Source organism: Myodes glareolus, chromosome 9 (assembly GCF_982192425.1).
Source record: "Myodes glareolus chromosome 9, mMyoGla1.1, whole genome shotgun sequence".
Taxonomy (NCBI): Eukaryota; Metazoa; Chordata; class Mammalia; order Rodentia; family Cricetidae; genus Myodes; species Myodes glareolus.
Window position 1 is genome coordinate 28,471,037 of NC_142034.1, and position 223,936 is coordinate 28,694,972.

A 223,936-nucleotide genomic window follows, 5' to 3' on the forward strand; every position below is an offset into this window, starting at 1 on the left:
AGGAGCAGGAAACCCCTGCTGGTTCTTTGATCTTGCCCAGGACTCTGTTAACTTTACTAGCAGGGGCATAGCTGACAAATTCAGTCCCCTCAACTCAAGAATCAAACAGTCTGGATGCTGTTTAGCTGCTTACCCTGCTTGGAAATAGGGTCTCTCTATGCATCTCAGGCTGGCCTCCAGCTCACCATCCTCCTGTCCCCACTTCTCGAGCGCTGGGATCACAGGCCTGCACCGCCACGTCTGATGTCAGCTACCCTCTCAAGCTCTATGGTTATGTGTCTCACAAGACACAGCAGTGTGCTGGGAGACATAAGGAGGCAGAATGGAAAGGTAGCACTGGTTTGTGGGATTTACCAATGTCTGTGTTGTAAAAACTTCTCTCTCCGCCAAGTTCAAACTGAATCAGGAGTTCAGAATTGTCATATGCAATTGTCTTTCAGGCCTCCACAAGCTACCTCCACATCTTTTCTTTATGTCTAGTGAGAGGAAAGTGAATATATTTAGAACTAAATGAAACTGTCCTGGACATGGTAATACAATCCTATTATCCCATCTGCTTGGGAGGCTGAGATAAGAGGATCACAAGTTCCAGGCCACATTAGGGAACTTAGCAAGTCTCTCTACAGCTGGGATGTTTAGCTCAGAGAGGCCCTGGGCTCAATAATAAATAATTAAGGAGACCTTTATTGGTAGCAAATGAATAAAATGTGGTGAGAATCCACAGCCTTGTCTTGGGAACCGGGAAATTTGCACAGCTCGTCCACAGGTGTGGGAGCTGGGCAGTTCTGCACACACATAATGACGGGCGTGTGTATGATCAGACAGTGGGTGGCAGGCTACTCCCCCAGCGTGCTGAGCTGGGGGAAGAGGAAGCTTTCTTGGCATGTTTCTCCACACTCTTCATCTCTGTACAGTGAATTACAGATCCTACATGTAGACTTATAATTAACTAAAACTAATAAAGGCGCATAGACTCATTGATCTTGACAGAGTGCCTGACTCAAGAAATCATAATCTCAGATACACGGTGGAGTTGGCCCTGGTCACGGGTGCAGTCCAGGTCTAGGATGCAGGACTGTGGACTTTGAATTCAGGATCCCCCTATTCCCCACCCCACCCCACCCCACCCCCTTAGCTACCAGACTGCCCTGTCTCCTCTCGGCTTCCCATGGGTGGGGGGACTGATGGCTCTCTCCATAAATGCCTGTGGGAGGCTGGAAAAACAATACCCTGTAGATCAGGCGGAACAGAGGGCAAACCCTCCCAGGAATGCAAGGTTGGCTGGTCACCGATGGCAACACACCAGACCTCCCGGGGACATACCCTGCCCCCATGAGCAGCTCTGCCACCGTCAGGGACACTTGGCAGTAAAATAGAGCGTGCTTTTAGAATCCCTGTTCTCAGCAGCTGACGTGAGAGAGGTCGCCTGACCATGCGTTTCTGGTCTCTCTGCTTGGGAACCTTCATCACTGGCACTAAACCAAAACATTAAAAATGGATCTGGCGTAGGGGTTGGTGAGATAGTTTCATGGGTAGAGGTACCTGCCACAAGTATAATGACCTGAGTTCAGACCCTGAGGACCCATGAGGTAGATGGAGAAAGCCATCTCTCCAAAAGTTGTCCTATGAAAATCGCATATGCTCCTCTCCAAAATAAATAAATAGTAAAGGCTAGAGAGATGACTCGGTAGTTAAGAGCCCTGACTGTTCTTCCAGAGGAACCAGGTTCAATTCCCAGCCCCCACACAGTAGCTCACAACCGTCTGTTACTTCAGACCTAATATCCTCCTTGGGCTTCCACTGACTCCAGGTAGTTTCTCAAAAACTCAATTTAAAGGATCAAACATGTGGCGCACACCTTTTACCCCATCACTCAGGAGGCAGAGGCAGGTGGATCTCTATGAGTTCTAGGACAGCTTGGTTTTACATGGAGAGTTCCAGGCCAGCCAGAGTTAGTTGGTGGGACTCTGTCTCTAAAACCTCCCTGCGAGTAAAACTACATACACATAAAAATAATATTTTTAAGGGCTTTAGAGCTTTAAGTGTTTCTTTGATTGGCTCTTCCCTTCCTTGGGTATGCGCCCTTTTATTTACATAACCTTGGGCTCCAACAAGGCCCATCAATGCAGTGGGAAGCAAGCCTCAATAGCTGAGGGAGGGCATCACCCAGGGCAATTTTCCTTGTCATGGGGGCAGGAGGTTGGGAAGGCCTAGTCTTAGTTGAGAGGAGTGTGGGAGGAAGGCCAGAGAGCAGGGAACAGCAGTTCAGTGTGCTCTCTCTGTTTGTTTTTACTGTGTATATGTGTTTGTCTGCTCGCCTGTATGGGTGCCCCTTGAGTGCAGAGCCCATAGGAGCCAGAAGAGGAAGAATCCCCTGGAGCTGGAGTTGCAGACAATTGTCAGCTGCCATGTGGGTGATGGGACCTGAACCCAGGTTCTCTGTGAGAGCAGCCTATATTTTTAGCCTCTGTGCCCTCCGGCCTCGTGTGGGTTTTTAAAAATCAAAGCAGTTGAGATGCTGAGCCTCCCTCATCCGACAGAGTCCAAGACCGAATGATTCTCCCTGGATCCGCAGTGGGAACCGTTCATTTCTGACCCCCAGAGGGACCAAAGTGGCCGGAGAGCTGGAGGAGAAGCCAGCCCAGCCCTGCCACACAGTGCTGCTGCCAGAGCCCGACTTCTCTCTAGGTCTGTGGGTGTGCGTGCCCAGGAATGTGCCACCCCAACTCTTTTGTCTTCGTGTCTCTCTGGGTGCCTACGTCAGCAGTTTACCATGGCAAGTAGTGGCCTGGTTGAAGGCCGCCTGTGCAAAGCTGTCTGCAAGCTGTGAAGGACCTTGGGGTGAGCATGAGAGTTAGGGGTTCACAGGACGTAAACAAATCCTAAGATGGTCAGGAGACAGCCCTGCCTTAGAGAGCATACTCTCAGGTCTTGACAGATTTTCCTAGGTCCTTTACCCACTTAGCAAGCTGCCGGGGGCCCGTTATTACCTACAGGTGGTACTCCAACTTCAAACTAAACCCGCCCCTTCCTTTGTCTCCCACAGGGCCAAAGAAGTTCTAGGTTCCGATCACTGCGACTACAAACTCTAACATTACGGAACCAGAGTATGTTTTTGAAAGGCAGGGGAGAAGGCAAGATGTAGCCAAAAGTCACACTGGGGACAGAAAGTTCAGGTATTGCCAGGCTGTGGTGGAGCATAGCTTTAATTCCAGCACGCAGGAGGCAGAGGCAGGAGGATCTCTGAGTTCAAGGCCAGCCTGGTCTACAGAGCAAGTTCCAGGATAGGTTCTAAAGCTACACAGAGAAACCCTGTCTCAAGAAACAAAACAACAAAGTGCAGGAGTCGGGCTCAACGGGCAAGAGGAAGGCTGTCAGAGAGTGAAAGCCAATGGCCCTGAACCAGAGTGGATACAAGTTAGGGCAGAAGCAAGAAAGTCATTCCCCTGTGGGTGAGGAATTTCAAAGGTACCAGAAGGGAAGTTGAGGGTGGCTTTGGTCAGTCCAAATGCTGAGAGCAAGCAGACACCCTGGACCCAGTTCCAGGGCCCTGGCCATGTTCCACCCAACCAAGCAAAAAGCAGAGTCCCTGAGCCTGAAAGCACCCTGCTGTCTACCCTCCCATCATCCCCACAAGAGGACGGCATTTCTGTCTACCACCGGCAAGCTGATCTTAAGAGTAAAGAGCACATAAAGAGGGGTTTTCAAAGTTCATTTTGATGGCTTCCATCTTGAATGGTTCCTATTCTGAAGTCACTGTGTTTACTCTGGGTAATGTTTGATGGTCAGTGATGGTTGTTTGAATCACTCTATGTGAGCAAATTAGAACATTGCTTGGGGTCGGTGAGATGGCTCAGTGGGTGGAGGTGCTTGCTGCCCAACTGATATCGTGAGTTCAAGCCCTGAAATCCACATGGTAGATGGAGAGAGCCAGTTCCAACAGATTGTCTTCTGATCTCTGTGTGCTTGCTAGGCGTGAACAGGCACACAGACACACATGCACACAGAACAAATAAATAGATATAAGACATTAGAAAGATGCTGGGCCGCAGATTTATAGGTGGAAGTATTAATAAAATAACAGGCTCCACCCTGTTTACTTCTTTTGAGAAGTCAAAACCTGGCCCCCGAAGCCCAGATCCTAGCTGTCACTAACAGCAGTGCTGGGTGGCATGCCCTTTGAGTAGAACCCTGCCCTCCATCTCTGCCAATGGGCACCTCCTCCCTTTTCTAACTTCCTGCTGTGCACATCTCACCTATAGCCCAGATGCCCCTCCCTGTCTGACCCGCCCCAAGCCATTCGCATGTGATAATGTCATATCATGAGATTAGTCCCCGTCACACGCAGAAGCTCAGGACTTCTTGCCCACGGGTGAAGGGTCTCCAATTCAGACTCTCTGTCATTGCTGCTAAAGTCCCATTTTCCACCAGCGGCTGCCAGTCTGATCCATCACTTCTGTTAAGTGTTGTGAGGGGAAACACACACACACACACACACACACACACACACACACACACACACACACTCCACAGGCCACAGGCTCCAGCTAAGTAGCTAAAGCCTGCTCTCACCTGGAATCTGCCAGGCACCCCACTTCCAGGATCTTATTCCTACCAAGACCAATTGCTTATTGCATTCTTTCCTGGCCCCATGGGAGCAACCAGGCTGAGAGTAGGCTCCTCTGGGTCCTACATGTGAGACCTGAGGAACATTAAGGCATGCATAGGTCTCAACGTCTAAAAAGCCCACAGTCACCTATACATGTGTGTCCCCAGTATCATCTCCAGGGCCCGGTTGAGTCTGTTACAATAAACCCAAAACAAGCCAGGCTCCACGCTTTACACCTGTAAATCCAGCTACTCAGGAGGCTGTAGCACAAGTTCAAGACCAATCTGGACAACGGTGTAAACTCAAGGTCTGCCTGGAAGAATTAGCAAGATCTTGTCTCAAAATCAAATTTTTTAAGGGCTAGAGAGATGACTCGGTGGTCAAGAGTGCTTGCTGCCTTTGCAGAGGACCCAGGTTCAGATCCCGGCACCCACGTGGTAGTTTGTAGCCATCTATATAACTCCAGTTCCAGGGAATCTGATGCCTTCTCTGACTGCCACAGGCACCAGGCATGTACATGGTACAAACACATAAAATAAATAAACCTTAAAAAAATGTTATTTTTCTTGCTGGGTGGTTGTGGAGCATGCCTTTAATTCCACTCCTGGGAGGCAGGCAGATCTCTGTGAGTTCAAGGCCAGCCTGGTCTATAGAGCAAGATCCAGGACAGTCAGGACTACAGTCAGAAAAACTCTGTCTCAAAGACCAATAAATAAATAAATACTATTTTTCTCGATTATCAAGTTTTTGGGGGGGAGGGATTCCAGACAGGGTTTCTCTGTAGTTTTAGAGCCTGTCCTGGAACTAGCTCTTGTAGACCAGGCTGTCTTTGAATTCACAGAAATCTGCCTGCCTCTGTCTCCTGAGTGCTGGTATTAAAGGCATGCACCACCACCATCCGACTTGGCCCCCATTTTAATACTGAGGCTGGGCTGAGTGTCTCACTCTCCCACTTCGGTCCGATGATGTCTGCCAAGACAGAATGAGGTTTTTCAGTACCAAGCTCCTTCCCATGGGGTTAGCTCTTAGATCAGCTTGCCAATACCAACCTTCGTCAATTGCTGTCTTCCCTGATCTTGTCTGCCGGGAAGCAGAGTCCGGACTCAGATGCAGGCTAGCGGCTATGTCTCCACTTCCCACTGCCCATTCCTTATGGAGGACTTGCACTGATTGCCTGACTGGACTCTTCCAAACATTGTCAGGCTTTGAATCTTTAACGTGACTCCTGGAAGGAGAGCTTGCTGCCGGGCTCTGAGCCCAGCACCAACCCCCTGGTCTGTTCTTCCATTTTTGTGTGTTCCATACCTCCCGTAGGCCTCCTGCTCAGATCTTTCCTGGATAAATACCTCACGTGGAAATCTTTGTTTTTTCTGGGTATCATGTTTCCCTAAATATGCTAAAGACCACAGACCTTTCTTTCTTTTTTTCAAGACATGATTTCTCTGTGTAGTACTGGCTGTCCTGGAACTCACTTTGTAGACCAGGCTGGTCTCGAACTCATAGAGATCCATCTGCTTCTGCCTCCCGAGTGCTGGGATTAAAGGTGCGTGCCACCACCACCTAGCTAACCTTTCTTCTTTAATACAAGGTCTCGGGGACTGGGGATTGCTACAGAGGTTAGTAACACTCGTTGCTCTTGCAGAAGGCCCAGGTTCAATTCCCAGCACCCACAGGGCTGCTCACAGGCTCTGTTACTCCAGTTCTAGAAGATCTGAAGCCCTCCTCTGACCTGCCCTGGCACCAGGCACTAACATGGCACACAAATACGCAAGCAGACGAAACACTCATATACATAAAATAATAAATCTAAATGCAAGGTCTCACTGTAATATATTCCACACTATTCTGGAACTTGCTGCAGTAGCCCAAGCTAGCCTTGAGCTTGCTCTTCTCCTGTCTCAAGTAGCTGGATCTGACCTAGTGTGGCAGCAAGCAACACATCCAGTGGAGCACGGGCTCCTGGGTCAGCCTCCCAGGTCCAAGTCCAGGCTCTGTGAGTGCAGCTGTGTGCAACTTCAGGCAAGCCCTTTAGTCTCCGCACACCTCTGTCTCTGTGGTCTGGGCTTGAGGGGTATCCGTAACAGCAGGCTTAGTGCCGATGGCGGGGGTGACACTGGTGTTCAGTGGCCTTTGAACAGGACCCAGAGCACACCCTGAGCTCTTAAAATGTCAACTGAACTTCAGAGGGGCAGCCACCGCTATGTTGCCCTAATTAGTAGTGAAGGACAGTCTCCAAGGGGTTGAGGAACCCCTCGTTTTCATAGTGGGCCCAGAATGGAAATCAAGAGCCTCTGCTCAAGTGTCCAGCTCTCCTGGTCCTTTGTTTGGCTGGCTTTGTTGTTTTCTTGTTTGTTTGTTTGTTTTTGTTTCAGTTCAGGCTGACCTTGAATTTACAACCCTGCTACTTCAGCCTCCTGAGTAGCTGGAATCTCAGGCCCACACCTCCAGGCCTGCTTTCTTATTTCCACTTCTAAGAGGATAGAAGTTGGATTGAGCAGGAGGCTGCTCATTTCAATTCTCCCGCAAGCATTACTGCAAGTATTACTGTGGGTCGGAGTAGAGCCGGTAGCCTCAGCTGCTGTCCATTTCCACCCCGCCACAGAGCCCTGCAGACCGGCAGAGACATTCGCCGCTACACAGTGCCTACTTATGCAGACAGTGAGCCAAGAAACGAAGGGGGACTACGGCTTGCCTGGGAATGATTGATGAGGCTGGTTAGTGTTATCTTCCCCACGGTACAGGCCCACAGTTTTATCAGGAAGCAGCTCAGCCGCGTGGTGCGGCTTTGTCGTGGGCGCACCAGGGCAGTGAAGGCCGATTAGGGTAATACAATGCCGGTGACTCACTCCCAGGAAAAGGCTGTGATGGGTCATTAAACTGTCTTGGATCTCCTCTCAGTCTTACACCCCCAATACGGAGGCTCTCGGTGTTTATCGGGTCTCAGCCACCCACCGGAAGGGCTTCTGCACCGGGCGCTTGTCTGTGTCCCTCTACTGAATGCTTGACTGGCCTGTCGTCACCAGCTGTGATAGGTACGGATCCCCTGACGTGAGGCATTCTTCCCCTGCCTGGGTCCTCAGAGGGCAGAGTTGGTTCTCCTTGCCTCAGTTTCTCTCCTGCACACTGGATCAAGAAATCTGAATTACCCTCTTAGTTTCTGGCCTGGTTCTTCTAATTCCTTTTTTATTTATTTGTTTGTTTGTTTATTTAAAATTTCCACCTCCTCTCCCCCCTCCCTTTTCTCTCCCCCTCCCCACCTCCCCCGCCCTCTCTAGTCCTAAGAGCAGTCAGGGGTTCTTCTAATTCCTGTCCAATCTAAAATTCCTAGGTGGATTCTTGTAAATTTTGATTGTTTAATTCACTTTTTCCCCCCTCTCTTAAGACAGGGTCTCGTGCCCAGGCTGGCCTCAAACTCACTATGTAGCTGAGAATAACCTTGAAGTGCTGTCTCTGCTTCCTGAGTTCTGGTGTTGCAGGCCTGAGCCACTAAACTGATCCCATGTGGTACTGGATTTCTAATCCAGGGCCTCATGCATGCTGGGAAAACACTATACCAACGGAGCCACAACCTGCCTCCTTATTCATTTTGAAACTATGTAACTAACTCGTGTTTATTATACTTTTAAAAATACAAATTACTTACAGTCTTGCCACCCAGAAATACTTTCAGCTAGTGTTTTGTGAGTGCAGTATCTTAGACTCATATTCTGTGCTCTTGGTGGCTGGGACATCCCTGATAGATGCCCCCAACCTGGTACCCTGGAGGTTTGCAGATGCCGCTTACTTTTCCCCTCTAAGCTGTGTGTGTGTGTGTGTGTGTTGTGTGTGGCAGTGGGCATGGGCATGCCACAGCATTTATGAAGCAGGACCCAGTTCCTCTTCTACCATGTGAGTTGCTGGGATTGAGCTCGGGTCATCAGGCTTGGTGAGAGATGCCTTTACCTGCTGAGCATCTTGTCAACTCTGTCATGCTTTGAGACAGGGTGATATCTTGTTTGTTGCTTGCCATGCCAGGTTAGCTAGTCCAGAATTGTCTTGGGATGGTCCCGTGTCCCATCTTTCCATAGGAGTGTTGGATTACAGTTGTATATGGCTTTATGTGGTGTCTGAGGACCCAAACTGAGACCCCCCCCCGTAAGAATTTTTCGTGGTAAGAATTTTACCCTCTGAACCGTCTCCCCAGCCCTGAAGATACTGCTTCTTAATGAGAATATACTACAGTCGAGGCTATGTTCATCACGTGCATGTGGCTGGAGATCATGGGTCACCTGCATGGCTTCTGCAAATCTCCAGGTTAGAACGTCTCAGGTGCTTGCTAGCATGGCCTCTGCTTGCACTGATCTCCTGGTCACCTCCACATGGCCTCTAGACTGAGTCGCCAAGGACCCAAGCTCCAGGCAGCTCCTCTTTCCACTACCACCAATGGCCTTCCATTCTGATTGTGAAGAGAATCCAGATATTAGCTTATGTCTCTTCATGACGTGAGCCTCACATGCTGCCATGGTTTGGTATGTCCCCTGAAGTTCATGCTGAAAACAAAATCCTCAAGGGCAGTGGTGAGAGAGGGGCACTCCGGCACTGGGGTTCTGCTCCTGTGAAAGGAAAGGATAGTTGCCATTGTGGAAGCTTTGCTCATTATAATGGGTGAGGTCTCATGGAGCAGACCTGAAATCCAGGTACCCAGGAGGCTGAGGCAGGAGGATGGCAAGTTCAAGGCCCATCTGGGTTACAGAGTGTAGTGATATTTTGTTTGTGTTTTAACAAATAAAGCTTGCCTGAAATTCAGAGTGCAGAGCTAAGCCACTAGAGGCCAGGCAGTGGTGACACATACCTTTAATCCCAGAACTCTAGACACAGAGGCAGACAGATCTCTGTTGGTTCAAGGCCATCCTGGGCTACATGAAATTGGTCCAGTCTAAAAGAGAAACGGAACTCATTTGAAGGTGATCCCAGCACTTGGGATCCCATGCATTTAATCCCAGCACTAGGGAGGTGGAGACAGGAGGGATATGGCTGGGCAGAGGGGAATATAAGGTGGGAGGAGACAGGAGCTCAGTGTGGTCTGAGGCAGGCGGTCTGAGGACGCAGTCTGAGGACAGTATCTCCCTTTTGCTCTGAGCATTGGTGGAGGTGAGAACTCTCTAGTGTTGGCCACTCAGCTTCTCCGACCCTTCAGCTTTCACCCCATAGCTGACTCCGAGTTTTTATTACTAAGACCACCTCGAATTCATGCTACGTCAGAATGAATTCAAGCCAGCCTGACTGTATCTCAAAGTAAAAACACAAGAAAGGAATTCTATGTAGCTGGAGAGATGTCTCAGTAGATAAGAGCACTGGCTACTCTTCCAGATAATCCAGGTTCAATACCCAGTATCCACATGGTGGCTCACAACTGTCTGTCACTCCGGTTCCAGAGGTTCTGATGTCTTCTTGTGACCTCAGGCACCAGGCATGCGCACAGTTGACACACACACGTGTGAAGTCCAGCATTAATGTGCTTAAAACGGAAACCATAACCACCTGTGACTATAGCTCAGCCGTGGAGTGATTGCCTAGCATGTGGGTAAATATGAGTTCAATTCTCAGCTTTTTTTTTTCAAAGCTAAGTCCAGTCTCCCCCATTGCTCTTCACCTCCATCACATGACAACACAGCAATAAGGCCCCTTGATGTTGCCTTCCCAGCCCACAGAACTGTAGGGAAGACGTTTCTTTATATACCACCTAATCTGTGGTATCCTGTTACAGAAACACCAAGTCAGACATTCACTTTCCCAGTGTCCACTGACATCTCACAAAGGGTATTTACTTTACATTCTTGTCAGACATCGTCTCCTTCTAGAATGAGATTAAGGGGGGTGCCCCAGGATCTTTGCACATACTCCTCCCTCTGCTGGAACCAGGTCTCCTCTTCCTGCCTCGTCTGGCTGACATCCACTCTTCCTTCAAGCCTCGGTTTGGCTTTCCCAGAAGCTTCTCCAGGCACAGCTCCACCCTGTCTCATCTCTTTAAGCACCTCTCCTCTGTGCGAATGCGGCATGCAACCTGTAGAATCGGACCCACTCTTAAAGCCGAGAGGGATGGAGAAGCACGTACAGGGGCTTGCCTCTTAAACCTGCTGGCCTGTGTCCCACCCCAGAAAATCATGTGAAAGGAGACAACCCCATCCTGAGAGCGGTCCTCCTACGTCCTCACACACACCACAGCAAGTATATGTGGTACACATGCACACACACGTTATACACATAGACAATAATCAATAGAATAAATTTAAAAAAATCTGTCATTGTTTCCCTATACTATGTACTACTTGAAGATAGTAATTGTTTGGGGGGATTTTGGTTGGTTGGTTGGTTTTGGTTTTGCAATATAAGGTTTCTCTGTGTGGCCCTGGCTGTCCTGGAACTCACCCTCTAGACCAGGCTGGCCTCCAACTCACAGCGATCCACCTGCCTCTGCCTTCTGAGTGCTGGGATTAAAGTGGACACCACTAGGGGCCATTAGCAATGGTTATGTTTTTAATTAACTCTGGCTTACAGCTTTTTGTTTTTGAGACAAGATCTCACTATGTAACTCTTGCTGGCCAGGGACTCAATACTATAGATCAGGCTGGCCTCAAGCTCACAGTGATCCACCTGTCTCTGCCGCCTGCATGCTGGGATTAAAGGTGGGTGCCATAACTTTGGATTTTTCAGGTTTGTTTGTGCTGTTTCCCCAGCTTCTAACAAAATATTTGGTTTACAATGCTTATTTTTTTAAAAAAGATTTTTCTTATTTTAATCGATGTGTCTGTGGGAGACACATGCAGGCGAGCACAGGTGCCCATGAGGCCAGGAGGAGCGCTGAACTCCCCAGAGCTGGAGTTCCAGGTGGTCTGAGCCACCACACACAGGTGCTGGGAATGGAACTAAAGCCCTCTGCAGGAGAAGTGCACACTCTTAACCACTGAGCCAACTCCCCAGGACCCCCCCCCCCACCGCCCCACAGTCCTCATTTTAGCTCAATAAATGAGAATGTCAGAACAATTTGCTGCCCTTGCCTAGGAGGTGGGTATTTTCTTCTTGGTGTTGTTGTTTTTGCTTTTTGTTTTTCGAGACAGGATTTCTCTGTAGCCTTGGAGCCTGTGCTGGAACTAGCTCTTGTAGACCAGGCTGGCCTCGAACTCACAGAGATCCTCCCGCCTCTGCCTCCTGAGTGCTGGGATTAAAGGCGTGAGCCACCACTGCCCGGCTGAGGTGGGTATTTTTATTAGACCTGGACACACCATGGATTCCAGGCGACTCAGACACTGTTTTGCTTGCCTGCCCTGCCATCACAGTGTTTCACAGGATAGATGATGTCACCTCATTTGAACCTGACAACAGCCACGTGAGGCCAGAATTCCTTCCATCTTGTAGCTCAGCATGACTAGGGAGCGTATCAGGATCTCATGTATTGTAAATAACAGGGCCAGAACTGGAGTGAAGGTCAAAGTCATGGTCACTCTACAGAAGAGATTGGCATACTAGTCTCTTATTTTTTAATTTAATTTTTTTTTTGAGACAAGGGTTTCTCTATGTAGTCCTGGCTATATTAGAACTTGGTCTGTAGACCAGGCTGGCCTCGAACTCAGAGATCCACCTGCCTTTGCTCCTGAGTGCTTGCTGGGATTAAAGGCCTACATTGCCATGCCTGGTTCAAGAGTCTTTTTAATTTTAAATTCCTCTCTCTCTCTCTCTCTCTCTCTCTCTCTCTCTCTCTCTGTGTGTGTGTGTGTGTGTGTGTGTGTGTGAAAGAGAGAGAGAGAGAGAGAGAGAGAGAAAGAGAGAGAGAAGGGCCCTACTGCCATGATACACACGCACAGGCCACGGAATACTTCTCTCCGCTAGGCAGGGTCTCTCTTTCTCTGCCCCTGTGCTGTGTCCCAGTCCAGGGGTGTCAGGTTACAGACGTGGGTGCCATTGCACCTATCTTTCCCCATGGGTCCCGGGGGTGGAACCCAGGCTGTCAGTGCCCGGCAAGTACCTCCACCTGTTGAGCCATCATCTCCCTGGCCCCAGCATTCCAGGGCCTTGATATAGAAACTTGTTTGTACTTAAGGGGTGCCCTCACTGGCTCCCTTCATTGTTGGGTTCTCTGTAATTAAGCAGCTGAATAATCTCGGGTTCACCAACATCTCATGGGGTCAATTGCCCCCCCTCCTTTCCGTCTGATACCCTACCCCAGGTGTTTTTCTGTACCCGAACACTTTCTGCTCAACCCGAGAGGTCAGTTGCTTGTTACCCACGAACAAGACAGCATCCTGCCAGTCCGGGTGATGGGTGCAAGGACCTGTCCCGGGTGGAAACCTGCTGTGTCGCCTCTGCAGGCTCTCAGCCGCTCTCCACTCAGGACAGATTCACACAGGGCCTGCCGCTCACACTAATGAGGGCTGGTGACATCTGCCGAGGGCTTAAGCTGAGAGAGGTGCAGCTTTTTCTATTTTAGAAGGCGAATTAACTTAATCTCCCTCAGCCTCAGCGGAGTGACTGTTGCCTCAGTGGCGAGCCGAGTGGAGACAGAGAGGGTGGTTATTTTTCCAAGGCCACAGAGCCCGCAGTGTGGGACACTATCTCCGCCACCAGCACAAACAAAGCTCTTGGTCAGGTGAACGGGTGTCAGCAGTGTGTGACAGAGACACTGCTCTTAGGAAGCTCAGGTGCTCATGACGTTGAACAAGGACTGGCATGCCTCTGTGATGACACTTCCACGTGCCTGGGACACACACAAGGTGACAAGGAGCCACCATGGCCTCAGGGTCCCTTCTGGATTGAAACCTTGATTCCTCAATATGGCTGTGCTAGTGTGGCCCTGAGTGGGAAGACTTGGGGCTGTGGGTTGTTTATTAGTGTGGTAATGCTTGTCTCATGGGAGTGGATTTACTTTCCAGTGAGTTTGGCGTGAGTTTCTCTCAGTCACACCTACGTGTCCTTCAGCTGAATAAAGCCCTCACTAGACCCAGCTGGCCAATCTTGAACTTCCCAGAATTCATAATTATGATCATGAATAATAAGTCTTTTCTACATAAATGACCCAGTTTTGGGTATGGTGCTGTAATGAGAGTATTGTATGCATGCATGCTTCTACCTCTGTTTAAAACATTTTTTATATATTGATATATTTACCACATTACATTGTACATTTCTACCTCTGATCAAGATACTTATACATTGTTTACATTTGGAGGTCATTGTTCTCCTTTATTGCACAGTTGTTTATTGTCTTAGTCCTTAAGTTATATAGGTATTAAGAATTATAGATCAATAGTCATCCATGTTTGTCATACTTATAGTTAGACTAATCAGGTTCTTTGATACATAGAGATTATATTCTGCATAGATAATCTTCAGCTGTACAAAATGGCATTTAAATAACTTAGAATTCTGTTGAAGTGAGACACAATTGCTCCTGGCATCACCGATCTATTCAGCAACCGAGAGAATGTTGAGCACCGAAGACACTCCACCTGGAGCTTGTTTTTTTGGCAAAAATTGGCCTTTGGGCAAAGAAATGCCCATGCCTCAACCACTGACAAGATATACAGTTTCCAGAAATGGATAAGCAGGACTGTCAAATCTTGCCAAGACAGGGTAGGATGGTTTTTAAAACTTTCTTGCCTTTGAAAATGGTCTGACAGTTATTCTAGGCCTTAGCCAAAGTTGGTTGCTTCAACGTTGCAAATGAGACTTTGGGTGATTGCCCAGGTAGCCAGTTGTCTCTGTCATTTGTTGCACGTTTTGGAAGTTGCTTGATAGCACTTCCTACTTACTCAAGTCATATTATTTCCCTTCTCAGATCTTCCATGGGGTTGAAGACTAGATAATTGTAGTTACTTTCCTCTCATGACTTGGCCAAGTTATTTATTATACAAGACTTAAGCTAGTTAGGATAGGATATTTGTTCTTATTGTATATAATTTTGTATTAGGCTTAGAACTCTCTTATTTAAACAAAAGGAAGAGGTGCTATAGCTTATAAGTTCCCGCCTACTGGGGCGTGGCCTCTTATACTATATACGCGGATGAAAAATCTGGGTCTGTCCCTTTTCTCCTTCCCCTTGCTCCTTCCCGTCAGCTGCTCGTTTTAGATCATGTGATTCAACCGGTCAAGTGGAGGATTCTGATTTGTGAGTTTACCCCTAAATAAATAACTATCTATTTCTCAATTCTGAGCTAGTGTGGGATTTCTTTTAAGCATCCGGTCACATGACAGAACATCAATTAAGACAGAAGCCTAAGAAAGGGATGACTAGCTCACTGCTCTTCTGGAGTCTTCGAAGAGGTGACTGTCAGCTGGATCCTCAGCAGCAAGTAGGAGTTTGGTAGCTGGGTAGGAGTGGGGTTCGTAGGGGGAACAATCTTTGTAGAGGGTACAGAATAAACATGGTGGGAGAGGGGGAAATTCTGAGGGCTCCCAGGGTCCACAAGGTGAAAGAGCAAGTGCTCGGCTGGCCGGCCGGTGGGGCAGTTCACACAGGATCTGAAGGAACTGCGCTTCATTTGTAGGAAGTGGAGAATAACTGGAGGTGTTTACATAGAGCAGGTTCTCAACCTTTCTAACGCTGCAACCCTTTAACACAGTTCCTCATGTTGTGGGGAGCCCCAACCATAGCCTTCTTTACACTGCTACTTCATAACTGTAATTTTGCTACTGCTATGAATGGATGGTCTTCGGCGACACCTGTGAAAGTCCCCGAAGGAATCGAAACAACCAGGTTGTGAACCGCTGACATAGAAGATGACTCCATTAGAACTGCATTATTCCTGTGAGCAATAGGTTGAAGGGAGGACAAGTAAAACCTGAAGCCTTGGCCAGGCGCAGTAGCACGTGCTTGTAATTCCAGCCCTCCGGAGACTCAGAGGCGAGGGTTGTGAGTTCGAGGCCACCCTACCTACAGAAAGTGGACCAACAAGAGCTACACAGCAAGTTCCTGTCAAAAAAAAAAAAACAAAAAAAAAAAACAACCAAAAAAACCACACAAACATGATGCCATAAAGCCAACTGAAAGGTGGTTCCAATTAACCAGGAGAGAAACACACAGTCCCTTACAGGAGCACTGAAGAAGTTAAGTTTGAGAAGTGGGATCAGCACAGTCGGGGAGAGAGGGTGTTTGTCACAAAGCCGGATAACCTGTGTTCAAACCCCAGAATCCACAGTGCTAAGTCCTGCAGGTTGTCCTCCATTCTACACACACACACACACACACTCACACACACACACACTCACACACACATACACACACATACACACACACACTCACACACACATACACACACATACACACACACACTCACACACACATACACACACACACACTCACACACACACACACTCACACACACATACACACACATACACACACACACTCACACACACATACACACATACACACACATACACTCACACACACATACACACACACACACACGCCACGGCAAACCCTCCCCCCACAACACATACACACAAGATAATTTTTTTTTTTTTTGAGGAAGAAGAATCAGACTTAGCCAGGGCTAGTGAGGCAAGCCTATAATCCCAGCTGCTCCGGATGCCAAGGCAGGAGGATTGCATGGCAAAGGCTGGTCTCGGCTGCAGAGAGAGTCCAGTGGCAGACTGGGCGACCCAGTGTGGTTTTCAAAAGGACGCTGTGCTGTCGGGAGTATAGCCTGCTGTTAAAGCACTTGCCAGGCAAGCCCCAGGATCAAGGTTTTATCCCCGTAGCACCGCAAAAGCAGAACAAAACGATTCATCTAGCTCTGAGAACCCTAAAGCTTCCTTCTTGGGCCTGTGTGAGTGAGGATGACATAAACCAGGGCAAGGGATAAAGGAAAAGGGGGCTCATTTGTCCCTCTATTTCTTTATTCAATAGGCACTCTTTGGGGAACCAGTGAACCCTAGGTGCAGAGGATCTAGCAGTGACTCGGGAGGCCTGTCCACACAGGACAGGCAGACTAATGGGTGAGGCAGTCATGTAACACTGGGTGGGTGGACCACCTACGGAACCAGAGTCTGACGGTAACATCTTGACATCCACCCTCCTTGGCATGACCAGCCTTGGGGGTGGCTGGTTTCTTCCAGTCTCTCTCTGGGTTTGTACAGCCTGGCTTCCACTCGGTGTTGGCAGGACAGGAGCATCCCAGCGGATGAGCCATAGGGGTGCCCATTTGGAAAATCAGAGGGCCAGATGCCACCAGAATTAAATGGGAACCCTTGGTTGAAAGGGAGGACAAGCCTAGAGTTTACTGCTGGGAGGATCCGTGAAAGAGCAAGCCAGGACACAGGGATGATTACTTCAGCCCCCAGTGGAGTGCACTGTTTTCTGGGGCTGTCGTAGAGAGAGATGTGATGGTTCTGAGGGGTAGCTAAAGGTCAAAGATAGGACTATAGACCAAGTGAGCACCTTCCTTCCACACCACAGGATGTCTGCCCGCCCACCACGGACCCACATCAGTTCATCCCCGTAGGTGGATTGCGAGGAACCAAGCCTGACTTTAATCATTCTATCAGGAGGCGTGTTGTTGGAGATGGGGGTGGGGCGGGAAGCCAAGGGCAGATAATAGGGCTGGGATGGGCAGGCTTGTCTCGCTCTCCCTATCTACTTTACCATCTATAGAAAGAAAAAAAAAAGACACCAGCTGGCCTTTGCCCCCAGAAGACGAGAAGGGAAAGGTGACATTCGTAGCGGAGATCAGAACCCTGGGGACAAGGCTTCAGCCCTGAGCTTTGATGAGCTTATGTGGGAAGCCAGGACTTGTTTCTCCTCTTCTCTGATGTGGACCGTGTAGGACACAAACTGCAGGATTACCCCAACAGCTTCCCAGATGCTGACGATGCAAAGATCCAGAAGCTGCAGATCCTGTCTGACATCACTGGGGAAGTGGAGACCAGAGCTGGGGTTGAGATCAGAGCCCAGGCTAAGGAGATCCGAGCAATGGGGATTGTGAAATGGAGTCTCCAAGTCTCAGGCATAGCCTGAGCTCTGCTCTGCCCAGCTAGCCCAGGCTGGACAATGAGTCCCTCTTCCCTTTGCCGGTTTTCTCTACCCTCATTGCCCAGAAGTCTGTTTAGAATGACATGGTTTCCTTCTGGATTCTTAAGAGGTCCTCCCAGCTGCCCTCCCACCCCCAAGTTGTCTATCTTACTGTCTAAGTGGCTTTCCTAAGGTGAGAAGGCCACCCCTGCTTGGAAGACTTTCAGGCCTCTCCAGGATCAACCAGATGTCCCTTAGCTCAAGGCTCCTACCCCCTCCCCGCCCCCAGACCGATCCTAGTGGTATGTACCTGTATTTCCAGCACTCAGGAGGTTGAGGCCGGAATATCAGGAGTTCAAGGTCATCCTCCACCACATTTCGAATTTGAGGTGGCCTCGATTGCATAAGACTCTCTTTAAATAATTTAAGAACAAAACAAACAAACAAAAACAAATAAACAAAGTCTTCTAAAATCTAGCTTGTCCCATGCTCCGTGGTCCTGATCTTGGACCCCAAAATGCTCCCAGGCTCAGCCAGTCCCTTGTGTCACACAGCTGCTACTCAGACAATTCTTTTCTTGAATATTCTTCAGTTTTCATGTGAGAAACTTCTATTCTCCCTTCAGGGTCCAGTTAAATAAGCCCTTAGGGATCCTCTGTGACTTTTTTTAAACCCACTCTTTTTTCTTAGCCCTCCCATGGTAATCTGCACCCCCTCCTTCCAACTCTCCCTGGGTCCCCTCTACTCCTCTCTCTCCTGCCCTCGTGGGCCACACAGCTACTCTTTGTCGTCTACTCTCTTCAGTCCTGTGTGTCCACGTGGGGATCTGGGTTTGCAGATCTCTGCGAGCAGAGATCCGTATCTCTGAGGTATTTTGTTCTTTGCGCCCCGGCCAAGGCAAGGCCCATGTATAAGATGGTGTATCAAACGTTCTAAATGATAAAGCTGGAACTGCATACATAGCTAAGTGTTTAAACCTGCCCTTTTCAACAGAACATGCCTTTAATCCCAGCACTCGGGAGGCAGGTAGATTTCTGTGAGTTCTAGGCCAGCCTGGTCTACAAATTGAGTTACCAGACAGTTAGGGCTGTTACACAGAGAAACCCTGTCTGGGGATGGATAGGAGTTTAAAAAAAAAAATCCGTGGGGTTGGAGATTTGGCTCAGTGGTTAAAGTTAATTCCCAGTACCCTCATGGCTCACAACTGTAACCCCAGCTCTAGCTCCCTCACACAGATATACATGCAGATAAACCACCAATGTATATAAAAGTTTAAAAAAATCATTAAAAGAAAGAAAACCCCACTCACTTTCAGACTGAGGCTCTATCCTAGAAAAGGAAACAAGAAGAAAGAAAAGGCAAATAGAAGTTGGGCTTTTGGATCTTAAAATCCTCTCCAATAGAACCTCTTGTGATGACGGGACTGCCTTAGGGCTGCCGTGTCTCTTGTGGGCTATTTATCACATGCAGCACCTGAGCAATTGAAGTGTGGAGGACGCCAAGAAGGAGTTGTAAACAGTTTCATCTAATTTTAACTTACATATTTGCTTTTATTTGATTTGATTTTTTTATTTTTTGAAACAGGGCCTCAGCCAGGCCTTTAATCCCTGTACTTGGGAGGCAGAGGCAGGTGGATTTCTGAGCTTGAGACCAGCCTGGTCTATAGAGTGAGTTCTGGGGCAGCCAAGGTTACACAGAGAAACTATCTCTAAAAACAAAAAACAAACAAAAGAAAAAGAAAAGTAAGAGAAAAAGGAGCAAGGTTTCACATAGCCCAGGCTGCCACAAATTCTATGTAGTCAAGGACGACTTAGAATTCCTGATCCTCCTGCTCCTATCCTAATACTGGGATTACAAGCATCACTGCCATGCCCTGCTAACGTACATGCTTTAATGAAAACGCCCCTATGCACTAAGTGAACTACACAAATTTATGTTGCCAACTGAGGAAAGGATTAGCTAATGAAATGGCTAATAACACAGAGGTTTGTCTTGCTTGTTTCTTTGTTTTTATAGACATAGTCTCATTCTATAGCCCTTGCTGGCCTGGAACTCATAGAAGTCTACCTGTCCTGCTTCCTGAGTGCCGGGAATAAGGTATGTGTACCATGCCTGGAACCAATCTTTGAATATAACAAATAGCAGTAAATGTTTTGACAGTTCACAGGGCGATGCTGTCCTAGGCTTATGTCCCAGTCAAACCTAACATCAGCTGTTTTAAGACATGATTGTGCTCTGTAATCTCAGTCCTTAGGAGGCTGAGGCAGGAGGATCAAAGTAAGCTAGAGGTTAGCCTGGGCTACATAACTAGATCCTGTCTCACATACACCAGAAAGGGTATTAGTAGAGCATGCTGGGCCTGAAGGTCTGGCTGCAAGTGCTCTTGCTGTACTTTGAGGATGGTCCCTCATGGACACTTTTCCATGTTAGGGCACACACTTTTGATTTTCTACTATTCAGTGAGTACCCTTCTAAAAGATGGAACTCGAGCAGCGCAGTGTGCTACTCCAGCCACAGGGACGGTATTGTTGTCCCAGGCAGGTGAGAATGTTTGCTTAGCTCTCTTGAAGGGAAAGAGGGAGAGAGAGAGAGAGCACACCCTAAGTCTTACAATGAAGAAAATATTGATTATCCTCAAAGAAGAACATCTATTAGCCTGACCCTAAAAACTCCTAAGGTGGGAGTTGGGTGTTGGATGGATAGGGAAAGAATGCATACACGTGTGTATGTGTTGTCTATGTATGTGATATGTACATGGGGGGTGTGGTAAATGGATGCATATGTATGGTATGTGTATATGTGCTATGGCGAATATGGTAAATGAGTGTGTATGTGGGATGTGTGTATGGCAAATGGGTATATATGTTGGTAATGTGGGGTGTGTTGTATATGGTGTGTGTGTGTGTAAGACGTGTTTGTATGTGATGTATATTTGGGGTGTCTGTATATGTGGTGTATTGGGGTATGGTATGTGTGTGTATGTGGTATATATATATGAAGTGTGTGTTTATGTGGTGTGTGTGTGTGGTTTGATGTGTGAATGGTGTGGTATCAGTGTGTGTATGCATGCGTTATGTATGTGTGGTATGTATATCTGTGTGTGCAGTGTGGTATGTATATATGAGATGTGTGTATTTGTGGAGTGTATATGGGATATTTATGCATGTGGTCTGGTATATGTGATATACACACGTGTGTGTTGTGTGGTGTAGTATGAGTGTATGTATGTTCGTGTATATGGGATGTGTGTTTATGTGGTGTGGTGTGTGTATATGGGGAATGTATGTGGCATGTGTGTGATGTGGTGTATATGTGTGTGATGTGGTGTATATGTGTGTGTGATGTGTGCACATGTGCTTTCATACATGCATGCACATGTTGAAGGACTTACACAAGCTGAACAGGTGTGTAGTACAGCCACTGTGCTTCCTTGACTCTCCTTGGTGCTGGAATTAAGGGGCCTTAACTCTTATTCCAACAACAACCTCCTTTTCCTACCTGCACTTTCCTACCTTCAAGCCATTAGCAGAGTGTCTGAACACACTTTGGGGAAAAAAGTCTTTACTGATGGTGAGGTGGACTGATGGGTCACACGGGGAGCAAGAGCTGGGTAGGACACTGACGTCCCAAGTGCGAAGTTCTCCAGCTCCACGTGCTCAGCCTCAGTCACCAGCCTGACTGGATGGAAAGGAGGCACCGTGTGTCCTGGTTTTCTTTGGAGAAGGGACTGGGGGGACGGCAGCGGGCAGGAACAGGGTGACGCTGCACGGCAGTAGCTCTGTTTGAGAACACTCTCAGGGTGGTAAGAGTAAGCAAAGGAAAAGCAACGGCAGTTCCAGCCGACACTGTATCTGCTTCGACTCGGGTATAAATAGATGCTTACGCCATTTCTGCTGAGCCAGGCCATGCTAACCTCATTCAGGGACTTTGAGGAGACAGAGAAATGTTTTCTGGTGAAGGAACGCTCCCCCGCCCCCACTCTCACAACTGGAAGTACCACACCACCTTACCAAAACCCCCCAAAGATCAGGACTCAGGTCAGGACGCTTCAGTCATTGTCCCTTCCCACTCGTGCATTGTAAATGGTAGTCACTTTGGAAAACGGTTGCCTAGGTTTTTTAGGGAATGAAGCATCCATTCCAGTAGTGAGGAGGTGGAGGCAGGAGGGTGGACTTCCAGGCCAGCTGGAGCTACACAGCAAGACCTTGTCTCAAAACAAAAACAAAAACATGCAAGCAACCAAGGACTGAGTGGTGGTGGATAGCGCCAGGGAAACCACCTCCCAGACGTGACAGAGCTGGTGTCCATACGGACTCGCAGGGACAGCAGCAGGTTCAGGACGGATGGGTCACAGCTGAGACAGGGAGGGGGACACGGGCTCTCACTTGATACCCGCCAGCAGAGGGGACACCACTGGGTATATCAACCACTCTCTAGGGCAAGCCCCGTGCCCGTGAGTAGGTGGCCAATGCAAGACGAACTCAGTGGTATGTCTATGGACTTTTTTGTTCACTCTGCCTTTTTTTTCCCCCCACACGTTTTATCCGATTGGTCTTTTGCCTGTTAGTATTGTCTTTTATTTTTATGGAGTCTTTTTGTTTTTTGCTTTTTTTTTTTTGAAAGAGAGAAAGAACATAAAGTTGGTGGGGAGGAGTTGAGGGAAGGGAAAAGCACAAAAAAAAGTACTGTATGAGGGGCTGGAGAGATGGCTCAGTGGTTAAGAGCATTGCCTGCTCTTCCAGAGGTCCTGAGTTCAATTCCCAGCAACCACACGATGGCTCACAACCATCTGTAATGAGATTTGGTGCAGGAATACATGCAGACAAAACACTGTATACATAATTTAAAAAAATCTTTCAAAAAAAATTAAAAAAACTAAGCACCCAGGAGGCAGAGGCAGGCAGATCTTTGTGAGTTCAAGGTCAGTCTGGTCTACAAGAGCTAGTTAGCTAGTTCCAGGACAGGCTCTAAAGCTACAGAAAAACCCTGTCTCAAAAAACCAAAATAATAATAATAATAATAATAATTTAATGGCCAAGTGGTGGTGGTGTACACCTTTAATCCTGGTCCTGGGGAGGCAGAGGCAGGTGGATCTCTGTGAGTTTGGGGTCAACCTGGTCTACAAACTGAGTTCTAGAACAGTTAGGACTACACAGAGTCCTGAAAAAAGATCAATCAAACAAAAACAAACAAGCAAAAGCAGCCCGGGCCTTGGTGGCGCGTGCCTTTAATCCCAGCACTCAGGAGGGAAGGGGGTGGGGGCGGATCTCTAGGAGTTCAAGGTCAGCCTGGTCTACAAGAACTAGTTCCAGAACAGGCTCCAAAGTTACAGAAAAAACCTGTCTCAAAACATCAAAAACAAACAAAGTACTGTACCAAGGACTGTGTGTGGTATGAAGTTCGGAGAGAGAGAGACAGACAGAGACAGACAGACAGGGACAGAGACAGACAGAGAGACAGAAGACCCACAAACAAATCCTATGGTAATAGGATTTACCTGCCCTACTTTTGTTACTAACATAACAAGTTCATGCATGAAGGTTCATATGCAAAAATTCTTAGACATTTTGTTCACTACAAACCAGAAACACCCAGAACATCTAAACACAGGAGAACGGATAACAAATATGGCAGAACCCTAAAGCGGAATATTACTCTGCCATTGGAAAACTTCTGGTATTTGCGATGCTGGGGCTGACTCTCAGATGCACTATGGTGGACATGAAATGTAGGAGCTGATCTGTCGTGAGCTCCTAAGGAGGGGGCATGAGGGAAGCTTGCAGGGTGTTGCAAAGAAAGGCTTCTGCACCTTGATTCACATGGCATGACACAAACACGCGTCTCTGTCATTGGTCAGTATGCCTCAAACAGATATACAAATGTAAGTTAGACCTTAAGAAAGCAGATTCAATAAAAGTATCCCTAAGCAGGTGGTGGTAGCACATACCTATAGTTCCAGAACTTGGGAGACTGAGTCTGAGGGATTGCCATAAGTTCAATGCCATCCTGGACTACATAGTGAATTCCAACCAACCAGAGAGCTTTCCTTCCCAAAAACCTGAGTGAGGGCAACAGAGCTGCCCCACATCAGAGTGGCTCAGGCCAACACCTTTCCAGAAAACCCAATCAAAGACCGGGGACGTCTCCCTCAAGGCTGGGCGATAATGCCAGGCTGGAAAAACAGGCAGCCTGGAAAAGGCCCCTCTCCACCTGGATCCTTCAAAGGCTGGAATTTCTGGCTGAACAAGAAGGCCTGGGCCAGTCCCCAGGGGCAGGCTCTCCTCAGCTCTGGGCAGCGTGCCCAGCCACCCCTCACACAGGTGGCAGCTCACTGCCTAAGCAAGACTAGAGTGCCCGAGGAAAGGTGCCCACAGTCCCGCTGGGACAGCAAAGGGAGGCCACAGAGAGAGGAGCCCCGAGCCACCCCATCTTCAGTCAGCAGCCCCGGCTGATAAAGCAGCCTGCAGTGGACAGTAGTGAGACGCCAGCCTGTCCACTCACTGAGACCTTTACTCTGAGTGGGGCTGGCGTTGCAGCCCCCAGAGAGGGCCAGGAAGGCAGAGTCAGGCCAGGGCTGAGCCGTGTACTTTGAACTCTTGGCCCAGTGCTCTTTCCTCCACACAGTCAGGCTCCCAGAAGTTGGGCAGCGCTGTTAGCAGAGCTGGTTCTGAAGAAACAGAGGGAAAGCCCACAAGGAGGGGAAATGGGTGGAGAATAGGAAGAAAAACCAGAAGGCTTGGCAGAGGCAGTGCTGACCCCAGGTGTGGGTCCCCCTGTCTGGCCACAGGAGTCCTCAGGGTTCCCAGGAGCCCCTTCGGTCTGGCTCTGGCTTTCACTCTGTGTAAGCACTCCCCCGTCCCTGTTGTCACCTGCACCTGTTTTCCTGCCTTGCTCAATCTCTCCATTCACAGGCTGTGTGTTCCCAAGGGTCCCGCTCTCTTATCTCCCAGGCGGCTGTTGGCCACAGCCTGAAAAATACAAAATTAGTTAACTCTTCCTTTTCCTCAGTCTTCGACACAGCCCAGAGCCAGGGCTCAGGACCTCTGGGGTCTGGCCCATTTTTGCTGGGGGACCCCTGCCTAACTTTGTCACCTGCCTAACATCTCATTATAAAAAGAGAACAATTTTCTATTTCTTTTTCTGTACTGGGTATTGACCTGAGGGCCTTGAACTTGCTAGACAAGATCTCTAGTGAAGAACTAAGTCCTCAGCCTTCTCGTTTGTTATTGTTGTTCTGTTTGTTTGCCAGCCTTGGAGACAGAGTCTTACATAGCCTAGGCTAACCCCAAACTGGCTACATACTGGAGGATGGCTTTGAACTCCTGATTCTCCTGTCTCCAAATGCTGGTCTTGGAGAAATCACCCAACACACTTCTCTTCAGTTCTTCTTTTGAGACAGGATCTCATTAAGCTGCCCAGTTAGGCTTTGAACATGAAATCCTCCTGCCTCAACTTCCTGAGTAGCCGGGATTATAGGCCTTGTGACATTCGGATGATCCCAACACACACACACACACACACACACACACACACACACACACACACAGTCCACGTCTCAACATTTCAGGGCCATCAGGAAATACTCATCTAATAAATATGAATTTGTAAGCTGGTTTCGTAGGAAAGCAATCTGGCTGACGCTTCTGAACCAATTTTCATGGTCTGATTACACATGAAACAGAATCCTGAATTAACAATCGCTGAAATGTGTACTTGCCACGTTCCCTGTTAAAATTCCAGGAAAGAACTTGACATTTTAGTTAAGCCTGCGTAGAGAAATGTTCCATTTCTACTAGGCTCTTACAAAGATAAGGCAGCTCCTCCTCTTCACCGCAGGTCTGGGGCGGGAAGTGGGGATGTAAGGTTGGGTGGTCTTTAAGATCCCTCATGGGCAGAGCCTGAAAGCTGAACCAGAAAATAAAAGTGATCTCCCTGGGGTCTGGTGTAGAAGGCCGCAACCACACTCTCCACCATAGATGGCGCTGCACCGCCAGGTGAGCTAGAAAGCTCACACGTGTTGGTATTTTTCCACTACTCCCAAGGTATCACCTGGGACTGGGAGCAGTTGACCAATCCAAGAATGACACGTCCAAAGCAGGGTCTGTTTCCTATATAAGGGATGGGTCCCATCTTATCTGGGTCTCCGCCATATGGCTTATGCTCTAGCTCCCAAGAGGATTAAAGCCTTTCTGCAGAAGTATCCTATGTGTACCGCGTGGTTCTTGCTGGCGAGACGGTAGCGCGGGACATCTGGTGCCATACCCGGGAAAAAGAAGAACTTTACACCGCCGGAGACCCCTTGGACACAAGGAGGATTCAAAACTGCAGGCATGCATGCTTAGAGAGGTACGCTCTAAGCGGGACAGTCTGGAGAGATGGCTCAGAGGGTAAGGGCACTAGCTGCTCTTCCAGAGGTTCCGAGTTCAATTCCCAGCAACCACATGGTGACTCACAACCATCTGTAATGTAATGAGACCTGGTGCCTTCCTTGCCAGCAGTACATTGTATGCTTAATAAATAAATCTTTTAAAAAATAATTAAATACAATTGTATTAATTGTTTAAAAAAAAAAGTGATCTCCCGAATCGAGTGGAGTTAGCAGGCCCATTGGCCAGCACATGAGTCAACTGTCAGGCCTAAGCTCGGACCTCCCGTCTCTGCTGCTGTTGTAGAAAATGGCTTACCCAGATGATCTTGGCCCTCATCACCTTCAAGCCTCCATGCTCCTCACCTGCCAGCTCAGCCACAGTTAAGAAAAGAGCTAACGGTTGTAGGAGCAGGAAGGGACACAGTCTGGGTGCTGGGGATTAAGCAGGTCCCTTGGCGAGAAAGCCAGAGGGAAACAGACCGTACCACCACTGGTGTGACGAGTGCAAAGCAAAGGTCCTTTAGTCTACCCTTGAGATATGCTCTCATTCCACAGGTGGGTAAACTGAGGCTCTAGAGTGTCAATTCCCTGCCATTCTCTCTCTCTGTTCCTTGACAACCCTGGGTCTCATTAACCAAAGCAACCATCCTAGGTAGGACAGAGCAAAGCTGGGTTTCTAGTCTGCTTTGCCTAGAAACTCCCAGGTCTGGGGTTTGTGTCCACTGAGTGGTCTGAGCAGCCTTTCCAAACCAATGCAGCCTTTCCAAACCAATGCATCCTTCCCCTCTGGGTGGAGTCCCCAGCCTTGCATCTTGGCCATCAATCACTCAGGCTCTACCTCTGACCCAGGGATCAAACACACACACACACACACACACACACACACACACACACACGTCACACTTCTGCACCTTCCTCTGTGCACACAGCCAGCTTCACCTCACCCGCCCCTGCCCCCATCATCCCTGGTGCTGCCCAGACCTATCCCAGATGCCACTTCCTTCAGGTAAACCCTCTCTGCACGGCCCCCTTTGCACCGCCCTTCACATTCAGGCTGGGTTAATATTACCCTCCTTCAGGAAGGCGGAGCTCAGATCTCCGAGAGCGGCAGCCTGGTCTATGCCTAGCCTGTCTCAGATGTCCAGCAGGTATTTCTGGAAAGAATTATCATTGTGTGTATACTGTCATTATGAATGGCCGGGATTGACAGGCTGTCGCTTGAGTCAGCCACCACGCTCAGCAGACTGCTCTGACACCTGTGTCCGCACATCATAGCAAGCTGAGCACGGGCCCCATGTCACAGACAAGGGGGAAAAGCAGCTGGCCCCTTGTGTCTGGGAGAGGGCAGAGTTAGCACTGAGTGACCTCTGTGTCCCTGAAAGCCAGCTGAGGAGCACTTCGGGGTGATTCCTCTAGTCTAAAGGACCTAGTGTCCCAGAGCCTGAGGATTAGTCCCCTCCAGGCCCCTGCCTCATCCAGAGGCTGCCCTGCTGATTTGCAATCCCAGTATGGCCAGGTCTCTGTTGGCTGCCTGCCACAGGAACACAAAGTACCTTCGCACACAGTCTCTCTTTGTCCCCTGCTGGCGAGTGCAGAGAGGACAGGCCAAGGGCAAGGTGCTAAGGTGGCAGCAGCTTGTCCTGCCCGGGTAGCCTGCTCTCTTTCACTTGGGGCTTCCTGCTGGCACCCTATCCCGAGGCCGCAGGCCGGCCTGACAGGGGGCGCAGGCCAGACAGGGTGTGTAACCCTCTCCTAACCCAGAGAAACATGCAAAGGGGGCTTAAGGCTTTGTGAGGAAAGTCGGGATAACCGTGGGGTTCTTCTTGCTCATGAAGTCCGGGTTCCGTACAGCTAGTCTTCACGAGGATTTGAGGAACATTGATCTCAAGTGTCCCTTAATCAAGACTCATTGAAGCCAGTTGTGGGGACATACACCGTTGATCCCAGCACTTCTGAAGCAGAGGCAGGTGGATCTATGTGAGTTGAAGGACAGCCCAATCTACATAGTGTGTTCTGAGCCAGTGACACAGTGAGACCCTATCCCCACCCCCAAAAAAAAGCTAAGTGGTGGTGGCGCACGCCTTTAATCCCAGCACTTGGGAGGTAGAGGCAGGCAGATCTCTGTGAGTTCGAGGCCAGCCTGGTCTACAAGACCTAGTTCCAGGACAGCTAGGACTGTTACACAGAGAAAATGTCTGGAAAAGACAAAAAAGAAGGAGGAGGAGGAGGAGGAGGAAGAGGAGGAGGAGGAGAAGGAGGAGGAGATTCATTGGGAGATAGGAGCTGGCTCGCTGTAGTTCCAGCATTCAGGAGGCTAAGGCAGAAGAATCTCTATGAGTTTCAGATGTGTATCTAGAAGTCAACTGACCACCTCATCAGAGCCAGGACTGCATAGTGAGATTTCACCTCAAAACCAAATGAGATCAAAGGACTCATTGGAAAGCTAGGCTCGCCTGCCCCTTTTCTTCCCATGAGTCAAGTCCTTGACCCAGATGCTTGGGCTACCAATGTGTCAACTCTGCTTCCACTCTTGTTCCCTCCTGAGAAGGGGACAGGAGCTCTCCCCATGTATCCGACTGTCACTGACATCGCTTGCTTGATTCTTGGAAGGATTCAAACACTTCTCCCCACTTCATAGATGAAGACACAGGAGACCACACAGGTGCCCCAAGTGTGAACTTTGGTCCTGATTGCTGCAGAACCAATTTCCTTGGGATCCCTCTCTCCAACCTCTACAGCCCCTGTCTCTCCAGGGAAACCCACAGCCCAATACCCCGCTGTGCTCAACTGTCTGGCACTGGCGTGTCCCCAGAGTATGGAGAACATATGGTCAGGGGCCAGCCGGGGACATGGCAAGAGGCAGGCTACCCAGCTGCGGCTTCATCCTGATCTGTCACTGAGGGCCACACAGCCATCTGAAACCATCTGTTTTAGTTTGCCTGTCTTTGCTGCTTCTGAGCCAGGATCTCACTCACATAGTCTGGGCTGGCCCTGAACTCACTTTAACTGAGGCCGGCCTCAGACTCCTAAACATCCCTTTTCCACCTCCCAGGTACCACGATTCCAGGCATGCGCCACCACCTGTTGGAGTCATTCTTTGTTTGGCCGGTTTTGGGGTTTCCCCTTCACTCCCGGGGCTTCTGATGAAAATTAGCCGCTCATCAGATCACAGGATTTTGCATAGCTGTGCAGGGCAGGCAGGTAGTAAGAGCTTGTTGTTGGCCTGTGGTCTGGGTGGGGATGTTGGGAAGGGCGGAGTGGTAATGATGAAGAAATGACACAGAAACCCACAGGAAACTTCATCAGAGACCCACGGAAGTAACACCACGAGAAGAGAAAAACTTCTCGATTTCGGCTGAGTAAAGGCAACAATAATTACCAGCATTTATAGAAATGGCTTTGAGTCCCCACCTAACTCCCACAAAGCATGGCCATGAGTAATATCTCATTAGCTATGTGTCGGATGACCTCTGTTAGATGTTTTACGTGATGAAAACTGTGAACTCTCTGCACCGATGCTCATTCCCCCTTGTCTGTGCTTTCTGGAGCACAGATGTCTGTTGACAACTTTTCCACAATTAGAAAGCATATTTCCAGGCTAGTGCTGTGAAATTCAGTTACCTTGAGATTGGCCAGGTTGCAGGGAGGGCTCCAGGGCTTCCAGGCAGCTCACAGCTCTGGATATACAAAGGGCAAAAGACGGATCGGGTGTCAATCGTTAAAAGACAAAACAAAACAAAAAATTTGGTACTTTTTTATTACTTGAGTGCCAAACTATGTACATCTGTATTATTTTTGTGACACATGGGTGCACACACACACACACACACACACACACACACACACACACAAATGTCTGCTAGGGAGGGGTACCTATTGTCTTATTTTTATTTTTGCCCCAGTACCCCCCAAATTGTTACAACCTAGATTCTGTTCCCCCCGCCCCCCAGGAGAAACAGTTGCTACTGCTGCTCACTGAGTATGGCATTTTTCTCCTCATTCTTCATGCTCCCCGCCCGCACCTGCCCTATGTGGGAGAAGTGGCCGGCTGATAGCTTCCAGCTGCTAGGGAGATGGCAGATGAACATTTCCAATAGGGAAATGTGTGCCTTGCCAGCTCAGGGGAAGAAAACAATCGTCTGGAACAGCAAATCCTGGTCAATGGAGCAAGGCGGAGAGGAGGGAGAAATCCCCAGTGTTGGCATCTCCCGTGGTCTCTTGGCAGAGTCACTGTGCCCAGAGGCTCAAGCCCTCCGGCAGTTCCCTGTCTCTGCGGGAGCGGTCATATATGCCTTTCCTGGAAGGGAGCCCTGTACCCACAGAGGATCTACTCAAGACCAAATGGTGTGGGGGTCCAGGAGGATGTCCAGCTTCAACATTCAATTTTGAATGAAGAAAATGTGGGCCAACAGATTCCCCTCTCCTGTGCCCGGAAAGAAAGCCTGGGACAGTCTAGGCAAGGTCTCACATGACCCAGGTTTCCCAGGTCTGTGTAGGCCAAGGGCCTACAGAAGGTGAGGATTAAGGTGAGACCACCTCTTCCCCCAGCCTTCTGGCCACTGTAATAAGGCCTAGGACAAGTCTGTTTATATAAAGTAAACACCATATACAATGGAGAGTTTGTTAAAAGCTGTTATTTTTTTAAGTAAAAATAAAAACAGGTAAAATTAATTTTAGGAAATTTTGTTTCCCCAGAACAATCAATACAAAAAATAATGAGCTCCTTTTCGTATTGATTTTGTATGAATCTTCCAAACCTTGTATGTACAGTTTCTCGGCCAGGGCCGTAGGTCAGTGATAGGGTACTTACTTAGCAAATGGGAAGTCTTGAGTTCAATCCTAGGAACCACAACAAATAATGAAATATGAAAAACCATATTCTCACTGTATCCCTCAGCTCACTAAGTCCTTTCCCAACACTACTGGCCACATATGGCTCAGGGCTGCCACACTGGACAGAACCCATCTAGAACTTTCCTTGTAGTCTGCCACTCCTCACAGAGGAGATTATTTGTCCTCCTCTGACCTATTTGCCTTTGCCAGAAGCAGGAGCAAGGCATCCCTTGGGCCTGGGTAACCACCGTCTTTCCTCGTTGGCCCGTAAGAAAGGTCAGAGACTCAGGGCCTCAGAAGGCCCCACCATTCTGCTGGCTGTGTGATGTGACCTGGAGGAAGCTGCTTCCTCTCGCTGGGTGCTAGTCTCATTCTCCATCAGGTGAGGGTTTCTTAGGCTCCCTGTCTTCAAGCATTGAGTCTCAGAATCCAACGGGAACCTCTTGCTGAACCCCAGTGTATAAACCACGGGGAGAGGTGCTGCGGGGCTGAGGGACGAGGCTGGGACCTGTCCCAGCTCCTGTTCCAGAGACAACTCACCCGCAGGCCTGCAGTATGGACAGGAAGACTAAGAACAATCCACACAGCCTCAACGCCAACTAACCACCCAGCCTGCCTGTCTGCCTGTCTGCCTTCCCCTTAACATGGTCTCAACTAGCCCAGGCTGACCTCAAACTCTCCCGGTAGCCAGCGATAACCTTGAACTCCTGACCCTCGCGGTTTTGCCTTCTGGGACTACAGCTGCATGTCATGAAGCCCGGTTAATGCCGTGCTGGGGATCAAACCCAGGGCATCACAAGTGCTAAGCAAGCACTCTGCCCCCTGCAGCTCACATGTTCACCCATCATCTTAAACAAGTAGAAGAACAATGGTAAAGCACAGAACCGTTTGAACTGTGGATAAGAGAATGTAGGACCCAATCCCAAGGTCCAATTCTGTTGTCAGTATTTAAAATTTTGACTGAAAGAGCCCCAATGGGACACAGCAAAGTGCTGCCATTTGTTTAAGCTTAGTAGCAGGTTTGTGGCTGTCTGATAGATTCCTCTGTATTTTGCTCTAGATCAGAGATACTTTACCATTTAAGTGTATTAATATGACCTTGCCTCAGGCATGCAATTTTTCTTTAAATGTAGCCAAATGTAACCATCCTCCATGCACACACATTTAATAAACCTTGCATCTCCCTACCGTTTGGGGGGTCCTGGAGAGGACCAGAGCCCAATAGTAAACACTGTGCCTTAGGGGATCAGAGATGAAGGGGTCAAGGCGAGTCTGAGTGGGGAGACTGTCCACAGCTCACCTGACCAGGTACCGGCTGGTCAGTCCTGCCCCTGGTTCCCAGCCCCACAGCTGCCAACTCCAGGTGAAGGGAGTCCTTTCTCTCTCTGCCTTGCTGGCCTTTGCCTTCTCACCTGGTGAACTGATCTGGGCTCATCCGACCAAGTTTGTAGGGCTCACCGCCCACACCCTTTTTATTTTAGGCAGGACATTCTGTGATGCAGACTGGCCTAACACTTCCTATGTAGCTAAGGACGACCTTGGACCTCTAGAGGATTCTGCTGTCTTCCCCTCCAGAGTGCTGGGATTAAAGGCAACATGGCACTGGATTGAGTCCCTGTAGCTTTATGAGGTGCTGGGTATGGAACCCAGGGCTTCGTGTACACCAGGCAGTCACTCACCAACTGGACCACATCTAGTCCAACTCACCCCTTTTAAATGTGTGTTTCTCCTAAACCTTAATTCTTCTCCTTTGAGTCACTTCTCCCCATACTACCCTGGAGGCCAGGGTCACCGTGCAGGGGCAGGGCAGGGAGGGAAAGGGGTTGAGAGGCTGAGGGAGAACATTCATGCACCAGGTCCCGCTGGGCTATTTTACCCCAGCAAACAGGTCCTGTTGGTTTGACATTTGAAGAGTTTGGCACCAGTTCCCATAGGTTGGTTAAATGGTAACTTGCCTTGGTGACAAGGAATGTGGCACCAGCTCGGACACAGTTCAGTGGCCCCAGCTCACGCTATGAGCACAGGTGGGATTTCGTTCTCATCTCTATTTATTTTGTCTCTCTTTTCTTGTGGTGTGTGTATGCTCGAGTGAGCGTGTGTGTGTGTACATGCATGTCTGCACAGGCATGTGCTCAATTCAAACACACGTGGAGGTCAATGGAAGATGTTTTGTGCCTGCTCTATCACTCCCAGCTTTTGTCCCCTTGGGCAGAGTCCCTCGCTGAGCCCGGCACTAGAGGCTTTCCTAATTTTTTTCCTATATATTTATCTATCTATCTATCATCTATCTACTATCATCTATCTATCTATCTATCTATCTATCTATCTATCTATCTATCTATCTATCTATCATCTATCTATCTACTATCATCTATCTATCTATCATCTATCTATCTATCTATCAGCTATCTACTATCATCTATCTATCTATCTATCTATCTATCTATCTATCTATCTATCTAATATTTTTGGTTTTTCAAGACAGGGTTTCTCTTTGTAATAGCCCTGCCTGTCCTGGAATTCATTTTGTAGACCAGGCTGGCTTTGAACTCACAGAGATCCACCTGCTTCTGCCTCCCGAGTGCTGGAATTAAAGGCGTGCGCCACCACTGTCCTCCCAGACATTTTTCATTTTCATTTATTTATTTACTTTTAGTCCCCAGGCTTTCCCGGCAAAAAGGGGCACACACCTCCCCCCTCCCCCCCGAGCCATCTCACTAGTCCCTTCTTTTCTTTATTTGAAGCAGTCTCAATAAGTACCCAGGCTGCCCTGTGTAGCCCAGGTTGGCAATCCTCCTGCCTCTGGGGTTACAGGCGTAAGCCACCAGCATTCCAGAGTTTCCCCTTTCATTGCCTTCCTAGCCAGGCAAGGAAGAGCAAGGCAGATGACCACTTAATGACAAAGCATAAGCACCAAAGGCCTTGCCTTGTGTGGTTTCTTAACTGAGAGCTGCTGTGCCCATTTTACAGGAGGCACAACCGAGGCGGGAGTTGTGAGGTCACTCTCTGAGTCATTCAGGCCTGGCTAAACATGACTGAGCCGGAAATTGAACAGTCTAGGGCAGAACCGGGGGCTTCCCCTGATGTTGGAGACAAGTTCTGCCTTCCAAACAGCAAATGTTCTTGGTGGGGCCTGGGCTTACAGTCATGTGCCAAACAAGAGCCACGTCTCTCTTTGTTCTGCACCCCAGGGCCTCATCACCTCCCACCCAATGTCCTAAGAGACAGGACATCCTCTAGTAGACAAAGGAAGACAATATGGGGGTCTTTGTGCCAAGTGTTACAGCAGGTCACCCCAGAGACTTGTCTGGACGCAAAACCCAAATTTCCTTTTTTTTCTTTTTATATATTTGTGGCTGGGTAGTGGTGGCCTTTAATCCCAACACTAAAAACGCAGAGGCAGGCAGATCTTTGAGTCTGAGGCCAGTCTGGTCTACAGAGTGAGTTCCAGGAAAGCCAGGGCTACACAGGAAAACCCTGTCTTGAAAACCATGCATATATTGTGGGCATGGGCGCACACGTGCTCCTACATGAGTCTCAGTGTACAACTCTGTGGAGCCAACTCTCTCCTTCTGCCTTCATGTGGACTCAGGGCATTAAACTCTGCTTGCCAGGCTTCCATGGCAAACATTTTATCTGCCGAACCATCTCTCTGACCCCACTCCTGTTTTTTTGAGACAGGATGTTGTGCAGCCCTGGCTGTCCTGGAACTCACTGTAGCTGAGGATGACCCTGAGTTAGCTTTCTGATCCTCCTGCCTCCACCTCCTCAGGGCTTGGATAATATACTACATGGTGCTGAAAACTGAACCCAGGACTTCATGCGTGCAAGACCAGCGCTCAACCCAGGACTTCATGCGTGCTAGACAAGCATGCTAGGGGCGGTGTTACAGTTCCCTTCACCTCCTCTCCCTTCCTCTCTCCTCTTTTGTTTTCTTCTTTTCTTTTCTTTTTGGGGGTGGGGGTGGGGACACATGTGTGAGCCACAGAGCATTTGTGGAGGTCAGAGGGCAGCTTGCGGGAGTTGGTTCTCTGCTTCCACCATGCGGGGCCCAGGGTTCAAACCGTTCTAAGGATCCAGCTCCAACCATCCACCTCTGTAGCAGGCACCTTGGCTTGCTGAGCCAGCTCTCCAGTCCCTCCTTTCCTTCCCTTTCTCCTCCTTTCCCTTTCTCTTTTTTTCTTTTTTCTTCCTCATCCACATACATCTCAACCTGGACTCAAACCCGAAGCTTCCTGCCTTGGCCTCTACTCTCCAGTGCTGTGATTATAGGTGTGTGCTGCCATACTAGGCGTGGAATGCCTTTTCTGAACTAGAGAGCCACTTGGAGAGTAAGCAGCCCGTCTGGACCCACGGAGGGCTGGGTGCTCCGAGAATGAACAGCAGTTTAAGCCTTGCTGGCTGTGATCAAGCACCCATTTCCCTGGTAGATACGTCCTGTCACCTGTACCTACCTGCCCAGCCTCAGTAGGTGCCAGTCCTATAGTGAAGTGAAAGAGAAGAAGACTTGCCATGCCAGGTGAGCAGAGGACTTTATCCCTGGCACCTTGAGACTTGGAGATGAAGGTGCTGACCCCCTCCCCGCAATCCCCCAGACAATGAGTCCTGAGGCACCTGGGAAGGTAATGTTTGATACGCTCATCAGCTAGGCCTGGGTCACCTTGGTTCCCTCAGAAACCCAGCCGTGACTCACTTTCCTTCTTGATTCCCTGACAACAATACTACCTTCCTCAGTGGGTCTTGAGAAGGAGCAATAACTTAATGTGTGTGAAAGAGCCCTGGGTGGGGCCTGGCACACACTGGGTACTCGGCAGCTCCGCCCGTGGCTCTCTGTCCGCCTCAGAGGAGCAGGTGACCCAGGATTCCCCATGAGAGACAGGGCGTTCTCCTCTTTCCCCGTGGGGCCCCTGGATGCCATGCTGGCTGGCGGTGTCTTTACTGAAGGATTTTTCAGAGGCCAGTGGGAGGTGGATCCAGGGTCACAGGGAGGTTGAGCCAAGGACAGCTGCCCACAGCAGGCCACAGCCTGGCCCTCACGATCCTGCAAGCTGATTTGGTTGCCATGTGAGATCTTGTTATGTAAATCAGCACAGGGTAAGCTCACTCAAGCCTAAGAAATAGGAATTGAGCTCCACCCCACCCCCACCCCCATGGTTTTTAACCAGCTCCAGCTGCGTGGTAAGGCCAGAGCAGGTGGCCTGAGAGAGAAATGTTGGGCTCTCCCCCAGATGTGTTCACGGCGGCGAGGCTACCAGGCCCCACACACCTGGAGCCACCTGTCTGAGGGTGGAGACACAAGGTCCATTACACTGAGTGGAGAGCCTCCTGCCGCCTTTGACCCAATTCCTCCCTCTCTGAGACAAAGGCAAAGAGTGGGGCTGACTTCCAGAGCCCAAGGCTGACTACCATCTTTTTATGGGTTCAGTTAGTTCTGGGAGGCAGCCAACATTCCCTTCCGCTGAGAGGAAGAGAGTGTGTCTCAGGTGTGCAAAGTGTGCTTCTGGGGTCTCGGAAGGGACATTCCTGCACATGGGACTTCTAGCTTTACTTGTCCTCCTATGACTGCTTCCTCCAGGGCACCCAGTGGGTGACTGCCACCTCCAGGACCCTGGACTGGAGCCACCTTTATGGAACTGGTTTGAAACCAAACAGTACCAGCTGAACCAGAGGTCTCCATGGGCCAAGAAGGGCAAAGGTAGACCATGGTACCTATGTAGGGAGCTCATCCTTGCCCAACAGGGGGCTAGAAGATGACCAATGGGCTGTGAAGGACTGAGAAGCATGTGTCTTTCCTCCCCCTGGAGGTAAAGAAGGGGCTCCCGTGTGGGTCGGAGTGAAGGGAAAACACAGCAACGGTGTACAACATTCTGGATGTTTGTGTTCGGGCGGGGTGTTCTAGAGTGAATGGCTGCCTTCAACCCCACGGATCCTCTTCCCCAGAGGGACCTGAGGAAGCGGCAGCTCTGAGTAGAAACTGAGGAGAAAGGCAGAAAGGGGGTCAGGCTCAGGCTCAGTTAGTAGAGTGCTTGCCTAGCATGCATGAAGCCCTGGGTTTGATTCCCAGCACTGCATACACTGGGTCTAGTGACTCACAGCTGAAATCCCAGAGGTAGGAGAGAGGGATCGGGAGTTCAAGGTCACTACCCTTGGCTATGCAGTGAGTTCAAAGCCACCCTGAGCTCTAATAAAACAGGAAGACAGCAACCAACCTCCTTACAGACGAACAATTTGAGGAGGTCCCAAACCCTATGAGGACAAATCTAAGGGGCAAAATCTGGTGGCAGGAGAGAACTGATCAGCAGACAGATCGGTGGGCATTTGAATCTATCTAGACTTGACCCCAGCTATGTGACTGAGGACCTGGGGGCCTTCACCACCGTGTGTACTGAGGTAGGGAGGGATGGGGATCTTAGTCAGAATTTGGGACGGCATATGGGCTAGGGAACCTTCTGGATATACACGTGAAGAGGAAGCCACTTGGCCTTTCTGCTCCCTTTGCCTGGCACACACCTCGGGAAGACTCCAGACTTGCTGACCTCAGAAAGCCCCGCCCCTCCAGCCTTGTGCTTCTGACTACTGATTTCCTACAGAAGACTCAGGGTTTCGCCCACTATGTAGGGAGCAGAGGTGACTCCACCCAGAGGCCCACCCAAAGGCCACAGGGCACCCTTGTTCACATTCCTGTGCCCTCGTCGTGTAATGGGTGTACGAGGACCTGGCACACCTTCCTTCTGGGTCTGGAATCACCATCTTGGAACCAAAGGTGAAAAACCAGAAAAGCTCTGAGCCACCATCCAGCCCCTAAAGTCCTTCATCTTTGGCTCTCCACACCACATTCCACCCCTTCTTCCCTGGTAACGCAGAGGCAAGGAGAAGTCCATGGATAATTGTGACTTCTCCCCCACCAAGGGATGGACCACCAAGGAGCCCAGCAGTCAAGAGCCCAGTCTGCCACCCCATTTCCCTGGAAATCGTTTAAAGTTGCCAGCCCAGGAAAACGTCACAATGCTCCCTCCCCCACAAGCTTTCCCCACTCCCTGTCGTCCCCCCCCCCCCCCCCGCCGCGCGCCTGCATAGTATGCACGGTTTTAATCCACCCTCACTTAAGCGCCCTTTGTAGGTGGGGAGACTGACGAGCTCTCCTGGTAAGCCAAGGGCAGGCCTGAGTTTGGAATCCTGGGCCGGCCCTCCTACTCCAGCATTGCAGAGTCCCGGATTGCCTTTCTCCAGAGCTCTGCAGTGTGAACACCCAGGCGCCTCCATTCAGGGCCTGACTCTGTAGCCAGACGAGTCTAGTGATGTCATCGTTGCCATGGAAACCCTCCCCAGGCGTCAGGCAGGACCAACCTCCCCTGTGCAGTTTCCCTTTGTGTGGACTTTGCAATGCGTTGCCAAGGCAGTGAGGCCTGCTGGGTGAGTTGGCACAGGGCAGGGAAGGCAGACAAAACCCCACACTGCATCCCAGCAACCACACTCACAACATGAGAGAGGGGGGCTACAGCCGGCGCTTCCCGGTCTGGGTGGGGCGTGCAGTGGGGGGGGGCGGGGGTGGAGACCTGTTCAGAACCCCTCTGAGTATGGTTAGTGGGGTCCCGCCACCTGGATCTGCTGGGCCTGGATCTTGTGAAAGAGGCAGACCTGCTTGGCAGAGAGTGGGGAGGAATCGGTGGTTTGGCGGTTGGAGTGTGCCAGTCATTCTGAGTAGCACATTAGCTGTGATTGGCCGTCTGGGTTCTCAGACTCCTCACAGCGACTCTGGGGAAGGGGACAGAAGAAATGGGGTGCCTTTTGTGCTTTGGGTTTTGTTTGGGGTGGTGGTTTGGGATTTGGGTTTCTTTAAAACACTGTATAGCTGAAGTTGAACTTGAAATCTCCCTGTCTCACCTCCAGCACGCTAGGGTTGCGGGTGTGTGCTGCTATCCCTGGCTTGTTTATTTATTTGTATTTCTTATTGTTGATAAACCTCCTTTTGCAGTGGGAGACACCGAAACGCACCACAACGCTCCAGCTTGCCCATGGTCACCAACTTGAGCCTAACACAGTCTAGATTCAAAGTGGGGGTGGAGGGTGGGGGTTTTCAAGGTCCTACCCGGTGACTTCCTCCGTCTGGATTGGTCCCACCGCCTGGGACCTGTTGGTTTTAAAGAATGAATACTACAGTACCTTTGTAGAGTAATCCTGCTGTCTACCCAGCCCCAAACCACTGGAGATCTAAATGAGGCTTTAGCCAAGGAAGAAGCACAGTCTGTCCCTCCCTCTTGACTGCCTACGCAAGGTCCAAAAACTATTGGCCATTAAGGACAGCCAGTGTCCTGGCCAAAGTCTACCTCCACCTCCACCACAGCCTTCAAGCCACACCCTCTTTTGTCCTTCCGCGGGAGAGGGGCTCTTCCTCACTTAAAAAGTTCCTTATTCCTTCCCTCTGCCTGTGGCTAGGTGATCCTTGACATAGAGCATCACATTTCCCCTCCCCCTATGCCCCTGTTCTTAGAAGTCTCCAGGAAGAAACTTAATGACTTTTGCTGACAAATTGGCAAAGCCTTCTGCTTACAGTTGAAGACTGTGGCCTTCCTGGGTCCACCTCCAGCCTTTCTGCTTTCTCTGCCACCTACAGGCTTCAAAGCTACCTTCTTCTTAACTTCCCAGAGGGCCAAAGCTCTTCAGTCTTGCTGGCTAGGCTACCTGTTCAGGCTGGGAGGAGACTGAGACCCTGGAAGACCTGCCGTGCTGGGCCTGGGCTCCGCTTTCTCCACCTGTGCGACTCTGTTGAAGGTCAACAAAGTCAAGTGACAGAGGATGAGGGCTGAACTCACAGCAGGATGACAGAAATGGTGGTTGGGGGATTGGTTCTGTGGCTCTCAGGCTGTCCTTGGTTCGCCTAAAACCAGACAGCATCTGGCCTAGCCATGCCCCACCTCTGCCTGTCATTCTTTCATGAAGTAAGGATTTCCTTTCATCTGTACTATGAAGGCTTCTTTTTTTTCCTTCCAAAGGTTCCAAACGAGCCAAAAAGGGTGAAGGAAAAGATATGAAGACTAGACAACTCACCAAGATATCTGCCTATACAACAGCGAGGGAAACACCTTCCGAGCTATTGGCAACTGTGGTCAGCGCCAGTCCAGCCCCTGGCACTGGGACAAACACCTTGGTTCCATTTCCCAAACTTCCTGTACTTTAAGACTGTGTTTTGGTAACAGAGAATCCCAAGGAATGCTAGCTCTCCTCTTAAGGGCACGAGGCTTCCAGCCTACAGGAAGGCAGGCTGGTGCGGAGGTCAGATGACTATCAAGACCGGTGAAAAGTGCCCCCGTGAGGCAACCAGAGCTCAGAGTCCTGGCCCTGCACCCCCTGGAGACTCAGATTCCAGTGAGAAAGTCCAGGCTGATCAATAGGCCTCAGGGTGACAAAGGGAGAGCCTCATATAGGCCTTTGAACCTCCTCTTTGGCACAGCAAGGCTGGAAAACCCAGATTGTCCACAAGGGGTGGAGTAGTCCTGTGAGCTGGCTTAGCTGGCCCTCAGTTTAGTCATCTGGAAATGGGGACAGGGTACCCCTTACACAGGCGACTGGGGGGAAGACTGTCTAGTTATTAGTGTGTGTGTGTGTGTGTGTGTGTTTAAAAAAAAAAAAGGGTCTTGTTACATAACCCGGATTGGCCTGGAACTAACTCTGCAACCCGAGCTGGCATTGGGTTTTCAATCCTCCTGCCTCAGCCTGCTGAGATTATAGACATTCACTACCACATCTGGCTCTGTTAAGGGAATTAAGTGGCATAAGTACCCTTAAGCCCCTAGCGGATCATGCCCTGCACAGACGCAGGGTGGGGGTGGGCAGAAAATGCTATGTGAAGTCAGATGACTGCACAGCCCTGACATTTACTGACTGGGGAATCCACTTCACACCAATGGGACTTGTAAGATCTCCCTGTGTCGGAGCTCTCTCTGATCCAAGATTCAGCTGGCAGCTCTGGTACTGGAAGCCTGTGGCTTGTGAGGATCCCTCAGGGGCCCAGGCTGTAGAAACTGCCACAATCTGTCCTTCCACAAGCAAGCAGCAGCCTGCCGGAGCAAGATGGATTATGGCTTTGTGGCGAGTCAGATGGCCAAAAAGCCTGTGAAGGTCACAAGAGACCCATGTGGGTTGCAGTTTCCCTTCTAAATGTTAGCATTGACCTTAATAACATAACACCTGTGCATTTCTATTGGAACCTTTTTGTGGACTGATTTCATCAAAGGGTTTAATGGTAGGAACCAGGGACCCTTTGGGTGACCCTAGGTGGCACCAGGCCGGTGGTACCAGGTATATGTATTCTGACTAGCCAGATCTGCCCACAGAGGCATCCTCAGGTCCCAGTGGATCTATCTGAGCTTTGTCACCATCTGAGGCAAGGGGTCTTGCCAGCAATAAGGAGAGAGTCTGTAGAAAACAGAGGGTGTCCACTGGGTCCTGGACTAGAATGGTAAGTATCTGCCTAAAGCTTTGTGTTTGGGATTGAGGAGTATGCTGTGTGGGGCATTTGCAAAGCACCCCCCACCCCAGGGAAAGTCTGTGGAGGTCAGGGCATCTTGTCCTCACTTGCATTTGATTGCTTTTTTTTCCAGACAGGGTTTCTCTGTGTAGCCCTGGCTGTCCTGGCACTCACTCTGTAGACCAGGCTGGCCTCGTACTCAGAGATCCACCTGCCTCTGCCTCCATGGCCAGCTTTGTCTTTGACCCTTTAACCAACCAAGAGCCAGGTCGGGTAGATAGGGTCATGATTTGCCATTTAGCAAGATGTGGAGCTGTGGCTTTCTTAGTCCCGACCCCACGGAGACTAAGCCACAGCCCTGAGAGCTGGGCTCTCCGTAAAGCAGGTTCCTCCAGGCACTGCCTCCTCTGAGAGTCTCTCTGAGGAGCTGATGGAATTTCTTCCCTCTGTAATTTGTCTTACTTACTTGCTTGTTTGTTTTCAAATAGGGTCTTGCTGTATGACAAATGCAATTTTTGTGTTTGTGGATATGGCTAAACTGTTCTCTAACAACAATACATTTATATCCAGACCACCATGGTGAACTCTGAGCAGGGTCTCTCACCTGCCTGCAACTGTGTAGCCTGTCTCCCTGTCTCCAGCCCTCGATTACAAACTGAAGTTACTGTGCCTGACACCTTTTCTCTTACATGCGTTCTGGGGACTGGATTACGGTTTTCATGCTTGCGAGGCAAACACTTTACCAACTGAGCCATTTCCTCTGATCACTATTCCCCTTTTTTCTGTTTTGCTTATTTATTATTAGTTATTCATTTTGGTTCTTGAATCATGCTCTCGTGCAGCCCCCAGGCTAGCTTTGAACTCAGCTTTTTGGCTGAGAATGACCTTGAACACTTTCTCCTCCTTCTTTCCAAGTGGGATTAGAAACCTGTGAAATCAGGCTTAACTACATTTTATTTTATTTTACTTTTTTACTTTTTTGAGAAAGGGTTTCTCTGTATAACAGCCTTGACTGTCCTGGAACTCTCTCTGTAGACCAGGCTGGCCTTGGATTCACAGAGATCCACCTGCCTCTGCCTCCTGAGTGCTGGGATTAAGGGCATGTGCCACCACCACCTGGCAACAGAGACATCTTTTAATTGACATATGGGAATTGATACTGTTTTTCCACTCACATCAAAAAAAAATCTCTTGGTAAGTAAATGATGAAGCCTAGAACCAAGGCGACAGGACAAACCACAACACCAAGATGTATTAAATCATCAGCATAATGTCACGCACTGCCCTTTAGATCTCTGACGATGGGACAGGCTGCCCTAGGATGAACCACAATAATTCATAATCCCTGAAGCTGGCCACTCCTGTACAGGTGGCCGCTGAGGCTAGCTTTAGTACAAACCAACACAGCAGTAGCCATTGCTCTAGAGGTTCTAAGGGGAAAGGGAAGGAGAAAAGTAGATGTTCAGCGAACACCTGCTGAGTGCTAGCCTTGTGTGATAGGATTCGAGGCCCCAGATTGAAAGGGGAGCCTAGAATTGGGTGGGGAGGCATAGAGCCGTAACCTCAATAATGAGCCAGAAGGATTGCCATGAACCTCAGGCCAGCCTGAACTACACAGCGAGTTTGAGGCTAGTCAGGCCTACATAGCAAGGTCCTGTCTCAAAAGACCAAGGAGAGGCGAGGGAGAGGAAGAGGGAGAAGAAAGAAAACAAAGGGGAAGTGGGTGGGGAGAGCACAGTGACCATATTTGCATTCTCAGATCAGGGAGAGCTTGAGCCCAGGAGACAAGGCTAGCCTGGGCAACACAAGGCTAGCCTGGGCAACCTGGTCGAGTGAAAGGAGCTTTCTCAGGCTGTGCCTGGAAGAGGGGGAAGGACTCTGTGACCTTGTGGGGGTGAGGTTATGTTTCATAGCTCTAAATTCAAGGGATGAGGGTTTCCAACTGAAGACGTGGAAATGGCCTAACTTGTTTTTTCCTGTTTGTTTGCTTGGGACAGGGTTTCTCTGTGTAACAAACAGTCCTAGCTGTCCTGGAACTCAATTTGTAGACCAGGCTGGCCTTGAACTCACAGAGATCCACTTGCTCTACTAATCCCAAATGCTGGGATCAAAGGTGTGCGACACCACCGCCTGGCCCTAACTTGTATTTTTTTGCTTCTTGATTCTTTGTAAGGAATAGGCCAGAGTAAGATTTTTAAATTTTATTTCAAGAAATGCCTAGCTGAAGGTCTCTTATTTCACACCGGTGACTGGTCAGATGTCTGGAGTTCCTGGCGTCACAGAGATAGTTGCTCAAATGGTATCAGCCTTACAACCTCCCAGAGGGCTGTCAAAACCCCAGATTGGCCCCACCCTGAGGATTCTGATTCAGTCAGTCTCTGGTGGGTGGAGACCTTGCATTTCTAACCAGCTGCCTGAGATGTGACGTTGGGACTCCTCTGTGCCTTGGAATTACCTGTGTGACTCTCTTAAGAAGGCTGGTACTTAGCTCCTGCCCAGGCTTAATGAGTCTGGTGCAGCCAGAGCATTGGGATTTCTGAAGGTGCTGGCCAGTTTGAGAACGCTTGGGTTTACAGGAAGAGGCACAGACAAGATTAGGGTCCCTTGGGATTCATGAACAACCTCCTTGGTCTCTTCTACAGGAGCCTGCCAGACAGGGCATCTCAGAATGGAGGGATGCCTTGTCTAGCCATCTTTCCACACTGCGACTTGATCTTATTTATTTATATGTCTAGAAATGGTCTCTTGCAGTCCAGACTGGCCTAGAACTGTCTACGTAGCTAAAGATGACTCTGAACTCCTGGTCTCTCTGCCACTACCTCTTGAGTGCTAGGATTAGAGTGGCGAGCCACCTCGCCTGGTTTCTACAGCTGTGTCTCTGAAACCAAGCCAGACTGTTAGATTGAGAAGGAGATGTGTGAACCTGCCCCTGTTCCAGTCAGGCATCTTCCTGTGCAGGTGATGGCTCTGGATACATTTTCCTTGTAAAGTAGCAGTTCTCACTATGTGGGTCACGACCCCCACACAGGGTTGCACATCAGATGTTTACATTACAACTCGTAACAGTAGCAAAACAAGTTACAGTGCAGCAATGAAATCATTTTATGGTTGGGGGTCACCACAGCATGAGGAACTGACTGTATTAAAGGGTTCTCTGCCTGCGGAAGGTTGAGACACTGCTGTTGAGGTTTCTGTAAGCTGCAGCCAGGCATGGCCACCTCCTCCGGTTGCCGTTCACCCATCACCTTGTCATGGTCCCTACCACTGCCTAGTGTACCAACACCCCTTCCCTGCACTGGCCAGGATGGCTCTTGGTTTTAGCTGCTTTGTGTTGTGTGTATGTGTAATATGTGCATATATAATGCATGATGTGCACACACATATGGTACCCGTATGTGGTATATGGGTACCCACATGTATGCATATATATGTGTTTGTGTATGGTATGTGCATGTGAGGTGTGTGGGGGAGGTTAGGGAAGGTAACGAGGTCATGCCCTGTCTTTAGGGAAGTGGCCCTCCATCCTCTGTCATCTAACCTAGAGTCTGTCACTAACTTAAAGGGAGGAGTTGGGTAGCTAAGCTCTCTCGATGCCTCAGTTTCCCAAGGTAAAAGGGTTGAGCGTGCTGAGCTTAAGTATTTCCTGTTTCGTGGGGAAAGTTGAGGGTTAGAAGAAGGGTCCCAAGTCCTAGGCAGGAGACATCTGGGTCCTGGGGTATGCTGAAGAGGAACTATGGCCTATGCCAGTTCTGACCACAGGCCTGTGACACTCCCCAGTTTTTCAGAGCTGGGCTCTGAGTCCCCACCCACAGGTTCAGACTCAGGTTGTTCCTGTCCCCACTCTGGTGGCAGCATTGTGAGTCGTGGCAATGCCCTCAAATTCTGGAGCTCAAAGTCCTGCAGCTTTGCATCTTCCTTGGCAGTCTAGTTTAGGCAGATAACCAACCCACCTGGTCTCGGTGTTCCCATATGTACAATGGACTAGTAATTGGGCAGGTTGCCCCAGCATACAGTTGAGCTGCAGCCGGGAAGGCATTTCACACAGAGCCCCATGAGTTGAAGCCGCTTGGTGGGGGAGTAGCCAACAGCCACAATGACATTAAGGAGACAGTAAGTTGTTCATCTTGCTGACTCTCAGCCCAGCCCTGACATGCACATCTTGCTAACAAGGACCCCATTACCTCTAACATCTCAATAGAGCCCTGGTCCCTTAAAGTGGAAGTCTGGCCTAAACGGAGTTTACTGAACCAACGTGTGCCCCAGGATCAGGCAGCCCTCTGCCCCTTGCTGTGCCGTATACCCAAAACCAAACCGACAATCTTCCCCTGCTGGATAACCTTGGGTAAATTAATCTCTCTGAGTTGTGATAAAATGGGAATAGCTCCACAGGGATCTAACTTAAGCTCCACACAGACAGTGTTCACTTTACCCATCAGGATTTAGCTGGCATCAAGTACAGCGTCTGGCATGGAGTCAGCAATGAGGATCCCTGGATGACACTGTGTCCCACCCGGTGGCCACTGCGCTCTCTTGGCTCTGACTCTCTGTATGTCTCTGTTTTGTTCCTGTGCTTTCTTGTGGCTTACCTGTTGGGACACACCCCAGGAAACTGAGACCAGGAGTTACCAGGCCTTTCGTCATCGCTCTTGGCTCTCACCCTCACCTCCCTGGACAGTTGCAGCACCAGAATCTGCCTCAGGGCCTGTCCCACATCCTCAACTGCTTCATCTACCCAGACGATCTCAACAGTCACTACACTCAGTCACGCAGTCACCCTACCATCTATTGGCGCACTGTAAGGAGTGGCTGCTGTTGGCTGCTCTTCCCCACGAGCCTGCCCAAGATCTCAGCACCTCCCTCTCATCAGGGCACTGGGATGTTTCTTCCTGGATCACCTTAACGCTGCAGCGGCCAGCTCACCCCACCTGGACTCACACTGGCTTCTCCTTCAAGGCTTTCTAAGTGGCTGCTGCCCCAGCCATCCTACTCACCGGAGAAAGATACCCCCTAGGCTGAAAGTTGCCCATTACACCCCAGCCAGGCACCCACACTTGACAGTTCCCCAAATGATCTTCACACCTTGTCCCTCCCAACCCCTGTTCAGAGACACACAGCCCCTTTTGGTTTCTCCCTTGCACTGGTTCACTGCTCCCCCCATATTCCTCCTGCTGGTCCCAGGAGGTTCCATCCCATGTGTCTGTACTGATGCCTCCCAGTTGCTGTCAATCTAAGCCCTTGGCCGGCATTCAAGGTTCCCATGGTTTGGGGTCCTGCCATCGACCCAGCCTCTTCTCCAGCTCCCATTAGGCCTCCTCCACGCCCTCTCCGCTGTTCTCTCCTTTTAGCTTCTTCCTTCCACCCGGATAGGTGACCCTCATCCTCTTACCTGGTAAACAAACCCTCACCTTCCAAAGCCAGTCCAAGGTCACCTGCTCCGGGAAAGCCACCCACCCAGCCTAGATTACAGACTCTTCTGCCTGCTGCCTATTACCTGGGTGTGGCTCCTTTGTTGAGCTTGTTGTGTTATTTTATAGTTATTTGCTCTGTGTCGTATTTCTCCATTAAATTATTAGTTTACTGGGGTCCCCGAGTCCGCGCTTCCTCTTTGCTGTTCCCCCTGCACAAACACTTTTGTCTTGTAGCTCTGGAATTTGGGGAAGCCAGGCGCTTCTCTCCTGGGGTCTCCTATGGGCTGCTGTAACCCTGAGTGTAATGTGGCTGGTGCTGAAGTGCTATGAGAGGCCCCCGTTCAGGCAATCTCAGAGCACTTGGACTTCTTACAAAGCCAGTCCCCAACCACAGTGGATCTTCTACAATAGCTAGAAGGAAGCTTTGGGACATGGCTTTTTTTTTTCCTTTTGGTTTTCTGAGCTAGGGTTTCTCTATGTAGTCCTGACTTTCTTGGAATTCACTCTGTAGCCCAGGCTGGTTTCTGCCCTCTGAGTGCTGGGATTAAAGGCGTGCACCGCACTGACTGACACTGTTTTATCTAGCCTTGTGATTCAAAGGGAGAGGTGTTATGGGATATTTGCACACCGTGAGTAGATATATTGCTGTGATTGGTTTAATAAAGAGCTGAATGGCCAATAGCTAGGCAGGGGGTATAGGCGGGACTTCCAGGCAGAGAGAGGAAGTAGAAGGAGATAACTGAGGCACAGAGGAGATGCCGACGAGACGTGGAGGGAGTCGGACAAGCAGAACGAAAGAAAGGTAAAAAGCCACATGGTAAAACGTACATTAATAGAAACGGGCCAACTTAAATTATAAGAGATAACTAGTTAGGAACAAGCCTAAGCTATAGGCCGAGCTTTCATAATTAATAAGGAATCTTTGTGTTGCTATTTGTGAGTTGGTGGCCCAAAGAAAAATCCGACTACAGAGAGGGATGGAGATGCCAACTTGGATTAGTATTAAAAAATTTATAGACAATCTTTGAACTCATCCAGAGTCCCAACATAGGTTTGGTTAGATTGATAGATTCCCAAGTTGCCCTCCCTGTTCCGTCCATGAGGTCCTAATTGTCCCTCCCGCCTCCCCAGCATCCCCGAGGACTGGCGGGACAGAGCGACCAGGTAGCAGATGCACCCTGAACAAGAAATCACAGCCTCTGTATCCTTTAGCCTGAAGGTCACTGGTGTGAGCTGGGGCAAACCCCTCTCTCCTGGGGGATTTAGGTTCCTTATCTGGATAGCTGGGTCCCCTATTCTCCACCACCCTCCTACCTCTGAAGAGTACCCCCCTAATTCCTACTTGATTTCAGCAAAAGTAGAAGTGCTGTCTGGCCCCAGGCTGCCTCTCAAGCGTCCCTCTCTTTTGATCTTTGCTTCTTATGGACAGCAGTGCACAGACTACAATACGAGAAACTCACATGCTATCCAGAAGTAGGAAGGTCCGAGCCTGGAAGTTGGCCTCATAGAGGGGTAGTGTGCTCGCCTAGCGTTCATGATGATGCTGTGTTTGGCCTGGTAACACACACACACACACACAAAGAGGAGGAGAACCTGAAGTCCCTCCTGACTCCCTTTCAGGCCTTGCCTGAGGCTCCAAAAGTCGGGGGGGGGCGGCGTTGTTGGGGTATCTGTTGGAGGACCGCCCTGGGCCTGCTTTGCTATGTCTCTCCTAGCAGGCTTTGCTGGATAGACATCTCTGTGTTGTCTCTGAACACCAATGACAGTATGTGTCCGTGCTGTTCTCAAACTGGCTTTTGTCTAGTGCACCCTTCGGTCCTCGCTCCCTCCCCCATTCCTTTTTCTCTGCTCTATAATATGCCTTGCAATGACTGCCTCATGATGTACTAGAGAGTTCTCCACATAATGCCAAACATTTTGGTAGCTTCCAATGACGACTTATTTTGTGCAGTCTTGCGACGGAAACCAAACCGCCAGGGCAGTAAGAATGGAGCGCCTTGGGCTCCCCGGGGCCGCACTCCTACTGGGTGTGCGGCCAGGGCGGTGCTGTGTGCCTGCAGCCCACTCGCACCCTGTCCCGTACCCCCCCCCCCCGCCCCCAAGTGTTCTTTGAAACGGTCGGGGCCGAGGCCACTGGTTCCAGCCAGCTCGCAGCTACCGATTACGTAACTGAGCCCATGGAACCCAAATTAAAAGAGGAAACCATCCTCCGGCCGCTCAACTCGCCTAATCCCTGTCTCTGCCCTGGGCCCCCTGCTCGCCTCCAAAGGTCTTGAGCGCGGTACACATTTCTAATTTCGTTTGCTTATGCAACCAAAAATATGATGGCCGCGTTTCCCGGGGGTGATGGAGTCTGTACTCCCCGCTCCAGGAGCGCTAAAAACGGCAGCACCGACCTGCTCGAGGCGGGGGCGACGCGGGCGGAGCCGGGAGCCTGTAGACCGGCACCGGCGGTGCTCAGTGGTCTCCAACCTACTCTTGATTCTCACTGCCCGCTGACCCTTGCGGTGCGGGACGCGGTGGGATGCATCTTTCACCCGCATGCCCCACACCCAGCACCTGCTGGAAGACGTGTGTTTGTTGCAACATGGTACTTTTGGAAATAGGAGAAAAAGAAAAAAGGAAAGGAAATAGCACGCTTCTCAACAGGGGAGAGAGGTGTAGAATAGACACAGAATACCGAGTCGCGGATTTAAAAGAAAGTAGGGGAGATTGAGACGCGTTGACGTGGATCCGATTTTTTTTTTTAAGCAAGCAGAGGAAATACAGAGACTATGATTGTATCTGTGTCTTTTTATTTAAATCTGTATATGGAGCAGAGAATGTGGCCCAGCTGCTAGAGTGCTTGGAGGCCTGGGTTTCATTCCTAGCACCACATAAACCGAATGTACTCGTCCACACCTGGAATCCCAGCTAGAGGAAGACGAGGATGAGGAAGAGGAGGAGGAAGAAGAGGAGGAGGCAGCGAGAGCATCAAGCAGTCAGAGTCAGCTTCAGCTATGTAGTGAGTCCGAGGCCAGCCTGGGCTACATGAATGAGATTCTGTCTCAAAAGGAAAAGAGAATGGAGGGCTACTAAGACAGACCATCTAGTAACTAGTTTTACTGCCCAGACTTGGCCTCTGGCCTGCACACAGTTCCTTTGGCATGCACATGTCCAACACCGCCAATAAACGTGAAACAAATCGTTTTTTTACGTTTTATTCCAGTGGTGTGTGTATATGCCAAAGCATTCCTGGGGAAGTCAAAGGACAGCATTCGGATCCAGTTCGCTAATGACTGTGGACAAGCTCCTTTCCTGCTTGAGCCGTCTCCCACCGTAACCTGTACACCAAGTGAGGCATGCCTCTAGTCCCAGCAGCTGAGTAAGAGCCTCGCAAGCTCCAGGCCTGCCTGGGCTGCCTGAAGATCAAGGGCAAGACCTTGTCTTAAAATTAAAACAAACAATCCAAAACAAAACACAAAAAAACAAAGGCTGCTTTAGTGGCAGAGCATTGTCCGGCATTCCCAAGGCCTTGAGCGCCGTTTCCAGGGTCCCTTCAAAAGAGGCGAGAGTGAACTTTTTTTTTTTTTAGACAAGGTCTCTTTACATAGGCCTGGCTGTCCAGCAGCTCACTTTGTAGACCAAGCTGGCTTTAGATCCACAGAGAGATCCATCTGCCTCCACCTCCTGAGCATTAAAGGTGTGTGCCATCATGCCCAAGGTGATATAATGAATTATTAACACAGTAAATTGTGCTGTGGGAACTAAGGTGAGGGGTGGTGAGGATGAAATAAATCAGTTTTACTCTTCGTATTATTTCCATCAAAGCACCTGTGTTTGTATGGTGTTTGCATTATTTTAAAGATTTATTTTTACAGTTAAGGGAGAAGAGGGAACACGGAGCCATCCCAACCAATTTATTCTCTGGAAGCAGTGGTTAGATTAAGAGTGGACTGGCTGATGCTGGGCATAGTGGCGTGTGCCTTTAGTCCCAGCACTCGGGAGGCTGAGGCAGGTGGATCTCACTGAGTTCTAGGCCAGCCTGGTCTACAGAGAGAGTTCTGGGACAGTCAGGGCAACACAGAGAAACCCTGTCTCAATAATAATATAATAAAATAATAATAATAATAATAATGGATTGGTAGGAAAGCATGGGCTCTCCCTACCCCACCCCTACTCAAGGGGTGTTCTAGGTCTCCTGCCCATGAGGCTGCCTGGGTCCTAGGACTGGCTAGTATCTGACAGGGCAGGTACAAAGCTGGGGGGCAGAGGTTCTAGTCCTGGGGGGAGGTGTTTCCATCTCCCTCCTACATGCAGCTCTGGGTCTTGAAGCAAAAAGCCAGTGACATTTCCTCCTTGAGCCCAGGATATTATCTGCCCTGGCATCTTGGCCAGGGCCAGTGGAAGGAGGTGCCATGTCACTCCCTGCTTCTTGGAGGCTTGGAGTAGGCTCTCAATGGTGTCCTTGGTATGACTCCCCAGGATATGGCCAGGGTTCCCTGCTGTCCCAGATGTAGGGAGCCAGGGGGAGCTTCCCAAACTAGAGGTCCCAATGGCTGAGCTGAGCCTGTCTACACAACAGTGACCAACCAGACTTGGGGACACAACCTCATAGCGGGGGGGGGGGGTGAGGATGGGTTACTGGGCCATCTCTCATGACACTTCAGACTTCCCTATTCCACCAAAGTGTTATCAATTCAGGTCTGGTTCCGGTATCAAATAATCCCTGGCAGTTCCTCACTGAGCTAACTTCACCTGGTCTCTTCACTTCAGACCATCTCGGAAGGCTGGCTCTTCTGGGGAACTTCCAAACACTGAGCTAGGGGGATGGGGGCATAGGTACACAGGTGCGAATGCTGGAAAACTCTGGGCGAGCCTGAGTAACTCAAGCTATGAGAAAAGCAGAGGCCAGCTCACCTGTGCGATATGGAAGGACCCAGTCATCCTGCCAAAAGGATGTAGGGTGGGGCGGCAGGCTTGCCAGAGCAGGTGTGTGGGGCCACCGTGACTGTGGGCATAGGCATACATGTGCATATGTCTAGGCACATGCCCAAGGAGACACACACTCAAGGTCACACGAAGCAGAGGCAAGCGGATCTGCAGGAGCGTGCACGCATCTTGCAGAAGCCTCTCCCCCACAAAAACAGAAGAGCAGCCACGGTGCATGCAACACACACATGCAAACCCATACACCATACAAGCTCACACCTAAAACGGCAAAGAGGCAAATCACAAAGCCGTGCAAATGGACACACACATGGCCTTAGTTTGGTGCCCAGGCAAGCACAGACAAGTACACTGCATGTAACACTGACTTGTGCACACTGGGGCTTCTTCCAGATGCTGGAGCAAGGGGACACGTGTGGAAATGCAGATAACATGGTTGCATCCTCACAGCGTGTCTAAAGCTACAGAGACAGAACCCTGGAGTGGGAGTGCAATCTTGGTTCCTAGGGGAGCTGGGGGAACTCAGGAGCACGTGGCACACTTTCCAGGGGCATTTGCCCTTTGATATTTTTATCCTCGGCGCTGGAATGTCGCACAATCACTGGGAAGTTTTCGTATTGCTATCACAAAGGCAGACGGGTGGTTGGATTAAGGGTACCCCTTGTTTGCCCCCATTGTAGACACACCAAGTGTTTCCTCCTCCAACATATCAAGTCCCCCAGAGGCCTGTCCAGGCCACCAGCAAAACAGGTGGGGTGGAGCACCTGGCCTGTGTAAGGCCCTGGGTTCCAGCCTCCACACAAGAAACCAGACAGCAGCAGCTGAGAAACAGCTGACAGGCATCTGGACAGAGGGCTGACTGCTCCCAGCCGATGGTCTGGCTGCCCTTTCTCAGCTTCTGGCTGGTAGAAGACAAGTCAGTGGATTTCCAAATCTATTTAATCCCTGGGTTCTGACGCACCTGGTTCACCACCAAGCAGGATCTAGGGCCCACAGGTCTGATGTCAGAGGGAGGGAGTGGCCTCCGCCAGTCCTGGCATCACTCCAGCCCTCCTGCCCATGTGGCAGCCTGGCAGAGCCGACACAGAGGGAGAGACGCCCCAAAGCCTGTGCCTCTTGAATCTCAACCATTTGTTGGCCTGCCAACATCAGCACAGGCTAGAAAATGACAGTGGAAAACAGTAACGTGGAAAAGCGATCAGAAGCTAACAAAGAGAGCCGAGCACTGAGGCATAATCTTGTGTTTATCCTACAACAATGGCCATGTATGTAGGCACAGAGGGCACTTGGAAAAGCTAACAGACTATCTGTGGAAATTTATCATTCAACAAATATTTATTGTCAGATTGGCTGAAGTTCTGGGCACACAGGACAGACAGAAAGCCTTAGGAGGTTTAAATCCCAGAGGTCCAGGTCATAGAATACATGAGGTCAATACACAGCAGTTTAAATGGTGAAAAGATGTAAACAGGAGAAGCCACGGAGGGGCATGGCAGCTTGGGTGATGTGATCTTTTTTTTTTTTTAATTTGCTTTAAGAATATGTTTTTTTTTTTTTTTTTTTTTTTTTATGGTTGGTTGTGTGTATGAGGTATGGGGGCATGCCTGTTCCTCGGTGTGCCTTGGAAGGCCAGAGGGCAGCTCTGTCGAGTTTATTCTTTCCTTCACCTTCACAGGGGCTCCAGAGAAGGAACTCAGCCTGGCAGGCCGTTGTGAACGCTTCGCCTCGGAACCATCCAGCTTGCTCTTACTCAGCTTCTTCGAGACAGGCTTTTACGCTGTAGCCCGAGCTGACCGCAAGCTCACCTTCCGGCCTCTGCCTCGTGAGTGCTTGGTTACCGGTATGCTCCACCATGCGCATCTCAGAGAGTGTGATTTACAAACAAAAAAACCAGAATGTACCTCTAGGGTAGTTATAGATTCACAGAAAAAGAACACAGTAAAGACTTCCCCGTGCCCCTCCCCCATCATAGTTTCTCCATCGATGACATCTTCCATTTATCGCTATGTATGTATGTATGTATGTAGATATATTGGTTTTTCAAGACATGGTTTCTCTGTAGTTTTAGAGCCTGTCCTGGAACTAGCTCTGTAGACCAGACTGGCCTCAGACTCACAGAGATCCTCCTGCCTCTGCGTCCGTAGTGCTGGGAATAAAGGTGTGTGCCACCGCCACCTGACTGATTTTATATATATATATATATATATATATATATATATATATATGTATATATATATATATATATATATATATATATATATATATCAGAGTCTCTGTAGCTCAAGCTGGTCTCAAACTCACCATCCTCCTGCCTCAGCTTTTGAGTTAAGGTATAGTGTCACCACACCCAGTAGTAATTATTAGCCATGGAAACTTCTCGAGTCCTTTCACCAGACCTTTGTCCACTAAGCCCTTTCCGTCCCGGAACCCCTCCACATACCACATTCCATTTCATTGTTTCCCCTCTAGAGGCTTCTCTCGGCCAGAGCAGTTCTCACTTTGATGATTCTAGTAGTTTTGAGGGATCCCAGTCAGGTATTTTGTAGATGCCCTCAAACCAAAATTTGCCTGCTGGAAGCTGGGTATGGCAGAACACCCCCATAATTCCAGTATGTTAGAGGTGGGGGCAGGAGAGTCAGAAGTTCAAGGCAATCCTCAGTTACACAGTGAGTTCAAAGCCAGCCAGGGCTACACAAAACCCTGTCCCAAAATATAAAAAAATACAGCTAAAAATTTTTTTTGTCTGCTGTTTCTTCACACGACTAAACCGGGGTTGTGAGCCCTGGGGAGCCAGGTGACAAAGGGACAGTGCCATTTCTTTCACACCTTGGTCCACAGTCTAACTTGTTGCTGTTGACCTCGACCCTGGCTGGTAATGCCTGTGTGAGGAGCCACGTGACATTCCGTGCCACGTGACACCTGGGTTCTTCTCTCCCACTGACTGTCACAAGCTGGCAAATGTGTCTTACCTCTGGGTCACACAATCCAGCCCTACCTGCTGTGCCGTACGGTGGCTCCAGCACCGCTGGACACATCCACGTTCGGGTGACTCCTGTCTCCAATTCCTCCTTCCTTTCTGAGGCATTCAGATACTCTGGTCACATCTTGCCTATTTCCTGTCCTAGTCCAAGAAGCAGCCATTTCTCCAAGAAGCCATGGGTCCTCTCAGCACAGAATGGATTAGAAAGCAAGATCTGGGCACTGACAGCGATCAGCATGGAGGTCCAGAAGGAAGGAAGGCTGTCTGGAGGGGAACCCTCATGAAGAACTGAAGAAGGTGGCACTTGGGGGGAGAAGGTGCCAAGAGAGAACAGCCAGTACAAAGGCCCTGGGGCCGGTACATGGGTTGTGTAATCACAGAACAAAGCCAGTAGCTGACCCAAATGAGCGGTATCGGAGATGAGACGGGGCAGGTAGAGGTGGGTAAAGGCCACCACAGACGACTTCGGTTTTTCCTCTGAAGAACGGGGGACCAGGCAAATGGCATGATCTGACTCACTTCTTAATAAAATCAATCGGCTGTGATGCCTGGAACTGAAGGAAGCAGCCAGTGAGTGCCAACGCCGGCTGGGACCAGGCGTGCAGCGTGGCTCCTGGGGGGCTGGAGGGATGGCTCAGTGGTTAAGAGCATGTACTACTCTTTCGGACTTGAGTTCTGAAACCAACCAGCAACCACATCAGGTGTCTCACAACTGCCTGCAACTCCAGCTCTTGGCGGATCCAATTCCTCTGGCCACTTGGCACCTGCACATAATTAACATTAATCAAGATTTTTTTTTTAAAAAAAGAGGAGCTTCCATGTGAAGATATGCTTTTTGTTATTATTTTCTCTCTTGAGACAGGTTGTTGCTCTGTAACCTTGGCTAGCCTGGAATTCACTGTGTAGACCAGGCTGGCTTTGAATTTGATGACTGTTCTGCGTCTGCCTTCCAAGCGCTGGGATGACAGGCGTGAGCCGCCACTCTGAGCTCCTCTGAATACACACAAGCTAAGGGTAGAGCTGAGGGCATTTTCTGGCAGAGACACCGGGTGAGCAATGAATGGATGACTCGAAGGGGTTTGCCTGGCTGTGTGGGCGGAGGTGATTGTGGTTAGACAAGCAGGGAGGAGACTACAGGAGTGGCAGCTTGGGGGCTGCCCTCGTGAGCACACCAGGCAGTTTGGGGGCTGCCCTCGTGAGCACACCAGGCTTAAGAGGCCGATCACTAGCCCAAGTGGAGATAGTGAGTTGGCAGTGAGAGGTGAGGGGAGCTGGCCCAGGCTGAGCAGGAGAGGGTGGGGCTCAGGCTCTGTACCCCTGGTCTGGGCATCCTGTCCATGGGCTTTAGGCCTGTAGCAGCTGCTCAGCCTGAGTCCAACCCGAGGAGCCCACCTCAGCCACTAGGGCAGGGAAGTAGTCTGGAGGCCAGGCAGTCTTTGACTGTGCTTCATACTCTGACAGAGTTTTACGTGAACACTGGGTGCTTAGGCACGGGAATGCAGCACACTGGGTCTTCCTTCCTAGGAGAACATATGTCAGCACAGGTCCTTCTACTGCTGAATGAAAAGATGAAAGGGTGAATGAATGAACTCTCTCTCCACCGCTAGGGCTCCCAGGACTGGCTCTGTTCTCCTCAAGTCCAAAGTGGACTCATGTGTATGAAAGACGGGAAAGAAATTCCCCAGACCTCAGCCAATCGCATCTCCTCCTAGGTCTGCAATTCCACCCTGCTTCCCTACCCTCTGTAAGGCAGAAACCTCCACCACGGCACCACTTGTTTATAACCCAGGCCTTGTTCTTCTTGTCTCCTGTGCTCCCGAACATCCAGAGAGTGTTCTTGCTAGAGAAACACATCGGTGGCTGCGTGTGGGGGCACAGAAGCTGATGCAGCGGGAGCAAAAGTTCAAGGCCTGCCTAGCCTGCACAGCAAGTTCAAAGCCAGGCTGGGTAACTTAGCTGAGACTCTATACCTCATAGTCAGAGTGCCTACCTTGAATATGTGAGGCCCGAGGCCAATGTCTAGCACTGTAATAAGAGATTAAGTAAAAAGCCCAGTCTCCCTTAAACCCTTGGGACGGAGGGCAAGGGCCTGTGAGGCCTCCCATCTAGACAGTGTCCTCCAGAGTTGATGCTCACCCCACCTCACTACAGCAGCCCCTGACAACGCCTACTGCCTCCCATGCACACCCTCTACACTTGCCCCTCTCCCAAATGCAGCAAACTCTTCAGACCATTTGACTAACCAGTGTTGAATCTTGGGGTGCTGGCTGCCCCAGGCCCGGCTCTGCCTTGAGTTGCAGGTGCATGGTGAGCCCTGCAAGATGGAGGCTGCAGGGGCGAGGAGCCGTAATGGAGGTTATGGAGCATGCTGAGGGCGCCTAGAGGCTCCCTGGGAGATGCCATTGCTGGCCAGACGCTGGCCAGACTCCGGGCTGCCTGCCGGGGAGACAAGCTTTCTCTGTCCTGAGTTTGACCTACAAGAGAGATTTAGGAAACAGTCATTGACTGGCTGGACTAGTTAGATACCTCTAAATGTAGTAATGGTGATTTTCCTTTCTTTTTTTGCATTTTTGTGCCTTCTACTAAGAAGAAAAAAAAAAAGAGGCAAGCTCTCTTTTTAGAATGAAAACCAAAAACTAACATTGGGCTGTTCTGCGACCGTGTTGGTGAGAAGTCAGCACTCCCTGAATGATCTGAGCTAAAGAGACATGCCTGTCCTATGGATCTGAGGGCACAGGCTGGAGTGGGCCCAGCGATGCTCGGCACTGTTGCCAGGAACTGGAACCCACCCCAGTGTCCGTCAACAGTAAAAGAGAGTCACAGGGTGACAAGTTCCCAGCAAGACCAGTGACCTATGAGTGGTCTGGGACTGCCCAACAGCATGGCTGGACCTCACAGGACACTGAGCAAAACAAACACCACACTACACAGTAGGTACTGTGTAACACCATGCCACATGTATACATGTTAAAAATGACCACAGCCTAGGGGGCGGCATGGGGCTCACCCTCAGAGCTGTCAGTGGGCTGGCACCACGGGGCTCACCTGTAAGAGTTGTCAGTGAGAGGATTTTTTGATGAGCTTTTCTGGTGGTGGTTCGTGCTGACTTGAGGGGTCCTTTTTGTTTGTTTTTGAGTCAAGGTTTCGTGTAGTCCAGGTAGTCTCAGATTCTACAGGTAGTCAAGGATGACCCTGAACTTCAGTCTTCTACTTGTTATTCTTCCCGAGTGCTAGGATTAAAGGCAAGCTCCATCAGTGGTGCCAGAGACGGAACCCTGGGCTTCACAAGCTAGGCCAGGACTCTCCCAACTGCGCTACCATCCCGTCCCTGTGTCCTCTGCCCGGTGCTGCTGTGTTTTGGTCTGGGTACTGGCCACATGGCTATGTTCACCTTGTGCTAAGTCCCTCAGCTGTAACACTTTGTCTAACGGTTGGCCTGCGGCCTTTAACCCCACCCTCTGCCCCAAAGAAAGTTTTGTTTTTAAAAATAGAAGGTATACCTCCCCTACCCTGCGGATCAAATCCCCCCCCCCCCCTTATCCGTCCACGAGGAGGTAGGGAGCCATCCCTGCCTCCCTGGTGCATAGCCAGCTGACGGACTGCTGCCACCCCGGTCTTCCAGAGTAAGACCGGGGACTCTTGTTCCCATCTAGCAGAGAACACATGCCTCTGGGGTCAACTCCACATCAGATCAGGCCTCTGGAGGCTGGGCGGTCCCTCCCCGGCTGGGACATCCTGGGCCTCCCTATCTCAGCTAGAGCAGTCTGAGGACTGGCTTGCCAGAGCGGGGGTGCAGGATCAGGTACCTGCATTTGGGGGTCGCATGCGCAAAGACCTCCACCTTCTGGTCTCTTCTGACTGGGACAGGTACAACTGCCTTCATTTAGGATACAGGGAAGCCCAGGAACCCTGGCCTGACCTTGTGCACCCCCCCCAAAGGTCAGCTCTCTGGGGTTCAAGTTCCCGTGATGGCTGGGAGGCCAGAAATCAATCCGACTGGTCCGCCAGGGAGGGGTGAGGACCTAGCGAGCTGCCCTCAGCAGCCTGGCACGGTTATTTATAACTGTGGGTCGCCTTACCTCCTGACCTTCAGCCCAGAGCAGCGCCGATCTGTGGCGATTAGCATCTCTCCCGTCGCCCACTGCGAACGAACACCCCTCTGTGAGGTCTCCAGGAGGAGGGTCTGCCGGAAGCAGGATGTTGACCCGTGGGTGGCTCCTCAGGGTGGATCCAGTCGTGTGTGTGTGTGTGTGTGTGTGTGTGTGTGTGTGTGTGTGTGTGTATGTGTGTAGGGGGAGGTGAGTCTGCGGGAAGGTGCTTCAGACGCTTCAGATACTCCTGTTGCCTCACTTCCAGGGTTGCAAATTTCTGGACTATTCTGGGCGGCAGCTTTATTTACAATATAGGACTCCCCAGCCTGGGTCTGCTCCTGCTCTGAGCCAGAGAGAATGAAGCCGGCAGTCCTGGTATCTGGAGTAATCTTGCAGATGCAACCCCTGGTACCAATACTGCATTGAAGCCAGGTCACAGCCATCACACAGAACTCCCAGAATTCCCCTGGCTTTTCTTACTGGACCCCAGAACTCCCACCAGTGGTCTGGGAGAGGGTTGGGCAGGGGACATCACCCAGTGTGGTCTTCCATTCAGGAGCTTTGTTGGGCTTCTATTAAGCTCCTCCCAAGAGCAGTTACTGCTTGTGGGACTGTCTTTGGAAAGTCCACCGGGAAGCCTAAGGCTGGGCGGTGGCAGAAGGTTTCCAAGTGTGAGACTGGAGATGGACATCAAGACAGCGAGGAGGGGCAGGAGGGAGGGTGTCTGGGGAGACAACAAGGCCAAGCTTAACATCACATTCTAAGCCAGTGAAGGCTGTGGCTCAGTAGCAGGGCCTCCCCAGGATAGCTTCCAATGACCTTGCCCCCAGCACAGAGGGTGAAAGTCTCACCCAGTGCCCATCTGGGTGGTGGGCCTGAGAAGGCTGTGGAGAGGCCAGCTGAAGCTGGTTCTACATCTAGCCTCTGGCACCTCCTGAAACACTCCCAGCACTTCAGCTGTGTGACCCGACCTCTGCTTACCCTCGAGCAGAGAAGACATCAACGGACTGTGAAGAGCGGTCTCAGCTCTTGCTGCCTGCTTCTGTGACCTAGTCACCTTCTAGACCAGAGGACCGCCACCCACCTCTTCACATCCTCCCCGGCCCCCATCCCTATCCCACACCCACGACTCCACCCCCACCCCCTTCCCTACATCCCTACCCCCTGCCCATTATCCCGCCCTTACCCGCCTCCCCACATCCCTTCCCCACACCCATTACTCCACCCCCATCCCTCTCTGGCTCAGCCCACACGTGTCTTTTGATCTAGGGAAGTTCAAGGGGACAGATCAGGGATAGATGCATGTGTGGCTGTGGCCATGAAATCATTGCACAGTTTAAAGAAATGGTATGTGTGCTGGGTGTGTCCTTTGTGGGAGGTGCTGTGCATGGGGAGCTGTGTGTAGGATCTTTGCGGGGGGGGGGGCTCAAGAGAGTATGGCAAGAGTGCAGGGTGTGGGCTGGAGTTACAGGAATGTCTTGGCAGGTGAGGCTGGGGGCTCTGGGCCCTGCAAGGGCTTCTCCCTCATGACCAGGGTGTGGCAAGTGGGCCCTGACCAGTCAATGAACTCAGGGTCTGGAAGAGTCAGCGGCTTTTCCACCTTTTTTGCCAAATGGGATGTCAGCATTGGGGCGGGGCAGGGCGAGAGAGGGAAAGGGGATGCCGGCAGGCAGGCAGGCAGACCAGGCTGGGAAGGTGGCAATGACTTCATGACAGCTGGCTGCTGAGCAGCTGGCTGAGGGGGTGGAGAGCTGGAGCCTGACTGGGCCAGGAAGCCTGCCCCCTTGGCCACTGGTCAAGGCCAAAGTTACTGTTCCTTTCCAGACAGGGATAGGCAGCCTGGCCTCAGTTCCCTTTTTGGGGCCTCCTGACTGCACACCTGCCATCCTGGGTAAGACACCTGTCTCCACTTTACAGATAAGGAAACTGAGGCTCACTAAAGTTGTGAGACTGGGGGAGGGGCGGTAGCACGTCCCCTACTGCGCCACTGCCTGCCTATGAGCGTGAACACCAGGCCTTCTCTGAAAGACTAGGCATAGAGTTCTCAAGGCCACCCAAACGAGCTTCTTGGGGAGTGCCTCCACTTCTACCGTTTGGGGGCAGGCAATGTCCCCCATCCCTGTGTACTGAATCTTGGGCCCCTCCCTACCACAGGCCAGAACGCTGTTTTCCAGCCGAGACTTCATTGACTGCTGGCTCAGACTGGTTCCTCAGCAGGGCTGGTGGGACACCAGACCACAGAGCTGGTGGGTGTGAACCTGGCCTTTGTACCCACAAGCTGATATCAGCTTTGGGGGTGTTCTTTCTTCCCCCATTTACTAGTTTCCCATAAGAATAATAACTACCCTACATAACCTTTGTAGTTCATAAAGGGCTTTCACAGACATTGTCTGGTTCAGTGTTTGCCCTCGCCTTGTGACAAGCAACTCATGCACCCATTTTATAGAATAAGAAACTTAAGTCAAAGAGGGAGGTTCTGGATGAGTCTCAGATCCCAGGGTCAGGAAGTAGCTGGTGCTCAGGCCTCTCTGACCCAGAGCTTGGCAGTCATGTGATTGAGACTGGGTCCTGCAGCCAACAGTGAGGAGTACAGCGGTCCTCGACATCTCCAGTGGGAATGTGGTAGCCTACTCCCACTCTGCTTGTCCTGTGTGGGGTGGGGGGGTATGGCATAGGGAGGAGGCACAGTGAGACAAAGGTGACCCATGCTGAGAGCAGGCCATGTGCTCAGGAGGGTCTCCCAGAACAGCGCTGGCTGCTGGTGGTACTAAGCTCTGGCTGAGGAGTGGACCAAGAGTCTAGCAACAGCGCCTGGAGCCGGCTGCTGCCCTGTGCAACCCTGTCTGCAGCTGGAGGAGAAAGGACAGTACAGAGCACTCAGCAGAAAAAGGGTGGTGCTGGTGGTAGAACCCACTTAGTTTTTTGGAAATACTAGTGACCAGAGAAACTGCAAACGCTGAGAAGCGAAAGCCACCCTTCCTTCCAGGCTCCTCGGGAACCTGTAATGGAGGAAGCTGTTTTATGTATGTGGCGCGGTGGTCCCCATTTTAATTTATTTTTCAGACAGTCTCATTTTCTGAGACAGCACTGGCTGGCTGGGATCTTGGGATCCTCCTGCCTTAGCCTCCCAAGTTTGGGGACTATAGGTGCATCCTGCACAAAGAGATCTAGTTTTTAATTGAGGAATGGTACCTGATTAGCTAGAAAACTTCTAGGCCTTAAAGGAAGGGGTTGGGATCATATCTGACCTCACCTCTGCCACGGCAGAGAGTAGGCTTCCTTGGGGAACCTGAGCAAAAGGAACGTTCTAGTAAGCGTACTGGGAATTCTGAGAAAAGTTTCAGGGCCAATTCTCTATGCTATCTACCCTTGACTCCTTTCTGACTGGGAGCTGGGAGAGAATGTTCCCTTAAACCTCTCAGCCCTCCTGGGTTGTGGCTGCCTCCCCCAGAACCCTCAAATAATCCAGACCCTGCAAGGAGACATCATGGGTACGGCTGGCTGGCTGCCCCTCTGAGAGGGCATGTCCGTAAAGCCGAGGCCAAATATAGAGGGAACCAGACACCTCATGGACCCAGGGCCCAGGGAGCCCCAAGGACTCCACAGTGCATGCCCCACCCCCGGCTTTTCTGAGTCCTGCAACCACCACCACCCCCAGCCTGGGCAAGCAGCCAGGAGACTGGCATCCCCTTTTCTGGCCCCAGCTCACTTGGGTACATGTCCCAACAAGTCCAAGCACAGCAGGAGGCTGGTTCAAGGGGGTGGGGGCAAAGTTTGCGCTGGGTGTGAGCGTGGGGACACCTTTCTAAGCCCTTTTACAAGCGTACCTTCCCACAGGGCTCTCAGCACCAGGAGACCAAGAAACCACTCTGCCTTCTGTTCTTTAGCTTCCCTGGGAGACCAAGACCATAAAGTTGGGGTGCGGGAGACCAGAAAGCCAGGCCAAACCCCAATAAACTGCTGGCCAAATCGAACTGCAAATAATTAGTCCCAATTGCCTCCTCCCTCCTCTCTGGGGAGGGAAAAGTCAAAGGGCAGAGTTGCTGACGCAAATGTCAGGGGAGACATGTGGAGGCTTGAAACAGCTGGGCTCCTGCTCCCAGCGAGGTCACTGGATCCCTGAACACTGTGTCCCCCAGGGTGGCTGGGAAAATTGTTCTCAGAGCCCTTGAGGTGAGGGGGCTCTGTGGCTTTTCCTTCCCAGTTCCAAGGTCATTAGAGCCAGACGGAGAAGGTTAATCAGACTCTTGGGGAAAGACCTCTGTCTCCTGTGAAGGGGATCCTGGCTCTAAACCCTCTTCTAGGTTGTCTGGTGGGCATGCCTCGGCAGCTTCACCAAGTCTTTGCAAAGTGGTGACCCCCAGTGGTCAGTGCATGACTTGAATTTGGGCCTAGGCGGCTACCATTCAAACACTGCAGTCTCAGCCCCAGGCCAGGGAACCTTGGACACAACAAGAGTAGCTTGGGGATTTGGCTTTGGTCAGGGATATTTACCAGGTCTTAATTTTTCCTCACTGAATTGTGGCTAGACCTCAGCTGAAATATCCCACTGTTAGCAGATCAGGGTCAGCATGTCTAAGGATGAACTCATCAGCTCCTGGCCCCAATCCTGCTCCTCCTCCGGACTTCCCTGTTTCCTTTAATAGCACTGCCACCACCCAGTCCCTGGAGCTCCAAACCTTGTCATCTTCAACCCCTCCTCTCTGGACTGGGCACCTGCCCTGCCCTTCCATCCTCTAGTTAGTTGGCCTTTTGCAGAGCCGCTGGCGTGCTCAACAGCGCCACCTAGAGGCCAGGCCTGATCACATGACCCACCACCTGCTGACTTTGTGTCTTGGGGCAACTCTCAGCTTTCTCAGTTATAACCTAGCTAGAATAATCATTGTATAGGGTAATGTGTGACTCAACTGACAGAAAGGACCTAAAAAGCCCTATCATCTAAGTTCCTAGACAAGGGAGGATTTTATACATCATGTTCCCCAAAGCTTACACTTTACAAGGAAACTGAGGCCCAGAGAGTCAGGGTAGGAACTAACAGAGGTGTTAAACACAAAGTGTCTTTACAATACACTGCAGAGCTATCCACAGACCTCGAAGATTCCTGCTAGTTTTAGTGTTTCTCCCTCCCCCATCATTCCGTTCTAGAACCCTGAACTAAAGGCTGCCTCTCAGTTCATTAGGCCCATCCCCTGCCTTCAGGCACAGGTACACCTGGCAGGTGTTGAGGTCATTTAGCTATTCCTCAATAGGAATAATAATTCTGTGATGTGACAGTCACTGGCCACATACAGAAGTCTGAGTCAGGGCAGCCCATCCGCAAGGTTCTAAAGCGAGGGTGAGCACACAGCAGCTTGCCTGAGGGGTATGGCCTCATGTCAGATGTCCCAACGGGTAGGGGTCTCCTCCTGTACTCCTGCTGTCCCTGTTCTTGTCCCTCCTACACCAGTGTCCATGTAATTTTTAGTCAGGAGGCTGACCCAGCTTGCTGCTATCCAGTTCTGGTTCCCCATGGGCAGATGTTTCTTTCATTCACCCTGCGGATAAGGACCTGGATTACTCCCTTCATCCTTGGAAGAGGGTTAAAATCATTACCAGATTCCCGAAGGGGACTTTTACCCCTGAAGAGGCCACAGCGAGATAATCAGGTAGCACCGGGCGGTGGTGGCATGGTGGTGCACGCCTTTAATCCCAGCACTTGGGAGGGCAGAAGCAGAAGGATCTCTGTGAGTTCAAGGCCAGCCTGGTCTACAGAGCAAGTTCCAGGACAGGCGCCAAAGCTACACAGAGAAACCCTATCTCATAAAACCAAAAGAACATCAGGTGGCCTGTAGAGATGGCTCAGAAATTAAGAACACTGACTGCTCTTCCAGAGGACCTGGGTTCAATTCTCAGCACCTATGTGGCAGCTCATAACTGTCTGTAACTCTGGTTCCAGGGGACACAACACCCATAACAATATACTAATAGTAGTAGTAGTAGTAGTAGTAATAATGATAAAAGAACATCAGGTGGAAAGGCTTTCAAAATGAGAAGGATGGGGCATCCTAGAGTCCTCGGTCACCTGTCTTCTAACACCATGGTTCTCAAATGGATGGATGCTTTTGGTTCCAGAGACCATTTAGAGCATCTAGAGAGAGTTTCTGTTGTCATAACTGGGGAGTGGGGACTGCTAGATGTTTTTAGTGGGTCAGGACAAAGACGTTGTTATGCAGCCTATTAGTGCTCAGGTCAGACCAGGGCACAGGACAACCAGCTGATGGACACCGATCTGAATTTCACAGTCTTTGTAAAGATCTTGATGTTCTTGTCCCCCTGGCCAGCCTGGGAAACTTTCTAGAATAGTCCTTGCTGACTTCTCGACTCTTTCAACAAGGACAAATAGGCCCTGGAAGGACACCCAGGCCTGGGTACTCACAATCCCGTTTCTTGAACCTTGTGTCCACCAGATTTGCATGTAGTCCTTGCTGCTGAATTCATGAGGGCAAAGATGAGGGCAGTGAAGAACAAAATAGCTCTCTCAGCTCTCTTCAGAACCAACCTTCAACCCCATGGAGAAGATGGACTTGCAGAGAAGCAGAGGCAGCTTGGCAGGGCCAGGAAGCTTCTGCCAGCCTAGTGGGTCACATGTCCTTCTTCAGTCTCTACAAACACCGTTCCTATATAATAACCACTGCCTTCTCCCTGGGACCGGTTAGTGTTCCCAAATGGAACTTCTTCCCCTGACCTCTAGAGCTCTGCCATCAGGGCTTCTCACATTATTCAAGTATCTGCTCAAGGTAACCGACAGCAACCCTGAGATTCCATCCTGGCACTGATTATCTTATGGGACAGAAGACTCACAAACATGCCCACTCTCTGTCTCATCTTAACAGAGGACACAACTTTCCCCATCATGGTGTCAAGCTATTGGGTAGTGGCCCTGGGCCTGGCATTGAACCCCAACTGTACTCTGATAACCTCAGGCAGGTAGATTTCTAAAAGAGATGCAGCAATGGTGGCAGAGTCCAGTGCCGGAGGAAGGAGTCCTCTGAGTTCCTAAGTGGAGGTGTGGCCCTGAGGGATCCGGGGCTATATAAAAGCCACCACTTGCCTCAGGGGCCTGCTGTGGGACAATTGTCTTGTATTGGTTTAATAAAGCACTGACCAGCCAGTAGCCAGGCAGGAAGTATAGGCAGGGTGACCAGAACAGAAAAATTCTAGGAAGAGGAAAGGCTCAGTCTGCAGTTGTCATCCAGACACAGAGGAAGCAAGATGAGAATGTTTCGCTGATAAAAGGTACCAAGCCATGTGGCTAAACAAAAAAGAATTATGGGTTAATTTAAGATGTAAGAATTAGTTAAAAAGAAAGCCTGAGCTATTAGGCCAACCAGTTTTTAATTAATGCAGACCTCTGTGTGTTTCTTTGGGACTGAATGGCCGTGGAACTGGGCAGGACAGAAATTTCAGGCAACAGCAGCCACCTCTTTTTGGGATCATGTTCATTTCCTGGAAATCCCTTCCTGCTCCACGGCAATTAATGTTTACTTTCCTTCCACTATGCTGCCACTCTGGGGAGGGGGGTGGCGTGTCTGTCAGCCTGCCCCACTACCCAGCAGGTCATCCTCACCTTTTAGCATTTGTCTATCTTTTGAGCCCCAGAATTGGGGAGGGGCAGTGATGGCCTGGCCTTCCTGCCCAAAGGATGTTTCTGGCATTCCTGTACTGGGCCAGGATGCCCCAAAGAAGGGCTGGGAATTTGACTGCTACTTGAAAAGGGTCTTTGCATGAACCCTCAACTCCCTGGCTAATGCAGCCCCTCCCCAGCTTTTCCCAAGGCAACTTTGCTTGCTCTTCCCTTTCTTTACCAGTGCTGTCTAGCCATGTCAGCTGGTGGGATCTACACGGCAGTGCTGTGCACGATGAACTTTCAGCGTGGGGATGCTACCTCCCTAGGAGCACTTTGGCTGGAGTTCGGGGCATTCGTGTCCACCCTTCTGGGGTAGAAGTGAATCCTCGGGAAGTATTGAGCTCCCCGAGCTAGAGGCCAGCAGTCACCACTGCTGAGGCGCTCCATCCTTCAGGCCTGTGCCTGCTTTAGACAGATGTGTGGCTCAGGCAAGCTCTCATTTGGCTGAACTGTGCCCAGACCTCAGGGAGGCTGCAAGTTTGTGCTTACTCCACATAGTCTCCACCCTCTGATCCTCTCCTGGGTCAGCATCCTGGATGGGGAGTGCTGGTCAAGCTGGTCTCTTTCCATGGGTCTCATAGTCAGAACCTCACCTGTGCCAGCCTTCAGTGACATTTGCCAGTGTTGGAAGAGCCACTAACACACAACTGACCCTGGTCACAGATGGTGGAGAGACCTGCCCCTCCCCCCACTTATATGTACTCCTGCTGATGAGAATCCTGGGACAGAAAGCTATATTATGAGCCCATCTGGCCCAGCACTGTTGTGTTTTAGAACGGAAATCAAGACTCAGAGAGAAAATGACCAGGCTAAAGCAGTGGTCACACAGAACAGCTTGGGGGGGGGGGGGTTGTGAGCTTCCTTGTGGCAAGTGCAGTGGACTAGCAGGGAGTGTAGAGAGGAGAGGGTTGTGCAGCCTTGGAGGTTTATTCTGGGCACACAGATGTTCTCCCTCTAATCCTTACCCCCTCCTTTCTTTTCCAGCAGCAGCTATAAAAGCAGGAAATAGATGTGGATTGATGGCCTATAATGGGCTTAGTTAGTGCTGTGACCTGCTGAGTTATGTAAGTCCTATTTATTATCGGCTTTGATGAAGTGTCCATTGAAGCAACTCACTAAGCTGATTCCATGACATTTCCTTTAGCTTGCCCAGAGGCAGCAGCAGAAATTCCTCTGCAACTTCAAAGAACAGAAATTATGGTGTGGGTGCTCTCAAAAACCCTTAGGCCAATGTTTCTCTTACCCATCTCAAAACCTGCAACTTCAGCACCAGTCCCAGTTTGGGTCTCCTGGACTTGTAGGCTATAGGCTGTCTTGGTGGAGCTGAACAAGGTATTTTTCTGCCCCAAGTGAAGGGGTGAGGAGAACCAAGGCAGTAAGAAAGCACAAAGACCACAACTGGCCAGGAATGAATGAAGCTTTGTCTCCTGGGAAACAAGATGTTTGGGACTGCAGCTGAGCTGCTCTCATTCTTATAAGCAAATGTTACCAACCTGAAGATCAGAATCACCTGGGTAACTTGATATGGGCAAAAGAAGGGAAACCCTTACTGTATGGTAGCTCCTAGGGCAAATCATGGCCACAGCTCCCTCTTCTGGTCCGACTGAGAACTATAGTTTATGGCTGAGATTCCTGTTCCCAGAGTCAGGGTATATATTGTTCTCCTATATTTTTAGGGCCTAAACTCAGATCATAACTGTTTTATATCTGTGGGTGGAAGCTATTTTGTTGCTTTTAGCATGTCCAAAAAAATCAAAAATCTCAGTTATTTGGATTCAGTGTCTTTTTGATAAATTTTTAATTCTAAATATTCCAACACCCCTTAACCCACTCCCACCTTGAACAAGTATATCAAAACGTCATTAAAATCTACACTGAACTAGGCGGTGGTGGCACATGCCTTTAATTCCAGCACTTCAGAGTCACTGGCAGATGGATTTCTGAGAGTCTGAGGCCAGCCTGGTCTACAGAGTGAGTTCCAAACAGCCAAGGCAGTTATACAGAGAAACTCTGTCTCAAAAAACAAAACAAAACAAAATCCACACTGCAACATATCTCATCACACTGGGTGTAATCAACTGCAGGAGGCTGGGGGCAGGTTTTACTCAGCACTCCTACCTGTCAACTGAATGCCCTCCTGACCACTAACATGTGTCAACTGTACCGTGAGTCACACTGATCACTTTTTAGCCAGTGCCAAAGAACAATCTTGGACATCAGAAATGACGTTTCATGGGACATATTATTGGACATTCTGATAAAAACCAAGTCTAGAGCCCCAAGAAAGATAAAAAACAAAGCACACTGAACCTCACACATGTTTCATATACATATTTATATATATTTCATGTACAAAGTTACATTCTGAATCCCAGGGATTCCGTAATAGAAATAAATACTGAAATAACTACATCGCTAATGAGCTTTTTACTCATAGAAACGAAGCCTCGGCCTCTAAGAGACAGCAAATGGGACACTAGAACCCAATCTTATGAGGCAAGTAAAGTTCTGATGTCTAGGACAAAAAGAAATTTAGGACATAAACAGTTAAAACATATTCAAATATTGAGAAATAAATGACAAGATTATTAATAAAACTTCATTCTTATTAAGAGAAAAAAGACAATTAGTGTTACAGAACAGCACAACCCTGTTAGAAAAGCATTTATGATTTCAACATTTATTTCCTTCTCTTCCCATGCGTCCAAATGGGACACCATCAACCCCTTTCCTAACATGATCAATTAAGAAGAACCCTAAATCTGGTTGAGTCCTTTGGTAATAGTCATAATACTTACTAGGAAATAAATATCCATCTCCCTGGCATTTGTAAGACACGCATTCTTTTTAGGTTAATATGAGGCATTTTGTTTTGTTGCAAAGGCTGCATGTTAAGTCTTCTCTCAAACTCATGAGATGAACAATGCTACAACTGAGCCTATACTGTAACCTTTCCATTCGCACACATTCCAGCTGAAGAAAGGTGTGCTGCGCCCTCTGTGCTGGAACATTTTATACTCCCAACAAGCTGCAACTTGTAAGAGATACATTATTATTTTATCAGTTTGGATCTACACCAGATAGAGAAACATAGTCTCAATACTGACTTTCTAGAAAAGTTTCCTTTAGCCTCCTAGAGATTTTAACCTACATTCCTAGTAAGTGACAGGTTGAGACATATGCTGCTGCTCTTTTTATAGACCAGCTATGGCTGTGCATTGATAATTTCATGTAGTTCACCTTCATATATAACCCAGATGTAACAAAATGAGAACTCTCAGGACTCTGCCATCTTCCTCTAAGTTTTTAACATGGGAGACTGCCCAGAGACACTCAAGCCTCCTCTGCCCTGAGAGGCTATGACAGCTTATACCTCTTTACTGCCTGTGAACAGCTCACATTCTGGTATTTCTTCCAAAGATTACCCCCTTGATCAAAAAAAACATCGCAAGAATATATGTGTTATGGGGGGAAAAAGAGAAGCAAAATTATCAATACAAGCACAGCCCTTAAAACAAGCTGTACAGTGCATCTGCTCTCTCCGGTCCCTGAAATGAGTCCACAGGGCCACAGTGATTTGGGATCATTAGCTAAAATCACCACATACCTACAGCCTGTGAGTGAAGTCAACCTCACGAAGTTTCAAAGAAACAATTCTAACCAGGGTACCAACACATTTGCATGTTTCTTCTTTAGCTCCTGGTTTCCTGGTTTCCATCGGACCACACACACATGTAAAGAGCTTCTGAACAATGATAAGGGTGTCTGACTCTAGGACACTGACTTTGTGGGATTAAAAGTTCCAGAAACTTTGGTGTCTCTTTATGAATTTTTACAACATTTCCAATAAAGGTTAATAATGCTTTTTTAAGTATTCGCCTCAAATGACTCATATTTAAAATAAAGATATAGCAAACAAGCGATGGAAAAGTGGTCAGCTCTGAAGAAAAATTAATATATAGATCAAACAAAGTATTATCCTCTATACAGCTTTATCAAAACAGGTGTTTTTCTTTTAAAACATACAGGCCACAATTTTAAAATGTGCCCAATGTGCTTATTGATACAAAAGCCTCCCAGGCTCATTAAGTCTCATGTGTTTTAGGATCTAGCCTAACCACATATATGCAAACAAAATCACTGGTATACTTTTTACAGATATCTCCGTGTCACAGTCTGGGGAAACAGTTCCTTGGAGTTCCTTGGTACTTAAGAATGCTTAGACAATTAGAGACTTGTGTTTGATATCTTGTCTATGAAGTGATCTGGTCCTTCCAAGAAAACTGAAGAACCTGTTTCCTGTATGTTTTTATTTTTAAAATAGCACATAAAATTATGTTTAACTTTGTAACAAACAATGGGTAAGAAATGGTAAATCATACATTTTAGGAATTTCAGGAAAAAACCATATAGATCACGGTTTTTGAAAACTCAAAAGGTTATTAGTTAAAATTAGATTTAAACCCACTTTTTCAAATGGATACTATGAATGAAAAGATTAATGCTGACTTTGCTGGCTGTGCAGCATTTCTCTTTGAAGATGCCGTTTTAAGACGACAAGTATGCAAACATTGAAGTGTTATTTATACCAAGCAAACAATAGCTGCTTGGTAGTCTTATACAGAACAAAATAAATCAATTTTCCTAATCATTCTGCTGTCAGCTAATTAGGTCGACTCCACAGTCACCACAGTGTCCCCTCCTTAACAGTTTAAGAGCAGCCTAGTATCTGGCTAACAGGTACATTTTTCCATGGAAAAACCTGAATCAACTACCACCATCCTCTAGGACAAGAGTACATAACACGATCTCCTCGGAGAACATCCTCCAGTACTGAAGTGCTCTCTGTGCTTCCCAGAATAGTTCCTAAACTTCAAATAATACATTACTTAAATGTCAGTATGAAAATGGGTGAAACCAATCTAAAAAATGAGAAATTCAGAGAAGCAGGCTTCATAAACTTTAGAGTTCTAATGAGATAGGAACAAGAAATTTTATTTAAATAGTGTAACCTTAATTTCTTTAATATAAAACCCCACCAAATCTGATGAAAACAAAGTTTTATATACCATATAAACAAGATTTGTCAGAATTGAAAGTGAAAGTTAAAGTAATTTACAGTTAGCTTTTAGCCCTCTTGGGACATTTAGATAAATCCTGATAATCCATCTGTTATTAGTGTGTCAATTCTATAATACACTGGGGAAAACTCTATACTCTGTACTTCATGGTACAGTTTCATTTATTAAGTCTTTTCCATTAGTTCCATTATTAGTGACAGCTAAAAAGTGACCTTATCAATTAAGTGAGTGACATTAGATTGTGGCAGAGCAAACCACATCTGGATTGCTTTCTGTAATTCACCAGTTTGCAGAAAGTAAACATCCTTTGATTTGTTCATGATATACTGAAATTGCCTATTAACACTGGTGCAGTAAACTAGCTCGCTCTTCTGTATTGTTACCATAGGACAGATTTTGTAATATAAAGGTAGCAGGGGGAAAAAAATGCTCACATATTGTGTGGTGAAACGTCTTTCACAAAAAGAGCATTTAAATAAGGGGGAAGGGAAAATAAATCATGCAGAAGAGGCAGCTTCCTCATCTCCGCCTGTCTCTTATGGACTCATTCATTGCCGCACATCACTTGCCACACTATCAGGTGACTCCTTTCTGCTTTGGTGACCGAAGGTTCCAGTGGAAGATCCTCTCCAAGAAGTTCAGATTCTCCACCTTCATCACCTAATGGATCATAAGGAAACTGAAGTTAGCTTAGAAGCAGAAAATACAGAATGATGTGAACTGGACTCACAATTAGCCTATGAAGATGATTTGTTTGTTTGACTTCTAGTGCAGAGAACACAGTAAAGAATACCAGGAAGCTGGAGAAATGGCTAAAAGATTAAGAGCACTTTCTGGTCTTCTGGAGGACCTGAGTTTGGCTCCCAGTACCCATATTGGGCAGCTCAAAACCATCTATAACTATAGTTCCAAGGGATCTGACTTCCTTTTCTGGTTTCAAAGGGCACACATGCATGCAAAAATGAAAAAATAAAAAGCAAAAGAAGAGTTAGGGGCCAGTGAGATAGCTCAGTGGGTAAAAACCTTTGCCACCCATGGTGAAAGCAGATAACCTATTCATGCAAACTGCCCTCTGATCTCCATATTGTATGTACGCTAAATGTAATAATGACAAAAAAATACCAAAATCTGAATCTTCACTCAAACCACTGCATGATTTCTGAAATTCCTTTTGCCTTTCATTCATGAAAGCTAGTTCACAATACTATGCTGACAGTCATCACAATATGTCTGTTCACTATGATAACAGAAATGGGAGACAAAAAGAGCGATGTATCTAGCTCTGTGTTTGTCCAAAATGAATATTCTACTCTTGCTTATTTCAAATTAAGAAAGCATAATAAATATGGAACATACTAAGACCCAGGATGTTATACTGATTCTTGGAGATCAGAGGTAGAGTTCTCCAGCTGAGACACTGAGTACTGAACAGGCACTGCAGTTCCTCTCCACAAGCTTGCAGTAGTCAGCTCTGCTGTGCACAGCAACGTTATTCTGGTACAATCTAGCTGACAACTTGTTTAGTGGGATGAATTAATTCTTCAGCAGAATCCTAAAAATGTGCACACTAAGAAACAAAGATATTCCACTGATGTACTGGGATTTTGTAATGTTTCCATTTGAATTTCGCAAAAGAAAATGGCACCACTGACTAGAAATAGAGGAAGGGAGTAACTGAATATATGCACTTTTCTATGCAAGCCATTTTCCTTTCCCCCTACCCCCAATGACTTTTTCACAGCAAAGGCAAAATATGGATAACATGCTCAGGTCAAAAGTCAGTTTCTCCAAAGGCCAGAAGAGGGCATCAGATCCTATGGGACTGGAGAAAACCTCCATGTGGGTGTCAGGAATAAACAAAGGTTCTCTGGAAGAGCAGTCAGGGCTCTTAGCTACTGAGTTGTGTCTCCGGGACCATGTTTGTTTGTTTTTAAAAGATTTATTTCTATGTATACGTTCTGCCTGCATTACATCTGCAGGCCAGAAGAGGGCACCAGATCTCACTATAGATGGCTGAGAGCCACCATGTGGTTGCTGGGAACTGAACTCAGGGCCTCTGGAAGAGCAACCAGCACTCTTAACCTCTGCGCCATCGCTCCAGCCCTCTAAGTTTGGATCTTAAATTTAAAAACTTTACAATGAGCCAGGTTTTGTGGAGTTTGCTTTTAATCCTGACACTCTGTAAGCAAAGATGGGCAAAACTTCAGTGAGTTCCAGGCCAGCCTAGTCTAGACAGTCAATTATAAGCCAGCAGGGCTACACAATAAACCCGTATTTCAAAAAACAACAGAAGCAAACTACAATGGTGAAGACTAAGTGGCTGAGACAAAGGCTTCTGGTTTCTTGCTTTCTGAGCTGTTTTGAAAACATAATATATCTTGTTCCCCAGGATCCCTAAATTATTTAATTTAACCTAAGTCCTTACTGCTTTGATAAATTCCTTATTGTTAAAACACTATAAAAATGAGGCAGTGGGGTGCATGCCTTTAATCCCAGCACTTGGGAGGTAGAGGCAGGCGGATCTCAGTGAGTTCACCAGGGTCTACAAAGTGAGTTCCAGGACAGCCAGGACTGTTACACAGAGAAACACTGTCTCGAAACACAAACAAACAAATAAAAAACGACAAAAACGCTACTAAAATGAATAAGAACAGCAACAACATTGAATTCAAGGTGTTTCTGTTGTTATTGTTTTGTTCTTTAAAGACAGTGGTTCACTTTGTATTCCTGATGTCCTAGAACTCACTATGCAGCCCAGGCTCTCTCTACCTGTCTCTGCCTCGCAAGATGCTGATATTAAAGGTGTGTGTTACCATGTTTTGTTTTAAAAGCAATATACTGACTATTAAAACTGGCGTTTGCTTAAAAACACCCCTCCCGGAAAAAAAAAAGCAAAAAAACACCCAAGTGTATTTTCCAGGCTGGATTGCTAGAGTGGTTGCCAAACCTGGCTAAGAAATTTGTATGCTATTTTCAGAATCTGCAACGGAAAGCATTTAGCGGAGGTGGAAAACTGCAAAGATTTGACTAGAATATCTTTAGTATGATTCCAACTGCCACACAACACTCCGAGAAAAAGCTACAAAAATCACCCTAAGGAGAGTCCCTACAATTCCTTTTCATAAAACATTCCTGTGCCAGTGGTCAATTATTTTAAATGCTTTGATAGTCTGCTGTTCTTGCTGGCAGCAATCACTAAACTTTTCATTAATACCATGGCCCCACAGAAGTACACTAAGAGCATTTGACATTATATGTCCTGGTTTATACTGGCCACATGTAGCACACTGTCACTGATTAAGACACTACATTTTCTATCATGATAGACATCTTTATTACATTCTCTACAAACATTTAATAACTTGCGTTTGAGAAATCATTAAATTACTAAGACTCTTATTATTATTATTATTATTATCTTATTATTATTATTACTGCCTTTCTTAGTGGTGGGCAAACATCTATTTTGACAGTACTTCTTTTTCCTTTTCTGTCTTCAGGATGCTTCCATTTAGGTAGTGCTCTGTGTGAACACAAGACTCTCCACATCTACAGCTAACAGTTCCTCATCATGCTGCTTCTGTCTCAGTGGATGGCGATTACCAGCGGACTCAAATATTCCCTTTTTCTAACTCATTTCCACATCTTGTCTTGAACCTAAATACCTTCTACCCAAACCTAACAGCATTGCTCCTTCATTTCAAGTCCTGCAACCTTCCTTTGCTTGAAGGATAAGCACCAACTTTACTTGGTGCGGTGGTCTGAATGAAAATGGCCCCCATAGATTCATACGGAGTAGTGTTGGAGGTGTGGCCTTATTGGAGGGGGTGGGCTCAGAGGTTTATTTTCTCTCTCTGCCTCTTGGCTCCTTGTCCAGCAGTGTCACATCTGTTCCCCACCATGATAATGATATAGATATGAATAATTTACATTGGTATAAATCTTGATACAAGTTTAAGGTCAATTTTGTTATATGTATATGTATTTCTGATCTTGACTAAGGTATTATGATTGTGTAGTTCATTTAAAAATGTAATGTATAATTAGGAAATATAGGTTAATAGATAATCATCTATAATAGTCAAGTTTGTAGTCAAGTTAGTTAGATTTTCTAGATGTGCATAGCTATATTTCAGATAGGCATTCTTCATATCTTTCAAAGACCACAGAATATGGTATTTAGTGTTTTAATAACTTAGGGTTTTCATGACAATGAGACACATCTGCTCCTGGCAGCACCAATCTACTTCAAGAGGAAGATGGGCATTGAAGAGGCTCCTTATGGAGTTGGTTAGCCATTTGGGCAAGAAACTGCTCTTGCTTGGACTGATGTGTCTTTGGGACACAAAGAACCCACAGAGAGAGGACTGCTGAACTTGCCTAAAGGTGAGATGGTCTTTCAGGGTTCCTGATTCATGAAAAAGTCTGCAAGACATTCTGCAGGATACAGAAGAAAGTGACTGAACTGTCTTTGAAATTTCCTGCTTCATGGAAATGTCTGCTGGATACTATGGGTCTGAAGGCCGAAGATGGATGCCCCAACAGTACAAAAAAACTCTGGGTGACTGTCCAGGCAGTGAGATGTCTCTGTTATTTCTAGAGTTTGGAAGTTGCTTATTACTTATTTACTTAGGTAGTATTATATCCTTCTGGAGTCTTTGATGGAGCTGGAGAATAAATAGATAGTTATAGTTTTCCTTAGTTATGATAAAAGATAAAGTAGATATAAATATTGTAATTGTAATTCTTGCTTGATAACTGTTTTTTATATGTAATTTTACTATGTTAAAGTTAAAGCCTTCCTTTTTGTTTAAACAAAAAATGGGGAAATGGAGTAGGTAGGCCTTCTGTCTATGTTTTACTTTCATTGGTTAAATAAAGAAGCTGCCTTGGCCTTTTGATAAGCACCCTTAGGTGGGTGGAGTAGACAGAACAGGATGCTGGGAAAAAGAAAGCAGAGTCAGTCAGATGCCATGATTCCCCTTCCCGAGATGGACGCTGGCTAGACTCATGCTGGTAAGCCACGACCTTGTGGTGACATACAGATTATTAGAAATGGGTTAGTCAAGATGTGAGAGTTAGCCAATAAGAGGCTATAGATATAACGGGCCAGGCAGTGTTTAAATGAATACAGTTTCTGTGTAATTATTTCGGGTAAAGCTAGGGGGGTGGCAGGGAGCTGGGCAGAACAAAAAGCAGCCCGCTCTCTCCATTTTACTACATGATAACAATGGACTAAACCTCTGAACTACAAGACAGTCCCAATTAAGTGCTGCTTCCTTTATAACAGCTGCCCTGGTCATGGTCTCTTCATAGCAATAGAAACCCTACCTAAGGGATACTTAGGAAAATACTTTGTTTCTTTTTTCCTTCTTTCCCACAAGTATATACAGTATATGAAGCTCTTCCTTAACTTATCTTCCTTTCTAGAGAACTTTGTACTCTCTGCTCTCATCTTTTTAAAATATTTTCTTCAACTAAGATGGTTTTACTTTTCTAGATTTTTAGTAAGATGGGGAAATGCTCAGTGTTAAAGCATTTGTTTAAAATGTATGAAGTATTGGTTTCAATACCCAACACTGAAAAAAAACCAACGAACCTTACACAACAAGCAAATGAAACAAATCACCTCAATTAAGTCATTTTTTTTTTTAAAGCCAGGAGCTGCTAATCTTCACTCTTACCAGTTCCTGCCCCAATGCAACCCTTCAGGCTACCACTATTTGATACTGATTCAGTTTAAGCATTGCTTCTTCTATATTCTCACCATGGGAAGAGCTGACAACTCCCCACCAGAGCATTTGCAACATCTGAACTTGTTAACTGCTTTCGCTCTGTACTGTTCTATAAAAACCTATCAGAAGGAGGTGGCCGGTGTGCCACACGCCTTTAGTCCCAGTGCCTGGGAGGCAGAGGCAGGTGTATTCTGTGAGTTTGATTGGGGCCAGCCTAGTCCACATGAGCCAGCTTCAGGACAGCATAATAGAGAGACCTTGTCTCAAAAAGACTAATAATCATAACCATCATCATCATCATCATCTATTAAAAGGGAACTAGTAACTGATTTGTTTCAACATCTTACGTTTAAGGCTGATAGGCACAAGTTGAGAAAGAGAACAGATAAACAATGTTTTATTAAGCATTTTTATTTCTTCCTTTTGTGGGTGAGAAAACAGATCCTGGGAGAGTAGAGTTGTTCAAAGCCTTATGATTACAATTCTTCAGCTCTTCAGCCAAACCTTAATATATAGCCATTTGCAATTTATAATGCTCTTTCAAATGAATACATCTGGTATGAAAGAAACACATACACACACACATATACAGTATGTATGTATAGACAGAAAGACATGCGATACTTCTTCAAGTAAAATATTGAAAGAGAACTTAGAAGTCATTATCAGAGTGCTTTCTTATTCACTATGGGTGAAAACCCAACTCACAGAGCACAGTGGAAACTGACCTCTGAGAACAGAAGACTTACCCATCCGGAAGTCAATGTAGCCTTCTCCCCCACTGATGACAAGCATAGACTTCAAGGGTGTCTGGCTACTGGTCTCCTGTGCAGATGGCCCTGCTTTGTCAGCTGTTAGATCTGCTCCGCCACTGCCACTCTGTGGGTTAATGACCTGACCTATTTTGTATAGGAATGGAACAGTGAATATTACTTATCACAGACAAAGGTAGGGGATGTTATTTTTTTCCTTACCTTTTTGAAGTTAAACAAAAGATAAGGTTGACTCATGCCTATGATTGCAGCACTAGGAAGGGTGTGGCAGGAGGACAGTCATGGGTTTCATTAGCAGATTAATGAAATCTTGATTCAATAAAGTTAAGCTGGACAATGTCCTAATTGTGTTTAAGGGCGCAGGAAACAGAGGCAGGATTAACTCTGTGAGTTGAAAGCCAGTCTGATCAATGTAGTGAGTTTGAGGACTTCCAAGGATGCAATAAAAGCCAGCCTCAAAAGTTAGAAAAATAAAAAGGTAAATATTTATTGACTGGGGGGGGGTCAATATATACTACTGTATACAGTGTATACAATATATACTACTGTATACCCCAGTATACAGTGTTAGGAACACTGAGATTTTACATTATCAGAAAACCATTAAATAAAATTTTATGAGACTAATTTAAAAATCTTGAGTAAACTAATTTCACAGTAAACAGGAACATATGATCTTCAAAATCCAAGGTGAGACACATGTATGGCAAGGTGGATGTTAAATTACCTGCTCCAAATTATATTGTTCTACTTTTTGATCTGAGGGGCAATAGAAAGTTTCCCTCTTAAAGGTAAACATTTGGATTTAAGACAGAAATCTACATTTAAGACTAGGAATTGACATATCTGTGGTAGTTTGAATAAAAAATGTTGCTTATAGGGTCAGGTTATTTGAACACATGGTTCTCAGTTAGTGGCACTGTTTAGGAATGTGGTGCAGTCTTGTTAGAGAAAGTATATCACTAGGGGAAGGAAAGTTCATAACTTTGCTCTATTTCAGCTTGTTCTCTCTGTTTCATGGCTGAAGCATGGTGACACATGCCTTTAATCCCAGCCTATTCTATACCACTTCAGGGCAGCTAGTGCTACACAGAGAAACCCTGTCTCAAAAAAAAAAGACAAGCTGTGATTTTCTCAGCTGCCTGCTGTTACACTGTCTCTACTGTTATGGTCCCCAACCCTCTGGAACTCTTTCTATAAGTTGTCTTGGTCATGGTATTTTATTACAGCAACAGAAAAGTAACATAATATTCATAATATTTTAAATCTATTTCAAATATATGCCCTTTGCTTTATAGTTAAGAAAAGTTTGTCTTTTTTTTTTTTTTTTTTTGAGACAGGGTTTCTCTGTGTAGTCCTGGAACTAGCTCTTGTAGACCAGGCTGACCTCAAACTCACAGAGATCCACCTGCCTCTGCCTCTCGAGTGCTGGGATTAAAGGCGTGCACTTACCACCGCCCGGCGAAAAGTGTCTTTTTTTAACTTAAGAATTTGCAAATAAAATTGCTGCTAAATGTGCCATTTGTTCTAAAGTTCAAACTCTAAGGTAGAACCTTTGATTATGAAATGGCAGAGGAGAGAGAAACCTTTACATATTATTCACACTATGAACAACTTGGGGAACTTTGACTGTGGGCTGGTAAAGCTCAGAAGCAGAGTGCTTGCCAGCATGTGTGAGGGCCAATGTTCAATCCCCAGAATTGTGGGTGGTGTGTGCATGTGTGTGTGAGAGAGATAAAGAATGCTTTGACCAAAGAAAGCCAGCCTACAAACCACAATCCCAGAGAACTTAGACAACAATGCAGCAGTGAGAGACTTACATAGATATAATCTACATGAGAAGTAGGAAGTAGAAAAAAAACAAGATCTCCTGAGTAAATTGGGAGCATGGGGACCTTGGGGGAGGATTGAAGGAGGGAGGAAGGAGGCAGGGAGGGGAGCAGAGAAAAATGTAGAGCTCAATAAATATCAATAAAGAAATACAAAGAAAGAGAGAGAGAGAGAGAGAGAGAGAGAGAGAGAGAGAGAGAGAGAGAGAGCAAAAGCTTTGACTGTGAGATACTTTTTTTCCCTTTTCAGAATCTGCTGTCCTTCGGTCAAATCTCAGACCACATGTCTTTGGGAATTAGCAGAACACAATCATATGATGACTTTGACTGATATACTGTGACAAAATATTGCCATTGATTTTCAAAAGTAAGCAGTACCCCCAAAATATCTGCTTTAGGGAGTAGGGAGAGATTGCTAAATCACTCCATTCAAGTAATCTACTTTACTCCAATCACATCTCCATTACAGAACTTCCTTATGTACTGTCCTGAAATTGTGGGTAACCATAGTAAGTTAGTGTTTGAAAAGGTGGTAAAACACAGGAAGACAGACACAATGGCATGGATGCCTCAATGGAAAATCTAACTCACCTGGGACTGCCACAAAGAATTTCACAGCATCCCGGTGCCCATGGAAACAAAGCTGTGCATGTGCCATTGAACAGTAGGGTATAAACGTCCCTGGAGTCACTTTATCACTGTTTTCATCACCATAGACACGGATTACACTTCCAGGACGATTACCTGGAGCCCCTGAGGTTTTATTTGCTGCAACAGAAAAACCAAATACCAAGTATTTTCTTCTAGAAAACAGTACTGATGTAAGAGGTTACTGGTTAATTCTTATGATATTATCTAAGAGCTACAGCCAGTTGAGATAACGTAAGTGCAGCAACGCCAGCTCAAGGCAAAGCTGGAAAGAGATACAGCATGCTAGTTATTTTTAAGTACCTCAGTAATGGAATAGGGGATTTTGCCAGTCTAGCAATAACTAAGCTTCTATCAACGTGAGGGAAATCATCATAATAAACAAAGCAGAATTGAATTGTAGTCAAATCTATTTAGTTTTGCTTTTTAGTCCTTATTAAAGGGAACTACGCATTACATACTGAAGTGCATAAGTATGTTCTTAAATAAGATGTTTACAGTTTATCTTCTGATTTTTTTCACTGTGGGAAGGGGTGGGAAAGCTTTGCTTTGAAGAACCCAGGCATCACCACAAAGAAGCTTGCATTTATGACAAGGTTTGCTGACAGTTTGCTGGAGTTCTATAGAAAGGCCAGACTTACAAAATGCCCCTGCTTCCATGGGTAAGTGAATGAAAGAAACATGATCGGTAACAAGAGTAAATAATGTAGATTAATGACAGTTTTAAGAGATGTTTCATGTTTTTATTGGAAGAAAAACCAAGTCTGAAAGAAAGTTTAGCTGCAACAAAAGATGATCAATAGACTAAGCTGCTGAGCAGTTGGTGGCTATGTAAGAAACGTTTAAAGTAAAACAAAACAAAACACCTGCTGCAATGCAGTGACTGCAAGTGGGTGACACTGGACAACATTCAAGAGGGTGTTCTAGATAGGATAGGAGGAGACAGCCTCCAGTGGCTCCAAGAAGCCAGGAAGGAGAGTTTGGTTCCGGATCTGCACTTACCCCTCAGCCCCAGTAAACGTCCCTGGTGGAGGATTACGGCTAAAGTGAGAAAGGAGGAAAGGGGACATGGGGAGGTGCACGACAGGAAGGAGAAGCGTTACTGTGAGCTGCCACTCGGGTTTCTTCTATGTGGCCCTACTGAATTACGCCAACCTGGCAGAACACCAAATAACGTAATGTGCTTTCCAAGGTCTCTACAAATCCTCTGCTCAAAAACAATCATTTATTATTTCATGAAGTCGTTCCAGTAAAACAGAAAAATGCTGCGGAGTGCATAGAAAATTCTCTCTTAGCCTATCCAAAAGAAACTACCTTTAAATAATTATGCTAAAATGCAGCTCTCTCTCAAGGCGAGAAGGTAATCCAGACATCTTAGAATGTCTTAAGTTTTAAGAAGTACTCTGAATAGGTAGCCCTGTAAGTAACTGCACAAAAACAAGGAGATATTGAGAACATAGATTCTTCAAGGGCTTCAAATTCACCTTCTGGTATTCTTTCTTCTCTTCCACTGAACAAGGGAATTTAATAATGTATTTGATGGACTTAAGGTGCTTTCTTCCCCCAAACTATTCCTCGCCTGTGCAGTTTGCAAAACTGCAAAAACACTTAATGTATGATCAGTGTAATGGAATGTCATATGCGGAACATACAAGCTCCAATTTTTTTCTCCAAAATAATAAAGCACATTCCGTTCAAACAGACTGCCTTTCTTCAGTATAAGGAAAGGCTCAGTGATCTCCTGAGACTTCCACAAGTTAAAAAAAAAAAAAAGAATCTCAAATACAACAAATGGGATAGCCATAACTATTAGCCAGAGTGAGTTAAACTATGATGAATGGAATGTAGTGTTTCTGAATATTGGTATAATAAAGCTGAAGAGAAATGGACATTTTACTTTAAAGGTGAAATAGGGCTGACTCCTGACTTGAGAAGAAGAGCTTCCAACAGTGAGAACACTAAATATGGACACTGGTCCAGATACTTACAAGATAATACTGTAGTTTGTAAACTGATTTCTGCATTGTCACAGATTTGCCAAAGTCTAAATAATTCCTTTAATTATGAATTATGGGCATCACTATTTCCTGCAATTCTTTGACTTGCGACAGTTATTTTAAAATATACTTACTTTCTGTCAATGGGATGGAGATAATGACACCGTTTCCTGTCCCCACCCACAAACGATTGCAAGACACCATAAGAGCTGTTATCCTCACAAAAGAGAAGCCCAGTTTTCCAGTACCTGTAGGGGAAGGAGTGAAAGAACAGTTTATTGAAAAACTAGAGGGCTTCAGATTCCAAATTCCTAGGAGGCTCTGACTTAAAAACAACAAAGAAAAAGTTTGCTGGAAAGGTACATTAAAGCAAACTCTTTTGTGTGCATGTGTATGACAACTAGGGTGGTTTTGAACTAACTATGTAGCCAAGGACAACTCTGAACTTGTGATCCTTCTTCCTTTAACTCACAAATGGTGCAATTACAGGCGAGTGCTGGGGTTGTGGGAGGGTACCACTATGCTCAGCGCACAGCAAACTCTTATTTGGCTTTATTATTTGACAAGGATAAAGAAAAAGATGGCTTGCATTACTTTATCGACCAGAAAGAAGTACAAAAGAAATAGTATATCAAAAAATACAGACCAAAATTCAATTAAGGGAGCTACAGACACGAATTAAACCCAACATAAGACAAAGCAAAGCAACAAGAACCCAAAACTTGGAGTTTGCTAGATTAGGAAATCAAATGTCATTTTATAAACTGAAAATTAATTTGCTTTAAATTTCTTTACATACATTAAAAAAATCAATCTTTGATAAAACATACCTTTTCTCTTGTTTATATACTTAGGCTCTAATCAGCTTAGAAGTAATAGAATATCATACACAAATTATAAAAGAATTTTTGCAATTGATTTCATTTTCAGAGATTAGAGAAGTATTAATGATTAAATAAATAAAACATTTGAGACAAACATCAGTCATTCAAAGAACTAAGGTCCTGATCACACAAATACTGAAGAAAGCAATCTTAACTCCCATTCAGCCTATGCTAGGAATCTTTAAAAAAAACTAATTTTTTTAAAGATTAATTTTATTTTAGGCGTGAGTGTTTTGTCTGCCTGTATATATGTACACCACTCACATGCCTGATACTTGCTGAGGACAGAAGAGGGTGTCCGAACCCCTAGGACCAGTGTCACAGATGTTTGATGAACTGCTATGTGTGTAGTACTGGGAACCAAACCCAGGTCCTCTGCAACAGCAGCAAATGCTCTTAACATTGATTCACCTCTTCAGCTCTAAGCTAGGAATCTTTAACCAATAGTCAAAGTACAACTTTAAAATAAATTGTGCATCTTTTTTTGTTGTTATTTTTTCAAGATAGGGTTTCTCTGTGTAGAATTGGCTGTCCTGGAACTCACAGAGATCCGCCCACCTTTGCCTCCTGAGTGCTGGGATAAAGGCATGTGCCATCACTGCCCGGCTTTGTGCATGTTTCTAACATGCCTGATTCTATGGAGAGAGTATACAGCTAGTCAGCTTCTCTGTGGTCAATGACCCTATAAGGTTAAAAACAACTGAAAGAAATAAACCTTTCCTCAGGAATCCTTTATGACACACCTAGTCATCACACAACGCACATTAAGTGTTAAAAATACAGAGAGCTAGGCGGTGGTGGCGCACGCCTTTAATCCCAGCACTTGGGAGGCAGAGACAGGCAGATCTCTGTGAGTTCAAGGTCAGTCTAGTCTACAAGAGCTAGTTCCAGGACAGGCTCTGAAGCTACAGAGACCCCCCCCCCACTTCCGTCTCAAAAAAACCAAACCAAACCAAACAAACAAACAAAAAAAAACAAAACAAAAAACCAAAACCCATCAGAGAACAAGACTAGAGATTGTTCCTGCCTTTCCTGGGATTTCATCTCTGGGGTAGAAACAATAAACAAAAATCACATAATATGAGTGCAATCACACTAACGCTAAACCTATGAAGATGATAGGTTGGGTGTTGTGATACACATTTTTCATCCCAGCTCTTGAGAGGCAGAGGCAGGGCTAACCTGGGCTATATGGTGAGACCCTATCTCCCTCTTCTTGTTTTTTTAAAAAACAGAACCTAAATAAAGATTTCTCTTCAATATGACATAAGAACCTGAGAGTACATAAACAAAACCACAAAATACTTGCTAAGCCAAGGATACATAGGACATGTGAAGGCCCTGAAATGGGGAGGAACCTGTCATGTGGGCAGAAGGATGTAGGCACTGAGATTAGTCTAGACCACATAAAGTCTCCTGGTGAGATCTAAGTGTCAACTGGCCTAGAGGCTAAAGCCAAAGTGCATCAAGATGAATTTTTACATTGTTTACTATGTAGAAAACAGATTAGTATAGGAACAGGGAGACAAGTTAGGAAACACACATTATCAAAGGGGAAACGGACAGTGACCTGGTCTAAGAAGACAGTGATCAAGATAAAGTAATTGACTTAAGGCAGTTTCAAACTTGACAGAGTTCCAGGTCATCAAAAATGGAAGGTATAAGGAGAAGACAAAACAAAAAATTTCTAGCCAAGAACACTGGAGTATCTGTCTGATACTTCCAGTGATGAGCTTATTCAGTGATTTTCTCAGAGCATTAGAAGAGGATGGAGGTGTAAGTCAGTGGTAGCCCATCTGCTCAGCGTATACCACAATACTGCATAAAACAAAAACAAAGCATTCTCACTGATTTTCAAAAAGAAACCACTATGGAAGCTTACCTAACATTTTGCTTACATAAGGTTCAATGTCCACATCCTGGAGATGTTGGTATGTGTGTGCATGATAGAGACGGAGTGTGGAATCCAAACGAATGGAGACCCACACACCATCACCCACCCATGCAAGCTGCCGTACTTGGCTCTCCTTCCTGGGGTGTGCATCAAATGATTTCTAGAAGAGATGTTTAATAATGAAATTACTTTCTTTCTTTTTTTTTTTTTTTAAAAGACAAGGCTTCTCTGTGTAGCCCTGGCTGTCCTGGAACTAACTTTGTAGACCAGGCTGGCCTCAAATTCAGAATTCCGTCTGCCTCTGCCTCCTAAGTGCTGGGACTAACAGCATGCACCATCACTGCCCAGCAAATGAAATTACTTTTGTCACACAGGAAGTCACTTAAAAAGTTCATCCGCCCAACAATCTGAAGACTGTTTATTAAAGAGCCTAAATTTGCTTATCTTCTATGACTGTTCTTCCCATTAGTTCTTCTATCATAGAATGCAACACACACACACACATATATTCAAATAAGAACAAAAGACCAAACAGTAGTTGGACATGGTGGCTGACACCTGTAATCCTAGCACTTGGAAGTATGAGACAAGAAAGTTTCTGTGAGGTCAAGGTCAGAGTGAGATTCTGTTTCAATAGAGAGACAATAACAACAGAACCAAGTGTTGGGTTTCAGCACTATACAGGATGTTTCCTTTTATAAAAAATGCTGGCCATGTGCCAGTGTTTAGAAATGATGATTTCAGGAATTGGTGCTGCAGTGAGAAGTAAGATCCTATTGGTAACTAAACGAAAAGGAACCCACACTATTTGTATGAGGAACAGCAGTGAAAAATAAATACCAAATGGTTGCTTGTGGAATATATTTGAGGGGGTTGTTATTGAGGGGGTAGCTATTGAGACAAGGTATTGTTATATGTAGCTTAGGATAATCTCTGATTTGTTGTCATCCTTTTACCTTAGCCTCCCAAGTGCTAGGATTAACAGGGGTGTGCTATCATGTCTAGCATTAACTGTGAGATTTCTAAGGAAGAAAATGAGACACGGGGCAAGGAGAAATAGAAATTTCACCTAAAACTTTCCTACTGTAATTTTTTAAATTAACTTAGGAATTCTCTCAACCAATCCTCATATACGTAGACCTATTAATAACTATATATTTGGGCTGGAGAGATGGCTCAGTGGTTAAGAGCACTGACTGCTTTTCCAGAGGTCCCGAGTTCAACTCCCAGCAACCACATGGTGGCTCACAACCATCTGTAATGAGATCTGGCGCCCTCTTCTGGTGTGTGTGCATATATGCAGACAGAATGTTATATACATAATAATAAATAAACTTTAAAAAAATATTCAGGCTGACAATGATATTGCATACCTTTAATTCCTACACTCAGGAGGCAGAGGCAAGCAGATCTCTGAGTTCAAGGTCAGTCTGGTCTACATAGTAAGTTCCAGGATAGCTAGCGATATGTAGAAAAATACTCAAAAAAAAAAAAAACCAAAACAACATCAATAAAAAACATATATTCAAATAAAGTACATACATATATATAAATACATATACAGACACATATAAAACCTTTACACTTGAATCCTGTACTTAAAAACAAAACCAACAACAACTAAAAAAGAAAAAAACAAGTCCCACCATTTCCTACCCTCATAAGTCCAAGAGGTAAAGTAACAGAGAAAACTAACACATCCAAAACTGTATCTGAAGAACCCTTTAATCAGTGATCTGGAAAGCAATCTCTAAAGAAGCTGGAAATAATTATTTAATCCTGCAGTCTCTGGGAATACCCATTCAGTGTATACACAGAATGTAGATTAACTTGCCTCTATCTTCATAGCCTTTGGCTGAACCACATAGATTTTGTTCCTATAGCCACACCAGACTTTGTCATGTACCACAGTCATGCATCGTATGGAATGGTGAGGACGTCCAAGGTCTAAAAGGTGATAGTTTGACAAGTCCCACTGTCCATCTTTAAAACAAGAAGTAGACGATAGTTAGTCACAGTACTCATTATTGATGCGGCACTCTAGGACCAGGTATTAAGTGTGCCTTTACCTGTATAAGTTACAAACTGGAAGAGATCACAAGGACTGTCTGCTCCAACTTGCCACCCGCTAACTGGAGTCCCTTTCAAGCATGTTTTCAAAAGAGGTAATGTAGTTTGGCGTGGTGGTGCACACCTTTAATCCTAGCACTGGGGAGGCAGAGGCAAGCAGATTTTTTTTTTTTTGTGGTTCAAGGTTAGTGTGGTTTATATATTGGTACAGGCTAACCAAGGTATTAGTAAGACCTAGCTTGGGGGCGGCAGGGCGGGGGGGAGGGAAGCCAGGGCTGGGCCATGGTAGTAACTGCCTTTAATCCCAGGCGGATCTCTGTGAGTCTGGGGTCAGTCTGGCCTACAGAGCGAATTCTAGGACAGCCAAGACTGTTTCACAGAGAAACCCTGCCTTGAAAAACAACAAACAAGATAGAATGGTACTATGACAAACTAGTTGTAGGTTATCTGAAAATGACAGTCTTTTTAGAATTAGAATGGATTTAGGGATTGGGGCATAACTTAGAAGTACAGTGCAAAATTTTTCTTAAATCAAGTAGATGAAAATTATTTTTTAAAAATAGGATAAGGCTATGTGTGATGGCCTTTTAATCCCAGTTTATAGGAGGCAAAAAAAAAAACAACCAAAAAAACAGGTGAATTTAAGGCTAGCCTGATCTATATAGCAAGTTCTAGGCTAGCCAGGGCTACACAGTGACACTCTATCTTTAAAAATCAATCAAAAAAAAAAAAAAGAGAGATAAAAGAAAATTATCCTTGCCAAATGTTTTCTAATTAAGTATACGAAAAAATTTGCTTTACTACACTATAGAAGGGTACCAAGAGAGTGGGAAGATGGCTCAGTAGACGAAGTGCTTGTTGGTAATTGTGAGAAACTAAGCTTAGATCCCCAGAATCTATGTAAAACAGAGGACAGGAGCATGTATCTCTTATCTCAACTCTCCTAAGAACTGGAAACAGGAGAATTTCTAGAAACCTGGAGGCCAGCTAGCTTGGCACACATATCAGTAAATAACAAAAGACCCTATCTAAAACAAGGTAAGGAGGTAACAACCAACACAAGGTTGGTCTGTCAAACACATACCACATGCATGCCCATATGCACATACATGAACATTTATGTACACATACCATAGACATGCACACAAAAATAATGTGTGTGTGTTTATGTATGTGTATGTATGTATGTATGTATGAATGTGTGTGTTTGTATAGACACAGAAAATGTTAATTCTTTGCTCATTGTGATAAACACACTTGTCCATTAGGAATACCTAGTGCACACCTCCACAGAGGCATCCATATATTTACTAATGTATATCACCAATATCCCACAACTTCATTCTCTTTTTAGGTATCATTTCTTTCAAATATGGTAGGCCAATCTACTTAAAATGCTCTGCAAATCAACATGTTGGTGTATAATGTTATAAAAACTCACCAACTCCTCTGTGGAAGATTGCAAGGGTGCCGTCAGCCAGGGCCACTAGCACAATTCCTTTCACATGTCTGCAAACAGGAAAATGAATTTCAGAACCTCCACTCAGGAGCACAGAATGGACCACGAGTTATCGAGCTGGTGCAGAGTCTCTTAAAGGGCCAGTTTGTGAACATCTTGTTATGGAAACATGTCACAGATACTAATGCACAGCATGTGGGTGGTTTGGTCAAGGCTGCTCTCCTCTCATTACACCTTAACATAACTCTACAGACCAGATACTCATCTTGACTGGAACTAACAAAGCCTGTCCTGTAGATTCAGAAACAAACTGTTGTGATTTTGCCAGTCAACATATGGAAAAGGATTAGTAAACCAATGACCTAATTAATGTATTTCCAAGCTATGAAGAATAGTCTGAAACAAATGCAGAACCACTAAAGATTCAATCTGGAAAGTTTTCTACTTAAATGTTTTCTAGTCTTCTTTTCATTATTGAATTTCATTCTCAGTTTCTCTAGTTACACTAAAATGGTTGTGGTGGTTTGAATGAGCTGTCTCCCATAGTCATGGGTATTTGAATACTTGGTACCCAGTTAATGGTGTTGTTCGGGTAAGTGTGGTCTTATTGGAGGAAGTGTATCACTGGAGGCCAGCTTTGGGAGTTTAAACGACTTGCATCATTGTTGGTTGGCGCTCTCTCCTTTCTACTTGCAGTCCAAGGTGTGAGCCCTCAGCATCATGCTCTAGCCTGCTTGCTGCCATGCTTCCCTGTCATGATGAACTCATTTCTCTGGAACCATAAGCTCAAATGAACCCTTCCTTCTGTAAGTTGCCTTGGTCATGGTATTTTATCACAGCAACAGGAAAGTAAACCAACAAGCAAATAAATCAAGCTTGTATACTGATTTATCATGAGAAATACGTTAACTTTAAAGTCTTATAATCTATTTTACACCAAAAATCAAATCTTTTAAAAGGAATAATTTTAAAAATAAGACTTACACAATACTGAGGATTGAGTCTTTAAGCTTAATTGAATGGAGACATTTCCTCCACTGGGCTACAGACGAATGGACATACAAACTGCAGAAATAAAGTCAGGATTGTTAAGGCACAGGGGTATCACCAATGCTTCTATCTAACAATGACTCCAGGTACCCCCAAGAGGAAAAATCATTCAATTTTTAGGAAAAGGGTTTGATACTTTTGTATGAAAAGAGAAAGAACAAGGAGTAGGGAGAGGAAAGGGGGAGAAGAAGAGGGAAAGAGAAAGAGAGAGAGAGAGAGAGAGAGAGAGAGAGAGAGAGAGGAGGGAGGAAGGGAGGAGAGAGAACAAGTACCTAAGACAGAACAGGCTATTTACACAAACAGAAACATATGAAAACCAAAAAGCTAGAATTAGTATTGATACTAGAGTTAACTTTGGCTTTCCCCACGCCTTAGCATTTATGCATAAAACCCTTTTCATAAGTAATCCAACATCTCCATTACACTGAACTTCTGAATGACCGGGTGATTCACATCAGACAGTGACTGACTCTACACAGCCTGGAGGCTAAGCCAGAGTCCTAGGGAAAACATACATAAGTGACCCTGCTTAGACTTTGGAAATACTCTGTTCTATAAGAGGCCCCACAGTATTAATAAGTGAATAAACTGTGCACATGCCTTTAATCCTAGCACTTAGGAAGCAGAGGCAGGCAGATCTGAGTTCAAGGCCAGTCTCATATTATGGAGAGTGTTCCAGGACAGTCAGGTTACACAAAAAAAGCCTGTGTAAAAGAGGCCAAAAAGGGGGCTGGAGAGATGGCTCAGTGGTTAAGAGCATTGCCTGCTCTTCCAAAGGTCCTGAGTTCAATTCCGGCAACCACATGGTGGCTCACACACGCAAAAAATATTGCATACATAAATAAATAGATAAATAAATATTAAAAAAAAACAAAAAAGTGAATAAACCATGTAAGAAAGATCATCATTCTCTGATCTTTCAAATTGTGATTTATTCATTTTTAAAAAAGATTTTTAAAATTTTATGTATTTGCCTGCAAGTTTGTCTGTGCACTACATGTGTACTTGATAACTGTGGAGGCCTGGAACCAACGTTATAGACAGCTGTCGAGCTGTCATGTGAGTGCTACTAACTGAACTTCATCTTCTGCAAGAGCAGAAAGTACTCTTAACCAATGAGCCATCTATCTCTGAAGACCCATTTTTTATTTATTCTCTCTCCCTTTTTGCTGGTGAGCCAGGATTTTCTCTGTGTAGTCCTGGCTGTCCAGGAACTTGCTCTGTAGACCAGGCTGGCCTGGAACTCAGGGATCCACTTGCCTCTGTCTCCTGAGTGCTAGGATTAAAGGTGTGCACCATCACTGCCCAGCACAATTTATTCTTAATTCTATACCAGATTTAATTTTTTTTTAGATAGGATCTTGTTTTAGTCCAGGCTATCCTAAAATTTATGATCCTGTCTCAGCATTTTGTGTATTCTAGTATAGGCATGCACCACCAGTCTAACTCAGATTTAAATATCTTATTTACCTTTTCTTTTAAAAATATTACATAAAGAGAACATTCTATGACAAAGAAAAATAATTTACCGTTTAGAACTAATGGAAGTCTAGTTTATGAAAGTTGCAATAAAACTTTAAATTTTGTGTGTATAAATTTTTTGTATTAATCTACACTTTATATTTACTACATTTCGTTTATCTTTTGCTTCGGGTTTTTGCTTTTGTGAAGAGGTCTCACTTTGCTGCATACCCAAGGTTAACGTGAAGGTTCCGCGGCCCAAGTTGACCTTTAATTTGCAATTCTCCTCCCCAATCTCCCAAGTGCTGAGATTACAGGCCTGTACTATCATGTCTGCCTCATTTCTTTATTTCAAATGCAGAAAAAGAAGACTAAGGATATTGTCAAGTTAGGATGCTAGTACTTACCAGCCATTTTGAGCTCCAAGCCACATGGTTGGTAAAAGACTACTCATTTTCTGAGCTTCTTCTCTCGCCAGGTCTTGTTCATTTGGCAATACTGATATCTGATCTTTGTACACATCTGAGTCATTACTGGGAATGAAGCACAAGGGAAAAAACCCACCCGGAGTATACATATTAGCTTTAGTTTTCAGGATTGAACAGTTCTACATTTAAGCTTATTACAATGAACAAACACCAAGATTCCAGAAAAGCCAATGTTAAATGCTTACACATTAAGTAGTTCACAACTGGACCAGAAATACTAACAAACTAGGAAGTTCATAGTGGAGAAAGGGGAATAAGATTTAATAATGTTATTCATTAGTTAATAGCCAAGACTTTAAATACAGCTCTCAAAAAGAAAAGTCAAAAACCAACCAAATAAAAACACAATAGAAAAATTTATGGCTTTGTTATTATTTTGAAGTTTATAATAGTTTCTTCTGGGGTGAGATACAGCAAAATATGTTTATATTCCACCATAAATCCCTTCTTTTGGGTTGTCAGGGCATAAGTAAGTAGACAATAAAATTGAACTATCAAATTCAAAACAACTTCATCTGAAATTAATTGTAAATGCTAATAAACACTTGGGAGGCAGAGGCAGGTGGATCTCTGAGTTTGAGGCATGTCTGGTCTACAGAGAATTCCAGTACAGCCAGGGCAACGCAGAGAAACCCTATCTCAAAAATTAAAACAAAACAAAACAAACAAAGAACAACAACAAACAACCAAGACAAAAACAAACAAACATAAATAGAAATGAATGGAAAAAAATCTCCAAAGAAAATAAATAGGAGAGAATAAAACTCTCCAAAGTTACTGATTTGGGATGCATACCTTGATTGAAACACCGGGGAGAGGTCTTCTGGGATCTGAACTCCCAAAGGATCTGTAAACACATGCTCTGTGTACACACCAGGTTGGGAGATGTCCACAGCATCTTCAGTAGACCCTGCATTGCCCTCTGTGGCTTCAGTTGCTTCTTCTGCTGTAGGAACATTTTCGTCAACTTCACTATTTTCGGCTTCCATTTCTATAAAAACATAAACACTCTATGCTGAATGAGTTTTTTGACTCTAATACTTTTACCACATAAACCTGTCTGGAACTCCATCCACTGACCCCTCCTCCTTGGCACTGCAGTGACATGAAGAACTAGTTCTCATATACAGTCACTACAGCATCTTCTTTCTGGCTCTTTCACCCTGGCTACTTTAAGATTGACAAGTCTATAATGTGGCACTTTCAGGATAGGATCAGACTCTCCACAGATGTACCTGGTGGCTTTTCTATCACTGGAGAAGCACCGTTGGTACTGGGGGAAGTGGCAGTTCCTGTCACTCCTTCTGTGGAGCACCCAACCACTGTGATGCCTCCCAGTAAGCTGTCCATCTCGGCAGAGCTGTTGCTTGTCATGCTTCCACACAAAGATGCTTTGTCTACCTGACCAGATTCAGAAAGTTCTTCTCCTGCAGGGTAGTCTGTTTCCCGAGCTCCTAAAAAAAGCAACTTTCTCTGAATACCCAGTAAACTAAGAAGTAGCTATATCTATCCTATTAAAGCAACTCAAGGTATGAAATGCGAGGACACAGGAGAAACATACAGCTACTAGAATATACCAAGAAGGCAGTGTTAAATTTATTTAATCTTGATAAAATGAAAAAGTAAATTTAGAGGTAAAATAACATTTCAATTAGTTCATATTCCAATGACAAAAATGTTAAGAGATAATATCTATTTTCTTTTTATTTTGCTTTGTGTGAGATAGGGCAGGCAACATGGTTAGAAAGTAAAAAGCATCCGCTGCACAAACCTGATGACCTAAGTTTGGACCCTGTAACCCACCAGTGAGAAGGTAAAACCTACTCCCAAAAGTTGTCCTCTGGTTTCTATATATGCACTGTGGTTGGATGCACTCCTACACACAATAATAAATTAAAAATATTTATAATATGGGTTTATTAATATTAGACAACAATTAAAAGGTGTGTGATTTTTGGAGACAAAACCTCATTTGATCTACACTGGCCTTGAACTCTATGTAGTCAAGCTGATCTGTCTCTACCTCCCAAAAGCTGGGATTACAGGTATACACCAACACACCTGGCTAAACCATAATAATACAAAACAGAAAAGATGATAGTGCAATGCTCAGTTGGCAAAGCACCTGCTGCACAAGCTGCTGCCCCAAATCTGATCCTGGGGGAAGAAAAGAATCAATGCTGTAAAATCTTCTGACCTTTGTACATGTGCCATGACTTATACAGTCTCTCTACACACCACACACATACATATGAAAAATAAAATTTTTAAAGACTGAAAAGAGTCTCGTATTTCAGGAATTAGTAACAATTTATACAGTAAGTAAAAAAGAAAACTAAGCAGTGGTCAAACAGTCAATATACAATGTAATCGGTTAACAAATGGGACAAAAAAAATGAATGTAAATCATGCATCATATTCAACTTAATATCCTGGTTTCACTCCCCACAAACACAAAAACAGATTGATCCAAGTTAACTATTAACTATATCTATTAATTTATACTTTCATCTGAAAATTTTTCCTTTAAGGGGGAAGAGTTAGAGATAAATTTTGCTATATAGGGTCAGGCAGGCCTTCAATCAGCTTGCCTCTGCTTTGTGAGGACTGGGATTATAGGAATGTGCCACAACACCTGGCCTTCCACCTGAAATGAATACGTAAATAGAAAACACATCACTAGCTCCTATAGTTCTAGCTTTCTACTGACATTTCCAAATTCAGAGTAGTTCTCATATTTGGGCAAAGGTTAAAATTGCAGTGAGCAATATCTTATCAATTGTGTGTATGGGGGTATCGAGACAGGGTTTCCCTAGCTGTGCCCTGGAATTAGTTCTGTGGACCAGGCTGGCCTCAAACTCACAGAGATCTGCCTATCTCGAAAACAAAACAAACAAACAAACAAACAAACAACATTTTAAGCTTATTATGATTACTACTTGAAAGATGGGCTTCTATATACTGTCATAAAAAATATACAGTGGCTTAAAATACTAGTAAGACATTAAAAAATAAGCATTTACAATGGAAAACCATTTCATTTCTATCACATCAAAAGATATTATGTTTTTTATTTATCTTGGTTCCCCCCACCCAAGAATACAGCCTTTCTCTATATAGTCCTTGTTGTCCTAGAAGACCTGTAAACCAGCCTGGCCTCAGAGATCCATCTGCCTCTGCCTTTTGAGTACTGGATTAAAGGTTTAAAGACATGTGCTACCACCACCTGGCTTTAAAGTTTATTTTAAAGTTGTTTTTTAAGAAGGAGATTGAAGATATCCTCATCCAGTATGATTGTACCCTGCTTGTAGTTGATCCTCATCACTGTGAATCCAAACAGTTGGGAGGTCCTGGTGCCTGTGCTTGATACCAGAAATCCTACCAGTGAGCCCAACTGAAGGATCAGGGTTTACCCTTGTAATAAATAATAAACATCCTAGAGTTCTAATGTTAAAAAAAAGTAAAAAATAAAGTAGTTTATTTTTTTTTAAATAATATAAAAGTTGTCGGTTAAGCCTTTTGTTTCTCTTTTGGAGACAAGAATCTCACTATGTAGTTTAGGCTGACTCTTGTCTCAATGTCATTTCTTTTATGGCTGACTAATATTTCTGAACTACTGTTTTAATTTTACTATTGATCCCAGAACTTCAGGTGGCCTTCCCATACTAATTAATCTAGGGAGTTCATCAGCCTCTATCAACAAGCTATCTTCTCATATTGCCATTTTTATATTCTTCACACTATCTTTCAATAGCTAAAGAACATATCATTATTCAATGACTTCCAGTTTACTTTAAATCTTCTCTTACTAGGACATAAAATCTGTAATAGCAAGCACATTAGCATAGTTCTATCGGCCATACCCATTTCTCCCTGGGAGGAGGCACACACTTGCTTTACCTGGAACACTTGCAATGCACAGAACATGAGAGTTGCAAGCAGTGAAACTGTCTAGGATGTTTCCAGGCTGAACAGCATCAATGATGATAACCTTTGTAGCTGAATGGGTGCTGGTACAGATCCATACTTGACTGGACAATTCCTCTTGATTTTTTAATTCTTTCTGCTGTTCCTGATTAAGCAGAGAAAAATGTTTAAAATTATATGAATGTGAAAATATCCCTAAGACCGTTTTCTTAAACTAAAATGCATTATTATTTCAAAATATATTCAGATTGTTTAGAAACTACAATTGTTTATCAGTATTACTACACTAAAACTTAGTTGTGAAGCAGATTGGTGATTTTAAAAAGTCGATATTTTCTTTGTGGTAGTGGTAATACACATTTGGCAATATATTTGAATATCTGTAAATAACACTTCAGTAAAATGAATGTTAAAGGAACATATGGGGAAAACAGGAAGTTCACAGTAATCCCCACTACAGGATGCCTCCAATAAGTTTTGTATTTAAGAGCTGAACTCCTACACTCATAAACTAGGAGGTCAAATATTAGTGCGCACTTACCTTGAGTTCTTGATCCAACTTATCTAAACTACTCTGAGATGCACTTCGCTGTTTACTGCCTTCAGTGTCCAGCCCAGCAACATCCTTGTAAAACACACTTGCTCCAACAACAGAGCCTCCATCTCTAGTCTTGCCACCAGATAAGTTGACGCCTACAGCACACCACAGCTTTTCAGAGGTAGGGGTGGGAAAGAAAGGTATTATGTCACTTTTTATCTCTACACATAATAAAAAAATTTTCACCTTTTCTTAAAATGGGTGCTTTAATATACTCTAATGTTGTACATTGGGTGCGGTGGTGCACTTAGGAGAACGAGGAAGAGATAAAAGGTGTAAGGCTAAAACAGGGAAGAAAAAAAGGAGTTCAAGGCCATTCTGGATTATAATAGAGATTCTGTCTCAAAATACAAAAAATTACCAAGTTTTAAAATGAGCAATCATTTTACTAAAAAAAGCACCGTTTAGTTTTTTTTCTTTTTGGGGGGTGGGGGGATCCACCTAGAGTTTAAGAAGTCTGCCCTTCAGTGTCACAATTAGCTTACCTTCATGGATGCATCTTTTTCATCCAGTGGTCTGAGATAGACAGGCACGGGTAGATTTTTCATCTTATTTTCCCCTTGACCATTGGCCACCTAATGGGGGGGGGGGGAGACACATATTTGCTCCTGAAATCAAGTTCAGCTTGATTCTGTCACTTTGACTAGAAAATAAGCAAAATCTCAAGTAGCAATCACAGACAATAAGTAGACCAGCTCAACATGAGGCAGAAGTTCACAATTACAAATGCGCACACCTAAGTATGCATTTGTATACAAAAACGCTTAGTCTTTTAGGAGTATATAGATCTGGAATATTTTATTTCTATTATAGGGCTCTAGAAAATAGCCTGAAAACACCTATTCTCCATTTTTCTCTAAATGTGCCAAATTTAATAAAATGATATTTCACATTTTCCAAGCATATGTCACTCAACCTGCATTTTCTGTTAGATGCCCTCATCACATTCCCAGGTTACCTGTTTGTACTTCTGAGGCAGACTCCAGCCAAAAGCTTGCACGCGACCATCTTCCTTCTGAACATGTGCCTTCACCTGCCGATACTGCTCTCTCTTTTGCTCTCTGCGGGAAGCTAAACTAGCCTCAGTTCTAAAAGAAGACATTTGTAGTTTTAATTAAGTGAATGAAACAAGACCTATAATCCCAGCATTTGAATCGGCCACCCTGGGGTACATGACCCACATGCACACAAGGATTAGACCAAAGCTGATCTTTCCAGGTTTGTGAAATCAGCCTTCTGTAGGTAGTCAGCATGTTGTATTAAATTAAGTTATTAGTCACCAAAGTTATGACATTTCATATGCTATATATAAAAGGGAAAAGTTTTGAGGTAATCTGGGATCTTCCTTTTCTTATTTAACAGATACTAAGAATTTTCTAATGCCAGATATTGTGCTATAGTATGCTTAGGCGGGTGATTAAGTCAAACTTTTAGATTCTACACTTTCATTTTTTAAAATTTAATTATTTTATGTATTTTGAGTATTTTGTCTGCAAGGATGTCTGTGTACCATGTGAATGCCTGGTGTACTCAGAGGCCAGTAGACAAGAGCCTTGCATTCCCTGGGATTAGTTTCATATCATTGCAAGCCACCATGTGGGCGCTGGGAATTAAATCCAGGTCCTTTGGAAGAACATCCATGTTCTTAACCTCTGAGCCATCTCTTTAGCTCCTAGTCACTTATTTTAGAAGACAAAAAAGTCAAATGACTTAAGCAAGCTTTAGAAATATGGAGTGAAATATAAAAATGATTCTAAAAATAATTTCTCTTTCTGTTGGCCATTTATACTTTTGTGAGGTGACTTTCTGTATAAACCATATACAAAATTTACTGGTGTGTCCGACACTATACATAGTGTATAATTTTAAATTAACAAGTTTGAAATAATTTTTCAGAGAGGGAAAAAATGGGCTCTGAGAGATTAATTTGTTCACATGCAGAGTAAGAAGGGAAAACCAAGTCCTTCTGACAACCAAAGGAAATGTTAAAACACTTAGGATTAAAGGCTTAAATTAAGTATTCAGTTAATTTTCTATTGGTATTTATCAATACTGTTGTATCAATAAAAATTCCTTTTCCTTATGAAAACTATGGAGTGCAATTTTCTTTCAAAATTGTATTAAATCTTATTTAACATGTGTTTGTATGTGTGTGTGCATGTGTGTATGTGTGTCATTGTGTGTCATTGTGTTCCTGGGAAGTCAGGGGACAACTTGTGGAAGGCAGTCCTCTCCTTCCAACATAGAGGTCCCAGGAACCAATCTCAATTAAGTGCAACTTTAATACATACTGGCTACAAATCATTCGTTCATTCATTCATTCATTCATTCATTCTTTAATTTTGGGGCAAAGTCTGACCCTGTGGCCCATGATGTTTTCAAAAGTGCAATCCGCCTGCCTCAGTTTCCATAGGTTTAGGATTACATTGCTTAGCCCTACAGGTAATTTACTTAAAAGGTATCCACTCACATTACAGAAACCCATCCTTCTTTTTTCTTCTCACAACTCCATCCCACAAAATAATTTCCTTTGTTCTTTCAGACGGGATTTAATTGTGTAGCTGATGCTAGACTGAACTGTCTATTCAGATCAGGCTGGGCCATGAATTAGTGATGATCCTCTTCTATCAGTATCCTGTGTACTGGGATTACCAGGCTAAGCTATTATGTCTGGCTAGCAACAGTTTATTTAGAGTTATTGGAATCCCTGTGCAGTAAGTGGTGAAAGATTCTAACTATGAACTTACTCTGGGCATGACCACTGCTTGGAATACTTACTCCTCACTAAGGAAATCAAATGCCTTGGACTTATCGCCAGGGAGCTGAGATAGGGTGCTGCTCCTTTTCTTTACGGAGGGAGTCACGTGAGAGGTGGGTGCATTGTACTTCAGATTCACAGGGGGTTCAGGCTTCTTTGTTGCATTACTTGAAGAGCTAAAAAGTCGGCTGAAACTAACAAAACAAGCAAACAAACAAAATCCACAAGTATATCTATTATATGCACTGTTAAAACCATTCCCCAATTTTCTATAAATTTTTATGCTCAAGAAAACTTCAAAGACTTTACATGGCAGTGAGTTAGATAATAGCAAAACCAGTTTTATAGTTATAATTTAGCCTGAGCAGTCAGTCACAGCTAAACTTGGACATTCAGGGGAAAGAAACTATTGCTTAGAATGCCAGACACCTAATAAGCAAGTTCCATAATGAAAGAGATGCTCCTGCATATAGAAAGCTTCTACTGAACAAACACAATACAAAGGTTCCCCGGCTAGCTCCTACTGGGGACAATGTCACGGTGGTTGTTGAGCAGCAAGGTAATAACTGTGTGATGACAGCGGAAGCTTAGTGTGCAGCACGGAGAACAGTCACTTCACCAAGTCAACTCATATCATGAATTTTCTAAGTTCAATTTAAATAACTATTTTCATGTTCACAGTTTTAAAATATTTATGCTTCCAGTGAACAGACTAATCCTAAAAGGGTAAGTTTTAACTTCGGTAAACACACAGTATTTCTGGTACAAACATAAAATAGCTTAACACACACAGACAAATCAAGCAGTACAAATACTAAATTTCTCATCTTTTCTTTGATGGGGATGCATGTGACTGTCAATTTTACAAATAATTCCCCACTATTTTATGTAAACTGACAGAAGATTCGACCAAATGCATAACCAACACAATGCAGCTTACGATAGACAACTTTGGGTCCTCAAGCACAGCCTTACCGAGTTGGCATGCTGTATATTAAAGAGAAGAACTTCTGTTTAGCTATTTCCTCCTAACTGGGAAAAGTCAGTACAATGTCTTGAAGCATCACCTATGCTTATGGTCCTCAGTATACTTACAACTGCCAGATGCTCGACCTTTTCTTTTCTTGCATGGCTGGATTTTCTCGTGATGCCCTAAATTAAAAAAAAATAAATAAATTTTATTATTATTATTTTATTACATAAAAGGTGCTCTACTCTTTTCTCCAAAGAGCAAAAGACTGACAAAATTCATGGGATACACAGAGTCAACAATTAAATTTAGCAAACAATTGCTTTGAACTTTCATGAAAAAACCTGCTAAATCTAACACTGGCTTAAAGCAATTACTAAACCTTTTTAAAAAGCTCAGACTCTTGACAGGTTATCCCTATGTTTGATAAATACCCAACAAGCCTCAATGTTGATATAAGAAATATTCTACTTTTTTGTTGTTGTTAAGAAATGAGGTCTCACTATGTTGTACAGAGGTCTGAACTCTTGGTCACACACAGTTCCCTTTCCAGTGGCTAGACTACAGGAGCAGAGCACTATGACTAACAGTATGAACGTATTTAAGATGGATATAATGGCACATAACTCTAATCCCAGAACTCAGGGGGCTGAGGCAGAAGGATTACAAGTTTGGGGCCAGTTTGGAGCCAGAACTTCCCTCAGAAAAAGGGGAAAAAAAAAGTAAGAAGAAAATTGAAAAGATATACTCTAGCTCCCTCTTTACAATACTGCTTTATAAATCCCTGTTCTTACCTGAAGTTTTCTTTCTTTTCTTTTTTTATCTTCACTTTTACCTCACAAAACAGCTTGCAACCATACTGCAGGCCACATAATAAGTAAGCAGTACTAAAATTGATGTAATTAGAATTAAGTAAAGGTTGGAAGTTAGATTTATAGACCAGTTTATAAATTTGATGTGATAATCCAAACTCAAGAATATGAGTAAATTAATGGGAAGTCAGGAGGCAAACTTTTCAAGAGCTAGATGGCAGCACGAGATGAGTTTTAAGAGCCAATAAAGGACAGCTATGTGTCCTCTCACAGGTGGAAGTTTAGAAAGGAAGTCAGCTGGAATGCAAAAGAGTAATTACTAGAAGACAGAAGTGGGGAGAGTCAAGAAAGAGAGGCGCCGGAATGGATGATTGAACTACACTGCATGCAAACACTGGCACTAAACTCCATCAAATATGAACCATGAAAACATGTTAATGACAAAAACACGGATCTAATTGGCTGAAAGATGCCAATAGAAGGTACATTTTACATGAAGAGAAATGAGGGGGAAGTCAAGTGTATTTTATAAGAAGATAGTAAATAAAGATACTTTTTCTATACTGCATGTTAAATTGACAGAAAAAGAATAATGTCAATTTTCATATTTAAAAAAAAGGCCAAGGTCCTGTACTATCTCAAAAGACACCTAAGTCTTTGGGCTATATCTGATCTTGTCCTATGACTAACCTAAATGTTAACCCAGAAAGTTTCTCCTAGTGAACAAATAAAGTGGCATGAACCCTCAGGCAGCACTTTAGTTGACAACAAAGAGTGCATGCATCTAAGGAAACAACAAGAAACATCAGGGAACATACGGACCGGATCATCTCTGTCCATCGAACAGCTTCTTGAAGCTCCATCAGTCTCTCTTTGTACTGGTTTCTCTCCATGAGAACTCGGGCCATTTCCACTCTAGTAAACCTCTTCCTCTGGGCTGTGGGAATGTCACTCTACAATGATAAGAGGAGGGCAAATCACCCTAAAGTATATGTTTTGGTGTTAACCTCATACTGAAACCAAATCTTTAGTTTTTAAATATTTCTTTCAGTTTAATAAAGAAATGTTTTAACTTAAAGGACTTTAAAATGTCGTTATAAAATAAGGAAACCAGACACTCAATTTTTTATTTAGGACTAAAAGGAAGTAGGCAATTTAATTTCTGAGTATAAATATTAATATTGGGCATGTAAAAGAATCATTAAAATTACAAATTTTCAGCTAATACCAAATAAAGAGATTTAATATGCCCTCATAAATTTTACTTGGAAACATTATTCTAACATTTTAAATTTGTGGCCTGCGACATTCAGAAAAGGGTTACAATTAGTTCCAAAAGAGGTTCATTTACTTCAAACTATCAATCCATATACATACCCAGAACTCAACATAGTGAGCCTATTATCTAGTTGCTAAGGAACCAGACTATAACAGTAAAAACAAAGAACAACAACGAACCACCAGTGGAAACACAAGATTAAGTCAGAATTATGGCTACAGGGAAAAGGATATGAATATGGAAGTCATACTGAAGTAGGCTCCAAAGCGCATATCCAAGTTAACTTCCTTCTGCTTCTAATCTCTCAGTCTTCCTCTGCAGAAGCAGGTAGGTTTAATGATAGGGTTTTGTTTGGTTGAGAGGAGCATGTACATTTTAGATCAAGACTGAAATCTTGGAACAGTGAGACAGAGAGCTCAGCTCTCAGCAGTCTTCCACCTTTGTTTTCCTGCCTCAGAACTTAGCCCACCTCTTCAAACAAAAGCCATCCACAAATAACAAAAGGACTAAATTCTGCCTAGAGGCAAGTGGATCTCTGAGTTCGAGGCCAGCCTGGTCTACAAAGTGAGTTCCAGGACAGCCAGGACTACACAGAGAAACCCTGTCTCTAAAAACAAAACAAAACCAAAAACCAAAACCCAGAAACCAAACCAAAACAGAAATAAAGAAAGACCCAAATTCAGCAACATAGTAACAATAGTACTACTATGTACATACTCGGGGTGGGGGGTGGGGGGGTGGGGGGGTGGGGTGGGGTGGGGTGGGGGGTCCAGAAGCCTCCATACCAAAGACTTGTGGAGTACTATAATGTTCTGTTTTCTTTTATTGGAGGGTGTTGGTGTTGAGGTAAGCTTTTACTACATATGTAGAGCCCTGCCTGTCCTGGAACTCCCTATGTAGAACAGACTGGATTCAAAGTCACAAAAGACCTCCTGCTTTGAGTGCTGGGGCTAAAGGGGTGTACTATTATACCTGGCTGCTTTTTGTTTTAAACAAGATCTCACTATGTAATACAGGCTAGTACAAGTGACCTCCCTACACATAGCCCAAACTTCCTACCACAGTCTTTTGACATGCTGGGATCATCAGTGTAGTAGTTTGAATGTAAACTGGCCCCTATAATCTCATAGGAAGTGGCACTATTAGGGTGTGTGGCTCTGTTGGAGTGGGTATGGCCTTGAAGAGTGACACTGTGGAGGCAGGCTTTGAAGTTTCCTATGCTCAGGATACCTTCTGTCACCTGCAAGATACAGTACTCTCAGCTCCAGCACCACATCTACCTGCATGCCACCATGTTTCTGTGGTACTAGGGATTAAACCAGAGCCTCACGCATGCAAGCCAAGTGTTCTACCACGGAGTCAAGCCCTTTGTCCCTAAAGGTAGTATGAAACAAAGCCAGAACCATACTTTGTAGAAATATACAGAGGTAGGCAATTTAATTTCCAAATACAAACATCTATTTTAATATTTTATTAAAGAATTATGATGCTGGGTGTGGTGGTGCAGGCCTTTAATCCCAGAACTCAGGAGGCAAAAAGCGGGCAGATCTCTATGAGTTTAAAGCTAGCCTGATTTACACAGTGAGTTCCAAGTCAAACAGGGGCTACAAAATGAGAAAGCTTCAAAAAGGAAAATTAGTGCATATTTTGGGAAGGGAATAAAAAATTTAGCTGTCATTTACACAGACTTGATATGCTATTCTAAAATCTTCATGGAAATGTCAACTATGTATGTGTCTCCTCCTTCCCTTCCAGTTCAATGATAAAAGTGACCAAAGGTAACGTAGGGGAGGAAAGAATTTATTGGGTTTATACTTCCAGGTCAGAGTCCAACAAGGGAAATCAAAGGAGAAACATAAGCAGAACTTAAGCAAAAACCACGGAGAAATGTTACTTGCTTGCCTGTTTTCTGGCCTATGCTTGGGGAGCTTTCCTATCGTGCCCAGAATCATCTGCCTAGGGATGGTTCTACCCATAATAGTATTTATTGGCTCTCCTAATATCATTTAGCAATCAAGACAATCCCTACAGACCAGCCCAATGAAGACAACTATTCAAGTGAGACTTTTTTTTTAGGTGATTGATTCTTGTCAGCGGCAAGCTGACAGTTCACGAAAACTAGACAAAGGGTACACATTTATATGATGAAATTATTTTTTTTTAGTTAAATGAGAAAGGATCATGGCTTCCTCAGGGGTAAGGGACATTTTTGGCAACACAGTGTGTCTATGTGTTTTTGTGTATAATGTGTATCTATATATGTGTCTATACACATAGATGCATATATTCTACAACATACATGTGGACAACTTGTGGGAGTCAGATCTTTCTACTATGTGGTTCTTTCTACTATGTGGTCCTGTGGATTGAACTCAAGTCATCAGGCTTAGCAACAAGTACCTTTACAAGCTGAGCCATTCTGCAAGTCCATCTAAAAAATTTAATTAATTAGTTAATTAATTAATTGATTAATGCCCTCTGTTGGATTCTAGGGATCAGGTACACATGTGGTATACATACATACGGGCAGGCAAAAACTTAATTTGTGTGTGTGTGCGCGCATGTGTGTTTAAACACATGTGTGTCATAGTATGTGTGATTTGTGTGATTAGAGGATTTTAAGTTTGAGATCTGTCTGGGCGACCTAACAAAACCTTACTTATTAAAATCAGAAACAATAGCATGCTAACACAGGTCAGAGCACTCAACCACTGAGGAAAAGCGAGCACCCGGCTCTAGAAAAGATAGCATATAGATATCATATAGAAATGAGAGCAGGTTTATTCACGACCTATAATACTAAATATTAGCAAGAAATTCCTAAATATCAAAAAGCTGTAAGAAAAACACCCAAAATCATAAGCTTACATCATCGTCGTCTTTTGCTTTTTGCCTTGCATCTTCAGCTTCTGCACGAGCTCTAGTGGAGGGGCAAACAAAACAAAACATGTTACTAGAATTGAATTAATCTTTAAAAATAATAAGAGAAAATGTAAACAGTTTTAGTTCCCACTAAAGAATTTTTTCTTTTTCTTTTTTTTTAAGATTTATTCATTTATTATGTATTCAGTGTTCAGAAGAGGGCACTAAATCTCATTACAGATGGTTGTGAACACATGTGGTTGATGGGAATTGAACACAGGACCTATGGAAGAGCAGGCAAAACTCTTAATCACTGAACCATCTCTCCAGCCCCCGGATTATTTTTTCTTTTGCCCAAAGGTTAGCAGACTGCTGCATTTAATTTGGAAAATATTATCATAGCACTTCCTTTTTTTTTTTTTTAAAAAAAAAGATTTATTTATTTATTATGTATACAACATTCTGCCTCCTTGTAGCCCGCATGCCAGAAAGAGCGCCAGGTCTTATTATAGATGGTTGTGAGCCACCATGTGGCTGCTGGGAATTGAACTCAGGACCTCTGGAAGAGCAGCCGGTACTCTTAACCACTGAGCCATCTCTCTAGCCCCCTTCATAGCACTTCTTAAAACAAAACAAAATCAGGTTGGACCAGGTGCGGTTGTGCACATGTATAATCTGGGCATTTTGGAGGTTCAGACAGGAGGATCAGGAGTTTAAGGTCATTCTTAGTTACACAACAAGTTTAAAGCCAGCCTTGGCTATATATGACCCTGTCTCAAAAAATAAACTAAAAAAATACAAACCCAACAAGGTTAGCCATGGCAGCATAGGCCTATAATCTTAGCTTCTTGGAGTCAGAGAACAGGTATTCAAGGCCATTCTCTGATACACACAATGAATTAGAGGCCAGCCTTTATTACCTCAAGAACAGGAAACAACAACAAAAGCAAATTAAGTAGAGGAAAATAATGAACTTTAACTTTAACTAAAGATTTCAGGGTTTTTTTTTTTTTTGGTGGCTTGATTTCTAAAGATTTATTTCTTTGTATGTGAGCATATGAGCGTACACCAAGTAGTGTGTATCAGGCCGTTGTAAGGCGACTAATGTGGATGCTGGGGACTGAACTCTGGTCCTCTGGAAAAGCAGCAAATGCTCTTAACCATTGGAGCAGTCTTTCCAGCCCCAATTTTTTTTGTTATTTTTAAGATTTACCCTATCCTTTGTTCATCTATTTATTTGAATATGTGTGGGGGTGGGACAGATATCTGCAGAGGTCAGAAAAGGGTGTTGGATCCCCTGAAGCTGGGGTTCCAGGCAATTGAGAGCTAATAGTGTGGGTGTCTCTGGTCCTCTGAAAGAGCCAGCAGCAAGTGCTTTTAACTGCTTAGTCATCTCTCCAGACCAAAGTTACAATTTTTGACACTAAAATAACTAGAAAAAAGAAAAACAAAACAAAACAAAAAAAAAACAAAAGCCAAACAAACAACAAAAAAAAAAACCCTAAAAAACCATAGGACATTTGTGGGGCGGTGGTGGCTCACGCCTTTAACTACGCCTTTAATCCCAACACTCGGGAGGCAGAGGCAGGCGGATCTCTGTGAGTTCAAGACCAGCCTGGTCTAAAGTGCTAATTCCAGGACAGGCTCCAAAGCTACAGAGAAACTCTGTCTCGAAAAACAAACAAACAAACAAACAACAACAACAAAGGTACACAGGGAAACTCTGTATTGAAAAACAAACAAAACAACAAACAAACAAAAAAACAAAACTAGAACATTTTTATTAAGGTACTGATAAATAGAGAGGCAGCTCATAGCAGAGGTAAATGGCTGAGACATTTTATTTTCTCCAGGTAGCTCTTGGCCCTTCCTGGTTTGAATGAGCTGAAGGCCTCAGTCTCAGGGTTATACCTACATCCTTTGTTGCACCCTGGCAAGATGTTTGGTTTACAGTAGAAGTGTGTCCCAGGGTAGGCAGCCATAGCCCCACACACATAGATGGCAGCTTTAGAGTCAAAGGCTAGAAGTGTCTGGCTTCCAGAAACTGTTGAAACTTACTTCCTGAGTTCCTCCTCCAGCTCTTTGTTCTTTTCTTCTAGCTTCAGCTTGGCCTGTTTCACAGCCTCCAATTCTCCCTGCAGCACATCTTTCTCACAGGTCAGCTCATCCACTTTTGCTATTAAATCATTCTTTACTACATTCAAAGCATTTCTAAAAAACACACATTTCAAATGTATCATTACAAATAACTTTTCTGTCTTTGAGACTAAAGTAACTGTCAATCATAAAGCTGGACAATTGAGAACTTAACATTCTTCCTGATGGTTTTTTATAGACAAGGCCATAAAATAATAGCTTAATATTTGCTCTTCATACTTACCAAGCTAATAGTTGATAAAACAAGACATACCACTAAAAAATAAAATCAGCATTAAGAAAGATTAAACCTAGCTAGGCAGTGGTGGCACATGCCTTTAATTCCAGCACTTAGGAGGCAGAGGCAGGCGGATGCGGTAGCCTTTAGCAACTACTGAGAAAGTAGTTTAAGTAGAAATAAACAAAGAAAAAGGTGGAGATATAGTACATTCAGGATTGTGAGTGAGACCTCATTTGCAGTTACTGGCATTCTGTGTGGATAGACAATACAAATTGATAAGTGGACCCTATCTGCTTCTTCACATGAAAACCCCACAAACTACCGAGAATATACAACCATGAAGGAGAGATCTAAAGAAGTGTCTACGCAGAAGCTAAAACCATTCATTACATTCATGCAGAAATATAAAAAATTCAAAAGAGAATTGTGGTGTTATTTTGTTTGTAATCTAACAAATAAAGCTTGCCTGAAGATCAGAGTGCAGAGCTAAGCCACTAGTTAGCCACAGAGGCCAGGCAGTGGTGACGCACACCTTTAATCCCAGCACTCAGGAGAGAGTGCGGCAGACAGATCTCTGTGAGCTCAAGGCCAGCTAATCCAGTCTAGAAGAGAAATAGAGCCTGGCAGTGGTGGCTCACATCTTTAATCCCAGTATTTGGGAGTCACATGCCTTTAATCCCAGCAGTAGGGAAGCGGAGAAAGGAAGAAATAGGCATGGGAGAAGAGAGGAATGTAAGGTGGGAGGAGACAAGTGTAGAGATGCAGTCTGAGGATTGGTAGAAAAAGGATCACCCCTTCAAACTGAGCATTGGTAGAGGTAAAAACTCTCTAGTGGCTGGTCACTTTGCTTCTCTGATTTTTCAGCATCAATCCCTATATGTGACTACGAGTTTTTATTATTAAGAACAATTAGAACTTGTGATACAGATATGGCACCTCTTAGAGGGAAAAATGAGTGCACAACACATCCAGAATATTGATATGTGTATGGTGGAAAAGAAATAAAAATTACATTTCTACAGAAATACCACAGTAGCCGGGCAGTGGTGGCGAACGCCTTTAATTCCAGCACTTGGGAGGCAGAAGCAAGTGGATCTCTGAGTTTGAGGCCAGCCTGGTCTACAAGAGTGAGTTCCAGGACAGGCTCCAAAACTACAGAGAAACCCTGTCTTGAAATGAATGAATGAATGAATGAATGAATAAATTTCAGAGTAATGAAACCTATCAGGACAATGAAGGGCTTATTACCCATTTCTCTATGTATGCAGAGATGTTGAGAAGAGAATGAAATTGGGTAGGGAGACAGCACAACGCTGTGTTAGATTAACATAAAATCACTGACTCGGACATAAGAAAATGCATTTCTTTTATTCTAAGTTAAACTTTCATACTTACTTGGTTTCCAGCAGCTGTGTATTCTCTAGTATGAGATTCTCCACTTCACGACCCATTCCTATCAAAAGAAAAATGATAAAGTTTTAAAATAAGTGTATCAAGAATTACATATAATGCTGGGCAGTTGTGGCACATGCCTTTAATCCCAGCACTCAGGAGACAGAGGCAGGAGGATCTCTGTGAGTTTGGGGCCAGCCTGGTCTACAGAGCTAGTTCCAGGACAGCTAAGGCTATTATACAAAGAAATCCTGTCTCAAAAAACCAAACCCCCCCTCAAAAAAAAATAAGCTATGGGCCTAAGCTTTATTATTTTTAACCTTTCCTTTAATCATATTTTGCCTGTCATTTATGTATTTATTGAAAGGATTATGAAATTATAAATAACTAGTCATTACAGAATAAAGCTGAGGAATTTATTGGCTAAGTCTCTTTGCTACTGTCACTTTTGTTTTTGAGATGTATCTTGATCTGTTAGTTTGTTCAGACTGTCTTAATTTCTATTGCTCAAATGATCTTCCTTCCTCAACTTCCCAACAGCTGGTGTTGCAGATGCAAGCCACCATCTCTGGGCTCTTCTTACCCAGTTCTTTATCTCTATCAATTACATTTTGTTTTGCATGGATAGGATTTCAGAAGGATCAAGACTTTTCTGCCAGATTTTTGTTTTGTTTTGAGACAAGGTTTCTCTGTGTAACTTGGAACTTAGTTTGTAGAGCAGGTTGGCTTAGAACTCACATAGATCCGCCTACCTCTATCCTGAGTGCTAGGATGAAAGGCATGTGCCACCACCACCCCAGAAGTTCTTAAAAAGTACCATTATTTAGGGAGAAAAATGAGCATTGATAAGGACCAGAAATTATTTTTAAATCACAGCTGCTGTTATAGGCTTCTGCCTAAGAAATTATAATTGACTAATAGAGGATAAGCAGAAGTAAGACCAAAGATAGAACCCCAAGGCAGATGAAACCTTACCAAAGAAATTATGGTCTTAAAGCCCATGCATTCCATGTAAAGCAAAAACAAAGAACAAGAAATGTTTTATGTAAAAAACAGCATGAAAACATATCATTAATCTATAAAGTTCTATGCATGATATGAAAAACATCTGGACTCACATGTTAGGACTCAATGTATAATGATGTACAAAAGGCAGAAATAAAGGTGATTTCCTTCAATCACAAGGATGGTCTCTGATATACTCAAAAATGCTTCACCAATTCTTCCCCACAATAATTTGAATATAATTATAATGAAAACTCCTAAGTCAGCACAGCTAAGTATTCTACAAAGTGTCACACATCAAATAATTTTCAGTTGCCACTTTATAGAATTGTGCTTAATATTTTAACGAGTACTATAAGATATTTAGAGTACTTAATGTAAGATTAAATATAGTCATCCTTCAGAAATTAAGCTATTTGCTTCTCATAAGAGATTGAAGAAATAAAACAGTTCATTGGAGAATGTTGGGAGAAAACAAAACAAAACACCCCAAGCAAAACAAAGCAAAAAAACCCCTCTGCTCACTCACCCCAAGATTCATGAGATAATGTTGGAGAATGACACACAGAAGAAGCAATATTTATAATCCAGGAAAACCAAAAGGAAATATTTCTAAAGAATGTTATTTAAGGCCAAGGAGTTAACATATCCTTTTATTATTGGTGTTGCACACCTTTAATCACAGTACTTGGAAGGCAGAGGTAGGAGCAACTCTGAGTTTGCGGCCAGACTGGTCTATCGAGTGAGTTCCAGGACAGCCAATGCTACACAGAGAAACTCAGTCTCAAAAAAAAAAAAAAAAAAAAAAGTAATATTCCTAATGACTTTTAAATCATTTAAAACAAAACCAGTCTGGGAATGCTAAAAATTTAGTGCTGATATATGGATTCCTATTTTGTCTGTATTATAATTTTTCAAGTATTCTCAAATATCAGAAATAGTTGCACATTCAATCATTTTGTATTCACCACAAACTAGGGTGATGAACCTGAAAGCTTCCAAATTCCATCTCCAAAATGATGCCGAGATATTTTCCTTAAACACTAACGCTAATGTTTTAGTAAGGGTTCAGAGACACAAGAAACAATTCAGACTCCCTGAAAAAGTTTAGACAGTAACTGTGACAAACTTGCAAACATTTAGAGCAGCATAAAAGCTAAATACAATGTGTGCAGAGAAAAATAAGTCAGGCAGGAAAAAAATAATAAAAAGTATCAAATGAGAACAGCAGCCAAGAACACCTAGCATAAAAAGCAGCAATAATAAATTATTTAAAACATACACACCAGAATATTCCCCTGGGTAGGCATCCCAAGAGAAAAATGGACAAGAAACTCAATTAGATTGTTTTCAGAAAGCAAGAACTAAACCCATTTACTCTAAAATGAGAAAGATCTGACAAAGAAATTGAATCAATATAGCAAAACTATTAACTATATACAATAAAGTATAAGTATTATAAAAGGAAAAAAAATGGGTATTCCTGAGGAACATACTTTATAATTCCAAAAGTTTAAACTAAACTTACACACAGTCAATAAATTCTCTTAAAATGCAGTGTATAAGCAAGGTTATCCAAAACTTTTTATTTTGAAATGTATCAGTAAAACTAATTATAAGAAAAATACAACTTGAAGGAATCCTATCTCTATTCAGAGTTGAAATATAAATAATATACACATAAATTTTGATTACAGAAAAATAAAAACAACAACAAAAAACAAACAATAAAGAAAAACACTCTATTCTGCAGTTTTTATTTATAACTGTCAAGCTAGATCCAGAGAAGGGCACATGGCATCTGGATGATCTGCAATTCCTTGACAATGTATATATCATTTTACCTAGTTGTATACATTATTACAAAGATGAACTCTCTTTAAAAATCCTCTTAAAGGACTCCCCACTTTAAAAGGAAAATCACAGATTTTGAAGTGAGGTAAAACTGTTGGGACTATTTCACATTCCCATTTACCTGAATGGTGTGCTGTGCTAAATCTGCAACAGTGGTGAAAAGACACAGCTGTGTCTGACACAGTGAACTGTCCAGGGAGACTGGCTCACAAAACAACAGGGAAGTATGAGGAATGGCATAATGAATTTCAGTGCTATGGGTAGACACTTTAAGGATGACTACACATGGAAGGTCAAAGCAGAATTCCTGGAAAACATACAACTTCAGTAGAGACAAGAAAATGAATATATGCAAATATTTAGGAGACCAAACACATAGGACCTGAAGGTTGGTTGTGAGGGAAAAGTGAGAGGTCTAAGATGGACAGTTCAAAGATGGCAAGGAGGTTCACTCACTGAGATAGAAATACTGGAGACTTGCCTATTGAGTCTGTTTTCTACACTGCTATGTCCCAGTATCTAGAATGGTTTGCCGGGTGGTGGTGGCGCATGCTTTTAATCCCAGCACTTGGGAGGCAGAAGCAGGCAAATCCCAGTGAGTTCGAGACCAGCCTGGTTTACAAGAGCTAGTTCCAGGACAGCTAGGACTGTTACACAGGGAAAACCTGTCTTGAACCCTCCCCCCCCCCCCCAAAAAAAAAAGAATGGTTGGTAGCACACAGCAGTATGCCGTCATCACACAGTAATAGAAGACCAGGACAAGAAATGGAAGAATGGTAACAGTTCTGTTAACTTTAGGGTTCATAGAAAGTAGAGTTTTTACTTTTAAAAAGAAAGGAACCAAAAGCCAGGCATGGTGGTGCACACTTGCAATCCCAGCTGTAAGAACCTAAAACAAAAGGAATGCCAATATTTCCAAAGACAATCAAGGCTCGGGGGCAGGGCTCTTAGTAAAAGATAGTGAAGTTGAAAATCCACAAGACTAATAGGAAAAGCATCCTGGGAGTTGGTGACCAGGTGTATACTTCCACATTATAGAGAGCAGTCACAGAGAAAGAAATTGACGAGTCATCCAAAATAAGAAATAAGACATCAATGAAAAGAAAGGAAAATGAAGTCAGGTAGTGGGGCACACACCTTTAACCCTGGCACTCGTGGGGCAGAGAGGCAGGCAGATCTCAAGGATGGAGACAAACCTGGTCTATAGAATGAATTCTAGGATAACCACGGCTATACAGAGAAATCCTGTCTTGAAAAACAAACAGGAAAATAATTGGTATTATTTCTTTCAAAGATTAAAGGAAATTTAAAGATCCTTTCAGTGATTAAAGGAAACAATTCTAGAACAAAAGTTTGATAACAAACCTAGCAAAATGAATAACGAGAGATAAAGAAATAGACTGCACTTAGTCACCAACCCAGGTCCAATTAGGGAAAATCTTGGCTGGCACAAGTACACTCTACTGTGTAAGCTTTATTATTGATCCCTGAATTACATAGAAACCATTTACCATCTTTTTTTTTAAGATTTATTTATTTATTATGTGTACAGTATTCTCAGTATTCTGTCTGCATGGCTGTCTGCAGGTCAGAAGAGGGCACCAGATCTCATTACACATGGTGGCGAGCCACCATGTGGTTGCTGGGAATTGAACTCAGGACCTTTGAAAGAGCAGGCAGTGCTCTTAACCGCTGAGCCATCTCTCCAGCCCCACTTACCATCTTTTTAAAGGTAGAGTCTCACGTGTCCTGAAGACAAACTTGAACTGTGATTTTTGTTTTTTCCTTCCAAGTATTGGTGTGTGCCACCACAGCAGGTTCAACTGTGTGTGGGTGGAACTCGGCACTTCCTGTATACTAGGAAAGCACTCTACTTACTGAGCTCCATCGCTGGCCCTTATTTACCATTTTTGACTCAAGTATTTATGTAGGTAGGCATAAGTCACTCAGTTTAATATATACAATGCTATAATCTGGAATGTTCTAAAGCTATACATGCCAATATCTGCAAAATAGGAAAGAGTAGTTTAAGATAGTCCCTTATCACGGGGCTGGAGAGATGGCTCACAGGTTAAGAGCGCTGGCTGCTCTTTCAGAGGTCCTGAGTTCAATTCCCAGCAACCACATGGTGGCTCGCCACCATGTGTAATGAGATCTGGTGCCCTCTTCTGACCTGCAGACAGCCATGCAGACAGAACACTGTATACTTAATAAATAAAATCTTAAAATAAAAATAAAAAAAAACCCAGGGTCTCACAAAAAAAAAAACCAACAACAACAAAAAGATAGTCCCTTATCTTCAATAGGGAAAGGAAACCAAAGAATTTTGCTTTTAATATGTAACTAATTTTCTGACTTTCAAAGATCACCATTATTTCTACCTACTAACTGGCTTAATTTTTTACAGGAAAAGAAAGTTATAGTATCACTGACTTCAAATTTTGTATTACTCACTACTAGGCTTTATAACGCAATGTACACAAATAATCCTCCTAAGCACTTCTTTCAAAGGGCAGTAGGAATGACATAATGATAAGTGATTCTGGTGGTTGTTATACAATTCTAATATCAAAAACTTAAAATGCTATATTCAGTAAGCATGAGTAGATTCATCTCCCTCTGTTCACTGAGTGTGAATGCAACATCCTCAGCTGCCTAAGGCTCTCGCTCTGTAACCTTGCAATGACAAATTATAACATGAAACTAACACTTGACAAAGGCAGCTTCAAGAAGGAAGAATTTATTTTGGCTCCAAATTCACTGAATTAGTGCTCCCAGATCTGAAAAGAGACTCTTCTGCCACACATGGTGGCACATGCCTTTAATCCCAGCATTTCCTCCACAGGCAGAGGCAGGTGGTGAGTTTGAGGCCAGCCTGGTCTACAAAGCGAGTTCCAGGACAGCCAGGGTTACAAAGAGAAACCAATAAAAGAATAAATAAATAATTTTTTTTAAAAAAAGAGAGAGATGCTTCAAATAGTTGCAGAAGGGAAGGATCCTAATTTGTTACAATGATAAGGGAGGAGAGTTCAGCTCTAAGTGAAACATCTATATCACCTCCTCTAAGGTTCAGGGAGCAAGAAAGAAGAGGGGGAAAAGAATGTAAGGGCTGGAGAATAAGGTGATATGCTGCAAAAAGATGTCTCCTGGACATGACATGGCCATGCACTCATGAGCTCACTGCAGCCATGACCTTCATAACGTTGGATCAGTGCTTCATCAAGGAGGGAATGTCAAGCACATAACCGATAATCAATAAATTTAACATAAATTAATGAAAGCAATTCACTCCATTCCATATTTACTAGACCTGACAAGTATAGTCACTAGTATGATGACAGCAAAAGAAATCTTTATTGTTGTTGAAGCTTAGTATCTACTCAAAGCAAATGCCTGAAAATTCTATAGGTTTAAATTTCTACACATTGTTAAACTACAAGGAAGGTATAATCCCTGGCTGTCTTAGAACTAACTCTGTAGATCTGGCTGGACTCAGAGATTCATCAGCTTCTGCCTCCCTAGGCAGAGGATTAAAGATGTGCACCACTAATCCATCTGAGGGAGGTCTTTTCCCCATCAAACTTAACTGATGCACAGAAGAGGTTAGTTGGCTTTACTCCACAAATGCATCTACCAGATACTTAAACAGAGTTTAACTCCTACATTTACACACATTGAAATATCAAGACAGAAAAAAGGGGTTAATCAATTTGGCAAAGATAATCCAGAAAATTTATAGTGGAAGAGTTGAATACAGTACTTCCCCAACCTCCAGTTATGTGCTCAACAACATAAACTTTTTTTTTGTTTGCGGCTAGGAACTGGGCTACAACCCTAGCTTAACACAAGCTTTAAAATGACTGTATTTACTACAGAGGTAAAAATTAATGCTCTAGGAATGTGAAAAAATTTCAAGTGTTATATTGCCTATTTAATTAAGTTCAACAAAACACAATGAAATTTATATAAGAACTATTTGCCCTACCAACCATACATGTACACACACATCACATTTGTTCCTGACGTATAATATCTATTCTTAGAATACAGCAATTCAATAAACTGTGTGATTTAAATTAAAAGCATAAATTTAAAAGCAAATTCAATTTTTATCATTTCTATATATAAAGATGTTTTTATTAATGCTTTTACAATATCAAATTATATGTTCTAAGTAATTCCGAAAGTACAATAACCTTGTACCATCAGGGGCAATCAGGACATTTTAGATGAATTTTCAATCAAGTCATTAATGAGATCTATTTTTAAACATTATGGTACTTCTCCAGAGGAGCTGTCATACCTAGTAAATCTGCTCCTTCATCCACATCTCCAATGAGGCCTGAGCCAGCTGAAGACAGTTCTTCAAAGAGAGATTCTGTATTTCGATCAAAAGCTTTGTTCTCTATGCCTTTGGTGGGAGTGCTATGCAACAAAAACAATAAAGCCAAATCAACAAATTATAAAGACTTTTTGACAATGTATTTTAATGTAATGATTAAGCAGCAAAGGAATTTCTGACACTCTGCATTTATTATAACCAACATAGAAAGGTTTCTCAGTGGTTTCCTAAGGAACTCTCCCACAGAAGGAGAGTTATGCTCCTACTGTGAAGTCCCAGGAAACACAAAATAATGGTAGGTAGTTACAGGTCTTACTTCATCCAGGCTGACCCCAATCTTGCTATGTAACTGAGGATGACCATGGGCTTCTGGTCTTTCGGTGACAGGCCTGTGTAACTAGCCTGACAAAAATGAAGACACTCTAAAGAGACTATCTCCCACTCTGACTATTGAGACAATGGGTCTCAAGAAATGTGAATTTTCCCAGGAATATCATGTCAGGAGAAGGGAAAGATACCAGACAGCAGGACAACTTTTCTCCCTGAAAGGGTTTTCACACAGTGCTAACAACTTATCAGACCACCCTACAGGATGGGACTAAAGCCTAGACAGTGATGGGTCTATGGAAGTCCACAAAGAAGGTCTTAGGAGTTCCCTGATCTCTCTGTTCCTCTCCCAGTGTTGCCACATTGAATAAATCAATACCGCCATCTGCCCCCTTTCTGCTTTCTACTTTTAGTTTGGCTTTTACTTGGCTTAATGAGGACAGGTGGGGGCTGGACAAGACTTGGGGCACAGATTGTGACCCACAAATTTGATAACACTCACACCATCATTCTGGGTTGATACAGTGCTGAGTGGGGATCAATCCCACGGTTTCACACCTGAGTGACAGCCACAGCAGAATCAGTCATCTTAACTATGAGGCTCTGGTACAAATTAGCATGGTTTTATGGCTTTTTCTTTTGGTTTTCTAAAAATGACATAAGAAGCCAGACATGGAAGATACATGCCTTTATTCTCAGCACCTAGCACTCAAGAGGCACGGGCAGATCACTGTGAGTTCCAGGTCAGCTTGGTCTACATACTGAGTGGCAGCCACAGATACATAGACATGTCAAGAAAGAAAAGAAGAGGGGAGGGAGGAAATAATGGGGGGAAGAGGGTAGAAAAGTACTGGAACTCATGGGCAGACCTAGGCTAGGAATACTGTTGGCTCTACCTCCCAAGTTCTGGGATTACAAGCATGCACTATGATGACCATAATGCACTACTTATGACCATAAGAGTGTTTGACATTTCGCTGCTGTTGCTTTTTTTAAAGATTTATTTATTATTATTTACATAGTGTTCTGCCTGCATGTATGTCTGTATGCCAGAAAAGAGCATCAAATCTCATTACAGATGGTTGTGATCCACCATGTGGTTGCTGGGAATTGAACTCAGGACCTCTGGAAGAGCAGCCAGTGCTCTTAACCTTTCAGCCATCTCTCCAGCCCTATACAGTTTATGAAATATATATGTGTGTTATACATAAAGTAAAAAATTTTTACTTTTTTGTTTAAAACATTAAAGGCTGGGCAGGATGGCCCATGTCTTTAAACCTTTAAGCAACGGAAGAGGCAGAGACAGGCAGATCTCTCAGTTCACGGTCAGCCTGGTCTAGAGAGTGAGTTATAGGACACTCAAGGCTACACAGAAAAACCGTGTCTCAAAAAAAAAAAAAACCCAGAGTAGGTTTAAAACATTTAAACAAAACTTTATAAACCATAGAAACTCACCCTACAAAACCTTTTTTAAAAAAATTGCAAAATAGAGCCGCTGGTGTTGGTACATGCCTTTAATCCCAGAACTCAGGAGACAGAGGCAGGCAGATCTTTGTGAGTTCAAGGCCAGCCTGGTCTACAGAGTAAGTTCCAGAACAACCAGCGCTATGCAGAAAAACCATCTTGAAAAGCCAAAGGGAAAAAAAATGTTGCAAAAATAGCATTTCTTGTATAACTCTCTAATAGCTCAAAATCCACCTAAAAATATATTAGCAAATGCAACTAAATATGAACAGACTTGTGTAAGAAAGAAAAGGGATTCTGGATTAGCAGTGGAAAATAAGGAACCAGAACAGAAACCAAACCCACCCTCACTTAAGGAATACATGCTGTCAAAACTCCTGACACATGCTTTGAAAATAAGAGCAACTGCAGAAACAGCATACAACATGCTATTGGAACTCATGAACAGAAGAAAAAGCTTCACAGCAAACAGTAGCAGATTTAGATGTGATCTTTTTTTTTTTAAGTATTTATTTATTATATATACAGTGTTCTGTTTGTCTGTATGCTTGCTGGCCAGAAGAGGGCACCAGATCTCATTACAGATGGCTATGAACCACCATGTGGTTGCTGGGAATTGAACTCAGGATCTCTGGAAGAGCAGTCAGTGCTCTTAACCTCTGAGCCATCTCTCCAGCCCTTAGATGTGATCTTATAGGTCAGTGAGACTCCAGGCTCCCTGAATAATGGAAACCAAGTCACATTCATACCAACTCAGTGCTGGAGCTCCATGTCAGGAGCTCACACATACCAGGCAAACATTCTGCCACTAAGCTAACTGCAAGCCCTTGGAAATCAAGTTTAAATGTTATACAGGCAGGAAACCAGGAAATCTGCCATTTACCTATGTATGTGTAAAAGCCACAGAGAAGCAGACATCTAAAAACTATTCTACCACAAAAGACAGAGCCGAAAACAAGGAGTGGGGAGAACACTCTAACAAAATAGAACTACTAGACAATGTAGCTAGTGGTAGCAAGAACAGAAAAGAAAGACACCCACCAAAAAAGAAAAGACCACAAATTTCAGAATAAATACATCTATAAATGATATAAAAGAGTATCTATGTATAGAGACCTAACAACTAGCCCTAACGTGATGGCACTGTGTTTTTGCTTGCCCAGAAATAACTGTTCTATTGAAGTGCTCAAACCTGAGTAATAATTTACACAGGCCCCTGTGATGACTAGAGAAATATAACGTGGAGCCAGGCATCCCTTAAGGGTTGTTCACCTTTTGCTCTAGAATGCCTGGCAATCCTTGGGGCCAGCAGGTGAAATAAGAATAGAATAATGAGCTGGGAGGTGGTTGTGCACGCCTTTAATCCCAGCACTTGGGAGGCAGAGGCAGGTAGATGTCTGAGTTCAAGGCCAGCTTGGTCTACAGAGCAAGTTACAGCACAGGCTCCAAAGCAATAGAGAAACCCTCTCTCGAATCCCCCACAACCAAATAAAAGAATAATGGGCCATGAGGTATTAACAGCTTCCTTTGCTTCTGTAAATCCTGCCTAAGGATATAGGAAAGGGGATGAACGGTCTCTTTATTACTAGATAGCAGGAAAGTAAAAACAAGTGAGGAAGTAGAACAATTTTCCTGCCCAGCTGTGGGTTCCAATGGATAACTGAACACTCACCTTTCTGATGGCCACCTTAAAATTCACCTTAACCCTCCTTCCCACGTGGCCTGCTGTATTGGCTCTAAGGCTGTTATCTTCAGCTAATAGCATGAATAAATTCATTCAGCAAATTTGAATTGAATCTAAGTCTCTGAATTCTCCCAGGGAATTTGAATGCCACAACATAGGAGCTCAAGAGATGGCTCACTGGTTAAAAGAAATCATTACTATTGCAGCAGACTGGGTTTTATTCCTAGTACCCACATGGTGGTTCAAAAGCATCTGTAATTCCAGTTCTAGTGGATTAGATGCTCTCTTACCTCTGTGTGTACTAGGCATAAGTAGTGTACATACATACACGTTTAGGTAAAACATTCATACACATAAAATTTTAAAAAATATAAAGTACAAAAGCAACTATCTAAGAAAAAGGATAAAACTGTTTTTGTTGGTTTTGTTTGTTTGTTTTGTTTTTCAAGACAAGATTTCTCTGTGTAGCTTTGGAACCTGTCCTGGAACTCACTCTGTAGACCAGGCTGGCCATGAACTCACAGAGATCCACCTGCCTCTGCCTCCCCAGTGCTGGGATTAAAGGCACGTGCCACTACTGCCTGCCTGAAAACTATTTTTTCAAATCAATGAATTTTATTATAAGAAGTTAGTCGGAAATTAAACCTAAAAATTACAGGGAAAAGAATATAGTTCGGTTTCATATGTTCAGTATTACCTAACAGGGTATTTAGGAATGACGAAGAAACAAAATTTAAAAAAAAAATAGAGAACTATTGAAACTGAGAGATGAATTTTCAGGTGAAAAGACTTACTTCAAAGAAGAAAATACAAAGGACGACCCTCGTGTAGGAGGTCCTTCTGTTTATGTGTTGCTTTCATTGGTTATCAATAAAGAAACTGCTTCGCCTGATAGGGCAGAACTTAGGTAGGTGCAGAAGACAGAACTGAATTCTGGGAGGAAGGAAGCAGAGTCAGGAAAGAGCCACCATGGAGCTGCCAAGTCAGACATGCTGAATCTTTCCCGGTTATGACCTTTTGGTGAATACAGATTAATAGAAATGGGTTAAGATCAAGATGTGAGAGTTAGCCAATAGGAGGCTAGAGATAATGGCCAAGCAGTGTTTTAATTAATACAGTTTCCGTGTGGTTATTTCGGGTGTAAGCTAGCCGGGTGGTGGGGATGAACAAAGGGGCCCCCCTCTCCTTGCAACACGACCCCCTACAACCAAATACAGGTTCATAAAGTTTTTAAAAAGAAGAGAAAGCAGCTGGTCAGTGGTGACACACACCTATAATCATAGCACTTGGGAGGTAGAGGCAGATGGATCTCTGTGAGTTCGAAGCCAACCTAGTCTACAGAGTGAGCTCCAGGACAGCCAAGGTTACACAGAGAAGCCCTATCTCAAGAAATTAAAAAGGAAGAGAAAGCTGAGTGTGGTAAAATTCCAGTACTTAGGAGGTAGAAGAAGATGAGGAGTTCAGGGACTCCCTGGTCAACTGAGACCCTGCCTCAAAAAGTAAAACATAAAGAATGAAAATCTGTGTTTAAAAAGAACAATTAAAAAGCTTTAAAAGGGGTATGAGGATGAGTTCAGTGATAGAGTACCTGACCTAGCACGTATCAGGGCCTAGGCTCAATCCTCAGCACTCGACAGAAGAAAAAAATGTCAAGTGAAACTGAACTCGGCAGCATGTGTCTGTAATACCAGAATTTAAGAGACTAAGGTAGGAGAATCATCAGTGCAAAGCCAGTCAGGGTTATATTGAAAGACTCTGTCATAAAACCAACTCAACCAAACAGAACTCTGAGATAAGGAAGCAGTACCTTCACAATTTCCAAGCAAAGTGTTTTCTATTCTGCACTTGTGTATTTAGCCAAATTACCAAATTATGAAGCAGGTCTACATATGATATTTGTCACATTTAATTTCAGTCCTCAAAAATTACGGCTCATGGACCCTTTAAAGTTCCAGAAAGCTGGTAAGAAATAAACTCTGTAGAAATAAAGGCATATATCAAGAAGCAGATGACATGGGATACAGTAAATAAAGATGAAGATATTCCCAGGTATTGTGGGCATATGGCAGCATGATAGGCCTCCAAGTGCCAAAGAGAGAAAAAGTAATAATCAATGTGAGCCAGTCAGTGTCCCTGAGTGTATGTGGTACTTTGCCAGGTCTTTCAGGCAAGCCCCACCCACCCCTTCCTTTGCATTTCAGTGATTTTTAGTATCTCTGCCTGGTAATTAAAAATAACAGTCGGGTAATAGGTCACCATGTATAGCTGTATAGTGGATAAAGAAGCCAAAAAAATGCACAAAAGTGTAGTGAGGGGCTGCGGGAGCCGGGCGGGACAAAAAGCAGGCCTGCCCACAGCTCCACAGCCCCTCACTACATACAGATAACCCTCCTCCATCACAAAAGACTCAAACTTATTACACACAAGTCTCTGCTTTTGAGAACTCCTGCAGAGCCTGTACTAGCACATAACAAAGAGCCTCGGTGTCCTGTTTCTCTGTAGAGAATGCCTGAAACAGTAGGAGTAGGTAAACAGCATGCTTTACATGAGAAAGGAACTAGAAAGCAGAGGGACAGAGTTGTGAAAACATCTGGATTTGAGGTCTGGGCACACTGAGGATCTTACACTTAGGAACTGCACTGCCTATCAATGTTAGTGAAAAGTCCATGGAACACTATAAAAAGAAAATAAATTTAACAACTCAACATTTCACCAATCCCAGAAAAACATAAAGCATCAAAAGAAAGTTTATTTTATGGCTAAGATGTAATAATTGTACAGTCATACTAATATCAATAACAAATTCTAATTTAACTAAAATTAAGATACAATAAAATTAATAGAATGAAAAGATGGATGGTCCTAAGTGTCATTTCTAGTCCTGTTGTAATAGAAAAGAATAGAGAAGCAAGATTTGAGCCTACATAAGTCTTTCCTTTCTAGGGTTATTCTTATCCTGAAGTCCATGCATTTAACCATTACTTCATAGTACTCAATGCTTATGCTTAGTAGGGATTAATACATGATGCATGCTTATGGCTGTTGTGGTCTGAAAGAAAATGGCCCCCAAGGGGTGTGGCACTAATAGGAGGTATGGCCTTGTTGGAGGAGGTGTGGTCTTGTTAGAAGAAATGCTTCACTGTGAAGGCAGACTTTGAGTCTCATATACGCTCAAACCATGCCCAGTGAGACAGCTCACTTCCTGTTGCCGACAAGATGTAGAACTCTTTCAACTCCAGCTCCAGCTCCTGCACCATGTCTGCCCGCAAGTTTCCATGACGATTATGGTCAAAATCTCTAAAACTGTAGCCCACAATAAATGTTTTCCTTTTTATAAGAGTGGTTGTGATCATGGTGTCTCTTCACAGCAAAATGAACCCTAACTAAGACAATGGCCATTATTCATTAAAGGAAAATCTGTTTAGGAAACTCAAAGCTCAGTTCTAATCAATATATTTTGGAAAACTTTGATTATAACAATATCTGACCATTCTCCTGTTACGATTAAACAGCCTTCCCACATAGATTGATACTACATTCCCTAGTAATGAAATCATTGCAGTTCTAAACAGAATATATTTTCTTCTTCCTCATTTGTGAGAAAAAAAAAACAACCAAAGTTTGATCAAATTTTTACTTCCTCTACTTTGTTTCCTTACGCTATAGGAATTACTTCCTGGCTCTTTCCTCCTTCATCTGCTATTGTGTAACTATATCTCCTATAGAACCAGGTGACACCATGTTATTAAGGGAGCTATGAGAGTGATTAGGCCATAAGAGCTCCTCCCTTGGGAGCTGGAGAGATGGATCAGAGGTTTAAGAGCACTGGCTGCTCTTCCAGAGGTCCTGAGTTCAATTCCCAGCAACCACATGGTGGTTCACAACCATCAGATAATGAGATCTGGTGTCCTCTTCTGGCCTGCAGGCATATGTGCAGGCAGAACACTGTATGCATAATGAATGACTAAATAAATATTTTTTAAAAAGAGCTCTCTCCCTTGTGAGACTGAGGTAAGGTCCCTTGGAAGAGATACTTTCCATACAACATTAAGCTAGTCTGTTCTTCTGCCTTCTACCAAAGGAAATTGTGTCCTCTCCTCCAAGGGATTCAGGAAGAAGGTATCACCTTGGAAACAAAGAGCAGCCCACACTGGGCAACTGAATCAGCAGGGCCTTAATCTTGGACTTCTTAGCTTGAGAATTATGAGAAAATAACTCTCTATTCCTTATACATGAATTAGTATTGCACCTATTGTTGCAGTAACATAGATAAAAATACCATCCTCCCTTATGTCCTCATTCCTAATGCTGCCAGATGAATTTCCCCCAAAATTTAAAATACAAACAATATGCAATTTCAAGGGCAGAAACTGAATTTTACAGTACCAGTATTTCTTTAGCACAACATGAACAAGATCAGAATGCTAGTCAGAATGAGAAAAAAGACAGACACTCATCAAATGAGTGTTTAGTACCTTGAACCTTTATATCCACTGAGGTCTTTGTCCATATCCAATTCAGGAGTGGATTCAATGATTGCTTGAACTTCTGATTTCTCTTCATTTTCAGCAGAATCTACGGGTAGAATATAATGAAATAAGTGCACATATTCTATTTATTTATGAAAACTCTCTCGCCTTTATGGTTTTAAATACAACTACTTGAATAAACATTTTTGAAAACTCTCAAGGCTGTGTTCTAGGAAACATGAAGTTATATAATGTCACATATTGAGATTACAGTTAATCTCCAGAACCAGTAAGTAACCAAAGCTAGTGCTTTCATCTGTAGTTCTGGGACACATATCACAGGGACTGATATCATTCCTATTTAAAGGGGATGCCAACTGCCCACAATAGTGGTTCATGCCTGTAATCTCAGCATATTGGAAGTAGAGGCAGAAGGTACAGGACTTGAATGAAGGTCATGCCTGGTCACACAGTGAGCTTGAGGCTAGCCTAGGCTACATAATACTATCTCAAAAAAGTAAAACAAACGAACAAACAATAAATAAAGAGGGTTGTGGTATTGGCATGATTTGCACATGCCTGCAGTCCCAGATATTCAGAAGCTAAGGCATGAGAACCACTCAGTTCAAAGTTACAACACAGTGAGGCTCTATCATAAGCACACAAACCCATTTAAGGCAGAGTAACAATATTAAAGGTGGAGGACTTTAAGCTCTCTTCTTAGTCACTAACATTTTTCTCTCGAAAATTTTATAACCATTACTTCTTTTAAACTTACAATTGAACATAAAAAATGATCTATTTATTTCATATATTTAGAGCACGTAATACTTGTAAGAGATATATTTTCTCATCCTTGTACTTTGTGAGCTGACTGAATATTTTGCTAGTAAAAACTTGGAGTCACTTACCGGTAGATACATTCCTAGTCTCTTGGGCAACCTGTACTTCTATGTGTTTGCTTATCTCTGACTTATTTGGTGTGTCTGTGCCTTTTACAGGTCCTTCATTATCTTCCTTTGAGGGAGTATCAGGAGGAATTGCTGACACATCAGAATTTGCTGTTGAAGCTGGAGTGGTAGCTTTAGATCCACCTTGACTAATATCAGAAAGTTCATCCTATAAATAAAAATAATGAAGAAGAAAACTTTAAAGAAAGTAATTTATTCTAAAATACCTTGAACATGAGTTAAGAAACAAACCTGCCCAAAGTTGTATTTAAAAAAACAAAACATACATAAAGAATCACTGATGGTAGACTATCTATAAATAACTGGATAATAGTTAAATAAATCTTACAGAGCCAGTGAGGTAGGTGGCTTAATATAGCAGTTCCTAACCATGGGTTGTGATACCTTTGGAGAACAAACAACCTTTTCACAAGGGTCACATATCAGATAGCCTACATATCAGATAACAGTAGCAAAATTACAGTTATGAAGAAGCAATGAAAATAATTGTATGGTTTGGGGTCACCACATTAGAAACTGTATAAAAGGTCGCAGCATCAGGAAGGTTGAAAATCACAGGTTTAGTGGATTTAAGTGCTAAAAGTGTAAATAAGCCTGGTGATATGAGTTTCACCTCTGGAACCCAAGCCAAGATAGAAAGACAGAACTGCTCCAAAGTTATCTGCTGACCACTACATGTATACTGTACACAATGTACACAATATCATATACACTCAACAATAATAAATACAATTTACTTTTTTGTTGTTGTTTTTGAGACAGGGTTTCTCTGTATATCCCTGGCTGTCCTGGAACTTGCTCTGTAGACCAGGCTGGCCTCGAACTCAGAGATCCACCTGCCTCTGCTTCCTGAGTGCTGGAATTAAAAGCATGTGCCCCCACCACCATCACCTGACTATATAATTGATTTTTTTAAAAAAGAAAAAGCTTTTTTCTTTAGGTAAACATGAGATTTTATAGAAAGAAAATTGGAGAAAAAAAAAGATTGAAATTATATGTAGGGTGTGTATATCAATGCTTGCCTAACACTTGTGACAAAGGTTTAATCCCTAGCACTATACACATAATTTGAAGAGTATCAAAATAAGAGAATAAGCTATTTTTAGTAAATCCATACAACAAAATACTACACAGCATTTAAAAACTGCATTGTAAGGCTGGGCAGTGGAGGTGCACACCTTTATTTAATACCAGCATTCAGGAGGCAGAGGAAGGTGGATCTCTGTGAGTTCAAGGTCAGCCTGGTCTACAAAGCAGACGCCAAAACAGCCAAGACTGTTAAGCGGAGAAACCCTGTCTCAAAAAAAAACCACCCCCTCCAACACACACATACCCCAGAAATACCAAAACACTGTGTTGTAGTATCCAAGTATAGTAGCTCATGGCTGTAATCAAGGCACTTAGGAGACTGAGACAAAAGAACTGTTAACAAAGTTTAAAGCTAGCCTGAGCCACACTGGTCTTTAAGAAAGGGGAGAGTGGAGAGGTAAGGAGAGGAAGAGGGAGACCCCTGTATGTAGGGCTGTGGTGTAGCTTGGTGGTAGAGTGCTTGCCTAAGATGCATAATGTTCTCAAATCAATTCCCAGCAACACAAAAAACAAGGTTAAAAACAGGGCTATGTGAAGTCTGAACGTTTGTTATTACTTGTATCATTTGGGGTGTATGTGTTTGCTTTGTTGCTTTGGTTTTTGGTTGTTTTTTGAGATATGGTTTCACTCTTTTGCTATATAATGCAGCTGGGCTAAATCTATGAGACTCAGACAGGTCTTGAACTTGAAATAGCCCTCCTAACTCAGCCACCAGAGTGCCGGTATTCTCAGTGTGGAGTACTATACCCAGCTCCAAAGTTTTTGTAAAATGACTAAAAGTATCATATAATTTTTCTTATTATGATACCTTGTCATTCTTTCAAAAAAAATTTTTTTTTCCTAGACAGGATTTCTCTGTAGCTTTGGAGCCTGTCCTGGAACTTTCTCTGTATACCAACCACGCTGGCCTCAAACTTAGAGAGACCCACCTGTCTCTGCCTCCCGAGTGCTGGGATTAAAGGTGTGCACCGCCACTATAAGTGCATGCTACTTTTATGATAAAGGAAAAGGTAAATTCTAAACAAATTCAAATGTAAATAATTAGATGCATTTCTCTTTTGGTTTGAAAGTTTTGAAAAAAGAGAGAGAAACCCATTCACATTTATTAGTAACTCAAGGTTATACACACATTATCAAACTGTTTGACATGACCCAGTGTAATATAAATCACATGTAATAAAGTTAGCTGAACTTTATTTATTTAAAGTTCAATTTAAAGTGATAATTATTTTCTTCTGTGGATCTCAAAAATGCTGGACTCACTTCTAATGGTAATGAAAACAAAAAGGAACAAATAAATTCTGCTGGTTTCCTCCTACCTACCCCAAATAAAATAATTATGAATTCCTTGGGATGGTGGGTGGCACCTATCATAAAAGCATCTGATAAAATCTGCAAAGTCAAGCAAATCAGCTTGTTAGGAATAGAATCAGGAAAACTGACTGTCATATCTGGATCCAAATGCTCACAGTGCAACAAGTATGAGTCACCATCATTTCAGCGTCAACTCTTTGTCTTTGCTTTGATGTATACTCCATTAAACAATAAAATAGCTGGTTAACTTATATTTGTGTTCTCATATGCCTGAGTTCTTACTTGTTAGAGGTTTAAAATAATCTGTGTTCCTATGGAGGCTTTCGTCACTGTATGGACCGTTCTTCTGTTAGCTGGAACTCAGGGATGCAGCCTGAGCATCAAGGATATCTATGCTTTAAATCTGAGAGGGAGCATTTTCAAAGGAACCTTGGCCTTCCAGACAGTGATGACAAAGTTCCTATGAAAAGCAAAATAGTCCTTTGACTAGAAGTCAAAAATATGCTTGACGCAGCAGAGTCTCCTGCCTCTGTCTCATGGAATGCTGGGATTACAGGTAGAAGCTACCTTGTCCAACCCTGGAGTTTTGAGATGTTTTATATGAATATGAACATGCCTAACAATACACATAAAATCACACACTTAAATCTGGGAGTTGGGATGGTGGCTTATACTTTTAATCACAGCACTAAAAAGCTAAGTCAGAAGGATAATGAGTTTAAGATCAGTTTGAGCTACATAGAAACCTTGCCTCAAACTAAAAAACAAACAAAAAACAAAACAAAACAAAAAAACAAAACAAAAAAAACTGAGCGGTGGTGGCGCACGCCTTTAGTCCTAGCACTCAGGAGGCAGAAGCAGGTGGATCTCTGTGAGTTCAAGGCCAGTGTGGTCTACCAAGTGAGTTCCAGGACAGCCAAGAACAGTTGAAGGCTACACAGAGAAACCCTGTCTCGAAAAACCAAAAGAAAACAAAAAGGAAAAACAAACCAAAAAATTAAGAGGCCAACCTGTTCTACATAGCAAATCCCTGGCCAGCAAAGGCTACACAATGAGACCTTATCCCCAAAATAAACATACATAAATAAAGTAAATGTTATGTTCTTTTTACTATGAAGTTAAAAAAAATTGTGTCATTACTTTTGGTCTCATAAAAGTAATCTACCTCTGTGTCACTTCCTACTGGGTTTTGTTATCCGGCTACTGAAAGTCTAGAAACTAGAGGATGACTAGTGGTTAGGAGTCGTAGCTGTGCCCCAGAGGACCCAGGTCTAATTCCCAGCACCCACCTGGCAGCTAATAGCTGTCATCTAACTCTAGCTCCAGCAGATCTAGTGCACTTATCATGGCCTCCATGGGCGCCAGGCACACATATACTGCATAGATATACACACAGGAAAAATCATATAAAATAAAAATATTTAAGTCTTAAGCTGGGAGTAATAGTGCATGTCTTTAATCCCAGCACTGGCAATAGCAGTCCTGCATGGTCTACATAGCAAGTTCTAGGATAGCCAGGACTACATAGAGAGACCCTGTCTCAAAAAAAAAAAGAAACCACACACACACACCAGGAGGAGGAGGAAGGACTCTGTATAAGTATGTGTGCATATATTTGTGTATGTGTTCAGAGAACAACTTCAGGTGCCTTCCCTAGGCATTCTTCACAACTTTTTTTAAGACAGGGTAGCTCATTGGTCTGGCATATATCAAATAAGCTAATCTAGTTGGTCAGTGAGCCCAAGGGATGGATTTGTCTGCCTATGCCTCCCCAGCACTGGTATTAAAAATACCCGTCAGCTATCTCCCCAGCCTGTCTGCTTTTCAGATTTAAAGTTTTAAAATAGATGAACGTAAACAAATAAGTACTCCTATGAAATCCTCAGCTGGAACACCCAGCACCTTCTAATTTTATGCTGATATTACTCTCTCCCCAAATAAAATTCAGCCTTGAAAGCAACTGGTATAGACTCTTGGTTCACAACTCTACAGCATACAAGGTGCTGAGAGGATATATATTTTTAAAAAGGAGAAAAAAATGTTTTGTGTAATGAGATTCCTACATGACTCAGTGACTTGGGCTGGAGAGATGGCTCAGAGGCTATTCTTCCAGAGGTTCATTCCCAGCACCTACACAGTGGCTCACAACCATCCATAATGAGATCTGGTGCTCTCTTTCAGTGTGCAGGCAGAACACTATACACATAGTAAACAAATCCTTTAAAAAGGAGACTCATCATGGCTGTTCCTGGAACAAAGTTGAATGGGGCCCTGAGTAGAGCTGAAAAAACTCTTAAGCTGGGGAAGTAGCCCATGGTAAAAATGACACCCTGGGTTGTTTCCAAGGCTAGACAAGCTATGTATATACCCTGTATACCCTAAGCAAAAAACGTGTTGAAAGTTTCTTACCCAGAGTTGGATAAATGGAAAAACTGAATTTTTCACAGAATACACTTACATGGTTTAAATTTCAAAATGCTTACTCTGAAGGAGGAGCAAGTTATAGTCACAGTAAAGCCCTGGCAACCACTGTAAGTTATTTTCTTCTGTATTTCAGAGAATAACATCAATAGTCTTCCAAATTGAGCATGTGATATCTGGAGAATAGCAGTTTGAGAAAGTAACCAATAGTTAATCTCTTCACCATTCTCACCTCCTGCTCTACAGCCTTCAGAGGTTCAGGACTATGGCTGACCTGGGTAGAGGGAAAGATTATAAAAGAAGAAAAAAGATATATGTATTTACTTGTTGTTAACAAATGTGTATTTTTGGTTTACACTATTTCTTAGGTTATAGCTCCATCTATTACCTCCTGTCTTTAAAATGAGGGTTTTGAAAGTCAGGTACAGCATCACTTGTCTGTAGTCCCAGTTCTGGAAAGCTAAGGCAGAAGACTGAAGGCTGAATGCTGACTTGGGCTTACAATAATTTCTGGGCCAGCCTCGGAACATAGCGAGTCCTTGTCTAGGGTGGAATGGCTTTCCAAGAAAAGATGCTTGTTGCCAAGACTGACAACCTGAGCTCAATCCTCAGAAGCACATGGTAGGGCAGAATCAGCTCCTGAAAGCTTCCCTCTGACTCCTACATGCACATATGCTCACACACACAATGTTTTTTTTTTTAATGTAAAAGACATTCATACCTTATCTCAAGAAACAAAAATTATAGTCAGGCAGTGGTGGTACAAGCCTTTTGTTCCAGCACAGGGAGACAGAGGCAGGCCAATCACTGAGTTAGAGAGCACTCATATCTATAGAGCGAGTTCCAGGGCAGCCAGGGTTACAGAGAGAAATCCTGTCTTGAAAAAAAAAATTACAAAAGAGAAAGTTTAGTGTTTCTTTGGTTCTGAACCACTACTGCTAAGATTCATTCCAGTTTCATGATATTTTACCTTATATTTTATTATTACTATTATTATTGTGTTGTGTGGTGTATGGTACATATATACCACAGTACATGTACAGAGGTCAAAGGTCATCTTTCTAGTTCTTTCCTCTCACTGTGTTGAAGCAGTATCTCTGATGTTTCTAGTGCTTCCCTGCATACTCCAGCCTAACTGGACCCCACGTTTCTGAACAATTATCTGTTATCTCCATTGTAGCATTGCTGGGATTGCAGGTGTTTTACATGAGAGCTAGGGGTAACTACCTGCTGAGCCATCTCACTGCTTTTACCTTACATTTTTGATGTGTTGCTGTTGATAGTGCCTTTACTACAACTCCATGAAACTCTTCCTAACACCTATGCCAGTCACAACATCCAACATAGCAAAAATTCCAATATGGCACCCTTGACAATGTTTACTATGCCCTTTCTTTTCCCTCATGCTACTGAAACTGTTAAATAACACCAAGGATCATTTTACCTCAGCCAAAAAGCAAAAACAAAAACAAACAGAAAAGCAAACAGACTGTCTTCAATCTAAAGGAACCTTAATTAAATATTCTTGGTTTGAAAATTTATCGAACTCCCCCTTACCACCTGATTTAATTCTTTTATTTGTTTGTTTGTTTGTTTATTAAGTATACAGTGTTCTGCCTGTATGCATGCCTGCAAAAAAAGTCAGAAGAGGCCACCAGATCTCATTACAGATGGTTGTGAGTCTCCATGTGGTTGTTGGGAATTGAAGTCAGGATCTTTGGAAGAGCAAGCAGTATTCTTAACTGCTGAGCCAATTCTCCAGCTCCAAACATTCTCTTTTTTGTTTTGGTTATTTTTTTTTTGCTGTTGCTGTTTTGTTTTTTTTGTTTTGCTATTTTTTTTTCCCAAGACAGTGTTTCTTTGTACCTTTGGAGTCTGTCCTGGAACTCACTCTGTAGACCAGGCTGGCCTTGAACTCACAGAGATCAGCTATTAAAGGTGTGCACCACCACCACCAGGCTCTGATTTAATTCTTAGGTAGGTGTGGGATACTTTATCTATGATCCCAACATTTAGAAGGTAGAGGGGGAAGGATCAAGAGTTCAAGGGCAGTCTCTGTTACACTGGGAGTTCAATACCAGTCTGGGCAACATGGGGACAGGTCTCAAAAAATAAAAGAGCTGGTAAGGGAAGGTTTAATTCTTAGTTATATTATTTACATTATTTATTGCTAGCCTCTACATTTAATTTTTACACTAGAAACTGAATGATAAACAAAAAAATCACACATATCCACACTAAATATAAAAAAGTTGGCAAAATTTTATTAAAAAATTAAGCTTTGTAGAAAAAAGCAAATAATACTAGCTACCAGAGCAAAGCAAAACTCCCTGAGGCCATGTTAAGGTTAGGGTTAGGGTTAACAACAGTCTACAACTCCAGAATTGTGGGATCCAATGACCTCTTCTATAGACACCAGGCACACAGATAGTAGATATACATACAAGTAGGCATAGCACTCATACATACAAAAAAGTTAAAAACTATAAATATGTGCTATCAATATGTGCATGTAAAAGTCAAGGTCTGTCCTGGGCATGGTGATACAAACTTTTAATTGTAGCTACTCAGAGGCTGAGGCAAGGCCCTCATTTATCCCTTATTTTGAGAGCTTGTTTTAGTATTTAAATATCAGTGAGTATTTAATAAACACCTATGTGTCTATGGTATAGAAGACACATATATAAGCTTTAAACACCATCATTTTCAAATACTGTCGTTTACTTAGGTTTTTATTAATTTTAATTCTCAATATATATCAGCATCTTGGTAACATACAATACAATAAATGTGCAACAAAAGCCAGGCCTGATGTTGTATGTCTACAATCCTGACACTTAGGAGGCTGAGATGGAGGTCTGCTTTAAATTTAAGGCCAGGTTGGACACACAGTGAGTTCTAAACCAGCCTGGGTTAGAGTGAGATCTGTCTTCAAAACAAAAGGAAGTAAATGGCCACAAAGAAATAATTCTATCTTCTTTTCTGCAAGCCAAAGTTTAAATGGGTGACAAGACCAAGTCTACCTTTTATGATTTGACACCATCATGAGCTATTGGTTTTTTCCGAACCTATCAAATGGGGATATAGGTGTGGGAAAAAATACAGACAAAAATTTTAACTATAAAAATAAAGAGAAAACAAAAGAAAAAAAAATTATAACTATAGGGCAAATTCCTTATGTTCTGTCACAAGCAAGAAGAATATGCAATCACAATGGATAATCCACTTTCTGCTAAAATTTCATTTTTATTTATTTCTGATATAGTATAAAATTATCTCAAAAGTTTAAAAAAATTGCAATATTAAATTTAAGATAATACATTTCCTAAGAAAAATAAGACAGCAGGAATAAGGTGCCGCTACTATCAAGATTCAAGCTTGTGAGGACCATGAAAACAGGAACAATCCCTGAACTTTACTAGCCACAGAGGACGACAGAAAAACTCTAAGCAAGAATGCTGGCTCTGTTTACTTTTCTGCTCTGTATGCTAAGCACATCTCCTGAAGAACGCAGCACACACTGACCATTGCCTTTACATACCAGCTCCTGTCAACATGAGCCTCTCACAGTGATTCTATACAAGTAATTTCACACAATAATTTTGTAAAAGGACTCATCAAAACTTTCCTAAGTAGGTACAAATCCAGTCCTTTTAATGATTTTTAAATTGCTTTTTCTCAGTTCTAAAAATCATATATACTGCTAACAATCAACATCCCAGAATACTATTCAAAGTGAAAACTGTTTGGGGAACATATACACACATATGGGAGGGGCAGTTACAAGCAAATATATTATCCTATTCACTTTTCATGCTCATTTTTCAGACCTTGGTGGTTACTCACTACAGCATTGTTTATAACAACAAAAGCTAGGAAAAACTAAGGTGTCCCATTAAAGGAAGACTAGAACTGCAGTTGAGAATGTAATTGATTCCCGTTCCCCTGCCCACCTGCTAGAATTTGTATCCATTTTTCTTTTTCTTTCTTTTCCTTACTTTTCTTTTTCTTTCTTTTCTTTTCCTTTTCTTTTCTTTTCTTTTTTCTTTTTGTGGTCAAATCTTCTACTGAATTCTAGGCACAAATAAAACTAGTCTTTCCAGTTTGCTTTTCTTTCTACCCTGCCATCTCCACCTCCGTCTTTTGTCTTCTCCCATCACTCTACTTTTCTAAAACAGGCTTTTTCCTTTTATGAGTCACATGTACTCCTATTATTAGCACTGCAACTCAAACTGCGTGAACCTACAGCCATAAATTTCCAAATTCGAGCCTCCCTCAGTCTCCTCACTGGCTAAGACTCAGACATCTGACGCTGGCCATGTTAATGTTTCAGGGATTGACAAATAAGTCAGGCTGCCCTGCTTAAAGATATCTTTCCTTTACACTGCGGAGTTCTGACTCCATTGCTACACAGAAGATCTAACTTTGCTTGTTCTGTCCTCTCTAGTGACTGTAGGCCTGACCTGTGCAGAGAAAGGCAGGCAAGATAAAGTAGTGCTACACTAGAGTGCTGAGAGTATGATTACCATCGGAGGGACTGCCTATTGTTTACAAATTCCTCCTTTGTTTCTTCAAATGTTATTCAGTTTGATGAAAAGGCTTGCCTTGGGTATTAGGTTAATATGAATGAGACCCTGGGTTCTTATGATACCCCAGAACCACTGGGAACTGGGGGGGAGGGAGTAGAAAAAATTCTCACTTGAAAATTTTCACTCATTTCCATACTTAGCACTTCTATTACACATTTTGAAAAAAGAACAGCTTTGCCCATTTGGTTCATTTTCACCAACTCACTTTTATCAATTCACTATGGTAAGAAATTTGGGCTAACGATAAAATATAAAACTCCTATTTTCCTCCTTGTACTGGTCTCTAAATTTTAATTTGAGATTATCAATCCAGTGTCCACAATAGTATAGAGGGTACTGAAATGGAAAGATTGAGAACTCAAGCACAGCCCATGAGGGGAAGAGGATGAGGGAAGAATACAGAATCAAGAGTAAGGCTTCATATAAACTGTGGTACTTGAGAAGGGTATGCTTGTGGTAGTAACTAAAGCAAGAAAAAACTTGAATGTGGAAAAATCTGGAAGAAATGCAACTGGATACAGAAACCTAGAGTTTATCAAAGTAGTCATGGTTGGAGATAAGCTTGTGAACAGAGTATATAAATATGGAGCTTGAACCAACTAGATTAGCAGAAGCACAGTATTGACTCTCCAGTGTTTAGAGGACTAAAAGGAACAGAGAAGACCAAGTGGGAGGTGAGGCCATGCTGCATGTAGATAATCTTTCAAAAACCTGAATGCACTCAAACTGGGAAATGATGAAAATAGGCAAGAATGGTCCACTAGGCTTGCAAAGAAGGCTGTTTGGGGCCAGGTAGATTGGTGCTATAAGAAGATTTGTTGTGGTGCCCAGCAAAATTTTTCAAAGACCTTGAAAGAACGGTACTCAACTTCATTTGGAAAAGCAAAAAAACCCAGGATAGCCAAAACAATCCTATGCAATAAAAGATATTCTGGAGGCATCACAATCCCTGACTTCAAACTCTACTACAGAGGTACAGTACTCAAAACAGCCTTGTATTGGCATAAGAACAGACAGGAGGACCAATGGAACCAAATAGAAGACCCAGATATCAATTCACACACCTTCGAACACCTGATTTTTGACAAAGAAGCAAAAAATATCAAATGGAAAAAAGAAAGCATATTTAACAAGTGGTGCTGGCATAACTGGTTTTCAACATGTAGAAAAATGAAAATAGACCCATATCTATCACCATGCACAAAACTCAAATCCAAATGGATCAAAGACCTCAACATAAAGCCAGCCACACTGAACCCTATAGAAGAGAAAGTGGGAAGTATACTTGAACACATTGGCACAGGGTACCACTTCCTAAATATAACCCCAGTAGCACAGACACTGAGGGAAACAATTAATAAATGGGACCTCCTGAAACTCTAAAGTTTCTGTAAAGCAAAGGACACGGTCAACAAGACAAAACAACAGCCTAGAGAATGGGAAAAGATCTTCACTAACCCCACATCAGACAGAGGTCTGATCTCCAAAACATACAAAGAACTCAAGAAATTGGACACCAAAAGATCACATAATCCAATAAAAAAATAAAAATGGAGTACAGACCTAAACAGAGAACTCTCAAAAGAGGAATCTAAAATGTCTGAAAGACACTTAAGAAAATGTTCAACATCCCTAGTTATCAGAGAAATGAAAATCAAAACAACTCTGAGATTCCATCTTACACCTGTAAGAATGACCAAAATCAAAAACACTGATGACAACTTATGCTGGAGAGGTTGTGGGGAAAAGGGAACACTTCTGCTTTGCTGGTGGGAATGCAAGCTGGTACAACCCCTTTGGATGTCAGTGTGGCGATTTCTCAGAAAATTAGGAAATAACCTTCCTCAAGACCCAGTAATACCACTTTTGGGTATATATCCAAAGGATGTTCAGTCGTGCCATAAGGACATGGGCTCAACTATGTTCATAGCAGCTTTGTTTGTCATAGCCGGAACCTGGAAACAACCTAAATGCCCCTCAACTGAAGAATGGATAAGAAAAATGTGGTACATTTACACAATGGAGTAAAACACACACAGCAGAAAAAAATAACGACAGCTTGAATTTTGCAGGAAAATGGATGGAGCTAGAAAACATTATTTTGAGTGAGGTAACCTAGACACAGAAAGACAATTATCACATGTACTCACTCATAGGTGGTTTTTAAACATAAAGCAAAGAAAGTCAGCCTACAAACCACAATCCCAGAGAATTTAGACAATAATGCGGACAACTAAGAGAGACTCACATAGATATAATCTACATGGGAAGTAGAAAGTAGAAAAAGACAAGATCTTCTGAGTAAATTAGGAGCATGGGGATCTTGGGGGAGGGTTGAAGAGAGAAGGGGAGAGGCAGGGAGGGGACCAGAGAAAAATATAGAGCTCAATAAATATCAATAAAATAAAAAATATGCTGTGGAATAATCCTTCTGTACACTATGAAAATGTGTTGTTTTCATTATTAATAAAAAGCTGATTGGCCAATAGCTAGATAATATTTTCAGGCCAGAGAATTCTGGGAAGAAGGGTGGAGTGTGAGGAGTTGCTAGGAGATGCAGAGGGAGCAAGACAGGTTGGAGGAGAGGTAAAGCCATGAATCACATGGTAATACATAGATGAACAGAAATGGGTTAATTTAAGTTGTAAGAGTTAGCTAGTAACAAGCTCTTACAACTTACAACTAGGAAGCTTTACTGGGAAGCATTACTGAGGGGCCAGAAGTCCCGACATAAAGTTCAACTACAAAGATTTGAGAGGAACGGGATGAAGAGAAATTGCACCTCAAACATTCCCAGGTATGACCCCACTACAGAACCTTGGTATTGCTATCATGATTTCCTCACAACTGTTTCTGCACATTTCCTCTTACTTGCCCATCTTGTTATCTAAAAATAAGCATCTCTGGGGCTGGAGAGATGGCTCAGCGGTTAAGAGCATTGCCTGCCTTTCCAAAGGTCCTGAGTTCAATTCCCAGCAACCACATGGTGGCTCACAACCATCTGTAATGAGGTCTGGTGCCCTCTTCTGGCCTGCAGGCATACACGTAGACAGAATATTGTATACATAATAAATAATAAATATTTAAAAAAATAAGCATCTTTCATTACAAACTATTCTCTAGTTTACCTTGCTTCCTCCCTGTTACTTATTATGATTACTACATATTAGTAATGTTAAAGATTTCACTGTAATGCTTTCTTACTTGTACATATTTTGCATGGATCGTGCTCAACATCTCTTCTTTGCTTTTTCTTTTCTATTAAATCTCTGTGCGTGTGTGTGCATGTATGTGCATGTGTCCACACAGAGCAGTCAGAAGACAACTTGCAGGAGGAATCCATTTTCTCTCCTCTCACTATGTGGATCTCAGGTATCTCACACTGTCAGGTGTGTGGAAGGTGCCTTTACCTGATGATCTATTTTTGTTTTTGTTTTTGTTTGTTTTTCAAGACAGGGTTTCTCTGTGTAGTAGTCTTGGCTGTCCTGGAACTAGTTCTTGTAGACCAGGCTGACCATGAACTCACAGAGATCCTCCTGCCTCTGTCTCCTGAGTGCTGGGATTAAAGGTGTGAGCCACACCACCTGGCTCCGGATGATCCACCTTGCTCTATCTTGCTGACCCTTACTTTACTTTTTGTTTGTTTTATTGTTTTTAGACAGGTGTCACTATGTCAGTCCTGGCTGACCTCCTGAGTGTTGGGATCAAATGTATGCACTACAATCAGGCTGCTTTTCCCCCTCTTTTCAAGGCAGCATTCTTATGGTATAGCACTGGTTGGTCTCAAACTTTCCATGACGAACCTGGCCTTAAGCTCATGGAGATCTGCCTGCCTGACTGCCTCCAAAATGCTAGGATTAAAAACAAGCGCCACACCCAGTTTTACTTTGCTTTCTTAATGTCATAACAATACTTGAAATTCTATCATTTACTTACTTGTCTATATCCAAAAATATATTAGGAAATATGTAAAGAAAAGGCTTGAACAGTTTTTAGGTGCATCACTCTCAGAAACCCTCGTAATTCTTGGCATTGTTGACAGACCTCTCGCACTAGGATATTTTCAACAAATCATAAAAGTTCATAACTTTACAATCATTGGCACATCTCCTTTGTAGCCTTTCTCCAAAGTTTTCTGTTGCCTCTTGTTATACTGTTTAAAACTCATCATGGGATTTTTCTCACAGAACATTCTCATATATTAATCTTCAAAAAAAGTTGTGCTAGCAAAATTAAGGTTTATAATCATGACCTTCGATTTTCCTTTTCACAATGAAGTCAAAGCACGCCCTCCCTAAACAAAACTAGGTTTTTATCAAAGTTCTCAGGGGACTGTTCCCAACTTGGGAACAGTGAGTGGTGCCAGCAGCACCCAGTGCATGAACAAACACACGAACACACACACACCAGTCTGTTCCAATTCCTGTCTGAAATGAAAACCAAGATAAGAGGACACGTGACATGCCCAGGACATGGTCCCTGTGGGAAATCAAGCCTTGACTCCCAGGTCTTGACAAAACTAAAGAAAGGCTTCTGGATAATTACAAGGACTCAGGCAAGCAATAATGTGGATTCTAATTAGCAGGCATACTTCACAAACTGGACTTTACAATCTACAATGTACCACCTTGTTCCTGAAAACTGTTACCTCCTGAGCCTTTCCACAGATCAAATACATCAAACTGGATTTTGTTTTACAAACTCTTTGGAAAGTGATGTATCTTTGTATTTCCAGAATGAATTAAATCCAGTAATCATTTTAATTGGTTTATAATTTTTATAATTTTAATTATATTTTTATTTATAATTTTAATTGGTTTATAATTTGTCAATATGGTTGTTATAGCATGTTTCTAGATATAAATAAAAGAATTACAATAATCTTCCCTTAGAGTTCAGTTTGGATAGTAATTAAAACATAGTTGCCACATGGTAAGCATTTTTTAAAATTTATTTAACTTTATTTTATGTGCAATGGTGTGAGAGTATCAGATTCCCTGGAACTGGAGTTACAGACAGTTGTGAGCTGCCATGTGGATGCTGGGAATTGAACCTGGGTCCTCTGGAAGAACAGCCAGTGCTCTTAACCCCTGAGCCATCTCTCCAGCCCCTAGTATACATTTTTGACATGCTGTAAAAACACAGGAAGTAAGCGATTGACAGAGAGGTATTTTGGAAGCTCTACTAAACCTACATCAAAAAAATGTATTACTTTTTTTAGAACGTTTTCTAGTGACATTACTATTGACATATTCTGAGTACAAGGCTCCTTCTAACAAATTATACATGAAGTGGGACAGGTAATATTTACTTTTTGAGAGGAGGAGAACTTTCAAATATTAGTGACTGCCTATTGTTTGGAATATATATCAAAAAATCAATGGAGTGGTTCTGAATATCTCTATCATCTATAGCTAAAAGATCGTTCATATTATCTCAGAAGATTCTAACATCTAGTCCTTATGTTGTTGTTCTTTGAGACAGGGTTTCTCTGTGTAGACCTGGCTGTCCTGGAACTTGCTCTACAGACCAGGCTTGTGTCGAATTCACAGAGATCTGCCTGATTCTGTCTTCCAAGTAATGGGATTAAAGGCTTGTGCCACCACCACCTGGCAATTCTATCATCTAAACAAATAATTTGGACCTGGAAAGACATCTCATCAGTTAAGAGCCTTTTGGCTTTTCCAGAGGATCCTAGTTTGGTTCTCAATACACATATTCAGGAAGTTTACACCTGTAACTTCAGCTTCAGGAGATCTGATGTCCTCTCCTGGTCTCCTTGGGCACATACACACAGGTGGCATACACTCATAAATACATACAAAAATAAAACCGTTCATAAGAACACCAAGACATAACAACAAGAAGAAGATGAGGCAGAGGAAGAGGAGGAGGAGGAGGAAGAAACAAACTTCTAGGCAATGGTGGATGGCACATGCCTTTAATCCTAGCACTCAGAAGGCAGGGAGCATGTAGATCTCTTAGTTTGAGACCAGCCTGGTTTATAAAATGAGTTTCAGGGTAGCCAGGGCTGCACAGAAAAACCTTCTCTCAAAAACAAGTATGTTCTAGCTGGTTTTGGTGGTGCATGTCTATAATCCTAACAGAAAGAAGGTTGAGACAGGAAGACTACGAGTACACCACTAGCCTAGGATATATAGTGTGACCTGTCACAATACCAAAAAAAACATGTACTGAGTTACTACAATTTGCTGAACATTTTCCTAAATGCTAAGAATGTAACGGTACATAAATTCCCTGTAACTATGTTTTCATAGAAAAGAAACAAAGTAAATAAATAAATGGCTTAGTCTTTTAGAAGATATTAACAGGTACTTAGATAATGATAAATATTATAGGGGAGAAAAGCAAGAAAGGATATAAGGATCTGGGGATGTAGCTCAGTTAGCCAAGTGCTTATCTAGCATGTATGAAGCCTTTTGTTCAGTTTCTAGCACCACATTAACCAGGTGTATTGGCACAAGATTACTATAATTGTAGCACTCAGGAAGTTGAGTCATATCAGAAGTTCAAGGTCATAGTGAGTAGCTATGTAGAGAAGCTAGCCTGGGATATCCGAGACCATGCTTTACCAAAAAGGAGGAGGAGGAAGAATTCATTTATATATAAATAAACAGGTAGTAGTCTGTTTAATGACACAGTGGATTTACAAGAAACTAAGACTTTTTTCCCTTTTATTATTATTATTTTTTAAAATTTGTTTTGGAGACAGGGTCTCAGTATATGGCTCTTGCTGTTCTGAAATTCATTATGTAGACCAGGCTGACCTCGAACTCACAGAGATCTGCCTCTACTCCAGAGTACTGGAATTGAATTAAAGGTGTGCTCTACCATGTTTGGTTGGCTTTGTTTTAATAAAACAATAATCCCTTTGTAAATATTCTCTTATAAGATATAGAATATAACTTTAAATTTTTATGTGCTTGTTTCTTTAGGTAAGGTCTATGTTGCCTAATGTTGCCCAGGATGAGTTCAAATGACAGCTTTCTCTTCCTCATCCTTTCTCTCTCTCTGATGCTGAGATAGGATCTCACTGTGTAGACTAAGTTGCTCAAACTCATTATGTAGCCTGTGCTACACTCAAACTGACCGCAAATCTCCTGCTTCAGCTTTCCTAATAGCTAGAACTATAGTTGCATGTAACCATGACTAACTTAAAAACTTTAAAAAAAATGAGTATTATTAATGTATCTATCTCTATTGTTAATTACATTTATCACTTACTAAATTGTTCTAGATCAAAACATAAATTCTTTAAAGAATTACCACCAAGCCCGGGCAGTGGTAGTGCACATCTTTAATCCCAGCACTTGGGAGGCAGAGGCAGGCAGATTTTTGTGAGTTAGAGGCCAGCCTGGTCTACAGAGCGAGTTCCAGGACAGGCTCCAAAGCTCCACAGAGAAACCCTGTCTCAAAAAAACCAAAAGAATTAACACTAAGACTTTTTGGCTAAACACAATGCATTTTCATTTATCACTTTCATAAAATAGTTTTCAGGAAGGAAAAATGTGTTGCTGTGTCTTTAAAGTGAAATCACAATAGAGCATGCTGGAAGGCCCCAAGGACTTGGGAGGCTGAGGCAGGAGGACTACCTTGAGTTCAAGAGCAATCTGGGCTTCATAGTAAGATCCTGATTCAAATTAATAATAATAATTTAAAAAAACCCATAAGGGGAAGCCTTGCTAAAGTGTGACTTTTTCAACAGTGAAACAAGGATTTGAGGTGACGGTAATTTTCACCTAAATACGAGGGGCTGGAGAGATGGCTCGGGGGTTGAAAACACTTGCTGCTCAAGAAGAGAATCTGGGTTTCATTCTGAGTGCCCACACTGAGTGTCACACTACTACTTGTAACTTCAGTTCCAGGAGATTCCATGCCCTCTTCTAGCCTCCATAGGCACTGCACCAAAGTGGTACACATCTAGACAACAAGCAGATGCACAGACGTGTGTGTGTGTACTTATATCTCACACATATATAAAACACACATATTGAGGCTGGAGAGATGGCTCAACAGTTAAGAGCACTGGCTGCTCTTTCAAAGGACCCAGGTTCAATTCCCAGCACCCACATGGCAGCTCACAACTGCCTGTAGCTTTAGCTCCCTGGGAGCTGACATCTTTACACCAATGCACATAAAATAAAATAAATTATTTTTAAAAAATAACACACACACATATATATATACACAAATATATAAAACATGTATATAGTTTTTTTTTATTTTAAAGACAGGACTTCTCTGTGTATCCCCGGCTATCCTGGAACTCTCTCTTTGTAGACCAGACTGTTCTTGAACTTAGAGATCTGTCTGCCTCTGCCTCTGCATGCTGGGATTGAAGGTGTGTGTCACCACTACCCAGCTATAATAAATTTTTAATTAAAAAAAAAGACATAAACAAGGCCTTATGGTAAACACTAATATAATAATCTGTTAGTCTACGGCTCAGGAAAGAATATTATCACAAGTTCAAGGCCAGTTTAAAATACAGCTGCATGAATTCAAAGCTAACCTGAGCAATTTAGTGAGACATTGCTTCAAAATAAAAAGGAATATATCTCAGTAATAGAGGGCTTGCTTATCATGCTCACAACCCAGAGTTGAAGATTGGAGAGATGACTCAGTAGGCAGAAGTGCTGGCAGCACAGACCTGAATAGCTGAATTCTATTTCTAGAACCTATGGTGGAAGAAAGAACAATTTCCAAAAGTTGTCCTCTGACTTCCACAAATGTGCCTTAACAAGTAGGTGTCCCATCAATAACAATAATACTAAAAATAAATCAATAAAGTTAGAATCTCTGGATATAGGCTTCCAAAAGTAGTAATAACAAGACCCTAAGTTGATTCTCAGAACCACAAAAAACGAACACAAACAAAATCCTAATTAGGCCCACAAGTCACTGCACCCTAAATTCTAGATTCATATTACACAGACTAAATGTAAAAGAAATTCTTGTCATTAGTATACTAACCAAGACTGTGCTGGCCAGTTTTATATCAACTTGACACAAGTTAGAGTCACCAAAAAGGAGGAAGTCGAAATTGAGAAAATGCCTCCATTAAAATTGGGCTATAAGTAAGCCTGTAGGGCATTTTCTTAATTAGTGATTGATGTTGGAGGGCCCAGCCCATTGTGAGGTGGTACCAGCTCTGGGCTGGTAGTCCTGGATACTATAAGAAAGCAGGCTGAGCAAGCCAATGGAACAAGCCAGAAAGTAGAACTCCTCCATGGCCTCTGAATCAGCTCCTGCCTCCAGGTTCCTGCCTTGACTTTCTATGATAATGTTCAACTATCCATAAAACAAACAAACCCTTTTCTCCCCAAGCTGCTTTTGTCATGGTGTTTCATCACAGCAATGGTGACCATCGTAATTAGGATAAAGATTTAATGGTATTTGGTTTTGTTTTTCTATACAACTTAAAATTAACTAGCAAAAACATAAACCCCTGGGAAGAGCTCTTCTCAAGTTTTTTTTGCTGTTGTTGTTCTTTTAAAAATAACTTTCAAGCTAAAATGTATATAGACTATATTGTTTTCTAAGTTTAGATTTTATGTGTGTGGAGTGGGATGAAGTGTGAACTAGGATCATGTGGTTGTGTAGAGGAGAGGTCAGAGGATAATCAGAAGTTGGTTCTCTCCTTCTAACATGTGGATCCTGAGGATTAAACTCAGACTGTCAGGGTTGATGGCAAGTATTTTCACCCAGTAAGCTATTTGGCCAGTCCTAAACTATTATATTTTAATATCCTTTGGTTTCCTGCTACTTTATTTGGATAACAAAGTGTATAAAATGTAAACTGACAAAAATAAAGCTTACCTTCAGGCTGGTATGAGAACGTGGTTGACTTAATTCCTGAAATTTCCATTGCTCTGATCCTGGGGTCTCGCCTCCTTTCTGAGTATCAGGTGTAAGCAATCCATCTCCAGCAGGTAGCGGAAAAATTCCTAATGATATAGGCCGTTCTTTTCTATTTGAAAAGGGGGGAAAATTAAACATTCATCTTAGTTTTTCATTTATCATAACTCTACGTTAGAAGTCTAGGCTATGAACAGACCAGAAATCCCAGCTACTTGGAAACGAGGCAGGAGGATTACAAGGTCAAGGTCTACCTGGGTCATAGAAAGCTTAGTCTCATTAGTTTGCAACCAGCTCTCTTAAACAATGTATGCACTCCTAAATAAATATATACCAAAGAGAAAGGACAGCCTAAAAAGTTTAGTTCCAGAAATTAAAAAAAGTGTCAAGAAACTGGACAGTGATTTTTGGTTGGCTCGTTTGGGGTTGTTTAGAGACAAGGTCTCAGTAATCAGCCTAATCTAACCCAGTACTGGAGATCTGCCGGGAAGCTGGTGGTGATCTGGTCTGGTGACCACTGCAAAGAGCTGCTGAGCTTTGATAGTGTAGGTTCCTTGTTCCTAGTCTTCCTGCTTCCTCAAATTACAGTCACTGGGTGATTTTAGGGTAGGGTTTTTCTGCCTAGAGGAAAATGAATATACTCTGAAACAGGGATACTATTCAATAGTAAAAATTCAGAAGTTTTTTTTTTTTCATAAAAATTCTAGTTTTCAAGCCAGGCAGTGGTGGTGCACTCCTTTAATCCCAGCACTCGGGAGGCAGAGGGGCAGACCTTGTGAGTTTAAGGCCAGCCTGTTCTACAAAAGCTAATTCCAGGACAGACTTGAAAGTTATGAGAAACCCTGTCTTGAAAAACCAAAATAAATAAATAAATAATTCTAGTTTTCTACAAATCATACTATATTAGTTCCATTAGGCAGGGTATGAAGAAGAAAACCACTGCCAGAAAAAAGGGACAGCTCTTTTCCAAAAGTCTTTTTTACTGCGAGTAGTGGCGCATACCTGCAGCCCCAGCTGCTTGGGAGGTAGAAACGGGAAGAGGATCAGGAGTTCAAGGTCACCCTTTACCACAAAGCAAGAGAGAAGTCTGCCAGTTTTACATTAGACCCTGCCTCAAAAACAGAAAAAAAAAAGAGAAAAAAACAACAAACAAAACCCAAAAAACCCAAACCAAACCAAAACAACAAACAACAACAACAACCCCACAGGTCTGGAGTGATGACTCAGTGGATAAAGGCAGTTAGTTGCTACCAAGCTTGACAGCCTGAGTTCAATCTCTAGGACCCACATGGCAGAAGAGAACTAACTCTCACAGGTTGCCCTCTGACCTCCATCTATAAATAAATAAATGCCATTTTCAAACAAAACAAACATTAGTCAGATATTTTATAAGTGGAAAACAAAAAGAATTTTTTCCTAATGAATAGTATAGCACATATTACATGTTTTTATTTCCAAGCAGCAGAATTTGCTTCTTGAGCCTTATTAGCTCTAACTTTAAACGACATTATTTCAGTTCCTTTGTTCTTAAATCCCAACCCTGTTTTTTCTCATTTTTCTCATTCCTATTTCATCTATGTAATCTAAAGCACAAGTAAAATTGCCAACTCTCCATTTTGCTTTTATCAGTTTTTCAGAGAAATAGATTCCTAGGAAGGGGACTTTAAGCCATCTGTCAAATGGGTCAAAGACACCATGGGCTTCTCTGCTCCAGCTCAGAAAAATAGTCTCACCATATGCTCCTGTCTGTATCGATCAGTTAGAAAACTGATGGGGGAAGACACAGTTATGTAAGTTTGATAGTATCCAACTCTCAAACAAAACTCTTGCAAGGAAAACACTAGTTTCAAACTTTGTTGGTGTACATTTTTGGTAGTGTATGTATTAAGCCCTGCGATAAAAGTCACAGGAAAGTTAAAGAATGGGGAATTTGTAGAAAAATAGTAAGTGACAGATTTAAATCCCTAAACTGAAACATCTGCTATCACTCTCTAGCCATTTTATTCACTAACAGAAGAAAAGATGTTAAGTATCAGAATCTTTGTTATATTCTCTAACTAGTAGCTTTAGTTCCATATACTGATTTTTAAGTTGGTTATTTAAATCTTAGTTTATATGTAGATCTGATTTTGAAAACATTTATTTCAAATTGTCTCTTGGCTATAATCACAACAAAAACAACTGATTAGTAAGATCTATCTTACAGATCAAGGGACAGACAAAAGATCACATGCATTGAACAACTCACCACATGACAGGTATTGAGCCAGATAACTGATTTACATTACTGATCTAGCCAACCAGGAAACTGGCACTGCTTTCTCAGATTTCAGAATAGGAAAATTGATGTTCCAAGACTTTATGTAATAGCAACTGACAGGACTGAGATTAAAACCAGTTCTATTAAAAATGTGAGACACACAAATGATTGTGAATCTGACTTACTTATATAATGGACCATGTATCTTGCAACTGTAATAAAGTGAAAAATAACAGCTCACTTGATTTTTAAATCTAGTCACTGAGGTAAATACTTAAGAGGAGGAAACTAAGAGATGAAACAAAATGCCAAAGGCCCAAGAGCTGCATACTTGGGGGACAGTGTAGCTCCAAGTTTAGCCACTTCATGGCAATGCCTTCTCCAACAGAGCCTAAGCCTAAGACAGTCCCTTAATATTAGTCTTATGTTAATATAATACATATTTTTGAGCTTACAGGTTTTTAATTTCCTTACTTCCTAAGTATACATAACTCGTACACAACTCTTCTGTGTACTAATACATAATACAGAATAATGAAATTGTCCCTCACTTTTATACAGCAGGAAAGAGCCAAGCAAAAAACAGTAATCCCAGCACTGAGGGGAGTCTGTTCCTACAAAGTTCAAGGCCAGCTGAGACTACACGACTAATATATAAGACAATAAATTATCAAGTAGTTTTAGACCTTATAAGAAATCTAATTTCTGAATGATAAAACTAAATGGGAGCTAGCCTATGGATTAAAAAAAACCATATGGAAGGAGCTACTTCTTTTCTTCTTGCCTAAATCTGAATTAGCATTTAAGTATTTTTATAATCACTTAAACACTAATGAGTTATATTCTATGAACTTAAAACCATGGACATAATAGTAATCTGAACAAATCAGATACTTTGGGCTTAGGAGTTAGGAAACAAGAAAACAAATCCATAAACATTGAAGATGTGGAAGACGGTTTGCTCAGGATGCAAGTAGAGTGAACAAGAGCAAAGCTACACAGGCTGATGACCACCCCCACAAGCAGGCATGGACATTTGTCACCCAGGAGTACAAAGAAAAGAAAAGGCAACATCTGACCAAACAATAGTGAATAGGCTTTGTAAAGCTCTCTCGCTCTCACAACTCTGATGTGCAAATAACGAGGGAAAGGCAAAGGCAGTCTATTTTTGTCTTAGGAATTCAGATTTGTTTTTAGTTTAAAATATATTTTATGGTAGCAGAAAAATACCAGTTTCCACAAGCAGTTATTAAAAATTATAAAATTGATAGCAAACCTTTCACCAGGCAAAGGATAACTCAAACAAAATAAGCCTATATTCTGTGGCCAGCCATTTGCAACACCCACAATAAAAGCTATTTGTTCCTCAATGCTCAGAAGCTAAATCCAGAGCTATACAAATGTGGACCTGGTACTTGGCTCTTGCACTTCCCTGTTCTTTAATATTCAGACCACACTGACCTTGTATCTGTGTACAAGTACAACAGAAAATCCCTTTCTTCGGTCTAAAATTTCCAAACACAAAGCAGGGTTCCATTTAGGAACCTATAAAATAAGAACAGACATCCTAGCTTCAGGCCTTTTTCCATTTTCTGAATCTGCAACAGAAATGGTTACAAAGCAGACCCATCGTGCTAAGAATTTAAAAGAAGAAGAAGAAGAAGAAAACCGGCAAAGCAGGAGCTTCCAAGAGAGACTGGAGTACCTGAGTATCCTTGGTAGGTTCTGCGTCAGCGCTGGCACGCCGGTAGAAATAGAAAAGTGCACAAGCAGCAAAACAGAGAGAGATACTAAGATAGCAGAATTAATGACCACCGCCCCGCCAACAAAGCCAAACACAAACAGCAGCATGCATCCAGGATTCATGGCGCTGTGCTGGCATGGTGAAACGTCCGAAGCAGGAGGCCTACACGGGGGCCAACGGGGTATCTTTGTAGTGAGGATCTGTCATTCAGCTGCTGCCACAAAAACAATGCCATCAGCAGCAGCTTTCCACTCCATCCTGCAGCGGCTCCCAAGTGATGACGTCATTTCACTCTCCCCACCTCATAACCATAGAGCTGCTGCTCCTAGCTTTTATGCAGCAACCCAGAGGACAGCCAGCCTATTAACTACGTTCCTCTCCACTAAGAGTCTTGGCTTAGCTCATTGGCTACAATACCTAGAGGATCTACATAATTTATTCACACGCCTACATCAAACAGATGGCTGGCTAATCCTTTCAAGCCTGCCTCTCCGCAACAGAAAGGACCAATTATATGAAAGAAATCAAAAATTTTCGGCATACCCACAAACTGGAAAATTTCAAACCTACTCTGATTTCCCACCAAGAATCAAAAAAATAATTAAAATCCTACAATATGTTGCTTGTAATTTATAAGGTTCATAATCTAACCTTTTAAATGGCATTTCTATTTCTATTTTTGCATGCTACTCTTTCCCTTTGCATGCCAATCACAGTGGAGATACTCTGGGAGCAGACCATTGTTTCCAGATTAAAAAAACAGGAAAAACAGAAACAAAAGATTGATTATCGATTTCACATTTTCTCAGGCAAAAATGTATAACAAAGCTTACCTAATTCTACTATGAGCTGTAGCCTCTAGTTGATCACTTCCTGAGAGCTGATGAAGTTTGGTTCTTTCTAAGTGTTCCATATAATTATGAATCATCTATTTTAAGAAAGAAAAAATACATACAAAATTTTAGGCTATCACCTAAAATAAAACAGAATTATAACAAAGGAAACATTTTGGTACAAAGTTCTTATTTACAAGATTACTCAATTTCACGTAAAAGAGTATTAAGGAATAAAAAAATTGCAACAGCAAAGGAATATGCAAATACTCACGCTTAAGATGCTGGAGTCAGTAAAAATAGTTAATATCTTCCTTTGCATTGCAAAAATGGTTTTGTACAATGTTATATTATTAAATAATATTGGCATAAATAATACAAATTAGTACACAGACACTGGTAGGTGGTTATAACAGACTGCTGATTAAAAATAATAGCATTTGAGAAACCTGTTCACTTAAAATGGGAAACAAAGAAAATAATGTCAACTTGAGAAAAAATTCTATATGTTCATCTTTCCACACTAAAAAGGAATCACTGGAGTGAAAATAAATTTCAATTTAATTTAGTGGCAGTTTTTTGTTTTGTTTTTTGAGATTGGGTTTGTGTGTAGCTTTGAAGCCTGTCCTGGAACTCGCTGTATAGACCAGACTGTATAGGCCTTGAACTCACAGAGATCTGCCTGTCTCTGCCTCCCAAATGCTGAGATTAAAGGTGTGCACCACCACCGCCTGGCAATGACAGTATTTTTCATTATTTCTGTAGATTTATAGTTGAAAGAATTACAAAGTACTTTCTCCTGTGCTAATTTGCTAACATCAGTATTTAATATAATCATCTATAATAATAGTAACAAATTAATAGAAATAAGAACACCACACTACTTTGATTCTGAGTCAGATAAGGAGTCATATGATAGGGAAGCTAAATATGGATGTGAGTTCCATCCCTAGGACTCTCATAGTGGCAAAAAAGAAATGACTCTTATAAGTTGTCCTCTTATTCCCACGTACAACACTAACACACACACACAGGTTATTTTTAAAAAACACTAGTTCAAGTCAGGTGGATCTCTGTGAGTTCGAGGCCAGCCTGGTCTTATAAGAACTAGTTGCAGGATAGGCTCCAAAGCTAGAGAAACCCTGTCTCAAAAATAAAAAAACAAAACAACCAAAAAAAAAAACCTAAAAACAAAAACAAAATAAAACAAAACAAACAAACAAACAAAAAACCACAAAAAACCCAAAACACACCCATACACACACAAACGAACCAACCAAACAACAACAACAAAAAAGCTAGTTCAGGAGCTGAAAAGGCTGAGTAACCTCCATGGGAACTCACAGACACCTGGTATACATACATACACATACAAATAAAAACTTACAAAAAAAAAGGCTAGTCTAAGTGAGAAATGTTAACAGTAAAGAAATATGAATACAGAATCACAAGGCTATTTACATCTTTTATTTTAAATGTATAGTTTTCTCTTCCATACCATTTCAAAAAGAATTTTTCATAAAAAATTTTTTGGTTATATCAGCAATTCACAAATAGCTGCTTTCTTGTATCAAGAAGAAACTTCAAGAAAAAATTAAACTGAGACTAATATGGCAAAATAAATGCTGGGCCTAATATATGTAAATAACACTGTCAAAAAGGTTTTAGAAAGCCTTGGTTGATGGGTGGGCTGGAGAGATGGCTCAGTGGTTAAGAGCATTGACTGCTCTTCCATACGACCTGAGTTCCAGAGGCCCTGAGTTCAATTCCCAGCAACCACATGATGGCTCACAACCATCTGTAATGAGATCTGGTGCCCTCTTCTGGCTTTGCAGCATACATGGAGGCAGAATGTTGTATACATAATAAATAGATAAACTCTCTTAAAATATAAATAATTAATGAAGAAAAAGAAAAGAAAGCCTTGATTGAGTCCTTACATCCAGACAGTAATCACAATAGATGTAATTTGTTCAAATAAAAGAATGTAAAGAAAACAGATACTTCTTCCAGATTGCTTTATAGTAATTAATTTATTCAATAATATATAATAAAATATAAAGATAGAATCAATTTTACATCTGAATAGCTTACTATAGATTGGTTCTCTATTATCTTTTTAAATATTCAAAATTTAGAAAATGATACATTTGAAATCTTCAAACGACTGATTCCAGGGATGATACCCTGGCATTCCAAATGACCCAATGTGAAAATATAGATGAGACTAAAGTAGCCCTTACCAGGACAAAGCAACAACAAAACAGCAGCTATCATAGCAAATGCCAACCATTTTTACTTTAACTATTTTTAATTTAATTCTCACAACACTGTAATTTTATAGATAAACCCCAGGTATAGGATAGAATAACATGCTTAAGTTAAATATCTAGCTAATAACAGAACTGTTTTCTGTCATTAGCTTTAAAGCCAGGACTTGAGAATCTGTTGATGCAGCTACTGGAGCAGTTGACACTGCAGGGCCCATGTTGCATCTGTCCTTTCGGTTAACTCTCCAGGCAAGCAATGAGCTCATTGTTCTTCCCTCCTCGCTCCCACAAGAAAATCCCACACACTAAAACATTTCTGTATATTTAAAACAAGCTATATCTCACAAACAGAAGAAAAAGCTATACTGCACATAAAATTTTAATAATGATTCACAGTATGGTTATGATTTTAAAGGGGGGGTGATACAGGAAGGCCAGTGCTTCCGATAAAAAAGAAACTTGAGAGTGGAATAAGGCTTTTTAAAGGCAAGATACAATTAAGTCTCCCAGTTTTAACCCTCTTCCATCTCAGATAAACTGTCAATTTATCAGGATGCAAATTAATTTGCATAGCTAGAGGTAAATTCTGTGACACCTGGAGTCATGGAGAAGAATTCCAACTATATTGTCTGAAAAACTGTTGCTTGCGATAGGTTAACTGTCCTTTGCTGAAATAGCTTCACAGCAAAGGTGGACTCAGCACTGACAAAACCAAAAAGCAAAGCAATGATGAAGTTTTCCAAAGCATGGGTTCTTTTAATTTTGGTTACCTTCAATCTTTTTACAAAGCTATTATCTTTAAACCAATGAGATTCTATGAGACATAGAGGCTCAGAAAGGCACATACAGCATGTAACCTATAAGTCAAGTCAGGTGTGGGACACACGTCTGTAATGTAGTACATGGAAATGGAAGCAGAATAATGAGTAGTTTAAAGGTCCATCCTCAGCTACATAGCACATCTGAGGCCAGTCTGAACAACATGACACACATAAAACAACAACAAAAGGAGGCTGGAGAGATGGCTCCGTGGTTAAGAGCCCTGACAGCTCTTCCAGACGACCTGGGTTTGGTTCCCAGCACCCACATGGCAGCTCACACACAGCCTTCAGTTACAGTCTTACGCTAAAGGGCCTTGTTGAATAGCCGCTACGTTAGTCCCTCAACCTCTGAAGTGCTAAGGTAGCTTATAAGCATAGACTACCACATGTAGCACGGTACGCATTCTTTGAAGTAAATCCAGTTAAAAAAAATTAGTATTTGACTAAAGAATGGTCATTCACATTTTCAAAAAGAGCCAGAATAAATTTCCCACTGTTAGCAGTAAACAATGTGCTTGAACAAAATACAATTAAAATAATTTCGTGTCTTTGAAAAATGCTACCTTCTTTGGAAGTAACAATAAATATCCCTTTCTCTGGAGACATCCAGAGATTACCTTTAAAAGGTACACTAAGGGATTACGGAGCTATTTATTCTTGCTAATTGAAGAGGCTCTACAGAGCAGATGGATAAACAGAAAATTTTAGGTTACAGTGAACAGACTCACATTACAAAAGCAGACTTATTTGCATTACATAAGCCCGCTTTGTGACAAATAAAATAGTCTATCAGGGCAGAAGATAGAACCTCTTGTAACTGAAGGAGGGGATCCTATGAAAAAGCTGTCAATCAGTATGAGAAAGTTGTCTCATGAATGGATAGACCCAGACCACTGACTTTGTAACCAGCTTTTTCTTGAGACCATTTTTCTTCCAATAGTGTACATCTCTGAAGACATGGAAACAGACTGAAAATTTATACCCGCTCATGGGAAGTTGATGGTAGGTTTTCCATAGAAATGTATCTTTACTTTTATTAAATAGATATAAGGAAAATTAAATTTTATACATGTTCTTTTAAGAATGTGTATATTTAAAAAATATAAATAAATAATCGAAATATACTTTTAATACTATGTCACAATTTAATATCTAAAGACTATGAAAGTTAGAACTTTACTATTACTTATGACAGCTAAATATACTTCTCCAATTATATTTTAAAATATCATCATTGATAAGCAATACAAGTAAATACTACATACAGGACCTTACACCAGTACTGAAATGAATAGTATAAAAAGCATCAACTGTAGGCTTTTAACAATGAAGTTTTTAAAAATACTCTTACTATCTAGCAAATGATATATTTTTTTATATTTTATTTATTTATTTATTTTGTATACAATATTCTGTCTGTGTGTATGCCTGCAGGCCAGAAGAGGGCACCAGACCCCATTACAGATGGTTGTGAGCCACTATGTGGTTGCTGGGAATTGAACTCAGGACTTTTGGAAGAGCAGGCAGTGCTCTTAACCTCTGAGCCATCTCTCCAGCCTCCCAAATGATATATTATTAAAACACTTTACTTTCCTGGTTTTTCAAGACAGGATTTCTTTGTGTAGCCCTGGCTGCCCTCTAACTTAGAGATCCAACTGCCTCTGCCTCCCTCCCAAGCAAGCACTGGAATTAAAGGTGTGAGCCTCCACGCCCGGCCAGCACAGGTATTTTTTAAAGAATTTTTTAAATTAATTTATTCTTATTTTATGTACATTGGTGTTTCCCCTGAAGGTATATCTGTGTGATGTCATTGCATCCCTGAAACAGAAGTTACAGAAAGTTGTGAGTTGCCACATGGGTGCTGAGAATTGAACCCAGGTCCTCTAGAAGGGCAGCAGTGCTCTTAGAAACTAAGCCACCTCGCCAGTCCCAAAACATGGAATATTTTTAATATACTTAATAACTTGCTACAGCCGGGCAGTGGTGGCGCACATCTTTAATCCCAGCACTTGGGAGGCAGAGACAAACGGATCTCTATGAGTTAGAGGCCAGCCTGGTCTACAGAGTGACTTCCAGAACAGGCTACAGAGAAATCGTGTCTGGAAAAACAAAACAAAGCAAAACAAAACAAAAAAACTGTTACATAACCTGCTCTCATCTTCCCAAGACTCTATGATCCTTTGTGGTTGCTCTTTTTCTTCTACTACTGGGTATCAACTCTGTGACAGTTTGTGTTCAGGTAGTAATACTTAATTCCAACCCCATGGAAATGGGAGAAATGATTTTCTGCATTATTCAAAAGCAACACAACTGAGTGTAATGTAATTTTATGGTGCTTCAAAGCAGCAACATTGGTCCCTTTCAGGGGCAGAATAGGTTACACAAGCAATGGGAGAAAAACAGGAATTGAAGACTACAGACAGGGTTATGGGAATATCTCAATAATGTTACTTAGCATGAGCAAGGCCCTGGGCTCAATCATCATCACCTAAATAAACAATAGATAAAAACTAGAGTCAATCTCTGGAACTAGAGTTCCTGGTGTTTGATGAGTCACTGTGATGGGTGATGAGAACTGATGTTCTTTGAAAGAGTATAGTGTGTGTTTATCTGCTGGGCCAACTCTAGTCCTATCATTCAAAACTTTAAGAGAGGTTTAAAAGATAGTAGTCATTATGTTTAGTTGTATGTAAAGATATAAGCCCTTATGAAAATAAGTATTTATTTTGATTCGTTACTTCTAAAATTAATCTTATTCTGTACATATTAATTATATAAGTTATTTGTTTGTTAGAAAAAAAAAACTAGAATCAAGTCGGGTGGTCCAAGTGTCACACATCTTTAATCCCAGCACTTAGAAAGCAGAGGCAGGAGGATCTCTGAGTTCAAGGCTAGCCTGGTAAACAGCAAATTCTAGGACAGTTAGGGCTACACAAGAGAAACCTTGTTGGGAGATGACGACAAAAAACAAATAAACTAAAAAAAAATACCCTAGAATGAGATATAATATAAAATAGGATTAGTAAAGGGGAAATGGACAGGAGTGGTGGCACACCTCTTTAATCCCAGCATTGGAGCTGCGCAGGGGCACCTACAACTCTATGGGTTCAAGGTCAGCCTGGTTTACAGAGTGTATTCCAGGTAAATCAGGGCTACAGAAAGGAGACACAGAAAGAAGAGGGTGAGGGATGAAGGGAGAGGAGAGAGGAGAGGGATGTAAAATTCATTTCAGTATGTGAATTCCAGACCAGAACACACAGAAACAGTCATTACGATGACAAGACAGAAATAAATACAACATATTAAAGACCGACAGACTTTTAAAATGAAGGGCTACAAGGGGATTATGTGATGTAAATACTAATATAAAATACTAGAGGAAGCACATACCTTTAATCCCATTACTCAGGAGGCAGAGGCAGGTGAATCTCTGAATTTAAGGCCAACTTGGTCTACAGAAGTGAGTTCCAGGACAGCCTATCTCAGAAACCTTGTCTCAAAATCAAAACAAAACAAAACAAAACAAAAAAACTAAAGGAGGCTCAGCAGTTAAAAGCCTTGGCTGTTTTTTTCCAGATGACCTAGGTTCAGTTACCAGCATCCACATGGTAGTTAATAACCAGAGGATCTGATGCCGTCTTCTGGCCTCTGTAGGCACCATACTTATATGGTACACAGTAAAAAAATAAAAATATAAACATTAGCATATAAATAAATCTCAAATGCTTCAAAATTAGAATCCCTTTAAATGCATTCAAAACACATTCAATGTGTTATAAATCTGATATAAATCCTTTACAACTAGACTATATAAATGTCGAGAGCTAAACCAATATTTTATAGCAATGCAGCATTTTCCAAACTGGTAGCAAATCAATTTTCTCAGCATCATGCAAACTTTTTAACTATATACACAAAGGTTTTGCTAGCTAACCAAGGAACTCTCTTAAATAACTAAATTATTCTGTGGTATATAAATTTCCTATATGGAAATTTAATTCTAGATTTAAAAAGAATAAAAGTCAACTTTGGTAAATGCCATATAACATCTAGTATTTTCTGGAGATGATGCCTATGAATTATTCTAATTTTCAAAGGAAAACGTAGACATATAAAGTCCATTTCTGTGCTCCAATATCAGCATAGTAAGAACACCCAGCACCCACCTCAGTATGTCTTTGATGTAGTGCATTATATTCCTTCTTCAGTTCTGCTTCTCTTTCTTCAAGTCTGCTAACTGCAATCAAGATACATATACTTAATCAAATACAAGAAATGTACTCTTAGAAGTCAGTCTTTAAAATGCTGTGTGCTATCCAGAATCCTTAGCAACTTTACAGCCCAGTACTCCATGTGAAATTCTGCACAAAGTGACCTTATTTCGTCATCCTCACACACCATCTTCAGAGAAGAGTGTAAAACACCAGACTGGTTCTCTAACACATACATGTCTATCACATCATCCTTAAAAAATGAATATCACACAAGTTTTAGCCTTGTGTCAAATTCCAGATGGTTGATTTCAACCATTTTCAAGTATCAAGTTCTTTGTTCAGTACTAGCAGGATGACAACACCTATTCTCTGCTTTGAGTCTTCTTGATTTCAGGGACTCATCTTCTTTTACTTAGCTCCCTCTTCTGGTGGATTTTGTGAAGTGCATTGATGTGGAGCAGGCTCACAAAATGCTTTAAATAGCAAAACAAAAAGGAAAAAGTTTAGATTCTGAGATATAAAATATTAGGATAGGACTTTAAAGGAGAGTGATAGCAAACAAGAGTGATTTGTAGCAGAGTGGTTTCAGGCAACCCATGATGAAATGAACAACACTGGGCTGACCTTTAATGGGCTGCTACAGTAACCATGAGTTACAAGCAGAGGGCAACTGAAGAAGCCCACCATGGCTAAGGGCAGGAGAACAATTACAGAGCTGGTGACATTGTCCAGACTCATTAAGTCTGCTGGAAAGTCAGGATTAATTGGAAACCTTCTCTTGTGTAAGGTAAACTATGAGCTGTAACCATTAAGAGGTTCAGGTAATGTGCAGTTTGTGCCTGAGAAGTACAAACACAACTACTGGGAATGCTACTTCAAAAGCACATGTACATTTTTATATACCATGTGCTTACATGTGAAGCACCAAATAAAATATTAATGTGCTGCCCAGTTTTGTGTTTGTATATATTTGCCTGCCAGAATTTGTTGGGATGTCGTAGAAATGCATCATTATTTAAAAGAATTCCAACTCTGTGTTGTGATTTTTTTTGTAACTCAAGTCTGTATATCTCTGGCTAACTAGATTCACATCATGTTCCATAATACTTGTGGAGTGCATCTTCTTACACCAAGCAGGTAATGATCACATCTCCTGTTCATTCTATACCATGGTCCAAAGCACTAATAAGCCACTAATAATATATAGGCATTAGGGTAACACAAGTGATATTGAAAGCTGACAATTTGTGATGCTGCTCATTAAAAAAAAAAACAGGAAATTCACCCAAATTGTGGATATTTAGTAACAATTTCAAAGTATGTATTTTTGAAAGAGTAATAGAAAAAAGTATAAGGGCATTTATTTATTCAATGGAGACGATTCGGCAATTAAAAGTACTTGCTGCTCTTGCAGAGAACCCAGGTTCAGTTCTCAGCACCTATACCTGGCACTAAGTCCAGCTTCAAGGGATGCACTAATGGCCTTCAAAGGAACTTGTATGCAAGGGATGGACTCAAGAGCTCTCTCTCTCTCTCTCTCTCTCTCACACACACACACACACACACACAAAATAAAATTAAATATTAAAAAAGAAGTTAAACATTGCCTACTACTTATTAACTAAGCTTATTTAAAAGTTAAGGAAATCCCAAGACTAACAGATAAAACAATAATTTTTAATCACTCATTTGCATCAATCCATATTCTCTTTTACATTTTTTATTTTTTTAAAAAAGAAAACTATCTTTTCTCATTTTACATGCCAAATCCATTTCTCACTCCTTCCCCTCTTCCTGCTCCCTCCATCTTCATTCTCTTCCCATGCCCCACATCACCTTCTCAGAGAGGGTAAGGCTTCCCACGGGGGAGTCAACAAAGTCTAGCACATTGCTTTTTCTTTTATATTTTTATTACATTTATTTATCTTCTGTGTAGTGGGAGGGGTGGCATGTATGCCGCAATAGTGTAGAGATCAGAGGACAACCTGCTGCAATTGGTTCTCTCCTTTCACCATGTGGGTTCACTGGAACTAAACTCAACTCAGGCTTAGTAAGCAAGTGCCTAACCAACTAAGCCAACTCACCAGCCCTGTTAATCAATATTTTCTAGATAATGTACAATAAAAAAAGAGTGAGATAGATACTAAGGCTAAAATAAAAGTCAAATATCATTCATAAACTTCAATTTCAAATGTATTTGAGAGTAGAGTCCCATTATTTCATCAACCCATAAAATTTGTATTAAGACTACAATAACATATTGCTTATAGTGTACAAGAACTGTCCTAAGAACTGGACATAAACTGATTTTATTCTCTCATTATGATGGAAGCATCAACATTACATTCAGTTTGGAGAGAAGGATACTATGGCAATACAGCTAACTTACTAAAAGTCATAAAGGGGATTCTTTCCTAAAGGAAGAGTATAGGTACCATGCTATACTGCCTTTCAAGAAATGCTACTTTTAGACAAGCATGTTAGATCACACCTAGAATCCCAGCATTTGGGAGGTGAGGCAGGACTTGTACTGTGAGTTTGACATCAGCCTGGGTTACCGTGAATTCCAGACCAAGCTGAGCTATAAGCCGTTTTGACATAAACGAGAGAAATACTCCTTTTAATCTGTTTTGTATGATGGAACCTACTTTTAAGATTTCCGTGGCGGGTGGGACTGGAGAAATGGCTCAGTGGTTAAGGGCACTTCCTGCTCTTGTAAAAGACTCAGGGTCAGTCCCCAGCACCCACATAGTGGATCACAACCTCTAACTCCAGTTCCTGGGGATTCAACACCCTCTCCTGTCCTCCACACACACCAGGCACATGCATAGTACAAAGATTCACAACAATTCAGGAAAGACACTCATATAAAAAGATAAAATAAAAATAATTTTGAAAAAAAATTTCCACTGAGGGGAGGGGATGAGAATCAAGCAAAAGTCTCCTCTGTTCTTATGGGATAATCCAGTCCCAGACACTAAAGAAAGCATCAAACTGCTAAGTGAAAATGCATGCTCAGCTTTATGAATCATCAGGAAGAATAACCTTGTTTGGATATGGGTTGTCCCCCAAGGGTTTGTGTGTTGCAGGCTTGGTCCCCATGGTAGCAGTGTTGGGGAGGTATTATGAAACCTGAGAGAGAAAAGGACCAGTGAGATCCCTGGGTGACTGAAAAAGTTGTCCTTAGAGGAGATTAAGGTAGCTCTTACCAGATTCCTGAATTCTCATAAAAGCAAGTTGTTGGAAGAAGTAACCTGATCCCTAATTGCTCTCTGGCTTACTATTTGGAGATTCTCCCACATATGCTATTAGCACTGTGATGTCATCTGTCACTAGGTCTATATCATATGTCCAACAAGTCCCAACTCCTATGTCTTCCACTTTGGATCTCCAGAACTAAGAACTATATAAATCTTTCTTTATAAAGTTGGTCTATTGACAGATGGTGGTGGCGCACATCTTTAATCCCAGCACTTGGGAGGCAGAAACACATGGATCTCTGTGAGTTCGAGACCAGCCTGGTCTACAGAGTGAGTTCCAGAACAGGCTCTCAAGATACACAAAGAAACCCTGTCTCGGGGGAAAAAAAAGAAAAAAGAAAAGGAAAAAAATAAAGTTGGCCTACTTTAGATATTTGTTAACAGTAATGAAAACTCATTAATATATATGCTAGGAAGAATAACCAAAATAACCAACATTCTATAGATCAAACTGGTTAAAAGTAAGAAATATACCAAGTGCTTGCTAAAAATGGGAACAAACAGAACTTTTATAGATTGCTGGTAGGACTAAAAGGCTACATTCAATTTGAAAACAAGATGGGTGGTGGTGGTACATGTTTTTAATCCCAGTACTTGGAAGGCAGAGGTAGGTAAATCTATGTGAGTTTGAGGCCAGTCTGGTCTACAAAGTGAATTTCAGAACAAACAAAACCCAGCCTTGGGGGAAAAAAAATCAACTTACAAACTGTTTGGCAAGAATTAATAAGGTTGATTGTTTTCCAAACCTATGACAAAATACTTCATTGCTAAGAAATATATAGATGTATCCATCATTATAATTTGGATATGGAATGTACCTTAAAGGACCATATGTGTAGACTCTTTGGAGAAGCGACTGATTGAACTTCATCAATAGAACCTACAAAGCCCTCGCCTTGGTCCACCCACAGCAATGAAGCCAGTCAAACTGGACTCAGTGAAATGATGAGACGACACAGACTTTTCCTCTACTGACTTGTTTCCATCGAGTACTTTTGTCAGTGATATAAAGCTTACTACCATATGCCAAGAGGCATTAAAAATGGTGTTCAATCATCCAAAGTTGAAAAGAACCCTCTTGTCAACCCATAACCAAGTGGAGAAAATCTTCACATATAAATACTATATAAGAATGAATAAATTATTTTCAAACTCATCATAGACAAATGCCACAAATGAGATAGCAAGAAAAAGAACAGAAATCAAAAATACAAAAATAACGCAAAATGTTAAAGAAATTATAGTGGCTACCTTTAAGATGGATTTAGTTGCCTACTAACCATCCTACTCCAGTTCAAACAGACTGTGCATCTATTCACCTAGTAACTCCCTTTAGCTTGACTATTCATTATGTCCTCTAACAATTGCTATGTGTTATGCATAGAGCACAAGATTTAAATAGACCATCTGAAACCATTACAAACAATTTGTGCTGTTCCAACCGCAGAATTTATAGGAGAATGCAAGTGTACTACAATAGTGGAGAATTATAAAAAGAATGAAAGGAGGGCTGGAGAGATGGCTCAGAGGTTAAGAGCACTGCCTGCTCTTCCAGAGGTCCTGAGTTCAATTCCCAGCAACCACATGGTGGCTCACAACCATCTATAACAACATCTGGTGCCCTCTTCTGGTCTGGTGGCATACATGCAGACAGAACACTGTATACATAATAAATAAATCTTTAAAAAAAAAAAAGAATGAAAGGAAAAAGGGATAGGTATGCAAGGATACACCAGAATTATTATTTTGAAGGTTATGTGGAATCAACAACATAATTTCCACTAAAGAAGTAATATGAAAAAAAATAAATAAATAGCAAAAAAAGGAGTATAATATGTATATACTTTGATGCAATAGTGTTCTTTTTACCCTGATATACTTGTAACAATGCCCAAAGGCAAAAAAGTTGATAGTCTATAAAAATGTTTAACAAAGTTAAGCTGGAGTTACCCAATGCATCATTAGGAAGTTATGAAATGAAAGTCATATGACTGACAGAATATAATGCTTCACTATCTTACTGTCACATGACTCAGTAAATTAACTTCTCTGTGTTTATTTCCTTGTTTAGCAATAAGAGTTCATATTAGAATTAAGTGAGTTAATATTTGCAAAGGACAAAGAATAGTGCTAGCATAAAAATATATTCCCGAAACAAAATACAGTAATTAAAGGAGCTTCTTAAAAAGAATGTAATCTATCTGCAAATAACAATATGGTTGTGCCTACCAGGAAATGGACAAGTGTTAAAAATGTATCAAATAAAAAGATAAATAATACAAATAATAAATAATACAAAACTAGGCAAGCTGGACGGTGGTGGCACATGCCTTTTGATCCCAGCACTCAGGAGGCAGAGGCAGTCAGATTTCTGAGTATAGATAGGCCAGTTTGGTCTACATAGTTCCAGGACAGTCAGGGCTACCCAAAGAAATCCTATCATGATAAACCAAAATAAGTAAGTAAATTAGATAGAAAATAAAATAAAACTTATAACCAGGCATCATAGTACATGCCTTTAATTCTAGTACTTGGGAGGCAGAAGTAGGTGGATTGTCATGTGAGGCCAAAATGGTTTATGTAGTGGAGTTCCAGGCTAGCCAGGGCTACAGAGTGAGAACCTGTCTACAAACAAACAAGAAGGAAAGAAAGAAAGAAAGGAAGGAAGGAAGGAAGGAAGGAAGGAAGGAAGGAAGGAAGGAAGGAAGGAAGGAAGGAAGGAAGAAAGAAAACAATATGAACAGTTAGATGTTTACAAAACCAAAACAATTGTCCCTAAAGCAGCTCTTTCCTATAATCTTAGGCAAAAGTCCTGCAGCCACCCCCGACACCCACACCTGCTCGTTCCTTATTTCCCTTTCTTCCCTTCCTCCACACAATTCCAACTGTTATGTCAAACTGAAATATCTTCCACAAGCTTGTAAGATGAGCACTTGGTACCAAGCTGATGTTCTATTTGGGGAGATGGTGGAAATGGTAACTAAAGGGAGGAGGTAGGTTACTGGGCCCTGAATTTGAAGGTTATACCTGGTCCCCACTTCTTCCCTCCATCTCTGCTTTCGGTCATATTCTCCCCACCCAAAGGATTGAAATCTCTGATACCAGGAGCCAAAATATATTTTTCATTCATCAAGTTGTTCATGTAAGGTATTTTGTTCTAGCAGTGGAAAGATTTAGCACACCAACCATCAAGTAAAATCAGTGTATCTCATTTTCAAAATCTAAACTAGGCGTAGTGGTGATGGCTTTAATCTCAGCACCTGGGAGGCAGAGACAGGAGGATTTCTGTGAGTTCAAAGCCAGCCTGCTCTACTAATGAATTCCAGGGCAGTGAGAACAGAACTACATGGTAAGATCCTGTCTGAGTCAGGCAGTGGTGGTGCACGTCTTTAATCCCAGCACTCAGGAGGCAGAGGCAGGAGGATCTCTGTGAGTTCAAGGCCAGCCTGGACAACTAGGGCTGTTACACAGGGAAACCCTGCCACGAAAAACAAAACAAAACTAAAGAAAGAACAGAAGGAAGGAAGGAAGGAAGGAAGGAAGGAAGGAAGGAAGGAAGGAAGGAAGGAAGGAAGATCTTGTCTCAAACCAACAATAACAAAAAATAATAATAAATTTCTATCTCTGCCATCAAATCTTATTCTAGTATATCACCTAACACTTATACTATTACAATTATCTCCTGACTAGTATACCACTCTACTTAGCTTTTGTTCTATATTCTCTAAAAAGTAGCCTGTGTAGAACACCATGCTTATGCTGGGCGGTGGTGGCGCATGCTTTTAATCCCAGCACTCTGATGGCAGAGGCAGGTGGATCTCTGTGAGTTTGAGGCCAGCCTGATCTACAGAGAGAGTTCCAGGACACCCAGGACTACACAGAGAAACCCTGTCTTCAACGATTCCTGCTTTGTTTAATGTAGAGAAACACTCTTACAATAGTCCACAAGATTTTACTACATATCAAATTGTCAAGTCACACCACCCTTCATTCCCAAACCCCAACGAGAACACAGATCTTTTATTAAAGACGAAATTGTACCTTCATCTCCAAAATGCATAGACAGAGGCCCTAACTCCCAATGAAACTGTGTTTGCAATAGTCTTTAGAAATATAATGAATAGAAAAGGACACTAATCCATTAGGACTGGTACCCTTCTAAGACACTAGGGCTTTCTCTATACACACACAGCAATGGCCATGTGGTCATGAAGAGAAAGACTACCTGCAAGCCAAGAAGGGCTTCAAGAGAGAAAAAAATAAAAAAGCAACCTGGTTATAGCTTGATCTTGACCTTTAACTTCCAAATTGTGACAAATAATATTTACATTTGTATTTAGTAGCTTTCATAAACTAAAACACAACTAAATATGATTAAGCATACCTTAGAGATGCTTAGATATGCATAGTATTTCCTAAGAGCAAGTCAAGTTACAGAGTCAATAGCTTACAGAAACAGGTCCTGGCTGATTTTATATTAGCTTGCTAATCAGCTTTGGTTTGCATGCTTTAATAAAATATTTTTAAGGCTTTTCAATATTTTTGCAAGACTCTTGGGAACTAGATATTACAACCCCAATATAGGACTAACTTCTGTTATTTTTAATATTTATTTGAATTGACATTGATCATCATTAGGATTGGCACAAATATTCCCTAAAGGTCAATTGCTTTGTTTTTCTTAAATATTTCAGATTGGGGGACTGAAGAAATGGCTCAGTGGTTAAGCGTACCCACCGACTGATCTTCCAGAGGGTCTGGGTTCAATTCTTAACACCTATATGGCAGCTCACAACTGTAACTCCAAGATCTCACACTCTCAAACAGATATACATGCAGACAAAACACCAATACACATAAGATAAAAATAAATAAATTTTAAAAAATTCAGATTATCCCTACCATTCAGAGCTTTCTAGTCATTAGGATTATTTTGTTTCATTTATTTCCTTGTGGCACCATTTTCTAATTTTTCTCTAAAACAACATATGAAGTTAGATAGGATACCAAACACCTGTAACCCTAGCTCTTAGAAAAGTGAGGCAAGACAGTTTGAAATCAGTCTGGTCTCTATAGCAAAAGAGATTGTTGACTGACTGACAGGTAGGTAGGTGGATAGACACATTAGATCAGATAGACGACAAACATACATTCATACATATGTACGTACGTACAAGATAAATAAGTAGGAGTTACAGAATACGAATGACTTGTCCCTTATGTGTTAGTTTTCTTTGGAGACAGAATCTTACTATGCAGTCTTGGCTAACACTATATATGTTAGGTATTTTATGTTGCTTTTGTTTCTTTTGTTTTTGAGGCAGGGTCTTAGCTACTGTGTAGCCCAGGCTGGCCTCAAAACTCACAGTAATTCTCCTCAGTATCTTGAGGGCCAAGATTATAGGTATGTACTACATTCGGTGCTTCAATGGACTTTTTAAAAATGATATAAAACTGAGCCTCTCCCTTGCCCCAACACAAACACAACTTTTTCTCTACCATTACCCCTAGTAAGAATGGAACATTGTCTCTGATCTCTGTACTGTTTTCATAGGTTTTTTTTCCAGAATATCATACAGTCAGGATCATACAGTATATAGTATTTTCAAATTACTTTTTTCACTTAGTAGTATGTATTTTGCAGTATTGTAGCTAAATTATATCCATTATATAGATTTCCATTATAGTTTATTTTTATCAGTTATTTTCATAAGAGCTAAATGTCCACTAAGCTCAAAAGTTAATTTTTTTTAATTAAAATGAATTTTAATACACTTTCAACTAGGATGGGCATGAAAGCACTTGGGAGACAAAAGTAGGAGAATTAAGAGTTCAAGACCATCCTCAGCTACTATCAAGTTCAAGGCCTTCCTGGGTTAAGTTTGATTCTGCCTTAAAAAACAAATGAAAAAAAATAGTCTTCTCTTTCACAAGTAACCTACAGTAAGAAGAATACATAGGTAGTTGCTAAACTTTAAATACATTCATTCCCTAAGCTCAGCACTTAACCAAAATCACCTCCTAACAAAAGCTGCTAAGCTGAGGCAAAGGCCCCCTTTATTAACCAAAGTAGTTTCCTACTGCATAGCCCAATGTGTTCTACCCCTATGCCTAACTGTCCTAAACTGTCCATACCCAATCAATCCTCCCTTTCTGCTCTAGTCTTCCAGTTTGTAAGGTGTTATCAGAAACATTTAACTTCTAAAATTTTACATGAAATAACAAGTTATTATGCAGTCATGTGATGCGGGAGAATTGTCTGTATTCTGTCAATCATATTTTAATAAAACGCTGATTGGCCAGGCAGGCAGTATAGGCAGGAAAACCAGACAGGAAGTAGAGGTGGAGCAAAGAGAACGAGAGTATTCTGGGAAACAGGAAGCTCCCTTTGTCACTCCTGCCCAGATCACTGAAGAGGCAACATGTGAGCTGCCACACTGAGAAAGGTACTGAGCCGTGTGGCTAACATAGATAACGATAATGGATTAATATAAGTTACAAGGACTAATAAGAAGACTGATCTAATGGGCCAATCAGCTTATAATCTTATGGAGTCCTGTGTGATTGATTTTCTTTGGGACTTGCTGGCTGTGGGGTACTGGGCGGGAACAGATACCCCAACAAGCTGGCCCACATGTTACAGTCATGTGTCTTAACAATAGAGATATACTCTCAGAAATGCCTATTTAATTTCATCACTGTGCAAAAATGTAGTAAACTCTCACAAACTCAGCTATGATTGTCACGAGGTGATTAAACTTCAGAGGACTTCTGTGATAAATGCAGTCCATCAGACTGAAACATTATTATACAATCTGTAGCTGCATAATTTTCATGGCTTGTATGCTACAGCAACCAAAGTTAAGTTTAAAATGTGCTTTAATTTTTAAATATAAAGTCCTCATAAAAAGTACTCCAGGCCATAGAGCCATGCTTTATGAGTTGTTATATCTTTGTTACTGGGAGTACACCTCTGGCTGTTATTTTCTCTTCCTAATGCCTATAAAAAGTATCTAGACACAAACAGTTGATAATTCTTTGTGTTTCATGTTTTCTTTACCTGTACTATGATCTAAACGCTAGTTTTACCTTTTTAGGCATGTATACTACAAATCATATATCATACAACATGATCATATAAATACATTAATTATGTACTATATACATATGCTTAGATAATACATTGTACCAGGATTAATAATACAACTTCAGAAGCACTCACTCTTTTCTGAAAATACAATAAATCCATACAACAACATAACTGGTATAGATTACTCAAAGCCTGAGTAACAGTAAATGGTAAAACCACTTCTGAAAATATCTTCTAACACAGGGAAAGCCATCTCAAGAGCCCTTAGTGCCACTAAGAAACCAGTAAAGAGAAAAAAACAGGAGGGGGACAGAAGAAAAGGGTAAGTAGGAAGAAAACCCCATCTGGACAAGAGCTGTACACATCCCCCACAGCCTCAAGTACCATAAAATTAGCCAACCTATGCTGCATTACATCTAGGAAATGATAAAAAATCATTTCTTCTTAATAACTGAATCCAAACTTTAAAAAGATATCAGGAAAAACCTTAAACTCTTGAGCTTATTATACTCATCATCAAGATTAGCTATAAACCTAGCATTCACTGGAAATAAACAAGAATCCTATTCATGATTATCCATCCCCAAACAACAGATAAGCAATGGGTCAGTTTTTAACTGCTAATTTTCTGGGGGGAAAAAACAAAATAAAAAAGCTGGGTCTAAAAGGGAAAGGGGAGAGGAGCAAGAAACAGAATATCCAAAAAATAATCTAAAATTTTCCCTCTAATAAAAGCTGATGAAAATATTTTAGCTCATTTTGAATGCTCTTTCTATTAGGCTTTCCAAAGAGCATGAGGATATGATTAAGGCAGGAAGAGCCACCTGCTCTGCCGGCTCAAAATCAGAGCTTACCTCCTCAGATTGGTGGCCTTTGCCAAGTTTGGAACACCTTCCATCTCTGTTGTCTTCTGCCCCATCAGATTGCTGATAGGCCTATGGGGGGGAGAAAGAGAAACAGACCCGCTAGAATGCCACATCCGACTATTATTTGCCTTCTCAAAAGGAATCATTAATTCTTACTGTTCATGAAGGCAGATAATCCAATTGTTACTGGACCTCAAAGAATTAACTTTGGCCTTTCAGACTCTCCTTCAAGAATCTAGCATCAAAAGCCCAAAGAGTAAACAAGAACCAAGTGCTGACTTAGAAGCAAGCGAAATCAGACAACACATCAAAACAATGATAGAAACCTGCCCTTGACCAAGGCCTTCACCACATCTGTCAGAAGATTTTCAGAAAGATATTACACGTCATTAATCAAAAAAAATGTTCAATGATATTTTTAAACTCTCATGAACCAATGATCCTTAAAACAGAAATGTGATAACTTCAAAAACTTCCAGTGTTAAGGACTTCTAACAATCTATGTCACAGCCTTCAAGACATGTGTCTCCCATGACACAACATAAATCTGACTTCTCTCCAACGTATAGTCTCTAAATAATGAGGGGTCATGCTTTACCTAGGCATATATACCTGTGTTATCATCCATATGATCACAAAATACTTCCTCGTAATATACCAAAACCAACAACATGATTTCCTTAATTTAATCTTCTGAAATTATAGAAGACAGCTTGGTATCTGCCTTAACTATTCATCCCTTTATATATGTGAGGGGGGAAAAAATCAATTAATTTATTTTCCTGCTCTCTAAATTAAATGAACAGAAATCCTTTGATCTTTATTTTCTGATACCTTTAGTCCTAGATATGGATTATAAATTACACCTTAATATTCTCAGTAGAAAACACTAGACTATAAAAGTAGAAGAGCCCAAATACAGACAATAAAACATAAGCCAGAGTAGAAGACAGAGTTATCAAATAATGCAAAAGCAGTAACTATTATCATTTGCATAACTTTTACTGTACTGATTTTCTGCTTTACCTTTGATATACAGGCTTTTTTTTAAAGCCCTAAAAAAACGTTTATTAAGTACACAGATTTCCAAACCTAAAAGAACTAGACTCAAATTAAAATGAATTAAGAATAGCCTTCTGCACAATTAATTCCAAATTCTTTCAGTTAAGAAATATAAAACTGAAACTTCTAAAGTTACCTTTTTAAAAAGTGCATGCTTTCAACAAAATCACACATCAGTTACCTAACTCTATCACTCTAAAATTATGTAGAAGAGATTTTTCTATTGATAAGATGAAACTAAAATGGGTAAGTTGACTTACTCATTATTATCCAACATTTTCAGATTTCTTTTTATTGTAGTGCTGGAGACTGAAGCTAGAGTGTTACACTAGGCAGGCATTCTACCACCAAGCAATGTTCCTGTCCTCTCTTCAGAATATTAATATTTATGGTCAAGCATAGCAAAGGAGCTGACAAAGGTTTCATCATCCTGAAGATTTAAGCTCCCTCCAATATTAACACAGGTATGAAAACAGACCTAGTAAACTTCTTAAATCTATTTCTCTTTCTTTGGAGGTGTGAAATTATCAACTACCAACCACCTCATTAAAAGACCTTGCTTGGAAGGTCTGTTTGGAGCCATGTATTCTTTTAAAACACAGTGTGTTAATGACAATAGTAGTTTTACAGAGTCTCCAACTAATCGAGTGGCTACTGTTAAGACAAAGAAACACTTTCCTTCCAATAACAAAGTTTCAAGATGAAGGCTTAGAGCATCTTACTAGATAGACTAAGATCATCAAATTGAAAAGGTAAATGAAGATCTCAGTGAGGTACAGAAAGTGTAGAAAGATCAAAACAGGTTGTAATACATGTTTTCAACATTTTCTATGGATTTTCAAGCTAAACATGGTAGCACAAGCCTTGAATTTCAACACTGGGGAGGCAGAAGTAGGTAGGTCTCTGTGAGTTCAAGACTAGCCTGGTCCATGTAGTGAGATCTTGTCTCTAAAATAAAGCTGGAGAGATGACTGACCAATTAGGAACACTGGCTGCTCTTGCAAAAGATACCGGCTGCTCACAACCATCTATAACTCTAGTTCCAGGAGATCTGATAGCCTCTTCTGATCTCCTCTGGCACTAGGCACACAAGTTGTACATAGTCATATATGCAGGCAAAACATCCACCAACTCAGAATTAAAATTTAAAAAGCAAACCAAAACAAAGGATTTTCACTCAAAAGCAGCAAGGCAGAATTAGAGTTTTCAAATAGCTTAAAAATCATTGTCATCTAAATCTTCATCTTCATCATCACAAAAGGCAATTAACACAGTACCTTGGGGAAAGGAATCTAAACTCAGTAGTGGAGTGGAGGGCAATCAGCTCCAGAGCAAGCAGCCTAACAAGAAGTTCTGTATCTGCTCTGAGTGGTGATATGTTGTTAACTAATGTCCCAAATCAGAAACTATGACAGCATGTGACTGTTATGAAGTACTAAAAATGTCCCTGCTCCTTGACCAGCTTCCTTAAACACATTCTAAGAAAATTATGACAAGAGGGAAAACCAATGGAGTGAAACAGTATCTACTACAACATGCTTCATTTAGTAAGGAAAAAAATGTCTAAACAACCAACCAAGAAAGTAAGCAGTAGAGGAAGCTTTGGGTTTTGTTCCCCCTGTAAAGCTCCCCAACCAGTGAATTACAATTCCTACTTTAAACTGGGCAGTGGTGGTGCACGCCTTTAATCTCAGCACTCAGGAGTCAAAGGCAGGTGGATCTCTGCGTGTTGGAGGTCAGCCTGGTCTACAGAGTGAGTTCCAGGACAGGCTCCAAAGCTACAGAGAAACCCTGTCTCAAAAAACCAAAAAAAAATCCTACTTGATTATTAGGCATTTTTTCCCTTACTTTCTTTTTCTTTTTGCTTTTGAAACAGGGTTTTCTAGAGCCCAGGTGTTCAAGTATGCAGACATTTAAAGAATTGACTAGGAGCCAAGTGAGATGGCTTGGTGAGTAAAGGCACTTGCTTCACCAGCCTTATGACTTGAGTTCAATCCCTGGGGTCTTCCAAGTTTTCTGTGACCTCCATATGAATGATGTGGCACATACACATATACACGAGAACACACACACACACACACACACACACACACACACACACACACACGCTAAATAAATGTTGTATTTAAAAAAACTTTTAAACTGGGCAGTGGTGGTGCACGCCTTTAATCCCGGCACTTGGGAGGCAGAGGCACGTGGTTCTCTGTGAGTTCAAGGCCAGTCTGGTCTACAAAGCAGGATAGCTAGGGCTGTTACACAGAGAAACGCTGCCTCGAACCAACCCCCCGCCCTCGCAAAAAAATAACAAAACAAAACAACAATTAAAAAACCACTTTAAATAATTGATTAGGGCTACCAAAATATCTCTTGCTTCGTTAGCCTATAAACTTGAGTTAAGATGCTCAGAACCCATGTAAAGGTACAAGGACAAAGAACCCATTTTACAAAGTTGCCCTCTAGGGGCTGGAGAGATGGCTCAGAGGTTCAGAGCGCTGCCTGCTCTTCCAGAGGTCCTGAGTTCAATTCCCAGCAACCACATGGTGGCTCACAACCATCTATAATGAGATCTGGTGCCCTCTTCTGGTCTGGTGGCATACATGCAGACAGAACACTGTATACATAATAAATAAATATAAATAAATAAATCTTTAAAAAAAATTGCCCTCTAACAATCATGTGTGTTGTTTGCCCAATAAATAAAAATTAAGACAGATATGTGTACATATCTCTCTCATGCAGTGAGAAAATACTTAAGATACAAAGTTGAGTGTTAGGAAAAAACAAACAGAGAAACTTAAAGGCCATAAACCTAAACTTCCTTCCCCCACCTTACTTAATTATGTTTAAAGGCTATATTTACTTGACTCATTCAATATGTGGCTTATAAGATAGACGAGTCATAAGGCAGAAACAAGGAATATAGTAGGTATTTTCAGATTTTAAATAAAATTACTGCCACACTATGAATGGCAAAAAGTTCATTAGCTGTAAAGTTCCAAATTAGACTTCTTCAATTTACCTATTTCTTACACACCATATATATTTCAGATTCCTCTTGAAGAATCATGGGATGTTAATCAACAGGAGTTATCACTGTTACTCTTGGAAAAGAACATAAAGCATTTTTCAAAATGTTTTGCTTATGTTGAATAAATCAAAGATATTTCAAGTTAGTTCAAAGTTTAAAAGAACCAGAAATCTCCAAACTCAAACATTATCACAAAATTGTGAAAAAAATTAATAGACTCAGCTTTTCAATGTAGCTGAGCCATCCACTATCTGATACAGTTCACACTATCCAGAGCTGTGAAGAAGGCTGTTGAGGTGGCTCAGCTAGTAGAGACAACTGCCGCCAAGCTGAAGGCCTCACTTCAATTCCCAGGACCCACATGGGAGACAGACAGAGCCAGTTGCACAAGCTTTTCTCTTCTGCCACATATGTACTATAGCACACATGCACACCCTATCTATCCAAATAACTATAATAAAAAAAATTAAGTTGTGAACACCCTTTAATTCAGTCCCTATTTATTTACCCTTTCTTACTTTCATGTAGAAAAAAAAAACCTGCAACCAAAATTTCCCTTTAGTGGTTTTCAGAGCAGAACTTGGACTTCTAATGACTATTTTAAAAAGAATACATGCCTTGAAACACACTAACCAGAACTGACACATTCAGTAATTTACAATTAGAGACTTTCCATTGTTCAGACACAATGTAGAAATTGAAGTCAATGTGGTACTACACACCTCTAATCTCAGCATTCAGGAGACTGAGGCTAGAGGGATGAAGAGTTTAGGCCAGCACTGACTATATCGAAAGACCTGTGTAAATAAATAAAATAAAACATAGTATGACATAGTCTACAGAAATTTATTTTCATCTCTTAAAAAGCTCTTATTTCCAGACCTGGATTCCCATGAATATAAGACACCAATGACACTAACAATTAGTTCTTGCCACCATCTCTTTAAAAATTAAGGGGTTTGGAGATAGAGAGATGGCTCAGCAGATAAAGATTATCTGCTACCAAGTCTGATGACTTGAGTTCAATTCCTGGGGCCCACATGGTAGGAGAACACCAAATCCTGAAAGTTAGCTCTGACTTCCACATGCATGCTATGGCACATGGGCACAGACGAAGGCATACACATACACATATTTTAAGTAAAATAATGTTTTTCAATTAAGGGTCTGAGTCAGTGAAAGGACTCAGCTGGCAAAATATTTGTCACACGCACCTGACAACCTGAGATTGATATCCATAGATGGAAAGAGAGGCCTGACTCTGATTGCCACATGTGTGCAACAAACATCACTCACAGACACAGACACATACAGACACTCACAAACATTCTTTTTTTAAATTAAGAAACTAAGTAAGAGGTGGGGAGACAGCTCAGTGAGTAAAGTGCTTGCCTTTGAAACCTGAATACCTGAGTTCAATTCCCAGAACTCAGGTGACAATGCTGAACATAAAGGTATGCTTATAATTCCAGCACTGGGGAGGCAGAGACAGGCGAATCCTTGAGGCTCTCTGGCCAGTCATTTAACTCTAATTGGTGAACTCTTAAATCAATAACCCTGCCCCAAAGGAGAAGAATAGCGTTTCTGGAGCCTCTAGAGGTATGTGTAAGCATAAGTGGGAGGTGAAAAAAACTACTAGGTGGTGGCAGTGCATGGCTTTAATCCCAGCACTTGGGAGGAGGAAGAGGCAGGCAGATTTCTGAGTTCGAGGCCAGCCTGGTCTACAAGAGCTAGTTCCAGGACAGACTCCAAAGCTACAGAAAAACCCTGTCTTGAAAAACAAAACACAACACAACAAAACATAAGCAACTTGGAAAGGGTTTATTTAACTTAGTCATCTCAATCATAGTCTATCGCAAAGAGAAGTCAGGATGGGAACTTGAGTCAGGAACTGAAGCAGAGACAATAGAACAATGTTGTGTACTGGCTTGCTCTCCAGGTTCACTCAGTCTGCTTTCTCACACAACCCAGCACAACCTGCCCAGGGGTGGCACTATCCACACCAATCATTAATCAAGAAAATGCCCTATAGACCTGCCTACAGGCCAATTTGATGATGGTGGTTTTATTTTCCTCACTTGAGGTTCCCTTGATGACTCTAGTTTGTATCAAGCTGACAAAAAACTAGCCAGCACATTCCTCCCCTAGTCAACTTGACAAACACATTACTACTAAATCATAACTTTCCCTTTCTTATCACCAAGATCCCATACTAATATCACAAATATAAAACATAGTAATAAAAATTTCAAAGTTCCAGTCTTTAAAAAAAGAAAATGAAACACTTTAAAAGTTCAGACTAAAGCCAGGTGGTGGTGTCACACACCTTTAATTCCAGCACTCGGGAGGCAGAGGTAGGTGGATCTCTGTGAGTTCGAGACCAGCCTGATCTACAAGAGCTAGTAGTTCCAGGACAGACTCCAAAGCTACAAAGAAGCCCTGTCTTGAGGGAAAAAAAAAAGTTCAGACTAAATTATCCAGTGTCTCTTAAAGTTCAAAGTCTCTCAACTATGGGCCCCAACTATAAAATCAAAAATAAGTCCCTATTCCAAGAGGGAAGAGTCAGAGAACAATCACAATCAAATAAAAGTAAAATAAAGACTCAGCAGAAAAAAATAAAATCCTGTAACTCAATGACTGGCATCTGGGATTCACTCACAGTCTTTTGGGTTCCAAAGAGTTTGGGAAGATCCACTTCTCTGGTTTTGCTATCCTCAGCACACACAGCTTATCTGGAAGGCTCAAGCTGGCTCCAAGTTACATCTGCTACTATCTTTTAATGGCTGTCCATTGTCCTGGCATCTGCAATACGCTGGGGTCTTCACTATAGCTGCACACCTTCACTAATGGCCTCTCCTGGACTCTTTTCAGGGACTCTAACCCTGCCACATAGTGTCAGGCCTCAGCCTCTCTCTACAACCCCTCCAATCTTTTCATACAACTGAGGCTGTACCTTCAACAATGGCCTCTTGTGGCCTCTCTTCAGGGACTCCAATACTATCAAACAGGAACAAGCCTATGATCTCCATGATCCCCTTCATGCCTTCAAAATCTGTACTATGTGGGAAATTTACACATTAACAAGTTCAGCTGCCAACTTAACATACAGCCTTGTACCTATGGATCATTGCAGCTTCTGTGTGTTGATCATGAGAAAATACTTCCCGGAAGATTTTGCCTCAATGATGCAGATTTTGTTAGTCACAGCAGTTTTTTATTGTTGCAGACAATTTCAACTGTGCCAGTGAAGCAAAGATTTAGTTTTCAGTGGTGCTAGTTTCTTGTTAGTTACAGCTGATTCTTCAGCCCCAGCTAAACAGAAACCACATATTCGTTGCTTGTTTTTCAAGACAGGGTTTCTCTGGATAGCCCTGGGTGTCCTGGAACTCACTCTGTAGACCAGAGTCTAAAAGCACCTGTCTCTACCTCCTAAGTGTTAGAACTAAAGGCATGCTCCACCACTGCCCAGCAAAACCAGATTCTCAATTCAAATATCTCACACAAGCAGCTCTGATAGAAAATTTGTGGTACTCCCAAACTTTTCTTGACACATTACAAACCAAGTCTCTTGTCTGCATTGCTCTCAGCATTCTTATCCTCCAAATTCTCTTAACAGTTCATTAAGCTCTGAGCACTCAATGGTTTTTCTAGCCCAACATTCCAAACTCCTTCATGATCCTCCCCAAAACAACACAGCCAAGTCTGTCACTGCAATACCTCACAAGCCTTGTATTAGTTTGCTTTTTATTGCTATGACAATACACCACGACAAAAGCAACTTGGAGGGAAAGGGTTTATCTGAATTACTCAGTCCTATTACAGTCATCATGAAGGGAAGTCAGCGCAGGAACTCCAAACAGAGGTAATGGAGAAATGCTGCTTACTGGCTTGCTCTCCATGGCTTCATCAGCTTATTTTGTTATATAACCCAGGGGTGGCAGAAATAGACATAGATACAACAACAACAAAAAAAGGCCAATGGTATTTTGTGGTCCACACCGACAGTTCCAGCACCCACAAAGTTGAAGTTAGTGCTCAAACTGTTGAGTGTGGTGGCAATGGAATACACCTGTAATTCCAGCACCTGAGAGGGGATGGAAGGAGGGAGCAGATTCCAAGATCAAGGCCAATTAGGGCTATAATAGTAAAACCATGTCTCAAAGCAAGAAATAAAACTACTTTTAATATTTGTAAAAAAAAAATCTTCCTTCCCTCTATAGAATATAATTAAAACAGTTTTATAAAATCTTGGATTAAAATGCAAACATAATGAATGCCTGAAGAAAGAAATGAGAATGGATGGATTCCACAGTACATGACAATTCCAAAACACCGAGTGTGATTCACCAAGCTAGAAAAGGAAACCTAGGACAATGAAAAGGTCACAATTTAAGATACTCAAACTTTCTCCTATATTGAGTACTTAAGTATGTTTTAAGGCAGGTGGATCTCGAGGCCAACCTGGTCTACAAAGCAAGTTCCAAAACAGTCAAGCCATTACACAAAGAAATTCTGTCTTGAAAAAACAAACAACTAAGTATGTTTTGTTTACACTTATTAGGAGAAAAAACAGTTTTGTTTTTGTTTTTTGCTTTTAGTGATAAGATGACTAATGTACCTAAAAGGGGCAAAGGGGAATCCACTGCACCTACCTTTTTGTGGAAAAGCAACAGTTTCTCCTCTCAATGTGAGACAAATCATCAAACAAAAAAATTGATTTCAGAGGCTGGAAAGACTTTTCAGAGGTTAAGAGCACTTGCTGCCCTTGCAGAGGACCAAGGTTGGTTTCCAGCACTCACATGGTGGCAGTTAATCTGGCATCCTCCCTCAGTCACCAGGTACAAAAGTGGTGCATATACATATTATCAAAGTACTCATACACACATAATATTTTAATTTAATGCAATCTTAAGCATTTTATAATTTTTGCTCGAATTTCTTATAACAGAAACAAACAACTTGATGTCTAAAAGAATCTTAGATAAGCAATTCTCTCCCCCACCCCCTTTTTGATTTTTGGTTTTTCAAGACAAGAGTTTCTCTGTGTAGTCCTGGCTATCCTGGAACTCACTCCGGTAGACCAGGCTGGCCTCTAACCCACAGAGATCCTCCTGGCTCTGCCTCCCCAGACTGGGATTAAAGGCAGCGCCACCACCACAGAGCAACTCGCAATTCTTCTCCAATTAAATTTTTTTTCCTACTGAAAACTTGATACTTTGTACAAATCAAGAAAAAAATCATTAAGATAATGAAATTTTGCTTGGTTCTGCTATGTCTTTACCGTGTAGTTCTAGAATACTATATAATTCCTGATGTAGAGGTATAATCAATTTAGAATTAAAATATTATCTTCTAAAATTAAGTTGTCTTGAACATGGTGGTTCACAGCTGTATTAATACCCAGGCTGAAAGAACTGCTGTAAGTTCAAGGCCAGCATGAAATACGTGAGTTCCAGAAACCTGGGCTACAAAGTAATGACTGTCTCAAAAATAAAACAGCCAAATTTTCTTGAGTATAAAATGTTCAACTCTTAAAATGTACCAAACACTACAGCCACAAACTGTTCTTCCAGATGTGTGGTTCACAGTATGATTCCAGCGTGTACTAGAGTCCGCCACAAGTTCTCTAAATGCTCAGCCATCTATAGCAGAGCCTACAGCAGAATCAGAAACTACTGACTTTTTAATTAACCAAGGGAGGCTGCCCAACTGTTATGTATCATCAAGCCTAAAAACACGAAGTCATGGGATATAACTCATTATTTTCTCAAGTTAGGTTCTGAAACAAAATCTCTGTTTGAAATCCATAATATCTGCTAAACAGTCCTGTGAATTTTTGGATTCTAGTGTTTGAGCTCCAAATTCTTACTGCTTTGCATTTAGCTCAGTTAGGCCCTTCTAGAGATCTAGAGCGTGCACTTAGTTCCATTCTCACATATACTTCACCTTCTGTTGTTAAAAGTTATCCAGAGCAACTGGAGATTTCTTAACAGCAGGTATCACAGCTGGGTATGAAGGCACACATTTATAATCTAGCACTAAGAAGGAAGATGTTGCAATCAGACTGACAACATACATAATGAGACCCATCTCAGAAAAACAAAACACAACAACAGGTGTTGGTATAAAGCCTAATGAGTATGTGAGAAACATAATATGAAATGGGACATGGGCTGGCAATATGGCTCATTGGTGCTTGTCACCAAGCCTGATAACCCAAGTTTGATCCTCAGGACCCACATGGTAGAAAAAGATAATTTTCCCAGGTTGGATATCCACATGGACACCATGCCATGTGTGACCTGCCCTCCAAATAATTTAAATTTAAAGAAAAAAGGGATCGTGAAGTATCCTGCCACTTCTTTTTATATAATTTCTATCATTTCTTTTTATAAATTTCAGTTTTAAATTTGTCCATTTTCACTAGAAAAAGGTAAAATTATCCATGAAAATTGAAATAATTTAAAAAGTCATAAATAGCATGAAATTGCATTTAAAATGAATCTAAGGGGCTGAAGAGATGGTTCAGCAATTAAGAGCACTCACTGGTCTGGCCAGAGTTGGGTTCCTAGTATGTTTGGGTTCCTATTATTTACAACCATTCCTAATTCCAATCTAAGGGATTTACTGCCCTCTTCTAACCTGTAAGGACATCAAGTGTGACAGGATATAAATATATGCATGCAGGGCTGGAGAGATGGCTCAGAGGTTAGGAGCACTGCCTGCTCTCCAAAAGGTCCTGAGTTCAATTCCCAGCAACCACATGGTGGCTCACAACCATCTGTAATGGGATCTGGTGCCTTCTTCTGGCCTGCAGACATACACACAGACAGAATATTATATACAAAATAAATAAATAAATATTTTTTAAAAATTTAAATAAATAAATAAATATATGCATGCAAGCAGGCAAATACTCACACACACAAAAATAAAGAAATTTAGATTTTTTTTTAAAAAATATCTTTTTTTTAAATGAGATGGGCAGTGGTGGTACATGCCTTTAATCCCTGCACTCGAGAAGTAGAGACAGGTGAATCTCTGTGAGTATGAGGTCAGCCTAGTAGTCTACAGAGCAACTCTGTCTCAAAAAACCAAAAATATTGTTTAAAAAAAAAAAGGAATCTGAAAAATGAACATTTGTTACCCCAAATTACCTTTACTTTTTCAACAAAAAGGAATAAAACAAATTTCAGTCCTTTTTTTATACATATTTCAAGGCTAGTTTCTCTTATACGGTAAACTTCAAAGCAATACAGAAACAATGGAACTGTGTGTATTTCATCGCCTTCAACAAAACTGTTCCACATATGGGTATCTGCATAACAAAGACAGCAGAACACTAAGTACAAACAGGTGGACAGCACACCTGAAAACGGAAGTCTAGCAGGAATCTCTGACTCAGCTTTTTCTACATATATTGATGTCATATGAGATGGGAACAAAAAGGAATTAATACCAGCACCCAGATCTCACACTTGATTCTGTGATGACAATTCCAAGCACATATTTGGTACCCTTGTCAAATGTCAGGGGAGTCACTCACTGTAGGAATCCACTCTTCAATGAGTATTTATGAGGAGAAAAGCATTTTACTTACTCTGGTCAGCATAGTTTTTTGCTTTAAGTTCAAGTTGTCTTGTTTGAGATTCTAGAGATTCCACTCGGGTTTGTAAATCCTTTTTTTCCTGTTCTTGAGAGTCTTCAAATTCAATGAATTTCTAATAAAGAACAACAACATACATTTTCAGTATTGAAATATATTTTCCAACACCCGTATTTCAAAGATAACTATTAGGGGCTGGAAAGACGGTTCAAAGTTAAAAGCACTGGTTGTTCTTCCAGAGGTCCCCAGTTCTAATTCTAGTTCCCATATGGCAGCTAACATTCTTCTGTAACTTCAGTCCCAGGGGATCTGATACCCCATTCTGGTCTTCAAAGGCACCAGGTACGTATGTGGTACACAGACACACATGCATGCAAAAAATCCCAACATGAAAACAATAACAAACGAGCTGGCAATGTGACGCAATAAAGGCATCTACCACCAAGCCGGACAACCTGAATTTGATTCCTGGAATCCTCATGATAGGAGGAGAAAATTAACTCCTGAAATTTGTCCTTTAACCTGTGTATGTAAACTATCACACAGAAAATAAATTTTTAAAAAATTATACAGCTGGAGAGAGGGCTCAGAAGTTAAGAGCACCAGCTGTTCTTGCTGAGGTCCTGAGTTCAATTCCCAACAACCACATGGTGGTTCACCACCATTCATAATGAGATCTGGTGCCCTCTTCTGGCCTGCAGACATATATGCAGACAGAACACTGTACATAAAAAAAATATTTTAAAAAGATAATAACAATTGTACTTGTGTGTATACATAAAGTAGTATCTAAGAGACCTCAAAAATCAAGAATTCAGTTATTTTAAACTTTTCTAAAAATTATACCAAAGTAAAAATACAATTTATTTAGTAAGGTGCTATCATTTCACAAAGCAGACATTCAAAGGAAATACACATATCTCACTACAACTAAATCTTTTAGCAGTCTTGCAATTTATTGAGTTGATAACAAATCTTTAATCCATAGCATATATAGGAGATACAAAAATAACAGAATAATTCATATTTGCTAAGTGATTGTTCAACAAGAGATATTGGGGTTGAGATGTAGCTCAATGGTGTGTTTGACTACCATATAGGAGGTAGGGGTTCTAATTCCAGCACTGCAAAATAAATAAATATGAAAGATCAACAATAAGTAATTTTGTAGATTTATCTAATGATGTAGGTTTACATTCAAAAAAGAACCTGGGCTAGAAATAACACTACCAATCAAATAGAATTTAAGAAAAGATTGGTTAAATGAAATCACTAAATCTCACTCTCCTTGACTGTTACATCAGCAATGTCTGACAACCAGTTTCTTCCTTCTGTTTGGCTTTCCTTGTTTCCCTTATATCTTCTGGTTGCTCTTTCTTGGTAGTCTTTACTGGTTACTTCTCAATTTCTTCACACTTAAGTGCTTTATCCTTGGACACATTTTCTGTTCCATTTGTTTCTTATAATTTCTAAAACTCACATAAATTCTTGTACATGTGTCATTGCATGTGTGGTGGAGATTGGAGAACAATGTTGTGGAGTTTCTTCTCTCCACCTTTAGATGGGTTTTAGGGCCGAAACCCAGGTCTCCAGCTTGCATTGTTGAGAAGCAATGCCTTTATCCACTGAGCTATCTTAATAGCCCTGTAAATTGGTCTTTGAAGTGGGACCTTTCTAATGTTGCCCAGGTGCCCTAAAGCTCACAATCCTCCTGCCTCAGCCTCCCTCCCAAGCAGGTGGGATTACAGTGTGTGCCATAGCAACTGGCTTCCTCTTTGTCCATGGTGTAGTTGTGTATGTGTGTGTGTGTGTGCATACATGCGCACGTGTGTGTGTGCGTGAGAGAGACAGAGAGAGAGAGAGAGAGAGAGAGAGAGAGAGAGAGAGAGAGAGAGGAAGAGAGAGAGAGAGAGAGAGAGAGAGAGAGAAAGGACACACGTATGTTCATGTGTGAAGGCAGGTACACCTATGGAAGTCAGAGGACAACTTCAGGTATTGGTTCAGGATAATGTTTTGTTGTTGCTGTTGGACACCACTGTTAGGTGACTGGCTAGCTGACCCATAAGCCTTGAGGGATTCTTTTGTGTATGAACCTGTCTCAGTATAGGAACATTGGTATTACCAACCTGTACTATCTTGCCTGATTTTATGTGGGCTCTTGAGATTCAAACTCAGGTCCTTATACTTGTGCAGCAAGCTCTTTACCACTTAGCCATCTCCCTTCACCTCCTTGTTTACTCTTTTCTTTGGTAAGCTCATCTATCTATCTATCTATCATCTATCTATCTATCTATCTATCTATCTATCTATCTATCTATCTATCTATCTATCTATCTATCTATCTATCATGTGTGCAGTGTTCTGCCTGCATGTTGCCTGCATGCCAGAGAAGAGCACCAGATCTCATTATAGATGGTTGTGAGTTCACTCTGTGGTTGCTGGGAATTGAATCTGTACTTCTGGAAGAGCAGCCAGTGATCTTAAGCTCTGAGCCATCTCTCCAGACAGAGCTCATATATTTACATTGCTTTAAATGATAACTATATGCTGACAGCTTCTAAATTTAGATATTACAAACCTAAACTTCAAATGTATATGTTTAAACAGCCTATTTACATGGCAACATCATTTAGATTCTAATAAACACACCTTAAACTTAGTGTGTTAAAACCCACCTGATCCTCTCTTGATTTCTGGTCTGTTACATGACTGTACTCATTAAAACTTTAGGGTCAACTTTGACAATTCTCTTTTCTTAATAGTTCTTATCAAATCTGTCTAGTATGTGACCCCTTTTCATTTTCTCCATTACAAGCCTGATCTGTGGCACCATTATCTACTGTATGAATTATTACTCCTGAATGGTCTCTTCACTTTCACCCTGATCCTCTACAATGCAGAATAGTGATGTGCATCCTTTCAAAGCAAGTCAGACTTTCTCTTCTGCTCAAAACTTCATGGTTTAAATTATCTACCACACCCCTTACAATGGACCTCTTGGAACCCACACAACCTTTTCCCACCATCTTCCTACTTGTTTGATATCAAGCTCCTTGTGAGTGTTCGTAGTATTCTGAAGCTTAGTAGTATTGTTTCCTGCTATTTGGAATTCTCCTTCCCAGATAACCAATGGCTTGCTCCCTCTTTACTGCCCTTTATGCCTTTGTTCAGACATCACCTTCTTACTGAAACCTTCCTCATCCTCCTATTTACCCTACTTACTCTTCTTCAGACCAATTATTCCCAAACGCCATACTAAATATTTTAATAATTTACCTTATGTAAATTACATAGTAATATGTGCCTGTCCTTGCCACAATGTAGGTTCCATAAAGGCATTGTTGTACGCACCGATATAATATCAGTGAGAAAAGTAATGACAACATACAGCAGTTTCCAAAATGTTTGTTAAGTAAATCAGTAACAAAAGTTGCAGAGTAAAAATTGAAATTTACATACAAAGTGTTATAAATTACAAAGAGAAACCTTAGGATTTACTAGCTGAGGAGTATAGCTCAATGGTAGAGCATTTTCCACAGAACCAATCAAAAACGAATCAAAAAACTAAAGAAGCACAAACATGAAAAGAGGAAAATTAAGTTTCACTAAATAAGCTCTGATTCCCACTAATCCCTTCCTTTCTTCGAGTACTCCCCTTCTGTTTTCATGCCACATGGGTGTGTAAGCGGTTAAGTTCATGTTCTGCTGGATAGTCTAAGTTTCTTCCTCCCATTCTTACCTTCCCCGACTTCCTCATCTCCTCTCCTCCCTCACAGTCCTCTTAGAGTTTCATCTCAGAGATCTGTACATATGCACATAATCACATTTAAATCTAGACCTCACAAATGAGAGAACTTGAGATATTTATCTCTGTGACTCTGCTTATTTCACTTAACATGAGCTTCAGTTCCACATCATTTCCTGAAAATGTCATAATTTCATTCTTCTTTATGGTCAAATAAAACTATACTTTACACACACACACAAACACACATTTTCTTATCTTTTCATCTACTGACTTGTTCCATAGCTTCGTTATTATAACTGGTACAACTAGCATAACAATAAAGATTCATTAGTTTTAAAGTGCTTGTTTGTTTGTTTGTTTTTCAAGACAAGGTTTCTCTGTAGCTTTGGAGCCTGTCTTGGAACTCACTCTGTAGACCAGGCTGTCCTCGAACTCACAGAAATTCACCTGCCTCTGCCTTCCAGATGCTCAGATTAAAGGCTTGTGCCATTACCACACAGCCTAAAGTGCCATTTTTTAATCCTTTACTAACTTTATTAATCCTTACACGTCTTCTTTTCTCTTATTCTCTATTTTGTTTGTTTGAGGTAAGACCTCACTATGCAGCCCTTGATGATACAGAACTACTATATAGTGCAAGCTGGCCTCACACTTGAGGTAGGTCTACTGATTCAGTCTTACAAGTGCCAGAACTGTAAACACAAGCTACCACATCTAACTCAAGCTTTTTAATCACAACAGAAACACCATTTTCTGTCTACATACAATGTCCTCCTATGAGAAAAATTTCTCTCTTTGTTTTATGATAATTCTCTTCAGTCCATGCAATCTGATTGGTAGTGATTCCATCTCCCTAGGGAGAGATGAACCAGACTGCCCAAAGTCCTTTCTGGAACATTGGTCAATTATTAGGGAAAATACAACCTGTTTTTTAAAAATATATTATTGTTGTTGTTGTTGTTATAATTACTGGCGTAGGTATGTGTGCGTGTGTGAGACGTATGGAAAAGGGAGCTCACATATGTCACAGAATGCAGAGGCCAGAGAAATTTGTGAAATCAATTCTTTCTTTCTACCTTTTCCTAGATTACAGAGATCAAATTCAAATTAAAAAGTTTATTGAGCCGGTTCTGGTGGCGCAGGCCGGTAGGATTTGCTGAAGCAGGCAGAGGCAGGTGGATCTGGAGTTCGAGGCCAGACTCTACACATTTGTCCTGAGTTCAATTCCCAGCAACCACATGGTGGCTCACAACCATCTGTAATGGGGTCAGGTGCCCTCTTCTGGCCTGCAGGCACACACACAGACAGAATATTGTATACATAATAAATAAATAAATAAAAATTTTTTTAAAAAAAGTTTATTGCAAGCTGGGCAGTGGTGGTGCATGCCTTTAATCCCAGAACTTGGGAGGCAGAGGCAGGCCTCTGTGAGTTCGGGACCAGTCTGTTCTACAAGAGCTAGTTCCAGGACAGGCTCCAAAGTTACAGAGAAAACCAAAAGAAAAGTAAAAAAAAAAGATGAGCCATCTTACCAGCACTGTAGTTCTTATAATTTATATATAACATCATTTTGTAAAAAATAAAACAGGATTTTAGAAGCTTCCTTCTAATTCAAGTTGTTATATGCCACCATGCCTGGAAGTCAGAGACATCTTAAAAAAAGAAACAACTCTAAATAGATGCTTATGTTTTAAGGACCTTTATAACTGATTTAATGATTTACCATCTTTCTAATGGCATGATTTTCTGAAGTTGGACACCCTGAAATATACTTGGCTCCTAGCATCAGAACAATCACGGTGAAGTTAGAGAATTGACAAAATCATGGTGAGAAGGAAGCAGTTCTTCTATTTACTAAATGACTAATGACTACCTCTGGAAATTCTGGCTTTCTACCCCCAGCATAACAGAGTTTGCTGAACACCTACAATATGCTAAAGCATAAAACCTCTCCCCATTCCTCTCTGCCTGTCTCTCTCATACACTCTTTTAAGCAAGACAGGCAGACAAGAGTCAGTGAATGGGAATCTTCTACATGTAAAATAAATACATCTTCACTAGACACCCTTTTCCATCTTAACAGCTACCAGGCTAGCAACAATATTTATGTAACTTCAGACAGAGGACTCCTGGGATCAACCAGACACTGCCCCCCCCCCAAAAAAAAACCAAAGTGGACAATACCAACTTATGTCAGGATCTAAAGAAGAATCAGCTTTGTGATGAAGCAAAATGCTCTATGTCCAGATGGCTCATAGGGACTGTTTTGCCCTACTGTTCTACAGAAAAACAAATGAATTCTTTGAAAAGGCAAACTCCCAAAGTTTAAAAAGAAAAAATCTTTAGAGGCTGCTGTTCTCTGGTGTAAGATACAGGAGGCCAGCAAAGGTTGGAGAGCCCTTTAAATAGTACTTAGGAGTATAGCAATTGTCTAAAAACTAGCATCACTAAATAACAGGCTTACTTGCTGCCAGACAGCCTCCAAGACAAAACACCCTTACTTAGTCTGTAGAGCAGGGGGAAGAAATTATTTCCATTTTTAGATAATTCCACACAAGCATGAAATATATCATACAACAACAAAGGTGAATCTCAGCGTATTAAAACCCATCTCAGAGAACTGGGGAGGTAGTGAGCAAAGTGCTCATTGCATAAACCTGAGGACCTGTGTTCAGATGCTCAGAACTCACAAGAACACCAATTCACGAGACAAGCGATACTCAGAGCTCACTGGTCAGACAGTCTAGACCAATCAGTGAGCTTCAGATTCGGTGAGAGAGTCCTCAAAAGGCAAGTCAGAATTTATATTGCTTCAACTAATGCATAACACCTTTCCCCCAACAAAGAGTTTCTGAGTTTCTGAGTTGTTGTCGTTGTTGTTGTTGTAGTATGTTTTTAATTATTTATTTATTATGTATGCAGTGTTCTTTCTGCATGCGTGCCTGCAGACCAGAAGAGGGCGCCAGGTCTCATCACAAATGGTGATGAGTCACCATGTGGTTGTTGGGAATTAAACTCAGGACCTCTGGAAGAGCAATCAGTGCTCTTAACTGCTGAGCCATCTTTCCAGCCCGTATATTTGTTTTTATACTGGGGAATTTTAAAAAATGTTTTAGTAAGATTTTTGCTTCAATATCTTTAGGAAAAAAATCCTAAACTCTGGTGCTATAAACAAAAAAGGTGGAGAATGAAGAGGAAGACAGAAACCTTTGATATCAGAGGCCATCAGCCTCTGACCTACACACACACACACACACACACACAAAAAAAAAAAAGCGGGAGGGGACAACGACTACACATTAAAGAAACTTTAAGAGAATAATTATATGGGTCACTGTTTTGGATTTGGACTGAAATATCAAACTACACATAATTACATTTATTGGACAACTAGGGAAATGTAGACTGATGAACTGTATGGATCCAGGCATGGTGGGTGGGTTGTTCGAATGAAGATGGTCCTCACAGGCTCATATATTTGAATGCTTTGTCATTGGGAGTGGAACTGTTTGGAAAAGGATTACAAGGATTAGGAGGTATGGTCTTATTGGCAGAAATGTGTCAAAAGTATGGACTTTGGAGTTTCAAAAGCCCATGTCAGACTCTAACTCTCTCTTCTCTCTCTTTCCAGCTAGTTCTCAGCTACTGCTCCAGTACAGTGTGTTTAGCCATGCTACCCACCCTGATGAAAATGGACTAACCCTCTGAAACTGTATCAAGTCCCCAATTAAATGTTTTCCAACAAAAAAGTTGCCTTGGTCATGGTGTCTCTTCAGAGCAAAAGAAGAGTGACTAAGAAAGTAGCTCTTACCTGTAATCCCAGCACTACGGAAGCTGAACCTGAAGAATTCTCATGTGTTTGAAGCCAGTTTAGGCTGCATAGTGAGTTTTAAGTTAACATCAACTATTGATTTAGACCTTGTCTCAAAAAACAAAAACCAACAGTATATGCCTAGTGCTAAAGGCCTACAGTTTCAGTTGCCAAAGAGTGTGAGACAGGAAAAATACAAGTTCAAGTAAACCTTGTTTTGTGCTACACAGTGAATTCAAGGCCAACCACGGCCATTTACTGAGAATCTGTCTAAAACTAGGAAAAAAAGAAAAAAGAAAAAGGTACTTGGGAAATACCTTAGTGGCAGAGTGTTTGCCTACCATGTTCATTCAAGGCCCTGGATCGAGCCCAGGTACATAACCAAAACCAAACAATAACAGTCTACTAGTAACAATAATCATTTCATGTCTAACTTGTAGGCCTGATAAATGGTACATGTTATTGTTTTTATACTCTAGAGATATACCAATATGTAATCTTTGGTAAACTCTTATAATAGAGTTGAGCTTAGTACCTCATACCTATAATCCTAGCACTAGGGAATTTGAGGCCAACATTAGTTACATAATGAGACACTGTCTCAAAAAATTATAGTGGAGATATAAAATATAGTGAGTAGAGGTCCACATGAGGGAATATTAATTTGATGTTAAATTGTTGAAGTTACCAGGTGATGACATGCGCCTATAATCCTAGCATTTGGGAGGTAGTGACAGTCGGATCTCTGAGTTCCAGGTCAGCCTGATCTACAACCAGGGCACATAGAGGAACCCTAATCCAAACCAAAGCAAAATAAAAAGCCTATTGAAGTCAGTCAGATGTGTTGGCACATGCCTTTATCCTAGTACTTTGGCCTGGCAGTGGTGGTGTATAGCATAATCCCAGTACTCCAGAGGCACAGATAGGTGGTCTCAGTGAGTTCAAGGGCAGCCTAGTCTACAGAGAGAGTTTCAGGACATACAGGGCCACTTAGAGAAACCCTGTCTTGAAAAACAAACAAACCCAAACAAAAAATCCCAGCACTCTGAAGGCAGAGGCAAGTAGATCTCTGAGTTCAAGGACAACTGGTCTATAAAGTGAGTTCCAGGACAGTTGAAGCTACTTGGTGAGACCCTGTTTAAAAAACAAAACAAAATACAACAAAGAAAGATAATTAATGACTATCAGACACTTGAAACTACAACCTGAAAACAAGAGAGACCAAAACTATTAGAAGAGTGGGAAGGGAATTCTGAGGAAAACAGACAAAGCAGGGACAAATGAAAACTATAATTAATATAGTCAAAGACAGGGAAAAGTCACTGCTCCCACAGAACCAGAACAGTAGGCTATTTTTAAAAGAGGGCGAGAAAGAGAAAACAAGAATAAGGAGCTCTCAAACATCTAAAGTACAAAGAAGAACCAAACACTTTTTCTTAGGAAGTGGAGGATCACCACAAAACAAAACCCATAGAAAAAGGACAGTAATATTTTGAAATGAATATTTCTTCATAGCTGGAGAGAGGGCTCAGCAGTTAAGAGTACTTGGTTACAGCCGGGTGCTGGTGGTGCACACCTTTAATCCCAGCTCTCTGGAGGCAGACACAGGCGGATCTCTGAGTCTGAGGCCAGTCTGGTCTACAGAGTAAATTCCAGGTAGCTAGGGGTACAAGGAGAAACCCCGTCTCAAACATTCAAAAAGGTTTTGTAAAAAAAACTTTACCAAAAAAAAAAAAAAAAAAGCTGGAGAGATGGCTCAGAGGTTAAGGACATTGCTTCCAAAGATCCTGAGTTCAATTCCCAACAACCACATGGTGGCTCACCACCATCTATAATAAGATCTGGTGCCCTCTTCTGGTGTGCAGGCAAACATGCAGACAGAACACTGTATACATAATCTTAAAAAAAAAAAAAGGACTTGGTTGCTCTGGTAGAGAACACAGGTTCAATTCCAAGCACCCATATGGTGATTCACAACTATCTGTAACTCTAGCCCCAGGAGATCCAGTGCCCTCTTCTGACCTCAGTTTTTCTGTCTATAAATAAGTCAAAAGATTTAAGTATAGAACTTTTTGGAAGTTTTAGCTTAACTTGGTACCAAGAGTGAGGGACAAAAATTTGAATGCACAAAGAAAACTTTAAATGCTTAGGCTTAGTAACTTAACCTTTAAATATTTATCCATTTAACCAAAAAGACACTTATTTAGTGCCCACTGAATCCCCAGTTTGATGGAAAAATAAAAGCACTAGGTTAGTTTGATATGATAGGTGAGGTGCTAAGAGAAGGGAAAGACACTTCGTTGTGGGAAGATATGAAACCACCATAACCCATAGTTGGGACCTAAAAGGCAATCCAGAATTGCATCCTGAACAACAAATACAATCAATCAGTCAATAGGTAGAACTGGGATGGAACAACTCAGCAGCTAAGCCTGACGACTTGAGTTCAATCCTAGGAAGTCAAAAGCTGTTACTTTGGGAAGAAGTTATATGCTTTTATTTCCACAGAAAATGAGAGGCTGTGGATTCATTCCAGGTTGATATGGATCAAGTTTGATCGGAAAGATCCCCTGAAAATCCTGGCTACAAACATAAAGAAATAAACCTAGAAAAACTACAAAACATATAATGTATATTATTCCTGCTAAAAAGTAAGCAAAAAATCATCTTTGACTAACTTGTACTCAACATAGTCTATACTTATACTAATACAGATATGTATGTTACTTCTAAAAGTTCATATATTTTCAGAGCAAGGGGACCAAACACCAATGAAAACAAATGGTTCAGGTGATCCAGTATCTCAAAATGTCTCTGTTTTGCATTCAAAACAGCTTCAAGGCTGCTGAGATGGTCCAGCCTCACAAACTACTCCAGCCAAGATTTAACCATTATCCTGAATTTTCTCAGGGCCCCCTAAAGATGTCAGTGTCCCCAGACAACAGGAAGTAGTCTAGAGAATGACACCCACATTCCCAAAAGATGGTTTACAGGTGTTTATTATCATTTAAGGGGGGGTTGGTTACAAATTGTAATTGGTCTTAGTAAAAAAAAAAAAAAGCTAAACAAAAGAGATAAATTCAAAGATCTCTTTCTAAAGGAAAAAGGGGAATATAATATAGGAATGACAGGAAAAAAGGGTAGATTATTGAATATACTTTAATCCAGAAAACAACTATTAATATAAAAATATTTTATGTTGGTATGGATTTTGACTTATTAATACAAATTTAAAGTTATTTTTATACTGTATGTATGTTTCTACTCTTGTTTGAGGTATTATACCTGTATACCTCGTACCTATGAAGCTCATTTAATTATTCAATGTGAACTTTTAGTCCTTGAAAGCTATTTAGGATAATATAGAAATATGGATTAATAGTTACCCATAACTATTAAACGTACAGTCATGTTATTTATGTTTTCTAGATCACACAGAGATACATTTTAGATATGTAATCTTCAAAGACCTACTGAATATAGAATTTAAAATGTAATAACATAAGACTTTTCTTGACAGTGAGATATGTTTGCTCCTGGCAACACCAATTTACTTCAGAGAAAATGATGGGCACTGAAGAACATTCATATATATTTTGCTTTCTTTATAGCAAAAGCTAGTCATTTGGGGGAAATACTGCCCTTGCTTCAATTGCTGCCAGTACACTGTTCAAACTGGACCAGCAGGATGCAAAAAAAAAAAAGTAACTGCCAAAATTTGGCAAGACAAGGTAGGACAGTCCGTCAAAATTCCATTTCTCAGAAAAGTCTGTCAAATATAATAGGCCAGTAGGCCAATGATGAATGCCTCAATGTTACAGAAGAACTTTGGATGACTATCCAGGCAGTCAAATATCCCTGTCATGAGGTAACATTTCATCCTTCTGGAGTCTTTAATAGAGTTGAAGACTAGATAGTCAAAGTTTTTCTTAGTTATGATAAAAGGTAAATTAGGTATAAACTTGAGATAAAGACAACACAGAGAAGCCCTGTCTCGAATTCCCCCAAAAAACAAAGATAAGATAAATAATATTTTCTCAAATTTTGCCAAATACAAATGGACTGGATATTGTAACTGTAATTTTTACTTGATAAATTTGTTGTATATAATTTTACTATGTTAAAGTTAAAAACCTTCCTTTTTAACTAGACAAAAGGGGGGAAATGCTGTGGAACAATCTTTGTACACTATAAATATGTATTGCCTTCATTTTTTATAAAAAGCTGATTGGCTAATAGCTAGGCAGTATTTTCAGGGCAGAAAGAATGCCTGGAAGAAGGAGGGTGGAGTCAGAGGATTTACCAGCCAAACACAGAGAGAAAACAGGAAGTGCGAGATGAAAGAGAGGCAAAGTCACATGGCAAAATATAGAATATAAATGGGTAATTTAAATTGTAAGAGCTTGTTAGGCCGGGCAGTGGTGGCACATGCTTTTAATACCAGCACTTGGGAGGCAGAGGCAGGAGGATCTCTGTGATTTTGAGGCCAGCCTAGTCTACAAGAGCTAGTTCCAGGACAGGCACCAAAGCTACACAGAAAAACTCTGTCTCAAAAATCAAAAAATAAAAAGAAATTAAAAAGCTAGTTAGCAATAAGTCTGAGCTATTGGGTGAGCATTTATAATTAATAATAAGTCCCTGAGTGATTATTTGGGGCTAGCAGAAAAGAGCTAATCAGTAGTCCAATGAAAAATGCTGCTTACAAGTAGTCTGGGATACATACGATCCTAAAAAGTAAGGTCAGTGAAATGGGTGAAAAATGCTTGCAGCATAGGGCAATGGTCCCAAGCACTTGGGAGGCAGAGGCAGGTGGATCTCTGTGAGTCCGAGGCAGTCTAATCTACAAAGTGAGTTCCAGGACAGCCAGGACTCATACACACAGAAACCCTGTCTCTAAAAACCAAAAGAAAAAAGAAAAGAAAGAACAAAAGGAAAAAAGAAAAAAAAACCCTTGCTGCCAAGCCTAATGACCCTGGTTTGATTCCATAATCCTTGGAACCAACTGGGTAGATCCAAGGTCTACACTACCATGACTGGCAGAAAGTAATTTATTTTTTTGGTTTTTTGAGACAGGGTTTCTCTGTAGCTTTGGAATCTGTTCCGGTAGATAATTTTTAAAAACGGATAGAGCTATAAAGATGACTGTGCAAGCTAAAAGTTCTTGCTGCACAATCATGAAGAGTCAAGTTCAAATCCTAGCACCCACATAACAAGTAAGGTGTCACACCTATGACTGTCATTACTGCTAAGAAATTCAAGACAGAAAATCACTGGGAATTGAATGGAAAAATTTTAAAAAGAAAAAAGAACACAATTATCTGAAATAAAAAAAAGAAAAGAAAATCACTGGGGCTTGCTGGCTCTAGTCTAGCTGAGAAAATACGCCTCAGGTTCAGGAGAAACTCTACCTTAAAAGAATAGGCAGAGCCAGGCGGTGGTGGTGCACACTTTTAATCCCAGCACTTGGGAGGCAAAGGCAGGCGAATCTCTGTGAGTTCGAGGCCAGCCTGGTCTACAAGAGCTAGTTCTAGGACAGGCTCTAAAGCTACAGAGAAACCTTGTCTCGAAAAACAAAAACAAACAAACAAACAAACAAAAAGAATAGGCAGAAAGTGGTAGAGAACACTGAAGACCTTGTTCTAGCCTCCCTGTGCATATACAGGCACATGCACTCACACATACTGACAAACAAAAACCAAGCCTGAAATGGTGGCATGGTACATGTTTATAATATTAGAAACTTGGGAGGTAGAAGCAGAAAGATCATTAATTCAAGATTATTCTTGACTCCATAGTGACTTCTAGGATAGCCTGGACTACACAAAGCTGTTTTCCAGAAGTGAAAGGAAGCATTCCAAAATGATGCTAACCTTTTCTAAAGAATAAAGAGGTCAGCACCGAAGTTGATTCTTTGAAAAGAGGGGGACCGGACTGGAGAGAGATGGCTCAGTGGTTAAGAGCATTGCCTGCTCTTCCAAAGGTCCTGAGTTCAATTCCCAGCAACCACATGGTGGCTCACAACTATCTGTAATGAGGTCTGGTGCCCTCTTCTGGCCTGCAGGCATATATGCAGACCGAATATTGTATATATAAGAAAGAAAGGAAGAAAAGAAGAAAGGAAGAAAGGAAGAAAGGAAGAAAGGAAGAAAGGAAGAAAGAAAGAAAGAAAGAAAAGAAAAGAAAAGAAAAGAAAAGAAAAGAGGGGGACTGATCCTTTGTTCCACTGAAGATACAAAACAGTATTTTATTATACTTATATGAAGCAGAGCTCAGGTTTAATAAAGATTTTTTAACACATACTTAAGCATGAGGGTTAAGAGAAAAAAGTATCTGAGAAAGTAAGATACACCCAAGAGAATAGATGTGGGCTTCTCTAAGATTGAGTCATAGTGATGGTGGTGCATGCCTTTAATCCCAGCACTCAGGAGACGGAGGTGGGCAGATCTCTATGAGTTTGAGGCCAGCGTGGTATACAGAGTGAGTTCCAGGACAGCGGGAGCTACATAATGAGACCCTGTCTGGAAAAACGAAATAAACAAGCAAAAAATTAAAAACATTTTTTTAAAGCTTTTTTGTTTTGTTTTTGAGACAGGGTCTTACTAGGTACCTATGGCTAGCCTAGAAGTCACTATGTAGACCAAGAGGTCTTTCTCTGACTGTAGAGTGCTGGGATTAAAGGCATGCACTACCACACCTTGCTCAGAATTTTTGTTTTTTAATAATGACTAACATAGGTCTGGCAGGTCTGGCGTGGTGGTGCATGCCTTTAATCCCAGCATTCAGGAGGCAGAGGCAGGCAGATCTCTGTGAGTTCAGAGCAGCCTGGTCTACAGAGTGAGTTCCAGGACAGCCTAAGATACACTGAGAAACTCTGTACCAAAAGTAAATTTAAAAAAAAAAATAGCCCAGCGGGAGGCAGAGAGGCAGGTGAATCTCTGTAAGTTCAAGGCCAGCCTGGTCTACAAGAGCTAGTTCCAGGACAGGCTCCAAAGCTACAGAGAAATCTTGTCTCAAAAACACAAAATAAATAAATAAAAAAGACAAATGTAGTTAACAATGGTGTTAAGATCACGAAATTCTCCTCAAAACAAACAAAGCTACTAGTAGGCAGAAGCAGGTGAATCTCTGTGAGTTCAAGGCCAATCTGGTCTCCTTAGAGAAACCCTCTCTCAAGAAACCAAAAACCAACCAAACAATACCACACGTAGCTGGTAAAGGCACTTGTCTCCAAGCCCGACAGCCTAAGAGTATTTTGGGTTTTTTAAAGATGTATTTATTTGTTCAGTTTAATTAAAATAATTTTGAGAGTTTATGTTTTTGATTTATGTATATTGGTGGTTTGTTTGCATATATGCACATGAGGTGCTTGAAGAGGCCAGAAAAAGGTGTCAGATCCCTGGGGCTGGAACATTGTTGCAAGCTGCCATGTGGATGCTGGGATAAGACTGGTGTCATCCAGAAAAGCAACCAATGACCTATCTCTCCAGACCTATTTTTTAAAAAATTTTAATCATTGTGTATGTGTTGTCTGAGTATAGGTTTGTACACAGAAGTACAGTGATCAAGGAGGTAGAAGGCATGGATGTATCCTGGAGTTGGAATTATAGGCAATTGTCAGCTGCCTATATGGGTACTAGGAGCTCAACTCAGGTCCCCTGGAAGAGCAATATCTGCTCTTGACCACTAAGGCATCTCTCCAATTCCTAAGAATTATTTGTTTTATTACATGTGTATGTATGTTTGCTTGTGGGTATGTGCATGTTACCGCAGGTGCCCATAGAGTCTTTAGGCCTCAGATCCCCCTTGTCAGGTGTGAGCTGCCTGATAGGGGTTCTGAGAACAGAACTTGGGTCCTCTGCAAGAGCAGTACCAGCCGTTAACTGCTGAACCATCTCTTCAGCCCCTTATAACCCGAGTTTGATCCCCAAGACAAAAAAGGTAGACTGGAAGAACTGACCTCTTACCTACTCACATGAGCCTTGGTAAAAATCCACCCATCCTCAAGCATGCTCACATAAATAAACTGTATATGTTTTAAAAATGAACCAGACATGGTAATACACTCCTACATTTCCAGAACCCAAAAAGCTAAGACACAATTGTTGTCAGTTCTAGACCAGACTTGTAAACAGACCAGTTCCTATATATACATATATAGAAAAGAAAGCAAATAAATGGACTCACAAGGCTCACACAGTACATAACAGATAAGAGAGTCTCATGAAAAAGTGAAATTTAAACTGAGCATGTAGTTGACAGAAACTAGCTGGGAATGATAGTACAAGTTTATAATCTCAAGACTTGGAAGGCGGAGGCAAGAAGATTTCAAGTTCAAGGCTAATGTGGATACAGAGCAAGTTTACATGTAGAAAGAAAGCACAGATCAGGACAAAAGGAAGAAGGTAGGGAAGAAGGAAAAGAAAAAAGAAAAGGGAGGGAGAAAAGGAGAGAGGAAGGGAGGAGCAGCCAGGTCAGGCTCTGAGGGGAAGACATTGTATGACAAGGATATAACATGAGCAAAAGCATCTGCTGTGCCTGAGTTAGAGAAAGATGCGGGGCAGAGAACCCGGAGGGAAGAGTGGCAGATGAAAGGCTTTATTAGAATTTGAAGCTGGCACAAATATATCTAAACCCTGCCTCTGTGTATTTTGTTTGCTGTTATTTGGTGCTGATGGTTAACTTTTTGTAACGCTGGGGATTGAACCCAGTTCGAATAGGCAGGCACTCTACCACCGAGTTATGTTCCAATTCCTAAAACAGCTCCAAAGGAGTCATTGAAACAACAAACTAACCACGCACACAATTCAAATAAAAGCCAAAAAAGTGGAATATATTCAAATTAAGTACAACCATTATGAGAGATTACATTTCTGCCTCCTTCCTGGCAATTTCTGTAGGTAAGATATTACAGTACCTCACAGACTCCTTAACATCCTCTTGATTTCCATACCTCCCCAAATTTCCACAAAGGGGCCAGAATTTACTTTACACTCTAGAGATGGACAATCACCATGCTTTCAAATTACTTTGGTTGTAAATACCCTCTGTGGAGCACTTCTGCTATAAGAGCATGCTCTTAATTTCTGAGTTAAAGGCATTGAGCATTCAGGGAGAGAATTAGAGAATCCTTTCTGTACATTGGCCTGGAAGAGTAAACTTCTAGGGATAGGCAAAACAGCTTATCATGGTTGTGGTTTGGGAAGCGGTTCAACTAGAATTTCATCAATATTCTCAATTCAAAGGCTTATTATGGAGATTTGAAATATGTAACTTAAAAAGTATAAACTTTAAAGAAACTCAGTGAACAGCCTATTTTAAGGTCATTTACTTAAGAAATTAAATATAAACAGAGCCTAGTGCTTTTATTTTCTGATTCTATACCCCGTGACAGATGGTTTTCTGGCATTTTACCTGTTTACACGGATGACAGGAGTTTAAGGCTGATGAGAGCACTTCATTTTACCAGAGGTGATGGGCACATTGGGCCAGCTCTGGACCTCTGCGTATATGTGGCCCCACTCTCTTCCAATTGCATCCACACCATGGCAAAGGCCTATTTCAGCACCAACAAGTGGCAAGCCACTTCAAAAGCCTTGATCTGTTTTATAAACAGAGCCGAGAAACTAACAGAAATTGTGATCTCATCTTTTTTTTTTTCAACCCTTCCCTACCCGTATATTTGGGCACACTCTTGAAATAAAGTCAATTTTGTTTGGCAAATTCAACGTCATCCTTTTAAGACAGGGGATTGCAAAATCGAGTAGCGAGCACCACTATAATTGGAATGTCTTTTTTTAAAAAAAAAAAAAAAAGACTCATTTGCCTGAAGAGATGCATACAACAAAAACTTTTAGAAGGTGCTGCCTACTAATGCTAGGAAATGAGCTCGCAGACAAATCTCACATCCTCCAACCGTGTCACGAATTTTCGAAAAACAACACGTGGTTCCTTCAATAATTAGTCTCCTTCAATCAACATGTATTTAGTTAGGTGTACTAGATGTCTTGGAAGCAAAACAAGGAGGGTATTTTGACTGCCAAAGAAAAGTTCCTTAGAAACAATGCCAAGGCACTCAACCCGAAGGCTAAAATCCTTAACTTGCTCAAAAAGCCAGAGGATCATTTACAGCCCAGTGTTCCAAAAGGCTCACATTCAGGTGAGAGGACAAAGGTCACTGCTCAGGTGTTAGAGGTAAGAGCCAGCCAAGTGCACTTGTAAACTGCAGTACGCAAAGCAAACGCAGACAGAAGTGTTGCAACACGCACCCACACCTCCTCAACCCCGCCCCCCAGTCGTCTTTATAAATATAGGAGGCTGTGAGGGAACTGTCCAAGGTTACCACCTGATACGAAGGGAATGCCTCGGTGAGGAGCGGAGGAGCGTTCATAAAGAAAACGAGTGTACCTTATGTTCTTACTGGGCACTGCTATTCGACATCTAAGCGGCTGACAAAGTGTTAAGCAAGGTACAGGAGGCATAAAAATAAGACTTCCTTCTCAAGAGGCTTTAAATGTCAAGATGCAACTGACCGAAAGAGGGAGATCTCTAACTTCCCAAAACAGCAGCCCCCTGGAAATGTACCGGAGGCAGCGGAACTCACAGGCAGGACAGTACTGCCCCCCTCCTCAATGCTAAAAGTTTAAACCGGCACCCGACTGGCCTACGGTGGTCGGAAACTTCCCTAAACAAGAAGCAACCAGACGCCCGCAAGTCTCCGCCCTCGGGCAGCCCCAGGTGCCCTCCTGCCAGGGTGTCGCTTCCTCCCCGGGCCTTCCCTGCCACTTCACCCCTCTCTCGGACACTCGCTGGCCTGCCTGGGCTTCCAGTGCCGGCCGGGCTCTCGGAGTCCCGAGAGGCTGGGGAGCATCTCCCAGGGCCCTGGCCTCAGGCCTGCCCTTCCGAGGCCACCTCGGCGCGCCCAGCGTCCACAGCCGGGCCGCGACCCCCGCCCCCGTCGCCGATGGCCCTCACCTCCTCGGCGTGCTTGCGCAGCGCCTTCTCCCGCTCGTACTGAGTGATGAGCTGCTCGTTGTCGTCCCGCAGCAGCTCCAGCTCCACCTGGTGCTCCTGGTCCTGCGCGAACACCGAGTCCAGGTTCTCCAGCACGGCCACCACCAGTGGCATCAGCTCCTTGACCACCTCCTCGTCGTAGCGCCCGATAAGCCGCTCGAACTCACGGTAGATGGAGCCGGCCAGGCCGGACACCCGCTCTGACATCACGGCCCCGGAGCCGCCGGGCTCCTCCTGGTACACCACACCGTCCTCCAGCTCCATGGTGGCGGGCAGGCGGTCCCGGGCGTCGCCGGCTGAGGGGCGGCACGGGCCCGCACGGGACGGGCACGGCGGAGGCTGGGGCTGGGCCCCGCGGGATGGGGGCCGGGGCCCGGGCCGAGGAGGGGAGGGGTGGGGTAAGCTCACTCACCCCAACCGCCGCTGCACCAACTGCCGGGGCGGCCCGGCCGCGCGCGCTTCGCGTCACCCGTGGGGCGGGGCCGGCGCCGCGTCGCCCCGGTGGGCGGGGCCCCCGCGGGAGGCCAGGCGCGGCCGGGGGCGGGGCCTTGCAGCTGCGTGCGCCGGCTGTGACGCCAACACCCAGCGCCGCGCGGGTTTGAGGCGAGAGGTGGAGGGAGTGACGGGAGGGTGGGTTGGCTGGGAGCTCCCAGAGGAAAGGGAGGGGCTCTGGAGGGTGACAACTCTTTGCAGACGAGGTGGCGAGCGTCTTCTTCGCCTCCCTGCAGCTCGCGCTGCGCCTTCAAGGTGCGCCAGACGTTTGGCCCCTGCTTCACAGACAAAGAAACTAGGCCCAGGCTGTGGGTTAGTCAAGGTCACGCACCTAGAGCAGGAAAGAGAGCCGAGACTGCAACCACTTCCTACGAAGAATTCCAGAGTCAGAGAAAAATGGAAAAAGGAGAAAAAGGGAAACAATCGCAATTAAGAGGACTGTCTAAAGGATAAGACTGCCTCGAGTAATCTCATACTGTTTAGGGTTAGAGAGGAGTAGGGATAGCTTTAACCAGAAGTGCAAAGCATCTGGAGAAGCGAAAGTGAGTGTCACTTATAGCATTTTTTCCAAAGACTGGGTGTCTCTGCTCCCCGCCCACGAAAGGCATTTCTAGACTGTAGCCAGCCACCCCACCCCCTCTCTGATCCTGAAAAGGAGGCGGAGCCAGTAAGTGAGAAGACGGGAGGCTAGGAGGATACGGGGTGGAGTCAGTGGTGGGAATAGATCCCGTGATACATGAGGTCACCCGGCTTGGGAATGCGTCATTTATGGGGAATGCCACAACACCCAAGCCCTGGGCAGACTGAGTCAAAGATCACTTCCCTGTATTCTCATTTCCCATCCTCAAGTTGGCCGGAAGACACTCCTAAAAGCCCCTTCTCTTTGCCATAGGTGACTCAGAAATACACCGACTCCCACTCATCTAAAAATAAGGGAAGACAAGCCGACAAGTTATTGGGGAGAAAATCGGCCGCCTCCTGGGGTTCTAAATACCCTCAATTTAGTGTCTAGAGGATCCAGAACGTCCCCAAAGCATCCTACTTTTTTTTTATTTATTAAAAACTTCCACCTCCTCCCCACCTCCCATTTCTCTTCCACTCCCTCCACTCCCTCTCCCCCTCCCTCTCCAGTCCTAAGAGCAGTCAGGGTTCCCTGCCCCTTGGGAAGTCCAAGGTCCTCCCACCTCCATCCAGGTCTAGGAAGGTGAGCATTCAAACAAACCAAAGCCTCCTACTTTTTTGATCCTCCTGGAAACCACCAAAAGTGCTATATATATGGAGGTTGAACCAGGGCCAATCTATAAACGCAAAAAGAAAAAAATGAAAACTGGGATCAGGACTAACTTTGTGTCTATTTTGGCCATTTCCCTCACCACCGCTACACTACCCCGTAGTTTGAGGTCTCCCTGTCTGACCCTTACCCTGTGTGTATATCCAGGTTATAGGAATGCTGACCAGTTAGGTGAGTGTGAACCCAAAATAGCCTATCTCTCTTTTTTTTTTTCAAACTTTATTCTTTTATGTGAATGAATGTGTTGCCTGCATGCATGTCTGGATACTACAAGCCTGCAGTGCCAGAAGAGGGTGTCACACACCTGGAACTGGAGTTTTAGGTGGTTATGAGCACATGAGCACCATGTATGTACTGGGAATCAAATCCAGGATCTTCTAGAAGAGCAGCCAATGCTCTTAACCTCTGAGCCTTTTTTCCAGGCCACCTATCACTTCTCAATCTCACCTTGAATATGAAGGAAGTCTGGAAGTAAATATTCTCTCACCCCTCCCTATCCCTTCTTGAGCTCTCACTCAGTCTTCAAGGTTACTTCTGTTTTTCTGTAGTCAGAAGATCTGGAAAACTTAGAGCAAAACTTTATTTTGTCTTTCTACAATATTGCACACTTAAGAACATTTAGAGGAAAATGTCTTTTTCGTTTGTTTGGTTTTTTTTTTTTTTTTTGGACAGGGTCTCTGTGAAACTCTGACTGTCCCAAACTAGAACAGACCAGGCTGACCTCGAACTCACAGAGATCTACCTGCCTCTGCCTCCCAAGTGTTAGGGATTAAAGGCATGTGCCACTGTTTTTGGTTGGGGGTGGGGGGCATGAACACACAAATGGAAGTCAGAGTAAGTTCTTCCCTTTCACCATGTAAATCCCAGACATCCAACTCAGGCCATCAGGTTAAGACAGAAAAAGCATAAGCTCCAGGCCTACCTGGGCTACAGAGCAAAAACTTGCTTCAAAAAAATAAGACTTGCTTCAAAAAATAAATTAGGGGTCAGTGAAATGACTCATCAAGTAGGGGTGCTTGCCACCAAGTCTGGTAACCTGAGTTTGATCCCCAGGTCTTGTGGTAGAGAGAACCACCTCCCCAAAAGTTGTCCTCTGACCTCGCACACATGATGTAGCACAAACATAAATAAAATGTAACTTAAGACAGCTTTTTAAAATTAATATAAGGGTAGTCTGGAGAGATTCCTCAGTGGTTAAGAGATGTACTGATCTCTGCCCAAAAACCAAGCAAGTACTGCTCTTGCAGAGAACCCAGATTCATGAACTCACAACCCCAGCTCCAGTTCAATAACCACTTCTGGACTCCAAGGGGCAAAAACTTCCATAAACACACACAGAATTAAAAAAATAAAAATAGGTCATGACTAAAGTTCCCTGCCACCAAGCCTGACAACCTGAGTTTGGTCACCAAAACCACATGGTAGGAGACAACCAACTCCTGAAAGATCTTCTGTGACTTCCACGTGCCACCTCCCCAAGCTATTACAGTAAATCATAAAGTTAAAATAAGAGATGGGAGAGATGGCCCAGCGGTTGACTGCTTACTGCTCTTGCAGAGGATCACAGTTAGGATCCTAGCACCCATATCTAGCAGCTCACAACCACCTGTGGCTCCAGCTCCAAAAGAGCTGACCTCCTGGCCTCAGTGGGTACCTACATACAAGTGGTACACATAAACTCAACACACACACACACACACACACACACATTTTTGTAAAAACTTATGAATGGGGGCTGGAGAGATAGCTCAGCAGTTAAGAGCTGGTTCTTCAAGAGGAAGATTCACTTCCCAGCACCCACATGGCGGCTCATAAACATTCCTACAATCAGTTTCAGGGGATCTAGTGCCTTCCTCAAACCTCTTCAGGCACCAGGCACACTAATAGTGCATAAATAACTTAATGAATGGATAAAGTACAACAAATGTTTGTAATAGAATAATATTCGTTTATTATTCAGTATGTAATAAACTACATACTGAAACATGGATGAATCTTAAAAATATACACTACGTGAAATATATGGTCCTACTCATATGAAATGCCCATAATTGTGGAATCTAGAGACACAGACGGTAAGTTAGTGGTTACCTAATTCTGGGACATGAGGTGTGATAATGATAAATGGAAGTTATCAATAATGGGTATGGAATTTCTTTGGAGGTAATGGGAATGTCCTAAAATTGAAAACTGATGTGTGACTCTGTCAATGTACTCAAAGGCATTCTATTCTGTACTTAAGTTGTATGGTATATGAACTATATCTCAATAAAGCTAATAAATAAAGTCAAGTGTGGTGTCTCACATTGGTAATACCAGCACTGGGGAAGCTGAGACAGAAGGACTGTGAATTAGAAGTCAACCTCGGTTATTTAGTATTTAGTGAGCACTGGGTAGACTTGGGGTACAAAGGAAAGCCTTGTGTCAAAACACACAGAGAGGGAGGTAGGTAGATGGGTGAATGGATGGATGGATGAAGGATGGATGGATGAATAGATGGATAGATACATGGGGGGGAGAGAACTGGAAAGGTAGTTTAATGGTGTTTACTTAGCATACACCAGGCCATAGGTTGAATTGCCAACAGTACAATAAATAAATAATACTATATATTTAGAGACAAGTAGTTCCAGTTGAACCACATAACCTGGTGTAAGAGAGTTGAAATAAAATGGTTTTGAAGTTAAGAACTTTGGATTGTCATTATGAATAACTTAGGTGGGTGGGAGCCAACTAATGTTTACTGTGCATCTACTCAGTGCCAGTCACCACAGCAAAGACTAGAGAGCTGTAATTTCTTCATTCATAGAATACTGGGCTTTTAAAAATAATTTATTTTTATGTGCATTGGTGCTTGCCTGCATGTATGTATGTCTGTGTGAGGATGTTGGGCCCTGGAGTTACAAACAATTGTGAATTGCCATGTGGGTGCTGGGAATTGAACCCAGGTCGTCTGGAAGAACAGTCAGTGCTTTAGCTGCTGAGCCATCTCTCCAGTCCTGACTATTGGGATTTGTTAAAGACTGAAGTTTTCAACTGGGTATGTTGGTACGCACCTTTGTTTCCAGCACTCAAGAAGCAGAGGCATTCAGATCTCTGCAAGATAGAGGCCAACCTGAACAACAAAGCAAGTTCCAGGACAGCCAGCCTGTTACACAGAGAGAAACCCTGTCTTGAAAAAAAAAATCATTCTAAAATTCTATGGCTCAGTGAGTAAAGACGTTGCTGCCACACTTGATGCTGTGTATTCAGTTCCTAGCACCCACATGGAAACAATGAGGTTACTCTCGTAAGTCGTCTCCTGACCTCTGCAAACACACTGTGGCACTTTCACACACACACACACACACACACACACACACACACACACACCAAATGTAATTTAAAAATTAAAATTATAGCTAAGCGGTTGTGGCACACGCCTTTAATCCTAGCCCTCGGGAGGCTATGGATGAAGAATGAGGACATGATCGCTCCTACATATGGTTGAGGTTTTATTGTAGATATGAGGGAGAAAAGCAGAGGCATCTGGAAGAGTCCAGACTGAACCAAGCAGTGAGAGGAGGGGGTTGAGAATTGTAGAGGAAGAGAAGGGAGAAGGGGCAGGTGGACCAAGAGAGGAGCCATACATCAAGAGGCCAAGAGCAAGCCAAGAAATCAAAAAGAGTACCAAATCAAATGACTGGGTTATATAGAAATCAGAAAAGCTGGGGGCAGGAAAGTGAAGTTCATCCCTGGGGTTGCAGAAGTTTAGGGTAGGGAGTGGGGAGAAAAGTGCTGGGAGGAGTCGCAGGTGCTAAGACTTATCCCAGGTTTCTTAGAGACCGAAGAGACTACATATTGAGTACCAGACCTACCAGGACTAAATAGTGAGAACCTGTCTCATAACAAACAAAACATTAAAAAATGTTGTAAATAAAGATAAAATGTGCTATTAAGATGGCTCAGTACATAAACACTCTTGCCAAGGAAACCTAAAGACATGAATTTGGCTCCTGGAAACCATAGTGTATGGTTGACTTCGGAAAGTTGTCCTCGACCTCCCCCATGTGTACAGTGCACACACATGCCCGAGTCACACAGAGTCAATGTACATCATACACAACACATGCAGACACACAGATTAATAATAAATAAAATCCTGACTCGGCTTTTAGTAGTAGTAACAGGAGCCTGGTAGTCAGTTCCTAATTATGTTCTTATTCCCAGAACTCCACGTCTAATCCCCATGGCTGAGATTATCATAAAGACCAAGAATTATCAAGGAAAAACAGGTCACAGTGGACTTTGGAGTGTTTGCTTTTGATTCCTAAAGGGAAGGAAATTTCATTCCAAGAGATTCCTTGCTCTTGCAGAATTAGTGGAGACAGTTAAGGCAAGTAGTTGGGGGAGGGGCTGGGAGTTGATGAGGGAAGGAAGGGAGGAGTTTCTTCCTAAGCGCCACAGTTATTATCAGGGGAAGGCTGGAATTATCAGTCCAGTTGTGCAGCCAGCCTTATGGAGCTGCTACGGTTATTTCTACCTGACTCTGTGCCTTGTTTTACACACTTGTGTTCCCTCCTAGGGGGAGAGAGAAAGTCACTGAAAGAGGAAGAGAGTTCCCAGGGCTCAGGTCTGCTGGTATGGCTGTATGCAAAGCCAAGTGAGTCATCCCTCCATGCAAACTGCAACATGTTCGGAGAGGAAGTTTGGCTACGGAATGTCGGGCTCCTGAAGAGTGTCAGAGTATTTTTGAGAGTGCCCCGTTGCCTTTTCCTTTGAAAGGCTTGTTGCTGTTGTTGGCAGTGCTATAGGGCCAGCCCAGGGTCTGGGACCTGCTAGGTAAGCGCCACTGAACTACACCTGTACCTCCAGCAGTCTTTAAACAGGTATCACGAGGGGCGACCTTCAGGTTCATTCTTGTTAAGATTTTAACTTTTGCCAGGCAGAGTTGCTCACACCTGTAATTCTAGCACTCCAGAGGCCGAGGTGGAAGATTATTTCACATAAGAGGCCAGCCTAGGCTACACAGTGATTCCAGAACAGCCTAGGCTCAGAGCTGCAGAGTAAGATCCCGTTTGGGGGAGGTGGGGAGAAAAAAAGACAGAACACTAGTAGGCTAGCTAGAACCTGTCCTTGGGTTGCCACATCACTAGCGGGGGATGACTATATATGAAATCACTCTACAGACTGTAAAGTGCAGTTACAAAGGTCAGAATCCCACACAAACAGCCGACCTGAACTAGTGGGAGCTCACTGTCTCTGGACTGACAGCAGGGGAACCTGCGTAAGGCCAAACTAGGCCCTCTACACATGGGTGACAGTAGTGTGGCTAGGACTGTCTGTGGGGTCACTGGCAGTGGGACCAGGCTTTATCCCTAGTGCTTGAACTGAGTTTTTGGAGCCCATTCTCTTTGGAGGGATACCTTGCTCAGCCTAGATATAATGGGGAGGGCCTTGGCTCTGCCTCAAACTGATATGCCAGACTTTGTTGACTCCCCATGGGAAGCCTTACCCTCTCTGAGGAGTGGGTGGGGGTGGGGTGGGGGAAGATGGGGGGAGCAGGAGGAAGAGAGGGAGTGGGAACATGGATCGGTATGTAAAATGAGAAAAGATTGCACATATATATATGTGTGTGTGCAATATATATATATATATGTATATATATATATATATATATTTTTAAAAAACAAAGGTTAGTATCAACTTCTATCCCTCAGAAAAGTAAAAATAAATAAATGAGTGGAATCTAAGGCAAGGTCAATCCATAAGCAGAAACAGGATATGAGCAAACTGAATCACAATACCTTGCTGTTGAAAACATTTTCTATTTAAGGTATACAGCTTCTCTGAAGAAAAAGAAAACAACAGAGAAAGAGAGGGGCTGGTTGGAACAGGGGTGGCGTCTGGTCCTAAGGGAAATAGTCCACAGAGCCTTGGTGACCTTTGTCATTTTCCTCCACATAGTCATGTATGAAAATGACTCAGCTTGTCTGACACCGGTGGCTTATTTTTAGTAGGGACAGCAGAGCCAGATGAAAACCTAAGCGTCGTATGCATTTGCCAACCACCAGCCCCGCACACCAGAAGCAGGGAACAAATACTCATTTATCCAGTTCAGTTTCACAAGGGACAGCAGAGTCTGAAGCTCCCGCCCTCTGCATTTGCTCTTTTGTTTCCCAGAGGGCCAGTAACTCCCAGCAGGAGTTTACTCCTTGCTATGTGAGACATATCAGCCTCAGGAGCTTTGTTAGCCTGCACTGAGGGGCACACAAGCGCATCCTTTCACAATGGAGGGATCAGCCATAGCTTATGGTCATGTAGAAACCGAGGTCTTGAACTAGTGAGTCTCTGCTCAGCATCCCATTACACTTCTTCTGCTTCAAGTTCCCAAGACAAAGGCCAAGCCATGTGGCTCATCAGGTAAAAGTGCTACACTGGACATCATGGCATTGTGGCACACTGCCAGGCAATGTGGCAGCTGACTTTAATTCCAGCAATCGGTAGGCAGAGGCAGGTCGATCTCTCTGCGTTTGAGGCCAGCCTGCTATACATAACAAGTTCCAGACTGTCAGGGCTATATAGAGAGACCCTGGCTCAAAAAGAAAAAAGTGCTTATCAGGCAAGCCCAATGATCTACACACACACCATATGTCACACGTGTGTATGTATGCATATGCGCTTTCAAGTTTCTAAGTCAAAACCAAACAATAGCCTGTTGAGTATATGTGCATGGGTCTGAACAAGGAGGATGTGTGCCCACAGACATCCCTTCTAATGCAACAGAATTTTATATTTAAGGAAAGAGCAAGTTCACCCTGGGGGCATAGGCTTGTGAGGGTAGTCATGTGGGTGACTGAAGCGGGAGGATCAAGACTTTGAGGTCAACCTGGTCTAAATAAGTGAATTGTAAGCCAGCTTGAGCTTTATAGTAAGGTTGTGTCTTAAAGCAATTAAGAAAAAGGGGAAGAGAAAAAAAAAGGTAAGAGTTGTTTAAAAATGGTCAATGGAAGCCGGGCGGTGATGGCGCACGCCTTTAATCCCAGCACTTGGGAGGCAGAGACGGGTGGATCTTTGTGAGTTCGAGGCCAGCCTGGTCTACAAGAGCTAGTTCCAGGACAGGCACCAAAGCTACAGAGTAACTCTGTCTCGAAAAACCAAAAAAAAAAAAAAAATGGTCAATGGAGCTTGAGAAATACTGGGCCCTCATGACTACAGTTGTAAAAGGGTAGCATAAACAGCACAAGTCAAGAATATGGCCCCAGGAAAACATAAAATTGGAGTTGGAATAGTTAAAATAGGAATTCCCTAAAATCCAAGTGCAGGGGCTCATACCTGTAATCCCTGCATTTGAGAGGCAGCGGCAAGAGGACCACCCAAAATTTCAGACCATCAGGATCTTTGTAGTGAGTTTCAGGCCAGGCCAGTCAGAACTACATAATGAGATCCTATCTTTAAAAATGTCCACTTGGGAGGCAGAGGCATGCGGAGCTCTGTGAGTTCGAGGTCAGTCTGGTCTACAAGAGCTAGTTCCAGGATAGGCTCCAAAGCTACAGAGAAACCCTGTCTCGAAAAACAAAAAAAGAAACAAACAAAAAAGTCTTGGGAGCTAGGTAGTGATGGCACATTGTTTTAATCCCAGCACTTGGTAGGCAGAGACAGGTGGGTCTCTGTGAGTTCAGGCCCAGCCTAATATACAGGGCAAATTCCAGGGCAGGCTCCATAGCTACTAGGAAACACTATCTTGAAAAACCAATAAATAAATAAATAGATAGATAAATAAATGAATAAATAAATGTAAAAAGCCTTGGGCACCAGGCATGATAGCACATGACTTTGATCCCAGCACTTGGGAAGCAGAAGCAGGCAGATCTCTATGAATTTGAGGCCAGCCTGGTGGTCTACATAGTGAGTACCAGACCAGTCTAGATTCCAAACTAAGATTCTAACTCAACATATACAAGTCTTGAGTTTTCACCAGGTGCCAGCCACAAATCTTGAGACCTCAGAACATCAAAGAATTTTCTGCTCATAGACAGGCAAAGGATGACAAAGCTATCAAGATCAAGAAAAACAAGAACAAGAATGGGGACTGGAGAGATAGCTCAGCGGTTAAGAGCACTGACTTCTCTTCAAAAGGACTTGGGTTCAGTTCTCAGCATCTACTGGGTGGCTCACGACCGTCTGATGCAACACCTCCCTCCCTCTTCTGTGGATATGGACACCGCATAGTCAGTCATACAGGCAAGCAAAACATCCACACAAACGAACATAAATAAATGTTTAGAAGAAAAGAGAAGCAAAAAAGAGAAGCAAGTTTGATGGGAAGCATAGGCTGTCCTCAAATTCAATGTGTATCTGAATCTGGTCTCCTGATCCTCCTGCCTCCATTTCCTGGCAGTGAAGAAGCTGAAACGAAAAAACCCTCCTCGTTTGACTAAAAATCTTGAAAACTCAAGAAAAAAGTCTTGTTTCCTAAATCTATTACCTTAGAATTCTAAGGATTTCAAAATATTTTCTTCAAGCTAATCACTTTCACTATTTTCCCTAAACATACATACATATATATAGGTTTGTTTGGTTTTGGGTTTTTGAGATGGGGTTTCACAGGCTGGCTTGGAACTCAAGAGATTCCTCCTTCCTCTGCCTCCTAAGTGCTGAGATTAAAGGCATGTGCCACCATCACCTGGCCTACTTTTCCTAATTTTTTTTATTTCGTTTTGTTTTTGAGACAGGGTTTCTCTGTAGCTTTGGAGCCTGTTCTGGAACTAGCTCTTGTAGACCATGCTGGCCTTGAAGTCACAGAGATCTGTCTGCCTCTGCCAACTGAGTGCTGGTATTGAAGGCGTGTGCCACCACTGTCTGGTCTACTTTTCCTAATCTTAATATTCTATTCCCATGAGGCCTTTATTCCCAAAGACTAACTGACTATTTGCCACCATGAGAGACCTCAATCTCTTATGCAGTATGTCACACTGACCCATGCATTCCCCTATCACTTTTCTTGTGGACCTGACCTTCAATATACTGACCCTGTGGTGGTTTGAAAGAAAATGGCCCCCAAAAGAGTGGCACTATTAGAAGGTGTGGCCTTGTTGGAGGAAGTGTGTCACTGTGGGAGCCAGCTTTGAGGTCTCTTTTGTTCACACTCCCTTAGTGTGACAGTCAATGGACTTCCTGTTGCCTTCAAGATGTAGCAGTCTCAGCTCCAGCTCCACATCTCCCTGTGTGCTGCCATGCTCCTCCCTGGTGGTGGTGATGATGATGGACTGAACCTCTGAAACTGTAAGTGAGACACCCCAATTAAATGTTTTCTTTAGAAGAGTGTCTGTGGTCAGCCGGGTGGTGGTGGCGCATACCTTTTAATCTCAGAACTTGGGAGGCAGAGAATTCAAGCCCAGCCTGGTCTACAGAGCGTGTTCCAAAGCTACAGAGAAACCTTCTCTCAAATAGAGAGAGAGAGAGAGAGAGAGAGAGAGAGAGAGAGAGAGAGAGATGCTGTGGCCATTATTGTATCTCTTCAGAGCAATAGGAAACCCTAAGACACACTTCAAGTAATTATTAAAGAAAAAAGCAATATCTACAAGCAAATTCTTGCTATCTGCTTTATGTGTTCTGTTCTCTTAGGCACATACAATCTCAGAAGGAATTTTTTTGTTTTGCTAACTGTATATGTGGTTACAATAATGAATCTAAAAGTGGCCATGTTATACACACTTATACTTCCAGTGCTTTTGAGGTAGAGACAAGAGGATTACCCTAATAAGTTCAAGGCCAGTGTTTCAGAATATTTGACCACATTGTGAAGATGCATTGCTGTTTTAACTCACCTGCATAGGTACCTCCTGATTGGTTTAATAAAGATCTGAACAGCCAATAATTAGGCAGGAAGATAATAGGCGGGACTTCCAGGCAGGGATAGGAACTCTGGGTTAGACTCTGACTGGGGGATTTCACCAGCCAGACACAGAGGAAGTCAGACATAAGGTACTGAGGAGAGGTAACGAGTCGTCATGTGGCAGAACATAAATTAATATAATGGTTCACTTAAGTTATAACAGCTAGTTGAGAACAAGTCTCAGCCAAAGATAAGCTTTAATAATGAATAAGAATTCTGTCATTATTTAGGAGCTGGCGGTCCAGAGAAAGTACAACTAAAGCAACTAAAGGCTAGCCTAGACTACATAGTAAATTCTAGGCTAGCCGAAGCTAGATATTGAGTGTGTCGGTGTGTGTGTGTGTGTGTGTGTGTGTGTGTGTGTATGAGTGTGTGTTTGTGTGTGTGTCAAACATACAAAGCAATTGTGGTAGTACTTGCCTAAAATTCCAGCCTGGGCCACATAGCAAGTACCCACCCAGGCAAGGATATATAGAAAGATCCTATCACAATAATCAAAACTACAAACAAACAAATAAACCCCCAAACAAACAAACAAAAAGTAATAAAGGGCAGCTCCGGTGACATGTGTCTATAATCCTACCCCCCAGGAAATGGAGGCAGGAGGATCAGGAGACCAGATTCGGATACACATTGAATTTGAGGACAGCCTATGCTACACGATGCTTTATCTCAACAAAGCAAAACAAAATAAACAAAACAAAACACTGGGGCTAAGGATGCAGCTAGTGGTGGAGTGCTCACATAGCATGGATAGGCCCTGGGTTTCCCCAGTAATGAGATATAACAGACATTTACTGTTCGTTCAGATCAGAATGCCCATGTACTGTGGATGAGTATGGTTGTTTGAAAGTAAATGGTCATCAAAGGGATTGACACTACTAGGAGGTGTGTATTGTTTTGTTGGAGGAAGTGTGTCACTGTGGAAGTGGGCTTTGAAGCTTCATATATGCTCAAGATTCTGCCCAGTGTCTCAGACCACTTCCTGTTGCCTGCAAGATGCAGGACTCTCAGCTCCGTCTATAGCACCATGTCTACCTGCACACTGCCATATCCCACCATGATGATAATGGACTAAACTTCTGAACTGTAATTGAGCCACCCTAATTAAATGCTTTCCTTTATAAGAGTTGCCGTGATCATGGTGTCTCTTCAAGCAATAGAAACCCTAAGACAACAAGCCTTACCTATTTCTACAACAGGCCATGAGATCAGTTTCCCAGAGGTCTTTGAATCTACCGTGTATTTCTCTCACTCCAGGAATGGCCGAAGGACCTGACTCCCAGAGGACTAATGCAACCTGCTTTCATGCCTTCAGTGTTTCCCAGGCGCCCGTCTCTGGAGAAAGAGTGTTCTTGCTCTTTCTGACTCCAGCTGCTGGAAGTCAGGAGGGTCTTTCCGGACCACTCTCACCTGAGTAGCTCCTGGAAAACTGGATGTAAAATGAAGCGGGGGTGCGGGAGGGGGGAGGAAACATTGCAAGCACGAGGCATGCAGGGGGAAGAGCACTGGTCACCTAACAGGAGGCAAAGCATGCCAGAGAACAGACAGGGGGAGAAGCAGTGCTTAGTGGGTTCAGAGGTCGAAGGTTAAAGTTTGGCGTGCTAAGTGGATGGTTCACACCTAGCCTTGGGGGAGAGAGTGTGCTGTGCGATACACTTGGGGGGGAAACACAGACATGTCCAACCCACAGCTAGCTGTGATTTCGATACTTCTTAATCCCCTCAGTTTAACAGCAGTTTAACATTCTTTGGTTGAGGGACTGGAAAATATTGACGACTGTCACCTCAAGGCCAAATCAAACAGAACAGTCACGTGACTAGTTCTTTCCACGCTGCTGCTATCCTTCGTGAGTGAGCTTAGGTCAAGTAGGGAAATAGCTGAGATAGCGCAGTCACATACTGGAATAGCAGGGTCCCAGGGAGAAGGCCGCTGGCCCTGAAGTCGACTTGAGATGAGGGAGATGGTTTGGTTTGGTTTAGTCACGGACACTTGGAATTTGTTTTTTTTTTTGTTGTTCCTACATAACCTCGCCTAATATGAGGTACTATAAGGATATGGTTTTCTAGAAATAATAGAGCACATGCCAAACTAGACTCCAAACTAGAGAGGCCAAGAGGAAGTAGAGCTAAATCAGTCTAGAATTGCCCTTGGGGAAGACAAACATTTTCGGAGACTCCAGCGGGCATCCTAGGGAGTCAAACCATGTGAAAGCAAGAAGGAAATTAATACCAAGTCACTGCCCTGAGTGGGTGTTGAGCCTCTTCATCCATATAATCCTTCTCCCCAGAGAGATTTAGCCTGAAAGTCAAAACCAAGGTCAGGGCAAGTATAGAGATCATTATAAACCAAAAGCTCATGGTTTTGCTAAAGGCTTTATTGAACCTAAGCTTCGAAAGTGGCAATAAGTTTGTGTATTGATGCACACCTGTAATCCCGGCACTGGGGAAACTGAGGCAGAAGGATCAGAGTTAAGGTTAGTCTGAGCTACATAATGAATTCAATGCCAGCCAGGAATACCTAAGAGCCTGCCTTAATCATCTACCTCAAATCTCTCTCTCTCTGTCTCTGCCTCTGTCTCTGTCTCTCTCTGTCTCTCTCTCTATATATATATATATATCTCTCTCACACACACACACATACACACAAGTTCTGGAGAAATGAAGGAATGAACTCAGAACCAGACAAATGAGGTTGGGGCAGTTATTTAACCTTACATCAAAGTTTCTCTATTTGTAGAACAGGATTAAGAGTAGTGCCCATAAATCAGGCATGGTTGTTCATGCCAGTACTCCAAAGGTTAAGGCAAAGGATTACCGTGAGTTCTAGGCTAGTCAAGGTTTCTTAGCAAAACTATCAAAACTATCCCAACCAGCACTCAGGAAGAAGAGGCTGAAGTCAGCTTGGTCTAGAAAGCGAGTTCCAGGGCAGGCTCCAAAGCTACACAGAGAAGCCCTGTCTTGAAAAACAAACAAACATCCCAGACAGGCCAAATACATTGATTCATAGTTGTATCTCAGCACTCTAGATTCTAGAGTCTGGAACAGTGCTTCTCAACCTTCCTAACGCTGTAATCCTTTAATACAGTTCCTCATGTTGTGGTGACTCCCAACAATAAAATTTTTTTGTTACTACTATATAACTAATTTTGCTACTGCTATGAATTATATTGCACTATCTGCTTTTTTCAATGGTTTTAGGCAACCCCTGTGAAATGGTTGTTTGACCCCCAAAGGAGGTCTCTACCCACATGCTGAGAACCTCTGGTCTAGACTTTAAGGCAGGATTGTTTTGAGTTTAAGGCCAGCCTGGGCTACAAACTGAGTACCAAGTCAGCCAGGGTTAAGAAATAAAGAGCTGAGAGATGGTGGTGCACACCTTTAGTTAACCCCAACATACAGGAGGCAGAGGCAGGCAGATCTCTGAGTTCGAGGCCAGCCTGGGCTACAGAGAGAGTTCCAGGACAACCACAGCTACATAGTCAAAGCTGTCTGGGGAGGGAGGATGGGGCGGAGTGGGTGGGAGTGGGAAGCTGAGTGTAGCTGCCTGTGCCTGCCTCTAATCCCTGTGCTGGGCTGGAGGGGTAGGGCAGTCACCGAGACAGAGGATAGTAGGGGGCTCGACGCCCAGTCAGTTTGCAAGCTCCAGGGTCAATAAAAGATCCTGTCAAGAAAGAAAAGGAAGGAAAGGAGGGAGGGAGAGAGGAAGGGAGGGAAAAGAAAGAAGGAAGAAAGGGAGTCCCTACCTCCCATGGTTCTTGCAGGAGACTGTATGATAAACAGTCCCAGCCTCTCACATCTTTCTCCAATCAGCAAATAAAAATAATGCAGCATTCCCCAAAAGCCATCTGTCTCTCTCTTTCAGGAGAGACTGGGGCTAGGGCAGGGAGGGCTGAGGAAGCAAAGGCAGGTGAACTGTATGGTTCTTGTATGGCTCAGGCAATTGTCTACACAAGAAGGCCCTGTTCTCAAAGGTAGGCGGGTTCATACTTTATTCTTGATTATTGGCAATGAAAGTTCCCTAGGGGCTCATTCTCAATTAGTATTATAAATGTCTTGTCGTTGCCCTGCCTCCCAAAGTACCTTTCCGTTTCTTGGGCATGGGCATGTCTTAGTTGCTCTGATTCTTTAAATTATTAATAACCAGACCTCCGTGACCTAGATCAATTCCATTCTCAGCAGTATTACAGCTGACTGTCTCGTTTGCCTCAAATTCCATTTAAGAACAATTATGTCATCTTCTTGTCGTGCCATTATGATTTATTTGCACACTGTTGTGACCTCCTCCAGAAGCGAGACCCAGGAATGACGCCTTGTATAATTATGGAGCACTACACATGTGGTTAAGAGTCAGGATCTGGCAGTATGGAGACTGGCCTGAAACTCTGGTCCTGCTCCTTCCAGGAACCCTCCCTTCAGGAGCCACAGGAGGCTTTAGGTTTCCCAGCCTGGCCTTGTATAATTATGGAGCACTACACATGAGGTTAAGAGTCAGGATCTGGCAGTATGGAGACTGGCCTGAAACTCTGGTCTTACTCCTTCCAGGAACCCTCCCTTCAGGAGCCACAGGAGGCTTTAGGTTTCCCAGCCTGAAAAGGAAGGATATCAGTTCCTGTTGTTATTGCTCCTGATTGTGTAGCGCTGGTTGTGGGACTCAAGGCGATCCATCACCTTGACAGTTGCTTGTAGAGTGTACTCCTAATGAGCCACACCTGCCCTCAGTAGCAATAAGAAAGTCAGGTGGTTGTGTGATTAGTTAATACAGGTGAAGTACATAGGCATCACAGTGCTTACAGGTAACCCCAGCACCTGGGAGGTGGGGAAGTTCAGGAGTTCCAGGCCAGCCTCAGCAGCACAGTTAGCACTCAAAGCAAGCTTGGGTTATGAGACTATCTCAAAAACAAACACAAACAAAGCAAACTAAAAGACAAAACACTTTGTGTTTGGCATAGCACAACTTTGATAATGCAGACTAAGCAGGTGTGGTAGCACAAGCCAGTAATTCCAACACTATGAAGGCTGAAGCAGGATATCCTTGAGTTTGAGGTTAACCTGGGCTACAAAGCAAGATCCTGCTTCAAAATATGGAAACACGTCCCTCACAACAAAAACCATAAGTGAATGCTAATTAACCTACTAATATTGATTCGCTGCCTAGCCTGACCTATGAATGAAAATAAGGACGTGACTACTCTAAGGAATGGCTGAGGAGGAGGGCTTTATTGTAGATATGGAGGGGGGGGGTTCAGCCAGAGGCATCTGGAAGGATCCAGACCGAACATGGCCAGCATAATAGATTGGGCCATGAGGGGAGAGATGGGGAAAGCAAAAGAGGAAGAGGAGAGAGGGCAAGCAGACCAAAAAGTCAAGAGAACCAAGGGCAGGCAGAGCCAAGAGTCAAGAGAGCCTGTGGACAAAATGGCTGGTTTTACAGGAATCAGAAGCTGGGGGAAGGGAAGCAAAACCCAACTTCTGGGTGGAGAGGTTTAGGGTAGGGGGCAGGGCGAGAAGGGCTGGGAGTGAGGCTGTCCAGGGTTTCTTTGGGACCTGACAACCTTGACCTCAGAGCAATCCTCCTTCTGCTTCCTCCACATCTTCCTTCGTTTGTTTTGTTTTCTGAGACAGGTTTTTTTCTGTGTAGCCCTGGCTGTCTTGGAGCTCACTATGTTGACCAGGTTGGCCTCGAACTCACAGAGATCCTCCTGCCTCTGCTTCCCAAGTGCTGGGATTAAAGGCATGCACCACCACCATATATCTTGCATATCAGATATTTACATTATGATTTATAACTGCACAAAATTACAGTTATGAAGTAGCAACGAAACAATTTTGTTGTCAGCTCAACTACATCCGGAATTAACTGGCGCCCAGGTGGTTGGGTACACCTGTGAGGAACTTTTTTCTTAATTAAATTGTCAAAGTGGGAAGTCCCACTTTTAATCTTGGCCACATTTTCTGCTGGCAGCCTATATAAAGAACATGGAAGAAGGAAGCTTGCTTTGTCTGCTCGTTCTCATTCTCCCTGGCAAGCCATTTACATCACTGGCATTAAAGCCAGATTCTTTTGGATTCTGGTGTATGCTGAAGACCAGCCAAGATATCCAGGCTCATGGACTGAACAACTACTGGATTCCTGGACCTTCTGTTGGTAGACAATCATTGCTGGGCTAGCTGGAACACACCTTGTAAGCCACTCTAATAAACCCCTTTTTCCTGCGTATGTATAGATTCATTCTATAAGTTCTGTTCTTCTAGAACAGGGATTCTCAACATTTCTAATGCTTCAAACCTTTCATACCATGTTGTAGTGATCCCAACCATAAAATTGTTTCATTGCTACTTCATAACTGTAATTTTGTACAGTTATAAATCACAATGTAAATATATGATATGAAAGCTATATGACATGTGACCCCCCCAAAGGGGTCACCAGCCACAGCTGAGAACAACTGCTGTAGAGAACACTGCCCAATACAGCTAGATACAGTGACAAATGCCTATAATCCGAGTACTCGAGAGCCTGAAGGAAGTTTTTAAGTTCAAGATTGGTTGGGCTAAAGAGTAAATTCAAGACTAGCCTGGGTAATGTTAGTGAGACTGACCCTGTCTCAAAATTAAAAAAAAAAAAAAAAGTTAAAAGGGGTTTTGTAGAAGGCCGCAACCACACTCTCCACCATAGATGGCGCTGCACCGCCAGGTGAGCTAGAAAGCTCACACGTGTTGGTATTTTTCCACTACTCCCAAGGTATCACCTGGGACTGGGAGCAGTTGACCAATCCAAGAATGACACGTCCAAAGCAGGGTCTGTTTCCTATATAAGGGATGGGTTCCATCTTATCTGGGTCTCCGCCATGTTGGCTGATGCCCGCTCTCCCAAGGGGCATTAAAGCTTTACTGCAGAAGTATCCTATGTCTACCGCGTGGTTCTTGCTGGCGAGACAGTAGCGCGGGACAGGGTTTGGGACATAGCTCAGTGAAAAGTGCTTACCTAGCATTCATGAGGTCCTGGGTTTGATTCCCAGTAACATAAACACACACACACAACCACCACCACCACCAACAACAATAACAATAACAACAAGAAAAGTTACAGGTTGGGTGTTTCAAGTTACTCTGAAATCCCCTGCTAGGGTTTCTGGACAGGATGTAGGTTAATTAATATGCCAACAATAGCTAATCTTTGTTATCAGCTTGGCAACATCTAGAAATAACTAAAACCCAAGCGGCCGGGCATGCCTGTGAGGGATTGTCTTGACTGGATCATCTAACACGCCATACTTTGATTACTGATGATGCCAACACCTCCTGTTGGCAGTCCACATACAAGAACATGGAAATAGGAAGTGTTTGCTCTTTGCCTGCCAGCTCCTGCTGGCCAGTTCATTTAACCTTTGCTGGTGCAGGAACCCACTTCTTCAGATTCCAATATAGACTGAAGACCAGCTTAGACATCCAGCCTCTTGGAGGGAACAACTACCAGCTTCCTGGCCCTTCTGTCAGGAGACAGCCATTGTTGCATTAGGTGGGCCAGAGTCTGTGAGTCATTCTAATGAAGCATATGCATACCTTCTCTCTCTATTAATTCTATCAGTTCTGTTTCTTTAGAGAACCCTCACTAACACTACAGCCATAAAACTTTCTTTTAGTTTTAAATTCTTAGAGCTTTCTGACCTGGGTCATAGAACATTTACCTGGAGAAGATCTCGTGTGTTGTGCACAGTTAGGAAGGAAGGTGAGGGGTGAGTCCTATAATTAGCATGCTTCCAGGAAGACAGACAGGAGACCTTCCTGCTCTCGTCCCTTTCTTTAGAATCTGCAGAGCAAGCCTCCCAACTCCTAGCAAAGCTCGAATACTCACTTCAAAAGAACGTGGCTGAAAAACAAAACAAGCCAGTAGGAAACAAAACAGACACAGTAGGAAAAGGCTCTTGTTGCCAAGCCTGATGACCTCAGTTTGACCTTAGAACTCACAACACGGAAGTAGGGCTCCTTCAAATTGTCCTCTGGTCTCTATATACATGTCAAGGCACATGTCCCCTCCACCCCAAACATATTTAAAGTTGTTTTTTAAATAATTAAAAGCAAGACCAAAATATAAACTAACAGCCACTTCACTGTGGCCCCCTCTTCCATTCCCTGCCACCCACCCACGTACACAAAATAAGAACCCAGCTCTGAAATCGCCTTAAAGAGTCTACCAACCATCAGATCTGAAAATCTCACACTCTCAGGCTTCATGACAGACCTGCAGAATGGAACCCCAAGTTTTAGTAAATGTCAAGGGATCTTTTTGTATACAGATGTTGGAAAAGCACAAGTGAAATTCATCCAACCACTAAAAAGGTTTTATTTTGTTTTTTTTTTTTTTTTTGTTTTTTGAAACAGAGTCTTATAGATCCCAAAGGGGCCTTCCTTGAACTCACTATTATAGCTGAGGATAACCTTGAACTCTTGGTCCTCCTGCTTCTGGTACTGGGATTATATATGTGCACTACCATGTGTTATGGAGTTAGTTTAAGATGTGTTACACTTGTTTATGCTGTGGAATATTTGTTTAATGAAGCAAAAATGTGTTGCATTTGTTCAACTCTGTAAAGCTGTGTTACTTTGCCTGCCTAAAACACTTGATTGGCCTAACAAAGAGCTAAATGGCCAATAGCTAGGCAGGAGAAATGATAGGCGGGGCTGGCAGGCAGAGAGAATAAATAGAAGAACTCTAGGGAAGAGAGCAAGGAGCAAGGAAAGGAGAACGAGAGGAGGACTCCAGAGCCAGACACCGAGCCCCACAGCTAGCCATGGAGGAAGAGAGGAGGACTGCAGAGCCAGACACCGAGCCCCACAGCTAGCCATGGAGGAAGAGAGGAGGACTGCAGAGACAGACACCGAGCCCCACAGCTAGCCATGGAGGAAGAAGGAAAAGAAGATATATAGAATAAAGACAGGGAAAAAGTCCAGAGGCAAATATAAAAAGAACCGGGACGATTTAAGTTAGAAAAGGTGGCTAGAGACAAAGCTAAGGCTGGGCATTCATAAATAAGTCTCCACGTATCTATTTGGGAGTTGGATGATGCCCCCCTCCAAAACAAAACAAAACAAAAAATAAAAAAAAACCCCAACTAATTACAATCATGCAAACCCTCTTTCCAAAAATAGAAATGGAAAAAACAAAGCAAAAACAAAAAACCAGGAAGGCCTCATTGATTCCTTCCTTTGCTCATGTTGTACATCTTTCTGTTTGGTTTGGTTTAGTTTTTCCAAGACAGGGTTTTCCTGTGTAGCCCTGGCAGTACTGAAATTCACTCTGTAGACCAGGCTGGCCTTGAACTCAGAGATCCAGAGAACCGCCTGCCACAGCCTCCAGAGTGCTGGGATTAAAGGTGTGCAGCAACATCACTGGGCCCACGTTCTACATCTTAACCATCACCAAGACATGGGCTGAATGTAAACGTGTGTTCTGAAACTAACTTCTGGTATGCAGTTCTTCTGACAGCACTGTCTGCGAAGCACTTTAGTCCCTTGGATTACTACTTTGGTCTCAACTAATTTTTCTTATTCCACCACTGGCAGGGGAGAATTTTTCTTATTTGGCCACTGTCAGCCAACACTCACTCTTGGCTGAGCAGCCTGAGGTTTTCTCCTCAGAGACCTCTATTTAGATTTGGCCAGGATGTTGGCTTATACCACAGAAAAAGTTTTCAAGACAAAACACTGTAAAGAAAAATTAGAATGGCTGGCTGGTAGTGGCACTCTGGAGGCAGAGGCAGGTGGTCAGTCTGGTCTACAGAGTGAGTTCCAGCACAGCCAGGGCTACAGAGAAACCCTGTCTTGAAAAACAAAAATGAAACAAATGAACAAAAAAAAACAAAAGGAAAATTAGACTATTTGTGGTACTGGTGATTGAACTTACAGCCTTGGGCATTCTGCACAAGCGCTCTACTATGGAGCTTACATCCTAGCTGTCTTTGTGCTTTTTACAAAATTGACTGGACTGGCTTGAAGTCGCCCTGTAGCACTGGCAAATGCCTTGAGCTTGTGATCCTCTTGTCTCAGCCTGCCAAGTAGCTGGGATTAAAGGGCTGTGATTGTGTTGTTGCTGCTGCTGTGTGGTTGTTGTTTTGAGACAATGTGGTGGTTTGAATGAGAATGGACCTTCATAGGCTCCTATATTCGAATGCTTGGTCCCCAGTTGGAATGATTTGATTAGGAGCTGTGGCCTTGTTGAAGGAGGTGTATCATTGGGGGTGGGCTTTGAAGTTCCAATAGCATGTGCTATTTCCAGTTAGCTCTCTTCTTCTTCCTTCTTGCAGATTAAGATGTGAGCTCTCAGCTATTGCTCCAGCAGCATACCTGCCTGCCTGCTGTCATGCTCCCCAGATGATGGCCTTGGACTCTAACCCTTGGCCCCAGTGAGCCCAAACTAAATATTTTCTTTTATAAGATGCTTTGGTCATGGTGCCTTGTCTTAGCAATAGAAAAGTAACTAACACAGACAGGGTATATTAATTTTTGTTCCTGTTATCGTGATCAAATACCCTTAAAAGGACAACTTAAGAGAGAAAAGTAGTGTGTGTGTGTGCGCGCGCGCATGTGTGCGTGCACGCGTGCGCGAGCACACTCCTAGTTCCAAGTCACAGTCCAACAGAGCAGAGAAGTCACAGCACCAGAGACTTGAGGAGCTGGTTACACTGCCTGTCAAGAAGCAGAGTGATGAATGCGTGCTTTCTTGTGCTTAGCTCACTTTCTCCATTTACATAGTCCAGGCCAGGATCCCCCGCCCTTAGATTCCTAGCACCACACAAATTGGACGTGGGGGCAGGTACCTGTAATCCCAGCATTTGGGAAGGAGATGTAGGAGGATTGAAGTGTTTTTGGTTTTTTGGTTTTTTGGTTTTTTTTTTTTTTTTTTTGTATTTGCTATCTAGCAACTTTGAGTGAGGCCAGCTTGAAACTCTCTCAAACAACAACCAACACCATTAACAAAACCTAAAACCAAGAAATTAAGCTGGACCTGGTGTCTCATGCTTATATTCCCAGCATTTGGGGAGCTACATTAGGACTCCTGTAAGTTGTAGGCTAGCCTTGGCTCCGTAGTGAATTAAATACTACATAGAACAACTACCTCCAAATAACAACAAGGAAAACAAAAACCCCAAACCAAAGCAAAACATAAGCAAATGCAGAACTGTAATTCTTGCCACCCACAAGACTTCTGCTCTCGTCGGGGCTCCTTATGCTTGTTATGTCACGCATTTCCCATTTCTTGAAACTTTGTTGTAAGTGTACATTCAGGTATTTGTCATCGCAGTCAAGACCCAGAAATAGGCCCGCTACAAAATAAACTGGAGGGGCGTCTGAGCTACATGAGGTCCTGTTTCCAAACAAACCACAGATAAACAAAACCAGCAATTAACTAACCATCCAAAACAAAGCTAAACCAAAGCTTGCTGAAATAGACTAGGCATGGTGGCTCCCACTCGTGGTCCTAGTGCTCAAGAGATTGAGGCAAGAGGTTAACCTGGGCACCATAGTCTCAATACCCCCAATAGGGAACCATCTGTTGCAGGGTTTCCTTATGGCAACTCTTTATGAACACTTTGCACCCTTTATCTACCTCTAACTCCTGCTAATCACTGATTAGTTCTTTAGCTCTTGTTATTTAACAATGTTCTACAGAGGCTGAAATGCAGCTCAGGGTAGTTACATGTCTAGCATCTGTGGGGCTCTAGATCTGATCCACCACCACAAAAGAAACTTACATAAATGAAATAATATAGTATATTAATTTTTGCTACAATCTAGGTGTTTTTTTTTTCAGAGACGAGGATTTCACTGTGCTTTCTAGGCTGGACTTGAATTCCTGAGCTAAGGTGATGTTTTCATCAACCTCCAGAGTATCAGGAACTATAGGTATATCCCTGTTGTGAAATATTTGCTTAGCCAGGCAAAGATGTGTTGTATTTGTTCATGCTGCATTTGTTAATTACAGAAAGATGTGCTACATCTATTTTTACTGTGTAATATTACTTTAACTGTGTTAAGGTGTGTTACTCTTTAATTTTGCATTTGTTTAATGGTGTAAGGGTGTGTATTTAATTATGTAAAGATAAGTGGTATCTGTTTCACCTAGCTTGCCTAAGGCACCTGATTGGTCTAACAAATAGCCAATAGCAGGGTAGATAAAGGATAGGTGGACTAACTGGCTGAGAGAGTGAACAGGAGGAGAAATCTAGACTGAAAAAGAAGAGAAAGGAAGAAAGAAGTAGAGAAGGAGGAGAGAACAATAGATATGCCAGGGACAAGAAGCTAGATAGACGCCAGCCAGTCAGGTATAGAGAAGCAGTGAATGGAAGAGATACAGAAGGAAGAAAGGTGATAAGCCCTGAGGCAAAGGGAGATAAACAGGTTAATTGAGTTTTAAAAAGCTATCTAGAAACAGACTCAAGCTAAGCAGAGCATTCAAAACTAATAATAAGTCTGTGTATCATGATTTGGGAGCTGGTTTATGTCTCAGCTGCAGATGGATTTTTCTTTTCGGTTTAATATTGAGCTCAGGTCCTGTATCTGCTAGGATACACTCTGCTACTCTACCGTTCTCTGTATCCCCAGCCAGCAGGCGAGTTTTTAGTCAGAATAATTTCAATTCCTGTTAAGAATCTAGATCCTGTTTTATCATCAATAGTATTTTGTATTTTCATTACTGGCCTCTTTTTTAAGGGAGTTTTTTTAAAAATTTTTAAAATAAGGGCTTATGTGGCTCAAGCTTTATCATAGCTAGCTTTAAGCCCAGCTCTTGCTGTTGTAGTTCAGGCAGGCTTTGAACTCCCAGTCCTCCTGATTTAGCTTTCTAAAAGTTGAACGTGCTCACTATTTTTTACTTTTGAATTCTTACAAGTGTATTGATATCTCATTATGGTTTTAATTCATGTTTCTCTAGTGGCTAATGAAGTTAAACTGGTCTGGAAATCCCTACGTGGGTAAAGCTGGTCTTGAATTCAGGTGATCCTCTTACCTCAGCGTATGAGCCATCCTGTCTGGTGTTGTTTTTCTTTCCCTTTTTCTTGAGACAGTCTCATATAATCTAGCCTGGCTTCAGACTCACTGTGTAGCTAAGAACGACCTTAAACTCCTGGTCTCCTTGTACCTATCGTAGAAGTGCTCGGATTATAGGCTTGTGCCGCTACACCTAAACTAGATAATGCTGGGGAGTGAGCCCAGGATTTGCACATCCTAAGCAAACATTCTACCCACTGAGCTACAGCTAGAGCCTTTCCTTGTCCTCCTTTTTCCTCTGTCTTCTGTATATTCTGAATGTGAAATGTCTATTCTTGTTTTTTGCCCATTTTCTTTTCTTCTTTTTCTTTTTGGTGTCTGAGACAGGGTTTCTCTGTGTAACAGTCCTGTCTATCCTGGAACTCTAGACCAGGTTAGCTTCCAATTCTCAGAGATCCACCTGCCTCTGCCTCCCAAGTGTTGGGGTGAAAGGTGTGGTACAGGTTTCTCTCTTATGTCACCCAAGTGGCCTGGAAGTCTTGATGCTCCTGCTTCAGCCTTCCCGGTGCTCTGAGTTCATGAAGGCAAGGCTTTTCTCAGTGAGCAATACCGCAGTCCCTCCATTTCATTAAAAAAGAAGAAGAAAGGGCTGGAGAGACAGCTCAGCGGTTAAGAGCTGAGGTTTGGTCTGCTCTTCCAAAGGTCCTGAGTTCAATTCCCACCAACCACATGGTGGCTCACAACCATCTGTAATGAGGTCTGGTCTGCAGGCATACACCCAGACAGAATATTGTATGCATAATAAATAAATAAATATAAGAAGAAGAAGAAGAAGAAGAAGAAGAAGAAGAAGAAGAAGAAGAAGAAGAAGAAGAAGAAGAAGAAGAAGAAGAAGAAGAAAACATGGACTGGAGAGATGGTTCAGTGGTTATAGAGCACATTCTGTTCTTACAGAGAACCGGAGTTTGATTCCCAGCACCCACATCAGATTTCTTAAAACTTTTGTAACTCTAGCTCTTGGGGACACCTTTCTCTCTATCTTAGGGTCTCTGTTGCAATGAAGAAACACCATGACCACAGCACTCTTTTTAAGGTGGTGCTTACAGTTCTGAGGTTCAGTCCATTATCATTAAGGTAGGAAGCGTGGTGATGTAAAGGCAGGCATGATGCTGGCCACATCTTGATCAGAAGGCAACAGGAAGTTGACTGAGACATTAGGTGGTATCCTGAGCATAGGAAACCTTAAAACCTGCCTCCACACTTTGTCTAACAAGACCATACCCACTCCAACAAAGTCATACCTCCTAATAGTGCCATTCCCTAGGAGCTTATGGGAGCCAACTACATTCAAACTATCACACCCTTTGACCACTTCATACATTGACATACAAATGAATTCATAAATAATGAATAATAATAATGCCCGATGTGACGCCTTTAATCCCAGCACTCAGGAAGCAGAGGCAGGTGGATATCTGTGAGTTGGAGGCCAGCCTGGTATACACAGTAAGACCCTCCCTCAAAAAAAAAATCCTCCCATGACAACAACAAAATTCTCCTACTGCGTTTCCTACC

At 42.7% G+C, this 223,936-nt stretch overlaps 1 protein-coding gene and 2 long non-coding RNA genes across 11 annotated transcripts; 1 reads left to right on the forward strand and 2 right to left on the reverse strand.

The window, feature by feature from the left end:
- Positions 1–37,930: 37,930 nt before the first annotated feature.
- On the forward strand, positions 37,931–40,994 carry LOC148120808 (uncharacterized). The gene is made up of 2 exons (XR_015738768.1): positions 37,931–38,208; positions 39,789–40,994. It is a non-coding gene; the product is annotated as an uncharacterized LOC148120808 (long non-coding RNA).
- A 12,881-nt stretch (positions 40,995–53,875) lies between these two features.
- On the reverse strand, positions 53,876–59,718 carry LOC125408531 (uncharacterized). Of its 2 annotated transcripts, XR_015003760.2 has the most exons (5): positions 58,660–59,718; positions 57,626–57,810; positions 56,824–57,054; positions 55,973–56,136; positions 53,876–55,344 (listed from the first exon to the last, which is right to left on the reverse strand). It is a non-coding gene; the product is annotated as an uncharacterized LOC125408531 (long non-coding RNA). The 2 variants fall into 2 exon arrangements; XR_007234493.3 differs by having other exon boundaries at positions 53,876–56,136.
- Positions 59,719–68,653: 8,935 nt separating this feature from the next.
- Spag9 (sperm associated antigen 9) lies at positions 68,654–198,127 on the reverse strand. 8 transcript variants are annotated; one of them, XM_085695669.2, is made up of 31 exons: positions 197,674–198,127; positions 179,138–179,258; positions 156,184–156,254; positions 148,927–149,021; positions 144,051–144,201; positions 129,854–129,895; positions 124,738–124,945; positions 123,833–123,932; positions 115,844–115,965; positions 108,685–108,742; positions 106,971–107,123; positions 104,919–104,970; positions 101,594–101,724; positions 100,085–100,141; positions 99,010–99,183; positions 97,190–97,319; positions 96,717–96,806; positions 96,175–96,342; positions 95,607–95,778; positions 92,942–93,160; positions 92,502–92,652; positions 91,626–91,751; positions 89,692–89,772; positions 88,690–88,757; positions 87,013–87,161; positions 85,167–85,338; positions 82,535–82,648; positions 81,406–81,444; positions 80,347–80,523; positions 77,903–78,052; positions 68,654–72,078 (listed from the first exon to the last, which is right to left on the reverse strand). In XM_085695669.2, exons 1-31 carry the CDS (start codon positions 197,974–197,976, stop codon positions 71,963–71,965), a joined length of 3,960 nt encoding a protein of 1,319 aa, XP_085551795.1. In that variant the 5' UTR covers positions 197,977–198,127; the 3' UTR covers positions 68,654–71,962. The 8 variants fall into 8 exon arrangements, with proteins under 8 accessions (XP_085551795.1, XP_085551794.1, XP_048302859.1 ...); XM_085695668.2 differs by having other exon boundaries at positions 92,502–92,697; positions 197,674–198,126; XM_048446902.3 differs by lacking the exon at positions 81,406–81,444 and having other exon boundaries at positions 92,502–92,697; positions 197,674–198,125.
- Positions 198,128–223,936: the final 25,809 nt, after the last annotated feature.

Bases quoted from the DNA above. Each gene is read 5' to 3' on its own strand.
- Spag9 (XM_085695668.2), bottom strand. From the start codon at position 197,976: ATGGAGCTGGAGGACGGTGTGGTGTACCAGGAGGAGCCCGGCGGCTCC. The intron at 96,343-96,716 runs GTAAGCTAATTG...ACCTCTGAAAAG, and splicing joins AAAAAGATGCATCCATGAAG to CTGTGGTGTGCTGTAGGCGT. The intron at 85,339-87,012 runs GCAAGTTAATCT...CATCTCTTCTAG, and splicing joins CAAAGGCTATGAAGATAGAG to AAATCATTTGATGCACACCC.